This window comes from Diplotaxodon limnothrissa, linkage group LG12 (genome assembly GCF_057381915.1).
Source record: "Diplotaxodon limnothrissa isolate DT_005_m linkage group LG12, D_limnothrissa_male_GT1.1, whole genome shotgun sequence".
NCBI classification, from domain to species: Eukaryota; Metazoa; Chordata; class Actinopteri; order Cichliformes; family Cichlidae; genus Diplotaxodon; species Diplotaxodon limnothrissa.
In genome coordinates this window covers 6,093,125-6,381,482 of record NC_140607.1, presented here as the reverse complement: position 1 = coordinate 6,381,482, position 288,358 = coordinate 6,093,125, and the positions used below count along the sequence as shown (strand labels likewise).

The 288,358-nt window shown below is 42.5% G+C and overlaps 4 protein-coding genes and 1 non-coding gene across 5 annotated transcripts; 2 read left to right on the top strand and 3 right to left on the bottom strand.

Annotated features, from left to right (window-relative positions):
* Positions 1-3,520: 3,520 nt before the first annotated feature.
* On the bottom strand, positions 3,521-42,941 carry kat6a (K(lysine) acetyltransferase 6A). The gene is made up of 17 exons (XM_085367059.1): positions 42,829-42,941; positions 39,966-41,429; positions 25,778-25,886; positions 24,164-24,279; positions 23,639-23,720; positions 21,238-21,352; positions 20,210-20,523; positions 18,420-18,532; positions 15,804-15,919; positions 15,112-15,253; positions 12,470-12,631; positions 11,873-11,966; positions 11,473-11,704; positions 9,267-9,477; positions 8,505-9,176; positions 8,102-8,363; positions 3,521-7,415 (listed from the first exon to the last, which is right to left on the bottom strand). Exons 2-17 carry the CDS (start codon positions 40,662-40,664, stop codon positions 4,093-4,095), a joined length of 6,762 nt encoding a protein of 2,253 aa, XP_085223185.1. The 5' UTR covers positions 40,665-41,429; positions 42,829-42,941; the 3' UTR covers positions 3,521-4,092.
* An 18,120-nt stretch (positions 42,942-61,061) lies between these two features.
* cdca2 (cell division cycle associated 2) lies at positions 61,062-95,089 on the bottom strand. Its single transcript, XM_085367058.1, has 13 exons — positions 94,897-95,089; positions 94,619-94,755; positions 85,891-86,056; positions 85,307-85,461; positions 81,044-81,173; positions 77,233-77,555; positions 76,306-76,357; positions 76,125-76,199; positions 75,570-75,706; positions 75,363-75,425; positions 75,023-75,094; positions 62,133-62,292; positions 61,062-61,945 (listed from the first exon to the last, which is right to left on the bottom strand). The coding sequence occupies exons 1-13, from the start codon at positions 95,087-95,089 to the stop codon at positions 61,062-61,064; spliced, it is 2,547 nt and encodes an 848-aa protein (XP_085223184.1).
* Positions 95,090-102,950: 7,861 nt separating this feature from the next.
* On the bottom strand, positions 102,951-222,135 carry sema4c (sema domain, immunoglobulin domain (Ig), transmembrane domain (TM) and short cytoplasmic domain, (semaphorin) 4C). Its single transcript, XM_085367057.1, has 17 exons — positions 221,590-222,135; positions 174,451-174,584; positions 154,715-154,918; positions 138,229-138,383; positions 129,197-129,259; positions 126,334-126,432; positions 125,897-125,993; positions 125,281-125,400; positions 123,579-123,730; positions 119,732-119,907; positions 116,551-116,695; positions 115,917-116,130; positions 112,277-112,392; positions 109,627-109,784; positions 108,398-108,489; positions 105,575-108,147; positions 102,951-103,150 (listed from the first exon to the last, which is right to left on the bottom strand). Exons 3-16 carry the CDS (start codon positions 154,836-154,838, stop codon positions 107,252-107,254), a joined length of 2,607 nt encoding a protein of 868 aa, XP_085223183.1. The 5' UTR covers positions 154,839-154,918; positions 174,451-174,584; positions 221,590-222,135; the 3' UTR covers positions 102,951-103,150; positions 105,575-107,251.
* trnai-uau (transfer RNA isoleucine (anticodon UAU)) lies at positions 179,166-179,259 on the top strand. Its single transcript has 2 exons — positions 179,166-179,203; positions 179,224-179,259. It is a non-coding gene; the product is annotated as a tRNA-Ile (tRNA).
* On the top strand, positions 182,093-184,981 carry LOC146620756 (uncharacterized). The gene has a single exon (XM_085367850.1). The coding sequence runs from the start codon at positions 182,390-182,392 to the stop codon at positions 184,595-184,597; it is 2,208 nt and encodes a 735-aa protein (XP_085223976.1). The 5' UTR covers positions 182,093-182,389; the 3' UTR covers positions 184,598-184,981.
* Positions 222,136-288,358: the final 66,223 nt, after the last annotated feature.

Genomic DNA, 288,358 nt, shown 5'->3' with positions numbered 1-288,358 from the left:
TACAGTGGTGGAGGGAAAATTAAAAAGTACCTAAGAAGGTGGCTGGAAGGAGGCATTTGAGAGGAAGCACTACAAAGAGCTGGTGCAGGACTGTAGGGATAAAGATGGGCAGACAAGTACAGAGGTCACCCTGTCCAATGAGTGTGGAAGCTGTTGACTAACGGAGAGAAAATAAGGAGGAAATTGGGAAGACTGGGGGAGAGAGCAGAAAGAGCCTCCTATTGGATATGAAGTAGGAAGGAAAGGTTGAGCTGGCAGGCAGACCAAGTGAGTAGTGGCTGGCCACTGCTGCTGACTGCCAGCAGGAGGATGTTATGGTGCAGATAGTTGGTACCCATCTGACGGGAGGATTTGTGACGTTGAAAGATCCAAAATGAATGACCGCAGGAGCATCACTGATGACGTGTCCAGACTTTTCAGAATACAAAAACGATGAGTTGAGTCTATTAAATTCCAGCTGAATGCTTAAATTATTGATCAGACTAATTTTAAAGTTCTCCAGAAGAGAGTATTTCTTTGTCCCTTTAAAGAAAAAGCCACAAGATGGGGTCATAACATATTGCAAGTGTCATTTCAAGCATAAACTACTCATGTGCTTATAGTGCCATCAGAACAGGAAAACTAGCATGAAAAATTTGAAGCCATTTACAAGAGATATAGCATTGAGTATTGTGACACCTGAACAGAGAATCCGTAGACAGAACATCACTAGTAAAAGTTCTGTATTAAAAGTTGTATCTCAAACTTTAAGTATATGAAAAGTACAGTGCTTGGTAAATGTGATCAGCTACATCTGCTGACGAGAGGTTCACCAACTGTATTCATGTCAGACAGTAAGCTTTGCCCCCATTGGGCAGTTTGGGCAATGAGAAAACATTAATTCTACATTGACATCTAGTGGCCATACATGTTCAAAGCACTTCCATTTGTAATTTGTAGCTGAAGCATTAGATCAATGCTTCCCAATTATGGGGTAAAATTAATTATTCAGAGAGCATTTAATTATCATCAGAGTAGTATTTCAATCAGACGAGAACTGCCAGGTCGTCCAATTTCCACTTGAGCCAAAAACTGGTCACTAACAACACCCACTCACCTTCACGATCAGATTTTGACTTCCAAACTAACTAAAGATGCTTTCAGGCAATTACTTTTCTTCATTAAAATGAGTTTTAGGTTTAAGATTAGGTTTGACATAACATGGATAATTTAACCATTTTTAAATGAAATGTGACCTTTAGTTTATAATCTAATCTAGATTTTGACAAAGGGTCTTTCAAGAAAAAAAAAAAAAATAGAAGTTATTGAGAACATTTTTTTCCTTTGGACAAATTTAGTAAACCTAGAAGTTATAAAAATGTGGAAAGTAGCAGTGACTAACATCTAGTTGATAGTTCAGCTCATGTTGTGTGTGATTTTTTATATATTATTTTTTAAATTCAGACTTGTTTTGCTCAAAGTTGATTGTCAAAAGTTGCTCTGTACACAACCTGCAAAAGGCCGTCATACTTAATTTAAAAAAAAAGAAAAGCTGAATGTGTAACTTTTCCCTGCACTTTTTGGGAAAACGTGAGGGGGTTGAGGTGACGTAGCACTGAATCAGGCTAAACTCAAAGGATACATGAATGGCTCAACATAATTTATTTTCATTTTATGTTAAAATGTACAGAGTTCTTTGAAAGTACTTGCTAAGAAAGAAAAACAAAATGGAAAAAAATGGAAATACATACAGGGACAGAGTCGAGAGTTGAGGCAGCTGAGCTCAAATCAACCTTCACTGTGTGCCCAGCTGTCCCGTCCCCCCACCCTCTTTTTATTTTGCGCTCTCTCTTAGCATACAACGCAACATGTACAATTACAAAGGATACAAAAAGGGAAGCAATATAAACAGACAGAAATATACTGAGCTCATTTTTACATGCCTCTTAAATGTAAGGAAGTCATCCTATGCACACACAGAAGTAAAAAAAATTAAAACAAAAAGAAAACAAAAAGAATGCCGAGTAACCTTTAGATATTTGTAGTCCTTTTGTTTAAAATAGCATTAATATACTACACAAAGATAGAAAAACTCTAGAGATGAGATGGAATGGAGAGGTTAAAGGCATCTTAAAGTCACTAAAAGTGAGTGGTAATTTTTTTAAATTTTGAGTTTCTTAGTAATTATTACCCAAGAGGCGAGCTAAAAAATATGTTTTTTTTTGTCGTTTCCTGAAACAGAAGTGAAAAAAATGACAGTACCAATATCAATGTCAGAATTTCCTTTTATATTATAGAAAAAACATTTTCTCTACAATAGGTTTCTAAAGTCAAAAAGAGTCAGCTTGTGTCATAAAAGAAAGCTGCCCAGTCTGACAAAATTCAGAAAAGAAATGAAACAAAAAAAAGTAAATACAGAACAGAATACACACAAAGAAAGTTTGTATGCCAGGTCTGTGTGACAAATGAAAACTCCTCTTTTGACTAAGAATACCGATACGCGGCCCAACAAAGTCAACCACGACCCTACGGGACCTCCGATCCTTGCCTCCGACCCTGCTTCTATAATCGAGCTACAATCCCAGGGCCAAACCTCGCGCTAGATCGAGCATTCAGGCACACCTTCACAAAGGCTAACCGTCCGCTGCCACATTTTTAGCCAATGGGAGCACAGAAACAACAATAACAAAAACAAGATTAAAAAAAAAAACCAAAAGAAAAAACAAATTTTACAAAAAACACACCATTCAGAAGCAGACTCCTCGACCTCTTTGGGTCACTAACACTTAAGGATGCGAGGTCACCTATAGTTAACCGACTTTCCTTAAAGTAGTTACATGGAAATCCCACCGTTTGTTCTGCATTCCCTAAGCTGCTAAAAAAAAAGAAAAAAAAGAAAAAAGGCTGACATTGTATACCATCTGTCAGTGGAGTGTGGACAAAAACAGTTGAATGTTTCCTGAGCTAGCCATCAACTGGAGACAGCTAGTCAGTGTGTGTTTGTATTTATATATATATGTATATATATATATGTGTGTGTGTGTGTGTGTGTGTGTGTGTGCGTGTGTTTGTATGTGTGCGTGTGCTGAATATTGGGAAGTACCAGAATATTTACATCGAAATGTTTCAGAGTCGCGGCAAACTGGAAAATAATGCTACTTGTTTCATTTATGGATATATAATATGACAGTAACACGCTAGTCTCTTCTGTGTCTTTGCTGTGTTTTTGGTACAACACTGTCCATCCAGGAAGACAGAGACTCTGGAAAACAGTCAAACACCTCAAACACCCGAGGCCCTGCTCCACTGTGCTCTTCTGGAACTCACGAAAAGCCGTGGGGCCGAGCGGCACCGGAGATGTTTGGGCATTTCTGAGAGAGCAAGAGGGTGTAATCACCATTTCAGAATGCCACGCGTATAAAGATCAAAGCATGTAAGGAGGTCGGACTGCACACACGTATTTAAAAAAACAAACAAACAAACAAACAAACAAACAAACAAACAAACAAACAAACAAACAAACAAACAAAAACAACAACAAAAATAAGGTCAACGGTATGTTTAACATAAAACAACAGTCCGCCTGCAATGTTTCATCGTCTCTTTTTTCAAGGTAAGGCTTCCTATATTAAAAGATTGTGTGCATGGTTGAATATACTCAGTAACCACCGTTCACAGTCTGACCAGGCCAGGTACTCCTGTACCCTGTGGACTTTTCTGTGGACTTTTCCTCGTCATACTTCGTCGTTCCTTACTGTCCTCCTCAGTGTCGAGAGGAGGAGTGGACTCCTGGGCCTGTGTGCTGGCCTGGCCTGAAGCTCCACAGCACGGCCGAGGTCCACGTACACACCAAATCCTGCCCAAATACTCCCATACACAGCCAGCTGGGAGGGGAGGGGGAGACGAGCCCAAATAAAAAAAGGGACAAAATGACAACACAGAAAAAACAAAAACAAAAAACAGGAAACCCAAAGACCCTCTCTGTCCCCATCACCTTCACTCCACTGGTGCCTCTGAGGCACTGGAGAGGGTGAACAGGACTAATGGACATTTAGAGTACAGCGAGCATACGCTCTGGCCCCTTTCTGTCTCCTTTTTTCACTTCTTGGCTGCTCATCTGCTCATGTAATGTGGCTGTTTTGGATAGCTGTGATGGGAGGGGCCAGTGTACATCATGTTCCCATGGTGATTGGGCTGCATAGGCTGCTGTGGGTAGCCCTGCCCTCCCATCATGCCCACCTGCATCTGCATGGGGTACTGAGCTGGCTGATTCATGTATGCGGGGTTGCTGTGATAGCCACTGTTCATCATAGGCTGAGCCATTCGGTAGCTGGCTGACATGGGGTTCAGAGTCGTCATGTTCATAGAATTATACGGTGCCGTGGGCATGAGGTTTGGCATCATGCCGCGCTGCACGGCCAAGGTGCGCGGCGTACCCTGCATGGCCACAGTCCCCGAGCTGCGGCTATAGAGCTGCTGCTGGTGCGGGGCCGGGGCCAGCTGCTGAGTGGCTTTGGACCGAATGGAAATGTGGCCTTTGACGGTAGTCATCTGGCCCTGCAGCCGCTGTGTGTGCGGTGGAGGTCCTAGGCCAATGTTGGTCGTGGGCATGTTGCATTGCAGCTGCAGAGAGCCCAGGTTCATGGAGCCAGAGCTAAGGTTAGGAGGTGGGGTCATAGTGGGCTGCCCCTGTGGAAGGGCAGTGTGGGGTGAAGGGGCCAGCCCAGGATTGGAGAGAGAAACACTAGTGGCATAGGAGGTAACAGCGGCGGAGTGAGAGTAGGGCATGCCGTGGGGCTCCATGATGGTGTTGGTGAGCTGCTGGAGTTTGGCCAGGCTGAATGTTGCCGAGGGCTGGGGGTAGCCCCCTGTACCAAAGTCCTGACCCATGCGCTCATACAGGGTGCGGCCCCCTCCTCCACCTCCACTCTCTGGAATCTCCATGATCATGGGCGTGGAGGCAAAGCCATTGCCCATGCTGCACTGGGACAAGGCCTGCTGTGGTGGCGGTGGCGGGGCCGAGGGTGGAGGCTGAGGGTTGGGCGCTTGTTGCTGCTGTTGAGGAACCTTTTTTGTTGATTGCTGCTGCTGGTTGGTGCTGGGAGGCCTCTCAATCACACCACAGCTCTGAGGAGACTTAATGCCACAGCTGGGGGTGTTGGATGGCGGTGGGGGAGGCGGGGGCTGGGGCACAGCACTGCCCACGTTGCTGGCACCTGGTCCACTGTTGGGCCCTGGTCCTGTTTGCTGAATGAGGCTACAGCTGCCCATCGCTAGCTGGGATGCGGCATTTCCTGTGGAAGATGTGAGGCTGGGGGCTGGCACGAAGGAGCAGCTGTTGGACTGAGAGGAGGAAGAAGGGGTGGCAGAGCTGGAAGAAGAGGACGCCGAGGACGCTGAAGCCGTTGAAGCCCCGGCGACCACGGCAGCAGACATTCCTCCTCCATTGCCCCCGTTTCCTGTTCCATTGCCCCCTCCACCCATGGTGGAGTCGTAGCTGCTGGGGTTGTCATAATTCTCTGTAGTGCTTTCAATGCTGCCCAGGTCACTGAAGCCACTGTCCACCACCTGCTGCGAGTGGTCCGACACAGACGGCACATCCATCATCGGCGATGTCTCCATGTTCTGCTGAGAGGGGGCAGAAAGCGAACTGGGATGCTCTGGAGTGATCTGTGTGTAGCCACCTCCAGCGCCACCGCCACTGCTCCCTGCTCCGGTGGGGCCAGGAGTTCCACCCCTTTGCCCTGCTGGTGTCGTATCCACGATGCCCGATTGCAGCCCCGGGCTGTTCACAGAGCGCACAGACTGACTGGGCAGCGGGGGCACTGGTGGATTAGGGAGGGGGCTGCTGTGCTGGGAGGCTCCACATTCCTCTACTAAGGCTAGGGTCTCCTCTTCAGGCTCGCCCGTGTGACTGTAGCTCTGCAGGGTCCGGCAGGCGGCTAGGGTCTCTTCACAGTCCTGGTAAGCGCCGTGGTGTGGCTGGGGCTCAGTTTCCTCGTCCTGGGCTTCCCCCTGCGTCAGGGACTGAACAGCCTGCATAGTCTCCAGGTCCAGCTCATTGGAATGGTGATGTGAGTGGTGCGAGTGATGGTGGCCAAGCTCCTCCTTGAAGTCAGGGTGCTGGTGAGGGTGGGAGTGCGGATGCTGGGGTTCCATCAAGAGTGTGACGTCTTTATCATCCGGGTGCAGGGGCTGCAGCTCCATTGGCTCAGAAGGAACAGACATGGCCGTGACCGTTTCCACCGCCGCCGCCGCTGCAGCAGACTCCTCCTGCTCTCTGCGCCTCCTCTCCTCCTGCTGAGGGTCTGCAGAGGGGGGCCGGCACTTGGTCTCCTGCACCCTTTCCTCAGCCTCCTCCTCCTCCTCTTCCTCCTCCTGTTTGCTGACGTACTCCTGGGCCACGCTGTTCTCCATGCCTAAAAAAGGCTCTACACCTGGGGGTTCTTCTTTGACTGGAGGCGAGTTTGCGTGTGAGGCAGACTCCTCCTCCTCGTCTTCATCGTCGTCTTCGTCTTCAGGGTCCGGACTTTTTCTCTTTTTACTGCTGCTGCTCTTGTCTTCTAAGTGTCCGTCACCCTCATCGTCTGCATCGTGGTCGTCACTTCGCCGGCTTCCTGAACCCGGCGTGACCGCCGCTCGCCTGTTCACGCTACCACCACCACTGCCCATGCTGCCACACTCCTCTTCCTCCCTTTCCTCATCATCATCGTCTTCCTCTCTGTCACCCATATCTGTGTCCTGAGGCCGGGACTGCGGGGCCCGGGGCCCTGAGGTGGAAGAAGAGGAAGAAGGGGAAAGCAGTGGACGGGATGGTGGCCGGCTAGGTTTGTCTTCTTCCCAGGCTCGCTCGATGTCCTCCTCATCATCTTCATCCTCTTCTTCCGGGTCAGAGGTGGGAGGTGGTTTGGGGGTAGGCTGTGGTGGCTGGCGGTTCTTGGGCGGTCTCCCCCGCTTTCTGGGCATCTTTTGTTCAACGGGCTTAGGGAGATAGTCATCTTCTTCGTCAGAGTCTTTTTGTTTGACGTCTCTGTCCGTGTTAGTTCTGCAGACTTGCTTGCTGTTCCGGTCATCCGTCTGCAGCAGCTGAGGAACTTTGTCCATCTGCTGCTGCTCTAGCAACCTTTGTCTTTCCTGCTCCTGCCTGTCCGCCTCCTCCTGGGCCCGCTGCAAGTACCAGCTCCGTGGCTTGCGACCAGGCTTCATCTTGATTTTGGGTTGCTGAGGATTCCCACTTTGGGCCTGGCCGTCTGCAGCTGCTCTCTGGTTGGGTCCTGTGCCAGGTGGCTTGCCTCTTTTCTTCCAGTGCTGTGGTTTGCGGCTCTTTCCTTTGGGCCAGCCTTTCTTCTTTTTGACTGGGACTTCAGGGTTGGCTCCAAGGGTCTCTGATGGGGTTGCTGTCAAAGCAGCTACAGACTTCGGCATAGTTGTTAGCTCTGCAAAGCAAAGAAGATGAAGTGGTTAGATACAGCTACTGCACAAAGTTCTGGCCAGACTGTGAAAATAAATGTGATGGCTTTCCAACTATTCCTCTGAACAGACTAAATAACTAAACTCCATCTTAACCAGTGAATGTCAGTAGGTGCCTGTAACTCACCCAAAATCATCAGTTCAAACAACTGTACATCAGAGTAGAAGTTACTTGGAGATGTCACCACTATCATAAGGCCAGGAAGAAGACCCAAGCTTTCACCCTCCCCATGCAGACATTGTTAGGATTGTCATCTCTCATAAATGGGAAGTTACTGGAATATTTTTATCATTGTCCAACATTAGGTGAGTTTTACATTGACATGGACTGAGAGGCTGCAATCCAAGACAGAAGCCTCTGTTAAAACTCAACTAAAATTTGCAGTTTATTTCAGAGCACTGGCACGCTTAACAGAGCGGCTGGAATAACGGAGGAGGCAGACTACCTCAGTAATCTCCAGGACAACCTTAAACTTGGACACAACTATGCCAGCATCAAAGCAATAACCAGAAACACACATTAAAACTGGTTGTGGAATGGAAAAAAAAGCAGGCTAACACAAAGGTTTTGGAATTGCCATGCCAAAGTCCTACCCATGTATGTACGATTAGTCCATACATGGGTAGTCCTGCACATTTCATCACTGCTCACCATCTTCCTCCGAATCTGTGAGGTTGGAGAGTCGGCCCCTCTTTGGCGCAGGGTCAGACAACCTCAGAGCAGACTGCGGTTGGGGGTAGCGGCGCAGCGGGTGACCCAGTGGAGTCTCCTCCTCCAGCCTGGGCATAGGCCTCTCTGAGTCAGAGTCTACAAAAGGCTCATCCAACACCTCCGTGGTCTCCGAAATGGTCTCAGTCACCACGCTGCTGTGAGGGTGGCTGCGCGGGCGAAAGCGGCGCTTCCTCATGGGCTTCTGGGTAGAAACGGGACAAGGGATTAAGATGTGCTAAGGAGCTTTAGAGCAAACTGACAACTTCACAAGCAGGAAGCTACTTTTGCGATTATCATTATCATCATTATGATAGCTGAAAATAGAAAACTGTTCATGTCTAACCTTGCATTTGAGCCCTGATTTGGTGAGCATAGGAGGGGAGCATCCCCTCTCGTCGTCATCTTCATCATCATCATCCTCCTCTTCTTCGCTGCTGTCACTGAAGCGGCTCTTCCTGACTGGAGAAGACTCGCTCAGCCTGGGAATCACAGGAAGCTGTGGGTGACCCTCTCCGGGACCTTCTATCAGTCTGGGCTTCGGGCCTCTCTTTTTCCTCGGTGGCCGGCCTCGTCTCGTGGGGGTTATGGAAGGGTGCCTGCTCATGTCGAGTGTGTGAAAGGCTGTCGTGTCTGCTTGTCTGTCCAAGGAGAAAAGGGAGGGCGGGCTGTTGACAGTGCCTGTGGTTTTTACCCCCTCTGACCTGTCCTCGTCCTCATCATCTTCATCCTCTACTGGACGGATTTTGGGTGGCCGTCCCACCCGCGCGCTGTCCTTCACCTTACCCCAAGGCCAGTTTTTGGGCGGGCGCCCTCGTGGCCTGCGTTCGCCGTTTGTTGGCGGAGGGGGTCGTGGTGGTTCTGGTACAGGCGGTGGGCATCGGACTGGAGGGGGAATTGGAGAGCTTTGGCCAATCGGAAATCCTAGAAAGGTCTTCCTTTCCTCCTCCTCTTCTTCATCCTTCTTCCCTTGCCGTACATGCCAGGACATCTGTGGGACCTTGTGACTCGGCTTAATCTGTTTAGAAAATTTACAATTAAATTAATTACACCAGAAAGCAAGTCTGACTAAATTTATTATCTTCACAAATGCAATGGCAATCTTTACCTCCTTGCGAGTCCCTTCCTTTGGTTCCTCATCCTCCTCCTCCTCATCATCATCGTCGTCGTCATCTCCATCAGCATCAGAGACCACGGTGTTGGTTACTATGACAGGAGTCCAGCGGAGACACTCGGGGTCGACCTCCAGCTGTCGTGGCCGGGCCTTTAGACGAGCCATGTGGTTGGCCACCAGCTTCTCCCTTCGCATCAGGATGAGTCTAACAAAGTCGAAGCAAAACCAGACGGGAGCATGAGCCCTCCGGACGCACATTTTTCTACATTGAAGCATCGATACATTACAGACAAATATGGCTGTGCAGGTAAATGTGCAGATACGTGCAGCTATGCCAACTGTTCAGGGATTTTTTGTTTTTTCCTTGGATAGAAACATTTTGCTTTCCCCATAGAGGTATTAGCACGGGCCAAAGGAAAATAACGAGCACTGCAGTTAAACTATTTTTTAACCAATTACGTCAACTGGGCTTCTATTTACTCAGCCACAACAGACATGTTTGTCTATAAAACCGACAAAGCTGTAACAGAGCACCTCCAGTGCAGCAGATAAATCATTCACAGGTGGATACAAGGACCAAAATTGGTACATAAACTCTTATGTTTAAAATAACGAGTAAGGATAAAGTAGAAGGACAAAGTCTTGCATTTTCGAATGAGCTAAATGTCAAAACGTACACATTTGACTGATTGTTTCTTTTGTTTACACAAAACAAAGTGAAGACAAGTTGTGTCAGCCAAATTTTAGAATAAAAGAAAAGTCTTCACGCATGGAATACATTACTTAGCTGCATGCATCATGGTGCTTTCAAAGAGGTAAAAAACCTTGACCTGCACAGCATTGCCATTGGAGCAACATCTCATTGAGCTTACTTTGCTTTTCATGAGACCAAGAAGTTTTTAAGTTACAAATTTGACTTACTTTTATACTCACAAGCCCAAATCAAGAGTAAAACCTTCTAAAATAAACAATGGACAAATGGCAAAACTTTTAACTGGCTGCAGAGGGACAGACAGACTTAGTGCATATATGCACTTCTGAAAGATCATTTCACTTATCTACTGCACTATAATCTTTACACCGTGCAGAGCACTGATGCTTACATGCGCAGCCCCCAAAGATCTATTCTCAGTCAGGAAAAACCCTGCACGCATGTGTTTTTTGTGGTGCACCTAAAAATAACTGACAGTAAGCCCACATACAGTAAAGACACAGAGTCTTCGCTGCATTATTTGAGACACATCTGTGATACAGTCATCCAAATATTCAGGATAAATAAAATAGATCTTTTTTGACAACACAGTTAAAAGTTTAGAGTACCAAGAAGCTGCTTTTTTAACATCTGGCACAATACACATGTGCTTGGTAAGCTGCCAGGACACCTCAGTTTACAAACTGTGACATTTCTGCACATAGTGTACTTTGCAGTTAGATGCAAGTCAACTTTTATGTTGTTGTTTTGTAGGTCTATGAGGCCTAATAACATAAGAAAAAACAAATCTTTGTTTTGCTGAAAATTTATTTTGGGAACAGTGAAGGTGAACGATGCCACTGATCCACTAGCTAACATCCTAACAGCTGCACAGCCTGACTCTGGTGGTACCACTACAAACACCAGGAGAGTGCAGTGCAACCTGGCTCTGGACGATTAACTGATTAAAATCACAAGTGGCTGTCCGTGTGACTCCGGACAGCATGTGAGATCCCATTACCACTAGCATCATAGCTGCGTGTCTGGGGAGCAGCCAAAGTAATGCAGCTTAACCAGCTTATGCAATGCATGTGAAAATATAGGTTTATGTACTGTTTGTTCAAACATCGTTTGAATGTTAAGTTTCAGTGTCACGAAATTTGTATGGCTGTTTTTGAAATCTCAATTCTAATCTTTTAAAACTTCACACTGACATGTCTGTGTACCTCCATAAGAAGGCTTTTCTGTTTTGCTTTCTTGGTGCTGCCACTGAAATACTTGTTCCACATCAAAAATCTGAATCTACTGTAACCGCATTTACTGCATATTTTCGCTTGGTCTTTCTCAAATTACACTGGGTCACCTTAGTAAAACGTTTTGGCTGCTTAGACCGAAAACCAGCAAATTCAGCATTTCAATAAAAAAAAAAAAAAGGCAATAGTAGCACAAGCAGAACGACTTTGTTTATATTTGGGCCATATAAAAGAAAACATGGAGTATATTTCTGACCGGTCTCCCCGCTGCTCCAGCATGTTGAGGCTATGCAGGGTGGTGGTGATGTCCTGGGGGCAGATCCCCGTCAGTTTGCTGAGCTGTCGTATGGTGATCTGCCGGTCGCGGAGCTCGTGGAGACACTCCAGCACCACGCTACGCCAGTAGGCCATGTAAGACAGCCGACCTAAGTCCGACAGAGGCTTCTCCGGAGATCCTGGCTGTCCCTCTCGCTTTGACAGCAAGTAGCCTGCAGGGAAGGAGGAACCGGAGACAAGGGCATCATGAGCCAAATGTTTGAATTTAGTCATTATGTCTATGAAAAGAGGAACCATCAGTGTTTAGTTAAAGTGATCCCAATATTCTCATTTCAAACTGTGATCATTCTATTCGTTTTTAGAAAATAAGCAGCACTTACTGAAGTCGATGAGAAAACGCCCATAGCCCTTGCGCTGGTACTGTGGAAGAATCATGATGCATGATACGTTGTATTTCTGTTGACAGTGCTTCTCCTGAAAAGAAAAAAAGACAGACACATTTAACCATTAGAGGAAAAAAGAAAAATAATAATGGAACCACATTATAAAGCAAGTCTGTGTGTGTGTGAGCTGGGTGTTAATGGTGCTGTGTCTGCTCCCTAACTGCTGTGCTTTGGCAGTGAGGTTGCATGTTAATGGGAGCACCTGCAGAGGCAAACTCCACAGAGGGACAATGGTGCTCACAGCAGCCACTATTTATCTGGGACACCACATGAGCATTTGTATGTTTTAGGAAGTTATTTCAGCTTCATTTAATCTAAATAAATAAAAAAATAAATTTATATATATATATATATATCGATAGATATATATATCTATATATATCGATATATATAGGAGTAAGTGTTTATATAATCCCACAACAGAGCTGTATTTTGCTTAAAAATTGTGGGAGAGTCAAGAAAACACAAAATCCAGACAAAATAGATCTTTGCAGAGAAGTTGAGTGGGGGAAGATGAACTGAAAGCCATACTACCTTAGAGAAGTAGCCAACAAGGTGACAGCCTTTACTGTCATTCTGGGTGAGGACGTAGAAAAGGAAGGGCTCCACATCGTAGTAGAGGGTCTTGTGGTCCAGGAACAGTTTAGCGAGTAGACACAGGTTCTGACAGTAGATTGTGCTAACATTCCCATCAACCTGTTGAAAGACGTTGGTAAGAAAACACAAATCAGTGCAAAGCACAGGACTTCCTAAATAGCTACTTTCTCATCCCTGAAACACTAAAGTGCTGAGTTAAATCTCCAGGCTGCTGTTAGGGAGCTGTGGAGCAGAGTGAAGGTGAATGGATTAGAAGTTAGTGTTAGGCTATGATCTCCCCTGTGTCCCTGTAGACTCCGAAATACACAGAGGCTGGAGAGAAACGACGAGTGGTAAAGAGACGGAGGGAGGCTCAGGTTGGCAGACGGCCAGTTATCTGTGCTCTCCTCGGAGAGAGGAAAGGACTGCAGAGTGGAGGAAAACAGAAGCTTCGACGGCCGTGTCCTGCAGACAACAATCCACTCAATTCAGTGGCCGCTGTGCTTAACTGCAAATTCGTCTCATTATAACTTTGATACAAAGAACAGGATATTCCACTAAGGCGGGTGAGGATGTCACAATCACTTTAGGGTTTTTGACTAAGATATATTTATATAGTTGGTGGGAAAGCATTATGCTATGCAGAAACTTTCTCCAATAAAGGGTAAAATTGGACAGGCAGCGTGGGAAACATTTGAAAGGACTTGTGGGTTTGTACTGTGCAACTGTGTGCAGGTCTGAGGTGGCAAGAAGACTAGATAAAAGTTCATCTAGTGGCAAGTAAGCCATCATTAATTGCCTTTTTAATTTTCTTTTTTAATTTACAATGAGATACATCTAACAGCAGGCAATTTTTCAAGCCCAACACACAGAGCAAAGTGTTTATTTTATGAGGACGTGAACAGGCAAGATGATCATCAAGTTAAAAACACACTAAGCTGATGATTTTATTTGCTTTTCTTCTGCTGGCACAGCCAAGACACTAAAACAATGCAGCCAAACAGGAAAATATAAACTAAACTCAAAACACCGTTAGGAGATCACGGCAAGTGATCGTTATTTTATTTTGCACCGATATCTATCTATATCCAGTACTAACACTTAACACATTCACCTTATATGTAAGAAACCTCAAACTGGGAGTCTACACAAACCCGGCCTGAGGTCGTCACAGTGCTGGTCCTAAGCGAGGGTTGCATCAGTTAGGGCACCGAGCATAAAGACTGTGCCGAGTCCGGTGATGAAGGGAGCAACCAAAAGTACCTTTATTCATTTATTTATTTTTTTCAGTTAGCGAATCACTTCTCACTTCTCTCAGGGAAGTCAGAATGCACTGGAATGCACTTCTACAGCAGGGAGCAGCTGCATTCCTCTGTAGGGCCACGAGGTCTTGGAGTGCGGTCACACAGACACAATCCAATACCTCGAGGGAGGATTGGCCAGCGTAATGCTTTATGTCATGTGTAGAAAACAAAAGCCCTTTAGAGCAACTATTTATGTTGCAGTAAATCGCTCTCATTTCCCAAACTGTCAAAATGACGTCAGATTTTCCGTCATCAGCGACAGAAAATGAACAGAAGTCGTCTCTCTTTGTTACAGCGCTGGCCACTGTTACTTAGCTGTTACACCTTCTGCACTTTGAATTTATCAAAGATCACTGACACCCAGGCAGTCTTTCAGTCAATCCATCACCTCCCTGATGTCTGAGATAAACCAAAAACAGCAGAAAAACACTCAAATGAGCTTCTCCAGATCCTGATTTGTAACTACACCTATTCATAACTCAGAGTTTCTGTATTCAACCATCATTTGACCAATTCTGCACAACAGCCTTGGGAGTAACACACAGTACTCTCATTATACACAACTAAACCTAACAATAGCATCACAGTGCAGCAATATTTGATGAATGTGCCTCAAATGGTGAAATTGTTAAAACAGTCACTCAGTTCAATTCCAGACGGAAACACAAATCTCCTTTGGGGCTGCTCGGGAAATACATCCAGTGTAAACACTGCCAGGTTAAACTCGTTGAGCTGCCCGCTGTGGTGACCGCTTGTGACGAGGAAGCAGCCAAAAGTGTTTTCAGGTGACACTCACCCATCACTACATCTGCTTAACCGAAGAGGAAAAGGACCAAAAAGGAAAAAGGAATTCACTGAGCTGTGGTCTTAGTTTCCCCCCACTGTCCTCAGCTGACTGAGGTTGTAAAATATAAGATGAAGCTATACGACGTACTGCGTATTACGTAGAAGCCTTTTTACAATATCACAATAATGGCTACTGTACTGTTTCACTGGATACATGAATGCATTTGCAGGTCTGTTAACTGTGCCTGCTTTAGTGTGTTTCAAAGACATGTTAGAGAGGATCCTCCTGTAAGAAGCACAGCGTGAATTAAAATAATTCTTAAGCGCCTGGATGCAGAAAATACTTTGTGTGACTTTTCCTTTTTTATTGTGCCATCTGGAAGTTGCGGGTGTTTTTAGAAGCTCTTTAGTGGTTTTTGAAAGACTTCATTCCCAGCGAGTTATCTCCAGTTTAAAAAAACAACAACAAAATTTAAAAACAACACAAAGCCACATCTGCAACTTCCTCACCTCGAATACAGAGATGTCGTCCTTCCTGTAGATCTCATTGGCAGGAGGGTGGAACCAGTTGCACTTCTTCATGTGCTGGTAGAGGATGCTGCGACTTTTCATGTAGCGCAGGCAGAACTCACACAGGTAGAGTTTAGGTAGTCTGGAAACGGGAGCACAAAGACAAAAGGACAAAAGGAATGGTTTTAACGGTTTTGCTACACAAACAAACAAATCCCAACATTTTTCTTCTTCAGCTGGAATATTTACTGGTCTTTTATAACAATCGGCTAGTTTTCTGGTGATGCAACAAAGGCAAATGTCAAACTGGGTTTATTTTTCCTCCAAATGACATTTGCTGAACAATTAAATGTGAAGGCTTTAAGAACTTCTGATTAATTTTTTAGAATAAACACTGATATCTTTGCTCTCACGCCTTTTTTCTCTGCGCACTTTTCCAGTTTGCATCCATCAGGTATTTTAAATTGCTGAGACAGAAACATACACAGTGGGATGAATTTTAGTGAACAGCAACAAACTGCAGAAATGCACATTTAAAAACACCTCCGACTACGGATCCCTGTCACAGAGGGTGGCAGTGTAAACGGCTTATGACGAGCTCCATTATTCGGGTGGTAATTTCTACACCTACGAGCAGGATTGTGAGCTAAGTACCTCATGCTGTTGCGTTACATTATGGTGCGTTAGCTTACCTGCTGTACTCCTGCGGGTATGGAGACGAATACCACGTCTGGATTTCATACTTGCCAAATTCAATGACTGACGGGCAACGCATTTGAGGGTCTGGCGGACCCGTCACGCCAACTTTCTGTTGGGAGAAGGGAAAAGGCAGAGATGTTTATGGTTAGCTACAGGTTTACAACTGGCGGGGGATTAGCAGGCCATGAGCCAAGCAGAGACACCAGAAATCATCAGCAGAGTATCTCAGACTGTTACAGCAGGAGAGGGCACCAGGTTTACATTACTCTTACGTGGATCTTCCTGGTTTGCCCTTCCCAGCCATTTACATCATGTACTCACCGTACACGATATTCACTGTCACCCAGCCTGGAACAGTTCTGCTCATTAACTCACACACTTACACACCACTGTGGCTATTCCACATCCACAACAGCGTTTTAATACGACTCCCATGGTGTTAACCCCACACCCACTCTCTGGTCAGTTTACTGCTGCACTATTCCCTTAAAACAAGCCATTAATGTGGCTAATTTACACTTCCTCTCTGACTAACGTATCAGAACACTGTCGTTAAAGATGCCCCGCTCAGTCATCGCACCATCAAACACAAGACTCGTTTTACGTGCTTTATCGAGACCCAGTCTTAAACATTCATGGGTAGTTTTACTCTAGCCGGGCTGTTTATGGAGTAGGGCTGAACGATATATCGCATTTGCGATAATATCGCGACATGATCAAGTGCAATTTTCTAACCGCAAAGGCTGCGATTATACTGCGATTATATTATACAATTCATGGGCTGCATCCTCCTGAGGCCGCATTTGTAGACCGATTACGTCACAGCGATGCGCCGAAGGCTGTCCAAATTACTACCATATCCCAGAATTCATAGCGCGGCCCAGCCAAACTCCAGTTTCCAGCAATGGCGGCCGCTACTAAGTTTTAAAATTACTCATACTAATCTTTCTGGGTCACAAAATAAACTTTTAACATATTTTCAGGCGAGAAAGTAGTTGTGTAAACATCAAATATCTGCTCGGTTTATCAAGATATCCCATATTTGCAAAAGTGCTTCGACGTTTTCAGAGGCGTCTGCTACCCACCAGCTCGACAGCTAGCCGGGAGCTCGAGGGTTACTGATGCGGCCGAGAACGGCACAACTCCCGGCACATCATTTTCAGATCACCGCGGAGTTTCGCTGCTCGGGTTAAACGTAATATATAAGTCACTTAGACAACCTAAAAATGTTATTGTTGGGCTTTTTTCAGTGTTTTGTTTGTTCGTGAGTAAATCGGTTTGGCTGAGATTAAAGTTATTAGATTAGATAAAATAAAACTTTATTAATCCCCCGGGTGGGTTCCTCCTTGGTTTTCACACAGCTGACTAAACGTCAAACAGAAAACTTATTAAACAGAAGTATGAGACAGTCGAGAATTTACACCAGTGTCTGGTTATATTTTAGATAGCAAGAAGCAGACGGCCGAGTTTATTAAACTCCACCGAGACAGCGGTGACGCTAATCAGAACTAGACCGTCCAATTTCACGCCTTTAAACTTTAAAGGCGTGTTTGTGTGTGTGTTTATACAATTGCTATTATGTTTGCACTTTATGTGTAATGTTACTGACTGCAGAGATCAGTAAGATGTGTGTATTTTTTATTTATTAGTTTTATTTATTTAATATTATTTTTTAATTGAATGACTGTCTAGTAGTTCACAGATGTCGAAAAACTGAGTGTGGTAAAGCCACTGATTTTGTTTATGTATATTTCTGCAATCTGCACATTGTACTGACTTTCATTTTAATGTTTACACCAGGGTTCCTTGTCAGCACTTTATGCTCAGATGTTTGTAAGCTAAAAATAAACTATTGTGTATGTTCAAATATACTGTTGTGATTGAAGAAGTTAAATAAAAATGTCAGTCATCAATTCATGCATCACCTCATGTCATCATAACAGAGGTCTGTCTTCCAGGAAAGAACAGTTTAAAATTAATGTAATATAGTATTGGCCATACTATATGATGTATTGCTTGTCTTTGTTTAATAATACAGAAGACAAATACCTTAAAAAATAATCGCATATCGCATCGCAATCGCAATATTGGGGCAAAAAATCGCAATTAGATTATTTTCCATAATCGTTCAGCCCTATTATGGAGCACAGTTTGGCATCAATCACAAGCAGAATGTGAAATTCAAGCAAATGTCCAACAACAACAGTAAAGACTAATCAGCTTGTTGTAAAGCTGCTGTCCTAAATTCAATCCATTTTATTTGCATCTTGAGGTCACGGCCTGTGTGTGCTGCATCTATGGTAATGGATCATTTTAATATCCATATTGAATCTGGCAGCTGTTCCTAATTTCTTTCCTGCACTTCTTTGACACACACACAGGGCCTGCAGCCCTCTGCTTCATCTCTTACAACCAGCCAGCTGTTGACTTGGCTCTTTCTGACCACATTCTCACCACGATTGAGATTTACGTGTATACCCTCCAGTCTGGCAGCCGCAGTCCCAGACTCACAGCTCTCAGATTCCCATGCTGATGCAATCTCATTGTCCAATTTGGCCAGTGTTCAGCGTCTCCCTTCCCCACTGTTGTCTCGTAATAATCACACGTACCTGTAGCGCCAGCTCCTGGATGTGTCTGAACAGCTCGATGTCTTTTTCCGTCAGGTTCTCGTGGCCGGGCAGTTTGTCATCTTCGTCACGCCAGTCGCTGCCTTCCTGATTGTCTGGGGATTGAAAGACAATCAGAAGTTATTTCGAATCCCAAGATGTCTGCAGACTTTCAGGGCGCTTCACAACAAACAGCTGTGAGGCTCTTATAACAGGTCACTTTCTTATATTAAAGCCTGCAATCACAGGATGTTAGAAAGAGTAACATTTAGGTGAGCAGCATCCCTAAATGCAATCAAAATTACCCCAAGAGAAGTAGCTGAATTCATGTGAATCACATGATTAGTTGTGCGTATGTTGGCGTGGATACAAAGCCTGTTACTTCAACTCAAGGCTGAAGCCACAACTCACAAATCTCTTCATCCATAATCAGTCCCATTTTATTCTGAAAGTTCTGACAGGAAGCGGACGTTCGTATCTCCACCACTTTTAGGACGTTGCTCCCGTCGCTGCCATTCTTCATCTGGCCACGCTTTCCTCCGTCTCCAAAATAAGTCACATCGCCGACATGCACGCTGCGCCCAGTGATCGCTGCTCTAATTGCTTCACAACAAATCATGCTCCCTCAGCTTGTGTGGAGAACGAATGTACGGGCCGCGCCGTTTCTGATTTAATGACGCAGCGAAGCGCAAATTATACGTCCAATTTGGCATATGATCTGTTTTTAAGGCGTTTTTTCACAATACATCGGTTGAATGAACGGGAACAAAACCGCTGCTTGTTCTTTGCCGCAGTTTGGCGTCATTTGTGCTCGAGCTACGGTCTGTAATCTCAGCGTGACACACAGCAAAGCCTGGTTAAAGCGAAAGACACCGTTTTTCTACACTTGACAACAACCTCACTTCTGACTTTAAGAGCGATCAAAAACATCACACCAGCTGTTCAACAAGTTTGCAGTTTTCCACAAAAGCAGCACTTTACTCACGCTAAACCCCGTGACGTGAAATATTATCAGCTAAATTAAAGCTGCCAGGTTACTTTCCACATATTTATTAAGTTAGCTGATAGCTAAGACAGTCTTATTTGTTTTGCTTGCTGCAGGCAGTAAACACACATTAGCAACACAGGCAAGAGTGGAAGAGACTTGTGATAATGGATGATGAGGGTGTTCTTCATTCTTTCTAAAACACACATGGGTGCCGCAGAAACCTGAAGGAAGCGCTGCTGCTCTGTCACATTTATTCTTTACTTATAACTCTCTGCTTTTACTCTAAGAGATTTCAATGGAAACAGACCTGCAGGCGGACACTTCAAATTACAAAAGCAATTTCTTTAAATGCATAAGCAATCATTTTCTCCGGCTGAGGAAAAAAAATAAAGCAATTCCACACGATTTTTAGCCTTGACCTACAATTTCAAAATAAGTAACATCACGGCTGAATCGTCTATAAAAGAGGGACAAAGAACACAAAAGCAATGTGAATGCTTCACAGTAACAGCTGATACCTACAGAGTCTGTAAGCAAAGCACCTGCAAAGGACTCATGAAAATAGAGCACGTTTTTTTAAAAAGGTCAATTTTTAAATTGACCAATTGATTCAGATATTAACTTTTTTTTTTTTACCGTTTGTGTTTCATTTCTGTGCTGTTGCTCTCTCATTAAACATAACAGATCATTAACATGTCTTTATGTGCGTTACTTTATCTCAAAGTTTTGTTTTCATGGCAAATGTGAATCTAAACTGTCTGATGGTATGAGCAAAAAACAAAAAAAACAAGCTGATCTTTCCCACCTCTGTCATCTCCTTCGCCTTTGCGACTGGCTTTCTTTCGGATGCGGCACTGCTGTGAGTAGTCCACCACTTCCTGCCGTGCCTTGCGGCCCTCGGGAGATGGCGTGAAGAACTTTGTGAGGGCATCAATGAGGCCCTTGGTCTTGTTGTTGAAGCGCAGGCTGCTGTGTGACAGGTCGCCGTCCTCCCGCATGGAAAAAAGCAGCCTGTCGTCTCCGGGGTAACCTTCGCAGGAGGAGCTGGAGGAAGAGTTTGCTGAGGCCGAGCGCTTCCGCCGACCGCGCCCTCCCAGCTTCTTAAAGGGCCGCCCCGGCCTGCAGAAGACAAAAGTGTTAGGGTCAAAGTCACAATCGGTCACACATTGTAATCACTCTGCAGTGCAAAAACCACCTAAACATGCATTTATCTGTGTATGCCACAGTGTGCACACAGTGGTTGGTGTGCAGTACAATCTCCAACATACTTGGAACCACCTTACTGCATTATTATATATACCAAAAAAAAAAAAAAAAAAACCTTTGGCATTACTCTTTAAGGGTAAGATCTCATTACTGTCAGTGTCTCAAATTTCTGCATGGCATTCGTTAGTATGGAGGACCAAAACAGTCAATATTAAACATAAGAAAATAATGATAATAATAATAAAAGTGTCGTGAATGGCACCTTAAGGTGATTAATCACTATTAATCCCATTAAATGCATTTTATTTCATTTTAAATAAAATACAGCACTAGTAGGTTTACTACTGCTGTAAATCTGTCTTTGTGTTGATTCTAGTATTCATTTGCTTTTAGTCATTTCACCATTAATTTAACCATTTATCTGATTATTTGATCTCATTCTATACATGTTTTTTATGTTAATTATGACAGACACCATTATATACCCCTTAGAAAACATCTGATTACTAAGTGGTTTCTAAGTCCTCCATACTCTCAAACACCTTGGGTCTGTGATGAAGCAGACACAGGTGCTCTCCATCGCAGTGACACCGCCTCAGACAGAATTAGTTGAAGACGTTTGTGTACCTGTTCTTGGGCCGTCCCAGCGGTGCGTTGTAGCGCCGTTTGATTTGCGCAGCCTTTTCGTGTAAAAGCTTCTTTCCCTTTTTCCTTGGTTGGCAGATTTGACAAATCCACATGCCTAGGAGACGAAGAGGAAAAATGGAAGTGTTCACACACTGAGACAGTACCGGCTTCGGTGAAAATATTGAAAGGAATAGTAGCTCAATGTTTTTAAGAGCAGTGGAAGAGAAAGAGATTTATGACATGGTTAGAGGACTTAAGAACAAAACCAGTACAGACTGGAATGATATTGATATGGTAATGGTAAAGACAGTTATTGATGGTATCGTAAAACCATTAAAATATATATTCAACTTGTCGTTTCAAAAAGGAGTTTTTCCACAAAAAATGAAAGTTGCTAAAGTTATTCCCATTTACAAAACCGGTGAAAGACATCATTTTACAAACTATAGACCAGTGTCAATACTCTCCCAGTTCTCTAAGATACTGGAAAAACTCTTCATAAAAAGATTTGACAGTTTTGTGGAAAAATATGAATTAATGACAGATAGTCAGTATGGGTTCAGAAACAACAGATCAACAGCTTTGGCACTGATAGATTTAATGGAAAAGATAACGGAATGTATGGATAATAAGAGGTATGCGCTCGGAGTTTTCTTAGATCTAAAGAAGGCGTTTGATACTGTTAATCATGAAATTCTATTAAAAAAACTGGAAAAGTACGGGTTTAGGGGAGTGGTTTTGGAATGGTTAAAAAGCTATGTAGGGAATAGGCAACAATATGTACAAATAAATGAATATAAATCTAATTTGATGGATATAGCTTGTGGAGTACCTCAAGGTTCAGTACTGGGTCCAAAAATGTTTATTATGTACTTAAATGATATCTGCAGAGTATCGGAGATTTTAAAGTTTGTAATATTTGCAGATGACACAAATATACTGTGTGCAGGTGGGGAATTGCCACAGGTTTTGGAAATGATCACACAGGAATTAACGATATTAAAGAAGTGGTTTGATATAAATAAATTATCATTGAATCTCGATAAAACCAAATTTATGTTGTTTGGAAACCAAAAGAAAAACATCGAAGTAGAAATATGTGTTGACAATGTATATTTAGAAAGAGTAAATGAAATAAAATTTCTTGGGGTGATCATTGACCACAAGCTCTGTTGGAAGCCACACATTACTTATGTTCGGGGGAAATTGGCACGGGGCATTGCCGTCCTGGGAAAAGCAAAGCATATGTTGGATCAGAAAGCACTGCACATTTTATACTGTGCTTTACTACTGCCATATATGAGCTACTGTGTAGAGGTCTGGGGAAACACATACAAAAGTAACACACAAACAATAACTATAATACAAAAAAGGGCCATTAGATTAATAAATAATGTAGGGTACAGGGACCATACAAATGCACTCTTTGTCAAAATGCAAGCTATTAAATTCCAAGACTTGGTGAAGCTTAAAACAGCGCAAATAATGTATAAAGTCAGAAATAAATTGCTTCCCAAAGAAATCTGTAAATTGTTCATAGAAAGAGAAGGTGGGTATAACTTAAGAGGGAAATGGAATTTAAAAATACAAAGTGCTAGAACAACTTTAAGAACAATGTCTATCTCAATTGCAGGAGTTAAATTATGGAACAGTCTAACAGAAGAAATAAAAGACAGTCAAAACATAAAACAGTTTAAAGTAAAATATAAAAACCTAATTTTAAATAAGTATAAGAATGAAGAAAACGGGGTTAACCCAGGATGGTAATGTTGCTGGTAATGGTGTTGCGGTTCTTTTTTGGTTGTTTTTTTTGTTTTTTTGTTTTGTTTTGGTTTGTTGTTTTTCCATAACTTGTGTATCTGCAAATATACACATTCTGTATTTTTCATATGAAAGAAACTATACTGTGGTGGGGCTTGCTAATTTCTTGTTTTTGATTTATGTATGTTATGTTTTGTTTTACTTCATATGTTTATATGTTTCATATGTTGTTTGTTTAATTTAAGACAAAAAAAAATTCAATGAATGAGAGGTAAAACTTGAGGGGGTAGGGACAAATAAGTAAATACTTCAGCCTACTCCTTTTCAAACAAATAATGGAATGATATTTTGTAATGATTGTGAAGGCACATGTTTGAAATGTTTGAAATAAAAATGAACTGAACTGAACTGAACTGAACATACAAACAGGCTCTGGGAAGCTTGTAATGCATTAGTGCTTAACAGTGATGCATTAGAGTGAGAGCCATCAGCTCAGGAGATGGTTTAATCATTAACTGCCATCATAACGGCGATGCAGAAGAGCAATGTAGGAGCGCTGTGTGGTCAATCGGAGGAATAACAGGTACGAGTTTGGCTCGGAGCAGATAATGGAGACGGGATACGAGTCTTGTTTAATTACCTTTTGGCATCCGCGTGAGAGGAGGATCGCAGCACTCCATGTGGAAGCCCCGGTCACAGGAGTCGCAGAACAACATGTTGTCCTGCAGAGAGACACAAAATAATGACAATCGTCTTCAGGTCACACGAGTAGTAGAACAACATATAATCCACTAAGTAAATACAGGTGACACCGCTGATCAAAGCTGCTGAGCTCATTTTAATTCCATATTGTGATGAGAGTTTTGCATACTTTGCCTTCCCTCCGTCCTCATAGCCTGTTTCATCATTGTGCAACTGGCAGCATGTTGTGAATTTTCCTCTTAACCTCTCCGCAAACATTTGAATAACAATCATACCTCGCCTGACAAGTAAGAGAAAAGAGTGAAATCATGCCGATGCTGACTAAAATAGCTCATTCCCAGGATCAATCCCTGGATAGAGACGCTGATGTCTATCAGCATCTCTATCTGGCACTTAAGCTGAAGATCGAGCGTTCACAGCGACTGTCAGGCTGCCAGGACGCCATATTCCTTCATCCACTCACCGCATTCTTTCCTTGATCCTGACAGCTGCTGCAAGTCTTGCATTCGATGCACTGCCACCACAGAGCCTTGACTCGCACTGTGAGCTCCGGGGAGAATTTGAGACAGGACGGGTGGCCTGCAGGTAGACAGACACACATACACAAACAAGCACGTCAACATCACACACACTTTTCTCTCACACTCTCACTCTATTTTTTTTTATGTTTGCTGCTGACTGACAGTTGTGACCCACTTGCATCATTGAAGGAAAAAAGAAAAGAAAGAAAGTCCTTTTGGAACTGGAAGCCCTCACTGAATCAAACCTGGCTGCAAAGAGTGTGTTAAAACATAAATGACAATCTGTCAGAGCCGTGCTTTTGCAATGTTTGAAGAGCGGCAAACAAGACGGCCTTGTCTGGGACGAAACCCCTCTGAGGGAAGAAGAGGAACACGCTTGTCTGCTTCCGATAAGAGATGTCCTTAGCAGGAGTACTACAACTTGCATGCCAATAAAACCAAAAATTGAACCAGGAATATCAACTGGGTTCAAGTTTAAGAACCACACCCGTTCATAATTAAACAATGTTATGTTCAGATACTAAATGAAGTTGAAGTGTAAAGTATTACTGAGAAGAGTGAAGAACATGACTGGACAGTTTAATAGACTGATGAGCTGCTGAGTGTCAGTAGCCACTTAGACCGAATCAACTGGAGGTCTGGGCGGTTAATTAAGTATCAATTTCAGTTACGAAATTGGCTCCAAACAACTGTGAAAACAAAATAATCTGAATACATAAATAACTTTTGCATTAATTTTCACTATAAATAAATCACCTGCAGGCCTTTTGTTAATACCAATGTGTACTCGTAGGTATGTTTTTGTCCCCAACAGCTCCAACTCATTCTTAGTTTACTACATATCAGCCAAGATAATCAAAAGAGGGCCTCTGTCTCCACACTGCTTAGGGTCTATCACGTGTTTGTTTGTTGGATGTGGGAGTCAGCTGAAGTGTGCAGGGTCCTGCCACTGCAAGATGGTCAACACCTGCTAGTCTGGGTCCATATATCACGAGCCTGTTTGCCACCTTGTGTGATAATCTGTTTTTTTTTTTTTTCCATTTGAATTCATGTTCAAGGAAATCCCTTATTTGAAAAGAAGACTTGTGTTTAGGTCCAAACTGTACGATATCTGTCGACTTAATGAATAACAGTGTTAAATGATCAAGATTACTATGCTGACCAAAATCCTTATGATTATTATGGACTTATTGAACTGCCATCAAAGGGTGAAAGCAGTGAAGTGTAAGCTGCCTTTAAATGTCTGACAGCAGCTGCGTTTGTACATAAATGCAGTTGAAGTATCAATTAAGTAGCAACATAAAAGATGAAGCACCAGAGACAGCTGCGCATGTGTGCATGCACACACTGTGAAGTTTACATCTTCCTAAGATCCCATCATATTTTAAAGCCACAGTCTATGAGTCTGAATGCATGCTTTTTTAAAATAACTTCTTTAATGTGTCACCACCAGTTACATGGATGTTTTTTTGCAGACAGCTGATTGGCTCCTCTTGTGCTGTATCTGTTCTCTCTACAAAACCTGAATAGTGCAGAGTCTTGTAGGCGGCACTCACCGCTGTTGCCACAGTCGGCGCAGGAGATGAGCTCCTCTGGCTTCTTGTCGCGATTCTGCTCCTTGGTCCCCAAACAGAAGCTGCAGATGGGGATGGGCTCCGCCACCGGCTGGCAGAGGGACAGAGCAGACGGGAAGAGGGGGGGACGCGGGAGAGAAGAAAGGGGAAGGGGGAAAAAAAAAAAAAAAAAAGAGTCGAGACTGTCAGTCAACTTAACAGCTTCATTGTACAAATGAAAACAAACAAAGTGGCCTTGTGTGTCCCGCCACAGCGGATGACTGCTGCTGTGTGTATTAAGACGCTAACAGTGAACTGAATGAACGCTACAACAACACCTCTGGAGCACATGTGGATTTCTGAACAAAGAGTTTTAAGATGATGAAGAACACGAGAGCCACTATGATTAGCGGCTTTGTATAATTTATGTGGCGTGTCACGTTAGAGACTGCCATCATGTGTCACCGTCTCTGCTGACTCCTCTGCTGTTTGATCAAAAGCTGGGACTGGGCTCCTTAGCTCGTACTGGCTCAGGCGCGTAGTTCCACTGCAGCGTGTCCCATTTTGACACGTTTTTCTCCCTGAAACATACCATTAGATATTCAGTTCTGCGACTGCATGAATCTTTTAGCGGGTCCCCTGAAAGCACAATCCGTGGCAGCAGCAGGTGTGTGCTCAGGCACAAAACAAGCCCGATATCTCATATGCGCGCACGCACAAACCTAAGCCAGGTTTGTGTCCATGAAAACAAAAGGCTGGATAACGTTTTGTTAGACATCAAATAAGACTTGTGTGTCCAATAAAGCTGAAAAATCACATCCCTTAAGCACTGCAGGTGCACTTCACAGAAACAAGCACAACAGGGGGTGGGGAGGAGGAAGGACATGAGGTGACTCTCCTTCAAAGTTTCTGGATCCTGGAAGCCCCGAGGGGAAGTGACAGTTTACTCGTACGCAACCAGTAATTTTCTTTTATCTGTTAAGCAGCTTCAAACAGAATGACTAAGCCTAACGTTAAAATGCAGCCATAATAATTTATACTTTGGTTTTCTTACTTACAGCCTGCATAAATGTTACTGTATGCAAACAGATACAAATAAATGCCAGGAGAACTTGTGCTATGACTTTAAAATTGTTAGTCTTGCATGGTGACCTGTCGTCCTGCTAAAATCAACTTTGATGCTAGCCTGCTTTAAAAAAAAAGAAGAAGAAGAAGAAAATGCTGAATAATGAACAGCTTAGCCCACATGATTGCTAGCTGTAAAGGTGTGCCAAGCAATTCTGAGTTAAAAATAACTTCCACATGTTCTGAGGTTCAGCCAATGCCTGTTTAGAACTTCATTAGGACAAGAAACATAAACACAAAAAAAGGCCTGAAAACGCACCAAACAAGAAGAGAACTAGAGGCTTCTCCAAGGCACGAAAATCAAAGCTCAACTACAGCGTGTTTATTAGAAGAAAATAAGATGCAACTGTGGCACAGCCACTGACTGTGAGAAAAACACTTGTGATGAACACTCTGGAGGAGCTACAGAGCTCTGTGGCTGAGATGGGAAACACTGTCCTAACGACATCTGTTGCCTGACTGCTTCCATGTTCTCAGCTCTGTGGCAGAAGAGTAAAGGAAAACCCACTGGTGAAAATGATTCTGCATGATATCTGGTCCAGTGCGTGCCAGCAGTCACAGAGGAAAAAGACTCTTCTGCAAGCTGAGACAATGTGGAGCATTTGTAAACCACCCTGAGCTCTTACATTCAGTCTGAATCCTGCACTGAATATCAGCCCAAACATCCGATGCAGCAGAGACGCTTCTCTGCGTCTCCGCTACTGAAAACAGGACCCAAGTCTTGGACCTGTGATAACTTTTCAAGAGCACATGCTTTGATTGCTGGGCTCTCAAAGACCAAACCGTCTTGAACAATCCTCTCTCAGCTGTACCCTCTGTTCTACTCACAGTGGGTCGCAACAGCAGACAGCACCACATATTTGATTTGGAAGATTTTTACTCTAGATGCCCTTCCTGACACAGAGTGTCCTCTGCTGGTCTCAAACTGGGGACCTTTTAGACATTAAGCAAATGTGCAACCCACTACACTTTGGTGCTACCCAGACCAGTTATCGTTTATATCAGATATCACACAGATGCATTATAACGACTAATGTCACGGGTACGCAAATGTGATATCAACACAAACACATTAGCATTCATACTGCAGCTCACTGAAGTCTTCTTCAAACGAAAGGTGTCATTGCTCAGGAAGGGGAACAAAGAAAAAATGGAAAAGGCACAACAGTAGCAAGCATCAACTGCTTCTAGCATGGAGACAGTAATAAATAAATAAATTAAAAAAAAAAAAATATATATATATATATATATATATATATATATATATATATATATATATATATATATATATATATATATATATCAGGGGTGCAACGATATTCGTATCGATATTGAACCGTTCGATACAGTGCTTTCGGTTCGGTACGCATATGTATCGAACAATACAACATTTGTAATTTATTTTATCAATTTTCCTTCTGACTATGCTGTCTGTGTTGAGCGCTCAGTGAATCTGTGTTCGACTACTCCGCCTAGGCTGCACTGTCCAGCGCAGATCCACTGAGCGCTCAACACAGACAGCATAGTCAGAAGGAAGAGCGCAGGGCAAGCTAGCGAGACAGAAGTTAAGCTCTCCTTACAACATGGACCTCCCCCACCCTCATTCAGATCTGGCATTTGGAATTATTTTGGTTTTCATGTGACGTATGACCCTGAAGGTAAGCGAGTCATGGACTAAAGCAAAACAGTATGTTGGATGTGCCATGCAATGCTCAATTACATGGGTGGGAACTAGTGTGTTAGCGCAGTTAGCTCGTTAACGTGTTGGCCGTCTAGCCCCATGCACGGAGCGATCGGCGGTAGCTCGTTAACGGAGATTTGCCGTGTTGTGGCGTTAAGGTCATTTCAACGAGATTAACCTGAAAGCACTAGCGGGAACACAACGAATATGACTGCACATTTACGCTGACATCATCCTAGTGCAAAGACAAAAACAACAAGCATGCTACTAACTTTAGCCGAGTCATTTAGACAGCTGTTAGCACATGATTCTCCTTATGCTGCTGAGAATATAGCCCAGAAGAAGCGGATAGTATAGCTTTTATTTTGGAAAGAGCCATTTCTCTGTAATAAACTCTCTTTTCCAAAGATGAGTGATTCCTCAATCAGATACAGGGCTTGCAATATCGCTAGCCTGACGTCCTGGGGCTAGCGATTTTTTCAGTCGGGCTACCAAAATCTATCTCTTCCCTGCCCGTCGGGCTATTGTAGGAAGGAAAATATATGTCAATGCTTTTGCATTCTTTCAGAAATGTAGCTTGGTAATTATGTCATTGGCATCGGTGAGCCACTGTCAATATGTGACATATTGAAGTCGCGTTTGAATTTGCGCTTGTTTTTTTGCTTTCACTTTGCAATCGTGCGAACTGTGTATAGAGAGCGACAGCACTGATCTGTGAGTGATGATAATTTGCGCACCAATTCCTCTGACATCGTCTTATTAATCGTTAGCTTACTATGCAAACATGACAAGTGAAATCTCCCGCAGCAAGCTTAAACATGTGAGAGGTTGATCGCGCAGAGAATCGCTGAGCTTATGTGAGTGCGTGTGTAAAAGCAGGAGGATATATATTTCATTTCTTCTGAGCCAAATAAGACAGGTCAGGGTGAAGAAGTGACAGCCAAAGAAAAGCTTACCACAAAACGGAGAAGTTATGACAAATCAGACTATAAGGCAAAAAGAAAGTGCAGCTTTATGGTTTCATGGACAAAAGAATTTCTGTGGCTGCAATATGATGAGCTAAATAACCAGGGCTGCACATAAGTGGTCCGCAGGTGTGCATTCGCTGTCAAAATAAAAAACACGCACAAGGGTTAGGGTTAAATTTAAAACTGTACTTTTGAGTTAAAATATATATTTATAATTTTAATAAATGACAAATTAAAAAGGCATGAACATTTTTTTGTATCGAAAAAATATCGAACCGTGACACCAAAGTATTGAACCGAACCGAACCGTGAATTTTGTGTATCGTTGCACCCCTAATATATATGTATGTATATATATATATATATATATATATATATATATATATATATATATATATATGTCCGATGTCGGAGATCTCTGCAGTCCTGGGAACAGCTAAGATACTGCGCAGGACCCTCAAGCTCCCAGGCCTCTGGTAGAGGACCCGAGCTTGAAGGATAAACCGGCCACAGGGGCGTGCTGGGTGTTTTGTTTTTATATATATATATATATATATATATATATATAAATAAAAAATATACCGTAATTGTCGGGCTATAAGCCGCTACTTTTTGCACCAGCTTTGAACCCTGCGGCTTTTAGTCAGGTGCGGCTTTTCTATGGATTGTCCATGATTTTTGTCATATCGTAAGACGATTTGTTTTGTTTGTTCCGGTGTTGTACGGCACTACATTGCCTGGCGGAAGGGCATGTGATCAGACACACAGTATCGGGTTCAAGAGTGGTATGTTGGTCACATGTCCATCCGCCAGGCAACATAGTGCCGTAAAAGTAGCGCGAAAAACAAACTTCAAAGTAGTGCTATGCGTTCAGCGGGAGTCGTGGATGATGTGCGGCGATAAACGTGCGAAAAGCAAGTTATGCCCAACTCCACCGGTGGAATCTGACAGCGTGGAAAAGTGTAAAAACATCCATGATCACCAACGGATTTCGAAGGGCTGGACTGCTGCATGATGGAGAGGAGGACACCGCCACGGCCCTTCAGAGGGTGTTCGACTCTGACACTGACAACAAAGGAAAGAAGCTGAGAGTGGATGACGTAGCCATCCTGAGCCTGTTCGTATCCGACACTGGAGAAGAGGACTTTGGTGGTTTTAGTGCGCAGGAAGAAGAGAAAGATTGTGGTGAATGACTGACTTTTCTTCTTGTTAAAGCCGTGTCACTGCACCTGAGCCTAAAAGGTAGTCCAATCTATTTTTCTGGTGTGCCCTAGGTTATTGTTATGTACTACATTTGTTACTCATTTATGAAGCACAGTACATGTTTCCTACTTGTAATTACCACTACTTGTACATATACCTAAAAAGTTATGCAAATATGTACCCATAACTTGTTTTTCAAAATATTAATAAAAGGGGTGTGTCTCCAAACAGCCATCTCTTTCCTGACAATTCGCTTTGTGCATATTCTCTTACATATGATAAGTCAACATTGAAACACCTGCGGCTTTTAGTCAGGTGCGGCTAATGTATGTACAAAACAGGATTTTCCCCTGATTTTAGCTTGTGCGGCTAATATTCAGGTGTGCTTTGTAGTCCGGGAAATACGGTATATATAAAAAAATAAAAGGATTTTACTTCCTGGTCTGCAAAGTAAAGCAACACTGAAGTGCCTTAAACCCACATTTAATGGCAACCGGGGGCGATAAACAGTAGTTTCTGGGAAAACTGCACTTAAAGACCTGTGTAATAACTTCTCTGTTGGGTTTCAGGGCTCAGTCACTTATTTTGAGTCATAGTGAATGCCACATTCAGACCATTTTATAAATGTTAGGTCGTTTTAAGTGTCAGAAAGCAAAACTATCCAGTGGGTGCTTATTGGCATGTGCTTTCAGTCACATCAGCAGGTCTACTTTCATCGCGGTATCTTTTACACTGCCTACAGAAACCAAGAGTACGTGATGTGTGCATCTTTCTTCCTGTGCCGCCCTCGATCACCCTGAAACTGGCACTCTGTCATCATGACTTTGAAACCTTCATCTTTAATCAGATGGGGCCTCTTAACACACTAAACATACTGTGAATCCACAAAGTGACAACCTGAGCTGGCTCTCTGTCGATCTCTTAGATGGATAAATGCTTGTTGTCACCTGCCATGTGCTTGTGCAGTTTCACCGATACATGCACGGCTTAACAGAAAGCAGAGGGGTACAAAAAGAAGATAAAAAAACCCTTAATGTCTCCCAGAAGGCACAGTTATGTTAGTTTGTAATTTAAAACCAAACCGAGACAGACACAGAAAAACAGGACAAATTTGACCTTTATTGGAAACTCTAAACATCATCTGTCTCAAGGACACTTTTTAATCAACACAACCCTAACAATAAAGGTGCTCTCCTTTATTAACGACACAAGAAGTACAAAGGAAACACCAACATGGCAGTGAGTGAAGCTGGTGTTAAGGTTTTTACAGCACAGCAGGGTAAATGCACGTAGCTGCGCCGAGCTAGGTAGGCCGCTTGCTCTGGCAGGGAGGAGACGAGGACAAGAGCTTGATTTATTGGGTTCATTTCCTTCTAACTCAGGCTGCTTCAGCACCCCCCACCCTAAACAGTGCAGGGACTGAGAGAGAAAAGGGGATACAATAAGAAAGTTAAGGGAAGTGAGAGGTAAATGGAGAGAGGAATGGAGCAGGCAAAGAAGAGGCAGATAAGCAGAGACATGCAGAGAGCACAGGAGGAGGACAGAGGCTTAGCTGTGGAGAAACATATACGCGCCGGCTCTATCTGTGAAAAGGTTTTACAACTTTACAGGCAAAACTTCTATAAATGGTGATCGTGCACTAGTTTATACTGCGAAAATGAAAAACAAGTCATTACCAATCTCCATCAGCATTATGAAAATAACTGAGCTACAAAACAAGTCGACAATTTCACTAAAAAGAAATGGAAGTCAGCAACAAGAAGGAGAAAAAAAAAAAAAAAAAAGGAGGAGCGCTGTGTGGAAAAAAAAAAAAAGACAGCGAGGACAAAAATAACAATCCAGAGGGCAGGAGAGGGAAGGGAAAGCAATGAGCGAGGGAGAAAGAAAGAATGTGCACCAGTCCTCGGAGCAGCCTGCGTGCTACCAACACCTCAATCATTCCTGGCGCTTTAACCCCTTCCATGCCGGAGGAGGTCAACTGCTCCCACTCGGCCTCTGAGCGCTCGAGTAAACAAGAGCTGAGAAAGAGTGAGAGTGAGAGGGCGTGCTGCCTTTCACGCAGACACCTTGTTTAGAGACGCGCGCTACAGCGAGGCTTCAGTTACTGACTGCCACTACAAATGAAAAGGAAAAGCCAATCCTCTTGGAAGTGTGAATCTCAAATTCTTCCCAGGAACAGCCGTCTTCCCAGTTTCAACCTTTCCTTTTAAAGCGCTAGTTGCCAGAGCCCTTGTTGCGCCACGGCGATATTCCAGAAACCTCTCAGACTTCTTCGACATTTAACTTGAGGCGTGCGTGTTTGTGCGGATCTACGTTGAGCTGGCGTTTACACATTTTGGCTCCGAGGATTATTTGGAAGCCACAAAAAAAGACACACCTTACTGTAACTGTTATTAGCTACCTGCTTTTACAAGACGGCATTAAAAAGAAAACCCCATAAAAACCTGTCATACAAGTAAAAGGTTTCCCCTTAAAAAAAAAAAAGTCACCTAGAACAACAGTTGTACAACAGTTGAAGACAGCCTAGTCTGATCCAGCTGACACACCCACTGATGTTTTATGGATCCATTAACCACAGAACAGTCAACTCTCCTCCTGTGTGTTAACATGAATGCCGTGTTCAGAGGGATAATAGGTTATTAACAAAAATACATTTTTAAAAAAAATGGTGGTGACCTGGTTTCCCCTCCATATGCACAGCTCTCTCAAAGACAGAGGACAGGGGAGGGAGACAGGAAGGGGAGCACAATGGAGGGAAGGACGAAAGGAGAAATGAAGGAGGTGGTGGTGGGGGGTGTTGGAATAAAAGGCAATGGGAGAAAAAGAGAGAAAAGCGTTGCTGTTGTCCTTGTCTCAAGTCAAGGATCTCATTAACATGGGAGCCTGATCTCAGCTGGCCCCCCAACACTACCACCACACTTCCCTTATGTTCCCCCCCCCCAACCTCCAACACAAACTCATTGATCACTGTTACAGGGCACGCTGCGCAGCCAGACAACACACAAACACTCACTCCGAGAATCATTAGATGGTCTGAACACTGGTAGTCATGAGACACACCTTGACGTGCTGTCGGTTGGCTTACACGCACGGATGCTCTTGTGACAATAGCTGGCATGTAAAAGTAAATAAAGCATCTGAAATCTCAAATCCCTGTAGCTCCATTGGCCGGGTAGTGACGTGAAAATAACCGGGCTGCGTTATCCAGCGACAGCTTGCGGAAGACCCTGCGATGTGCAGTGCGTCCCCTCCCTTCAGCCGAGCCATCGCCCTCCATTTAAAAAAGGAAGAAAAAAAATCATCGAGGTTAGCCAGGGTGCACGGAGCTAAATCACGGCATCAAACGAAGCGGGACTGGCCGTGCTCCAGCCGTCACTTCCACAGCTGCTCAACACATTGGCTCCATTTGTGGGGATGGTGAGGTTAGCCGTACGCGAGGCCTCACACAGCTAAGGTTCCCGTGCCAAATGCCATTCACATCACTCACTGGTGAGCTCGAGGTTACTGCTCCCCTTTGGGCACTGCCACTACTGCTAATGTAGCTTCTATAGACTCTTGGCCAGTTGCATCTGTTCGTAGCAGTTAATATGTGGCTCGCAGAGTCTCACTGCAAGACGGCAAGTGAAACCTGGCTGGTGCCAAAGCTGAACACTGCTAAAAACATTTTAGGTGTATGAACACCAACTGCAAGTGATCAAAACTTGAAAAATGAAAACTAAATTTCAACATAATGACCAGCCAGATTCAGATATTTTAGCATGACTTTCAGACATTTAAATATCTGTCCATCTTAGTCAAGCTCTTACAGGACATACAATAATACAACAAGGTGTCAGTTTGAGTAAACTCATCTTCACCACTTGTCACTCCACTCTGCGTCTACAGACAGGTAAAACAGAGAGCAGAGAAGGGAAAGCTCATGTCTCTGCATGACACGGTTACACTAAGTGACAATTCCAATTCACACTGACAGAAGTAGCCATCATCTGACGTGTCTTTGGGATGGATCAATGCAGCTGCGCCCCATATGCACGCTTATTTCAAACGTGCAAAAGTTCAAGCATGTACAGTCTGTGTGCTTCAGGGAAGGCTATAGCATGAAACCACATAGGAAAACAACTTTTGTTACCTCTGTATAGGGCTGTGCGATATGACCAAAATCTCATATCCTGATATAAGAATTCTATCGTCCGATAACGATATAAATCACAAAAATGTAACATTTTCTGTAAATTCTGTGAATCTCAGGCAGCTCGACTTGCGGGAAGTGTTTCCGGCTGCGCGTCATGTAGCTGGAGTCGAGTGTTTTAACCGATGCATGAAACTATACATTTTTAGACATAAGTTGTAACAGCCGCTGTTTTCTTTGTGAGTATTTATTACACGGCGTGCTGCGGGGAAAAGCCTGTTCTAACGCTTGAGTATAAGGTTTATTTTTTAGCACCTGGCGGCTCTTTTTGACTTCTCATCTGTAAATAATCTGCTCTTTCACGTGATTCAGTTTATTTTGAAAAGTCTCAACAGGATCTTGAGCTTTATTGTGAAAGGTTTATGTGCAACATAAACAAGCGGACACTTGATGGTGTTACCGTCATTGTTGCTAACGACAATGCATAAAAACAGGCGCTTGTCTGTCTGTAGTGTGGTTATATAAAATATAAGAGAAAGAGAGAACTTTAAGAAATTAATATAGCCACTACAGTGGCCATCAAAACGATGAAAAAAAATATTGCCGTAAACAGTTTATTTTGCAACACCACGAAACAAACGACAGCGTGAAATGAAACGATAGACGTTTTTATATCGTCATCCGATATATATCGTTATATCGAACAGCCCTAGCTCTGTATACCACTATAGCTCAGCTGCTTGAGCAGGTGACCCATGACCCAAAGGCTAGAGTCCTTACTTCAGTGTCCCGGGTTCAAGTCCACCCAAGCCATATTAGTTAGGAACTGTTGCCAAACCAAGACAGTGTAGTGTTGTGCTTTAGGGCTGTAACTGATCATAGTCAATGCTGGCTCATTTTCCCCCAATTAACTAATTAATTGTTTGATCCAAATAAGTAGAAAATGGTGTCAAATACCAACCAGTTATCCTCCGGTGGCTGCTTTAATTTGACAAAACACAATAAATAGAACAGAGAAGAGCAGCAAATCCTCATATTATCCCATTACCAAAATAGCGTGCAATTAATTTTCAATCCATCAAGAGCCTCCATTGTGTTTTGAGTAAAGTGGCCCTTTAAATAAGTGAACGCTAAAAACAGTTTTCCCATCTCTCTGCTGGCGGGTACCACCAAGTGTCAAACAAGAATTGTGCTTGTGGTTACAGCGAAGCGTGAGCTTAAAGCTGTACAGAATGAGACTTTTTTTTTCTTTTTTTTAAAACTTTGGACACTAATGGGGGGGTCAGCTGAGGCCGGGTTTCTGTCAAAATGGAAACAATTGGTGCTTGTCAAAGGGAAAGCGGGGCAAATTATTTCACTTGTTGAAATTTTTTTTTGGATCAGTCAAAAATCTGTAATTCAAGACGAGCTAACACCAGACTGGGGGTTTGGGGTGGAAACCACTTCATTGCACCCAACTTAGTCATTTTCCCAGCATTTTTGTGGTGCAGCGCTAACTCTGGAAAATGCTTCCATGCATCCAGGGAAAAAGCACAAAAGTTCTCTCCTGTAACAGCAAGACATGAAGCAGCACAACGAAGCATGTGAAGGTTAACCATATCAGGCAAGTTTTATGAAACTGTGCACCAATTTTAAGGTTCTGGGCCAATATTATTGTTTAAATATCCATGTGGTTCATAGCTGATGCCTATGTATATATTTATGTATTGCTGGTGCTGCGCAGTGACAATGATACATAAATGTCATTTTATTTGCTAATTTGTTATCAGTAAAATATCAGCTGATAGCGACACATTAGGGCATCTTTAATAATAACATGCAGTGCCCAACGTTAGGAGTATATTGGACCATGCAAAACAGTTCACTTGCTTGACGCTAACATCAGCCAAATCTGTTAAAGGTCAGTGGGACATTTTGGAGGGAAATCACTGCAATAAGGGGTACAAGTGTAAAAACATAGCTCTGCAACTGTGTTGCTGTTCACAAGTCGCTTTTTTCACACGTCCTCGCCGTGACACTGCACGACGACATTGAGAACTCTGGTTAACCCCGCTCCAGCTGTTGAGCGGAGGGCAAATGCAGGGCAAGAAGATTGCTCTTTCCTATTATAACTGGAAGAACATCACACACTGACACACACAAGTATACCCACACAGACAGACAGATTGTATATATATATATATATATATATATATATATATATATATATATATATATATATATATATCTTACACACACACACACACACACACACACACACACACAAAGGCCCAGCATCAAGCCCATCCCACCTAATGGCCATAGCCTCATACTGCTAACGGGTGCTCAGGGAGGCAATGAGGTTTGCCATCTATATATCCATGACCCCTGGTTGACTTTTCTCCCCCATTTACCTCCCCCTGCATGACCTGGCAATGGCACCCTATTAGGGTGAGAGAGGGGGGAGACAGAGAGACAGAAATAGGGTCTGGGATCCGTTTGAATGGAGCACCCCGATGCAAACATCAGCGAGTTAAGTACACAAATCTCCCTGCAAATGGGGTCAATGCTAGTGCTTAGCCATTTGTTTTGATTTTCCTCCCCCCTCCGCTGCCTTTACTCACACTCTCCCTCCTCCTTTCCTTGGGAAATCATAACTGTTAGCAATGATGCGGGGCAATATGGCAATGATGCGCGGGTAGAAAAGTAGCGAGTGGAGCAGAGCGATCGTGCACCATCGCCGTCTCTCGGTCTTCCGTGCGCACAGTTTTATCTCTTTGACGCATGTGCCACTCACACAGACACAAACTAACAAATACATCAAGAACACGGCAACGTGGGGCGCACAAAACACACATGATTGAGCGGCAGAGTGGTTCCTTCTCCTGGAGAGATTCATCAAGGCACAGCACAAGAAGAAGCGCTGAGAAGAGGGAGGGGGGAAAAAAAAAAACCAGGCAAAAAAGGAAAAACAGAATATTGTGTGACTACCAGACACAAATGTCAATTTCCTCACTGCTGCCGCAGCTTCTCCATGCACCATTTAGCTCAAAGCTTCAAAAAGAAACTGCAGTAATCTCCCTATCCATGCCCACTGAATTCATATTCTTAGGCTGATTATGAAATTTCACTGATGCAACAGGGTGGCATTTTCAGTGAAATCATTTGTGTTACAATTGACTCTTCTGCCAATATTTACTGTGAACTAACAAATCTAATAAAAGAACCATGGCAGATCATACGGTAAGAAAGCAAAAACCAATGCATTCATCTATGTAGAACCAATGCATTCAAACTGAGGCATGCTTTATTCTGTTTGTACTTTGCCTCTGAGGCAGCAAAGCAGGCTGATCACTCACTGAGACAGAGAGGAGGTGGTTGATTTCTGTTTGTCTTAAGAGGTGGATCATCTGCAGCCAAGCAGGTCACTGTGTTAGGCAGAGCCCATGTGATTGCAGCCAGCTCTCTAGGCTAATCCTATTCTGTGTGTGTGCACATGCACGACTATGGGCATCCTTAAGCAGGAGCCCCTGTGGCTGCAGACATGTACACACAGAGGCCAGACAAAGCCAGAAGACAGCCAAAACAGTGCTTATGATCAGTCTAGTCTTCTCCAAATCTGATGGCTGTCGAGTTAAAAGAAAAACCTGAATGCCTGACCCCTACAGTGAGTCCCGTTATGCCATGGAGGGTGACTTTCGGATATTGTTTTGGTTTATTTGGAAGGACGTGTCACTGCAATTCAAACCAAAGTTGATCTGAGTGATCGCCTCCATCCTGTGATGAACCCTTTCCATCCTGCTGGGAGTGGTTTCTTTTCCAGGATGGCATCACTCTCAGTCTGCTTGCTTTTTTTTTGTCTTAACATGCAATAGAATGGGTTCAAGTCTGTGTGTATGTGTACAAATCTCTGGCCCTTAGAACTAGAGGTTAGCAGCCGGCTGCTCTCCCTGATCAGGTTACAAAAGTGGGTGTGTTCCCTCTCTCCTCTGTCGCCTGCATGTCTGCCTCTCCCTCGCCCTCTCTCCAACTCATTCTGTCTCCCTCAGTTTCTCCTCCCGCTACGTCTCTCCCTTTCTGGTTACAGGAGCCTGAAAGTTTGCGTCATCCAAGCCTCTCCGTCTGGCAACGCTACAGACCACCTCTCTCCTGCTCTCTTATTCTCTCACTTGTCTATGTTCCTTCCCTTGCTTCCTTTCTTTCTTTGTCCCATCTCCCGACAGCACCTGACAGGCAACAGCCCCACAGCTGGTCCACAGTCCCTGCAGGAGGCTGGATGCCATGTGACTCCCCCTTAACTTCTCATCCTGTGTTGCTAGCCCACCAGCCACTCACCTAGCATCACTCTGGCAGACTAGCTGACTTGCTCCAGCTTTCTAAGATGCATCTATTCTTTTTCTCCTCTGATGATAACACAAAGTCATACTTCAGTTTGAGGCAGAACGTTGGATCGTGCTTGCTCTCAAACCTGTTGCACTGCCACTCTGATACTTTTCAAATAACTCTGATACTATAACATTAAGCCACTCCTTTAGATGCCATTTGAAAACTTAAAAAGTGACACAAAGTGAAAGCTTACTACTCTGTCGCAAAGTACAGGGTTGCAGGGGATGACAAATTTGGAGCAGCAGGGAAAATGCAGCACCAGAGTCTTAGGTAAAAGATCAGCAACAAGAATGTGTTGCTTTCACTTTCACAAATCATGCTCACTTGCCCTCTGTTGGTCCAAAAAGTTCACTGATAAACACATCAGACTTTTAGATTTCTTCCCACAACAATCTCAAATACGGTCTTAAGCATATCTGCGATTTTAATCAGGACCTTCAGATGCCAACAGGCAACAGCGCTTCACAATCACTTTTTCACTAGAGATCAGTTCTATCTTGATCTCAAACAGGTCTGTAATCATTGACACTCATTTACAGGCCATATAACAAAAAAAATCGAAATCATCCAAACACTGCGCAACAAATCCATGTGACAAACCAACGCAGACATACAAAGCATAATAAACGTGGCTGTATTTTTACTTTAAGTGTATTTTATTTTGTATGTCCATGTCTGAGAATGCATGCATGCGGTTTTACATGTGTGCAGAGACTTTACCTTGTCTTTCTCGTGTGGCAGCAACCGGACCGGGGGCAGCGATTCCAGAGACACCGTGCCAGTCCCATCATCCTGGTTGCTGCTACGGCTGAGGAGCTGGAACAGTGGACCCTGTTTGGCCACGCGCCCGTGGGCCACGGCTCTCTTGAGGGCTACCCTCAGCTGCTGGTGGAAGAGGCCCGGGCCCATGGAGCCGCTACCCGACAGGTACGCCGCCACATCAGCCTGACACTTGAGGAAGCGTTCGATGTTCTTTAAGGTGGAGCCACCCGGCTCGTGGAGCCCCTCCAGTGCCCGCTTAATTAATTTGTTCCAGTCGAGACCCGGTTTCTTCCCCGAATGCGAGTGAGAGCTGCTCCCTCCACTGCTGCTGCCACCACCTGCTCCTCCACCTCCTCCACCGGAGCTGCCGCCTCCGCTGCCACTGGAGCTGCCAACACCTTTGGGCTTGGGCAGGGCCAAGCGCCCAGGGTTATCTGGGTCCTTGTAGGAGTTGAGACCTTTGTTGGTAACCTTGAGTATGGTACCATCCTTGACACTAAGCTCTAACTGCTCCAGAACTGTTTTGCGGTCCAGGCCATGGGACATAGAGACCGCATTGCAAATGCGCTCCTCTGATGGTCGCTGCTTCTGCTTCTTTACCTTCTTGATGGCCTCTAGAATCCATTGGGTGTACAATGGGTTTGCCAGTTTCACCATGGCTGCTGTCTGGGTGGGTGCAGCAGCACTGGGGCCTTACCGCGAGGACCACACACACAAAAAAGTAGAGACTGTAAGCCAAGTAAACACTTGGCTTGCGCCGTAGCGCCGCCGCCTCCTCCTCCCTTTTGCCCTCTACCAGCTTACTATCCCTTGTCCTGGGGTCGCACAGAGAGTCCCTCAGAAGCTGAGTATAAGCAGCACGAAAAGGAGCAGCTGATCATAGCACAACCCAACTGAGCCAACCCTGCACCTGGTGAAAATCTGGTCCACCCACCACCCACTTCCAGCCAGGTGAAGATCCCTGGCAAGAGGCAGGGGGAGCAGAAGAAGCTTCAGATCTATTACCAACTTATACTCCCACAGTACCCAAGGTTGGGCAGGGCAGATTTTGGTTTGGCTTTTCACAAAATGTAGGCGTTTCCTGTTTAGACGGCCCCCGGAAAAAAAAAAAGAAAAAACAAAAACAAGGACTGCCAATAACAGCAGTCTCCTCTGCTCAGACTCTCGGGGACATGAAAATTGTGTTTCAGTGATAAACGCGAGGACAATTGCACAAAGGTTTCTGATAATTATATCACTCCAGAAGATTGTGAGTTTTCCTCTCCATCCACATCTCCTTATTTTCGCTTGTTCTCATTTGCTCCCTTTTTCTCTTCCAGCAGTCTGAGCTTCTCAGCTCTGGGACGGAACAGATATCTCACCACAGGGAGCAGCCAGGACCGATCACCTTCATGCCTATTGCACTTCAGTAGCTGATGAAAACTGTAGGAGGGGGAAAAATAAAAAAAACAGACACAAAGAAAGAGGTTATAGCACATGGCTGCAAAGATGGGGCACCTAATTTTACAATTTTAGAGAACAAGAAGGTTCATCTTTTCAAAACAACCCAGGCACATCATCTGGTGGCATTCATATAAACAAAGCCATACCTTCCTTTTGAATCACTATATTACTCCGTATACTAGAAACGAAATTGGTAAAAAAGGGGGAAAAAGTAATAATATTTATTATCCCTAGCCAACTTCCCAGATTTCTGTTTTTAAATAAACCACCATGCGATTGTACCACTAAACAACTATCACTAAGAAACGCACAGCCAGTGACAAGACCAGAACTTCTAAAAATGAAAAAACATTAAGAACCGTACTCATACCTCACGCAACTGTTTAAAAACTGTGTGTTACAAACATTGTAAACAACCCCATCCTCAAAAGTGCACTACAGAGTTGACAGCTTGGCTAGCTGGGTTGCTAACGTAAACATGTTACAGTCAAAGCTGTTAGCAAACATTAGCCGCGAGGCTAGCTAATAATCAAAGCCAGATTAACAGTCGCATGGCCAAACCGTTTCCTGTCGTTCTGTTTACTCACATATTATGTCAGGCTGCAAAGTATCTGACAACAAGCCTTCCCGCTTACTGCTGTTGTGTAGCAAGCTAACGTGAGAAGCTAGCCAACAAGCTAGCGTTACGATCTCTGTTACTAATGTTACTCGCTAACCTGAAACGTAAACAGCGTGAAACTGGGGGGGTAGCCAGCGCTCCACCACAGAAGAGCGAGAGAAAAACCAAACATTTCCGCATGGACCTGGGATTTCTGACAATACAAAGCATCACACCACAGCAAACACTGCGAATATTCTCCCCATGAATGTCACTCAGATACTAACGTGAGATCGCGGCCTTGTATGAGGCACAATGCAACTTGCAGACGGCCATCTCGGCTAGCGGGCAAGTGCAATATTTAAGATGGTCTTAGCGGGTGGTTCTGCAGCAGTGCTGGTTCCGCGGCCTAGCTCTCAATCTTCGGCATGGGCGAGCAGGCTCTGCCCGCGTAGACGCATCCCTACCAGTGGTCCGCACCTCGCTGACTTCCTCCCTCCGCTAACCGCCCTCCCACGTAACGCTACAGCCTGCGGTGCCGTGAAGACAAGGCCGCTAAAACGGAGTAAAGCTAGGCCTCTGTTCGCCCCCCTCCCTCCCCTCTATACCCCCCACCCACATCCGCGATCACCATCCCCTCCGTACCCCTCTCCCCTTCTACCTCTCGCGGTTCCCCAGAAAGCCAGAGATGGTCCGGTTCTGGTTTCGGAGGGAAGCTCGGGCAAAGCGGACCGCGGAGAAAATCTCGTATCCTCCCATCCGGCTTCCGCTGCTACTCACCGGAATTTGGTATCGAGCCGCCGAGGAGAAGGTGCCAAAACCGTGCGAAACGAAGACAACAACAAGCCCAAAAAATGCAGCCAGAGACCAGGGGCTCTAGAGCCGACGCCATCTTTGAGTGAAACAGGAGCACGGCTGGTGGGGGAGGGGGGAAGACTGAACAGTCAGGCAGGGCCCAGGGACCGTCTGCATGGTGCGAGGCGAAGATCCAGGGGACGGAGCAAAAAGAAAAAAAGAAAAATTCACTGCAAGGCGCGGGGGCGGCGGCGGCGTGCTGTTGCTATGAGAGGGGTGTGGATATTGCTTGAGCACATGAAATGGAAGAAAGGGACAGATGGTGGTGGTTGTGTTGGAGGAGGGAAAAAAATAAAAAGAGGATAGGTGTTCACGCATTCTCTGCTGTACTACAGCTACACAGGAGGAGATTCAAGGGAGCGTCTGTATTTTGCCTGGCAGTTGTAAAAAAAAAAAAAAAAAAAAATCAAAGCCAATGAGCGTGTCTTAACGTTAGAGGGTATTTAAAGATCAAAGTGAGACACTCCTCCACATTGCAGTCTATTGTGGAAGCCGTGTGTGTTTTAAACTGAAGATGGAAATTGAGCCAGATTTTTTTTCTCCCCCCAGAGGTGATCAGATGTTGCCGTGTGGAGCTATCTGGAGTATTACAGTACATGATAAAGCATGTTATTATCTGCCTGTGCAGTGTAGTCTTAGTGATGCATCGCTCATCAGACTGTGAAACACAGAATTATCTCTCCAGCAAAGGAAGCGGTTAATGTAAAGTCTCTGCGGCCATCCCACTTTGTTACGTTTGATTAAATGACACACCGAGTCTAACACCTTTATTTTATATCCACGTTTGGCCAAAGCAGGGCTTGTGCAGCTCTCAGAGTCACATCAACTATGGCATCTGGTGACAGGTGGAAGCAACTTTGTCTAAAGGTATCGCTCTCTGTGTGCTCGAATCCACACTGTGCTTAATTTTAAAGCGAATGTGTGCGAGTCATGGGTGTTTAAACTTATAGTATGTTGCAGAAAATGACAGGAGAGAGAGACTACTAATCATGTAATAATAATTTCTAAATGCGCCACGGGGAAGTTTGAACAATCTAAGCAGAACCCTTTCCTTATTCATAAGAAAATCAGTCAGTAGATGAAATCGGATTTTTGCTGCTTCAATTTCACAACCATCATGACACGGGAGGTTACTTGTGTTTGAAATCTGGCAGCAGTCTAATGCCGAGAGCTCCCTGGGTGGAAATTAAATTATCTGCAGCTTTGTGTAAAATGATGTGTACAGCAGTCCTCAGAGACAGTGTCTTATAGGGGAGCAATTAGACCTGATGTTTTCCCATGTTAGAGGTGTCCTGCGAGAGAGCGAACCCCCAGCAGTGCAGCGGTGATCAAATAAAACCCAGTAAGGTCACATTTTACTGGCTGTTTTCCCCGCACTCCTTCAGGGACAAATAAATCACCAACTAATTGTAATTAACAGTAGTGTTATTGCAAAGATAAATAGTGTGATGCGTTAACACATGAGCTGCTATTAGCACGTGCCTCCTGAGGACTCACATTATATTACTGTGTACAGTAGGCCAGCTAACAGATGGACAATACTCAGGAGGAGCCTGCACTGCATCTATCGTTCCCAGCCATGAATAAATAATGTTGTGTACCATGATCCACAGCAGAGGCCATGTTCACCAACACACAGCAACAGGAGAAAACTAATCAGGGTGGGGCACGGAGTGGAGGAGTAGGGAGCCACCTTATTGTAATTTTGGTAAGATCATAATTGATTCAGTTACATAAACTGAGCTGAAGTTTTACCTATTTTATAACTGTCATCTGGGGGAAGTGGAGGAGTGCGAGACGGGATATTTAAAGGATCTAAAACTGTATTTACACACATTTTTGTTGGCATATACTCATCTTTATTAGATTAGTAGTGGATTGACCAGCTAACAGACAAGAAGTAGGGCAGAAAATTATTGCAAATTGACTTAGATAATTAATTAAACGCAGTGTTTAAAGTGGACCTATTATTCCCACAGTGTATTATTGTAAGGTCTTTACCTGACAATATAAAGCGCCTTGAGGCAACTGTTGTTGTGATTCGGTGCTATATAAACAAAATTGAATTAGGTTGATGGTGGCCCCGAGAGCTCGAATGCACGGCAACTTCAGAAAACTCCAGCAAAAACTGAAAAATGCTGCAAAAGCACACAAAACAGTACGGAAGCTGAATAAAAAAAAGAAAAAAGAAATAGAAACAATAAAACACAACTTAAGTAGGAGAAAAAAAAACTCAAGAGACATAGAGACAGAGCAGAAATGTTTTTGGGGAGACATTAAGGTGGATCGTCTGGCTGAGTGGTGTGACAGAAACAACCTGCTGCTTAACACCGAGAAGACCAAGGAGCTCATCATGGACTACAGGAGGAATGCTGACCCACATCCACCCATCCACATTAAGGGGACGGCTGTGGAGCGTGTGAGCAGCTTCAAGTTCCTGGGAGTCCACATCTCCGAGGATCTCACCTGGACGACCAACTGCTCCAAGCTGGTCAAGAAGGCTCACCAGCGCCTATTCTTCTTGTGGACTCTGAGGAAGAACCACCTGTCCTCAGACATCCTGGTGAACTTCTATCGTTGCACCATCGAGAGCATCCTGACCAACTGTATAACAGTCTGGTACAGGAACTGCTCTGCCTCGGACCGGAAGGCGTTGCAGAGGGTCGTGAAAACTGCCCAGCGCATCGCCGGAGCACCTACACCTTTATTTATTTTTTTTGCCTGTCCCGTTTGGCTCTTTTGCCATCAGAATTGTTGTCTAAAGGCAAAGAAAGATGCCCAACGGATTTACTTTACCAAATTGACCATCCCAGCCTTGCCGTAATGGTCCATTTGATTCACCTTTTATTGTTTATTTTATTTTCACTTACTGAATACGGGACAGACTTGACTGGGGGAAAGAAGGGGAGAAAGAAAGAGGGAAAGAGAAACAGCTGAGAAGAGGGACGGGGGAGAAGGGCAAAAAACAAAAACCAACAGAATGAGCAGAAAAAAAAAATAAGAAAAAAAATGCATATATCGATCACCTGGATCACCTGCTGAGAAAGAAAAAAGAAAACAAGCAGAAGAGAACAAGAGTAATAGAATAAACAACATCACAATGATATATGGGAATATGACAGTAAATACTAAATATTAAACATTATTGTGCAGCACATAAGATCAACAGAACACAGTGTGCTTTGAGGTAGGAGCCAAAAAGGGTGTAGTTTGTGGGTGTGATCACCCGTGTGTACACCTGTGAGCATGGACGCGCTTGTTTTTGTTTTTTTAAAAGGTTCCTTCATGTAATGATCTGCTAGAGGGTGTGGGGGGGCCACAGCCCCGTCCTCCAGGGCATGAAGCAGGTATGGAGGAGATCAAAACTCCAGACATCCAGAGGCCCCCAGAACACAAGAGACCAAGGAAGACCAACAGAGGGGCAGCCGCGCCACTGTCCCAGAAAGAGCTGAGGAGAGTCCCAGATGAGGGCTCACTCAGCAGCCGCGGAGCAGAAGCCAGGGGGAGTTGCAGTGACGCGCCCGTGAGCTCCGCCGGCAGCCAGCTGCGCCTGAGTGACCGAGCCCCAGGCCGAGAGGCCGGGGGCACCCCACCTCCGAAGTGGCCCGAGCGAGCCCCAGGCTCCAGGCCCCGATAAGCGGCCGCCAAGGAGTGAGCCGGTGTGTACCTGGACGCTCATCCCCGGACACAAAGAACCACCAACGCACCGACACCTGAGGGAGTCCGCCACTGGCAGGGAAGTGGTGGTAGGGGGAGATAGGCCTCCAAACCTTGGAGGGCCTGAGATGTCCCCAGAGAGGTGGCGCCTGACACCCAACCTGACATATAGACACAGACATACAGGCACACACAGACACAAACATCCATTCCCCCCCCCCCCCCCATGCTCTCATATGCACTTACTCCACACTCAACCAACGTGGAGACAGACATAAAGAGACGCTGTACACACGATCACACTCCCCAAGCGTACTCTACAAACCGGGTCTAGGTGCCCCCGCCCCTGGAGGGGGAAACTGCACCCAGACCCAGGTGGTGTTACCCTTTTCCCTGCGGTGGGGGGAGGCAGACTGCCCCGACTCCGCAGCAGCAGGGAGGCCCCACACTCCAGACCGCAGTCGGACGGCCAACTCCTCCTCCTAGCCCCCCCGCTCCAGCAGGTCGCAGAGAACGGGGGTGAGAGAAGACTCCAAACCTCCCTCCACCCGCTCATTGTAGTGTTGATGCATGTGTGTTCTAAGGTGCATTTAAAACCCAGGAGGGCATGGAGCTACCTGCCAGAGAGCAGCAGGTAAGCGCATGGTCCCTCCTGATAGCCCTCAATGTCTACGTGTATTTAACATTGAGAGGTGGGCAACGACGCCAGGGGTGGGGTGTACACCCTGATGGTACTTTGGATTCCGTGTATCGTGCCCACCCCCAAGATCCTATATGTATGTGTAATGAGAGTGTGAGTAATGTGAATGTCTAAGTTGTGGGATAAAATTGAGGCAGAGGCAGCCAGAAGGGGGGGGGGGGGGGGGGGGTGGCCTCCTCTGCACCCTGGTGACATACCCCTACTCCAAGGTCCTGCATGTGTGGGTGGTTGTGGTGGAGCGGGAAGAGGGAGACAGCTGGAGATGGGGAGGGAAGGAAGGGAGCACCTACACCTACATCTACAGGAAGCGGTGTCTGAAAAGGGCTGGGAAGATCATCAAAGACCCCAGTCACCCATCACATGGACTCTTCACCCTCCTGCCCTCTGGGAGGCGCTACAGGAGCCTCCGGACTAAGACCACCAGGTACCGGAACAGCTTCTTCCCCACAGCTGTCAGACTCCTGAACTCTGCCTCCTGACATCTGACCCACGTTAACACATGGACTGAACATACACACACCCACAATGGACAACTGTACCCTCAAACACACAATAATAACATGGACTGAACCACCACTCACAACCACTAGCACTTTATATAGCCTCTGTAGAAACTATCCACACCCTCACTTATCTTAACTGCACTACTGTATAGCTCTGTGTAAATAATCATTCTGTACATTCGTTAATTTTTAATCCTACAACTGTTTACAACTTGCATAGTTCCCATTTCTGTATAACTGTATATCTCAGATTCCTGTAAAGTTATTTATTTCATATTCTGTATAGTTTTTCATATTTATATCCTGCTCATAGCCTGTACATAGCTTGTACTCACTACAGCCTGTACATACTTATAGTTAAAGAACATTCACAACATACTTCATACCGTGTACATTATAACATACCATAATAGACCCATTTCTGTAATATACTTACATATCTATACTATTGCTAATATATATTGTAATATATCTATATCACTAAAGCACTTCTGGATGGATGCAAACTGCATTTTGTTGCCCTGTACCTGTGCATGTGCAATGACAATAAAGTTGAATTCTATTCTATTCTATTAAGGTGACGGAACAGCTGATGAAGTGACCTAAAACCAAAACATGTAAAAAATTGCACCGAGACGCGCTTAAAATCAGCTGAGGATTCTTTAGTGTTGTGAGGGAGAAAAAGATGCAAGTAAATATTCTTTTTAAAATACACATTTCACGTAATACTGCAGACACTTTATTAACGTGTTGCTAACTGCTATTAGCTGTTCACTGTTAGCTCATCACTTCTGCTCTCGTGCTTGCTGATGTCTTTTCCTCCTCTTTCTGTTTTGTTTTATTCAACATCTGTTGTGTTTTGTGTGCTTTTTATCTAGCATTTAGCATAGCATTTATTTTTTTGCTGGTGTTTTTTTTTTAAATTGGAGTACGTTTGACCTCTCACGGCCACCGTACTGTGTGCCAAAAGCTCAGAATTCAGACGTTTTTTTCTACTCTTAAATCTTTGTGACGTTGATAAGCGTGGATGTCCTTATATGGTCACGTTCTCCGTGATCACAGAAGCCTCTACATCCTATCGCTTGTTCACAAAGAGTAGCCATTCAGAAGAAAGCTGGAATGAGGAATATTTTAAACTGCAGATCATGCAAAGAGATAAAAATATAGAACGTAACATCTCCCATTTAATCTAGGAGCCAACAACTTCCACAAGTGAGCATCTGGGATTGTCTGGGACAAAATCACTGCTTCCCATCTAGAAAGGGTTTTTCACACAAACCCCATAAAACCAGCATTTCATGATCATGGTTATCTATTCATGTATTGTGCAGTTTTATCTGGTGTTTGTGGATGCAGCAACCGTCATTTCTATAGTGGACATTTGGCACTGTGTAGCAGCTTTTGCTCCGACCAGCAAATGGATGTTGTAGTATGACACCCTTGGCTCGTTTTCCATCTTTGGTGCAGAAAAGGAGGCCAGTAATCCTTAGCTTCCTTTCATCCCCCTAATCCCTCCCTTAAAAAAAAATTCTATTCTCCGAGCATCCACCTGCTAGCGAGGCCTGAGCCCCCAGCAAGCCGAACCAGTGTCCACCTGCCCCCTGCAACCCTCCCCTTCCCTGTCCTCTCTCTCTCTCACACACATACACACACACACAGAGAAACATCTCCTCCACCTGATGCACAGCAGCACCTTCTGCTCTGAATGCCTGCTGTCGGGCCTGCTGGCTCTTTGCTCTGCTTCACTTCTTCCTGCCTCTGGTTTAAAAGCTGGACATTTGCCAAGCCAAATAAACCGACGGCATCCCCGTGGTTATGAAAAAAAACTCGTGGTACAGCTACAGCGCTTGTTTTATTGCTGCTGCTGTTTTTGTTATCAGATTTTGAACTGTGTGTCGTCCACGCAGCCTGTGAGTATTTTTTTTTCTTTATTTGAAATACTCTTGCAGTTACATGTCAGAACCATTATGGAGAAATCCAATTAAAATAGTTTCTCTGATTAAAAGCCTGTTTAGTTTGGGTAAATAAGGATGTTTACATATCGAGTCCAGCTTGAATTACATTTTTTCCAACTAATCAAGGCCTCTTGATGTGTAAGTATTTAAAAGTCATGGAAAAGTCAGGTGTGTTTAAGGCAAATGAATGAACCCAACAAACCTGGACACGATGGCTTGAGTTAGTTGCTCACTCTTCTCTCGTCCCTGTGCTCGTGCCTTTTACTGTATATAATAAGAAATTTGAATGTGGATTGTGGCGTTAAACAGCAGTCAGCCTGTGCCACCATCCGAGCAGGCTGCATTTATGAGTTCCTGTTTTTCGGGTGATGACTGGAGCGCTGTGCTCAGATAGCCGGCCAGTGTCCAGGACCACTTTTTTTTTTTTTGTCTGTGTGAAACTAGCAAAAGCTTCCTGCTGTGGCTGGCTGGTTGCCAAGTCCCCAGACCCCAATGCAACCATTTCACCCCCCCCCCCCCCCCCCCCCCCCCCCCCCCACCCAAAGTCTAATTCCAAACCCCTCCCATCCTGAAAAGAAGTGAAACATACAACGGAAATTTCCAGGGCCTGTACGCCCAAGAGCGTGCCCCCACCCGTCCAACTAACCCCCACCAACATCGCCACCCAGCCCAAAACCCCTCCTCTTTCCTCCCGCCCTCCCCCTTTTCCCCTGCTTTCTCCCTTGAATCCAAAGGCTCGGAGAGCAGCTGGAAGGTGAAGTACAGCTTGTGAGCGCTGAGCTCAAAGTTAAGCCAGACACCCACCCCCCAACTCCCCTAACTCCAACTCTTGCTGTCTGAAATCTCCCACAAACCCCATCTCCTTCACTCAAACTCAGAAGTGCCCGAGAGTGCCGAAAAGTACACTTGTATGTCAGACATAAGCAGCAGAGAGACAGGGAGGAAAATGTAGAGGACTACGCTGTTTGAGAAATCAATTGTTCTGCTGTGGTTAACTGTCGTTTTAAGTGCATGTAGATGTGAGGAACGGGCTTCTGACAAGGCCATTAACATGCACAAATAGCTCTCACTTTACCACTGTTAAATAGAGCAGAGGAGGATCCAGTCACGGTAGCAGTTTCTTACTTTTAGAGGCAGGAGTCAAAAGCCAAAGTCAAAACTTTTCTTGAAGCTGTTTTTCAGACAGGGGAGACAGTGCTGACTTCATCAAGGTGTGTCATAAAGAATCTCAAGCGAGACAACTGACAAGCAAGTGACAAAATGTGATTATTAAAACCAGCACAGTCTCAAAAACAGAGTCAAACTTTCAAATATCTCACACTCAGTGGAATAAAAATGTAGTCTGGGTTAGTTTGTGGTTCATCAGAAGACAAGATAAACTTTTTTTATGTGCTAAAAATTGCTTTGCAGGATATTCCAAATGCAAAAAGGAAGTCTATTTAAATATTGTAGATAAATCTCGAGAGGCTGTTACGTGAAATTCCTTTTTCTGTCATCTAGCAAATATATCAGATAAAGTTATAACGGCAGGATTGTTTGTGTTTGGTCTTGTATGCTGGAAAGCATCTTATGCAGGCTAAAAATGTGCGTGGGTTGAAGTAGAACCAGGGTCAACAACAGAAGCATAGACTGTATATAAAAGATGAATGTATGGTTTGCTGTGACAGACCACCAACACATCTCACGCAGGAGCAACTTTTCAATCAACAAGGAGCCCGGCCACAAGAATGGCAAACCTTTAATGTTCGTTTTATTCCAAGTTGGGATTGCAGATACCAAAATAACCACAGCTTAATAGTAAGACCTGAAACCAAGCAACTGAGACCAACAGTTCAACTCAAGTGTTTATTGCATGTACAGTACATTCTGACTGCTTTTGCAACAAGAGGAGTCACCCTCCCTGCTGGCCATTAGTAAGACTGCAGTTTAAAACACTTAGACCCCAAAGCCCTGTCCATCTTTTACATACAGCTTTTGAAAAATAAAAATAAATGGACTAAGAGCAGACTTACTTATTATCGGAGATCATCTAGGCCTAAAGACTCTGGTTTGTTAATGGGCCATTTCAACATTTCGGGAAACACACTGTTCACTTGGGAACACTGATGTGTGTGTTGTTTATATGATGCTGACTGAAAACAGAGGCAAACAGCTACCAGTGCCTTAACCAATCAAAAAACAGCTCACTATTTAAAAGACTATGTGTTGCTTTTGCAAAAACAAAACAGAATCTAAAAGTAAAAGAAAGCCTCTGAGAATCCTGGAAATATTCAAGCATGTAACCATCTACGACATGCTGCGGCTTCATCCTGAACACATGAGATACATGTAATGTTTTGGAAACATAACAATATTTCTGCAAGTGTCAAAACTTCTCTTTTAAATGGCTTTGCTCATTTTCCATTTCAGGGTTTTCAAGCTTATTCCATTTTGTATTTTTTGACTTCTATTCAACCCCAGTGTTATTGTTTTTTTAAAAAAAAAGTTTTTATTTTCCATCCTGATTACATCTCTGGTAACATGAGCCATTGTGTTGCTTTATTATACCCTAATGCTCTGGATGGCAGTACAGCAGCCTAATTCTCAGACTTTGGCAAACAGAAAAACCCCAACACGGCACACAGGTCTCGACAGCAAAGCAAATAGAAATCTGTGTAAATGCAATCAAAAGGCAATAAAAGTGGAAACGGTGAAGATCGGAACAAAGATAATTAAAAGACGGGTGATAGCGCCGGTCCAGCCTTAGTGTCTGTTTGTTCGAGAGGTTTTTATGACAGCATCAAAGCCATTTCTTCCTAGGAGAGAAGTTCATTTGTAACTAAATAACTGCACCACAGAGGGTTTCTCCGCTTGCACACAACAAAAAGAAATGATATCACATGATGCCATGTTTGGCCGTTTGGTATCCAGACCTCCCACATTATAGGCTCCTTCCCAAGTCGGAGCCACAGTGTTTGCAGAGCAAGATGCACCACAGACAACAATACAGCCTCCAGGACTCTCACACGCACATGCATTCCTGTGGGCCTGGTGGGTGGGGGGGTCCTAACCTCAGGAGCTCAGCAGGCTTTGTCTACTTCCCCCCCACCTCCACGCCGCCCCCACTTTTTCCTTCTTTTTTGATCGTTTACTTGCACAACAAGCTTTTTCTCACACCGGAACATGAAGAGCCTTTTCAATCAATTTCATTAAGAGCCAGGGCTGAGATTTATGTCAAAAGGCATACGTTGGTTAATGGGCGAGTGAACGCTAACGATGTGTGATTTCTTGATTTAATCAATGCAGTATATATTGCCACTCTCAGATTACTGCACGGTAATGGAAGCCAGGAAAAAAAAGAAGAAGAAGAAGACTACATTCCCATGAATGATGAGCCCTCCACAGTAGTACTAAATTGCATTACAGAGGCAGTAGTGATCTGTGTTGTCATTATGTAAACTGCAGTGAATCAGTTAGTCATTCAATACAGTCCCTAATTGAATAATTAGATTCCTCTCTGTGTAAAGCTATGCATGTTTGTCTCCCCCCTGTGCTAGCAACAAGCAACAGATGGAGCGTGTTATGTAATCATATCGATGTAAATGAAAGTCACAGATTATCCTGAGAGACGTATAATAACGTGGCGTGCTTACACTCATCGTGCCGGAGCTGATAAATACTCTGAGTCCTTCTGGATGGCGGTATCTCACGCAGGTGACAGTGACAGAGGGCTTGCTGTGTTTTTCATATGGAGAGAGACAGCAGTGGAGAGTGATGATAATATCGTGTCTCATCCATCCAGGTTTTCCACATGCACGTTTCCTGCCCGCAGTATCGGCAGCGACAGAGCAGCGTGCAAACTCGTGTTGAACAGGTTTTCGGGATACTTAATGTGGGATGCGTTTCAAGTGGCTTTTCGGAGTTCGAAGGTTCTTGGCTTCGTTATAGATTGTTGCACGCAGACTGCAAAACTGGACTCTTCCAGTGTATATTCTTATTGATGGCCAGCAGGGGGCGACTCGTCTGATTTAAAAAAAAGAAAAAAGAAGTCAGATTGCATAGAAGCATATTGGTGTGAATGGTAAGTAGCTAGACCCAACATTTAGTCCATGATTGCATCGGCAAATACTGAAACATCACAATGGGACTTTTCATAGCAGTGGCTTATGTCATGATGGCTACATGGAGTCTATGATACTGTTATGCTAGCATCAAGGCCCTGTTGATGACAACGATTAAATCTTATTAGTCTGGACCAGTCAATCCACTGTCACATTTCTTTTAATTTAGTCTTATTACAATTTATTGCAAATTAGACTGCCTTCGATCCTCTCATGTTTCAACTTGTGCTGACAGTGGAATATTTCAATAACTTGAGGATAGATGGCCATGAAATTTGGGTTGGACAGCTTAGAATTAATCAAACATTTTTTTAATGTCACTACTTTTTCATCATGTGGCATCACTAAATGAAGGTGTCCGTGCTAATTAGTGGATATGGAACTTCTGAAGTTCTTGTAACTTTTGAAGGAAAACATTGTATTTCTGTGCGTCTTCACATACATCAATGACCTCCTGACCCAGTATGAACCATCCAGATCCCTCAGGTCATCTGGATCCGGTCTTTTATCAGTTCCCAGAGTCAGAACCAGACACGGAGAAGCTGCATTCAGCTTTTATGCTCCTTATATCTGGAACAAACTCCCAGAAAGCCTCAGATCAGCTGAAACACTCAGTTTATTTAAATCCAGGTTGAAGACTCACCTGTTCTCAGCTGCATTTGAATAAAGCACCAAATCCACACTTTAAGCTTAAATTTCAAAACTTACATTTAACTACTGATTTTATCTACTGTTCTGATTTTATCTGTTTTGATTTTATATACTGTTGTTTGTTTGTTAATTAGTTAGTTAGTTTATTTGCTTGTTTTATTCAATTTTAAATCATGCTTTTTATTTGTTCTTGTTTCTAATGTCTCTGTAAAGCACTTTGAATCACCTTGTTGTTGAATTGTGCTATACAAATAAACTTGCCTTGCCTTGCCTTGACTGCAGGAACTAGGGACCAAACCTCCTACAACGTCATTTTGTGCATCTTTTTTTAAGCTTCTACTTCAGTGTAGATATGTGCGGTTATTGGTCAAGATGGAAGTGAATGTGGATTGCTGCAGCACCAGCAACCCACTAAAAATAATCCATGAAAACATGAAAAAGCCTTTATCACGACTCAAAAAAGGACGGTTATGGTTGTTGCTATTTGGCAGCATAGAAGGTGCTGATATACAGTTGTGGTCAAAATTGTCCATCCACTCATCATGGGCTTAAGTTTCATGGTCATTTTTTAAAATGATTTCTCTGAACTTGTCTTTTTCCAGGGTGGAATGATTGTACATTATACATATTTACTGACTTAAAAAAGGTTGGTTTCCTGCACAGACCTGGATTTTAACCATAGTTAATAGATTTTTAATGGGTTTGAAGTTGAGTAAGGTGATGAAAATTGGGTTTTATTGACATACAGTCATCTCCAGATTGTCTCTTTGAGGGCAGCTGCCTGCTGATAATACCATGTATGTGTTTCATGCACTTCATGTAACACTATGACAGATCAGTGACTTGTGGCACTGGAGCTCCACTGAGTGGTGACACAAACCCAGTTGCCCGCTCCCACGGGACAACAGAAGAAGAAAGTAAGTTTTGAGACAACCATCGCAGGTTCAAGTCACAAACAGTCTGCACAGAGGCCGCCCGAGTGCTCCAGTTCTGGTGAGCTTCCTTCTTTGAGGTCATCGGTCCAGGCTACTGTGGTAGACAGTGCAGTGTGTTCCCCGAGGCAGCGAGTCCTCACCTGACCCCCAGAATCACAACACAGTGTCCCCTTGTACTGCAGCGTGGCGCCTGGAAGTCATCACTGATACTGGGAACACACAGGGGGGCTCTGAGGTCATCAATAATGACTCCATTTACTTAACACTGACCTAAACACCTGCTCATTTATCACGGCTGACATGTGTCAGCCATGCCCATTTCTCACAGAGGAGCCAGCCACAGCAGATCTTGATCTGGGTCGCCTCCTGCACTGAGAAGGGCTTTAGTGAGTAGATTAGTACACAGAGGGGGCTAAGTGCAAATAGCTATACACACCTATCCTTGTACTATGACTTACATTTTGTTGTAAAATGCTGGACACTGCCAAAGTGTGAGTGTGGATGTTAGCAAGCCAAAAAAACAAACAAAAAAAGAAATGGTCTTGAATGTGCTCTGTTAAGGAGTAACACACCTGAGCAGGCAATTTGTACACTAGTTATTTTAAGGTTTCCAAGCGTCTGCCACTGTGTGTTACAGCATGTGTGAAATTCTCCCTGGAAAACTGTTTTCCTGTTTTTTAAATGATTATATTTCAAAACACCTGTTGAAAAACACAGTCTGCTAAACACATGTCTTTGGATAGTGCTTTATAACATTTTATAATTTAAGGTATAATTTAATTTATTAGGTATAATTTTCCTTAACTAAAAACACTTCAAACATAACTACAGTATAAAAAAAAAAAAAGAACGAACTAATGATGTAAGTGTTGTCGTGAGTTGTGGAACCCATGGAACTTTCCAGAGATGTTCAGGTTCCTGTTCAAGTCAGGGGTCCATAGTGCTCTAGGGCAGGTTATCATTAAGGATGTCTCTGCTGCATTCATCTTTCCCTTGACCCTGACTAGTCTCTCAGTCCCTGCATCCCACCATGCTTCATTGTAGCAGGCCAGGAGATGAGCGATGCCTCGTTTCCCGCAGATCCGACGCTTGGCATTCAGGCCAAGCATCTCGATTAAGCCCACTCTACCCCGTTAGCTCAGAAGAGTCTAGAGACTTTAAGAAGAGTCCTGGTGGCTTCAAACCTCTTCTATTTGCAGATGATGGAGACCACTGTGCTCACTGGGACCCTCAATTATGCAGAAACTTTTCCTGTACCCTTCCTCAAATCCATGCCTTGATACAATCCTGTCTCATAGGTCTACAGACAGTTCCTTGGACTGCACAGCTTGGTTTGTGCTCTGACATGCACCGTTAACGATGGGCCCTTATGTAGACAGTTGTGTGCTTATTGGGCTCACATCCAGTCAACTGAATTTACCACAGGTGGACTTCACTTAAGTAGCAGAAGCATCTGATAGATGATCAATGGAAATATTGTAGTTTTGTTTAATAAACTTACAAGAACTTTTCACCTTGTCATCATGAGGTATTGTGTGTAGAATTTTGAGGTGAAAAATGAATTTAATCATCTTCCCTACAAGATGATGAAATCTTTCTGATTACAACACAAAGATCATCAAACATCAATCAAATGGAGCCTGTTAGATTTTTTTTAAAGCGCGTTTGAAGAATTAACATTCGAGTGAGCGCCTCTGTTCTTCATCTGAACACCCGGGGTTTTTCTCGTTTGTAGCACTCGAGAATAAATCGAGTTCAGACACAGTCAGGATTTGCGCAGGTATGCGACGGCAGAGCTCTGTTTCGTCAACACACATAATGCTGGACGCATCGTTTACTTCCTCTCCTTTAATTTCTCCTGGCACAACGGCAACCTCTCTAATGCTGCTTTGGTACTCTTCCCTTGCTCGCCGTTTCATTGCGTGTAGTTTTGAATCTTTAACTAGTTACACAGCTTTGCTTACACGTGCATTACCACTCACATCTGTTCCAATAGAGCTTTCTCATGGTCCGAGTTGTTCAGGTGCCTTTAGACAAACTTAGTGGGCTGTCATACATGTCAGGGACCTGACTGCTGGGGTGCTCTCCCCGTCTCTCATCTATGTGAAAGACCTCCACAGGGCCGTGCATATTTCTTTTAGAACTCAGATCTTTCCTACATTCATGCCTAACATCCAGACAACTCCAGTGTGTGAGAAGCACTACAGGAGAATTTACTGCATTTTAGTGTGAATGAATAGAAACACGTTTGGAAACAATGACACGGGCACCCACGTTTGCTGTCTAATTGGGTATTCCCCATCACACCTCTAACACACAGCAGGCTTCTGGAAGAAAATAAAGACATCAGACTCGACTACAAACAGTTAGAACGACACAGATAACATTGCTGATGTTGTTTGTAGATTTGAGCGTTTTTTTCCCCCAAGCATTCACATGTGCAAAGATTCTTTTTAATTAACTTAACCGGTACTAAAATGCACACCTGCACCCCATTTATATTGGCTATTACGCATTGGTTACCTCTCTGCCCGAGGCTGTGGCCAGCTTGGCTGGGCAGCCAGAGTAGACTGCAGGAAGTTGCGAGCTTCTCCAATTTGAGAAAGATTAAGGATTAGCAACTCTTGCAGCTTAGCTGTGTTTCTAACCAGATTAGAGTAGAAAAGCACTATATGCATGTGTATATATGTGCTTAACCGATTTATTAGACCACTTGTCATAAAAACAAGAAAACAAAACTATTTGAGAAATCTGTCAAAAACATTAAAACTAAAAATGACTTAAATCACATTTTTTATACCAGAAAAAAAACACTATGGACTTCTCTTAGAAGTCAGAAATGAATCAAGCATAACATTCAACAACTAATGTTTCTGTTCAGGAATGAAAATAAAGAAATGCATTTGGCATCTTAATGGAAAAATAGTTTTAATGTTTCTTTCCCTGCTTTCTGTAAATATGAACACTACAAATGTATATTTGCATTAAAAATAGCTGTCCATAACGTTGGATCAACCATTATGGAAACAGGAATTATGAAAAAAGTAAACACTCTCTTTATGATTATGGACACTTTTGGGGGGGATGAGACAGATTACCCAATTGTTAGTCACAGCTGTAATTGTGCAGACACTTTCCCACACATGGATTAACCCTAGTCTTAAGACTAAAAGGGAAATTAAATTGAAAGCTCCACTGTTAAAATTTCTGAGCCCAACTTTAATCCAAGGCTGCTTTAAAGTAGCAGCACTAAATGACCGATTACGATGTCCTAGTATGTTCCCAGTATTGGATTCCTAGATTAGGCATGAAGAATTTATACTACGCCCTCTCGTCTGTGTGTAGAGGCAGCTTTCTTAAACAGGTTTGAGCCAGTCGCAGCATGCAGACACACTGGGACAGCAAACCAAACAGAGTAGCTCGAGGGTCTCTTGCTGTTGTCCTGCCTTTTGTTTTGTCGCCCTCCTCCTGCTGTCTTCAGCTCCATAGGAGAGCTGTGTATGGCTTACAGATCGTGCCTCTGAACATCAATAATAGAAGGCTCGCAGCACAGAGCGCAGAAAGGCCACAGGCAGCGGGACAACTTAATACCATTCAGTTACTAATTAACTAATTGAAAGACCAAGGTCTCTAAATCTGGAAGTACAAATAACTGATTATGTCTCTTTGTGCTCGTACAGAAAGTGATCATCCGTTTTAAAATGAGGCGTAAAATCAAGAGCAGAGCGAGTGTGAAATCTTGTGGCTCAGCCGCGTATTTGTCTGCGACGCTCAATGCGCTCTTATTACGGACAGTAATGAGAGCCAATAAAGAGCTGATTTATTGTTGGCGCTGATTCTTAATTTATTTATTTTTCCCTCTGGAGGATTTGTAGGTGGCAAGTGAAGCCTGTAAGGTCAATCACACGGAGCTGTAAAATGAGATGTATCCTGCATTGACCAGGGCCAAAGTGTAGAGGAGGCCCGGGGGAAGAGGGGAAAAGATATAGAGCCGGGAGAGCTTCAGTGGAAAGAAATGGACTCCATTTTTGTAAGTCCTCCTCTCCAGCTGTCATCCTGCTCTGTCCCATGGGGGGTTGCCACGGTGACAGGAGGCCACATGTCTTGGGGGTGTCGTTTTGGTCAAAGGACCCCATTGTTCTTGTGTTAAGCCGCCTTCAGTATGCCCGTCTGCCAGGGACAGGGGCTTCACACCCTTCACGTACACACACTCTCCCGCGCTCTCTCTCACAGACAACACACCCAACACCCACTCATATTATAGAGGTGCAGCAGTTTGGCTTCAACTCTATAAACTGCACATTTACAAAGATGATACAAGTTTTAAAAGAGACAAGAGCAGACAAACACACAGTGTCACAGTCGAGCAGAAAAACGCACACACACACACACACACACACACACGAGCCTAGTCTGTGTGTTTTTTCTCTCTCCAAGCAGTAGCAGCCATCCATAAAGTTGAACTTCCACACATTTATATTATTCCCACTCTTGACAGTAGCATCATTTCCTGACGCACCCTCCCAGGAGCGGCACATCAATAAGCAGCAATTCTGCAAGAGTGCCACCAGATGGCAGTGTGGCCCCACTGCAGCCACACAACATCACATTAGTGGGTTTATGATTTTGTCCATCTGTCTTCCGGTGGGAATAGAGAGCAGAAAAAGGCCTTGGCAGATCACTAGTGGGGCCAAAAACCTCTGTCGTCCTTCAGCCAAGTGACTGACTTGATGTAAAAGGAGGCAGTCAATTACTCAGTGATGGATAGATTACAGTCATGCATCATTCTGCGAGCCAATTTTCCTATGTGAACTGAATCTGAAACTCAATTTGTTACTGCCCTCTGTGACAGATGGATGGAGCCAGTACTGAGCAACAGATTTTAAAAATCAATAACCGCTGGAACTTGGGTGGAGGTTAGAGGTCAATTTACTTTCAGGCATTTGGCCATGTTTAAAATACAGAACAGGACGGTTTATGCTAAAGGGAAAGCTGCTGCACTTGAACTCGAGTGACCACACACAGCTGGAACGTCACGTTTGTGGAGACAAGCGGCTGCTTTATTATCTGGATTAATTTGCTCTAAATGAATCTAAAGCATCCTTTTAAATGAACACAGTTTGTTCTAATGTGCCATCTTTACATGGAGGCAATATATTTAGTTAGAAGCAGATGCTTGTAAGGTTCAAACTGTACCTTACAAGCATTTGCTTTTCAATAACCACAACTGTTTAGATTATTAAAAAACAAACAACAACAACAACAACCACCAATCACAATTAAGCAGAATTACTTGAGCACATTCATTTAAGTTCTCTGTGTAAAGCCCGCCTGCCTTTGGCTGACACATTTGGTGAATGCGACACAGCCATCTTCATCCAGCCTCAGGAGCAGATATTGACTTCATTTCCTGATCCAGTGACTTTGTAGAGGCAGACTGAAGATGCACTGTGATTACCAGCCGAGTGCCACGATATTGATTAGGTGGTCAGCAGAGATGATTGAGCTCTCAGCATATTGACTAGCTTAGTTACTGGAGGGAAACCACTCACAAATTGCTGGTCATCTCTAATAATTCACAGAGAAAGAAACAAAAGAAAAAAAAAATCAAGTGTAATCTAAGTGTAATCTCAGTTCATTAAGTTAGGTAAATGATCTCAGGAGGCATCTCCTGCCTCCTCAGGGAGTGACGGTTGGCTGGGCAGAGCAGCACTGAGCCGACGGCCCCGGGTCCTCCTGCGGGTCTCTTTGCTGGACTCGGGAGAGGTACGAGGCAGCCAGGTGAGTCCTGCACTGCTGCTGTTCTCAGCGTTGCTCTGGTTTCTCAGGCTGCGCCGCACTGAGCGCTGCCCTCTAGTGCAAACTGGTTTAAACACATCCTCAAAATTAAAGTCAGCTTGCCAGGGAGCAAGGTCCACATGAGCCGTTTCCCCCTCTTCCTGGCTATCAGAGCTTGACTGGATGTTTTCCTGTGAGCTTGCTGCTCGGTCTCCCTGTCTTTCCTCCTCCTCTTCACAGCTGGTTTGGTGCTTCTTTACATAGTTCTCCTGCTCCGCTGTCACTGAGCTGCTTACAGAGCTCCTCCTGCCATGCTTGGCTTTCCCGTGTGCTGGCTCTGTGCTGTTCAGGCAGTCTAAAGTAGGTACATGTGCACTCACGGGATATTCTGACTCTGTGCAGGGTGTATCTGCAGAGGTCTGGGCACAAAGTTCAACAGTGTCTTCTTGTCTCTCTTCATGTACAGAAGGGGTTCTCGTTGATAGCTCAAGGCTTGTAGTGGTTTGCTCTTCATAGAGCTGCTGCTCTGTCTCTCCTCTGGTCAGGTCACTGTCAGCGACACTGACCTTCCTTTTCTTCAGTCGTCTTCCTCTGACCCTCACCCCCAACAGCCTGCTGTCCTGCCCGGCACTTTTTTCACTCAAGCTGGGCGATGTGACAGAAACTTCTACAGTGGTTTCTGAGGCATTTGTCACAGCGAGGTCGTGTATCACTTGAGTTTCATTAGTTACCTCAGGATTCAGCTGGGTTTCCTGATCTGGAGCTGTGAAGAAAAATGAGGACAAAAGAAAAATCTCAGGAAAAAAATGTTTCCACTGGTTTCCCCTGAATCCAAAGGTTCTCATTTTTTAGGAACTAAAATAAAGTTTGACATCCAGACATTGATACCGTCTCCAACCACAGGTTAAATCACACACTGGCAACTTTCTTTTCCTTTTTTTTACCCTTACAGCTGATTGAAGGAGTCTCCTGTGCTGTTGGAGACTGACTGATGAAGGACAGCCTCTCGGTGATGGGACTCAGGGCGGGGTTCTTGGAGGCATATTCACGTGAGCCGTACAGCGAGCGGTCTACGTCCTTGTTCCATCGACGCGTTGTGCTGGAGGTCATCTGGGGACCAACAAACTGCAGTGTTAGAAATTTCTGCATTGACAAGCCTGCAGAAGCGTTAAAGCTGGCAAGTATCCACCTCTGATATGGTATGCAGAGTGTTTCGATCTTGCACATTTCATTAATAATACAATGATTATCTAATGGACAAACATATTTTATAAACACAAACATAAAATTGAAAAAAGCTGAAAATATTTTATCAATTAGCTCAAAGTTAAAGAAACTGCTGGAGAATGTTCACTCATGCTCTTGGGCAAATGTGTGTTATGGATATAAAACCTTTAAGATGGAAAACTGAATCCCTGCAGGAGTAATAATCTGCTTCATCCTCCGATTCTTACGATTCTGCTTCGGTGACACTTTGTGCTCATCAGTGTGTCTTGTAGTCAGACAGCACTTTCATTTTCATCAGCTGTCTGCATTTCATGGAGTGTAATAGGGCTGCGCGATATGACCAAAATCTCACATCCCGATAACGATATATATCACAAAAAAGTGCGTTGTGTGTAAATTCTGTGAATCTCAGGCAACTAAACTTGTGTGAAGTGTTTTCAGCTGGGCGTCGTGTACCTGGAGTCGAGTGTTTTGACCAATGCATGAAGCTATATATTTTTAGATATAAGTTATAACAGCTGCCCTTTTCTTTGTATTCATTACACGGCGTGCTGCGGAGAAAAGCCCGTTCTAACATTTGAGTCTAAGTTTTATTTTGAGCACCTGACGGCTCTTTTTTGCTTCTCATCCGTAAACTCTCTCCATACTCTTTCACGTGATTCTTGCGTAGGTGGTAGACGAGGTTTGTGTGTGTTTGAGTCTGTGGTGGGAACCGGTTTGAGCATAATTTGCATGATACATTTTTCTGGTCCTTGTCAGACCTTTCATAATTAACCAGGTCCCTCTGTTTGGTGCTAACTGGTTCTGTATAATCTTCACTGGCCATGCTGGTATTCTTCGTGGCTGCATCCACATTGTGACCATCGAAACAATGAAAAAAATAAACTGTATTTTGCGACACCACGAGACAAATTATAGCGTATAATATGAAACGATAGATGTTCTAATTCTGTCATCCGATATATTTCATCATATCGCACAGCCTGAGAGTGTAACTGAAGAAGTTGTTTGACAGATCTGAACACAGAGCTTTAAATACAGTCCTGACTGGGAGCATTAATCTATGAAGAAAAAAAACAAACCTAAAGTACGGCTACAGTTTGTGTCTAAGGGGGAAATTTTTTATTTTGCCTGTGAGGGTTCTCCCTGCTTCCCAGGACTGGACACTTTGCAGCCATTCAGTGTTCGACAGCAGCTCTCTCTCTCATAACCGTGTAAACACTGGGCTGCATCTGACTGGGCGAACGCCTCACGTGGGCTTTCAAACTGAAAACAACATGATGGCTTGTTTGCCAACTTTCTTTGGGATATGTTTGTGAAAACATGCGAGGTGAGAAAGAAGACATTGAGTTGCTTAATCTGTCCTCATTTTAGTTCCACCGGCTGGTTTAAACCAAACACAGATATTTTACTTCAAGCATCCGATCTGACACGATGCTGCCAGAATACTAGACCCGTTACACAGACGATGAACAGGAAGTGTGGAAATGATGGATCCCGTGGACATGAGCTGGGCACTGCACACTCAGTAAGTGGACTGCAGTAATGTGAGCTTCAGTCTAGACAGCTATCAGGACCCTGTGTGCTTGACCTGCCCTGGGCTAAACCCATTTCACTTATCCTACCTTTTTTATGCTTTGCACTAGTGAAGTGTTGACACATGAAAATGTAATGCACATTCAACTAAAGTACTGAAAATGGGAAGAATAGGGAAAAGAAAATAGAAAAGTGACATGTGGATGTTAGGTGATCATAGTGTGTTGGGGAAAAAGTCTAGTAAGAGCATGTATGTTTAAAAATAAATCACTGTCACACAAATGCTTCCACATAGTCAACTGCAGTACGTGTCCAGTTGGCAAACACATGATTACAGTGGTTTTGTCAATGTTTTATCTTATTCTGTGCTTTGTTTCCTTTTCCTTCTGCCCTATTGTGACTTCCTACCCTACTCACTGTGAATACATGGATGTTGTAAATACCATCACATTTCCTTGAATTAAAAAAAGAAAAAAAAAAGAAAAAGGTAGTGATGTATATGTTTGTGAGCTGTTTAATGAGGTAGGTATTTAATAATCGTGGAAATTAGTTTGGGTCTGCTGTGTACAGACATGCCAGAAATTACCGGTGGCTGGCAGTGTTACCCCTCAGCCTCCTAGTACTATTGAATAAGTGTGAAACTAGTCAATAGTACCAATTTCAAAATTGTATGTTGCCTCATTTCAGTTATCGCATTCACATGATTTTCAGAAAGCTCTAACCTTGAGGTTACCAGGAATCAAACCTGTCCCAAATGTGAAACTTCTATGTTGCCTCATTCTTAAGTTATTGCATTAACAAATTTGCGTGTCTATGCTGCCTGCCTGCCCGCCCGGCAGGGTGACGACAGTACACTCACCATCGTTTTACAGTTGAGTGGATAAAAAAAAAAAACTGGATGGATCAACTATTGTGTTGTTTTTTTGTTTGTTTTAAAACAGGATCTCTTGACAACAAAAACACAGATCATCTCCAAATTTTTCTATGATTGAAAGACTAAAAAGGTTGTGATCTGTCTATTCATCTGGTCTATCCCCAACAGTACACAAAAGTCACGCTTAGGGCTGCTCGATTATGGCAAAAATAATAATCACGATTATTTTCACTGAAATTGAGATCTCGATTATTTGACGATATTTATTTAACAATAACAATGTATTGAATAATGACTTTAAAGATTGTCATAAAATAGTGTGCAAATACTGATAACAGTGCAAATGTTTGCAATATAAAAAATAAATGAAAAATGTAAACATCTGTTTAGTGAACGTTGCAGTGTTGCTCTGTGGTGCAGCTACGACACTGTAGCAAAGTTTACACACTATGTCTACTTGATCCACGTCTGACTCCGCGAACCCATAATGTTTCCACACCACTGAAGTTTTTTTTACCTCTCTTTTCAACCAACAGCAGTCACTCTCCTCTCCAAATAACTTCTGCTTAGCTTTCCGAGCTTCCCTCGGGTCCTCTTAATCAGCGGTCCCCAACCCCCGGGCCTCGGACCGGTACCGGTCAAATTCAAATCAAATTCAAATTCAAATTTTATTTGTCACGTACACAGTCATACACAGTACGATATGTAGTGAAATGCTTGGACAACTGCTCGTGACCTAAAGAAAACAAAAAAAGGAAAAGGCTATGAATAAGATAGGAAATAAATATGAAAAATTAAAAAGGGTAAATTTAACTAGGAAGGAATAAAATATAAATTAAGGTTAAAAATGAAATAACTGTACAACACAAATTAGAATGAAGGGTAAATTTAACTGGGAAGAATAAGATAAAAGATAAATATATAAATTAAAGTTGAAAATAAAATAACTGTACAACAAAATACACAATACACAATATAGAACTATATAAGAATGTATGAAGAAATCTAAATATAAATAAATATATACACAATAACAGCAGCTGTACAAGTATTAACCGGAAATGAAGAATATAGTGACCAGTGTTGTGCAAAACCAATGTCCAGAATGTCCAGTGTGTGTGTAAGAACTATATGTGTGGGTCAGTACTGTGTGGTGGTGTGATTGAGAGACCGTATCGCCTGCGGGAAGAAGCTCCTCCTCAGTCTCTCTGTGTTGGTCTTCAGGGAGCGGAATCGCTTTCCTGACCTCAACAGAGAGAACAGTCCGTTGTTGGGATGGCTGAGGTCCTTCACGATCTTCCTGGCCTTGGTCCAGCACCGCCTGCTGTAGATTGAGTGCAGGTCAGGGAGCTCTGAGCGGATGGTGCGCTCAGCTGACCGCACAACCCTCTGTAGAGCTCGTCTGTCCTGCATGGTGCTGTTCCCGAACCAGGTTAAGATGTTTCCCGCCAGGATGCTCTCTATGGTGCACGAGTAAAAGTTCCTGAGCACCTTGGAGGGCAGTTGGAAGTCTCTCAAGCGTCTGAGGTGGTAGAGACGCTGACGGGCCTTTTTCACCACGGAGTTGATGTGACAGGACCATGACAGGTCCTGCGTGATGTGAACTCCGAGGTATTTGAAGCTGTCCACTCTCTCCACTGGGCACTCGTTGATGACGGGGGTCTGGTAGTTCCTCTCCTGCTTAGTGCTGAAGTCCACTATCAGCTCCTTTGTCTTACTGACGTTTAGAAGGAGGTTGTTCCTCTGGCACCAGTTCTCCAGATTCCTAATCTCCTTCAGGTAGGCCGTCTCGTTGTTATCAGAGATCAGGCCCACCACGACGGTGTCGTCAGCAAACTTGATGATGGTGGTGGAGCTGGTAGTGGCCACACAGTCATATGTGTACAAAGAGTACAGCAGGGGGCTCAGAACACACCCCTGGGGGGCTCCAGTGCTGAGAGTGGTGGAGGCTGAGACATGTCCGCCCATCCTTACTGCCTGTGGTCTGCCAGTTAGGAAGTTGGAGATCCACTGACACATAGATGAGCTGAGTCCCAGATGCTCCAGCTTGGTGGTGAGTGTGGAGGGAATTATGGTGTTAAATGCAGAGCTGTAGTCTATGAAGAGCATTTTAACATAATTCCCCCTTCTAGTGTCCAAGTGAGTGAGTGATGTGTGGAGGAGATGAGAGATGGCATCGTCTGTGGAACGATTTGGACGGTAAGCGAACTGTAGTGGGTCCAGTGTGTCTGGTAGTGAAGAAATGATGAAGTCTCTGACCAGGCGTTCAAAACACTTCATCACTACTGAGGTGAGGGCTACAGGGCGATAGTCATTGAGAGAAGCAGGGTGGGGTTTCTTCGGGACAGGAACAATGATGGACTCTTTGAAGCATGTGGGGATCACCGACTGAGATAAAGAGATGTTGAATATCTCAGTGAACACAGGAGCTAGCTGGTGTGCGCAGTCTCTTAGGATACGACCTGGGATGCCGTCTGGTCCTGCTGCTTTCCTGGTGTTCACTCTCTTGAAGGCTCTCCTTACTTCATGCTCGGAGATGACGAGCACGTTTCCGGTGCTGGCAGTATCTTCCTGTCTGCAGCCCTTAGCGCCGCTAACGTGAGTCGTTTGGTACCGGGCCGCGAGAGTTGAGGCTCAGGTGTGAAATGTATAGTTTTCAGGGTTTTTATCGGTTTTCAGCGTTATTTTGTTATCGTTTACTCAGTTTTCCTTGGTCTTTTCACGTGTTATGAATAAATTTTCTTTTTTTTGGTACTGGTACTAGTTTTATTTTGTTGTATTTATCCGCGACACCTTAAAGGCCGGTCCATGAAAATATTGTCGGGCATAAACCGGTCCGTGGCGCAAAAAAGGTTGGGGACCGCTGCTCTCCGTGTTGCCAACTCCTCAGTAAGGAAAATCGCTATTGGCTGTCCTAAAAGTCGCTAGAAGTCGCCAAATGACGTCACCGCCTAATTTGTATAATTGGTCATGCTAATGTAATTGTAACCTACGTTGTTGGAGAGAGAAATAACATCGTGGAAGAGACATAAAGTGAGTAAAAAACGTCCTAAATGCAGTTAGAATTTATTTAGAACTACAAATTAAATTTCTTTTAGCAATTATTGTTTTTTAATGTCACAATTCCAACCCTGCTCCTTTATCCGGGCCTGGACTGGCAAAAGTGACCCGAAATTGGCGCTCTGGTGGAGTTACTTTGTGTGTGAGAGTGTTTGTTTATAAGTAGTTTTAAACCTTGTGATCCACAAAACAGCATAACAGTAAAAGAAGAACTGACTGCGTTACAGTCAGTGCGGGAGCAGCGGCTTCACTCATGCGCGATTCATTTGCCCTTTGGACGCATAGGTGTGAACATCTCCTGCCCTGATAACAGCGGGGGAGGACTATCCTCCGCCTGGGAGAGCTTTGGCACGGGTGAGGTGCCCACGGCAGCACCCGCTGCTTGTTGAGAGAGCGATACGCGTTTTCACGTCAAAAAGTCGTCATAAATAAGTCTCCAATAATACCAGAAAAAGTCGCCAGATTTGTCGCTAGTCGCTTTTTAGAAAAAAAGTCGCTAAGGGGGTCTGAAAACTCGCTAAATATAGCGACAAAGTCGCTAAGTTGGCAACACTGGCTGCTCTTAATTGTTGTGAAACGTGTTCGAAATGCAGAGAGGTGTGCTGGATTTGCCACACGGAGCAGCGCGAGAGTAAAGCACGAGGGAGGGGCTAATAATCTGCTCAGTCATTTTTAATGATCGTTGAAAGCCCAGATCGTAATCGTGATTAAAATTCGATTAATTGAGCAGCCCTAGTCACGCTTGATACATATCTCAGATTAGGGCTGGGCGATGACCCAAAATTCATATCTCTATAATTTTTAGCTGGATGGCGATATAAGATATATATCTGGATATTTTTTTAAGCCATAAAGTAAGAACAAAAAGAGTTCTTAGTTAAAGCTGTTTCCCAGATGTCACACAGGCACTTTTATTAACATACAGCATAGATGTACATGAAAAAAAATTACTCAAAAATAAATTATGCTCCATAAATAAACTAAAACAAGGTTGTTTTTGTGTATAACAAAAAGCTCACAATTGTGCAGTCAAAATGTAAACAAAGACGCTGAGCATAATAACAAAGAGACAGATTTCACAGCTGCTCTGTTCCCGAGTTTTACTGCGTGACTGACAGCCTGGAGTTTGAAATCCGCTTCGTAACCATGACTCTGAACAGGTGCCATTTATGGTCCTTATACAAACAATACGGTAATATTACGTTGAAGCACAGTACGTATCACTCCGCGAGGCTCCTCGGTAGCCGTAATGCTCCGACAATCCATCAAGCGGTGCAGCTCCGTAGCTTAGCAAAGTCGTACTAAAATCGGTTCGCGGTCATCAAGCACAACCAAAATTCATACATAAGGCGCGCTGTCAACTTTTGAGAAAATGAAAGAATTTTAGGCCGTGCAGCCCAGAGTGGTTAGGTCATTAGCTTGGTTAGCTCGTTGACACCGTCCAGCCTCACGCACGGGGCGATGCGCAGTAACTCGTTAGCAGAGATTTGCCGCGTCCATTTTGTCGCTGCCTGCAGGTGAAGCGATGGGGGAGGAGGAGTTGTGTTCAGTGAAGGAGAGAGGCGAGGCGGAGTAATGTTGCGTAGAGACAAAAGTGGACAAAAGAGAGGCAAACTTGTGGCTCCACAAGTATAATTATAACGTAACATATACTATATCGATATTAAGGATATTGTCACATCTTATCTCGTATAAAAATATATCGATATATCACCCAGCCCTATCTCAGATGCGAGGTCATGGTTCAGTAGGTTCTCAGTACAATAGTGAAATAAGAATATAAACCCAATAACATTAATCTTAATGTAACAGTTAAGGAACCCGGATGCTGAAAAAGTGATAAAAGCTTATCAGTTTACCGATGCTAACAATACAGGATTAGGATGACATATCACACAAAGGTCCTAGACAGAATTTTCATCTGGAACGCTGCCCCAATTTGAATGTCCTGATCTGGAAGTCGGAACAATCCCAAAAACCCAGAGTTAACGATCCAAAAGGGCGGCAGTATCTTGGATTCATGGATAAGAGTCTATCCATGAATGTCCTCAGCGTTGTTCTTACATTAAGTATTATGCTGTATTGCTTGACATAGATGAATTCCTCTACTTTGCCAAAGCAAAACAAATCCTTTTTTTCATGCTTTTCCAATTTTCCTATTGGTACACACCAACTTGGAATTCTAACATCCCACTCCCGAGGTAACTGGAGGATGGCATAACATAAAAAGTGTTGTTCATGCAAACCTTTACACCAATCCAGATTTGACCTATGGAGTGTCATTCCCACCAGTATACACTGTACATGTATGTCCGTGTGGGCTGCATAAGCAAAACCCTTCACTGTGTGTAGCCGAATACTACATAAATGGATCCATATGGTTTCATGGTATTCCACTTCTATTAATCAGCAGAAACATTTCACCCTGTGTAAGTTGCTTTGCTGCCAGCTTTAAAATCCAAACCTAACAATATGCTATAACAGGTCCTTGTAGAACCCATTATTAAAGTACCTTCATGGTGTGGAAATTTGCATAGTCAGATCAAACCGTAACGTCTCCTCTGGTTCTGTGCCACAATATACACCTCACCACTACGATATAAAGCACAAACAATCTCACTTTGTCTCATCAAACTTCTTTGTGTAATTATCTGTGACAGCAGTGTTGACTCTCCACTCATGCACAACTTTATGAATAAGGATCAGCATTACCACTATACATGATATCACAGATGTGCTATTTGCAGCTCTATATGGGCCATATTAACATGAATACATACTCACTATGACCTTAAGTCATAGTCAGATTGTGTAGCCATCTTCTACATGACAGCTTGTAAAAAGACAATTCTGCAAAGCCCTCAGTGAAGTGATGGAAGGAGAAATTGTTACAGGAAAAATGATTCTGTGTTTCTTTACCTTCTTTTAAATGTGCAAGCATGCCCTTTTGTCTATGGTTAGATTAGTTTAGAATGATCTTTTTAGACTTTCTCAGCAAAGACATACTGTTTTGGGACATATTGTTTTATCTCTCACAGCTTTCTCCCAGCTCTCTGCTGACGAGACTAGCGCCACATATGGAGTTGTTTATTTTATCTGTTTTGTATTTTCTTATCCTGTTCTCACTGTCTTTCCTATAAAAAGTGCCCAGCCTCTGTACACGTTGTGAGTTGTTCTGAACAGCTTACCCGTGTGCACGTTAAAGCATAAAAAGTGATCTTGTCTCATTGTGTCTTTATTTCTCCTGGGTCTTTTACAGAGTTTTCCCCCAACATTTCTTGGTCCTTCGACAGCCGGAGCGCCTCCATCGTGTCCCATCTCCGTGACCAGTCCACGTTGTTCGTCTGTCGACAGCTCACACACCAGGTGTGTGATAAAAGTCCAAGAGCGTTTAAATTCGGGTCTTGGCCAACGTCTTAGAAAGCGACCCACGGTGGTGGGACCCGATCGAGGTGGACCAGACCCGGCGACACTGACCAGGTAGATACAGACACACTGACACAATCTTGCATAAAAGCGCATTTTGAATTCAGGGAATTTAAAATAGCGGAAGTAGCTCGTCGACTGGTAGCTCTGGGAGCTCGTCGACTGGTAGCGTAGCTCGTCGACTGGTAGCTCTGGGAGCTCGTCGACTGGTAGCTTTGGAGCTCTGGGTAGCTCCCCCAGCTGGGTCTAGACTGGGTCTAGGGAGTAAGTAGCTCTGGGAGCTCCCCTTATCATAAGGGTTCTGGTCGCGCGCGCGTCGAAGCTGTGAATGTGTGTGTGTATTGTTTTAATTAACAGAGCAAGCTGAATTTTCACGGTCCAATAAGAGACTGAGCTGCTCCTACTGTGTTTTCTTTTACTGCTATTCACTGACGTGCTGGTGAGTTGAGAGAACGGTCGAGTTCCGTCTCGTAAAGTTCACACCGCTTTTGGAAATAGTCCGAAAGTAGAAGGGCGTGTGAGCAACCACTCTCGTCTCTAATACCAGCGAAGGTGATAGCAGCTGTATCGTGTATATATTACTTAAACAAAAATAAGTAAATACATAAATAAGATGGGTAATCAAGCAAGTGAAATTAAAACTCACTCCTGCTGACGAGCAGTGGTGAGAAAAGAAAAGTCCAGACGCCGGACAAAAACAGTGTCTGTAAACTGAGAGATTTAAGAAAACAAAATATAAACAGTCGGAAGAACAGAATCCAACTGCCAGTTTAGTAAAACCAGAAGACGAGACACTGTGCAGTCCCCACAATCCTTTTAGTAAACCATCACTCATTCCTGCAGCCGCATCTGCAGCACCACCCATATCAGGAAGAACATAATAATCCCTTATTAAGTGAAAACTAGAGATCACAGTAGTTTTGTAGTAGTTTAAAAGGGTTGAAAACAGACCCCACTGAGTAGATATAATATAAAAAGTACGAAATAAAGATGAACAAAGGGAAAGTTACAGTAGAAATTATCTTTAGAGTATTTGAAATTAATAATAGCAAGGATAACAACCTGTAAATGACGAAGAATGTAATGATGTCTATCAAGTGCCTGTGCAATCACTTCATACCCACATATGGCATCCCAGCTTTGATACGATCAGACAACGGCACTCATTTTGTAAATGATGTCATCACTAAGGTCTCTGAAGCACTCGGTTTCAGCATAAAACACCACTGTGCTTATCACCCTCAGAGCGCAGGCCTTGTAGAGAGAACTAACGGCACTATAAAACAAAGGCTCAGGAAATGCATGGCAGAAACAGGAAGGCCGTGGCCTGAATGTTTGGGTTTAGTGAAAATGTGGATGCGCTTAACGCAAGGCTCCCATAAACTAACTCCATTTGAAATCATTCATGGCAGGCCGTTCCCACTGCCGATCACCAGTCAACCAATAGACAAATCAATCAGAGAAAACACATTAGCAGAATGGATGTCTAAGCTATTGGAAAACAAAGAGATCATTGTACATAATCAACAACCTGATGATGTTTCTCCAGTGTCTTGCAGACTAAAGCCCGGTGACTGGGTTCTGATCAAGGTGCTCCAAAGGAAAAACTGGAGCACACCCAGGTGGGAGGGGCCATACCAAGTCCTCCTCACGACACCGACCGCTTGCAAAATTGCGGAACGACCATCCTGGATCCATCAGAGTCACTGCAGGCGAGTAAGTGAAGCCATCTAAACACAGCTGACAGCAGGCTTGCCCACTTGTTGTGATCTCGCCCGGTGGAGGGGTCAGCTTTCCTGGCCGGGGGGTCTACTCGCGACAGGAGGGTGTGTCCCGTCGTCATGAGGTGGTGGCTCTTAATAACTGCAGTGGCCCTGACCATGGCCGGGCTCCTCATCTTTGCTTCCGTGAGGGACAACAAGAAAAGGCAGACACTGTATGACAAAGGAAAGTACACCAAGTTTCCCCATGGCTACGCCACTAACTTCTGGTGGCAGTTTATGAACACTACAGCTCACTGGAATAATAAAACTGACTGCTATGCATGTACCCATATGCCCCTATCCTCGCAGACGTCTGGCCTGTGGCCGTACAGCATACCTGAAGATCGCAGTTGGTGTCTGTTGGGCCTGGCAACACATCCAGGCTACGGTACTCTTTGGTCCAAGGCCAACTACAGCATCCCAGCAAAAGCAACCTGGAGGTCATCATCACCCACAAATGTGAACTGTTCCGGACAGACCTACCTACTGACCTGGCCCCAAGTCTCAGACCCACTGCCTGATGTAATTCTACTGAACAAGCTGAACGCAGCGCAACTGCCAGTATGTGTGATGAACAATGGATCGCGGGCAGTGGGGGAGCTGCCTACTCACCTATCTACCGGATGCCACTACAAACAAAGACTCAGTACCAGACAGGATGTGCACGGACGGCACCAAGCAGTAAAGGAACCAGAGTTTCGCATCTGAGGAGGAGTGAAATTCTTACAGAGCTTGATCCCCGGCATTGGAGCTGCCGAGGTGCGGGATCATGTGGAGATCAACCGATATGCTCTGCTACGACGCATCAACTTTGACAAAGACCCTGGGACCGGCTTTAGCAGGAGAACAGAAGGCCATCAGAACGATGATGCTGCAGAACAGACTGACTCTAGACCTGCTAACAGCATCACAAGGAGGAGTTTGTAAGCGGAGACATTTATGAAGCTTTGCAGAATTTGACCATTCTGCAGAAATATGTCACTGACCACACATCTGGAGCAGCTACACCGCCATGTCTAAGAGTAATGATTTCAAAGATGATAACAACTACAATGACTGCTTATGTTGCCGTGCCTCAAGAAGAACAGCATCCCGTTGCAATTCTGTTAGAGGAGAACTTGTAATAACTGCTAATGAATGACGTGGTGATTAAAAATGACTTGTCAAGTGATCATGCACTGATTAACACATTAGTAGTTTATGCAGGTACAATATAAGGTTTTCATCCTTTTATTTTTTGTAGTTTTCGTTTTAAATATAAGGTTTTTATCCTTTATTTTTTGTAGTTTAGTTTTATTATTTTTTCTTGTTTATTCCACTTGTTATTTCATTTACTATGATTTTCATTTACTATGATTTTCTTTGTTCTTTTTATTATTTTATTTTGTTTTATTCTTTAGACCAAATGATTTCCATTTCTGCTATGCTGACATTTTGAAAATTAAAAAATTGCTTAAGATACTTAATAAATAACCTTCACAGACAATTGTTGTATACATTTAAAATAAGTTAAAACAGGAGGGAATGTTACAGGAAAAATGATTCTATGTTTCTTTACCTTCTTTTAAATGTGCAAGCATGCCCTTTTGTCTATGGTTAGATTAGTTTAGAATTATCTTTTTAGACTTTCTCAGCAAAGACATACTGTTTTGGGACATATTGTTTTAGATTGTTTTATCTCTCACAGCTTTCTCCCAGCTCTCTGCTGACGAGACTAGCGCCACATATGGAGTTGTTTATTTTATCTGTTTTGTATTTTCTTATCCTGTTCTCACTGTCTTTCCTATAAAAAGTGCCCAGCCTCTGTACACGTTGTGAGTTGTTCTGAACAGCTTACCCGTGTGCACGTTAAAGCATAAAAAGTGATCTTGTCTCATTGTGTCTTTATTTCTCCTGGGTCTTTTACAGAGTTTTCCCCCAACAGAAATCAAACAAGCACACTCATCCAACTCACCTTCATCTTCCCAGAGGCCAACTTGGCAGCAGACCGTGCCGACCTCTTCACAGGTTCACTCTCTTCTGGCAGCTGGGGGAACAGAAACATTTACCCCAGGATATATTATATAGACACTCTCTCTCTCTCTCTCTCACACACACACACACACACACACACACACACACACACACTACAAGTCCTTAAATGTGATTAAGCTCACATCCAGCAGAATTAAACAGTAGATTAGATTGGAACATGTTATGACCTCCAAATGATTAAGAAAAGAAAAAAAAGGCCATCTTTGCTTCTAAATGGACATTTGTACACGTGAATCATGCAGTTTATGGGAACAGCATACCTTCCTCTTTCGGCTGCTGGAGCAAGCTTGAGGTTCGCTTCCAAGTCCTTGTTTTGGTGCTGACTGCAAGAGAAAATTGCACAGAATAAAATTCTCTAGAGGATGGTAATAAATTATTTTGGTAGAGTATTTTGTTTAACATTCCCATGAGCTCACAGAGATGTATCCTAGAATTTGAAGAAAAAAAAAATCTTAAATGTGGCAGACCTTTCTCCTTCTGTTGCTGGATCGGGCTGCAGTTGGACCTCCAACTCCAGCGTCTGGTTGCTTCTCCTTCTCTGGCAGGGAGTCAGGCTCAGACTGGTCATCCATCTGGGAGGTTGTGCTGGGGTTGGTGTCAGACTCTGGGGGAAAACCTACAGTATTACAGCTGAAAAGACTTCTGTTTGAGATTATAGCAATAACTGATTATAACAACTCGGCTGATTAGCGTGGAAAAATGATTCACACAAATTAATACAGTCCAACTGACAAAAGGAACTGTGCAGCTTTTAAACCAACAGGAGGAGGTTTAAGGATGCCTCTCATTCTGACTTCTCTGATTGTTTTAATCTTTCTTTTATAATTAGAGAGGCAGAAGGCGGCTTAATTTCTTAATATGATGTAAAAATAAAAATCCTGACGTGATTCAGCTCCACACAACAAGGTCTTTTACGCTGGTGTACTCAGATTTGCTGGAGAAATAGAGGTTACAGAAGTAGATCGATGAGGACAGGAAGCTAAGTGACAATTAAAAGAAAAAAAGCTATGACAGCTGTTTACCTGTCAGAAGCTGAGAGAGAGACTCCTCGTAGAAGGCACTGTTTAAATTCAATGGCTGGGCATCCCACGCCCATTCTGAAAATGAAACAAATGAAAGAAAGCTGTTATCGTATCAGAGCTGAATTGCATTCCACTGGAGACAATAAGCCATCTCTCTCAGGGTCAATAAACTGTAATCAACCTGTATCACTCGCCACAGCAGAGCCAATCTCCTCCACCGAAGGGAAAACAATCTAGGACCAGAAAATAGAAAAGCAGTATTATTTACTGATGACTAATATTTATAATCAAGACCAGATCGTGGGTCATATCCTGAGCCTTGCAGAGAACAGACAAGAGCTAACAGCAGCAGGTAGCAGACAATAATTGTTACGCCCCCACATGAAAGCAAGGCGAAGAGGGTGGGGGACAGTAACAGTTGGATCCGGGTTGAAATGAAAAGGACACCAGGCAGAGGTGTTTAACACAAAATAAATCTATTATAATTAATTAACCCAATAATCATATAAGCAGTAACAAAAGAAGGAGACAGCAACGCTGCTTTAATGATAAATCAGACAGGCCAACCCAAAGAGATGGTGACCGCTTCAACTAAGAAAACAACTATAAGGCTTCAACAGAAAAAGACAGCAACGCTGCTATTAGCAATAACCAGGCAGGCCAAACCAAGAAATGGAGGCCGCCATCACTTAAGCAAAACCACTGCCCAGTTGAGTTACTCGCAACAAGCCACGCACGGTGGGTGGGTGGGTCGGTCGGTCGGTCACTCACTCACTCACTCACACTGCTCTCCTCCAGCTTATTTCACCTCTGGAAGGTAATTGGTGGTAAACGAAGGCAGATGAGCAGCAGGTGGGGTAGAGAGAGACAAGGGGAGGGACAAGAAAGAAGGAGGAGGAGAGGACAACACCACGCCCACACACTCCCACGTCCTCACAGGATGTAACAATAATAGATAACAGGGCGGTTACAAACAGACGAACAAATTATCTTGTGGAAAGCCTGTTTGTAGCTGATGTCATTGGAAAATGTTAATGTTTTGTAACTAAGATTTTATTACATGTAAAGTGTAATCATCATACTGGCAACACAGTTTAATCTCATCTACCTTTCCCTCCTCTTCGTCTCCCTCAGAGTGCATTCTGGACTTGCAAGGCATTGTGAGTGTAGGAGAAGCACCAAATGCAGTCGGGCTGCTGAAGTCGGGCCGACATTCGGGTGTCTTGGATTCACTCTGCGGTGTCTTCAGCACTGAACGAAGGTGTAAGCTCCCACCAGGAGTTTGTGGTCGGGCCGGTGTGCCTCCCTTTTGTAACGGGGTGCTCGGAGGCAGGTTCTTATCGAAAAACTCAGGAGAGAGGGGACCTCCAAAACGCACACGTTTCTTCTTCTTTGTCATCGTTGTGGGTGTCCCGTTGGACTCTTCCTCTCCTGCAAGATAGAAAATCCATACAATGCACAAAAATGTACTTTCTTTTCTCCAGGAGTCATTGTGTAATAAACACCAAGAGAGACTTTGAGATATTATAGATTAGCCTTGTTTTGTCTAAACATCATCTGAAACGTGAATAAACACTGAATTAAGGTTTTTGATAGAGGAAAAAAGTCAGACCGGCATAGTTTGTATATTTGTAAGGCTGAAAATTTGTTTATCAACATGACAATCCAATCCACCAAAATCCAGGTCTTCGTGTCAGAGTTACAATTAGGTTATTGTTAGGTTTAGGGTAAGGGTTAGGCATTCATTTTTGATGTTAGGGTTAGGCTAAGCAGGTAGGGAAAGCATTATGTCAATGGGATGTCCCCACAAGGATAGCAAACCAGACGTGCGTGCGTGCGTGCGTGCGTGCGTGTACGTAGCCAGTGTCGGTATAAGACTGTCGAAGTTACTGTTTAAAGAAGAAGAAGAAGAAGAAAAAAAAAAAAAAAAAAAAAAAAAAAAAAAAGATGTGCATGATGACAAAATGAGAAAACATTTTTTTAAAGTTGTGTATTTGGAATCAGTACATTCTGATCTGGTATTTACAAATAGAAGTGGGTGTTTGGTGCAGCAAGACACATCACACAACTGTTATCAGACTAGGGCTGCCACAAACGATTATTTTGATAGTCGACTAATCAGAACGTGCATCTATTGGACGTAAAACGTACAGCTTATTGCACCAGCAGCATCTGCTCTTATATAACTATCATTAGCTTACAGCTTGAAGTAGAGCTGGGCGATAGAACGATAACGATATGTATCGCGATATAACTTTTCCTCGATAGAAAAATTAAGCTATCGCGATAGACCTTGCCGCTAGTCCTCTTTAAAAAAAAAAAAAAAAAAAAAAGAACAGCCAATCCAAATTAAGTAGCGCAGAGCCGAACCAATCACAGCCGCAGCGTCACGTCGCGTGACTTGTTACGTACAGCACAAGTGCCAAGCCGCACGTGTGTTTGTTTGGGAAGCAGCCAGCGGGTAATGGAGGAAATGAGTGTGCCGACTAGAAAAATCAACCGAGCGTGACCGAAGGTTACCGAAGAGAAAACAGATGATGGTTCCAACGCCGGAGAGATTGTCGAACGGAAGAGCCATAGAAGTTCCGTAGTGTGAAGGTATTTCGGCTATTTCAAGTCTGACAAAAAACAGCGTAGCGTGCACTGTAAATTGTGCCGAAAGCAAGTCTGGAAATACAATAAACTGGTGCATGCGCTACGTCCACACGTACCCGGGTATTTTTGAAAACGCAGATTTTTCTATGCGTTTGCACCTTTCGTCCACACGTAAACGGCGTTTTTGGTCACTGAAAACAAAGATTTTTAAAAACTCCGGCCAGGGTGGATATTTTTGAAAACTTCGTTTTTGCATTTACGTGTGGACTAGAAAAACGGAGAAAACGCAGCGTCCAAGATGTGCGCATTTGTTTGACGTCACACTGTGCGCCACGTTATTGTTTCGGTGAAATGAATTTCTACAATACTGTTACTGTTAATTCTACTCTCTGCAGTGTTTAAATGCTTACATATACACACAGTTACTGTCCCTCCACACATACGACTCGGTTCTGCTTCTATGCCCCAGCTTTGTTTACTTTTTCCCACCGAGGCTTCTAGACTTCTGATTGGCCAACATTTCTGCACGGTTAGGAATCTAGCTCCACCTGCTGCTTTGGTATGTTCATAGCAGCGTTTTCCTTCATTTCTGCCTTTATGTGTGGACGGGATTATTTTTTAAAACGAAAACGGAAAATCTCAGTTTTCAAAAACACCCGTGTACGTGTGGACGTAGCCTCAGTCTCTGACTGGAAGCGCTAATTCGTCATTCGGCTTTTGTCAGACTAAAGTAACTGTTAAAACTGTTTGAAAAGCTCAGCTATACAACAAGGAGAGATTGAGAATTTCCTTTTAGTTCTCAGTTTATTTGATATTGACAAAAGTTAGTCAGTTTTGTCTGTTCTTCTGTAAAACAAACTAAGATTTATTTTTAGAATTAATACTTTATTTCTAAGTGGAATTGACAATTTAGTCTGTTTCGTTTGTTCTATTTTGAAACTTAAACGCTTTAGCGGCTGCCTTTTGTGTAGTTTGCAATATTTGCCTTTATTTATCTGAAAAAGTCTCATGTTCCTTAAGTACATCTACCCTGTTGAACTTATTATGGGAAATAAATATTTAAATAAAAACAAGCTGCTGATTATTTCACATTTTACTTGTGAGCAACGGCACATTTAAATCTTACAAATATAGTTATTTGGCTTATATCGTGATAGATATCGTTATCGCCTGAAATGAAAAAAACATATCGTGATATGAAAAAATCTTATATCGCCCAGCTCTAGCTTGAAGTGTTTTTACGGTATGTGCTAACTAAAAATAAAGACAAGATGATAGTTTATTACATTTTAATGAAATATGCAGGTTGTTTCAGTGAAGTTTAATAAACTCAGCCGTCTGCTATCTAAAATATAACAGGACACCGGAGTATATTCTCGAGCATCTCACACTTTTGATAATCAGCTGTCTGCTTGACGTTTATTCAGCTGTGTAAAAACTATAACTTTATTTCTCAGCCAAACCGATTTACTCAGGAACAAATAAAATACTAAAAAAGCCAAACAATAACATTTTGAAGTTATCTAAGTGACTTATATATCATGCTTAACCTGAGTAGCGAAAGACGGCGGTGGGTTTGAAAACGATTTGCCGGGAGTCCGGTGTTCTCACCGGCTCTAGTGAGCGTTAAACCCCGGCTAGATATCGAGCTAGTGGGTAACAGACGTCTCCGAAAACGTCGGAGCGCTTTTGAAAATATGTGGTGTCTTGATAAACTGAGCAGATATTTGAGGTTTACACAGCTACATTCTTGCCTGAAAATATGTTAAACATTTATTTTGTGACCCAGAAAGAATAATAAGAGTAATATTAAAACTAACTAGCTGCCGCCATTGTTGGAAACTGAGCTGGGCTGCGCTATGAATTCTGGGACACAGCTTCTTCTTCTTCGGGGTTTAACGGCAGTTGGCATCCTTGTACATGCAGTGCTGCCATCTTCTGTTTCAGTCCGTTATTACACTCTTAAATCCTGCTACTTATTCCTGCGTCATTTGGGATCTTACAAAGCTTCAAACGACGCGTCGACGATTTTAATCGACTAATCGTGGCAGCCTTATATCAGACCATATTGGCCTTTTTTTTCTCTTTTTTTTTTTAAATTAATTCACCAACGCTCTAAACTGCTTATTGCTAAATACATGCATGATGTTCTTCACTACGGCAACTCAAACGAACATCGACTTCTTCGCTGAATATGCACCAATTCAGCCGAGCGGAACCTTTGGCTACACTGGAGCAAGCCACTGTGCATCGAGCCTCAAAGGCTAAACCAAGATAAAAGGTCAGTTACTCTAACAAGGCCACAGAGAGCGACATGTGCTCACCTGTGGGCTTCATCTCCGGCAACAAAGGGAGTGAGGGGATGCGGAAGGGGGAGGAACGCTGCGGTGGCGAAACGGCTGCAGGATCATCAGGAGGTGGTCGGCTGAGGCTTTGGAGTTCAAAGACCTCATCCTATTAAGAGAGCACACATGAGAGCTTTCATTCTGTAGTTCAAGGACAAGGACAGAACACAGAGAACAGATATTTGCATTTTAGCCAAGACTAGCATAATTTTTTGTACATAAAATCCAGAAGGACACTGGAGCACAGAACAACCATAATCATTTCATCTAATCAGTTCACAGCAGGCATCCTTTAAATATCTTTTTTTGCAGACACTTCTGATGAGAGCAGGAATTGCTCAGTTATCATGAATAGCCCCAAAAATCACTTGGAAAAGATCAGAAGGCATAACCGAGAATGTTCTACCTTATATGAAAGCACAAACAAGAGGACACGAGTGTGAAAAGGACTCCGAACAACAGAATAGTAACATTTCTAAAAACTGGGCTTATTTTCTGTTTCCTAGCTTGACAACAACCATCAACACATCAGATCAAAATATTTAAGCTGAAATACTGACACATACTATATTGCCAAAAGCATTCACTAGTCTGCCTTGATATGCATATTAACTTCAGTAACATCCCATTCCTAATCCATACGACTTAATTTGATGTTGGTCAACCTTTTGCAGCTATAACAGCTTCGACTCTTCTGTGAAGGCGTTTCACAAGGTTTATGAGTGTGTTTATGGGAATTTTGACCATTCTTCCAGAAGCACGTCAAACACTGAAGGTCTGGCTCACAGTCTCAGCTCTAATTCACCCCAAGGTGTTCTGTTGGGTTAAGGTTGGGTTCTGTGCAGGCCAGCCAAGTTCTTCCACACCAAACTCACTTATCCATGTCGTGTCATTGTGCTGGTGCACAGTCAAGTTGGAACAGGAACAGGACATGCCCAAACTGTTCGCACAGCATGAAATCATCCAAAATGTCTTGGTATGCTGAAGCATTAAGAGTTTAACTAGAAGTAAGCTGCCGAGCTCAGCTCCTGAAAAACAGCCCCACACGATGATTCCCCCCCCCCCGTCCAAACTTTACACTTGGGTCAATGCAGACATGGAAACTTATTCCATGAAGCTCTCTATGAACTGTTCTTGAGCCAATCTGAAGGCCTCCCACATGAAGTTTGGAGTTCTGTAGCGACTGACTCATAAAGCCTGAGGATTTAACTTTCATTCTAAACAGTTACAGACCATCACTGGCCCACTGCCAAACTGTACATGCTGGATGATGTTGTAGTCAGTGTAATGTTCACCACAGTACCTCCAGACTCTTTCATACTTTGTCAACTGACCTCATTAAGAACCTGCTTTCATCTGTTAATAGAACAAGCCACTGATAGCAAGGCTGCTAGTTGTGCAGTTTTCTTCAGAAAGCCAAATGAGCTGCACAGTGCTGGGCTGTTAGATGGACCAGTGTATACCGAATTCATCTGCCCAGTTATCACCAGAGGGGTGTGCTATAAAGCAACTTTGATATATTCAGACTTTCCTTGTTTTAGCTGGCTCTACAAAACCTGAAATCCCAGTGGGAAATCAAGGGTACCACAACAAAGTCTGTGTCTTGGTGACACTGAAAACTAACTTTAAGCTTGACATATCTCGCTAACCCATTAATCTTGTTTTGTGGTACAGTCATCTGTGTGACTGCAGCTATGGCTGGGCCATATCATACCGTTCACGGTAATACCAGTATGTTGGGCAACGATAAGAAAATGAAATCTCGCGATAGAATATGGGTAAAACGTGCATGCGCAGTGCCTTTGTTTACATACGCACATGGCGGGAAAAGCATAGCAGAGAATGAGAAGAGCAAAAGCGGATAGTTGAATAAAACGGATGAACCAGAATTGGTTTGTAAAAATGCTGCAACTTCAGTGGTGTCGAATAGGGCTGGGCCATATTATACCGTTCACGGTAATACCGGTATAATGTTAGGCAACGATAGGAAAATGAAATATCGCGATAGAATGGGAGTAAAACGCGCATGCGCAGTGCCTTTGTTTTCATACGCACATGGCCGATTGTTGAGTGAAACAGATGAACCAGAATTGGTTTGTAAAAATGGTGCAACTTCAGTGATGTGGAACTGGTTTGGTGTTTGTCCGTCAGATACACGACAAAGCACATTTTTTTGCAGAACATGCAAGCGGCCGTTGTTATTGTCATATTTGTCGGACTAAGATGCTCTTAAATCTGGGAGTAATCTGGGTCCTAAACTCCGTATTCTTCAGGTCAAACAACACTGCAGCATCACTTAGAGTTAAAAACTGTCTAAATTCTTTCATCTTTAATAAAATGATCAGCATTGCTGCTTTACCAGGTGTAACTATAAAGTTTAACTTCCAGGCATCCATGAAAACAAAAGTTATTACATTTAACGGAGTTAGAAGTTAGCAGGAAGCTAGCGGAAGTTAGCTCGCTAGTTTCGCTAGTTACCTAAGCATGATATAGCATGTTCTGACGGAGAGATTTCTGAAAAAAATCAAACGTGCAGCTCTGCTATCACTTCCAACATAAATGAAGACAGGAAACTAAACAGCATTGACGTTTGTAGGGTTACTGAAGTTGGGCTAGCTGGTATATAATGATGTGCTACGTGATCGCTAGCGACACAGCTATGTTAGCATAACATAAACAGTGAAGCTGGAGGACGAACACTAACACTTTTCCACTTATAAAAGTTAACGTGAAGGTTCTTCATGGTTAGAGACAAATGCAATCGCATGGCAGGATACTGTAAACGGACCAAACTTCAGTCAGGAGAACAACTGAGATAATCCATCCACAATACGAGGTTAGTCATTAATATACTGCAACAACATGGGAATAGAGCAGCTGCCAGAGAATTCAACATTAATGAATCAATGGTACAGAAGTGGAGGAAGCAAGAAGAATGAGTTTAATAAAGTTTGATTTATCTGACTGCTTTGTTTCGCTTAATGTGCCTTATAATCCCGTGCACCTTATGGTCCGAAAAATGCGTACTGCACACTGCAGTTTAATGTTGCAAAGCACCTCTTTTTAACTTCAGTGGATATTATACATGGTTATGCTCAGGATATGTCAGCCCATTTCTACTGGAAATGCCTTTTGGTTAAACTTTCAGCAAGGAATTTGCATTTGCACTGTTACATTTTTATAAAGCTTTAATGTACATAAAAACCAGCTTCTTGTTTAAGTGAAAATAAATGGAAGGTTGTCTTTTTGCGCTAGTAATGTTGTGGAGTTGTATTTTGTCTCGCATCAATTATATCGTCGGTTATATCGTTATCGCAAATTTTCAAATATATATCGTGATAAATATTTTTGGCCATATCGCCCTGCTCTAGTGTGGAACTGGTTTAGCGTTCGTCCGTCAGATATACAACAAAGCACTATTTTTGGTAGAGCATGCTAGCGGGCCGTCGTTATTACCGTGTTTTTTGGAAAATACGGCACACTTAAAATCAATCCTTTGATTTTTCTTAAAATCGACAGTGCGCCTTATAATCCCGTGTGCCTTATGTATGAACTCTGGTTGTGTTTACTGACCTCGAAACAATTTTATGTACACGGCACTCGAAAATCTGTCAAATGTTTTAGTGCGACTTTGCTAAGCTACGAAGCCGCACCGCTTGATGAATTGTCGAAGCATAACGGCTATCGTAGGCAGGAGCCTCGCGGAGTGATACGTACTGTGCTTCAACATAATATTACCGTGTTGTGTGTGTATAACCTCTTTTTAAGTTTTGTGGATATTATACATGGTTATGCTGAGGATATGTCGGCCAGTTTCAGCTGGAAATGCCTTTCGGTTAAACTGTCAGCAAGAAATTTGCACTGTTACATTTTTATATAACTTTAATGCACATAAAAAACAGCTGCTTGTTTAAGTGAAAATACATTGATGTCTTTTTTTTTTTTTTGCACTAATAAAGTTGTGGAGTTGTGAAGTGTTTTGTCTAGTGTAGGGAGAAAATTTTTTTAACTGGCAGTGTTTTCTCAAACATCAAAGTGCTCTTTGGTTTATTTCTCCTTTTGGAAGCTTGTAGTCAAAAAAGGAAAAAAAAAATCCTGTTTGGCCCTGAGATCTACCGTTCATAAAGGCGTTAAAAATAATCGACGGCTTCAATGGGAGCCAGGCACACAGAGGTAAAAACCTTTTAGCTAAATTATCTACAGCAGTCAGTTAAGTGAGTGAGTCAGAGTGAGTCGGTGTACCTCCTGCTCCATCAAAGTGGAGGAGAGGGTAGGCATGCTGGCCTCTCTAATCTCCACACTGCAGCCTTCGGGGGGGCTGCTGGTGCGCCTCCTCTTGCTGGGTGTAGGCATCATTGGAGGGTCGTTCTCCTTCCCTCCATCATGGCTGTTCCCATCTGAGAGTGAAAAAAAAAAAAAAAACCATCAATCAAAAAAGGCATATTACATAAACATAGAAAAACAAATGGGACTTGGGAGCATCTAAGTTAAATGAAAAGAAAATATCAAATTTCAAATAATATATGATAAAAACACAGCTTGGGGTACAAAAAAGGAAAAAACAAACAAACACCTTTGATCAGAGGAATAGAGATAAAGTCTCACTTCAGTAACAAACAGCTTAGAAACTGGGCCCATTTAAGAAGATGACCAAGCTCAGAGGAGATCCCTGCTGTAAGATGTTGTCACAGTCAGGCTTATACGGTGCAGCGCATTAATCCACTGCTTTATGAACGATGCCTCTAGACATCATAAAGAAATCCTTCTGGCATGGATCCTCAATGAAAAATGAAACTATTAATCCTGTGGCAATGAGGCAGCCTCACCAGACAGATAATCTCTTGTCTTGATGCATCCTCCAGTGTTGCTGTCCTGCGCTGGCACCGGATCACAGGCATCATTCTCCTCCACATCCATCAGGCTCTGGAAGGAAGCCATCTTCTGCCTCAGCGTGGAGGCGACCCGGGGAAGGAAGGGGCTACTTCTGACAAGCTGAGAGTTGATACAGCAAAATAAACATATCTGCTCAGTGATGTGCATTGACAGGCCAGAGACTTCTGAAATTACAAAAGTGGTATTACAGAGTGGCAGCACATCTATCATGCAGATTTTTATCTACACAATCCGCAAGTGTTACGGTTTACTTCACCGAACATCATCTCACAGGGAAGTCACAATGAAGGGGCATCCACAACAGCAACGGTGCAACCAGAGACCACTGAACGTGAAACTGTAAGCAGTGGTCGGTGAAAGAATTGCTGGTGATGTAAACTGGATGGGCCGCAAGTTAAACCTTCAGCATTTTGAAGTAATCGATCCAAGTGCCTCCCAGTGAGAGTGAATGGTACCATTAACTAACATATGCAAGGGTGGTAAATAATTTGGAGCGTTACCTAGGCAACTGGAGCCTTTAATGCCGATTATTGACCAACTATCAGGTACAAAGCGATGCACAAACGAGCAAATAAGCTACATCCAAATGTAAAAGTTAAGTAAACTAAATAAATTAAAGGGGAGTCCTGAACAGTGAGATGTTATCCTGTAGGGGGTATTTTGTTGACATAGTTTGAGTCCATTGCTGCCCTCAGAGGAAAGATCAATGCCAATCAGTACAAAGTTGTTCAGCGTGATGATGAAACATTTCTTTCCTGAGAGTGGCGTTTTTTTACACCGATAGTGCCTCCGTCCACAGGGGATGAAGGCTCACTGAATGGTTTGATGAACACTTGTACAATCAATGCCAATGTGGACTGAAGCTCTTTTGGAGGAATACCAACATTACTAAGACACTCTGTGCCATTTTTTCCATTTAATTTGTCATTTACTGCATTTATGAACATTTCTTAAAAGCTGACTTTAAAGACAGGTGAGCTGAGACAGAAGTGTTGCATTTAAAAGCCCTTTCCATATAAATGTGCATTATTCAAAACCCTTTGTGTATTTCTCAGCTTTTAATAATTAGAGTAACAGGCTGATCTACAGTTGTGTTGTTGACAAGCAACATTTTTGCAACCAAACTGCAACAAACGTAACTAAACATGAGTAAGTCACACTCGGAGGGTGTCTGCTGTCTACTAAACTGAAAAACGCTCCAAAAAGCTGAGACATGGCAGACTGTGGTTCAGATCATGCTGAGAAGAATGATCCACGCCGGAGAAAAATCCTTATTTTGTAGACGTGTCAGTCGATGTTAACAGGAGTTTTGAAAACACAGAAGCGCATACAACAAAGTGAGCTTGCCAAAGTTGGGATTTCAATGCATTAGGCGGCTCGACAAAACCTAGAATCCCAATATGTTATGATACAGAGATAATCCGTATCATAACGGCATCTATTAACTTTCCTTTTTAACCCAGGCTTTCTGCTTTGCAGGCATCTAATGGTTTTTTTGGGGGGGGGATAAAATGGACCAATCAAACGCTGCCTACTTCAGTCAGGAGCAACAGGTCGTGGAGAAGGATAAACAATATAAAATACACAAAGAGAGAGACTGATGCCCGAGGAAAGCTGCAGAAAATAATTTAAATTCATAGTGAACGTATTTATTTTCAGTGATGCCATTCATCTGTAATTCATCAGCCTCACTAACATATTGCTCTGAAACTAAACTTTATCCCCAAGAAATGCACACAGATCACACACTGTCCCATAACCAAGGACAAGTGGAAATCACCTTGTGTTTATTTGATTGACTGTATAACCACCAACAGAATCAATATTTTTGTAATCCATCTTCAATTAGTTACAATCCCAACAGTGTAAAAAGGACCAAAACAACATGTTTTCAGATGTTCTGCCAAGCTAGCTGAATACACATGAACTTCTATGTTAGTGACACTAATACTCCTCCTCGAACATTCTGTCTCAGTTTTGTTCTGTGGCATTACTGACATGACTTGATGCTCAACAGGTCTGCAGCTATAACCCATTTCTGATAGTTATGAACAGTAATATCCAGTGGGAGGCTTTTGTTTGTTGTTTCTGCATACTCTGTCTGGCAGTAGCTAAGCATTAAAAAAACAAAAAAAACCCCAAGGAATATGAATCTCAGGCGGCTGAGTTACATCCAGTGAGACCTGAAGAGTCACTTTCTTTAACATGCTTCAGGTCAAATAGCGGTATTTTGATGCACTTTATGTAACAGATCAGGCATGAGAGACAGTTAAAATCCAAACAAACACATAAAGAAAAGCAGCTTTTGTGCTCTCTGCAGTTTTCATTATGGACCACATCCTTGTAGTATAGTCATATTAAAGGAGCCCCGAAACACTCAAAATTGTGTTTTCTGTCTGTTATGTATCCACGGCTTGCATGCGCCATATAGCGGGCAATGATTCTTCCCCTCTCTTCAAAGCTTCATATTTAAATGTAATGAGGGCCAGAAATATGCAGAACTACAGAACAGAAGAGCCCAAGCTCTGGCACTGCACAGACAGCTGATGCAGTAAGAAAATCTGGCCCTTTCTGCAAATTGTACTCTCTACAGCATGATATGATGCTAAAACAGTCATAGACTGCTTAAATAAAAGCATGAGTAATGTTTGGTTTTCTACATATGTCTCAATGACACAAACGTCTCTTAACAGCTCAAACCAGCAATGCTATTTAAATATCTTCTGAAAAGGGCTTATTATTCACTGTTTTTCATCACACTGCTATTTTTATTACACAAGCAAAGAAATGTGATAAATGTGATGTATGACTGACTGAATAATACTGCTCACCGTATTACCTTAAACATTTTTAAAGGTCAAACATAAGTAAAGATGCTGCCACAAAGACACATGCTGTTAATCAGAGTTCAGAGATTTCCTCAACTTGTGTTTAGATTGAAGTTTTCACGCTCTATAGTGTACAACACAGAGAGGTAGAACTACAAATGCGGTACAGTTTCTGTGTCAATCATTCACATCTGGCGGGCTGCGGAGCTTTTCACTGTGACAGTAATATCTTGTACGAAACTCTGCTTTATTTAACACCTTTTGCCAGAAGTCATTCTGTCATTCAAACGGCACTCTCACAGCAGGAGCTCTGTCATGTTTATGTTCTGCTCTGTTCATTTACTGCATTAAGCTAACGTTGATGCACAAAGCTACTGTCAATATTAACTTTCAGGGTACTTCAAAAGCTGATCATCGCTGCATACAGCAGCTTAGTGCAGCACAAAAAAAAAAGTATACAAACACCTACATAAGCAACTGTACTTCTTGTGTTGTCTGCCTGTATTCCCGCAGGTCACTGATTTATTTTAACTGAAGCTTATGCGAAGTTTAACAATGTGTGTTTAAAGGGGCTCAGATAGGATTTGTTAACAATTTCAATAATTAAAATAAAAAATGAATTACAGATAAAAGAGGAACAAGTGTAAGCTGTAAAGTAAATGTTTAGCAACTGTAAAGCTTAAAAGGCTTTATGTATCTCATTATCACACTGTCAAGTTTGCGAAACTATCCGTTTGATGTTATCTTATGAAACTAAGAGTTTTACAGCTTTCCTAGGGTTTAAAGTCACTACTGCCATCTTGGACTGTTAATTCAGGGTTGCTGGGACTGCTCCAAATGGGAAACCTAAGTTGAGGAGGTAATGAAGAGGTGCACGACAAGCTGAAATGACACCAAAGGCTGGCATGCACTGGCAGCACTTTTAAAAAACGCACTGCTATTCATGCAGGAGACAACAGTAGGCATAATCCAGATGTAAGCGTTCACATGCAGTCAGGCCTACATATTTTTGGACAAGGACACAGGTTTCATAATTTTGCTTCTGGACATCCCCACGGTGGATTTAAAATGGAGCAGTCTAGAGCTGACTGAAGCGCAGACCTTAATGCTTTAGTTAAACTAAATGTTTACATTAGAGGTTTAATAACAATTTAACATAATCCATCCTTTTACTCAGGCTATGAGATTTACAAGGCAAACAACTGACAGGATCATTTTATGTTAACAAAGTCTAGAGTTCATTGAATCTGAATTTGGCAACTGTTCATTGGAAATTCCAATATGTAATCAAACAGTTGTCAACGCAAGTGAACGAGGTAGAAAGCAAAAACCAGAACACACTTAACAGGGAGAGAGAAGAAACTTTATGAGCAGCAAATCAGCAGTTTGCTACATTCTCAGAAAGACCAAATGCACTTGTGAGCACTCTCAGAGCAAGAATCTTCCAACTGGGAGGCTCTCTGTGTAGAGTCTGCAGGTTCTACCTTTGTTGGTTCTGTCCATGTCAGTGTGATAGATGGACCGATCCAATATTACATATCGGTCCGATACTGATGTAAATTACTGGATTGGATATCGGAGAGAAATAAAAAATGTAATCCGATCCATTAAATATCACGAAAGCACCTCACAAAACTTGTGACACGGCGTAACTCGGCTCATAACCGTAGCACGTCGGAGCAGTGTGCTCACGTGATAGAGCGGCTGTGTGTATTTGTAGCCTCGCTTCCAAACCAGCATTTCATCTCCAATGAAGTTATCTCAGAGAGAAGTAAAGCAAGTGTGTAAGTTCATCTCTGAATGTTTGTAAAGCATTCCCACGTTAAGCTTAACAACCGATATATGGAGCGACTGCCTCTTCTTGCTGCTACTTCAATCGTGAAACTGATTAATGATCAGCTGATCGGCTTTTCTGTCGCGAGTCCGTCTCTCTTGTTTGTTTTTGGCCCACTTCGCGCCAGAAAGAGGAAACCAGCGGATGAACAACAGCAGCACGTTTAAGCTTGATAAGCTGTTGTTAGGATTTATTTAATATTACTTTCTACACCAGGATCCTTTTCTATGTAGCTGACGGCTGGTAACTTTGCAGGGGCGGATCTAGCAAAGTTTAGCCAGGGGGGCTGATAGGGCATGAACAGGGAAAAGGGGGCACAAAGACATACTTTTCTTTCTTATTCTCATTTAAAATGTCGAGCTTTTAATAAATAATTATCTGAATCTTACACCCAAAGTTTTAATCTGATGTAAAATATATAGAAGTCCATTACTGTATATAGTAACTGTTAAGTCTAATATACCCTAGTAAGCTATAATACTTTCTCCTTTGGGAAGGTACCACCTGTGCAGTCTGCAGTTCTGTTGAAGAAAGATGTTGAATCTAGGGCTGCACGATTAATCGTTAGAAAATCGCGATCTCGATTCATACTTATGTGCGATCTCATTTCCAAATGACAACGATTTAAAAAAAAAAAAAAAAAAAAAGACGACGATTGTACCGCATTTTGATCCGGGATGTAATCTGCATGAAAACAAGCGCTCACTCTTCCTGCTCAACAAATGACAAGGGCGGAGCCTTATACCACGTGATACAGAAGCTGTGCCGTGTGATGCTAAAATTAGCAGGGAAAAAACAACGGAGAGCACGTCAGGGATGACGAGAAAGTGACAGGAGAAAATCCATCTTGGTCAACCACCCAAACATCAATAACGGGAACCTTATACAGCGCTTCCCTATACACGCTGAACTTCCGCAGGCACAAAGAAATTACAGAGGCTATTACTTATCACCTGACCAAAGATATGGCTCCCATCAACACTGTGCAAAACGAGGGATTTAGGAAAATGATCAACACCCTAGACAAATGCTACACAGTGCTGTCCCGCAACTATTTTTCTATTGTTGCACTACCTGCTCTATACACGCAGCGTCGAGCAACGGTGGAGACGGAATTTCAAGCAGTACAACATTTTGCGGCAACCACAAAACGTGAGACATTTGTTGTTTTTATGTTTATTTATTGTTTTTATGTTCAGTCTCAACTGTTACGAAGTTGATGTGCAGTTAATAAGTGCAATAAATATTTATATTGGAAAAGAGAATCGTGATCTCAATTCTAAGCCAAAAAATCGTGATTCTCATTTTATGCAAAATCGTGCAGCCCTAGTTGAATCTATTTAATTATTCTTGAAAAATAATTTATTTCTGTGCATTTTGTTTTCACACTGCATCAAATTAAAGTTGATTATGTTGATTAAGCATCATGAGGTGGAGGATGGGGGGTGGTTCCCCATTTTTTTTTTTTGCTGGGAGTTTGCAACCCTATTAGTTAGGTTGCTTGATATTTCTGCTAAGTACTCTTTAAAACACCAGAATAGGAAGGATTGAGTAAGTTTAAGTTCATTAGATTGATCAGTTTTGCTGAACTATGAAACATTTTGGGTGCAGTGTATTTTTTTTTTTTTTATTTTTTTTTAACATACAGGTATAACAGAATAGCTTTAGTGTTTTTGTTTATTTAAACTTGAGTATGAACGTATACAAAATGCAGCAATATATTAAACAAAAATGTTTTGTTGATAAAAAAACAAAACAAAAAACAACAACACACTATATCGGATTCATATCGGTATCGGCAGATATCCAAATTTATGATTTCGGTATCGGACATAAAAAAGTGGTATCGTGCCATCTCTAGTCAGTATGAATGGCAGGGCTTGCAAAATCGCTAACCCGACGTCCTGGGGCTAGCAATTTTTCCAGTCGGGCTACCAAAATCCATCTCTGCCCTGCCCGTCGGGCTGTCATAGGAAGGAAAAATATATGTCAATGCTTTTGCATTCTTTCAGAAATGTAGCTGGGTAATTATGTCATTGGCATCGGTGAGCCACTGTCAATATGTGACATATTGAAGTCGCGTTTGAATTTGCGCTTGTTTTTTGCTTTCACTTTGCAATCGCGCGAACTGTGTATAGAGAGCGACAGCACTGATCTGTGAGTGATGATAATTTGCGCACCAATTCCTCTGACATCGTCTTATCGATCATTAGCTTACTGTGCAAACATGACAAGTGAAATCTCCCGCAGCTTAAACATGTGAGAGGTTGATCGCGCAGAGAATCGCTGAGTGTTATGCGAGTGTGTGTGTAAAAGCAGCAGGATATACATTTCAGTTCTGCTGAGCCAAATAAGACAGGTCAGGGTGAAGAAGTGACCGCAAAACGGAAAAGTTATGACAAATCAGACTATAAGGCAAAAAGAAAGTGCAGCTTTATGGTTTCATGGACAAAAGAATTTCTGTGGCTGCAATATGACGAGCTAAATAACCAGGGCTGAACATAAGTGGTCCGCAGGTGCGCATTCGCTGTCAAAATAAAAAGCACGCACAAGATAAGAAGTTGCAAAGCGTGTTTGCATACATAAGATTTTCAGGAGGAGGACAGACATTTGTTTAGAACTCTTAAAGATGTCAAAGAAGCTCCTTTAAGCAATTACTGTGATGTTCCTCCACCTCCAAACAAATGTCAGAAGGAGTCCGAACCACAAAAGAAGCACGTATTCTCGGGAAAGTGGTTGCAGGAGGTGAGCTGGCTTCAAACAAATGATGAACGCACAGAGATGTGGTGCGGAATGTGCCGTGAAAATCCCACTCTAGTGGACAAAAACACTGCTTTTTATATGGACGCAAACGCGCGTTGCAACTTCTTATCTGGTGCGCGTCTTTTATTTTGACAGCGAATGCGCACATGCGGACCACTTATGTGCACCCGTGTAAATAACATAATGTTCTTCCGGGTGTGTTGTTGGTTTTCCCTCGATTTCTGAGTCGACAAGCGCCTTTGTTACTGGGACCAGTCATTTTAAGAAAGGCCCCCATTAGAACCCATGAGAAATGCAAGAAATGCATTATTGCTCAGTCTGCAATATCTTTCCCAGAACAAACACCAATTGCAAAAAACATACTAAAAATAAACCTGAAAAATCTGTTTAGAACAGCGTACTATGTTGCAAAGAGTGAACTACCACTGGCACAATTTGGCAGTCTTTGCAAACTTCAAAAAGCAAATGGCCTCGATCTTGGTTCCACTTGCCTCTTACCCGTGACTTCATTGGAAATTTCAAATTCAGGATCTGACCCAGACTGATTCATGTCCTACACAGTTCTTACAAGTTCATAGAAATTTCTGTTCAATTAGAACCAAGTATTTGAGTTGATGACTGTAATTTTTATACAATGTTGTAATTTGTGTTTCAACAATTTTTTGATTAATGTTTTGTTTTCTGTTACAATATTATACTTTAATGTATAATATTGTAAAGGAAACAAAACAGGAAACAAAACATCAATCAAAAAAATTGCTCTCTTTTTTATTCGGGCTACTTAAATTTATTTTGGGCTACAAAAAACTGAAGAGTCCCTGCCCGAAGGGCTACCAGGGATTTTGAAATTTTGCGAGCCCTGAATGGTTATCCGTGAGTTAGTCCACAGTGTGCAGGGTGTACCCTGGCTCTTACCCTGTGACAGCTGGGACAGGCTCACCAACACTGAAATCTGAAAATGTGATTATGTACAGAGGCAAAATAACACAACTGTGCTGCTATTCCAGCTTTTATAGGTACGTCAGTATGTATGCAGCAGCGGCTGTGACAATTTTCATGTGCGTCTCATAAAGGACGACAGACAAAGCATGTTGTACAGTTGTGCACTGTACCAGTAATCTATGTCAGTTTCCATACTGATCCCAGCCAACTGAAAGCCAGAGCAGTCTGAACAACTGTCTGGCACTCTAATAGGATATGACAGATGCCAGATTTGCAACCCGAGAAGCATCTCACCTCTGGAGTTTGGGATGCCGGTGGAGTCTTCCTCTTCTGTTGTGCCATGAAGCAGATGAGAGAATTTGTCTCTGGGGAGCCCCGGACGCCAACACTGGACCTCCGCCTGGCTTTCAGCTGTGCTAGACGAGACTTATCTGTCAGGAGAGAGAGAGAGGCTTGGTGCTAGACTAACACTCAATCAAGTCCATATAACCTGCTCTGGACACCTTTACTTGCTCTCCACCAGTTTAAAAGCAACAGCAGCTGCAGCCAAATAACGAACCGTCCTCTCTCACCTTTGCGATTTGATGATGCTGCTGGGGTAAAACTCTGCACAGAGATGCCAAACTGACTTGGGGTGAGCTCAGAAAAATTCAGGGGGGCTGAGGTTTGATTTAAAACTGAGGGGGTGTCCTCTACTGAGGGAGGCGACACAGCTCCCTCCTGATCACCCTCACAGGAGACAGTGCTGATCTCTGCTGTAGCCATCTGCAATGAGAACATAAGCACGACTTATAAATGAAGTGCAAGAGAACCACAAGGACAGGTAGAAGGTCCTAGAGGAAACATGGATAACAAAAGCACGCGACTAAGTCGCATGCATTTCCATAACAAATGATTTCTGATGGAACGCGTGCTTTTAGACGAGTGCTGAGAACAGGATTTCACCCGTTACAAAAAGAAATCCCTCCAGGGGCATGCTAACACAGACAAACACATGAAGATTTACTCAGGAGCATTTGCACACGCTCCACAGTAACAGCGTGTAATGAGTAAAGAACTAGAAACGGTCAGGAGCGGCGGGTAGCTGCGCTTACATTCCTATCTCCCTGGGTTAGCACTAGCAACGGGCAACAAAATATTAAACCCACACGAAAAACGTTAGTTTGTGAAGACTTTACTCGTCGCTGGCTAACAGTAGTAGCAGCGGCGGTGTCACTACAGTGACAACAAGTTTAAAATCTTACCTTGTGGATTTAGATACTTTGGTTGTCTCTCGTTAAAAAATATATAAAAGAACACTCGGGTCTTTTATGTTATAAAAAGAACACAACAGTCTTAACGGACGTTTATAACAATATAAAAAGACTTTCAAAAAAAAGAGCAGAAGGCGATTCAAATCCCCCTCCACACCAGAGCCAGAGACCGCGTATAGATCCCTCCGCGAAATTGTCAGCAACGTTCGTGACTGCAGTTATATATTTTATTTTTAAGTATATTGCTGGGAAATTTAAAATATGAATAAAAATGACTCAGTTAAAAAAAATATAGAAAAAATATTGGTAACAACTGACAAAGTGTAGAGGCCTAACTAACTTCCGTATTTTCAAGCACTTTGAAAGCGGCCGGAACTCGTTTAATATGAATTGGCCAATTGAAATGAAAGAGAGATACCACGTGACTGTCTAACGTCAACAGAGAAAATAGGGTTGCTATTAAAAAAGTTTATTTTACGAAGCAAACACTTGTTTGTTGCCTAGGAAAAAAGAACTTGTTTTTTTATTATTCATTTTCATTTTATTTATTTTTTTTAACAGCGTTCTTGCTGTACTCCCTCAACTCTGCAAGGCCACATCTGCTGTTGGGTGCTCTGAAGCCCAGCTGCTGGAACTTAACTGGATCTCTCTCAAATTTAAATATCCACTCTGTAAGTAGACAGGCTCCTGTGCTTTTAGCATTTTCTTCTTGAAAATTGCTTATTTATTGTCACACATGTGATAAAGATGTGGGCTTTGAGTCAGAAAATGAAGCACGGTACACAGGCTGCTCATCTTTTCACAGTTAAATTGTAAAATTGTAGTAAATTGACCACAAAGCTTTCATTTACATTTACACTCCACCAAAAAATTAAAACAAAACCCCAAAATGAATGCCACAGTGGGAAAAGCAATATTTAATGCATATTTTTTTTTATATTAACACATTTTTTGTGTTTTATAATGGTTTAAAAGAAGGCTCGGTAAGCCTAAACAAATATATAACCCCAAACAGGTGGGTGAACAGTGGTCTACTGCTGAAAAGCTCTGTAAACCCTACCCACACACAAACAATCTCAAACACACACAGGGCTCCTCCTTTTGTGAGGTTTGAGAGTCTGTGGTGCAGCTGAGTACACTGAGATCAGATGCAACTTTGAGCCTCTTTCTACAGCTGGGACTGCCGACCACATGAAGCATGTGCCTTCTTCTGCTGACACCAGGAAAGGCTGTACAAGTCAGAGGGAAGCTTCACTGTTGTTTTTGTGCAGCACAGGATAGGGCAAGAACCACACTATATTTCCAAAAGCATTCAGTCATCCATCCAAACTGAATTCAGGTGTTCCAAACACTTTAGCGGATGCTAAAGCACATATTGCGCACAGGTCACCGCCTTTCTGCAGAGTCAGTCACTACTGGCCTCCAAAGTAAATGTGGCCCTCAGATAAGCTCAAGAACAGTGTGTGGAAAGCTTCATGGAATGGGTTTCCATGACCAAGCAGCTGCACCCAAACCTTACATCACCAAGTGCACTGCAAAGCGTTGGATGCCATGGTGTAAAGCACGACATCAATGGACTCTAAGGCAGTGGAAACGTGTTCTCTGGAGCGACAAATTATGTCTTTCTTTTGCACTACGATGAAAGAGTCTGGGTTTGGTGTAAAATTTGGTGGATGGGGTTTTATGATGTGCGGTTGTTTATCGGGAGATGGGCTTAGTGGCAGTGAAAGGAGCCCTTAATGCTTCAGCATACTGTACCAAGACATTTTTTGACAATTTCATTTTCCTGATTGTGGGAACAGTTTGGGGAACGGCTCCTTCCGGTTCCAACATCACACCTGTGTACAAAGCAAGGTCTTTAAAAACTTGACTGAGGTCAAAACTGCGAGAACTATGCAATGAATTAGAGTGGAGCCAGGCCTACTTGTCCAGTTTCTCACCTCACAAATTTGCTTCTGCAAGAATGGTCAGAAATTCCCATAAACACACTCCTAAACATTGTGGAAAGCCTTCCTAGAAGAGTTAAAGCTGTTTTAGTTGCAAATTCAGTGTCAACTGAAAAATCAGGATACGCACAAAAAACCCAAATAAGAGCAGTAAAGACACAACACAGAATTTTGGCTGTCAAAGAATCTAAATTGATCTTTTATGCAAATTCAGCAACAATCTATGCATTTTGTGTTTTTTAGTATAATAAATGTCATGTCAAGAAGAATGTTTTCACAGCTCTGTGGAAAACTAAGTACATTCTTATTGCTTAAGAGGTTAAATAGCATCTAGGTACAAATGCATTTGATTAACTGATCTTCAGCAAGTGTGAGCATCTCTACAAAAGCAGATATTTGAGCAGTTTGCAGATCTGGAGGTTTCAGTTGTTTATTAACACAATGCCACAATCTTCCCAGGAGTGGACGCCAGTGCAATTACAAAAAGACTAAACTATGGCTTGTTTGGAATGCTTAGCAAGAGAAATGACATAGCAGCACAGCATAGGTTTGAAAGTTGAACAAACCACTAGATTTCTGAAGCAATGTCCTTTGAGGGGACAAGACCAAAATCAAGATGATTAGCCACAGTGCATACCCCCACATCTGAAGAAAACCAAACAGTGCATATCAAAATAAAACACCTCATACCAACTGTCAAGCATGATGGTGGAGGGGCAAAGAGTTGGGCTTGTTTTGCAACCACACGATATGTGCAACTTGCAGTCATTGAGTTGACCGTGAACTCCTAATGTGAGTCTAATGTGAGGTCATCTGTTCAACAGCTAAAGCCCAAATTAGGTCATGCAACAGGACGATGATGTCAAGTCTATGGTACTTCTGCATCTAGCTGGCCCTACAGAATAGGAGCAAGCATGAAAGGAGTAACGTGGAAGGTAATTTCAAATGCAATTTTCTTTTTAACTCAACAAATATCAGCAAACACACAAACTGTTTGTGTGCAGTTTGTTGCACACTGTGTCTGCACAGGTCAGCTGATCATGACCTGTACATTAAGAAAATCTTCTAGGACCCTCAATAAAAATCATTGTGAGATGTGACTCTTTTCTCCACTCTGTAAGCGACTTTAGGGTTTCCCTAACTATTGAATCCCACTTTAACCCCTGACTGTACCCAGTTCTTGGTTTAGGTGTGGAGCCAAATGACTCTCTACAGTGTATCCACAGAAAATATAGCTCCTTTTAAAAATTCTTCTTTTTCTCTGCTCAAGTTCTTATTAAGTGATTCAAGTTGAGTACATGTATTAGAAATAAAATGTAGACTAAAATTAAGTTTGTATTCCCATGTACTAATATAATTTTATTGTACTTCTACTTAATTACTGATGTGTACTTTTGCCAACTCTGCTGCTAAAGTTCTACAAGCATTTGAATTTTGGGGTGTACTTTGCTACTCACAGGATCGCATCCAAATTTGTAAGTAAAGTAAGTGACTGTGCCAGTGCTCATAAACTAACTGCTTGCTGCCTTAAACCTTCTCGTCCCCATTCCTTTTTATTTTATGTCTCTGACAGTCTACTGTTATTCCTTGTCCAAAATAACAAACCTAAGACAGGAACTTTTCTATGCAAACATGTTCTTGGCCCTCCATCTTTTTCTTCTTCATTCATATAATTTCACAGCATGGTGCTGGGATGACAGACTCAGTGTACGGATGGTGTATTAAAGAAGTAGTCCGATTCCTTATCTGGTGCATAAACAATTACCCCATCTTGTTGAAATGTTCAGATTTTCCACTCAGTTTTGTAGTCATACTTTAGATTGTAGTAATACAATAGTTACTCAGTAGTTAAATAATAACTAAACCATACATTTCTGGTAGGATGTGTTGCTATATACGCTTACTGTGATACTCAGTACTTCTGCTGTATGTTGCAGCTTGTCATTTCCTTTCAGTCACCTTTCTCACTCAACATGTGTCAGTCGACCTCTCTGCTGAATCACACTTGTTATTAATCTCTGTCTCTCTTCCACAGCATGTCTTTTATCCTGTTTTCCTTCTCTCACCCCAACCAGTCGCAGCAGATGGCCCCGCCCCTCCCTGAGCCTGGTTCCGCTGGAGGTTTCTTCCTGATAAAAGGGAGTTTTCCCTTCCCACTGTCGCCATAGTGCTTCCTCATAGGGGGTCATATGATTGTTGGTTATATTTCTCTGTATGTATTATTGTAGGGTCTTCCTTACGAGGCTAATGTTGTTGTGATTTGGTGCTATATAAATAAAATTGAATTGAATTGTAAACATGGTCTAATATTCCTCTTGATGGGGTTTGTTGCACCTTCTTCCAACTACAGTTACTTTTTAAATCCAACTATAGACTGTATGAGCATAGCTCCTGGGTCTGACAAGTAAAGTTAACATGGAAGACCCTTAAACCTGCATTTTTCTAATCAGAATCAGAATCAGAATCAGAATACTTTATTGATCCCTGGGGGAAATTATTTTTTGTTACAGTGCTCCATTTTAAACCAACATTAAGACAAGACAGACAATACGCTAACTAAGAATAGTACAATATATACATATATATACATACATACATACATAAGTCACTTATAAATAAATATTTGGAAAAGAAACATGTGTAGTTGTAGCAGCAAACAGTGTGTTAAGTGGATGCATTGTACAGGGAGATGGCCACAGGCAGGAATGATTTCCTGTGTCGTTCAGTGGTGCTTTTCGGTAATCTCAGTCTCTCACTGAACGAGCTCCTGTGACTGACCAACATGTCATGGAGTGGGTGGGAGGTGTTATCCAACATTGTCTTTATCTTGGACAGCATCCGCCTCTCCGACACCACCTTGAGGGAGTCCAGCTCCATCCCCACAACATTGCTGGCCTTACGGATCAGTTTATTAAGTCTGTTGGCATCTGCGACCCTCAGCCTGCTCCCCCAGCATGCAACAGCATAGAGGATCGCACTGGCCACCACAGACTCATAGAAAATCCTCAGCATTTTCTGGCAGATGTTGAAGGACCTCAGTCGCCTCAAAAAATAGAGACGACTCTGGCCCTTCCTGTAAAGTGCTGTGGTGTTTTTAGCCCAGTCCAGTTTATTGTCAATGTGTACTCCAAGGTATTTATAGTCCTCCACAATGTCAACACTGACCCCCTGGATTGAAACAGGGGTCAAGTGTTTCCTGGTCTTCCTGAAGTCCACGATCAGTTCCTTGGTCTTTGCCACGTTGAGCTGCAGATGATTCTGCTCACACCACGTGACAAAGGAGTCGACCACAGCCCGGTACTCTGTCTCATCATCCCTGCTGATGCATCCAACCACCGCAGAGTCATCAGAAAACTTCTGAAGATGGCAGGTCTCTGTGCAGTGGCTGAAGTCTGTGGTGTAGAGGGTGAAGAGGAAGGGGGAGAGGACAGTCCCCTGTGGTGCCCCTGTGTTGCTAATCACCTTGTCAGACACACACTGTGGGAGACGTACATATTGTGGTCTTCCTGTCAGGTAATCAACAATCCAGGACACCAGAGAAGCATCCACCTGCATCGCTGCTAACTTATCACCCAGGAGGGTCGGCCTGATGGTGTTGAAAGCACTGGAAAAGTCAAAAAACATGACCCTCACAGTGCTCGCCGGCTGGTCCAGATGGGTGTAGACACGATTGAGCAGGTAGATGATGGCGTCCTCTGTTCCGAGACGAGGCTGATAAGCGATGGTCACTGGCAGGGGATATCTGTACTCACAAAAGACTTCCTGTCATGCATCTGCAGGCAAAACAACCTCTTTAAACACTTCACTTCCTTGAGAGCTTTATTGATCCAGTTATTTATTCTGGATCATGCTGTTCAGGTTGGAAAAACTGGTCAGTCTCTCTTAGAAACGAGGATTATCCAGTGCAGTGATCCCCAAAATGTGGGTTGAAAGTATTATAGGTAGGCTGCAGTAATAACAGAAATTCAGATTGAAATTACTCACAAGTATGTACAGTTATGCATTTATTTATGCAACTGTTTATGTATGTAAGTGTCCCAGTGGCAGGTGGGCCACACATTGGCCTTCACACTTTGCATATGACTGGGTATCATTAGCAATTTATAGTCAACAGCTTGTGATATGTTTTTTTTAATCAAAATGTTCGTGGAATCACTCTCTCACTCTGTTTTATGTTGATAAGAGTGAAGATTAAAGATTGGGTGGGCCACATGGGATTTCCTGGTTTTTAAATGGGCCAAAGCACTCTCAAGTCTGGGAATGGCTGATGTAGGATATGTTCATAAAAAAAGCGTAAGAAAACAGAAAATGTACATTAGATGCTACTTAATAAAGGTTTTTGTAATTGACCCTCCCCACCCAACAAACCAGCTCGCACACCTCCAGTAGATCTCTATCTTTATTTGTGTATGTCTATACACATATAAAAAATAAGGACATATGTACAATGGTAATAAATATCAACATGTTTTTACAAATGAAATAAGTTACTTAACATACTTTAAAAACAAACATAATAAACCAATAACAGAAAAGCAAAAATGGGACAAACTAAACCTTGGGTGGTAACAGAATAATCCAAATGATAAAGCATGAAAACAGCAGAACTTAAAGCCTCGTGTGAGAGAAAATATTACAAGCAGACAAATGCACTGGAAGTGAAGAAATGTACATAAAATACACTACACATGCATTTTTTTCCAAGCCTGAGACCTGTTATCTTTTTAGTTTTTGCAACATGTTATATTAAATAAAATTCTAATTGTTAAAAAAAAGGAGAAATATTAAGACATAACCAAGTACCAGTGTAAAGAGATAATGTGTTCTTAGCTTTTGGCTTTTGGGAATTTAATACTATAATGTTGACATATTGTTTTTAATCACAGATCTGCTCCTGATCCACCACTATTTATTTGGCTTTCAGGAGCTAAAAAATTAAATAATAGTTTTGGTACATCATTCAGTCTTTCATTAAGTTAGGAGATAAGAAATTCAGCAGATAAATGACTGACATGTAAACAGGAAGTTCATCAGTCTCATGTCTTCTTTTTCATTTTGCTCCGGGGGAAATTAAGCTGTAGATAAAATATGAAAGGTCGCAGATATCAGCTCAATTCAGCAAACTGGACGGACTGCTGATACTTAAATATCAATCTGCAATTGAATTAAATCAATATTTCAACAAGAACAAAAGCAATTGCAGTCTACTTTGGCTTTTCCAAAAGGTGAAGAGGCTTAGAAAAGGTAAACATGTTGAAATGCAGCAATGAAATCCTGTACAACTCTTGAGCCATAAAACCAGAAATATTTTTTCTTTTCTTTTTTCAAAGAGAGCATTAGTGTTGCACAATATTAGTGTCTGTAAAAGTCCAAAAATGATCAAACAAAATGATGTACAAGGATGATCATATCAAAGATGTACAGTCCACTTGCAGAGAATCATGCAACACTAGGATGGAGTGCTGATGGTCGACTACCTCTTCAACCTTGGGATCATATTAATATTCTACATCTCTCTCAAGGCTCTGTACACAGAGGGGCAAAAACACATTTTTTTGTCCGTCCCCTTCTTTCTTGCTGTGCTCCGCTGGTCCCGACAGACATGTCCCAAAAATAAAAGCCACCCCCTGATGGACAGAGCACAAAGGGAGGACAAAAACATGTAGAGTGAGTAACAGCAAACAGCTAAAAAAGTTATGCACAATATGACTTTGCCACGATCTGATCTATTGTTGGCTATGCTTCAAAGTTTGCTTGGAAGTGGAACAGAAAGTATGTCAGAATATTTTTTTTGGACATCATTACATCAGCGTGGAACACATCGTATTTTGGGCAACGCGATCTTTTGGAAAATTCAATAATATGATAATATGAGCTTTGGCTTCGTGCTAAAACTTATGGGATATGAAAACTTCCAACAATTAATGATATGTAGTTATGTAGTTAGTTGTCTATTCTGAGCAGGAGGCTGAAATGAAAAGACCCTCAAACTTGCAAGTACAGCAGAGGTTTTGAAACAGAGATTTTAGGCAGGAAGACCTTCCTTGGGTGAGCTTATTTTGATGGCTGTCACACTGGAGGATTTTCTCTTTAATAAAATGCTCTTGCCACAAGCTTCAGGCTGTGTGTGGCCCCCTTTCTTATCTTTTGCCAGGGAGAAAGCTTTTCAGGTGCACCTGCACTTCAAGACTTGCATAAAAGAGCACACAAGGACAGCTTTGATGGGAAAAAAACACACAAGCTGGTAAAATGGGATGGATAGACCTTTTTGACATTGGACATATGCAAATTTTTACATGATGATGGCGCTAGTGGCGTCCAGTAAAGTTAAAGAAAAGTCACTACATGAGAACCAAATCTCATGATAAATGATAAATAGCTGCTTATTGGGCTAAACCAGGCCGGGCCTCAGGTCGGTAACTATTCTTATACTGTAGTCATACTATGACATTGGTCTTGAAATATTTGGCATGAAATAGAAACTAAGTACAGTTGTTACTAATTAAACTAATTAAAGGATCTGTTCTATTCGGGTACGGGTTGTTAATTAATGTGGCCAGTAACACCTGTGACGTCTGTTAAAATGGTCTTTGCTAATGGACTATTACTGTTTACAACTTTAGCAGTGGAAGTTCAGTTGTTTGCTTTGAGGCAATTATGAAACCCATAACAGAAGTTGTGCTTTATTTATCACAAAGCAGACTGACTGCGCTCATGCTTACAAGAATTTCCCAACTTTTTGGTCAGTTTTGTTTATCTCAAAGGCTAAGTGGCAAACTTTGCACTGGAAAAACAAAGCCAGTGCTAAAGTGCATTTCCTCTAAGGATATAAAAAAAGTTTTTGACCTCTGAGTATAGACTCTCCCATGACAACAACTGTAGAGGGTCTAAAGCTATTCATAACTCATCTATTGGGATTTTGTTAAGGCCTGTAGCTAGCTGCTGTTTTCTAGGCCTCACTTCTGCTAATTCGAGTCACCAAACCTCTTAAATGAGTTTGTGGTGTTGGTGCCACGTATTGGTCTACTGTGTAGTACAGGAGTCTGTGTGCCTGTGCTTGGATATAAAATCTACAAATGTAGCTTGATTAGCATTAGTCAGCATTAGCATTGTTAGCACTTTCCAAAAATTTAACAGCTAATCACATTTCTTAAAAAAGTTAGCAAAATGTGTTTGCAAACTGGTGAGAACCATCATGGTAGCTAGATCCATCAGTTCAGTAAAGAAATAACTAGTTTGGCCTTTAATGCATTATTAACTTTCTGTCAAAGAAAGTGTAAAACAGATTCAAGCTCAAGATGTTCCAGTTTCATATTTTTGGGCTGCACTTGGCATTTGTGTATTTACAGTTGGCCTGCTTTCAGCATCATAATTAACAGACAGATGTGAAAGCGGTATCTCAGTTATTTAATAAAACCCTTTTCAGACAGTGACCATATTGGGTTCATCAATCTCTTAGATTGGTACACGGTTGTGAGGTGATCTTGTGTGTTTAGACTTTCACCATAAGTAAACAGTGAAGATTACTGTACTTTTCAGTGTTTTTGGTCACAGGAATACTGTTACTATGGTGGGTGCTCATGTTAAACACGTCCACACTTGGTCAGTGTATATAAAAGACACGGGTGTCAAACGTAAAGCCCGGGGGCCAGAACTGGCCCATCTCCAAACCAGCCTACATGACTGTTTTGGAAAATGTGAAGGAGTATAAAGCAGTTTGAGATAAATAAGGACTTTGAACTGTGAATCATCAAAAGTTACTTCAGTAGAATTCATGAATATAAGCACTGCTTTGGGAAAACAGTATAACAGGGCTTCTTTAATAGTAAGGAGAGCATGTTTGAAAGCACCTTAAGTGAATTTCCCAAAATGTTGAATTACTCCTTTAAGAGACACTCTGGGCAACCGAAGTGTCAGAGAAGCCAAAAAACTAAATAATTTGCAACACTACACTGAGCAGCAGCAAGTGCTAAAACTCTGAACTGGAAATCGTTTATGGCTATGACATTTCTTAAATCTGCTTTCATGGATTTAATTAAGTGCAACAATACCTTTCACTGGTTTCTGGCCACTTTCTGTCTGGAGCCACGTGTTTGTCGGTACAGGTTCATTCAGTCTGTCCATCAACACTGTATGTATGAGTGTGTGTGTGTGTTCTCTTCATGTCGTCATGTTTTACATTATTCTCCGTCTGTATAAGTCCACAGTAGCTCCGGGTCCGTCTCTGGGCGTCGGTAACAGGGAGAGGGGTTTCAAGGGGGTTTAAGGATCCATCACAAACACACTGTAGTCCAGGATGGTTGGGATTCAGAGGACTGTGAGTGTGTCTGTGTGTGTGTAAAAGTGTGTGTGGGAGGGGTAGTTTCTTTCTTGGCAGTGCAAGTTACCACCCTCACCAAATACATCGAATATAAAGCACTTATTGAGACATCCACAGCGGTCGCAACAGCGAGGGCTCAGCTACATTCTCCGTGCCAAATGTCTTCACGTCAACTTCGATTTGAAATCAAGTGTGCAATTACTGCTCAGCTGCTATGAGCTGAATGCAAATAGCCTTTGCACAAGCTTCCACAGAAAAAAAAAGTGCAACCAAAACACCTATCTGTCACACTCTGTGACTCTTAATAAATGTCATATGGAGTGCACTTGAAGTATAGTGGACTTGAAGGTGTGTTTGAAGGTCGCCATGCAGGGCCGTGCGAGGAGTAATGTAACGCCAGGAGCTTTTCCTCGCATTGTCATTCAAAAGTGGGGAGCCGTTAGTCGCCGATGACTATTTGAACACTGCCGTATTTCCAGAGCAAACGAATAACGAGAAATGTCTTAATTCAAAGCAACGGTCATCACATCAAATCAAAAAGGAAGAGATCGAAGTCTTTCTCGGGTGGTAAATACAAGGTGTGGAAGGGGCGAAAATACAAACTGTCTCGAGAGACTGTCCTTCATTCAACAAAAAATATTTAAAAAACGTCTTTTTCCATTGAATTTCTTCTCTTTGTCTTTCTCTCTCTCTCCTCTCTCCTTTCCATCCCGTACAAAGCTCGGGGACATGATTGTCGTCTTGCTTAGAGATTAGGCTTTTTTTCAACTGCTCGCACACTCTCGGCTCACTAATACAAAAAAAGGGAAGACACGCTTCCAGTCTTTAAGTGCAGTAAGCTGTAAAAGTCTCAAAGGAGCAGAAAGACAGAGAATCAGTTCAATATTTCCAGTTAGTTGTCCTTGTCGTTTGTCAAGTGGTTTGAGAACTGGGGCAAAACGCTTCGCTTGGTCCGCTCTTTGTAGAAGAAATGTGCCCTTCTGAGAACAGGTAACGCCATTTGTTTGATTTCCGTGCTCGAGGTGTTCTCCCCTGCGTTCGTCTTTTTTTTTTCTTCTTAAATACACAATGTACACAAGTGGCGGTTTCACAGTGGAAGCAGAAAAAGCCACAACCATGACTGCATGTTGTCCAAAACACAATAATTAGAAGAGTTCATGTCGCTCGAACACAGTGTATGAGTGTGTATATTTAACATGCTGTGTGCTATAAATGTCTACAGTGAGCCAAACAGCCATTGGTGGAGCGAGAAAGAGGGAGTGAGAGAGAGCGCGGGGGAATTGACAGCATGTTGTTGCAAGAGAGAGAGAGAGAGAGAGAGAGAGCAGGCATCCTCGAAAGGACAGAGGTAGGTTGGTTGTTTTTTTTTTTTTCCAAACTCGGGGAACGGAGACGGAGGAGGACGAGCCTACACCGACGACTCCTCCGGGTTGGCGTCGGGTAGCACGCTTCTCTGCTGCAGGGTGCGTCTCAGCTCTTCCTTGAAGGGGCTGGAGTAGTCGTTCCCACCCATGCCGAGGCCTCCCAGCCCACCTCCCCCAGCACCAGTCCCGCTAGCCCTTTCCTCCCCTGCTGTGCTCAGGTTGAGGCGGATGTAGCCGTTGCTACCGGAGCCTCTGATGTTTGTGAGGCTGAGACGGCTGGGGGAGTGGATGGGCTGGCCGGGTATGGCGCTGGGCGACGCCGTGCTGCTGACACTGTTGGGCCCCAGGGCATGACCGGGAACGATCTTCAGGGAGCCGTCTGAATAATAGTAGTTGGCACCTGTCTCCCAGAAGCGGTCTTCATCCGTGGGCATCTTGCTAGGCACAAAGGTGGGCGGCTCCTTAGGCAGGGTGATGGGGTATACGAGGGTGCTCTCGAGAGGCTTCATGTCTACTCCCTTTCCCAGGGCCAGCTTCAGCCTCCTGCGCAGGTACAGAGCTACGACGAGAAGCAGCAGGCACGCTGCTCCGAGCGTGATGACCAGCACCCAGAAGAGGCCCATGCTGCTGTCCGGAGCCCGTGCTTCCATGAAGACTGGAGCGCTGGCTACCACTGCCACCTGGTAGCGTTCTGTCTGAAACTTGACTCCCTGCTCCTCAGAGTAGCAGATGTAGCGGCCCGCTTGCAACTGGCCCGCTTCAGGGATGATGAGAGCTTTGAGGGTCCGGTCGAAGCGCGGCCCTCCTGCCTCCGGATCACCCAGCTGAAGCTCACGGTCGTTGAGAACCCAACAAGGCTGAGCCAAGTTGGAGACCAGCTGGCAGGGCAGCACCATGTCAGAGCCCACCACAACGGTGACGTTCCTGAGACGGGAGTGCTCTGCGTAGGAGAGGTGGAGGAGGGGCAGAGGGTGCAGGGAAGAGGAGACAAGAGTGGGGGTTAAGTGTCATCCATAATAAATCCATTTCATATTCTGCACTAGCCAGCTCTCCTGTGCTTAATTCAATTTATTCAGCTCAGTTCAAATGTACTCGCTGAGTCCATTCCCTTTACTTGCTGCTGATTTGCTCCTACACTGACAATCAATTCCCACAAGGGGCCACTAGAGAGGTGTCAGCGCCACACTCACCAGGGCTGGGGATGGAAACCGGCTTATCAAACTTGGCTTTTCCTCGGTTGAACCTCTCCAGCATGAGGTCCTGTGAGAGGGAGGAGGTGGACCTGGAGAGAAGAGGGCAGAAAGCAGAGAGGAAGATTAATAATGTTGCAATAAGGAACCGAGAACATTTTAGTAGCGGAAGAAACATGCACAGAATAAGGGGAATCAATAAAAAATGCACAGAAAAATAGTTTTTCCAACACTTTAACAACAAAATGCATTTAATCAGACAGATATTTCAGTAGAAATAAAATAAAACTGTAACAGTACAGAAAGCCAAGGTTACCTCACAGCTTCAGGCTGAAAGTCTAAAAATTTTATTTTATAGGATTTATGCATTTCACTGGCAAATGAAGGAATCTCTGTAGTAATAGGATTCGTAGTAGTTTTTATTTTTATTATTTCTAGATCGATCAGTGTCAAAAACACTAAAGGATGTAAAAAGGCAGCAGTCATTAGAGCCCTGTATCGTTATTTCCAAGTTTCTTTAACTAAAGACGTGATGATTAAATAAAAGAAATCAGTGCAAGCAAACTCAACCACATCATAAAAACAAAGTTCTTTATAGTTCTGTTGAGTTCATATACACTGAGTTCTTTTGCCGACTCACAGTTACTGTGATGCATGATTACTAAGCAGTTTTTGAGTCTCTGGAGACTTTTTAGCTGCCGGTTCCTTGACAGATTCCTGATGAGAGGAGATGATTTGCAAGGTGCGCAGAGACACACTTGCAAATCTGGGACAAACACAGACTTAACACGACACGAGTACCCGAGGCGAGCTGAGATGAGAGGAAGTGTAACTGGCTGGTGTCAGATGCCGTACCGACTCGTCACAAAGGGATATAACCAGCTTGAACTTTTCTTAAGAGCGTAAATTAGAGCCATGTCACTAGTTGACTGGACTGGCGGTGCTGTTGAGATGAATCAGTGGAAAAAAGATATGATAGTTTTCCTTATTAATTATAATTTAGAGCAGTGAAGTGGAAGATAGATCCAATCATCATTAGATAATGATGATTGGATAAATGAAATCAGGCACTGGAATATTCCAATTAGTGAAACAGTTAAAGGGGTACATTTTGTTTCAGGGGTGATTCAGATGCTTGTCTAACATTTGTACATCAGCAGATTCCTTTAAAGCAAATAATTTTTTCAGTATAGTGTGGATGGATGGGTGTACATAGGTACTAGTCTCACCCTCGGTGGAGGTCGATGCGGACGCAGGCCCTACCCTCGCTGTCCCAGGCGCAGTAGGGATCCCGGGCGAGCAGACAGTCTGGCTGAGACTGATAGCGGCTGCAGTTGGCCAAGGGCAGCTGGAGAACCTCAGAACGAGATCCGATGTACAAGTACTTCTACAGAGAGGCAGAAAGAGAAGAAGAAGACAAAGTCCAGATCCAGAAGAAAGATAAACAGAGAGAGAGGGAGAGAGTGACTCAGTTAGGGGTTAGAGGAGATAATGGGATAATCACTCTCAATTACAATAACACTGACCCCCCCCCCTCCAAATCCAATCTGGTTTGCACTCTTTTCGCAAAATGCTGTTATAAAATGTCTGATCGCAGCTAAGCCAGCATTAATGAGATAAGCACGAAGCTTTAGGGAACGCCCTGTCGGAAGGCCATCGATCGACGGACGCGCTGCTGTAGAGCTGCGGGGACACAGCAGCCGTCAGCACACAGGCTCCGATGACAGCTCAGAGAAGCCGAGAAAACAGAAGGGCCAAGGGTTCAATTCCCCGCTGTGGTGAAGGATTGGAATGACTGTTATTTGGGAAGAGACTTTCAGATTCATCAGGCAACAAATCATCACAAGACAAAGCAGCACTGCCTCCACTGGATACCAATGAGCAAATGATGAGACAACAAAGAGGGAAAGCAGAGTCAAAAAGCACACTGAAGGAATGTGATCACACGAAGAGAGAGCAACCAGACAGGAGATTCCCAAAACAAAAAGGAACTTTGTAGCCCCCATCCCCAAGAGACCATTAAGATTTCTCATCTCTCGCAAAGACAGAAAACAATACACCTAGGAGTGTGTGGTGCCATGGAAACAGATGAAAGTTCAAATTCAAATAGTAGAGTAAAAGATGAGGTGAATTAAATGTGGTCTGTTCTGACTTTCTTTATGTATCGAGACACCTGCTTTCCAAGTGTGCAACAGAACCAAATGTAGACGTCACTTCGCTAAAGGCGCTGCTAGAGTCTTTCTGCTTGGTCCATTCGGGGATACTGTGAAGACATAGCAGCCTGCTCTGAAGCAGAGGACACACTCCCTGGTTGTGGTGAAACACAGAAATATGTGCATGGGAGCCACAGTTAGAGCAGGTTGAAATCTATCAATGCTATGGAAAGATGCTTCTGTGCATCCTTTTTTCCCCTCCTTTGGGAACGCTGTCCCACAAATCAAAGTGACAACATATATTGTGTAAATTGCTGGAGTGTTTTCTACTTTATACAACAGCTTACCAATAAGCTATTTAAAAAATAGGGCCATTATACGACTTTATTCAAATGCTTGTTATGAAGTTGTTGCCTTGTTGAAGGACATCATAAGGCAGGCTTAGAGAACAACTCCATAAACAAGGATAATGATCAAAGAGTAGTTTGCATAGGTCGTGTCCTCATTTTGGTTGCTGCTGTATCGGCAAAATTTAGAATTTATTTTTTTGCTTTTTCCATTTTAATTCAGAGATGCTAATTGATACGATATGAAGAGATTCTAAAGAGACAGAAAAGGAAGCTACAGGTGGACTGAATACTAACTGTGAATACTGTCTTTCATTTGTGCTACTGCATCCAACACACTGGTCCTTGAAGGCATGTTTTTAATCTAAATCTGAGTCTGAACTAAATGAAAGCCGAGTGTTTTAAAGGGGCACCGGAGCGATTCGAGGTGTCAGCGTGTTCCAGCGAGCGCGCGGCATGTGGCAACACCTAAAAACATTTTTCCTCCACACCTTTCCAATTAAGGGGCTGTATCCTACATTAATATTAACGCCCACTTCACATACCGATGAGTTAACGGCTTGGGGCTGAGGAAGGTGTCAGATGCTTCGAGCAACACTCAAACTACCAGCATGTTTCATGCGTGCAACACGAGTGTAGTACTGTGAATGCCTTGCAGGAAACACAGTTTCACAGTGTGAGCGGCTATCGCTAACATAAATATGACTGCACAGCATTTAGTAACTCTTTTATTTTTAAGGGTTTAAGTAGGACTGGACACAGCTAAGCCAGAGATGGTCAAGATGTGCTGTTTTATTCCTAGTTTGGGTTTCATGGGCACCGTGACTGCTCTTTGGCCATGCAGCCCCATACACAACAAAGTGTGGTGCATTGTGCATACTGATGTCTTTCCATCAGTTTTCTGCAACTTGAGTTGCAGTAGCTCGTCTGTTGGATTGGACCACAGGCGCCGGCCTTTGCTCCCCGTGTCTATCAGTGAGCCATTTGGATAGATACCTCACAAAAGCTGCAGTTCTGGAGATGTTTCATCCCAGTCGGGCAGCCATCACAGTCTGACCCTTGTCAAACTCAAATCTTTAAACTTGCACCTTTTTTCCTGCTTCTAACACGTTAACTTAGAAGACAAAGTGTTCCCTTGTTAATATATCTCACCCACAAACAGTTGCCATGGTTGTTGGGATTTTCCCTGTTTTCTCTGTGTGATTGTAGGGTCTTTATCTTACAATATAAAGCACATTGAGGAAACTGTTGTTGTGATTTGGCGTGAGTTCATCCCTTTTCTTCACTTCACATGTCAGCGGTCTCTCTGGGCTGTGTGAATGGACGTTCACGTGTAAAACCAGCAACAACTGAAACACATCCTGTTGTTGTTTTCTTACCTTGGCGTGGGAGATGGTCAGGCTGTCGACTGGCTGGGCCGTTTCAAACAGCTGGATCTCCTCTATCACGTGGGCCTCTGAACCCAGGATCACCACCCTCTGCAGCCAGCCCTCCGCTGCAGCACAGAGAGGAAGAAGACGAAGAAGATTTGAGCTCACTTTACTTCTGTCCTATTCACATGGCAGTTTTCAATCGAGTTTACTTTGGTGCACTTTTGTTGCAACACAGAACACCCAGCACACCTTTGACAGCAAAGCAGGGAATTTAAATATAAATCATACAATTTTGGCAAATATTTACAAAAATAAACCTGCGCCAGCGCTCCAGTTCATTTGTACCATAGCGATATGTTACAGTAAATTACCCCATGCACCTGTCACTGCATAGCCATCAGTTTAAATATTAATGATCAGCACACAATCACCTGTGACTGCACAACATTTGACATCCTAATATATTCACACACACACACATACACGCACACGCACAGGAGCTCATTTAAATATTAATGATGAAATATGATAATGTACAGGCACTCCTTTGGTGCCAACAATTTAAATATTAAAGCACAAGCTGCAAAAATATAACCTATGCAGCAAACACTTTTTTCATGAACTATTGATTGCCAAAGACACAGTGAGTGTGTTGCTCAACTGCTCCTGGTTCATGCTGAGTGTCTGAAAAGCTAGCAAGGCAACAGTTAAGGTTTTATGGCATTTTTTTTTCTTGCTGTGGCAAGAACCCCCCCCAAAACAGGTAAAACTAAACTAACACCACTGATCATATGTCCTTGCCCCTCTGATGTGCTGAGGAGCCGGTATACAAATAGAGAGAGGCCGTAAATGGAGCAGCTGACCTCAGTGCAGCTCTAAGTGGTGTTATTAATTACACCTGGGCTTTTCCTGGTGTGACTCAAAACAAGGCCAGCTTCGCTACGGGCCACACATCAGCATCACGCCAAGGGTCAGACATGTATACAATACCGACATGCTTTAACTGAATACAAAATGCAAGGCCTGCATTATCTTCAAGTGTAACTTTGCGCATGTGAAGGTTTTGTTGACCAGTCAACAAAATTGTGCACTTTAACTACACTTTTAACTACAAAGTACGCGATCATAAGGCTGTTATATTGCAACATCCCCTTTTTATTTTTTTCATGGAGATGTTGGAAGTATCATAATTGTTTCGGCTGCTTTTACAGCCTCCTGTAGTTCTGGTTTAAACACTTCGATTCTGAGGTATGCTTCTTTCCAGTTGAGTAACTTTCTGCCTGTTTCCTGTCTGCTATTGTGTAGACTGTGTAAGAAAAAACCTGACACAAATATATTCTTTGAGAACTGATACTGTCTCGCAGCAAATGGATACACGGGCCTCTCTTTTCACTCAGTAATGAAGTTCTCAGTCCCACACCTCTCCCTCACGAGATTGCCTGCCTTCAGCATCAGCTTTCAGTTTGGTCCAATTTGGTGTTAGCTAGCATGTGAACCTGCAGGTGCAAAGCTGTCGTGCAAATCTGTTTGGTTTGGTGTTTGGTGCAAAGGCTGTGCAGAACATTTTTTTTGAAAACCTTAAGATATATGCAGGCTTTAAATTTTAAATTTAAAAATATTGGCTGGAAAAAAAAGCAACAGAAGACGAGTAGAAAGTTCCCTCCAACAGAAAAACGTGCATCACTAATGCGCAAAGCCAGAGTGTCATCAATCGTTTTCATCGACATCAATTTGTGATTGAAAAGGTCACGAAAAGGAAATCTTCTTGCTGGAACATCCATCTGCCGTACTGAGCTCCAGCTCAGCAACAAACTACAGATGAATTTAAAAGACTGGAGGTGCTCCTGGCCCTTCAACACCTCGGGTAACAGCATTTGAAGAGGTTTTATTTTATTTTTTTTAAGTGGTGTGTGGGGAGCTGATGCTGGAGGAAGAGGAAGAGGAGATCCTGTGCTCCTTTCATGTAGGGCATTGTGAACAAGTTTAGATCCCTGGTGATGAAAGGTATTTCAGGCACAGCTGGTGGGGTGACCTTGATGTGTGTGTGTGTGTGTGTGTGTGTGTGTGCGTGCGTGTGTGTGTTACGTGCTGACATGCGCTTTCTTCTGTGGTCCTCTTGATTACGAGACTGTCACAGATAATGCGAAAAGCTAACCCAGCAGCCAGAGGGGGGCTTGAGAGATGGAAATACACATACAGGCATAGCAAGCAGAAGGCATATCACCGCACTCGCCTCTCACGCCGTCACAGACCAGTGTCGGCTAATCCCTCAATCCCACAGCCTGTTTTCCCCCCCGTTTAAAAACAGTGTTGTCAAGCACTTCTCCTCCTCTCTCTCTCTCTGTCTCTTTTTTTTCACATCAGCTGTCGCTATGCCGTCGCTAATAGCTAATCAAGCCCGCAGCCCAATTGGCACTGCGAGCGCACGTCTGCCAAGGGCCCCGTTGAGTTTGTGCCGTGAAGCACGACAAGCGGGGATGACTGCACTTGCCTCAGAGAGTGTGCATATCTGTGTGTGTCCATTAGCAAGGTGCTAGCGCCCGCGCGTGTGTGTGTTTGTGTCGCAGCAGCAGCGGCCATGTGTGTGTCCGGGCTGGCCTCACCGCCTGCCAGCAGAGAAGCCCCGAGTCCGCTGTTGTCACACTGTCAGTGTTGTCCCAGTCACTCTGTCTCTGCAGTGATCTGAATGATAAGTAGGGGAGTCTTTCCATTCATGAGATGGGCTGCATTCAAATTCACATTCCCTGGAATCCGCTATTAGATGTGTATTATCCAGGATTAAGGCTCCGGGAGGGCGGGCTGATTTCTGATCCAAAACAGGACACCTGCGTATGGGCCCAATGGCTACTGACTGGAGATATTAATTAAGTCGCGGGTGTGTAGACGTTTCCTTTGATGCATGAAGACAGATCTCAGCATGCAAATCTAGCCCCTAATTGAAACTCAGCTAAAGTCTGGCCAGATGGCATGTTGTTTTCGTGCTACCGTACCTTATGCCAGTACCTGTTCCTCTGTGCTGCCACGGCCCGTAAGCTCTTATCTCTATGACAAACACTCTATGCATGTCATATATTTTCACCGGCCCGCTGAGAACACCCCATCTCTACAGATGGGGGTCAAAAAAATAACAGAAACATCATAAATCATGAACACTGTGCAGTCTGCTTAAAGACGATGATTCAACTTTATCGCCTTTTTTCTTTTTGAAGCTCCAGAGCAAGATGCTCTCTTGGTCTCTAGCGCCGCAGTGAGCGGAGACGGGCGGCGAGCTGTGAATAGTCGTGTCAGTGGGAATGGAAGCAGCGACTGCAGTTGAAATGTCACAGCATTCGGGCCGTTAGTTAAAGAGCAAAAATTAGCTGAAGTGACAGTTGAAGTGGAAGCGCTGAAAGCAGCCGAGAAGTCGCTGGAGGGGTAGGGGGCATTAAAAGACTTGAATAATTGCTTCAGTTTAAGTGTAGCAATGGAAGCAATCAGAGTTTTCATGTTGAAGTGCCAGGGATGGGAGAAGTGTGTGCAGTGTAAACAGTTGAGCAGTGGGAATAGGCTCTGAGGAGGGAGTGTACACGATTGGTGATGCGTTTTCCCCCCAATAAAAACATCAGTGTTTTAGCCAAACACCCATGCCAGCATCACGATTCATTACCTGTGCCGATGAAGAGCATGTTGTACGGCCTCTGGTCCAGGGCGCTGACACGATCCACCGCCAGCCTCGTGAAGTTGACGCCCTTGGTGAGCAGCAGGAGGCGGCCCAGAGCTTTGTCCTCCATCAGAGGGTGCTTCTTGGCAAAGTTGAGCGTGGCGTCAGGCAGCTGCAGGGAGCTGTTGTAGCCGTTCTCCCTGTCTGAGTTGGTTATACACTGCAGTAAAGAGAGAAAAGAAGGAGGGACAGGGGAGGGAAATGAAGCGGGGAAAGGAAGGGAGAAGGATATGAGGAGAAAGTAAGAGGGCCAGGAAGGAGAAAGAGGAAGAGGAGGAAACTTCTTAGCTGCAGCTGATACAGGTTGGCACGGTTAACTGGCTTACAAACCAGTGCCCTCCCTCCACCCCTTCCTCTTCTTCAGTTTTGCTTCGTACTGGCTCTCACCTCCGCCTGCTAACACCCCTTCCTCTCCTTCCTTTCCTGTGGCGCTGGATCATTATGTCCTTGGCCTCCAAGCTACGCCACATCACCCATTTTCCCTCCCTCCTTAACTATCCCATAGGGACTATTTTCCTGCTCTGTGAAGCTGTCTACAACTTGATCAAAAATTTAAACATTGACATGGGCAGTTTCTTACCGATCCCGGCCGCGGTGTGGGGACAGAACCCGTGTAGCGTCCCCACCTCTGGGACGCCTCTCTGTACTCCTTGTAGGACCCTTTGAACACCTCCTTCACGTTACTTATCTGGTACTGACACACAGCTGACACGTCCACGTCACCCCTGGAACATGGCAGCAACATGGGGGAATCGGTGATGTGTGGCAGTAATAATCGAGACAAATTACCTGTCGTACAAGTCAGCGAGACACACTCAACAGGATGTGAACATGTACGTTTAAAAATAGCAGAATCCAAAAATACCAGGCAGTGAAGCGTGCTGCTTTTAAACGACCCTCCCGGTAATCACAATGTAGTAAATAGATATTAAATGTATGGTCTAAAACTGATTTGTTGACACATCTCCACTGTTTCCATGGTGAGGCACAAATTGATGCACATGTACGAGGGTTCCTTCATACGCCAGTGAAATCCATCAATTAGTGCCGTGACTCAGGAAATGCATTTCATTTAATGGTGAGGTCGGGGATTCGGGAGCTCTTCAAAATTTTTTTTTTCCCCAACACATTTTCAGACATCCAAGTGGGACTCAAATTGGGTATTGACGTCTGACACAGACACATTAAATTATACTTTTACTTGATATCTCACGAATATCTTTAATTTCCATGCTCATTCACCGGAATGAAACTACCCCCTCCACTCGTTTTTTAATTCCACTCTCAAACTGAGGCACTGACAGACAGGCATATAACTGTGAGCAATCTAAGGAGCTTGGAAAGAAAAGCGTCTGGACTTCTTTAAGTTTCCTTGAAGACGTTTCACCTCTCATCCGAGAAGCTTCTTCAGTTCTAAACAAATTTAAGCCCTGTGGGAGTGTCCCCAAAAGGGTCCTGCACCCCCTATTGATCCTCTACCTAATCACATGATCCAAGGTGTGAAAACGGCTACACTAATCCGGATCAATTTGAAAACAGCATTTTCGTTTAAAAACGCTCCACACTATTGTTTTCAAGCGTTTCCGACCAGTTGTTCATCCACACTGCAACCATCGAAAACGCTACGTTCCTGTATTACGCATGAGTGAAATGTAAGACAATTCAACCTGCGTCATTTCTGTCTGCTGTTTATTTACTTTCCGGCTCTTTGGAAAATGACTGAGTTTTTTTAATCGGCCAGACAATGAGGAGTTGTTGCTGCGAGTAAGACAAAAGTACAAAGTTGCAAAAGTGCTATCTGGAGCATGTACAAACTGATATTAATCTTTAATAGGGCTGTCAAAATTGAGAGCAAACAAAACAACTGCTGTATAATGCCCTCCGCTGTCTTTGTTTAATTGGTCACATGACTGCATCATTTGACTAGAATACGTCATCGTTTTCAAAAAGGCTCCGGGTGTCGCGGTCCACACTGCGACGTGAAAACGGCGTTTTCAAATGTATCCGCTGTGGAGAGGTTTTTCAAAACGCTGCGTTTTCTTTGACCAAAAACGCCGTCTCAGTGTGGACGGAAGGCAAAAACGGAGAGAAAAACATGCGTTTCCAAACAAAAACGTATTAGTGTGGACATGGCCACAATCAAAGGTTTTGGGTGAACCCGCTGTGAAACCTGGCCCCACCCTATGATGCGATTTACTGAGGTCAAATGACCCAGGGTGCGAGTGGGCGTTAAGGCGCCAGAGAAGGGATCTCAAAACTGGATTATAGATGGCAGACAGTTGGTGTTGTAAGCCCCGCCCTCTGTTCAAAGATGGTCGTTCACAGTGGACATAGACGGCTTCTTTCACTCCTCTTTCAAACCATCTGTCGTCTCTGTCCAAAATGTGAACATCGGCATCCTCGAAAGAGTGACCTTTGACCTTTAGATGCAGAGCAAGTTTGAGCAAGTCAGAAAAGTAGCAAAGTCCGAATTTACAGCTATTGCTATTTAGCTTTAAACGCTCTCTCCATTTTTTCTTTGCAATGTGTGTTTTGTTTTCTGAAAGGCCGAGTTCATGAAGTCATATGATGCGATGTCCTCTTCCATTTCAGAACAATGCTCCTCCTGTTAATGTGTGACAGAGCTGCGGGTTTATAAGGTCAACGTCACAACCAAAGGACAGCGCCGATGTCTTAGCGAGTTAAAACGCAGCCCTATTCAGTCACATTATGGCTTGAGCTCCCGAGTCATCATTTACATAATGTCCAATTATCTTAATGTTATCTCTATCAAAGCCAGGGGGCTTTAAGGAAACCCCAGCAAGTCACACACAGAAAGAACGAGGGGATTAGGCTCTTTTTTTTCTTTTCAAGCAGCAGAAGGAACTCCGAGCAAGAAACAAAGCTGGAAGTTCAAAGCCGGTTCAGTTTGCGATATGATATCTTACTGAAGAGCACAAAAGACTCACATCAAAGGGCGCTGCCTGGAGACAGAGAACGTTTCCAACTTTCTGAGGACAACCTTCCGCCCTCGCTCCAGTTTCTTTGTTGATTAGTAGCTCATTAACACGCTGCCGTGATGCCCAACAAACAGCCGTCTTTACTCCGCTAATAATGCTGGAGTAACTTCTCACAGCTGAATCATGACTGTCAACACCCTTTTAATTAACAGTTTGTAGTTTAATTATTGCGCTCAAAATGACTTAATTTTCATCCCACTGTGTTTGAAATGGAACAGCAGCGAGTGGACAACAGCACGGTGTGTTCACGAGACATCTGATTTACTCAGGGTGGATTTCTGCTCCTATAAAATAAAGCAGTTGCTAAAACAAGATATATAAATACTTTGATTGGACCGATCACTTTGGAGTCATGCATGATTTTAAAGACCTTTGTCTTGCCGTGAAAATGAATGCTCGACAAGCTGATGTAATATGTTTGGAAAATGCACCCACCATTGTTCAAAGCTAAATTAAAACCACGAGACGTTTAATCTCTAATAAAAGCAGTAAAACATTTTCAGGGACACTCAACTCGTATTCTCTCAAAGTAACTCACATTAATGTCAGCTAAAGGCCTCATTACGCAGGAAATACCTAATCACGCAAAGTACATAATTAGAGCCATCCTCTCAGAGTGACCATTGGTTTGAGTAAGAGGCTGACAGGTTGGCAGATGACAGCTGATAGCATATGTGGCAATTAACTTACATCTATTTGGGTTTTAGTTTGAAACAAAGTGATGTCTGCGGTCTCTTTTGCACCGCTGTCGTTCCGACTTACCACTGAGCGTGGAAGATGCCGTAGAAGGTGGTCCCCCGCCAGTCCTGCCCCGGCAGGGTGAAGACGGCTCTCAGGTTGTTGAAATAGACGTGACGCTCTGGGAGGGAGCACTCCAGCCGGGCTTTCTGGAAGGTGGTCCACTTCTTCTGCAGGGTCCTGGTTCCACCCAGATCGCCCTGAGAGAGAGCACAAATCAAATCTTATTTATGACTAACGATTATTATTTTAGGATTTTTTTAATGCTTATTTTTTTAACCCACCGTTTGCATTCAGTAACACTTTAATATAAACATAAATACGACTTAATACGAATAACAGCAAGGTTTGGGACCAGTGGACGGATTTCATATTCGTTTTCTGAAGCAAGAAACATTTAATCTCGTTTTAAGAAGACTAAGCACTGCAGTCACTTTGTGACAGCATACTTGCTTTGCCTAGTTCAGATCCAGCTGATGTGATGTGAAAACTTCAGTGCACGTACACCGACAATGGCATTTCTTTTCTTAATAGAAATTCAAAGATTCAAAGATTAAAAGACTCGATCTGACCTGATCCGATGAAAGAGAGTACTTTATTTTTAATCGTTTTAAAACATGTTCAGAGAGGATTTTTCAGTTTCCACTTGATATTTAATCAAGTAGCTGATTAAAACCAAAGAGTTGTTTTTTTTAACTGTTTGAAATAAAAAAATATATATATTCTTGAATTTTAGTTTTAAATACTAAACTTTACTTCTTTACTTTAGTATAGCACTCCCTGTATGTACGCAGGTTCTCTGATGGCTCCAGCAGCTTATCAAGAAACGACTCCTATTGATTGTTATTAAGCGATTGTACATGATAATTAATAACAAGTCTGCAGAAGCAGTGGAAATACTGTGGGATGATTACTGTGTCTATTTAACGATCTTAACAGAGGATACCAACACAGCAGCCCTCTGCTTTCTTATCCGGGTAAAAGCCCCACAGTCACATGCTGAATGTAGAAGTATCGCCATGGTTACCAAATGGTGCCCACTGTTACACACACAACACTGAATACGTTTTAGTTCTTAGACACACCAAAACTCTACCGTGACAAAGTATTGTGTGGCTCGCTTTGAGCTGGCTGGCCTCTCTCTCTCCTTCCTGTTAGGCTGCCACGAATTCTGCATTTCATTGGCCTCGCCTTCACCCCACAAAAGCCAAATATCATCCGAGTAAATACACTGTAATTACTCTGAATATACATACGAAATTTTTTTCGCATCAGTTGGCTGACTGAGCTTCTGTCATGTTGAAAAAAGGATCTGAAAGAGCTTTTATAGCCTGAGACGTTCAGGTCTACCCGAGAAAATTGAAGATAAAGGCACTAACAATATTAACTTTTACAATAAAAATGGAATCTATATTGACGAGCGGTCTATTTCTGTATTGCTCTGTGGGCACAAAAGAGACGCATTTGCCTCATTCCTCTCATTTTTATTGTCCTCAGTGATTGCAGATGTGAAAAAAAGAAAAAGGAAAACACAAAAATGCTCATTTTATAGCAATGAGACATAGATATTGTGCTCCTGCTGTAATAGGGGTATAAGCAGAATGTGCTGAATTATTCATTGCTGTAGTACACATCATGTAACAGCATCTGTTTCTAATTTCATTCAGAGAGCTTTATTGTTCATCCTCGCAGACATTAAAGGGCGCTTCCCATAAACCAGAGCATATATTCAACACTAAATTACATACATCTCCATCGACTATTAGCAATCTGTCTCCAGCTTTTATAGTTTGCCTGGTTTAAAAGATGCTAAGATTACATGGCAGCATAAGTAAGTGTAACGTGACACTCTACTTCTGTAACGGTAACTGAACGTCTCAACTCTCGTCGACTCGCCTCATAGCAGACATCACCTCTGTCTGTGTCTGGCCATAATCACTGTGGTGTATCAAACCTAATCAGTTGTCCTAATGAGGCCATTCATTAAGCAAATTAATGCATTAATTACCAAATACATCTATGTCAGTGCAACTGTCTCGGTGTAGCACATTGTTAGTAAACTGGCAGTGAGCTGAAGTTCTGTTGCTCTTGTTACAAAAACACGCGACAGCTGGCTTTGTGCAGACGTTGTGGGTTTTTTCAGTATTTTTATAGCAGAACATGTTCATATGATCATGAAAACTTCAAATGCACATGAACAGAGCAATGCTGTTTAATTCAAACTTGTATGCCGGTTGCTTGGGAGGTTTGGCATTGACTAAATGTGCTCTTGATGCTTGAGCTGGAGGTTTTATGATTGCTACTGAGCTTTTAAGCCTCTAAAGAAAAAGTTCATTTAAGTAAACAGATGTGGTTCCCACGTTATCTCGCTACTCATTTGTGTGCGCTCAGTTTTGTGTTGTGAAAGCAGTTCTAGAAGATAAACAGATATGTGAACAAACTGCAAAATCTGGGCACTTGTGATCTTCATACAGCATCCACTCTGGTTTTTAGTCATTACAAAGGCAGTTCTGACTCACTTCTTCTTTTATAATGTTTAGGTCTTGTGATACAAACACAGCGCCATCGGGATGAAAGCATATAAAAAAAAAAACAGGCAGCCAAATACTTATTCTCCAGATACTCTATTAGTTATACCTTAGTAGTACTTGGTTGGAGCCCCTTCTGCACTCAGAACTGCCCTAACTCTTCAACGACAAGATACTGGAAACATTCTTTGTTGACACGACAGCATCACACAGTTGCTGCAAAGTTTTCGGCTGCACATCCATGATGAGAATCTCCACCACATCCCAAAGGTGGCCATTTGGATTTTGAGACACTGTGGTCGTAAAGGGATGGACATGCTCAGACCACCCGGTCTCGCTGCAGCAACCACGCCATGCTTAGAGTTACCTAAATCATCCTTCTTCTCCATTCTGATGCTCAAATTGAACTTCAGCAGGTCGTCTCGGCCATGCCAACATGCCTGAATGCGCTGAATTGCTCCAATGTGACTAGCTGACTAGATAATTGTCATTAATGAGCAGTTGCAGATATATACCCGAGAAAGTGGTCTATCTGAGTCACTAATTCTGTGACACTGTGACAAGAAATTCTTCATTATCAAAGCAAAGACAAGCGCTAATTAGCTAATGTTAGCAATATATCTAACACTGATCCATGCGCTGTTACCTTCAGGCTCATTGTAGTTTGTGAGTATAGTCCTTGGTAAAGGCAACTAATGACAAAATCAATGTGAACAGGTTTTATTACATAAATTTAATCATAATTAATTATCAGTTTAAATGCTGCACCAATGACAACATGAGCTGCTGTGGAGTCATTGATGAGATTTGACCACTACTCTTTATTTGACAAGGTTGGGTTAAGGGTATTGTGGAGGTATAAATCTTTCATCACTGCTTTGCTAGGAGGAGTGGCGAGTTGCTAATGCATCTGAGTGAACAACCAGGAGAGACTTACTTTCCAATTTGTACCTATAAGGAAAACTCTGCATAGTCGATGTATTTACTCTATATGCTGTTTATCATTTCAATCAATTCTGTTGGTTGCTTCCTTATATGGGCGCCTCCAGCTGAAGCCTGTAACTGTTAGCAAGTGCTGCCTCACATTATTAAGTGCTCAGAAACAGCTGCCAAAACAGCTGGAGAAAATGGAAAACAGCTGATTTCCAGTCAAGTGTGCATGAAACTACAATTCTGCAGTCAAATCCGTCCCTGTGCACTTACAGATTGATTACTGTTTGAATGAGTTTGTGTTTTTCCCAATTAATAAACGCCCACAGGTGCCAGGTTAAGGCGCTACTAGGAGATTCTTAATTGAATCTGTTCTGGGATCCGTTTTGATTATCCGCTGCGTCAGGCGTTACCTTGCAGACGCGAGCCACCCTGGCCACGTTGGGCTCGGTGTCGCAATCCAGCTCCATGGCTCGCTCGGTAAAGAAGAAGTAGATCTTGTCGTCGTCGCCCTCTTTACTGCCGCTGCTCTCCCTCACCAGGGCTGAGCCCACAAAGTCAGGCTCTGCACATGCAACACACACAATCAGAATCAGATATTTACATGGAAACACGGAGACAGCCTCGCCCTGCAGGACTGAATCACAACAAAAACAGGTGTAAGCACAAAAGCTTGACACCTCTATTTCATTCCCTGACACCCTTTCTCACCTCTTTGTCTTCTGTCATTTTCTGTCATCGCTCTTCTTCTTCTTGGCCATTTTTACTCTCTGTGTCTCTACCTTTTTGTTAATGGTCCATTTTCTGTGTGTGTGTGTGTGTTTGCGTGCATGCGCGTTTTTACTTTCTCTAGACACCGTTCTGTTTCTCAGATTGTACTCCTCATTAGGTTCTGAATGTGCAACAGCAGATACAGACAGTTTTGGACTCGAGCTGCTGGAGGCTTTCAATTCTACAATTTTTATGCAAACGTGTATTTTTTTAAATTGCAAGGACACCGTGGTTCCCCAGATGGACTGGTGTTTTCAGTATTAAAGCCTCTGAAGCCGCCTTTTAAATCATCACAGTGCACTACAACTCTCAGCTGAAACCCAGGCCAATTAAATGCTTTTAGGCTGGTCAGAATTGCTTAAATTAAGATGAGGCTTGCTTCCTTGCAGGTCGGCTTTTTAATAAAAGCTCTGTATTAGCATGAATAATGAATGGACATATCAGTCCAAAGCCCTGCCTCAGCTGTATGTTCCTCTTCCCTCTCTCCTTCCTCCGTTCCCCTCATCAGTCCCTCAATCTTTTCATCAGCAATCCTCATATCTGTCTTTCCATCACATATTTTTTCCTGCTGTGATTTCATCCTCTCCTCTCTTCTTCAATTCTGTCCAAGTGCCTGGCTCCTCTCCCCCCACTCAGCCCCCCCTCAAGAGATAACGTCCTTCGCTGCAGCCCAGGCGCGGTCTTCATTTCCTGCAACTCAGTTCTCTTTCTCTTGTTCTTTTGCATGTTTCCTGCTCTTTTTTTTATGAAACTCTGTTAAAAGGAAGTGAATGTTATCTCCCTCTATTGTGATTTTTAAAAAATGGAATACAAGTTAAATTTGTCAGTAATGTTGTAACTTGGGGGAAAAAGACTGAATATTATAGTTTAATTCAAACAAAAGTATGCATGACTTGACATTTTTCTTCATCTTTCTTCTGAACACAGCAGCTGGGATTGATTCACACAGGATGAAAAGCGGGTTTCTTACACATATATAAATAACTACCTACAAGACTAACAGACTAACAGTGTGCAGAAACCTGTTGTGTAGTTCATCTTTATTGTGTTTTATATTTGGCCTCAGTTGTTCCACATTTTTATTTACAGCCTTAATTTACAGATTATGGCTTGACTTTTAACAGAAAATGTAATATTTTCTGTTATATTAGAATTTATTTAGAATTTGCTAAATATCTGAAGCATCGTTCAGCAGCCGGATCCATGTGAGAATCTCCCAGGACAAAAGACTTTTGCTCCTGCTATTCTCTTTTTCGTCCCACCCTGTCTTTCCTCTTCAGCTTTGGGCTCATAATTTCTTTCTTCTTTGCCTTATGTGTTCATTAAAAAAAAAGAAAATCTTACCATTGAGCCAAGCAGGCAAGTATTCGCTCTTCATGCTGTAATGCTGTTGGCCCAGGTTTCTCAGAATGACTGGCTCTGTACCCAGGAAGTTGTTGAGTGTTGCCGAGTACAGCTCCTTATCTGTACCAACAAAATGCAAGCTTTAGTTTCATTCTTTTTTAGTGACTATTGTACCGGCTTACAATGGGAGAGGGTCAGTGGTTCAGCTGGGAAACACAAATGCAGGACGGTGAATGGGCGCCTGTAGGTTCACTGAAGCTGTCCGCAGTGAAGGGAATGCAGCGTGCAAGTTAAACTGGACTTTTGGACTCTCAGAGCAACAGTATGGCGAGAAAACAGATGGGAAATTCTGCATGAGCAGTTTGTCGAGATTTGATGGACATTTAATGCTTCTTTTAGAGCTGTAAAAACTGCGGGGCTGTTCCCTTCAGTATACAAACTGCTGAGATGGAACAACAGAAGCTGACTGTGTGTTTTTGTTGATAATAGAAGTCAATGGGATTTGTCTTGCTTTTTGGGATAAAGTGATTCTTTAACAATCCTAAATCCGTTCAGAAAGATCCAAAAACTTTTACTACTATTCCTCACACATGAATATATACATGGCTATACTTACCCACTATAAGGCCAGTGTGCCCCTTGGCGGGATCATACGGGCATTTTCCCTTCCCATCTTCCAGGGCTGCAGCGTTGAGGGTAAAAGAATCTGCATTCTGCAAACGTGCAAAGATTCACACGCACATAATGAGGATCATCAGTACGTATTGACCTACATTGCACAGCTGCAAGGTCTGTCTGTCCGTTGCAAGGACCAGATCTTCACAGCTCGCCATGTTGTCTTGTTGCATCAATGTCACACGATATGCGTGCACGTGTACGCGCACGGGCCTTCACACGTTGGGCTAACCTTTGCCTGAGATGCTTATTTTCCATTGCATTTATTTTGTCACACAGTGGTCTTTGCCTCAGGTCAGGTGGCAGAAATCTCAAGTAGACACCTGTCAGCACAGGCTCGCTGTGACTTGCTATCTACGGAGCTACACGTGTACTTACCACGTAAGTGCATTTGGGCTGGAAGGCGTAGGTGCCGCAGGTGTAGAGGAGCGTGTGGTTGTAGCTCTGGAGGAAACGGATGTAGTTGAAACACTCGGTCTGTGAGAGAGTGACGAGGAGTTATTTTCAAGGCAATCGGAGCAGTTTTATCCTCGGCTAAGGGGAGAAACCTATTCCACCACAAAGACTTTCAGAATACTTAACACATCCTCTGAGATTTAGCTTTACTCCAAAGCTTTGCTGTGAATTCTTCTGGATCCTCACCAAACTTGAAAATGCTTCCAGATAAATTCATGTATTAAGAAGGTGCAAAATCAGCCTACATTTACTTTGATGATTTACTTTGATATCAGTCAATATAAACGTGACAGTCCAGTGCCCAATTTAGGATACACTCAAGGTGGTGAAACAACAGAATCATTAAAGTAAATGAGAAAGATGCCGATACATTTAAAAAATATGTGTCTAAATATCAGAATCATTCATGGGAAGTGCCCGTTATTGTCTGCACTGTGACGAAGAATAAAGCTCTTTGAATGGAAATGGAAACAGACGCTCACACATGAGTCATTCTACTGTAGTAAATAAATCAGTACACCAAGTTTATCTTGCCCTCCAACGAGCTTCAAAACAATATCTCTGTCTCGAGGCAGTAATATGAGCAATGTGATGTTTTTAAATTTAGGTTTTCAGCTCAATGCGGTCGCTGATGTAGCATGAGATGTGTCTGGCAGATAGTCCTCCATCAAACTACAATGCTACATAAAAAGAAAACCAATTAAATGTAACAACAGGCATTTTTAAATGCCATATGGTGATTCCTACGTAGTAAGTAAATTAACACATGAAAGCACTGTGAGATATTTTTATAGTAGATAGTAGATCAGCAGAATAAAAGATGAAGAACAAAAGGAATGTTTACAGCTCTCCCCATCACAGCCCAGCATACTATGGAAAGAGGAGTTTTCGATCTTCAGAAGGTAAAGTTTGAGTATGCATTAGGTCTTTTTAAATCTCCAGTTGCACTAATTTCTAAGCATATAAAAATATCTTTTTTTTTTCTTTTTTTTTTTTTACTTCAGTTGGAGGCCGTTTTAGTTAAAGAAGTGCTACTGCTGCTGCTATTGCACTCCAGTGAACTATTACGCCCTTACTCCTTTAAACCCCATCAAAAGTTACGAATGATCAAGAGAAGCTTTAGCTTTATTTCAAAAAGCGCTGTGTGCTTCTATAAAATATTTAACATGACTTCTTGCAGATCATGCTTCCTAAGCAGTGAGAGGTTTTTGCTGAGACTAAAGTGCAGAGCTAGCAGGGACCAATTTACACAGTTTACAAATGTACCATAACTGGTGGTGAGAACTGGAGGATGCTGAATTTTAGTATTATTACAGTGCTGAATATAATTGTAACAAAATTTTCAAAACCAAAAGACCTATTGAGGTTTGTTTGGGATTACTGTGTTACATCTTTTATATGTCATATCAAGAAAAAATACATGTATTAAAAATAGCTTTTTGCTAAGAAATAGGTAAGAAGACAACGCTATAATGGAAAACCTTGGGGACTGAAGAAGCAAATTTAAAAAAAAAGTAAAAAACCCCCCCAAACTGCAGTTCCTTTAGTGGCCACTTGGAAGTTTCTCCATAGCTCCAAGGTTGCCCAGTTTTATAACAGATGGAAAAATACTTACAATCTGTCAGTTTGGTACAAAAATTGATGCTCTTTTTAAAGTAATTCCTTCTGCATAACAACTGTACATAGTATTGTTTTTTAATACACCTTTTTAAGTTGTCTAAAAGCCTTAAATGTTTACATTTTAAGGTGTCTGGACAGTTTTACAAACAGGTGGATGCTGACAAAGGTGGCTGCACCCTTCAGCATGACCGTCCTACATTTTTAATTGAAATGATCTGCCTGTGCTCCAGTTGTGGTGAATGGAAAATCTAGTATTTTTTGTGTGCTAGGCTATTAGGCACTTGCTGGGATCTGTGCAGTACAATTATAGAGTTGATGAATTTACCTTGCTAGCACTCCACCCTCTTGAAAACAACAACAAGAACAACAAAAATTGCTTTACAGTGGTTTGCAGTCTGTCTGTCTTCATCAATATAAAGGTATGGCCAGCCAGAGGTGAGCATAGCTTGTCATATTTATAGCCTGGAAACAACCTGTTAGCTCCTCTACAGCTAGCTAGCCAACACGCTAGCTGTTTGTTGCCTACTTAATTCATATGAAATAAACCACAGACATGTTATATACTGGGTTGCTTAGTAACGTAAGAAATAACCCATGTAAAATCACAGTTACACAATAGTAGATAGCATCATGTCAGCTGTTTCCCTCCACTTCCTCTGTTAGTGTTAGGCTAAGCTAAACAGCTGCTGTTTACATGTACTGTAACTTTCCCACACAGATACAGGATTACTGTTAATCTTTTTATTCAACCCTTGACAAAAAACAAAATGTGTTTTATTTACTTGTGTTTGTTATAACATAATTGTAAAATGGGTTATATAAAAGCAGGTTGCCTTGCAGTGCAACCAATTTTTCATAACATTCCATCATTGTTGGAGAAAGACTTCAGTATCTCTTTTGTTGCTTAACGTAAAACACACACACTGAACCACCTTAAAAGTTGCTGACCCTGTCTGGAAGATGCACGTTCTCTGTGTGCTAATGTAATGACTGGAAGCTTTCCAGTCTGAAATCCCAGACCGGTTTGATAAACTGTAATTGAGTGAGTAGAGGAGTGAGTAATGTTTTCATGCTCTTAGAAATGATTGTCTTAGAAACTACTGCTGCGCTGCCCTTGAGCAAGGCAGGTAACCCCAACAGCCACGTCAACTGAGTTCTACATTACCTGGTTGTTTTTGCCCTTGGCAACACATTCCCTCTTCTTGTCCTGCGGAGCTGGCCAGTCAATCTGGAGAAAGGAAAGAAACAGATGGAATGATGTTATTTGCCTTTTGCCCACAAGTAATATAGCTGTAAGTGTGCTGTCTATCTGTATGTAATATACTGTGTACATACTGCATGCTGTAAATAGGGAAAGAAATTGCCTCACTTGTCTCTAATAAGGTGCACACCGAGACACAGTACCGCAAAAAACAGTCCTTTCCTTTTTTGCCATTTTGTCTAACTCAGCCACTGGGCTCTGTATTCTTAACCACTAGCTGCAGTAACTATAGCAACAACCACCATCTCACAAAAGCAGTATATTTGACAAATACAGTATAGTTCAAAATGTACAAATCTCAAAGATGATCTCTACCAAGAACTAATGAGAGTAGATGCACTTGGATGCTAAGAAAGGCCTAGTTCAGAAAGATGTATTACACTAGTTCTGAGCTAAAGATACAGTAAAGTTAATTAAAACAATCCACCAACTGAGCTGCCCAGGCGGTGCAGAGAAAAGCCACGGGGTTCTTTCCCTGGCAGTCGTGTTCCTGCCCGATCAAACACGCGATTTGTGTTAGGTAGGAAGCCGTGAGGTCCTTACTGCGGAACAATTCTCTGATGATTGTAGCATTGTTTAAAGGATCAAAGACAGACTGAAAAAGGTTCAAATTTAATGCACTTGTACAAACTACCTGTCTAGCTGTGGGCTTTTATCCTCCAAAAGGTACATTTTTTTGGTAAAAATGTAGGGGGGAAGCAAATAAAAAAAGGAAACATGCACATTCTTTCACACTTTATACGTCCATACTTACTGTTTAACAAATAAATGTCGGTAATTATTTACAGTAGCTACTTTTTTGAAACTGTAACACGTGGCTGAACTTTGCTTTGTGAACACAAATCCAGAGTATGAACTCTGTTTACTAAGAGGTTTCCACACCATTAAAAATAATTATACCAGTCATTACAGGCAGAGAGCAGCAGCATATTCAAAATTAAACTGATTTACTCGACTGGATTTGAACCAACAGCAGTCAAACTGGGTTTTTGCCATATAAACACACGCATAGATAGACTGCTGTTTAAAAATGAGATACAAGTTAAAGCAATAGTGGCTTTTAATGGTAAAAAAGTATGTTTCTTTATTGGTTTCACAAATGTACTTTGGTGTTAGTAGCCCTTATTGAATATTCTGTGTTCACTAGGCAGATGATAGAGCTCCAGTGGTCAAGGTTTAATAAGTGAATAATCATCAAGATCAGTGACTATGAAATATCACCTGTAGGATCTGCAGCTTTAACTAAAGAAAGACCAACTAAAATGAACCAGTCCAGCAGCTTAGTGTTGCTTCCTATCCAGTCCTCATTAGTCACCAGTCATCCCAAGAATTTTTTGCAATTCCCCCAACACATTAAATATTAGAATAACTATACATTCAGATGGTAGTACTAGCTACCCTCAGCACCAATACCTAATGGCTTATAAAGACAAACCCTATCTAAATCACATTAATGCACTGCCTTAATGATGTGCAGCAGCTTTTAAAACCCTGTTCAGAATTGGCATTAACATGCATCTTGGGAGATCTGATCAAAGCGGACAGCTCCAAGCACACCAGTTCACACCTGGCATTAGAATGCATCTCCACATGTGTCTTGAGTGGCCACTTTTGATTGGATTTCATTTCCCCACTCTATATGCAAATAAATGTAGAACTTACATCATTTCAGTCTGCAAAGACCAAATACTCGTGTCCTGCATGGGTCAAATTTTCCAAACCTGTCCTCCCCCGCAACTGCATAGCACATTACTGGAACTGACCTGTTACCTCCATTTAAGATGCGGGCCCACACCGACGTGCTATTATAAGTCCTACAACCTGTGTCGGTGAATATGCACGCGGGCTACACAATCATTCCCTTCAAAGCGTTTTATTTTGCCTTGCACAGCTGGCCGGCAGCCTTATGCAAAATGAATGTCTAATAATATCCTAAAATATGAATTGGTTTATTTAAAACTATGATACAGCTTCAAGAGAGTCATTTAAAAAAATTGGACAACTAAAGATTTGGTTGAATAGCTGCATACAAACGGCGATATTTGGATATAAGGTCAGTTAATAACTGTCATTAACTATAACAGCCTTACTGACTATAACAAAAACATGTAAATCGGTGATGTCCAGCAAAAACATGACCAGCTGTGAACTGAGCGGTGGAAGGATGTGATGTTTCATAATTGAAAATAATAAAAAAAAATCTGGCAGTTGATTTGGGTGCTTTTAATGATCTGTTATCTGTAAAGTCATCTATATGTTAATGCTGTGGTACAGCCATTATTTCTGCAGAAAACAAAACAGCTTTTGTTCCTATCCTGTCGCCCCTGCTTTTGATTCAATGTCAACAGTTTGAGTTGTGTAGGACCAACCTTCAGTTTGGCCAGGACCAATGTTCTCTCTAAGCTGTGCACGTCTCTGCGCACAGAAAATCTGCGTTGCGCACAAAAAAAAAAAATCTAACCTGAATTGAAATTAAAATTAATACTTTAACAATTCTGTTTTGCGGTGTTAGTCAGTAAGTGACTGGCTGCTCCCGTATGGGATTAGAACGATGCCACCTTATCCCATAGTCCAGCCAATAATGCGATTCACATTCGTATCAACGCAGCTAATCAACGTGGTTGACAGGCTATGACAGCGTCCGTTTGTGCCGACACTGGTGTTTTAGCTAGCAAAGCGGCGTGGCTGATGTGGAGTGAAGCAAAGTTAATGACAACGTGTACAACCATTGGAGATGTGAGCAGGAGAGACGGAACAATTGATGGAAAAAGTGTGGACTTTATACCAGTTTTGATTTTGTGTTGATAGGCCACGTAAAACCAGAGTTATGATAAAAATATATGCAATGTTTGGTTTTCTTCCTGAATTTTATCGTTGTTTATATTTACTGCGGGAAGAAACGGTAAAAACAGCGTTTTATAAGGAAAATGCTCGAAAGCACTCTCCGCCTGTGAGCAAAAACAAAACCAAAAACCCACCCTTTCATATTCGTCCATGTCGACCAATGAAAAAATGATATGGCAACGTGGCATCTAGTTGTTAAGAAACGGGGGGAAGTTTTAGGAGTGACGGTGGTGTTTTGAGATGTGAGAGATTTGAGACATTTATCGCAAATCTTGTGAAGTGAGTGTGTATTGTAGTCAATAGTTTTGTTGTGTGTGTCAGAACAATGAGGCGACTGCTGAATGTTACAGGTGTTACAGGAGTGATACATCTCCTGTTGTCAGGACTGCAGGTATCAGGCTGTTGTTCTCCTTTATCTCATAGTGGACAGAAATTATCTTTTGGAGTGGCACAAATAATTTGTGTGGCATCAAATTTAATGCAGAACAGCTGATTGTTCTGTAAATAGTTTGAAATGTTTGTTTAAAAGCGCATTGGCTGCATTAAAAAAATCAACAACTTTGCAGCTACCAGACCTCATACTCATAATACAAGTCAGAGCTTATATATATATATATATATATATATATATATATATATATATATATATGTATGTATACAGTGGGGCAAAAAAGTATTTAGTCAGCCACCGATTGTGCAAGTTCCCCCACTTAAAATGATGACAGAGGTCAGTAATTTGCACCAGAGGTACACTTCAACTGTGAGAGACAGAATGTGAAAAAAAAATCCATGAATTCACATGGTAGGATTTGTAAAGAATTTATTCGTAAATTAGGGTGGAAAATAAGTATTTGGTCACCTCAAACAAGGAAAATCTCTGGCTCTCACAGACCTGTAACGTCTTCTGTAAGAAGCTTTTCTGTCCCCCACTCGTTACCTGTATGAATGGCACCTGTTTGAACTCATCATCTGTAAAAAAGACACCTGTCCACAGCCTCAAACAGTCAGACTCCAAACTCCGCCATGGCCAAGACCAAAGAGCTTTCGAAGGACACCAGGAAAAGTATTGTAGACCTGCACCAGACTGGGAAGAGTGAATCTACAATAGGCAAGCAGCTTGGTGTGAAAAAATCAACTGTGGGAGCAATCATCAGAAAATGGAAGACATACAAGACCACTGATAATCTCCCTCGATCTGGGGCTCCACGCAAGATCTCATCCCGTGGGGTCAAAATGATCATGAGAACGGTGAGCAAAGATCCCAGAACCACACGGGGGGACCTGGTGAATGACCTGCAGAGAGCTGGGACCAAAGTAACAAAGGTCACCATCAGTAACACACTACAACGGCAGGGAATCAAATCCCGCAGTGCCAGACGTGTTCCGCTGCTGAAGCCAGTGCATGTCCAGGCCCGTCTGAAGTTTGCCAGAGAGCACATGGATGATACAGCAGAGGATTGGGAGAATGTCATGTGGTCAGATGAAACCAAAGTAGAACTTTTTGGTATAAACTCAACTCGTCGTGTTTGGAGGAAGAAGAATACTGAGTTGCATCCCAAGAACACCATACCTACTGTGAAGCATGGGGGTGGAAACATCATGCTATGGGGCTGTTTTTCTGCCAAGGGGACAGGACGACTGATCCGTGTTAAGGACAGAATGAATGGGGCCATGTATCGTGAGATTTTGAGCCAAAACCTCCTTCCATCAGTGAGAACTTTGAAGATGAAACGAGGCTGGGTCTTCTAACATGACAATGATCCAAAACACACCGCCCGGGCAACAAAGGAGTGGCTCCGTAAGAAGCATTTGAAAGTCCTGCAGTGGCCTAGCCAGTCTCCAGACCTCAACCCCATAGAAAATCTGTGGCGGGAGTTGAAAGTCCGTGTTGCTCGGCGACAGCCCCAAAACATCACTGCTCTCGAGAAGATCTGCATGGAGGAATGGGCCAAAATACCAGCTACTGTGTGTGCAAACCTGGTAAAGACCTATAGTAAACGTTTGACCTCTGTTATTGCCAACAAAGGTTATGTTACAAAGTATTGAGTTGTATTTTTGTTATTGACCAAATACTTATTTTCCACCCTGATTTACGAATAAATTCTTTACAAATCCTACCATGTGGATTCATGGATTTTTCTTTCACATTCTGTCTCTCACAGTTGAAGTGTACCTCTGGTGCAAATTACTGACCTCTGTCATCATTTTAGGCTCAAAAGTTCAAGTTATTTTTACTTCCAATAGTGTTAACGTACTGCACAGGTCAATGACTAGGTTTTTTTACATTTTCATTGTAAGTGGGCTAAAGCAGTTAATTAAAAGTAGACTAACAGAAATGTAAATGCTGTAATTTGATTATTTTAATAAACCATGTAACTTGGATGGATTAGATGGTGACGTGACCACAGTGCACACGTCTGATGTCGCTCACAGTGGTCCAAGGGATCGCTCAGGGAGTTTGTGTGTTCGCTCAGACACATGAAAAATTAGAGGGAACATTGGCCAGGACACATCCATGTAGACCAGCGTTCCCCAACCGTACCGGTTCGTGAGTCCTTTGGTACCGGGGCGTGACAGTTGAGGCTCGGGTGTCAAATTTATGGTTTACAGGATTTTTATCGGTTTTTAGCATCCTCATTTTTATCGTTAACTCAGTTTCCCTGGGTCTTTTCCTGTGTGTTATGAATAAATATTCTATTTTTTTGTACCAGTACTGGTTTTATTTTGTTGTATTTATCCACGACACCTTTAAGGCCGGACATAAACCAGTCCGTGGTGCAAAAAAGGTTGGGGATCGCTGATGTACACAGTGCAGAAAGAATTTGGCCACATGCTCTGAATGTGGTCTGAGAGGTGTGGTCTCATTGAATATTGGATGCACTGCTTAGGTTTGTCCATTCTGACTGTATCACATGGGTGCAAAAGACTGGCTAAATGACACGTGGAAGCACCTCATAATGATCTCAAGACATAATTCAAAAATATACCAGACTGCTTTCTATTCAATTGAACAACGAGGTTTCCTTTCACATAGCCTTTGAAATTGTGCCAATTCAGTCAAAATCCTGTATGCCGCAATTTCTGGCAGTTTATCATAGACTATTTAATGACAGAGTACCTGCTCTGTTTTACAGTCCAAGACACACACCATATGAGCAGAGCCTTAGACAAGTTTATCAACTTAAAAAAAAGTTTCTTTCGAAAGATCCTACAGTTTTTTTTACAGTGTGGTTATAATACAACAAAAAAACCCATTTATTTTGGGAAATAGCACTATTACAGGGCCACTTAGTTTCAGCATTTTGAAATGCTCTGGTAGTTATCGGCCATTACGTCAGCACAAATAACGCTACCGGTGCTTTGGCCATTAGCAAACCCGCGAAAACAGAAGTGGTTCGCAAGTAACAGAAAAATATTGGTTAAACTATTTTGAGCAAAGGCGTGTGGATCTGCAAATGTCACATCATGTAACGTACCAATGGGGTCAGTTATTCACAAATTAAGAGCAGTGTAATAAGTTTACTGTGTGGAAGTGGGCTCTAAATTGCCAGAACAAGGTGAACTGGTCCATAAATGGAACTGACTGAAATTCATGAAAGAAAATTATTCAATGAAATAATCCACAGTCATCACGGGAAAAGAAAATAACTAAATAATGCAGAAGAAAGCACTTCAAACACAGATGGGAGCTGCTTGTCTTGAGAAAGTCTAAATGCTGAGAAAAACATCCCTAGAAAATATCCAGGGAAGAAAGACAGACAGCAGCAAAGAAATAAAAGAGAAGCAGTTAAAGCAAAGAAAGGAGGGGGTGAGAGAGTGATGGGCAGGTGGTGACAGAGGGGCTGGACTATTCCCTCGTCCCTGTTCAGTTATTTTTCTGACTTGGCTTCTTCCGTCTACATTGCACACTGGGGGATGACAACAGGTGATCTTATCATTACTGTAAGACTCATAACCCTCACTCAAACAGCCTGCGGCTGAGCCAGGGCCTGTCAGTCTGTGTGGGTATGTGTGCGCATCCAATAATTGCTCATTACAGCAGTAAATCAGATAGCAATCCCCAAACCGCTGCAGGCTGCTCACTACACCTTCATTGCATTGCTGTAATTGTATTGATCGCAATATGGACCAATTATTGAGGGAACAAAGCAAACCCAGATTGAGCCTTTGAGGGTTTAGCATCTCTCTGTGTGCAAGTGTTTGCGTGTCAGGTCAAGTCAAGGGTATTTATAGAGCGCTTTAAAGAAACAGGTTTACCCCAGAGTGCTTTGCAGAAAAACAAGATCCACAAATTAAAACGAGGATGGTAAAAAAAAACAAGACTGAATGAGTGCACCACGAACTCTGAGGAACAGGACCAAAGCCTGGGCAAGGATGTGTGCGAGTGCCTGTCTACTTCCACAAATTCACAGTGGATATGTTTGTGCTGATAGAAGTGAAATATTGGAGGCAATAGCTGCACACATTATCATCTTAATATCTGGCAGCTTACTTACAGCATTGCTGTGTGCAAATTTCAAAATAAGACTAGTTGAATAACCTTGCAAAACAACTGTAAATCATGATTACAAAATAATTAGAGCTTTAATTTTATAAAGACCATTTTTAAAATTTGCCAAGATGGCTCTTATTTATGACTGTACCAGTCTGAAGATATTTTATTGTATTTTTTAAGGCTTAACTCAGCTGAGGGATCTATAGAGCTAAAATTCTTCTTTTTTTCTAGCTAGCTAGCTTAACTAAAATAACTGCTAGCTAAACACACATATCACCAGACCTTCAGCCAATATTAAAGCTAACTTTGTCATAAAACCATTTTTATGACAAAGTTACCATTAATACACTTTTTGTTAACCACCTATTCTGTACAATGTGAAGTGCAATGCTGTAGCATCAATATACTTTGGTAAGGATAGCTATGCTACCTGATAAGCTAGCATTAGCAAAGAGCAGCAAGAGTCTTACAACTTTATAATCTATCATACTTTTATCTGTACAGCATTATGTTCAAGTTCCTGTTTGAATTAGGATCATGCTTTTTAAAATCTCCTTGTACTTATCTTGCATGCTTATGTTTTAGTATAAATTCGGTCTTTGGCTCTACATAGCCAATGGGATCAGTTATTCACAAATTAAGAGCAGTGTAATAAGTTTACTGTGTGGAAGTGGGCTCTAAATTGCCAGAACAAGGTGAACTGGTCCATAAATGGAACTGACTGATGCTAATACAATGGTGTGCTGTTTCCTGCTCTTTCAAAAAAAAAAAAAAAAAAGCTTAAAAAATACATGTGGGCCAATACTAAGGCAACACAGTTTCTTTATTGAAATGTTGACACACTGGAAGCACACAGCTCTTAATATATTTTATTATATTCTTGGCCCTTCGAGGATTATTACATTTTGAGAATGTATTCATTTGCGTGGCAATTTTTACAATCTAAGCTTCAATGTGGCCTGCAGTGTTAAGAAAAAATACAGGCCAGACTGACAAAAGACCCAACAGCTAGTATTACTCAGTCGACTTTGTTATTGTACTATAAAGTCCTTTGATTGCCTGCCAGAGTATGTCCAGAGTATGTGCTCTCAAATGTCATTGAGTCCAAAAGGAAAAAAGAATAGAATAAGGTCATTCTGTTAGTTAACAGACTTCAAAAAAGTGTGGCACAGGCAGAGATTATGTTTAATGTTTTCTTCCCTGTTCATCCAAGCTGAACCTTCATAATTTTTAAAGACTTTCTATAATAATTCTATCACACATGATATCATAATTGAATTTGGTCTGTTTAAATTAAGTATTTGAAATGTGTGTTTATCTCTGCGGCACTCTGTACCAAGTCGTGCGGAGGATGTTTTTTGTTCCTGAACTGTCCATCATGAAGCAGTGTGATATTAAATCTTATGTGTTATCATTTAATTTGTTGCATTTCTACAAAAGAGTTTGAGAATGCGTGGGTGTTTGCAGTGGCAGTCGGGTGGTAATTATTTTTCTTGAAATCCTTCCTTGTCCTTATTGAACTGTAATGTATTTGTATCTCTTTCACTGTCAGAAAAAAAGCTTTTAAAGTGCGTTCATGTGCTTATGTGCGCTTTACCTGTGGCCTTAGCTGTCTGCTAATGTCATTGGGGTCCAAGGCGAACAAAGCCTCCCGTGCTCCGACGTACAAGACCCTCTCGTGGTCAGACAGAGTCAGCATGCTGTAGTTGAACACTCCCGGCACGCTAAACCTGGCCATGCTGTCCAACACATCTGGATCAGGGGACACAGAGACATCGGTGCATTACATCACATGATAACGCATAGCTGCATTTCTTTTGGCTGATCTGTTGACAGATGAATAACACCTGAGAGGAACATTTCACACTCTCCTTCGTGAAATTTGTTGATGTCTCAGCTCATTCGCACCTCCAAGCCTCACCCACTCCACCGCCTATAGATTAGTGTCATCCACCACGATTCATCTCTCCCACATCCTTTTGCTAAGATTTCGTGTTGTGCCAGCACACAGCCATTAAATGCTACCCAACAGAGTGCTGCCTGTGCCATGAGAGGTTTTTTTGGTGTCACTAAACAAAAAGTTGATACATACTTTTCGGTTTATATTCATTAAAATGGTCTGAGAATGAACTGCACGTCGACTGGTCTGGGCTCTGTTTTTGTGGCATCATAAAAATATCCCCCCCCCCCCCCCCCCAAGATTTAGTTTAACTGACAAAGATTTTAATTAAAACAACACAGCTGAAGTTAGGAAGGAGGTCAGACACGTCAGGTCTTGAAGAGTTTGCTGAGACTACCCACAATATCTAGCTCGAAGATCTCCTGTAAATTATTCCTGCACGATGGAGCACTGCACAGAAAGCTTCCCAAGCTCTGCATTTACTTTGAGAACCTGGAGCAGAAGCCGTGTCTTCGGGGAAAGGCTGATAAGTTCCAGATCTACATGTCAGCAGCGAGATAAGGCCGGCGTCTATTTAGAAAAGCTGTGCAAATAAACAAGAGGCAATGATGCTCTCTCAGACCAGCCCTTGTTTTGATGAAGAGTGCATGGGTGTGTACCATTACACCCAAACATTATGAATCTAATAGCACAGTTTTCCAAAATCTAGAGCTTTTAAAGGGAGCATATCAATGAATGCAGATGATTGATCTAGGGCTGATATAAAGACTGAAAGAGTGCACAATCTGCAGAATCGCAACTAACTTTCAACGGCTTCAATCAGCCGGCGCTTTAATGCAAGTTTTAAAAGTGCGTTTGCTATGAGCCAGAAGCCGAGATGTTTGTATTCATACACTTGTTCAATAAAAATTCCATTAGGAGAGGTAGTTTTCAAATTGAGAAAATCGACTAATCTTGTTTTGGAAAACAACTTAAATTGTGTTTAGCCTCAATTTAACACAGCTTTTAGGCCAGAGATTGTTAAAGCACTTATAAACTCAGCATTGCAGTATTACAAAAAGAAGAAGAAAAAAAAATCCTCATTCTTTGAAAAGGAGCAGAGTAATCCAGGCTATACAGAGCAGCAGTACACAACAATACAGGGATTTAAAGTTGGACCTGTTGGCATTATTATTTCAAATGGAAAATGCAAATGAAAGCGCGATTGGAATCTTGCACTCCCACACGTAGATCACATTTTAATGCAAGGCTTTACGAGCCCATATAATGCTTTGTTTATACAGCTTTTTGCACGTGTAAAAGGTCTGCAAACCCCTCAAAGCAGTCTGCTTTTTATATACTTGCCAAAGCCATACGTCTAACTTTGCACAGCACAACAAAAGTTTTGCTGTCAGCTGCTAGAGAGAACATTCACTCCTAGAACTTGAGGAAGTGAAGACGCAGTGGCTTATTTATTTTTGATGGCAGAACCTTACATTATTATAACATTGCTTGAACAGAGCTACATCTCGACATTATGATGCTGAGGGACAATTAGAAACTTTTCACATCGACTTTTGTGCTACAGTGCACTCCATGCCGAGCTGGCAGTGTTGGTAGTGTACCCCAACCATCCACATGTGTGAAAAGGCGACTTGGAGAGCGCAATCTAACAGACTAATGAAATATTGCTGTAAAGAAAGAGATTCGGATATGCATCTAATATTTGCACAGCTCATCTCTCCAGAAAGCCTAATGACATTTTTGAATAATCTTTCTGACAAACGGCGCTCTGCTTTTACCATTACCTTGGAAATAGGAGAAATAAATGGTCTGACACAAGAAGTTTGGTAAACAGTACTGTTACTAAGTTGCTTTTGCAGGACTCTGCCCTTGTTCTGAACTCAGTTCTGGTCTAAACACAAAGGGCTTTTGTAAATTGAGTGCTGCACCTATAATCAAAGAAATAGAGTACAACCTGTCAGTCAGAGGAAACTGTACGAACGCATAATATGGGAATTCTAGTTATGGTCCTTGTAGCACACTCTGTGAAGTGGCTCCATAGTGTAGTGGTTTACGCATTTGCCTGGTTTGATCTGGGGAGGAGACGTAAAAGCTTTTGGGATTGTGTCAAACATGTGGAGGCACCTGCTGTGGTGCCCCTTGTGAATAAAAGAGCAGCTGAAAGTAGCGCTACATGGTTATATAATCAATCTAATGCAGCAGTCCCCAACCCCCGGGCCACAGACCGATACCGGTCCGTGAGTCGTTTGGTACCGGGCCGCGAGAGTTGAGGCTCGGGTGTGAAATTTAAGGTTTTCAGGGATTTTATCGTTGGCTCGGTTTCCCTGGGTCTTTTACCGTGTTGTAGTTGTGTGTCTTATTTTGAAAGAAATATTTACGCGTTACCATAGCGACCAGAGAGCATTAAGGGGCAGAAAGGAGGACGTTACGCTCAATGTTGTTGGCGCATTTCACGAGGACGCTGCTAATAAAGTTACACACAGTGAATTTGTGTTTACTATTATATTTACAAAATACCACAGTTTTTGTCTTGGTCGTATCATTTTATTTTGTTGTATTTATCTGCAACACCATAAAGGCCTGTCCGTGAAAATATTGTCTGACATTAAACTGGTCCGTCCTGCAAAAAAGGTTGGAGACCGCTGGTCTAATGTGCTTATATGTTCTTCATACTTAGTTCATGGACTGTATGTGAAAAAAGCGTCATTGTGGACTACTGTCTTGAAGCCTCGCATTGAACATTTTGCTCGTGGTTCTTTGAAAATAAAAGACGTAGGTGAGTGCTTGGACTTGTCATTAACCCTCTCAGGTCTACGTCATCGCCGTGATCCTAACCGTTAAGTGCGTCCAAGTCATCAGAGGTTAACCACCTTTTATTCTGCATTAAATCTGTATTGAAGACACAAAACTAGCGACTGAAAACATAACTAATCAGGAAATAACGTCTCAAGTCAGACTCTTTTTCTTCTATTCTTCTATACAAGTCACCCCCTGCTGGCCATTAGAATCCCTTCTACAACACAAGGCTGGTTTTCTTTCTCAGCTGTTCCTGCAACTACTGCTGTAATTTGATTAAAATGACAAAGTATTACTTAGCTCTTGTCAACTCAAGCTATCATCCTTTGACATGAAATAGCTGAACTGATTTGATTCATTCCAGGATTGTTTAATTTGTTGTGGATTACTTGCAATTTGGGGTTGTTTGTCTTTTTTTGCTGCTCACAGGCTGACACAAACAATCACAGAAAGATTATGACAAAAATCACAAAATGTTCTCTCCGAGCTCCCATCTGCGGAGAAGTAGCTACAGTCGACTTTTTTTCCATAAAATTTTTAAAAAGGCACAGCTACTGTTTTGCTGTTCGCTCTCAGACGCACACACACACATGCCTACATACACGCACCCACATATACACACACACATGCGCGCGCACACCATTCAAATCCCCCGACAAGCATACAGACAAACTAGTGGTGCAGAGCAGAAGGGAAAGCTGAGACAGAGACGAGAGGAAAGAGAAAAAGGATGGTGTTTAGTTTTCATTATCCACACTCGTGTTGCTTGTAGTGTCACCTTGTTCTCCTGCTCCTCCCCTCTCTCGCTTTATCCAGGCTGATAGAATGTGTGCAAAATGCGAGGCGACGACAGCCAGCGCCCGCACGTAATGTGATCTCATATACTGAATAAGGATATTTCTTTTTTTTTTGTTTTCTATGCCACCAGTATTTTCACATTTTCGCCTTTTCCCCCCCGCTTCAACTGAAAATAGCAGCTGAAATCCAGGGAGGGAGCATCAGGAACCGGTGTGTGATTTATGGTGTGACTAACTGCTCATGTGATGCTGTGGCCTACTTGGGACTAAATAGACTTATATACAAGGAGAAGCCTGTTCTGGTTGAAGGAGCACGCCATGTGTGAGCGGGTTTGTGTGTGCGAGACGAGAAAGCGAAGTTAAAAAAGAAAAAAAAAGGAGACATTTTGTAAGCTTGAGAGTGTAAACTATTTAATCCTTACAATGCCCTTGCTTTTAAGGTTCAAAGCCTTTTTTCTATTCTCTATGACCACTTGATACCAAAAACACAATAATGCTGGCACTACAGTTAAGCAGAACAAGGACAAGGGAACATCCCTAACAACCATTTAACCTCGCCCCTGGCCCAAGATTGCTTTGTTACCTAAGACAATTTCCAAAAAATGCATTGTTACAGCCAACTGGTGACACATTGTCCTGCTTTGCACAGACTTTGATCTCTTCTCCTTCATCTCAAACATATTGAGGCAGTGTTCCACATCTTGGTTGGCTCTGATTCTGTGAGTTTCACAAGAAATGTGTTGCTCTAAAAGGAGATGTGCTGACCTGTGAATGCATCCCTGCTGAAACCCAGTGATGATTGAAGACAGGAGAGCAGCTGAATTAATGGTTTAACAGCTGCCGTGACAGTAATAAGGAATACATACTGACAACTGCACACTTTGCTCAACATGTCACTGTTGTTGTTGGGATATAGTCATCCTGCAGCTACATCCTAGACAGGAACGTTGTGAAATCTGGCACAGTGATTGAAAATAGTCTCATTACACCTCAACTATTCTAGATTTCTTAACTATCTAACTAGCATTTATGTAAGGAACCATGTGTCTGGGGTTTTTCTTTTGGTTAAAGCTAATTCAATGAACCCCAGCACATCAGTTTCTACCATTACCATCACCAGATTATATGAACTAGAAAGTGACGGCCTGGTAACTACTGGGCGCTACTCCCTGACTGCTTGCAATTAGCTGCAGGTAGTTGCTGTAAAATCAATTGCTAAGGCCCCATTCACACGTGACCTAGAGGGCAGTCAGTGATCTCCGGGTAACCGCCTATCACTAGGTGAACCTGGCTGCCAAAGGAGCTGCACCAAGAACTTCCTTGTGATTGCTTTGGTTGCATTGATTGATGCGGTTTGCATGGAAGAGTTAGATTTGTCTGCATGTCCCTGCTTACTGAACAGCAAATCCATTGCTTGAAAACCCATTTTGGTAATGCACAAAAAAGTATGATTTGATCATTGAGGGGCTCTGGGGCAAAAATGCACTCTAATAACTGGTGCACACACCTGCAACAGATTTCTAAAAGACAAAATAGATTATTGTCCATTGATCATAGTTAAAGTACTTTGAGTGTGAGCTTCAGACCCTTGAATTAAGTTATGTATGTCTTTATTTGCTGTAGGGGCAAAACAGATGCAAAAACATAGCAAATATACCAGGTTTTTAAACCTCCAAGGTCTAACAAACCAATTTTAAAGCAGCATTTGGACCATCTTAGACCACTGAAAGCCTTTAATTTGGACAAGTTCAGCTTAAAGAAATCCCAAGTCGTAACATGTTTTGAAGGGTACAGAGAGATGGAAGGGAGGAGTGAAGATATAACCAAAGGAAGGAAGGGGATAAGTAGTGAAGTCAGCTTATTATCTGAAGAGCAGTGGCGTATAAACATTGGGGGGTATGTGCGGATGAACGGGCTAGATGAGAGTGAGAGGAGAGAGAGGGAGAGAGCGGAGGAGGCTTCCTCGGGGGAGAGCTGAACACATCTGCTGTGTTCCACACGGCTGGGCAAAAAAACTCCAGAGCTGACATGTGTACTGAGGTACACATACACACACACATTTGTGTGAAGGTTCTTGGCAACACAAATCAGTGCGCGCGTAAACATGCACCCACAGTGAATAAACACAGTAAAAGACATTGCACTTGCACACACACACATGCGTTCAAAGTCCCAAACAGCTCTCCAGGGTACCTGCTCAGTGACTTCAACATCCCTCCACCAACAGATGGAAAGTTTTGCTCCGAGTGGCCTGTTTGAAGTGATCAGCGGCTATGTCATTAAGAGGCGATGTGGGCACATGCGCTTTCCACCTTACACTGCACTGTGGCACCCTGAGGCTACCTGTGGGGTGCGTGTGTGGCTGGAGGTCGCAACCTCATAAGAGAGAGGGTTTGTTGACAACAAACACAAGACTTGTCCACAGGTGGTATGGTTCATCTCTGTGTGTGTCAATGGGACGGGAAAAAAAACTCCATCTACACGATCAGAAAAATCCTGAAGGAAGTATTTTGTACACACGGCATACAGAAAGGCGTCTTTCTTCTCTGAAAAGAACTCACTGTTCTTTAGACTGAATGTTATTTAAAGCCTGACACTTAGACTATTTTCAGATTTTTCCATCATTTTAAGGACCTGGTGATTGTGTGTATGTCTGAGGGCGGTTTGGGTTAAATTACAAGGCCTTTGATGCCTGGATAAAACAATCACAGGGAGCAGAAGAGAAGTGAAAATAAAAGAGTGCAAATAAGAAATGAGGAGCAAACATGAGGGGAGGTGTAATGAGTTTAACAGGCAGGGGAGCAATACAAACAAAAGAACAAACAGAAAGCCAGAGAGCCTGAACAGTGCTGCTAGAAACTGAACTTCGAAAGATCTTGAACCTTGAAATCAATTCAGTTGATGAAAAATCATCTGAAAACAAAATCTGCAAAACAGTGATTTGATGACTTTAGATGTCAAACAAAGGTTTTGCAGTTTTTAGACTAGTGCCTGATCGAACGAGGAAATTTAAGACCGATATTTGGTGATTTAAAACCTGATATATCAGCGGATATTTTTCGTCTTTCAGACACAGAAAACATAAACAGAGTTCTCAAACATTTATGTGCAGTTATTTTTGAGACCTTACTAATATCATGTAACAATGCAGTTAAAAGTTATGTCATGGATCACTTGACCTTACTGGGATCAGCTGATTGTTGTGTTTGTGGTTTTCCAAACAAACCACAAATACAACAACCAGCAAGTTGCAGAGTGCCCTCTAGTGGACACATTCTAGTGTATTTCTCTCTTCAAATCATCTTTAATTTTTAAATGATTCATTGGTTTCGTGGTGGACCACTGGAGGGCTCCACTCATACCCAGTGTACAGGAAGTGTGTTGCTGAGTTTTGTGGCGCGATGTAGTCAGTTGTTGTTAGGTCAAGAACAAAGTTGGCGTGAGAAGTGAGAGCTCTCGTGTCGTCTGTGTTTACCTCCACAGTTTATTGATTTATCGTTACATATCCTGACACTAATATATTAACAAATATTAGTCAATCTATATTGATTTGCTTACTTTTGGACCTGAGCCAAGTTTACAAAGAAAAGACATTAAACTGATCTCGTTGCAGCTCTCTTTTACATGTGACCAATCGGCGCATTACACGTACGTACAACTCAAGAAACGAATGTTTGTGCGTTTAAATAAGCCTACCCAGATCAGTACAACGCCACAACGTTGAGCTGTGTTGCACAGATGTGTCAGCGTGTCCTTGAATGCACCGAAAAAGAGGCATTTCACACAACCCACATAAAACGACTGGAATGTTCTGCAAAACTATCAAGTGGATGGCACAGTGCAGCGTACGAGAGGAAAACCTTGTCAAGGATGAAACGCTTTCATTTGTTTACTTTCACGTCATAAAAGTTTAGCAGATCAAAAGCCATCTCTTAAACATAGTATGTTATTGTTTCTTTGGATACAAAAACAAGGACAAAAATGTCTTCTTTGATCAAGTAACACAGATGAACTTAAACCAAATGCTGAAAGAAATCAAGATGTGACTGCATTTCATTCTGGGGGAAATGATCACTAGTACACTGTATGCAAATGTGAGCTGTGTGTGTACTTGCTTGCATTTAGACCCATCATATGTGTGTATGAATGTGCACGACTCACTAGGACATGTCACGGTCAGGTCAAAGCTTCACCACCCTCCCTAATCTAAATCAAGCCAAGCTAGTCCAAACAGAGCTCCATTGAAGAGGCGGGACACGGGGAGCGCCTGTTGCTTCATGGCCGGGTGAAAAGCTCTCAGTCCGGGACTCGCCACTGCGGTCAGCTTCCACCAGCCTTCCAGCCTTCCTCTCACTGTCTGCTATAAATACACCCAGCCTCTTCTTATAGCTTCCAACCGCCTAGCCACTTGCACACTAAACTGTGATTAAAGGCCTATTTTAGGGGGCGCTTTGAAGCAGCGACAAAACGGCGAATGAGAGGCAGAGACAAGACAGACAGAGGAGGGAGAGACGCCGCTCAGCGCCCCCACACAATCATCCAGATAGACCCTAGCGTGTGCACAGACCTCCATAAGAGCAGGCACCCTTTTTGAAAGAATAAAAACAACACTGCTCTGACAAAGACACACACACATGCACGCACGCACACAGCAAAGCTTCGTCTGCTCAACAGAAGTTCACAAGGAAGGCAGGTGTACGACAGAATGAGAGCATGAAGAAAGACAGAGACATTAAAGGGAAAGATATGCATACCCTTACTAGCTGAATCTACCTATTGTTATTTAGGGCTCATTAACACTGAGCGAGTTTCATTGGAATTCATGTCAGGACCGACTCGATGCTGAACAAAGCAAAATAATACCAAATAAAGGGACAGGTTTTAAGGTGATACATTTCTTGTTTCCACGTGTAAATCCTTGTTTGTAGCATCTGTTTTCTGTAAAAGCTTTATTGTTGCCGCTTTTGATAAACAGTCACGCCTACAGAGCGCTCAATTCAGGAGAATTGGAAGAGAGCGTGATGGAGTGGGAGGGGAGGAAGTGGTAAAAGTGGATTAACACAAGAAGAAGTGAGCCCATTGGGGGTGGGGGTTGGTTTTCAGGGGGGATGACGAGGCAAGATGAAAGGAAGAGGTGGGGGCGACGGCGGTGGTGGTGAACAGCCTAGCTCGGTGGGGTGTCGCCACTGCAATCCACAACAAGCAGAACAAATCAAGAACTGGTTGAAGTCAAGAGTACAGTTTTTCCATGCGTCATGGTTCAGCATGTATGAGCCTTACAGCGACGGGCACCAGCTGTGGTGAGCCGGGCCGCTTTGTGCACAATGCTGTGTTGATGACACACACAGAGAGATACAAGGGAGCCTGTGGAGTGGAATGGAGTTCGGGATTTTAAAGGCCACAACCTGCAGTGATTTCACAACAAAAGACACAAAGACTATGGAGAACTACAGTGAAAATGTGTCCTCATGCTGTACGCCAGCGGTCCCCAACCTTTTTTGCGCCACAGACCGGTTTATGCCCGACAATATTTTCACGTACGGGCCTTTAAGGTGTCGCGGAACCGAAAAAAAGAAGATTTATTCCTAACACACGTGAAAAGACCCAGGAAAAACGCTGAAAACCGATAAAAACCCTGAAAACCATACATTTCAAACCTGAGCCTCAACTCTCGCGGCCCGGTACCGGTCCGAGGCCCGGGGGTTGGGGCCCGCTGCTGTATGCAGTTAAATCTGGTTTAGACAGACACCAGTGGTCTGAGTGTATGCGTTTGTCCTCTTGTGTCTATTCATTTTCAATTCAGCGGCAAATTCTATTCAGGAATTTGCTGCTCAGAGTCTTGCTGACTGTAGTATTAACATTCAGCCACCTCAGTGACAGCACATTCCAGTTCTGACATTTCTGACGAGTATCATTATGTAGTACTTAGTTCAAGCATTTTTCTACTCATTTAATCACAGTGCAGCTGTGTAGAAGTGGACCTTCTATGCTCCATATTTTTATTAATGGACTGTGCTTGAACAGCCTCGCTTGATTTTACAGTTCAAAATATTCCTTATGTGTCTTACGTTGGGTTTCAGTGAACCCTCCCATCAGTTCATCCACAGTCTGAGAGAAGCATTTTATCTGCTCTCCCCTTCCCTACAACTTTCTTACTAAGTGATAATCGCAAAATAAAGATCTGAGGATAAGGACGGGGGAGCTAGAGGTGCCAGAGATGACCATATTAGCGATATCTGTTCTCAGTGACATCATATAGATGCAAAAATAGAAAAAAATACTAGTCGTTGTCCTCCCTCAGCCTCCTACTTGATGTTTCTTCTTGAGTCATTACATCCACAAGATTTTCAGAAAACTTGACCTCAAACGCATTATCTGTACATACACTGACCTCATTGTGTGAAACACAATAGGAATATTTAATATGAGCATGTGCCACTTTAACCCCATCAGTTGGCAGGCCATGAAAGAAGAAAGCAATCAAATCGACTGCTTAAACAACCCGTGAGGTGTTGTGCGTCATTCTTCATAATCTAAAACCGTTGCATACAGTTTGCGTCCCTCACTGCTGCAAAAAAAAGGTCCTTTGGATAAGAGTACCCTCAGGCTGGCATTTTCATTTTAATGCACATGCCCACTTGCCCCCACATCAGCCCTCACGAAGTCAGAACGACAACAGAGAGCAGCGCAGGTCTCGACATTTGGTCCCGGCTGTTAATCTTCCCCGACCAATCAGCACAGGGTCAGTGGATGACTGGCACTCAAGCAGATAAAAAGCTATGATGAATCTCCTCCTTCCATTCCCTCCCACTTTTGTCCCCCCACCATCTATCCTCCCAGTCACGCACAGCCTCTCTCTGCCTCCTCCTCTCCCTCGCTCTCAACCACTCATTACTGTAATTGGAGGGTTTGAGGAGATAAGGCAGAGAAACAGAAAGAAGGAGGGTAAAGAAGAAAGAAGGTTGAGAGAGAGAAGAGAGAGGTTTCTGGAGGTCAGAGGCCCAGCCCTTTTCCAATCTGCTTCTACAGAGTGTATGTGTGTTTTTTTCTCAATCTTTCTTTTCTTAAATCAAGAGGCGTACATTTGCTTTGGCCTTTCTTTAAAGATGCAGGGCTCATTTTCAGCATCAAAGCTCGCTAGGTTTTCAAGCATAATATCAAATTTGTAAGGGCTTAGATTCTACAACTTCTTTCTTTCTTTCCTTCTTTCTTTCCGTACAGCTGTGTTTTGTCAGATTTCTGGCTTACCGGCCTCTGTCATTGGGCTGGGGCTGAGAAGTTTATGTGTGGTTGTGTATGAGCGTATGTGAAAGCTAAAGCCATGGAATAAAATATGGTGTTCAGCAGAGAAAGTCAGTAAGGACTGGGACAGACGGTGGTGTTTTCAGCTAAAGCATTTTCTGTGGTCAATGGAAATTGGTCAGGTTAAGTGTGTGAAAGTAGTAGCGTAAAGCAACATAATGGATACTACAATCCAATCGAATCCAAAAAAGCAGGTGCAAAAAGAAGGACAAGGTCAGATTTGAGGCGCACAGACAACAGATATCTGAAATCTGTTCCACTTGTAAGATTAAGTAGCGAGGCGGGCAGAATGTTGCCAAGAAATCCCACAAAAAACGCTCGCCTGGTGACATGACCCTAACAGATGTGTAGACCTGGGTTAATGTCAACTTGACAAAATCAAAAAACAGTTGCTTGTTTTGAATTAAGAGAACAGCACATTCATTTCAATATACTTCCACTACCTTATAGACGCTACGGGAAGGTTAATTTAAAATAAACCCTATATTTGGTTTCTGGCTTTTCTGCCATTTGCACTACCACCGCACATCATTTCGCTCTTTACCGTTATTTGTACAAATGCCACCTACAGTGAGACACCTGTGCAAAAGTTGTTGCACTTGGAAAGACTTGCTGTGTTCCCCAAACCTTTTTTTCATCACCACATTTAAGCCCAGCGTGAGCACAGAGTGACAGGGAACTGTAGCAGAGAGGAAAAAGCTGCTACTTTTCATTATTCATATAGGCTAGTGCAGTGCACCAGTGCAGCTAAATTAAGCTGCCCTGTTCACAGACTCCAGTGCTATTGTTGAACTGTATTCCATTAAGCTCTTTATTAAAACTGACAATATATCATGAGCTAAAACTGTGTTTGTTCCTTCCAGCTGTTTGTAGGAGTCTTTCATTTAAATTTGTTAAACACCTCTGGCAACAGCAGGGTCAATTTCAATTTTAATTGCACCAAATCACAAGAGCATACACCCTGAGACACACTTATATTTTAAAGGAAAAGACCCTATTATATTAGACCCCCCACCCCCAAACAATTAGATGTCCCCCTCCATCCCAAAAATGCACAATCTAACCCTATTTTATTTTACCCCTAGTTTGCTACAAACTACTACTAGAGAATTAGTTTGACCCATTGTTAACGAATTAGGTCCTCCGGGAACCAGCGGGCTTCTAGTGCCTAATGGGTAAGTCAAAAAGTAGAAAAAGCAGACAGCATCTCAGTATTCATGGGTAAGAAAACCTTTTGCGAAAAAGGATGAATGAGCAACTTGTACAATATGAACATAAATGTGAAATATTATCCGTATAAAAGGGAAAAAGAAATCAAGACACATGCACTACATCAGGGTGCAGAATGAGAAAATATGAGCGAAAAATGTAAAGTATGTAAATTTTCAGCACTCATTAGCAGCTCCACGAGGGCCATACATAATGTGTGTACATAAAATGTCTCATTAGAAGCCAACAGTGATTTCTTTTCCCCCCCTCCACTAATGTGGCGAGTGGCTGGTGAGGAATAACAACAGGCCTAAAATTTCAAATGTCAACATGTGACTTTAAAAAAAAATATAAGAGGGGAAGAAGAAATAGAAGAAGAAGAGGGGAGATAGCGAGACACAGAGAGAGGATGTTTGCTTTTCTTCTCCTGCAACCCCGTGTAAGCCTCGTTTAATTGCAGGGTGTGTGAGGGGGGTGGGGGTAAATATTATCTCTTCAACCATCTCTCCCCTACCATAACCCAACTCACTCAGCAGCACACACACACACACACACACACACACACACACACACACACACACACACACACACACACGGACATCTCCCTCCAAACAAATACGTATAAACAGAACGGCCCTCCGTCGCTCTATATTTTCCTTCCGTCTTCTTTTATCATCGCCCGTCTTCTTGTGTCTGTCTAACACGCACACGCGCTCACATGGATGCTTCGCAGAGATGGTTAGGTGCAATGTGAATTGCTGGGTGAACGGCCGGCAGTTTGCGTCTGTGTTTTCCTCTCTCTCTGTCTATCCTCTGAAGCTACTTTCTGCCCTTTTAAGGCAGTTACTGACTGGCCTCTCTCCCCAGTCTCTCGCTCACTTTCCTGCTTTCTTTCCATTATACCTCCCCTCTCTCTCCCTCTCTTTTCATTTTGTCTCTCCACTCCAATCCATCGTTCCCTCTTTCTGCAGCTGTATCCCCCCCCCATTTCTCTCCTATCTCCTTCTCAGCACTGTAGCAAGAATCCATCCATATAAGTCATTTAACCCAGTAGCAGGGCCTGAAAATCTCATTTTTTTCCTTCCCCTCTCTTGCCAAGCGAAGAAATCTGTCAACAGGTATGATAATCCTGCTTGTTTCCAATGCAACTCATTTTGCATCAAGAATCTCACTGCACGTGAGAGCCACACTCAAATCAGAGATGACGTGACGCGATCTGCCTTTCTCCTATGTTTCATGATGAGATTTTTATGATGACTTTTATGACAGAGGCACTCCCGATATGAAAGCGAAGCTGCACGAGAAACCACGGGAGTTGTCTTACAACACACTTTTTTTCTAAAAAGGAAAAATGCAAAAAAAGGGTTATTTATTCCTTGGTAGCAGATGTCCCCGTTTCCCCTGTCTGGTGTGTCTTCGCCACAAGTGTATGCCAGCCAAAGTGTGTGCCGGCTAGAGTGCAGCAGCAGAGATCTGTGCTGCTCTGTGCCAGCGCTGGCTTCACTTTGTCACAACGGAGCATTTCACCACAAACTATCAACACCCTGCTGATTGTTTTTTCCCCCCATCTTCTCTGTCCTTACATTACACCAAAAACTCCAGTGATGAGGTGTTGTAAGGATATAGAAAAAAAAAGAAAAGGAGAATGGGAGTGATAGCGGCTGTGAAAGAAGCTTTTGAAATATCCCCACGCTCCTTCGCCGCTGCCGCTACCGCCGTGCGCACCATTCTCCTCGAGAGCGGCTGAAATCGAAGCTGTTTGTGAAAACGCCATAAGAGCATTTCAGGTTCATACGATGAGCCGCGGCACACAAAGCAAAAGAGGGGAGGGGAGGGATAAAAGGCAAAAAAGAAAGAGCAGGAAGAGAGAGAAAGGGAGCGAGAGATATGGGATGAAAGGTGGGATAGGTGGAACAGAGAGGTGAGAAAATATACTTTTTCACAGCTTTTTTCCCCCCCACTTCTCTTTATAGTATTTCCCTAATCCCCAAGAGAGTGAGGCAGCTCTTCTCCCTGGAGGGATTTAAAAAAAAGACTATTTCTTAGCTCGCAACAATTGGCATTGTTCAGTGAAGAAAGCTGGGTTTGGCTGCAGAGGAGAGCTGAGATAAATGGTGCAAATTCAGCTGAGCGCTAGGATTATACTGATGCATTGTTTCACTGAGGGTCGATGTGGGCCTTATCTCAGAAAACCTCCACCTCTGATATAACGGAGAAATCCTCCTGATTGTTGTTATGGAATACATCTGTCCAATTATTGGTTTTGTATCCGATGCCTGACCAAATAAGTCATTTCAGTGACTGATCTATCAGTCTAATAAATCGACCTTATTGGCTCGGTCAGAAGACCGCATAAAAATGAAACATTTCTTTTAGAGGATTCAGTCAGTGGATATAATATCAGGGATGTGTAAATGTATCACCTTCTGTAACACTGGCCAGAAGTGGCTAGGGATGGGTATCATTTAGGATTTATCCGATACCAGTACCAAATCGGTACTTTTGAAACGATGCCGGTGCTTAAAGAATGGAGAACACAAAATTGGCCCACAAACCTCTTAGCTGTTTTTTTGTAAAAAGATAACAATGTTAGCCTTTTCTGCAGCTATAGGGGATTTATGGTATCACTCTTGGCTGGAAGCAGTGCTTAATCAATGGAAAAAACACCAATTTTGTCCAAAAACCTCTCATGTTTAGCTGTTTTCCACTTTTTCTTTGGTCATTTTAGCCTTTTTGGCCAGGGTGAAGGGAGTATCTGCCATCAAACAAGAAGACAGCCGCATGTAACTACGACGGTGTTTGCTAGTTCACCTTACATGCATTAATGTAATAACGTGGTTAGCCTACTCAACGTAAATTACACACGAACAACATTAAGCGACTCACGCAGAGAAGAACGGCTGCTGCTGCCATCATCCGTCATCATTTCTGCAACACTGGCAGGGCTAGGGGCCAGGACTCTCCTCTTCGGGTTTTTGGGGGATGTTGCTCCGTGTCCGATAACAGGCACCACACCCGCAGTAGATGCGCTCGGTGTGAGGTCTCGCAGCAAGCTATCAAATACGGTGCATTTCTCGGCTTTTAAAAAAAACGCTATGCGTCGCCAGGTGTTTCATCGGATTCGAGGAGTTACCTCCTTTGCACAGTATCACCTTAAAGCACTTGTTGCAGGCTGCTGAGTTTGCATCTTTTGCTGTGAAATATAGCCAGAATTTGACCGCTTCGCCTTGGGCATTTTTAATCTGTATCTCTGCTTTGAAAGAACGTACGTACCTGGGCCCACCTACTATCCTCGGAAAGGTAAAATGATTGGCTAGAATCCAAAGTGTATGACATCTCAGGAAAAAAAAGCACCGAAATAAAGCACTGAAATGTGTGCTGCTTTTCGGTCTGGTTACTACCGATTATGTCAGAACCGGTGCCATAATAGCACCAGATACTGGTACCCATCCCTAGTAATGGCTTGTCTTAACAGGGCTGATCTTTGAAGGAATGCAGAGAATTCAATTTGGAGGAACTTATAGTGCCTGTAGGGCAGGGATATTTATGGTATCTGTGAGTGCATACTGTCAGCAACTTTGTATAAAAGTGTAGATGAATCCGAAAAGTCAGGTTGATTTGTCTTAAACCTGAATTCTTTCTAAAAGCAAGCAGGAGGTGATCTGTGACTAGATGTCTGTGACGTCTGTTGTGTCCTTAGGGTCAGATCCACGCCTTGTTCATCACATACAGTTTCAAAATACAAAGATGAAAATGGTGAAAACACCCAGGTCGAGGCTTTAGTATTCACAGTATATAGTTTATCAACACTATCACTTGTGTGTGTGAAGATATCAGGTGAAAAAAACAACCTATGCTAAAGCTTGATTGTAAAACTGAAAAAAAAAAGTAAATAAAAAATCCCAGTACATGTGATTGTTTCCACTTGGAGGCACATAAGCTTTAGTACTCTCTCACTGGGCCCACCCATGGGTCCCTCCTTGGCCTGAAGACAATATGTCAGTATGTCATCCCAAAATTATAACTTACTCCATCCCTATTACAAACTATCAGCTCTTAATTCACTGATCGCTCACCTTGATTTCGAACAGTCTTGCGCGGGATCGGGTTCCAGTTGAGGCCCAGCGATTTCTCCCATCCGACCAGAAACACCAGGAGGAGGACCTTCGTCCCCCACATACCTCCTATGGGAGCTCCCATTTGGCGCTGAGCGATGGATCGAGGGATCAATCAGTCGATCAGAGCAACTTGAGAGAACGGCCCAGCTCCTGGCAGCGTGCCTGGAGCAAAAGAAAAAAATCACATCAGCTGGAGGCAGCAATTCACTTCATTTTATTGGCTTAGCTGCTTATCAGAAACAATTTTGTCAGAGCAGTATTTACAACATGTGCATTTTTCAAAAAGCCACACAAAAGAGTTCACACACTCAAGCCGCTCTGAAAGATAAATGTCTCATTTTGAAAAGATGCAGAATATATTTGAACACTGTCATCAAAATCCACAATAATGCAAAAGAGGAGTGAGTTATGCAAATCGTTAAAGCCTACAAGGACATAGTTTTAATCGCTGTACGTGCCCCTGTTTGTGCCTGTCTGCCAACATAAACAAACTAAACATTTTAATGACTTTTGGCCAGGAAGGTTAGCAGCAAAGTTTTTTCCTGCCTCTCCCTCGCTCCGAGTGATAATCCAGCTATCGCCACTCAGAAAGCTCAGAAATAGCTTATCGCTAAACTCTTGTCAAGCCAATTCAGCGGCAGTATATTAAGCCGGGGCTGAGTTATCAAAGTTAACTGGTGCTGGCAACGCATCAAACGCCAATGTGGTGGGAAATGAATGTCGAGACAAGGACAATCCAATAGCACTGTGTTGTAAATGAATTGGCTTATACATAATGAACATCGAGTGTGCGGCTAGGACGTAGCATTACAGTCCAATAATGGTGCCTGGTGATTGACTTGTTATGATGCTGCAGGTAGGATTGATACATGAGCTATTTCACATTAACACCACACACTTCAAACTCTGGTTTTGTATGCCTGGAGGGTGTTAAACCCACGGTAATACCAAATGAATGCGTAAATCGGTCTAGCACCAAATTATTAAATAATACACAAACTCAGGAAGCTAAAGATTAAGAGACAAGCTCTTTTTGACTGATTTGTTGGCTTAGAGTTCAAACAATTAATCAACTTTTGGAAGAAAGAAAATCTCACTACTCGATCTGGTCACACTTATACTTTATTAAAGTTGTGTGATCTTTGTGTGGGTATTTTGCAGAATAAAACAGAGTGAATGGAAATTATTAAGAAAAGAAAAAAGCATGTATATATAAGAAATAGAAACATTTCTTCTCAGAAAAGGCTGCACATTGTGTCTTCCTGCCACGTCTTAGGCCAAAACCTGCAATAGCTTCAGGTTGGCTGCACCCTGATCTCTGTGGCTCTGCTGAGGTTGAAAACTAGTACATTGATTTTGTTCATAAGGTTGTACACACAATAAGCAGCAGAAGAAGCTGGCAGGAAAAAGACAACTGACAAAAGGGGAACGTGTTTTAAAAGGTTACAAAATTTTCTAAAGCATCAGATACCAATTATGAAGCTGGAAACTGGGTTGCACAACCTCTTTGAAACACACAAAGGTCTCAAGAAAAGCGTACAAAATACTCTCTTCACAGTATTCGTTAACATTTTTTTCTCTTGTTTACTATTTCTTTACCTGTTTGTGATTATTTGGGAGACTCTTGGGAACAACTCTAAATGTCATTTTTATGTGCTGGACAGCAGCTGAAATATACAGAACTTCCACACACAGACAAATGCGCGCAAACCATCTGTAAGCTTCCCCCTCTGCACCTGCTGCTGCTGTGCATCAGCGAGCAAAATGGTGCTTTTGATGATGCGTGCTTATTGGAGAAGGGATCCAATTGACTTTTAAACAGGTGCAAAATGTCAAACTTTAACCCAGCACAAAGGCAGAAACCACCTTAGTGTGCTTAGCACGCAGTTTTACTCCTTTGCCCACATCTATTCCCACGTGTGAATAATACATTCCAGTGCTGGCAAACAAATATTTGGTCTATTTAGGGGATTGGCAGGGGAGGTAATTGAGATTTAGAGATCTGTGTGTGTGTTTGTATGTGTGTGTGCGGTTTGAGTGTGTAAGCTCACGTCTGCCCAGTGTGACAGTTATTGATTACACTTTTTAAAAGTATAAAAAAGAGATACCCCCACACCAGCCTTCTCAATTAACACGCCTTTAATTGAGCGTGCTCAAATGCTAGGTTGGGGTGCGGGCTCTCCGAGCTTTGCCATGGCAGGGCTCCCAGCTTTATTGGATCGATGCTGGAGGCTTTGGTGTAGCCAACGCTTGAGTGAGCAGAGAAGAGATTGAGATGGCGGTAGAGAAATGGAGAAAGAAGAAGAAAAAAAAATCTCCCTCATCTCCAGGCTGAGAGGTAACGAAGTGAAGTAGACATCCCGAAGGCTGGATTAAGCGAAGAAGCAGCATGTAAATACTACAGAGGGGGAACGAGGAGGAACAGAGCGAGATGATGAAGAGGGATTCAAAGCTGTCTCGTCTGTCTGCAGAAAAGCTTAAAATTTCTGTATACCTTACTCTCTTTTCCCTCCCCCTTTGTCTGTCACGTCTTTTTTTGATCATCTCCTCTTTAATCTTCTCTGCTATTTCAACAACGGAACTGTTTAGCATAGAAAATATTGCCAGTAAGGTAAAACCGTCTTTTAGCTTGTGTAGTGTTTGCAGTAGAAAGCAGAAGTGCACACAGCAATTCATCCTCGAAGGAAGAACTTGTCACATGGTTAAGCTTCCAAGGCAATCAGTGCAAATATGATCACATGATTGTCTGACAAACTAACAACATGGAGTCGTAACAGTTCAGTGTCCCTAAAAAAGATGAACAAAAAACAACTCAATATTTTGGAATCTTCAAAAAGAAAATCTAACAGGATGCTGGTTTAGCTCAGTGAGTTGAGCGGGCGACCACGTGGCCTATGACCAAGAGCGGCCGGCCCGGGTTTGAACTCGAGCCACAGCCCTTTGCGCATGTCTGCCCTCGATTTCCTGTCTATTCTTCACTAAGTCTATCAAATAAAGCTAAAAAGGTCAAATGTAACTAATTATTTACGTCACATGTGTTCTTTTCTAGTTTTGGAACACGTGACAGCATTAAGTCAAGTCAACACCAGAGAAGTAAAGAGATTTCAATTTTCATATATCAAAATAAACCGTCTCATCTTTTATTGTTGTTTTTCAGAGCTGGCCCAGCAAAGAATCTCTGAACTGTATCCCAGCAGTGTTTGCACTCTCCCGGCCCCTGTGTCGGGTAAGCAGCTCGGCTTCGGTGAGTGCAGACATGCAGAGTGCCTGTACAGTTACAAAAATTTGAGCATAAATTTACCAATAATTTTTTAAATGGTAATGCCTAATTTTTGCATTTATACTATCACAGATTAATTTTCTCAAATTCTCATGGTCAAAACATCTTCCTGGAGAACTTTTTTGTCCAAATTTGTTGTTATTATATTATATTATAGTGAAAAATAATCATTATCAACTTAATAAATACATACCATCCATTCTAATATTTTTATTCAAATTTTAAAACGGCATCACACAGACTTTGTCATTATTGACTTGTAAAAGTATATATATATATATCATATAATAATATAAAAAAGTAAAATATAATATATTTATATCACCCTTTGTGTGAACTTATAACAGTCACTTTGAAGAACAAGTTTCAAGAGCAGTCAAGTGCAAACATCTTTAAAGTGGAATGTACAATATAGCATTAACTGATACTACAATACCCATAATACATCTCCAAAAATTGCTCGCAAAAGGTCAGACATGCTTTTGAGAAGTGTGTCTCTGTGTGTGTGGTCATGTTTATTGTGTTAGATGGGTGCTTTAACCTCAATGTACACCAACACACGGGATTGTTTGATTGTGGGGACTTGGTTCTATGGCAAAGCTTAGCATTATGTTTAGTTTGGGGTTTCGTGCGTGTTTGTTCGAGGCTGTGGGAAGCTTTAGAGACGCCTTATCAAACAAGATATCTGGGACGTTTCATTGGATGTAACAGGTTTTATGTAATGAATAGACACCTTGGTCTTTTCTTCCAGTTTACTTAGTTAAGTGAGATATCATCAAGTCATACTAATCTATCCCACACATCAATGTATTTGAATGATTTAAGTGCTCTAATAAAAACCATATAATACAAAGAAAACCAAAGCATTCTCATAAGTGAGAACAAATGGTAAAATATGCACCTGCAGCAGTGTTGTCTATACAGTATTGATGACGACTGAAGAAACACTGAATATTCCAGGCTAATTTGTGGGAAGCTTTACAAAAGGGGTGGTTGAACTCTGCCTGTTCTGCGCTGTTCTTATTTTTTGTGTCATAGGAAGCAAGATTTAGTCCGACTCATTCCCAGTGACCGAATTAACTCACTTGCTCTGCCTCTCCCCACGACCTCTTTAAGGTCCATTGTGAAGTTCGCTGACGACACAGTGGTGGTAGCACTCATCTCCGGGAATGACGAGAGGGCCTACCGAAGCGAGGTGGACGGATTAGCAAAGTGGTGTGTGGCAAACCACCTCTCCATGAATATCAGCAAAACAAAGGAGATGGTGATTGATTTTAGGAGACAGAGAGGCGAGAAAACTCACACCCCAATTCAGATCAATGGAAACCCTGTGGAGAAAGTCTCTAATTTTAAATACCTCGGTGTTTATATCAACGAGGACCTTAATTGGAACACACATACGGACTTCCTCATCAGCAAAGGCAGACAGCGCCTCTATCATCTGAGGCGTTTAAAGAGGTTTAAGATCTCCAAGAACATCCAGAGGAGATTCTACACCGGGGTCATTGAGAGCATCCTGTGTAATAACATCACGGTGTGGTACGGGAACTGCACAGTACAGCAACAGAAAGCCCTGCAGAGGGTCGTGCGCACAGCTGAACGCACTATGGGAACATCTTTACCAACACTGCAGGACATCTACGCTGAAAGGTGCAGATCCCGGGCCATCAGGATCACTAACGACTCCAGCCATCCCGCTTACAAACTGTTCAGGCCACTGAGGTCAGGGAAACGCCTCTGTAGCCTGAAAACAAGAACTGAAAGGTTCAGGAGGAGTTTTTACCCACAAACAGTGAGACTCCTCAATCAAAACACAAATCGGACAACATGATGGACAATTCCATACACAGTATATAATTTTCTTTTGAGTTTTATCCTTATTTTTATTTGTATTTTATCATTTACATCTGTATTTACGTAAATACGTACACTATAGCTCTTAACTATTACAGCGTAATATTTTGCACGATATTATACATTTTTATACTTTTATATAGATATTTTTTTATTATAAGTTTAGTAAGATGCACAGTCCGGGGGGGGAGTACTTTTTAGCCAGAAAAAACATTTCACTGTGTGTTGTACTAGTTATAACTACATGTGACAAATAAATAAAGAATTGAATTGAATTGAATTGGTGTCGCATAACTCTGCAGGCGGTATCAAATCATCTTTTAGCTGCTGGTGTTGTTGTTGAGCCTGGTTTAGCTAATGAGCTGAGACACGGCAGCTTAATAATATCAGTCAGCGCTCCACAATGGAGGGCTCATTAAAACATACAGAGAAATAGGCCACATGTTCTGATTAGGTTACAGAGCTCCTGCATGGGTCTGTTTTATCTTCGTGTCTGTATTTTTGTTTCTGTGTGTTTTTCGAGTGTGCTTAGAGGTAAGATGAGCCCCTGTAGGGAGAAGCTACATAGCTCTGATACTTCGAAGTGTGTGAACGTCAGCCCTCCTCCGTCCTCTTAGAACACTTTATCTCTTTTCCCCATTTTCCTCTTCCTGCCCTTCATTTTACCCACCTACCCTTTCCTGGCAGCTTTTTCCTGCCCCAACTGATTGCTAGTCTTTCCAGGCATTGTTTGACTTTTAACCCCAACCTCTGACCTTTTTGCACGCTACTTAAAGCCAACATCGCCCACCGCCCTCCATCCAGACACAAGCACACACTTAATGTTATTTAACCCCCACTACCCCACCCATGCGCAAACACAGACAAGTACACACAGACTCACACAGACAGGATATACTATAGGACAGCCCCCATCCTTCATTCTGCCTTCATTCAAAACTATCGCAGAAGCTACCGTCAGCTCCCTTCCTTCCTTCCTTCCTGCTTCTCAACTCCAACCTTGTACCCTCCCCTTTGTCTGCACTTTTTATTGCTCCAACAGCATTTAAAAACACACACACAAATGAAAATTCTCACAGCTACATAAAGGCTTTTTCACCAAAATGGTAACAAGCTGGATCAAACGATTTCACACCTCATGGACGAAGGGAGTTAAGACCGACTCAAGGACTTTTATGCTGCGTTCTCTTCACTTTGAAATCATCATAGCAGGAAGCTGGAGCAGTGCTGATGCATTAATGGTCAGATGTGTGGGCTTCTTTTTCGTTTTTTTGTGCCTGCAAAGGCTTATCAACATTCAAAAAGGATGTTTCCTGGTACCAAAACAGTCTTAGTAGGTTGGTCTTTAAAACATCAAGAGCACGAGAACACTGAAACAATGAAATCCAGTAACGAAACCAACATAAAACAATACCTTAGAATTAATTTGGCTATAGCAATGATTACTAGAAATAACAAAATAATACCTGAAATTATTCTGCAAACAAATAATTTGCTTTATATCAGGTTTTAAGATTTTTTTTTTACAGTTTTATTTCAGTTTTTTATGTAGCGCCAGGTCACACAAACAGTCATCTCAAGATACTTCATAGTAAAGGACCTACAACATAAGGGACAGATCAGATGATCCCCTGTGAGGAAGTGCTCTGTCACAGTAGGGAGGAAGTGCTTCCTTGATGTGCAGCTTGTATGAATGAATACCAGCAAAAACAATTACATTTCTATAAGTCTCAGCTATTGCTTGTGATTAGAGCTAACCAGCAAACACAAAATAAACACCTTCAGAGCTCCACATGTTTATAGTGCCGCTGTTGACGTGATAGCAAGCTGACAATGACATTAAGTGCTACTTGCATAAACACAATTTTATTGAAAATGGCATCTATGTTATGTTGCATAATGACTGGGAATTATCACTTCCAGTCATTATGGAACATAACATAGACTGCCAGTGTCTTTAAACAGGGGAGTATCAGGCAGTGCACCACACCTGAATATAGAAAAACACAATTTATTGATGCACTTTGCACATTTCCTGCACTCCCTTCTTTATTCTCTTATAGACTCTGTTTGTCCTGTGTGTTGTTCGCTATCTCTCTCTTCTCTTTCCCTTCAAAGCCCCAACTGATCTGATGGCTACGCCTACCTGGTTCTGCTGGAGGTTAAAAGAGAGTTCTTCCTGTTCACTGCGTTTTCTGACTGGGAAACAGCCAATCATTGGAGAGCTCTCTTAACATTTTAGGGCCACTTTGAACTGGTGCTATATCATTTAGCTGAATGTGAGAAAATGCTTGGCAATAAAATTATTTTATGGCAAACAGATTCAAGTAATAGACTTTAAACGTTCATTGATGTTGTGGCTCGGACTATTCAAAGAAGGAATTTCTATTTCTAACAGCTGGCAGATGTTTCCTAAAAGAGGAATAATTTCATTTATGGGTCAGTTCAGCTTCAGTTATGTTCAGATCGAGCTCCCAAAGACATCAAATTAAAATCTTTTTTTCCCCAAAATAACTTTTTTTTTGGACATGATTTAGTTTTTTACATGAGATCACCTTATTTCATTTTTATGATTTAAAAAGCATTCTAAAGGGTTCATAATGGTGTTTTAAACTCTGTGAATACAACAGGGAGCCTTAGACGAAGCTGTCATAAATTATTTTTTTCTGCTAAAACCTTTTGATTAAACACCAGCCTTTAAAAACACAGGTCGATTAAAAACATTTTTTTAATGGTCTAAAATCATTTCTTAAAGTAAAGCTTTAGTTAAATGCCTGGAGTTTAAATGTTGTGGTGATACATCAAAGGAAAGATTTTAAAGTATGGAGCTTAAGTCCTGAGCAAAACGGTTATAAAAACAAAGCAAAAAAGAAATATATCATGTTTCAGTGAACCTGCAAAATTGATGACTTGTGGGGAAGGAAGTCATGGACTTGTTTGCTATTTTATCTCAGTCCTCTAGAGCCATGTGTGCAACCGGACTTTGGAGGAAGGGGGTGGGAGACCCCACTGCTCTATGGAAGTACGGTGAGAAGCTAGATCCAGTCCAGAGAGCTGGACCTAACACATCTGATGCAGTGATTTCACTCAGAGTGTGGCACTAATGGAGTAGACACTGACAGTAAAACACACACACACATTCCCACTCCATGTGCACTCTCCATCTGAGAGTACACAGACGCAGGTGGTCACTTAAAGCAGGTAGAGTGTGTGTGCGTGTGTATGTGTGTATGAGAGCCCTTCTGGTTTGCATATACGCTTTAAAGCAATATCAAGCATGAGCAAGCCTTCATTTAAGTGACAGAATAACTAGCATATCAGTGAATAGGTGTAAACAAATAAGTGTGCTGAGTCTCTTTATGCTGACCAGCGCACAATAAACAGCTGTGTGTTTTCAGTTGTGTGTGTGTGTGTGTGTGTGTGTGTGTGTGTGTGTGTGTGTGTGCTGACAGCCTAGGCAGACTGCTGTTGTCGAGCTGGCACAGATGAAAGATAATCAAATGGGGATTTGATCAGCTCCACATAGTGACTTAATGTGTGTGTGTGTGTGTGTATCTGAATGGTGATGGTCTTTCTGATACATCCAATACCTTGTGAACGGCTCCTAAACGCTATTTGAGCTCCTTTAAAGCAGCTGTCATCAGTATGTGAGCCACCCATCAGTTTTCATGCACCTGAGAACATGATTTGCCACAATTTTCTCACAATTAATGATTTGCTAAACAGCGTTGGGGCATCAAGCAGTTCAAAAACATCAAGTTAATGTCATTAACTTTCTTTTCACATGGTGATTGGAATTTACTTCCCATTGTAATTACCCCAATTTGAAGCAGAACTGAGCAACGCATTTGACTTTAAATGACCTCTTTCCACTTGATGGAATAAAAAAAACACACAAACACACACGAATCCTGTGAGATCACAGAGTAACATCTTAGCCTCCATCACTGCTTACTTCCCCCAGAGCCCTGCTCTTTCATGTCCCTCCCCTGGGAGATTTTGCCAGCCTTCAAAACTCTATCTTTCCTTTCATCCCTCCTGTAGCTCCCCCTCATTGGCACAAACTTGCCCCCTCCGTTCTGTTTTGCCGCCTTGTCCGTGTCATGGTCGGCTGGTCAGGCGTGGTCGGCTTATAATTTTTTAATCGGCCCTCTGATCTCTTCCATCAGTGCCAGGGGCTCCAGCTGATTACAGATGAAATGGATCTGATTTGGACTCTGACTGCGGGCCAAACACCTGCTCAGACCCGAGGAACTGATAGAAGAGGAGGACAAGGCGAGATGAAACCAGATGCGCTGACGTGCAGACGCTGACGACAGCAGGACCATCTGTGCCTTTGGTCTGCGACAGTGTATACACGGTTGATGGAAGCAGACTGTGGACGAAAGACTTGGGGATTGAGCGTGGCCATTTAACACCTACAGATTTCTCAGTGCAAGCCGTGACAACACCTGAACCCTGATTCGAGTCGGTCACGTGATGTAACTGTTGCAAATATAAAAAAAAAAAAATCAAAGGTAAATTGAGCTCAATCATTTTAACATGCTGGAAAAGCTCCCGATCACAAATTAAAGCTGCAAGACTAAATATTTTAGATCAACAATGGCTCAAACAGATACATGCATTTGGAAGGGATTACCATCCTAATGAACTCATGGAGACCTGTCACAGGAGCTGCAGTTCCCCCCTCAGCTTTGGAGGCATTTTAGCATCTTTTAGCTAATTGTTTTGCTTTCAGGGCTTGCAGCTTTAATGTTTTAATTGAGGCTCACCCGTCTTATCAGCTTTGTTGCCATCCACAGCAGGTAGCAGTGAATGATTTAGCAGCTACGGCTTCAGATATTTCACTGAAGAAGATAGAAAATAAACAACAGCTAGAAGGAAAGTGAATATTGGATATTCATGAAGTGACAGCTACAACTTCAAATGAATGCTAATGCTCCTCCGTGTCTGCAGGATGTTTAAATAGGCAATTGTATGCTAACACAGTAGCTGTATCAAATATATTTTGAGGAGTATCTGACTGAATCTATGAAATCCCTTTGCAGCAATCATTATCTCCCTCAAGGAGATGGCAACCAACCTAAGACAACATCTCAAGTTTAAATTATAGTGGGGAGTTTTCACTGCATATAAATGTCTTTAATCACCGGTACTCCACCCTGTGCCCTTGAGGTCCAGAGTTTAATCCCGACCAATCACTAAAACAGTTAATTGCATCACTGCGTCAGCTTCTGTGGTAAAATCCATAAAATGAGCAAACCTTGTCAAGATCATAAAATTCAAGAAAAAAAATGTATGTACTTGTATAGCACAGCTGGACTACACTTTAAAAGTGATATATTAATCCGGGTGAATGCAAAGATAAGGAAAAACAATCCAGCTGGGGTTGACAAAGATGTGCTACAGGAAAACTGATGGCATAGAACAGGGATGGGCAACTCCAGGCCTCAGGTGCCGGTATCCTGCAGGTTTTATATATCACCCTGGGTCAACACACCTGAATCAAATGATTAGTTCATTACCAGGCCTCTGGAGAACTACAAGACATGTTGAGGAGGTCATTTAGCCATTTGAATCAGCTGTGTTGGATGAAGGACACATCTGAAACCTGCCGGACACCGCCACTCGAGGCCTGGAGTTGCCTACCCCTCGCATAGACTGTACATAAAAGACGTGTTGAATGTTACACTAATGGAAGAAGCCCTGGTGTGAAACCTGGTTAGATCAGTTTTGCTGTAGCCATCCGGGCGTGTCACAAAGCGTATACTGTTTTTTCTTCTTTTTCTCGACTCCCACCTGGGCCATTATTTACCAAACGAACATCATGTTCTATTCAATAAACCACTAAGTGTTTATTGAGGTCATAGAGTATGGCAAATGGGACCTTTTCCCATCCAGCTCCAGTGTCACCTGACTTATTCAAGGACTAGAGGAGGCGGGCCCTGCTGGCTAAATGAAGCTAAATCTGCTGGTCCACCAAAATGCTCATGCCAGGCATAAATAAGACTGACAACACTTATTCCATTTACAGAACACCTAGCTGCCCCTCACTGAGTCTGGTTCTACCAGAGGTTTCTTCCTGTTAAAAGGGAGTTTTTCCTTCCCGCTGTCGCTAAGCGTTGTCTCATAAGGGAGTCATATGACTGTTGAGGTTTTGTCTCTCGATTGTAGGGTCTTTAGGACATTGAAGTGATTGTTGTTCTGATTTGGCACTATATAAATAAAACTGAATTCAATTGAATATATTAGCACATTTATATAGTCTATTGTTAAGCTGAAGGCTCTTTGCTCCTCCAGCTTTCTGGTCAACCCATCGATTAAGAAAATTATATCAAAAATGGTCAACTAAACATGAACTTGAAATCTAAAACGACAGTTTAAAGTTTATCTACCGTTTGCCTCGGTTGTGGGTGTATTGATCTGTTGGCTGTCTGTTTAAGTAGCACTGCGTGCTCTAGCTATTTTCAGTGTGCAACTAGGTCGGTAAGAGATTTATTGTAATCCTTTAACCTGAAACTAGGTTTTTAATTTACATGACATTTAAGAAATGTGATTAGTCAACAATAACCAGGTTATTTATGCACGGGCAGACACACTGTCTGTTTTTCTCTCTCCCAGCCTCTCCATCTAACTCTCTCTCTCTCCTTTTTTTCTCTGGATGACCTTGTGCTGACAGCCCGGCTGTGTTGTTTCTGACGAGCACACATGACTGCAGCGAGGAAACGGTAAAATCCACGTGCACTCTGCCCTGCCGTGACCTGCCTGCCCTGTGTGCAGGCCCAGGGGATGCTGGGATAGTGCAGTCTGACCTGTCATACAAAAGTGTGAGCACACTCGTCCACGATTACTGTTTGGTCACAGGTCAATCCGCCTTGCTCAAGGTGGTGGACTGGTTTGTGAATAGAAGGCTGAAACAAACGTGGACACAAAGAAACAATTTAGGACTTGTTTTTTTTTGTATATATCTACGTACTTCTTGAAATGGAAAGCACACGTGTATTCCAACGCATGAATTCATGTGCCCAATAAACACAGGTGCTGTACGCACATACAAAACAATAACAGGGATGATTTATCACGTGTCGTTAAGTACTCCCGCAGTTGCGCACATTCATTTATTTCAGAGTTACCACTCACATATGTTGCAACCTGCTCCTCACACACCAGCGCACTAATCAAATCACTCAGGCAAATAGGCTCGTTGTTCCCTGCCAGCCAGATTCAGACAAACAAAAAATCTGATAAACTTTCTCTGTTGTATTTCAGAGCTCATTAAAAAGTATTCACCGCTGTATGATTCCGCCCTGTAATCAGCTCTGAATAATAGAAATGGTCGTATTTACGCCTGTGGGCACCCGATGTTCTGTCTCATTTCAGAACAACAACTGCGGGGCATATGAATGCAAACTACACTACGTGCATGACACACACACAGAAACACACACACACACACTGTCTCCCCTTCTCTCTGGCTGCCACTTGCTGAAATACTCTCAGTGTATTCTAGCTTGGGGGAACCACCTACTATGCTCCTAGGGGGGCTAATTGTCCAGTAGCACTCCTTTGCTTTCCCTCCCACTCTCTCTGTCCTCTCCCTTCTCCTCAGGTCTGTACTTTCGGGAAGAGTTCAGCAGTTCATGCTGAGCCCAGAGCCCTGGATCCCAGTGAGGTGCCATAGGGCATAAAGGTTGCACCTAGCTGGACTCCTATACGAGCGGCTCACACATCTCTGCGGTGGTGGGAGGTGGGGAGGGTGGACACTGACGGAGAGATAAGTGGAATGACAGACGATATTTGTCTAGGACTGAACGGGTGAGACACGACTGTTGTGTAAACGTTTAGGTTTATGATAAGTTCTCTTCTCTGGGATTTAAATTTGTTTTTCTTTTTTTGTTGTTGACATCTAAAATTGCCAGCTGCATGTCAAACGCTAACTGTGGTCATTTTTCTGTATAGCTACTTTTTCTAGAATTTACGTCAGAAGTCTGAATGCATGGCATAGATAGGCATACACAAGACCACTACTGGGTGCATGTCTACTCTTTATTGAGTTGCCCTAATAAACAAATACATGATTGGAGAATGTCCTAAACAGCAGAGAGAGGGGAAAAAAAACATTTGTCATGAGATGTCATCTTTTAGCCTCTTTCTCACCAAAGCCACAAAGCTGCTTCTCTAGAAAAATGGTTATAAATGTCAAACAGGCTTTTTATAGCACACAGGACAAACATCAGACCTTTTACAGATTTCAGCACCAAAACTGGTCCATAAACATCACAGAGAGAGGAAAATACACAGTTTACATTGCTTTTAGTTGATGGAGGCATGAAAACACATGACCTTTGTCGAGTTCAATTCAATTCAAATCAATTCAATTCAATTGTATTTTTAGGGCCAAATTACAACAACAGTTGCCTCAAGGGGCTTTATATTATATGGTAAAGAAGAAGAAACCTCCAGCAGAACCAGGCTCAGGGAGGGGCAGTCATCTGTCACAGCCAGCTCCAAATGTTGTAAAAACTGTGTAACATTAACACTGGTTGAAGGGTGTATCTCCCATCTTTTCTATATTGTACTTGGTTTTTATAAATGTTAATTCTGATATATCAGTAAATAGCTAATATCAGCCAATATATGGTCTGACTGACTGTCAGGACTAGGGATGGGTATCGTTTAGGTTTTATCCGATACCGGTGCCAAATCGGTACTTTTGAAACGGTGCCGGTGCTCAAACGGTGCTCAAACCGGTGCTTAAAGAATGGAGAACACAAAATTGGTCCAAAAACCTCTCATGTTCAGCTGTTTTTTTGTAAAAAGGTAACAATGTTAGCCTTTTCTGCAGCTATGGGGCATATATGGTATCACTCTTGGCTGGAAGCAGTGCTTAATCAATGGAAAAAACACAAACTTTGTCCAAAAACCTCTCATGTTTAGCTGTTTTTTTGTAAAAAGATAGCAATGTTAGCCTTTTCTGCAGCTATAGGGCATATATGGTATCACTCTTGGCTGGAAGCAGTGCTTAATCAATGGAAAAAACACAAACTTTGTCCAAAAACCTCTCATGTTTAGCTGTTTTCCACTTTTTCTTTGGTCATTTGAGCCTTTTTGGCCAGGGTGAAGGGAGCATCTGCCATCAAACAAGAAGACAGCCGCATGTAGCTATGATGATGTTTGCTAGTTCACCTTACCTGCATTAATGTAATAACGTGGTTAGCCTACTCAACGTAAATTACACACGAACAACATTAAGCTACTCACGCAGAGAAGAACGGCTGCTGCTGCATCATCATCCTCATCATTTCTGCTACACTGGCAGGGCTAGGGGCCAGGACTCTCCTCTTCGTGTTTTTGGGGGATGTTGCTAACTCCGGGGTCCGATAACAGGCAACCCACCCGCAGTAGATGCGCTCGGTGTGAGGTCTCGCAGCAAGCTATCAAATACGGCGCATTTCTCGGCTTTTAAAAAAACGCTATGCGTCGCCAGGTGTTTCATCGGATTTGAGGAGTTACCTCCTTTGACAGTATCACAGTATCAGCTTAAAGCACTTGTTGCAGGCTGCTGAGTTTGCATCTTTTGCTGTGAAGTACAGCCAGACTTTGACCGCTTCGCCTTGGGCATTTTTAATCTGTAGCTCTGCTCTAAAAGAACGTACGTACCTGGGCCCGCCTACTATCCTCGGAAACGTAAAATGATTGGCTAGAAGTGTATCACAGCTCAGGAAAAAAAAGCACCGAAATGTGCGCTGCTTTTCGGTCTGGTTACTACCGTTTATGTCAGAACACCGGTACCCATCCCTAGTCAGGACTGATTTAAATGACAATTTAATGACATAATCCAAGTTTTTACAAAACAAAATTAACAGGAGCTTAAAGCTGTTCCTAGAAGTCTTTGTTTTTCTTACATACCTGCCACAACAAATGTCAAAAACTATCAAACTCTCTGCTAGTTAAAGGTAATGCTAGCATCTAGTGTGTCATACTTTAGTTCTACTTGTCATTCCATTTAAATTGCTGACTGAAAAACAACAAATGTTAAGAGACTCTTTTCCCCGAATCCACAACAATGAAGGTACCCTTGAGAAATGCACTTAACCCAGCTAGAGACACAGTATGTTCAGCGACTGAAAGAAGGGATAATGAAAGGCAGCTTTTGGTACTGGGCAGTTCCCAATGGCTAAACTTAGCAAACTGTGGTTCTACCGGGCAGCTCCCAGGAATGAATGAGCATTACTGTAAAAAATGCAAAGCAGGACATTTTGGAAGAAGCGTGTGCACACTCAGCAGAAGCAAAAGCTATCGGATCGGTTAGCGAAATCAACAGTCATCAGCTAAAAATGCACCTGGCAGACATGTAGCGGAGACAGAGATTTATTTATGAGAAGGAAGGATGAGTGAAAGGTGAGAAGAGTGAGAAGAGAGTAGTGGGCCTTGATGGGCTAACCCAGGGTCTATTAGAGCCTGATTGGAACCATTAGGAGAGAAAGGCGATACACGAGTCTCGTGCAGAGCCCCTCCGGCCCAGCACTGCATTAACCACAGCCTGCTCTCTACTTTGTTGAACACACGGGCTGATCGATAGCAATGAGGAGGAAGGAGGGGTAGGAGGTGGTGAAGCGAGGAGATGGGAGGAGGGGAGAAACGAGGTCCAGGTTTACGGGAAGATAAGCTGGAATCAATAGAGAGACACGGACTGCTGCGGCGTGGAGAGAGAGGACAGAGGAATGCCAGATGCAGCGGGTTCACACTCATCAAACTTGATGGAGGGGAACCTGCGTGCGAGTGTGTGTAAAAGTGTGTGTGACAGGGCATTTGGGCAAGATTCATCTCTCGCCTGTCTGAATATAACCAATGACCGCGTCATATAAACGTCCAAATAACAAGCACGGCGGGGTCGGCGTGATTGTGCGGAGGCTACCAGCATGGCCTCACAGAAAGAAGGTTTGAATTTTAATCCTGCTTATCAGCTGCGGCTGTCTGCATTTGCATGTCCTTCCTGCGTCCGTTAATTGATTCCAAAATCGCTGCAGGTGTATATGTGTGTTTGAAAGGTTGGACAAGCAGTTACGAAAATAGATGGGTAGATCATAGTTGTGGCTGGCATAAATGAAGGACAAAAGTAAAGTTTGGATAAATAATGAGAAATTTCCTACTAAATTCTGCAGTTGCAGTAAAAATGCAGTTGCATATACACTGCAGTTAAACTCAACACTTCTTAAAGAGGCTCTGTATTTTTATTCTTGTACATTTGCAAATTTGTGTTTGCTTTAGACCCTCAGTTATCCTACATCCTGCACCCCTCTGACTGGCTGTCCCTTGCAAACAGAAGGTTTGAATAGCACGTCTAGGCTATCCTCTCTCTGTGACATAAAACAGAGCCAAAAACAGAAAAAAACTGTCGGAAATCGAATGTTTAGAGCAGTCTGAACTTACCTCACTGTTTAAAATTTTGTCCACATGAGCATCTGCCAGTGTAATAGGACGCATGTGACAGAAAAAGAGACAAAGCAAAACGGGTCCACTTCAAAGATTGTTCTCATATTAAAAACCAACAGAGCCGTTCAAAAGCCAACACTCTTTAGGCTAGTGCAAAAGCTTTTAACGTGAAGCTTTGTTGTGAAAAGTGTCGAGATAAAAAAGAAAGTAACATAAAAGCAGAAGCAGTTGGAATTAATTAGTAGTTAGCGTTTTACTTTAAGCTGTGTGTGAAAAAAGACACATTCGCCTTTATATAATGAGGCCGAACCTCCTCATTATGTAAAGTGTATTGTATAATATGATGCATCGCTTTGCAGCTGACGGGCGCCATTCTAAGTCATGCTAAGCACGAGTATGTGATTTTTATTAACAGTGGACAAAGCCAGAATAACCCTTTCCCCATTTCTATGTATTTCTCCTGTGCTAAGTTAATTGGACAGTGGCTTTATTTAGCTTATTGCTCAAAATGTCAAGCTATTCCTTTAACTATCCACTAATGAATTCCAATGCTTTCTATTTTGTTTTCTTTAGTCCCATTAAGGACCTAAGATTTCCTGCAGATCCTTCTCATTAAAAGCATACCAAGAAAGGATTACACGTCTTTACAGTAAATGCTGGAGGGCTATCAACGTGAAACATTTCTGCAGGAAGTGTTGAGTTGGAAATTGGAAAGGATTGGACAAAACAAGCGAATCAAAAGGGGATTTCTGTAAGCAAAGAGAAATGAGTACGACATGACTCTTGCCGTACTGATGGAATTCGTAGGGAGGAAATGTCATTACAGCAAATTTATCGGTGTAACAGTTTAACACAGAAAAGTGCTGAGTCTGCGTTAATTGCAAATAGCATGAGCAGCAAATTAAAGAGGAGGTAGCCGAACGTAGGCCTGTTTTTCGGTAAAGGCCGGCTTTGTTGTATTAAAAAAAATCAGTTCAGTGTTCATTGAATTTATTGTGGTGTCCTACACGTGGCTCAGGGAGCAGGTTTGTGTTGTGGGTGTTTGCATTTAAGCACAACACATTTATCTGTGCATACCCGACACCTGTCAGGCTGGCATGATGTGCATAACCTCTGCCTGCACGTTGCATGCATTTTTCTCCTCTTCCTCCTTCTATCGCTCTTTCAATCTCTCTTCTCCCCACCTCTGCTACCCCCCTACTCCCCCCAGCTCACTCGGCCTGTGATGGCATGCTGTCAGAGAAAAAGCTATTTATGATTGGCAACCAATATCCTCACAGAGATAAACACACACTGTGAGAGTGATAGGTAGAAAGAGAGGGAGCACCAGAATTATTAGAGAGAACAAGGGATAAGCGAGACGCGACAGTGCAGGAAAGAAACCTGCAGAAGACAAAAAAAAAGAAAAGAGGAACGTTGCCCTGGGCTGATTACTCACAGCTCTGTGTTTATGAGTACACATTACCTGGTTGATATCAAGGTATACAAGTGCATATGTGCATGTTTAAACAAGTTCCCTCTTTGGCTAGTGCGTGTCTAAATTCTGGGAAGAGCAAGTTGGGATACAAATTACTTTTTTTATCGGAGGCAATTTACTCGAGTCTGCTGTGCCTCTCACTCGCTCGATCAAGCTGACAACTGATTGTAAATGAGAGAGCCCTTCATCTTACACACATCAGACAAGAGGTGGCCACCCACTGAAACACAAACACACGCACATAGTGACATCCAGTGTTCTATGACAAGGGCACGGGTTTTGCTTTCAGAAGTAAACAGAGCACAGTGAGGTGGTTACAGAAATAACCCTGGGTTCTATGAATGGAAGAGCAGCCATCTAATGTTCATACCCTGATTACACTGATGATACTCAACTGCAGCACCATAATATGCAAACGAGCCAAAGAGAACTGCTTAGTTATTTAACATGCTTTACAGCTACAATTAGGAAATATTTTTGCTAGGCTACCAACTGCTACTGTTTTTGTCTTGTATGCTAAGATAAGCTAATATATTTCTTTATTAATCCATCACTTTATTCTGAACTAAGAGCCAAAAGAGTGGCCTTATTGTGGTCATCTGAGTCCAATTACTTCAATTGTCCTGTTCCCAGTATATTTACGTTATTGTTTGCTTACTTTTCCCTAAAGATGTTCCCAGTGGAGCACACAGCTAAATCTTTTGGCCCATGCCGTCTAACACCCCCAACAAAACTTCCACTAATCAGATGATCATGGCAGCCCGTTTGTAGCCTGAGAAGTGATACCGAAGCGATCGTATTAGTATGCGATTGTACCTCTACGATTGTTGTGAGCGCTTTAAAACAACTTTACATTTTAAAAATTGAAACCCAACAAAGATCTGTGAAGTTTCATCAACTTCTCTCATCTGATTTTAAAATGCTGGAACACTCAGATTTCAGAGCAAATCAAACTAAAATTACTAAGGCAGAAATTCCAACCTTGTGCTTTGTTGCATTCAGCCTCAGAAGACGGAAATAACGATAAAAGCTATCTTCAGTAAACTTAACCTTTAAAATCTGTGCACAGCTTGTCAGATTCAATCATCCATTTCTCTTTTCTCCTTCTCTTTCTTTTCTCCCTTTGTTTTCCACTTTTCGACTTTCAGATAAATATGGCCGTCTTTCCTTCCACTTGCACATACACAGTCAGGACAAGCTGCAAACGCTACGCGCACACGTACACAGATACACTTTGTTACAGACGTGACCTTCAGTGTCTTTCTTAACAAAATGCTTTGAAATCTGAAATCCAATATCCTGCCTAAATTCACCTTTTTCTTTCTTTTTTGGTCACCTTTCTTTTTCTCCTCTGTCATACATTTTCTCCATTTTCTTTGTCTCGCTGCAGAATAATTTCTTTCTGGGAGTTCCTGAAAATGGTTGTAATTTCCACGTCCTGTTTTGACAACTGCTACCCTCCCCCCCGCATGGTTTTGCTTTTTCTGCTTATATTCACTTTCTTATTTCTTTTGATTCCTCGCTCATTTTACATGCCCCCCATTCCTCCTCCTGTTCTATTCTCTGATTCATGCTGTCAGTGAGAGATAGAAAAAGATGCCACTGTGTTTTTCTTCTCCACCCTTTGTTCTGTTTTTACTTTCTTACTTGTTTTTCTTCTCCTCCCTCGCGCGTCCGTGTGCTCTCGTCGTAATCTCTCCTTCAGATGTTTTTTTGCTCTGTCTTGTCTTCGTTGTGAATGTTGACTAGAGACAGACGTCGCACATGAAGGTCACATTGGGCTAAAGGAGAAGAAGAGGAGAGATGTAATGAGTGGCAGTGCTGGATGTTGGGGGTGGATATGTGAGACTGACAGGTCAGCTTTAATCATTTTAATGTCTCTGTCAGACAAGACCTGCTACTGCACATAATTAGAGGTCTCCACACACACACACACACACACACATTCAAAACTGTAAATATACTTCCTACCTGCACATCCACGTACATGAAACATGAAAATCCTGATCAAACAAATATGTGCCACTTGGTGGTTTTTGTGTGTGAAATTTGTGGTTTTGGAAACTGAAGTTTAGGCCTAGTTAGCTACCTACTCTTGAAGACAAGCTAACACAAGCGGAAACATGCTAGTAAACCACAACAGAGAGCCAGCATGACAATGTAGTACATTTTACACACTATCCTTCGTAACCGTAACTTACTCTGTAACTTCCTGTAAGGGTTTTGTTTTAATCACCAGATTTAGGCTTCAAATATAGGATTTTTAAGACTGATAGTGACAATAATGTGATAACATTAATATTCAAAATATTCAATCTTAGTATATAATATCCAATATTTCTTTTTCTTTCAGACATACACAACACTAACAGATTTTTCTGACATGTGTATAGTTACTTATTTATTCATTGTTGTGTGACATATGTTGCCACCAGGGAAGTTGCAGACTGCCCCCTGGTGGACAAATTAGGCAACGTTGAAACTCACAACATAGTTGAAGGGTGTTTCTTTGATCTCTTCTGTACTTTTTAAATGTTTAATTATTTGGCACTTACAAGTGATGATACTGACAGGTCAGCAAGTAACTAAAATGAGCCAATAATATCAGTCCACTGGTAAAATGGTTGGGCTCCACTGGCCACATCCTAAACAGGTAAATTTTCCAAAACAAATAAAGTCTCTTGCAGTTTTCTATTAAAAGATTTTACAAATGAATGTTCCAAACAAGCAAATATGCTACAAAAAGAGGCAAATGCTAAGCATCTCTAACTTTACCTTTACTTTAAGCAGTCATTATCACAAACATACAGGTTTCACATACACAAATAGAAAATGCTGAAAGAGATATAGAGTAATAAATGACTTAACAGAAGCTGAGCCCAGACGTGAGCTCACAACAGCGAGCTTTGCAAGAAACAGAATAAATTTGAGCAGTCTGCTTTACACTGTACCACTGAATGCTCCTTCATATGAACAGTATGAAGTGAGTATGAAGATTAGGCTTGGAGCTAAGTTCCATGCACAGAGATAATTGCTTGACTCAATTTTATTGCAAGGCTTTTCTGGTTTTGATCACAAGATCTTAGACATGAAAAATAAAGCCACACACACACACACACACACGCCCCTGATCCCTCGAGGCTCACATTCACAGGTTCCCGTAGTTCATAGTGCAGATCACATAACTGACTACAGCGCCTTCGCCAGTGCGTGCCGCGATTTGTGTGTGTGTGTGTGAGCAGAAGCTGAGATTCATGTCAACATCAATGGCTCACTAATCACAATGAGGGCGCCAAGGGCCAAGCAGATGCTGTCAGTAGCGTATGGGCCGGCTAGTGTTACAAAGAGGGAGCACACAAAGCCAAGGCCCAAACCTCTGACACCATCATACTTCATTCCCTACTGTCAATAAACTAGAAACTGAAAACTCTGCTACACTCGATGAACACTGTGCTCCACTGTATCGACTGGAAAAGTTGTGATGTTCATCAAACTTTATTGAACCAAACACACACACACACATACAAAAATTAAACTGCACAGAACCTTGGCATAACTCCCCCAAAAGGGAAAAAGTCAATCTTCGAGAAACTTCTCAAATTTAAACTTTTTGGCAAATTTATGGTAATATTGTGACAACCTTGAGACTGTGAATGCTCTTATGTAAAAGCAGAACTCTAAAACCTTTCATGACCAAAAAATCAACCGTGTTGTAATCTTCGTTCAAAGACACTTTTAAAGCTACCCAGTTGATTATTATACGTATAATAAGTAGGAGAATCTTCTTAAACCATAAAGATGAATGGAATCCTTCATGTTTTTTTGTTGGCCGGTGAAGATATGAAACCTGCTACTGACATGACTTTGTTAAGGAGGAGAACACCCAAAGACAGGATGAAACTCTTCTGATGGTTTCAAGGAAGTAAAGAAGCAAGTTAGGGATAAGTCCAAAACTCTGTTTGATGGCAGGTCCTTTAAAATCAAGTTAGGTTGATTGAATGTGCTGGAAAGCAAATTTAGACTTAATCGGAAACCTCACGCCACTGAGTAATCCGCCATATGAGCATTTCTGTGCGTATATGTGTGTCGACTGCTTCTGGTAGAGCATTTAACCCTCTGGTGAGCGCCTCCACCTGGGACTGAACCAGTCTGTTGAAACCGTAACAGCAGCAGAATCACTTTAGCTGTTATTGGGGGGAGAAAAAAATCTCCAAAATGAAATATAGCATTGCTACTAAGGTCACTGGCTCTGTTACCTACAGAGCAGGATGAATTCAAACCCATGCACATGTGATTATGTGACAGCACAGCAGCACGCTGTCCATCTCTGGTGTATTTTTCCTAAATAAGTAAGTCATCCAGACCTCAGCTTTCCACTGGCTTCATCCAGGAGAAAGCAGCAGCCAAATCCCTGCAAGTCCACACAGACATAAATGTGCAAAAACATCTACACATTAACTAAAGCACACTCACACACACATATGCACACGTGAGGCCAAAAACTAGGAGGAAGAGGAGTGGAGGAGGAGGTCTGGCTAAATAGCAGGATTTCAAGAACATCTGCACACGCATACACATGGACACACACCTCAAGCCGCTGGCTGCCTGTGTATTTGACAGGCAGCAGAGTGAGTGGCTGTGTGGAAGCCAGCCAGCTGCTTGTGAATCAGCAATGACTAACAGTTTACACCTGCACTTTCTGAGCTAATCGCCTGCATGCTTATTGTAAATATACATACACTATGTACTTGTGCGCATGTGGGTGGATGTATCGCGTCTGTGTGTGCCAGCACCTGTATCTGTGTTCACGTGTTTGCCTGCATGCCACCACAATGAGTTTTCCCCATCAAGCTCAATTGTGACAGCCTGGGCCTCTAATTGCTTAGCTGCAAAAGCTGGCAGCACCCTGATGAGTTGAATAAAAGTGGAGCGACATCGTACCCGTCACTTCCCCCGATCGGCCTCGACAAGAGCACAACTCTGTGCTCCGTTTGATCGCCGCACAAGACAACGCAATGGGATGCTAATCACATGCAAAGGCCAGAGCTTTGAGCGTGTGCCAACGTCTGCCTTGTAAGAGCGCGCGTTCACGTTGGTGTGCCAGTAATGGCAGCTCTAATCAGTGGCAGGATTGGAAGAGGCATGTGGCAATAAAGCCCAACAAAATGCCTGCCATTCCCTATTACCGTAGATGCAAGCACTCTCCGAAAACCTGGCAGACGAAGGGCGTACACACAAACGCGTGCACGCACATACGTATCGGTGTTGGTGGACATCTGGCCAAGGTCAGAGCTAGATCTGAGCTGTGAACGCCTACTGCCAACCCCCACTATCAGAAAAAAATATCCTTCGGGGGAAAAAAAGAGCTGCAAAGCTTCACACCACAAGCTTTGTCCTCCAGAATGATTTACACATAAACTCTGACCTCTCTAAGTGCAGCCCATTACTTGCGGGTTGTGATTTACAAGCTAAAATTAAAGATGGACGCAATTCGCCGAAGCCATTATCAGCGTCACTACACGGCGGTCAATTCATACAGAGATCTCTCGTGAGAGTCATTCCTCCATACTCAACTGAAGCATTGATTATTCAGAGTACCATAGAAATGACTGATACAGCAGACACTGCATTTATCTTCCCCGTGCTTCGTCCTTTATGTGAAATATTGCGTCTGCTCTGTCTTACTATTCCCGTTACAAGGTTTAACAGACACGTGGCTTTAAAGAGTAATAATGGCATCTTTGCATAGGTGGCTAATGTAGCATTTTGAAATTGATATCAGTCTTGTAAGATGTATCTTATGGCTATAGAGATCGGTTATAAGCAATTATTAGAAACATTTTGTGGGTTCATAAAGTGTGAAAAATCCCTTTAGCTGGATCACGATGCCACTTACATTTAGGTAAAGGTCATCAGAGACGAATACTTAATGGATTCCTAATGCTTTCAAAATACCAGGTAATCATAGTGTCTCAATGAAGCGACGACCTGGAGGGCTAAAAAATTAAGCCTATGTGGAGCTGCAGTTCCACTTAAGGCTGGTGCTCGATTTTACAGCAACAAAAGGCACATTTAAAGCCTTGTCTCCATGGTCACAACAACTCTTCGGTGAGTAATTTTAGTATATAATAACTCGCCCATTTGGATTTTGCTGAGGTTTAAAAATTAGGGTCATGGTCGCTTTGACTGATAGGACTACCAAGGCCTCACTTCCTGTACTTTGACTTACTGATCTGGACTTTTTGACTGTATTTGACTGTGTTGCTGGTGCCTTTTGGGGGAATTGCTTTGTGGTACAGCGGATATCCAAGATGTTGAAATATATTTCTGCTCTTAGCACTGATTAGTGGGTATTTACGTAAGCTCCAGTGGCGCAATCGGTCAGCGCGTGGTACTTATAAGACAGTAACCTGCAGAGAGATGCTGAGGTTGTGAGTTCGAGCCTCACCTGGAGCACAGGCTTATTTTAGGGGCAGGAATAGCTCAGTAGGTCAAATGGTGGCCCCATGATCGGAGGGTTGGGGGTTTGAATCCACTGAACAGCTAACCTGAGGTACCCCTCAGCAAGATACCGTCCCTACACACTGCTGCCCACTGCTTCACACCGTTTCTGTAAGTTGGCTACCATGTAATTCAATTATAGTTCATTTATATAGCTGCAAATGACAATGACAGTGCCAAATATTTTAAGGTACAGACCAAGAAAACAATGAAATGACCTCCTGTGAGCAAGCATGTGGTGACAGTGGGAAGGAAAAACTCCCTTTTAACATGAAGGAACTTCTGGCAGAATCAAGCTCAGGATGCAGGGTGAGAAGCGTTCAGCATTCCACACATACTGGTTAAAAACATGCAACAGATCGCTAAGCACTAGAAAGCAACAATAATTGAAATTTAAAGCATCTCATTTCTCTACAGTCTCAGAGATAAGAAATGGAAAACGACCGTGCCCATTGTTGTGGAAACCAAACCATATTTCTGCTATTTATATTTCATGACTGCTCTAACTTTTCAGAAAAAATAAAGCTCTGCCAGCTCTGAACTTTGTAACTGCAGCCCACAGCGCAGATGCTATCAAAGGCTTTCGCTCTGCAGTCGACCAGAACGCATCAGCCCGGTGCCCAAACGAGCGGCTCCACCTCCTGTTGTCTCTGCATTGTGACACCCCCTCCCCACATTTGTTGGTGTTGACAGATAAAGTGATGGTAATTGTGATTTTCTTTTTCCAGTGAAGTGGGACCCTTCCACTATCATCCTCTCATTTCCTGTGTGAAGAGCGGCATCTGTGTCGGTGCTTTTGGCAACTGATATCGGTTTGAACCGAGGAGCTGTGATTGTTATTCTCACTGTGCCAGAACCCACAAGAGCCACAGTGGACACAAAATACTGAGCAGCACCTGGTGTGCGAGCAAAACCGAAGAAGAGACACACTGAGAAAGAAAAATGCCCCCATTTGTCGATGTATTCCACAACGCAGCGCTTCGTATTCCCACACAAATAAAAGGGATGAACTCATCCTTTTAGGCAAAGGATTTCATTCACTGGAATTAGTATAACTGTATTTCTGGGAAAGCCCTTTAAAATGACTGGGGTGAGTGTGTTGGGTGAGAGGTTTCTGAGTGCGAGCATGCATGTGTGTGTGTGTATGAGACATCTGTTTACATAAGTGGGAGGATGTGATGGTAAAGCCCTGGCTTGGGCCCTGGCCTTTTCACAACAGGGCCCAGAGCAGAGAGGAGATTCATCCCAATATTTGTCTCACTAAGGAGTAAAGCCAAACAAATCCGTCCTGCTAAGGCGCCCTCTGATAAAACTTGCAACGTTCCATGCACAGCTTTTCCCTGGACCACTCTGACTCCAAGATCTCTTCTTTCCTCACTGAGCACAGTTTACGGGTGTCAAGTCGCAAGTCAACTTTTCCATCTCATTAAATGCTCTATCTGAATGGAAATGCTAAAAAAAAAGAGCCATAATAGAAAAAACAGCAAGTAAAAAGGTTATTGAAGAAAATATAATCTGATCAAACATTATTCAGCTTTAAATATTGTTCAGCTTTAAAGTTACTGTGCAACTGTGTAATAAAAATGTGCTCACGACTTTGGCCTTGAGAGCGATAAGAAGCGATCGCCTCATCCTGCAGGTGCAAGATATCTGCAAGCGAAGAGACTAGAACACCCAAGGCCGATTTCCTTTTATGGAGTTGTTTTTCTGCTAATGCAGCACTTTCCTCACAACCCCCTCCTGTAAGTTTTAGAGAATATATACCCATCCTTACAGCAAATATTAGGAATCTCCTGATGTGAGCTGTGTTGAGAGGTTGTCTCTGTCTCAATAAAAGTTCACTGATTCCCCATCTGCCGCAGGTGTCCGGTTGTCTTCATTCTCCGCCAGCCTGGTTAAGTCAATTCCTCCTTAACATCTAAAAGAACCTATTTAATGAAGGATGACGGGTTCACTTTGTGTTTAATATTATTCTATTGCTGTTGTTGTTTTTTTTATATCCTTCAATTGGCGTCACGAACAGGATCCGCTCCAGGTCAACTGGAACGGATGGGAGGACATCGGCCGTGGTCTGAGTGAACGGAGTTTGGACAAAAGCTGTGTGCACACAAAAACAAGGTAAGCAGACCTTTTATTTCTGCTATATTGAACATTATAAAAATACTTAGTGTCCAAACTCCTAGTAATTCATAACCAAAATTGTCTGGCTTACTTAAGGCTTGTTGAGAATCAGACAAGTGAATAAGAGATAAGTGAATAAGAAATAAGTGAATAAGTGAATAAAGATAAGAGTGAACTGAGGTCTGACCACGGTTGCAGCCGACGGGTTGCTCTCCGGTGTCGGATACATACCTCAGTGCAGGTCTGGGACCTTGAAAGGGTTTATTAGTAACGCCTTTCTAAACAAATTAAAAGGTTAAAGGCCTTGAGAATATTTTTTAGTAATATTCTCTAAACTACAGAAGGGTTAGGAAGGCCCAGAGGACTTTATTAGAAAAGATCCTCTAAAACTTAAAAAGGAGAAGTACTGGTTGGAGTCCAAAGGAGGGGTCCCTTTGATCAATAGGAGAAAACGGATCTCTTCTTAAAACCCCGATGATTTTAGTGTTTTAAATGTTTTGATGTTCTGTTTGATATTGGACACACATAAATACACGCTGAATGCTTGCTGTGGAACACTGGGCAGGACAGTTTGGTTCTCCGTTGTTCACAGATTACACAATTAAAGGAACTAGGTTCCTCTTTTGGTTAAAATAATACACCACACATAGAATTTTTTTTTTTTTTTTACACATTTATTACATACATAAGGAGGGTAATGAGTGACTGCAGGTAATGTATGAAGTGTGAATGAGACGTGTGAACAAGGTGACAACCAACTAGCACCCCTATCAGGAAGCTCTAGGCAAGGTTACCCGCCAGACTCCGGTTTGGTAGAAGCTTGGTAACACCTGAAGGGATATTTCAGTGCTGACTCACCTTTAAAGCAGCGCCCCAGCTGTTAGTGCCTAACAGAGGCAGAAACCCAGCTGGCCCAAATTCTCCTTTAAAATCAATAAAAGAACACTCCTCCATTGACAGTAAAATGGATGGAGAATTAGATCGAGAAACTAATGATGATGGTTGGGGTCCCGGTGTTATTCTTAGCACATTGGGAGAACAATTAACATGTGTTGAGACAGTCATCAACTCCACACACCAGCCTAAAGAAGCAAAAAAGCAGAAAGAGTCATTGAGGAAAACAGCTGAAAGGTTAATGAAAGAAAAGGGAAAGGACGAGGGGAGTAGTGGTAACTGGGGAATAATTTGGCAGAATAAGGCTATGCAGGCAAAAGAGAAAGAGGAAGAAGCCAACTCAGCAGCAGCAGGTGCAGGTGTGATGAGCGGGGTGAGACACAGAAAGGAAGCAGATAAGCACGCAGGCCGCAAAGCTAAATTTAATCACTGGGTGTGTTTATGGGAAACTGCAAAACCACACATGAAGAAAAATAGGTCTCAGCCACCTCCCTATTCTGCCTCAACTCCTCCCTCAGCAGGCATATATCCGGTACTTAATATCTCTGGTGGAATAATGACTATTGGAGAAGAACCGCCCGTAGCTCCAACTCCCATAGATACCAAGCATTTTTGCCCAGGAAGCTCCTCTCTGTCGGCGACATCCTCAGCTAGTAGTAGAGCCCCCTCTTCTATGTCCCATTGTTTTGGAACCGGATCTGAGGGCCTAACTGACCCCTTTGCGAGCGCACCATTTGCGGTTCGAATGAACAGACAGGAACCCACTGAACAACAATTAACTGATCAAGAAGCAGCATTACGCAGCTGCTTAAATGAACATAGGTCAGTGGTCCAGGTGAATAATCGTGTTGCGTCAGCCCCTCTTTCCCGGTCCAACCCCTTTGCCAGCACTCCTGTCGCTGTTAAAGGAGATCTGACCGCTACTGCAAAAACTGAGCCTGGCACTTCACCAAATGTCACAGTTACCATGTCTTTGGTGGGCCGTCAGGATCCGGAAACACAGATGAGTTTAGCCCACGTTTTTGCTGACACTGCTACCCCACCAGGCGGGGAAGAAACTGAGGATACTGATGATGAACTCAGTGACCTTAACAATACACCCCCCTCTACCCCTCCCAGTTTAGGATATCAGACTAGATCTAAGGGCCCTGTGCCTCGGCCTCCAGGCATATTTCCCCTGGTCCAGACTAAAGCGCAACGTACACCAGTGTATCAACCTTATTCATTCGGAGATGTCCAGGCCCTAGTGGACAAACTCCCTGACATAATGGAGGGAGGGAATGCCTGGTTGGCTGGTTTGGATAAATACACAGCTGGACAGGACCTCGCACTGGGAGATTTTAGAGCTATTATAACTAGGTGCACATCCCGATCTCAGGCAGCGGACCTGGAACAAAATGCGGGTACTACCATGCATGAGAACGAGGTGCCACTAATGCAGGCCTTGAGGTTTATTGGACCGGCCCTGCGCAAACAATTCCCACCCAAAAATCAAGGCACCTTACAGAAATTTAAATGGGAGGGAAAGCAAAATCCCACCCATTATCTAAATCAGGCTGTTGAAGACTGGGTGAACCATACAGGTCATCACCCCAGTAGGACTTGTTCACAGAGCATGTGGTTTAGAAGGGCGGTGCTGAGGGGCATTCCGGAGTCAGTAAGCCAGAAAATGGAGGATAATCCTGATTTGCAGGACTGTGACTTTGCAATCTGGAAGAAACATTTGATTTTTAATCTTAACAAAGTGCAGATTAAGTCTGATGATAAAGCGGAGAGCGTCGAAGATTTACAGTTGCAACTGTTGAAGGTTCAGCTGCAGAAAGCTAAAAACGACCTGGGTGGAAAAGGTGACAAGCCTAAAAAGCAGCTTGTGGCCGCTGCGGCTCCCCCTCCTGGTCCAGTTGCCCCTGATTTGTATCCGAACCCATGGCCAACTGATCCACAGCCCCCCCAGTATGGTGCTTATCACTCCCCGGCCCCTTATGGGCAGAGAGGTTCCCCATTTGGAGGAAACAGAGGTGGTTTCAGGGGAAGGGGTCAGATGGGAGGTGGTAGGGGAGGCCAGATGTATGTTTGTTTCCGGTGTGGACAACCTGGACACTGGGCTAAAGCGTGCCCTTTGAACCCGGCTGCTGGAAGAGGCAGGGGAGCCCGTGGTGGGCCCTATCAGCATCCTGGCCACAGAGGTGGACCTCGTGGTGCTTTAGTTGAAGTGCCCCCGGCCCCACAGATGCCTGTGATGGGGTGGGAGTACTACGAGGGTGGTCCCCAGCTATAGGACACCCCACAGACTGCCCAGGACGGTGAAGGGACAACGGCGGACCCTATGCTGTCCATAACTGTAGATAGAAGAAGAAGCAGCTTTTTAGTGGACACTGGAGCTACGTACTCCACCATTAAGGATGTTGCTCGTGAAAGACTTACTGACAGAGTGATTACAGTGGTGGGCATATCTGGGGAACCTAAAACTCTGCCTTACACCGTGCCCCTCCCCACAACGGTTGGAGATCAGACCTTGTTACACAGCTATGTTTGTTCAAAACAGGCGCCTGTGAATTTACTGGGAAGAGACTTGTTGATTAAATTAGGAGCCACAATACTCTGCTCTTCACAAGGCCTAACTGTGACTCTCCCTACTGGGGTTGTACTTCCCTGCTCTGATGGGCCAGAGGGAGGTGGTCAGTTTCTGCTGCAACCCTCCTCCTGTTTGGCGGACTCTGCTGACATCTACTGGGCATTATTGGAAGTTGAAACACCTGCTGAACCAGGAGTTTGGACTGCTTTTCAGCAATGGCGGCCGTGGCTCTCACTCCTACATCCTTATGTCCCTCCCCCTGACCCACCTCATGTTACACTGTTTTATGACAGGCATGACACCACCTGGTACCAGCACATGTTCCAAAAGCAGTGTGAGGGGCGGGCTTGGTCTCTGAACATGTCGTGCATTTTTGCGGCACCGGAGGGAGTGGCAGCAGCGGTTACTTTTACAACAGATCAATTACAGTGGTACATGATGTCTGATGAGGCAGCTCCCCATGTGTCACTGGCCTTACATCCTGGACACCAGGCTAGGGAGCTGGGTGGAATGGTTAAACGTTCCCTTGCGGCCACTGACTGGACACCTACAAAACTCCCACAGGTTTTGTTTTCTCCATCTACCAAGACATACCAAATTTTAAATGATTGCTTTAATTCCTCAACACTGCAACATAGAGTGGTCAGCGGGTCACATGGCAGAGAACACACAGACCACTGTGATGCTGCGCCTTTACTCGACTCTCTTCCAGATTGTTTGTGGTCCCATGGACCCACAGATGTAGGTTTAGTTGATGTGGAGCCAGTCTCTTTTCAACTGTCATCTGCTACCCCTTTGTGGCAGCCTCAGTACCCACACAGACCGGAGGCTGAGGCTGGGATTGCAGAAACAATTTCTGGTTTGGTCACTGCCGGTGTCTTGGAGCCCTCCTGCTCTAAGTGGAACACGCCCATCCTACCCGTTGAGAAAAAAGGCACGGGGAAGTTCAGAATGGCACATGATTTGAGAAGGATTAATGCCTTACTTGGCACTCCTACTTTGCCTGTGCCTAATCCTTATGTTGCCTTGACCAACCTCCCACCATCTCATGCCTGGTTCACCTGCATTGACTTGGCTAATGCCTTTTTCTGCCTCCCACTTCGTGAGTCACTGCGTGACATTTTCTCATTTACATTTAGAGGCCGACAATGGCGTTACACTCGCTTACCACAGGGATTTGCCCTCTCCCCAGGACTGTTTAATCAGTGTTTGAAAGAACTTTTACAAACCAGCCCACTACCATCTGACTGTATGTTAATACAATATGTGGATGACCTTTTGCTGTCTGCCCCCACGGCTGACATCTGTTTGGAGGCCACCAGAGTGGTACTTCACCACCTGGCCAACACAGGTTTTAAAGTGAGTAAAAACAAACTACAGATTGCAAGAAAACAGGTTTCTTTTCTAGGCCGCATGGTCTCACAGTCCGGTATTTCCTTGTCCCCAGAACACAGGAACTCCATTTTGCACCATCCAAAACCTTTAACTGTAAAAGACATGTTGTCATTTTTGGGCCTGACTGGTTACAGCAGGACCTATGTCCCAGACTATGTTGGCCTTACTTCCCCTTTGCGCGCTTTGGTAAATGAACAAGGCATGAGAAACCTCTCTGCTCCCCTCTCATGGACTACAGAAACAGAACAGGCGTTTATAAAGTTAAAACAACAGCTTTCTGTCGCCTCTGACCTTGCTGTGCCAGATTATGCTTTGCCTTTTCATCTTGATGTTTCTGGAACTGGAACCCATATCAATGGTATCCTGTTCCAGAAAAAAGGGGGAGAGAGAAAAGTGTTGACATATGTAAGCGTAATGCTTGACAACACTGAAAAACGCCACCCACCGTGCACACAACACGTTTCTGGACTTGCAAAAATCATTCAGAAAACAGCACACATAGTGATGAACCACCCACTAAAAATTTTGACATCACACAGTGTGGTGGCCTACGTCTCCTCACAGGCCTTCACACTCACTTCACTCAGGCAGAGACGCCTCAGTACCATTTTGGAAGCACCACACATCACCTACTCACATGAAGGCATAAACATGGCTGATCACATGGGATCAGGGGAACCACATATGTGTGAAGAGGTTGTGCAGGTACAGGAGAAAATCAGGCCAGATTTGCAGGCAGAACCTCTAATGGATGCAGAAAAAGATTGGTTCACAGATGGATGTTGTTTCAGAACTGAAAGTGGAATGTTGAAGGCTGCATGGGCAATAGTGGAACAGACAGACATGAGATGGAAAACAGTGAAGGCAGAGCAGTTGACAGGACAACAGTCTGCACAGAGAGCTGAACTGAGAGCGGTGATTGAAGCCTTAAGGATGGGAAAGGGACAGAAAGTGAATATATACAGTGATTCAGCTTATGCTGTGGGAGCAGTGCATGTGGAGCTCAAGCAGTGGCTAAGAGCTGGTTTTTTGACAGCCAGCGGAAAGCCTATTAAACATGAGATAGAAATGAGGGAATTAGCGGAAGCACTGTTGTTACCTGTTAAGGTGGCAGTGGTAAAATGCAAAGGACACAGTGCCGGATTGGACTTAGTGGCATTAGGTAACAAACAGGCCGACTTAGTAGCTAAGCAGACAGCTGGTTACTTACCCTCCCTGATTATGGTAATGGACCCAGAAGCCACACCCCCTCCAGAAAGACCACCCATACAACTAGGCCTAGCCACAATCAGAGAGTTACAGGACAAAGCCAGCCCCCAGGAAAAATCATTATGGGTAACAAGAGGGGCCACAAACACAGATGTTTGGCGTGGCCCAGATGGAAGGCCCATTCTACCGCCAGGGGTCAGACAGACAGCAATGGAAGAGGCACATGGAGTGGGGCATGTGGGACCTGCACAAATGATGAGGAACTTAGCCGCCTGGTGGCACCCTTATCTAAAAGACATGACAAAATACATGGTTAAAACCTGTAAGGAGTGCAACCAATTTGGAATCAAGCCCGCCTTCAAGCCAATAGCAGGGTACTTCCCCATCCCACTTTGCCCAGGGAAAGAAATAATCATTGATTACACAGACATGGTGGACAGAGTAGGTAGTTACAGGTACCTGCTGGTGGCTGTGGATGCATTTTCAGGTTGGCCAGAAGCCTGGCCGACAGCAAGTGAAAACAGTAGAACTGTGGTGAAGTGTCTGATTAATCATTATATACCACAGCATGGGTTTCCCGAGGTCATAAGGTCGGACAATGGTTCACATTTCAGGAACCACGATCTGCAGAGGGTTGAAGCCGCATTAGGTTTGAAACATAAGTTTGGCTCAGTTTACCACCCCCAATCCCAGGGGAAAGTGGAAAGGATGAATCAAACTCTAAAAACTAAATTGGCTAAAATCTGTGCACAGACCAAATTAGATTGGGTTAAGGCATTGCCTCTTGCATTAATGTCCATAAGATGCTCAGTAAATCAAACCTCTGGTTACACTCCATTTGAGTTGGAGCATGGCAGGCCTTTTCCTGGCCCCTCCTCTCGCCTGTTAATGTCGGATGAAGCTGATTCAGACCTCGATCCGAGGACATATTATAACATGCTCCGCAGTTTTGTTGCCCAGTATTCCTCACAGGTCGCTGAAAGAAACCAGCAAGAGCTGAAAGAGGCGGCTACACCTGGAATGGACTACGTCCTCCTGAAAGTCACAAAGAGAAAGTGGGCTGAGCCTCGCTGGACAGGCCCTTACCGCATAACAGAGCGGACCTCCCACGCTGTCAGGCTCGAAGGGAAAGGTGACACCTGGTTTCATTACACACAGTGCGCTGCTGCCACCGAACCAGGAAGAACCTTGAGAGAGGTGCAGAAGGACCTGTCAGAAGGAGCTGCAACAGCATCACCAACCACTTGAGGGAGCCAAAACTCAACCTACAAGCCGGCTGGTTACAAAAGGGGGTGTTCTTCATACTGAACTAAACATTTTTATTTTTCTATTTTTAACATCTTTTATGACTTTGCTTTTATATTGGCTTGAGTTTTTAAGATTTACATTTTACATTGCAATAGTTTTAACCGCTGAAAGCTCATTTAAAGTTGTGTCACTGATACTTTTTGTTGCTCTTTAACTCCTAGAACACGCCCTTGGCGAGGTGGGGGGAACTGGACCACCTTTCTCTGCCCCATCATCCTCTATTAGAAGACATCCAAGCTAAGTAAACATGTCTTGGCCCTTTCCCCCTGAAATGACAGGCAGGCAAAGATGTTGCGTCTTTGTTTGCTTCCTGGCCCTGGGTCTCATTCCCATTGGCATAATCCTGATCTGTGAAGGGCCCCCGACACTTCTGACACCTTCAAGTTCAAAAGCTTCGCCCCCTTCTGACAGTCCCAATCTGACAAATGTAGCCCCTAGGGTCTTGCCCACCACTTCCTCTCCAGTTTTGCCCACGCCCGATCCACTTAGAAAGAAACGACACACGGTTACCTCCTGCACCCCAAGTACGACTAGAATGATTACTCTCTGTGTCCCCAACAATAAAAGTTGGGTAGTCGAAATAGATTTCGCTAGCTTCCCAGTCACTCCCGTCACCAAAGACCAAGGGGGGGATCTTTTTAACCTTGCAGTACATCTCTCCTCCTCAGTGTGGTATATAACCCTGGGAGGTTGGCATCAGTGGAAGTGGTCCAGTTTAGTGTCAGAAACGGACCTCGATTGGTCCAAGCACTCTAGGGGTCAGGCTTTGCACTGGAGAAACCAAAATATGCTCAGAATAGCAAAAAAACCGGATCTTTCAGGCTTAATTTTTACCCTAAAGGATCTGGCCTTGACCTCCTGTCAACAATTTATACTTGCCCCTTGGACTGATCGCACCGCCCTGTATTGGCAAATGGAAATATGCCCTAGCGTTGGTGCAGCTCCAAGCTCTGTAGTTAAAGATGATAACCCCACCTTTAATGGCCCTCCGGTGACATATACAAACGGGGGGAGAAACGGCCGAATACGCATTGTAGACACAAATAAAATGTCTAAAGATGACCTCTTCCAAATTCTAACCGGTATTTCTGGAGCAACAAACAACTGGTTACTACTAGCTGAACAAGCTGCGGACAAGACGGCTTCCGACTGCATAGTTTGTATGGGAGCCCGCCCCACTTTAAGAGTCGTACCGGCGCCAGTCAATAGTGCATGCCTCCTGCATCTTATGAACAATACAAAACGAGGTCATTGCTCATATCTGGAAAACCACTTTCCTAAAACTCAACGCTCGGTCTCTAATAAACCACCTTTCTTTTCATCAGATGTAGCTGTGAACAATTTCACTTGTATTAACCTGACTGGCAATGCAGTAAAACTAGGTAGCTTGAACTCTTCTTGGTGCACTGAGATGACGGTTATGAAACCAAACTTCCGACCTACGGCTAGGGCTGATTTGTGGTGGTGGTGTGGCAAAAACAAGTTATATGATGGTTTCCCTCGGGATGCGTCAGGTCTTTGCGCTCTCATAACTCTTATTTTACCTGTTTTAGTCACTCCAGTAGATCTCTCTATAGAAGTACACGAAGTTGGCCTCCCATCCTCCTCTGAACGCCGCTCTAAACGTTCTCTAATCCCAGGTTCAGCTCATAATCCAACCTATATTGATGCTGTAGGTATACCCCGTGGGGTCCCCGATGAATATAAACTGCGAGACCAGGTTAAAGCAGGATGGGCCTCGATACTTTGGATGGTTGAAATAAATGCGAATGTAGACAGAATTAACTACATTCACTTTAATGTGCAACTGTTGGCTAATTACACTCGAGATGGTTTTGAAGCTGTGCATGCACAGTTATCTGCCACTTCCCTAATGGCTTTCCAAAACAGGGTCGCAACGGATTTTCTCCTCGCAGAAAGAGGCGGAGTCTGCAGCCTTTTTGGTCAGGAGTGCTGTACCTATATCCCCAATAACACAGCTCCTGATGGTTCCCTCACTAAAGCTATTACTGGCCTCACAGCTCTTACTGTTAAAATGAAGGAACACTCGGGCGTTGATACTGCCATGTGGGACTCTTGGCTTAACATGTTTGGCAAATATAAGGCCCTTGTAGCTTCCATCCTAGTTTCCATCTCAGTTTTTGTTGCTGTCCTAGTCACCTGCGGTTGCTGTTGTATTCCATGCATTCGATCCCTCTTCCAGAGACTGATTGTTACAGCTTTCACTCCTGAGGATAAGGATCTCGCCCGGCAGATGCCTTTATTGGCTAGTCAACTTCCCACCTCCTCGCCAACGGATGATGAAAACTCTGATCGTGAGGGTGACGAACATTATCGTCTTTCTCTTGTTTAAATGCTTCTAGAATGGTTGTTTCTCTGTGGTGTTTTGTATTAGACTTGTTATTAATTGTTTCCCTCACCCACTTCCTCTTGAAGGATATATCTGGTTGAACTGTGTCTGGTCGGGTTGTGAGGGTTAAGCGATGTTCTCAGGGTCTCCGGACTTAAGCCTGAGCGAATGTGTACTCCCACCACTGGATATAGATTGTTTTTTCCACACCCCTTCCTCACGTTTTACCATATTCACTTTTGAATGTCCTTAGCAGTTACCGTTCTGGGTTTATTTTACGGTTGATTTATTCTTTCACATTTTCACGTTTATATCTCTCATTATTATAGTATACTCTGTACTCTCCACATTTTTATCATTACTTATCCTTTTTGGTTGCTGAGTTACAGGAACTGTTAATTTTGTGTCACTACCCTGGTTGCACTGACTCGTTGTATCCTTGTGTGCAGGACAGCTGTTACTGCTTTCGTCGGGAACCGAGACTGCTTGCAGCCGACCCCTGGGCAGGGTGGTGCCTGGACTCTTTTCTCCTCATCTGCAATGACAGATAAAGACAAATGATAAGACCCGAGGAGTTTTTCGAGCCAGGCTTCGACACGTCTCTGTGTTCCTTTGAATGTTACTTATTTTTGTGTGTTGACCCATTTAAGATGGGTCAAAAGGGGGATTTGAAGAAAATATAATCTGATCAAACATTATTCAGCTTTAAATATTGTTCAGCTTTAAAGTTACTGTGCAACTGTGTAATAAAAATGTGCTCACGACTTTGGCCTTGAGAGCGATAAGAAGCGATCGCCTCATCCTGCAGGTGCAAGATATCTGCAAGCGAAGAGACTAGAACACCCAAGGCCGATTTCCTTTTATGGAGTTGTTTTTCTGCTAATGCAGCACTTTCCTCACAACCCCCTCCTGTAAGTTTTAGAGAATATATACCCATCCTTACAGCAAATATTAGGAATCTCCTGATGTGAGCTGTGTTGAGAGGTTGTCTCTGTCTCAATAAAAGTTCACTGATTCCCCATCTGCCGCAGGTGTCCGGTTGTCTTCATTCTCCGCCAGCCTGGTTAAGTCAATTCCTCCTTAACATCTAAAAGAACCTATTTAATGAAGGATGACGGGTTCACTTTGTGTTTAATATTATTCTATTGCTGTTGTTGTTTTTTTTATATCCTTCATTATCTTGATGCCAAGACCAATCTTTCCTAAATACTGCCTCTTAAAAGTCACGTTTTTTTTTTAAATATCCCTAACTTGTCTTAAATGCTATGCTGCATTAATTCATATTTTAGAGAGTTATAACGTTTTAGCATCAATCAGCCATTTGCTTTGGTTTGACAGCCTGTAATGTCACTGTTTTGATTCATTCATACATTAGTAAGATTTTAGGAAAAAATGAAAGAGCTTTAATAAATCCAAATGTGCCCTTTCAGCACAGCAGGTATCTAGACACTTAGCAACTAATGGGGGGACATTGTGGAGCATTTAGCAGCTAAAAACCACGGTGGAAGCTTCTTTTCATCAGTCCAATGTTGTTCCTACATGTTTTCTGAAGGTTTGGAAACGACTACATTATATAATAGAGCTGGGCGATATATCGAGTTTTTAAAACATATATATTTTTATACGAGATATAAGATGTGACAATATCCTTTATATCGATATAGTCTATGTTACGTTATAATTATAGTTGTGGAGCCGCAAGTTTGCCTCTCTTTCGTCCACTTTTGTCTCTACGCAACGTTACTCCGCCTCGCCTTCACTGAAGACAACTCCCCCTCCTACCCCATCGCTTCACGTGCAGGCAGCGACAAGACGGACACGGCAAATCTCCGTTAACGAGTTACTGCGCATCGCCCCATGCGTGGGGCTGGACGGCGTCAACGTGCTAACGAGCTAAACATGCTAACGAGCTAACAGCGCTAACCCTAAAATCCTTTCATTCTCTCAAAAGTTGATAGCGCGCATTATGTATGAATTCTGGTTGTGCTTGGTGGCCGCGAACCGATTTTATGTGGTACACGGCGTTCAGCAATCTGTCAAAAATGTTTGAGTACGACTTTGGTAAGCTACGGAGCTGCACCGCTTGATAGATTGTCGGCGCATTACGGCTACCGAGGAGCTTCGCGGAGTGATACGTACTGTGCATCAACGTAATATTACCGTATTGTGTGTGTATAAGGACCATAAATGGCACCTGTAAGAGACGTGGTTATGAAGCGGATTTCAAACTCCAGGCTATCAGTCACACAGTAAAACTTGGGAACAGAGCAGCTGTAAAATCTGTCTGTCTTTGTTATTACGCTCAGCGTCTTTTAGTTTACATTTTGACTGCACAATTGTGAGCTCTTTGTTTAGCACAAAAACAACCTTGTTTTCTTTTATTTATGGAGCATTATTATTTAATGAATGCTCATAATTTAATTTTGAGTAATTTTTCATGTACATCTGTGCTGTATGTTAATAAAAGTGCCTGTGTGACATCTGGGACACAGCTTTGACTAAGAACTCTTTTTGTTCTTACTTTATGGCTTAAAAAAAATATCGAGATATATATCTTATATCGCCATCCAGCTAAAAAATATCGAGATATGAATTTTGGGTCATATCGCCCAGCCCTATTATATAATGATAAGAAGTCATGGCAGTCACTCAGTGACAGTAACTAGTCAGGTGTTTTGAATAGTTACAGTACCATGAGTACCTTAATACTTTCATTTAAGTACTACTCAGTATGTGTCACGGTTAGCGGGAGCTGACTGTGCGAGAGTTTGAAACGGAGAAACCAAGTGTGGACACAGAAGGAGATGAAATTGGGGTTAAACAAAAAGCGAGCCGTTTATTCTGGCTGATAGGGGCGAGAGCTAACTGTGGGAACTACGAAAAACTATGAATCAGCTATGACAACCGTGATAACTATGATGATTATGATGACTAAGATGACTATGACTACTATGACATGACATGACGTGGAGGGAGGTAACACAGACGACCTGACGAAGACTGCAAGAAAGCACACAAACTAAATACACACAGAGGAGATTAGGGAAAGTGGGAACACATGGGGAAACAGCTGACACAATTGAACATCATGCCACGACAGGGAAAAGTAATACTAAGCACAAGGAACACGGAAACAAGCATTTCAAAATAAAACGGGAAATATGGAGAGGCGCAGACCTGACAACACCGGCTTGACAACATGAAACATATGACAGACTAACATGTGGACACGGTGAACTCACGAGGAGCGCGAACACTGTAGAACATATAGAGGGAAAAGGGAATTTGGAGATGAAACATGGAGCACAAAGAGATACTTCTAAATTAGAAGTTATAGTAGAAACGAAACTAGAATGAAACTCAACTGAATCCTAACTAATAATACCAACCCAAAAACGTAACATATAAACATGACAAGACGCAGACATGACACGAACTTGATAACCGACCCACACAGACATGAAACATGACAGGTAGGAGCTAACAATGACTTCGTCGTTTTATATGTACTACAATTTAAGGTAGTTGAAAATCTTATTATGATAGTTGTAGCTTATGTAACATAGTGCGGACATTGTCACACATAGAGCGATTTTTACCATCTGTAAGTTAATAAACACGACAATTCCACATGTTACATGCCTGTATGTAACTTAACAAGTGAAGCCTGTGAGTCCATTGTTTACCTCAGCATGCCCGGTGTAAAGCATCCAAACTGAGGTGACTTTTAGAGGCTATCCTGAACTTTCTGGCACCAAACTCTGCTGTTTTTCCTGCTGCCTCTGTTAGCCTTTGTTAGTGGTTGTTAGCCCCAATTAGTTACTGTTAACCTCTGTAAACTGCTGTTAGCCTCAGTTAGGTGCTATTTATGCTGCTTTCACTGAAACTTTCTTTAAAATGTCATTGTTTGACATTGTCAAACTTGGGCAATTAGTAAATAAAATCTCATATAATGTAAGAATGTCATCAAACTGTTTAGCGCAAGGAAGCTGGGATTTTAAGAGCACTCGAGTCTAACGTTAGCTGTCATGAAGCGAGCTTCTAACCAGCTGTTGTTGTTATAGCTGTGCAGAAACGTGATCATTTGCTGACAGTATATATGGTGATATATAGTTTAAAAGATATTCACGACCTTTAAATCAAAACTAACTTTCAGTTTTAGACATATTTTAGTGTTTAGAGTAATCAGATTCCCCCTTTTGTGTTGCAGCTCTCAGGAATGTGGAGGAGAGTTATCAGTTCAGTGATGGCCTCCACTGTATGGAGCTTTTTGCTGGCTTGGTTTTGTTCCACTTGCCTCCTTAGTGAGAGAGGGGGGTCACTGAGTAGCCTGATTCACTGGATCACTGTGTAATAAAACGTTTTTTTTTTTTGAATGAGCCCAATTTACCAAGATTAATGCAAAGTAGTTTGGATAATTAATGAATAAATAAAAATAGGGGTTAGAAGGAGAAAACAGAAAAAATAAAGAGACTCTTTTTTTCTTGTTCTCGCTTTGATCCCATCATTTCCCTTTGTAGTCCTCTGCAATCATTAGATACCTACACACACACACTGCCTCCTCAGCTGTGGCTCATTTATGCAAAGTTTCACAACCTTTTACGTCAACATTTCGAGAAAAGCGTCTTTATAATCAGACATGCATGGGTGTCGATAAGAAGAGAGGCATCCATTAAAAGCAAAGTTTTATCCCCCCTATGTAATTTCACTGAGTTTATGTGCGCTTGAAACCTCGCTGGATGACTTAGTGTTATGTCTCAATGCCTGAATTACTGACGGGGACCTATTACGGGGGAGTACAGGGCAGAAAAACGGCGCCTGGCACTGAATAAGTAAACTGGGTAAACACGCAGTGGTCTTCAGCACACTCTGTGATTTTATAGACTCATTCAAGGTCAAAGCATGTGTGATTTTCCTTGTTCTTCTCCTGTGGAATAACCAGAGGTAGGGATATCCTGTTTCATTAGCTTTCCTCTCACTGCTTCTGCCGCCGTCTGTCCAACAAAATGTAACTGGCTGCTGCAGCTGAAATAGCAAATAGCCGGGGCTGCCTACATGGGTGGAGGATTATTGACAGAGAGGGAGGTCAAAGAGTAATATATGTGAGCGAGGATCAATTCATGCATCTACTCATATGTGTGTGTGTGTGTCTATATGGTCCTACGTGCAGTGCATCCCACTGGATCTTATTTGTTTGTGCTTGCCTAATTTGTGCACATGTGCATACCTGCATGTGTAGTGTGTAGGTGGTAGTAAAAGCGTGAGCTCAGAGCATTATCTCATTTGGTGGCTCTCCCGGGCTGCAGGACAACGCCGTCCCTAATGGCCCCAGTGTTCATTGTGGCAGGGCAGACAGAGGGCAAAATGAGCTCCGCCATCTCCCTCCTTGGTAACCACATTGCCCCAAAGGACCCACTGCTTGCCAGGCTGTCCCACTCAAGCGCCGGCTTCAGCCCTCTGGGAGAGACACATGGGCTGGCTCGACAGCTAAACAAATTAGATCACCCTCAACCACTGAAAACACCAACTCAACCTAACCTGACTTCATACATTTCTTAGAGTTCTGTATTAATCTTTAATGGTATCTTAAACTGATCATAAAGGAACCAATTTTGTCATTTACCTTGAGTAAAAGTTTCTTTTGAGCAGTTTACAACTGCTCCTGCAGTGCAGCCGTACGTTAGTCCACGCCAGACTTGGTTTGAATCCTGTCCAAACGAAGCAGCCACACCACATCAACACAGGAAGACACAATCAACTAGAACGGTGCATCCCCCTGCAAGGCCAGTGCCCAATTTTGCAATTTTAAAGATAGAGATCCAGACTAACATTTACAAAGTTCTTCCTTCTTCCATGCTGCAATTCCAAGTTTTGCTCAGCTTGGCAGGCCTTGCAGACAAACTAAAATAAACGCGTTGAACGCATGCCTGGGAATGCTCAGTGGGAGTCATTCTGTTACCTTAAAAAGATATCATAAAACTAAAATACGTGCAGAGGATGTTTCGCACTTTCTGCAGTGGTCTCTGTTTAAAAGTTTTTGAGTGCTTGTTGGAGCCAATTAGGTCAGACGGCAGCAGTTGTACACACTTCTGTATCACTGTGTGGATGCTGGAGCTAAACCTAGAGGGGACTGTCAGAAAACATCAAGAAAGCTAAAGATAGGAATGGAGACAGGTTTAGCTGACAGATAAAACTCTGCACCCCCCCCCCCCACCGAAATACAGTGTTCAACAGAACGCAACAGAAACACTGTCAAAAGCCAACAGGCTTTACATAGAGACTATTTCATTGCTAGAAAGTAGTTAGGACTAAGAAATATCCAAAATAACAGGCACAATGACTCCAGTCAGAATGGTCTGTTGCAACCAGGAGAGACGTGCTTTTGCAATTTGAGTGAACTGAACCTTAACTGACTTACAGAGCTCGATTTACAGAGTGATTTCAGCCAGGAATGCCCTGCACTTTGAAGGAAGTTACTCATCCTTCTATTCTTTCGAGGACATCTGTTCTTCCTTGCACACACAGCAGGTGACTGACGTCTGCACACGCGCGCGCGCACACGCAGAGGACTCAACCTGTTAGCCCGACATAATGAAGCACGTAATCACATCCACGGACGCTGAGACACAAAGGAGTCATATCAAGAAGGATTATCCCTGTTACGACCACCGCGGGATCACAAAGAGGAGGGATAAAGCTGGCACGAGAAGGTGCAGAAACACATACATAAACACATGAATCCTTTTTTTCCCCCCTCAAAATAATAATTATTTTAAGAGTCACAAAGAAGGAGGAACGAAAGACGGAAAGAAAAGAAAAAACACACACACACACCCTCTGTGCAGCACAGGCTGAGGTCATCTTTATTAATAAACCCTCTGACAACAAACACACTCACATCAAGGCCTTCGCCCTCCCTCCATCCTTACTCCATGCTCCCTCCCTTCCTTAGCTCCTTGAGAAATGGCAATTGCCAGACTGGCTCAGTGGGAGGGTGTCTGTAACCACACACGCATGCACACAGACGCATGCACACACACACACACACACACACACACACACGCATACACACTGCAGGATGGCCTAGAGGCAGCATGTCAGTGATCTGTCAGGGGGTAACAGTGCGGAGCAGGTGTGTGTGTGTTTGTGTGTATATGTTTTGGGGAGGAAGCAACTACAGAGAGGAAGACCAAACAGACAGGAAGTTTAGCCTTACACACACGCACACAAACACACACATAAGAAACATGCCCCGGCTCATTTGTTCCCCCTGACAGGAGAGGAGAGGGATGGTTCTCTGCAAGACGTGCCTGAGGGAGGAGGAGCATCCCAGTGTCACTCCAGTCTTGCATTTGGGTGCTTGTTGAGAATTTCCTTGACACCACAATGGTACCCTTTTAGCAATCGACTTCCACATGTAGGGTTAAAATTGTGGAAAAGGTGTATTCTAGACCATACCCTTAACTTTTCCTAACCCTGACCAAGTGCTTTTGTTCCCTAAAACTCCTATCCTGATGCCAACGAGCCATGGGCTCTGATAAAACTGCGATATTTCACGTAGCTTGGAGGGAATGAGGAAAGCAGGTGAACAAAGCCAAGAATATGTTTTCTACGCGTATGTATCTGCGTATCCCCGTCTTTGTGTGTAGTGAGTCCTGTGCTCTGCGGGGCTCTTGATGGGAGAATAAAGGCTGCAACTCTGAGCATAAGAATTCTGGGTAATAGCATCAAAGCAGGTGTATATCTTTTGTTTGTTAGCAGGAATTCAAAGCAGGAGCAAGCGTGCTGCTGCAGGAACACGTGAAAGCACGAAATACAGTCAAGACAGGTTTCCCATTCTTAGTTGTTACAAGGCCATGAGGGATGTCAGTTCCTTGTATCGGCTCTGTGGTCTCAGCAGGCAGGACCACACCTTGCACAGGATACTTCTTGAAGGGTGGCAACCATTGCAGCTCATAATCACATCCCTGAGCCGGCTCATCTAGAAGCTTTAAATCCAAAGAAGCAGTAGTTCAATTAGTTGGGCCCAAATTCTTTGAACTATCCAACTGCAGATCAAAATTTGTAACTTTTATATAAACAGAATCAAGCTCACTTCCCTTAGAAATTCGTATTCAATAACTTTCAGTTGTCTATATTTGCAGAATGCCGGTGAGCATAGGTGATGTCTGAAACATTTATTCACTCACCTTGAGATTTTACTCAATTTACTGGAGTGCTCTGTGACCCTGGGTTATACAGGGAGTGCAGAATTATTAGGCAAATGAGTATTTTGTCCACATCATCCTCTTCATGCATGTTGTCTTACTCCAAGCTGTATAGGCTCGAAAGCCTACTACCAATTAAGCATATTAGGTGATGTGCATCTCTGTAATGAGAAAGGGTGTGGTCTAATGACATCAACACCCTATATCAGGTGTGCATAATTATTAGGCAACGTCCTTTCCTTTGGCAAAATGGGTCAAAAGAAGGACTTGACAGGCTCAGAAAAGTCAAAAATAGTGAGATATCTTGCAGAGGGATGCAGCAGTCTCAAAATTGCAAAGCTTCTGAAGCGTGATCATTGAAAAATCAAGCGTTTCATTCAAAATAGTCAACAGGGTCACAAGAAGCGTGTGGAAAAACCAAGGCGCAAAATAACTGCCCATGAACTGAGAAAAGTCAAGCGTGCAGCTGCCAAGATGCCACTTGCCACCAGTTTGGCCATATTTCAGAGCTGCAACATCACTGGAGTGCCCAAAAGCACAAGGTGTGCAATACTCAGAGACATGGCCAAGGTAAGAAAGGCTGAAAGACGACCACCACTGAACAAGACACACAAGCTGAAACGTCAAGATTGGGCCAAGAAATATCTCAAGACTGGTTTTTCTAAGGTTTTATGGACTGATGAAATGAGAGTGAGTCTTGATGGGACAGATGGATGGGCCCGTGGCTGGATTGGTAAAGGGCAGAGAGCTCCAGTCCGACTCAGACGCCAGCAAGGTGGAGGTGGAGTACTGGTTTGGGCTGGTATCATCAAAGATGAGCTTGTGGGGCCTTTTCGGGTTGAGGATGGAGTCAAGCTCAACTCCCAGTCCTACTGCCAGTTTCTGGAAGACACCTTCTTCAAGCAGTGGTACAGGAAGAAGTCTGCATCCTTCAAGAATGCAGGACAATGCTCCATCACACGCGTCCAAGTACTCCACAGCGTGGCTGGCAAGAAAGGGTATAAAAGAAGAAAAACTAATGACATGGCCACCTTGTTCACCTGATCTGAACCCCATTGAGAACCTGTGGTCCATCATCAAATGTGAGATTTACAAGGAGGGAAAACAGTACACCTCTCTGAACAGTGTCTGGGAGGCTGTGGTTGCTGCTGCACGCAATGTTGATGGTGAACAGATCAAAACACTGACAGAATCCATGGATGGCAGGCTTTTGAGTGTCCTTGCAAAGAAAGGTGGCTATATTGGTCGCTGATTTGTTTTTGTTTTGTTTTTGAATGTCAGAAATGTATATTTGTGAATGTGGAGATGTTATATTGGTGTCACTGGTAAAAATAAATAATTGTAATGGGTATATATTTGTTTTTTGTTAAGTTGCCTAATAATTATGCACAGTAATAGTCACCTGCACACACAGATATCCCCCTAAAATAGCTAAAACTAAAAACAAACTAAAAACTACTTCCAAAAACATTCAGCTTTGATATTAATGAGTTTTTTGGGTTCATTGAGAACATGGTTGTTGTTCAATAATAAAATTATTCCTCAAAAATACAACTTGCCTAATAATTCTGCACTCCCTGTAGACTGTATACAAAAGATGGTTTAAAAAATGTCTAATTACACAGAAATCTTGGGTAAATGTCTGTGCACTTCCTGATACGTTTATGGTTTCATTCTCTACTTTTTTGATGTAATTCATGTTATTTTGTGAATCATCATTATAAAGATTATGATGATTTGCTGAGACAAAGTCTGTCTGAGCTTCACAATGGCCTTCATTAACCAAAACACTATGTGATGGTAGATGCATCCATCATTTATACGTCATGTAGAGGCCGACTCTGCAACAGCAGGGATCTTGTTTGGCATGGAGTGCTGAGGCCACTCTAAACATAGCGCACATGGATGCTTGTTTGATGGCTTTCTATCCACAGTTGTGGTCACAATTTGGGGTGTGACGGTTCTGAGATCAAGTCGTGGTTCTGTCTTCTCCGTGTACAACACACTAGGAAATGTTATTGAGCTCTCGGCATTAGCAAAGCCCCTTTAAGACATGCACTGCGTTCCATTAAACTGACAGCATATGAAGATGTCAGCTGCATCTAAATGCAGCCTTACTAGTTTGACCCGAGTACAATTTATGTGCAATCTGTTCCAGCACTGTAGCTAAGTGCAGGAATGCTAATGATATGTTTGCTTTGTGGGGAAACTGTCTGTTTTGCCCATTTTTGTCAAAATAAAAGCAGATTTTATGTTGGTGTAAACAGCTTGTGTGTATATATATATATGTGTGTGTGTTTGTGCACCTGTAATAACATGTTAATTAGCCATGTAATCAGTTTCAACTAATAGGGACGTGGAGGTGTTCTGTGAGGTAAATGACTGGTTGTAATGCTTGGTAGTCTAGTGACAGCTTTACTCTGTAAATGTGAACTGTATATACAAACAAATAATATTTTTTTGTTGTCCACGATGCAATTATGAACAAGTGATCATGCCTGTGGTAAAAAGCCCCCCCACCCCTCCACTAAAATAATGACTGTGCTCGTTCCAGAACATCTTTCACAAGGAGTGACTTATATAACAGCGTGTTTACTACAGCGAAGCTCAGGAAAAACAAACGCATGAAAGCTTTATGAACTGGGTATATGTTTATTCACTGGTGAGCTGTATCATTTTGCTAGAGTGAAAAAACCGTTACAAGATGTACACTCTGTGACAAGATAAATTATAAGTCACACTAGATCGTCAAGGGAGCTTGGGAACGGAGCATGTGACACATTTCAACCTCAGCAGATCGTCTTGCTCTGTAAATTCAGAACAGCTGGCAAATTTCACCATTCGCTCTGGTTAGGCTGCATTTAACGTTCGGTTCAAAAGCAATTTCTTTTTCCACCTCAGCAAAGCTGTTTTATGGTATTTGTGCTTCTTTTGGACGCAACGGAGTGGAGACATGGCAAAGACAGGGAGGGTACAAACACGAATGCTGCCAGCTGGTCCAAAGCAAGCTGAGCTGTTGGTATGAGTTACATCGCTCAACCCTTTTAAAAGCACAGAGACGTCCGCGTTTCTACAACGAGGGCTCACTTTCTGGTGCGCTCTGACAGGATAAAGTAGTTGATGCTGTTGAGGGAGGCTTGTAGGTGTATCATGCTAAACAACATTCACATTCACAGTCGCTAAACAGTAAACAACTGCAGGCCCAGACACCGTGACCAACGAGGATTATATGACCTCGTCATGAGATCACAGAGCCCGGAGCCGATTGCTCGATGTGCTTTAAACTGTCAGGAGCAGGGGGAGTCGAGATGAAACTCTCCACCCAAACCCTTGACTCACTCACATTTGATCCATTTCGAATGCGAACCTAACCGGAATCAATGGTGCGGTAATGGAAAGCGAGAAACTGCGTTAAAATGTAATGCAACCTGTTAAATGCTTGCCGTTCGATGCTGAATGCTGAATGCATTGCCTGTAACACTGTAAGATTAAATCTCTTCAGTTGATTAGGGTAAGGGAAAGGAAGACAACGTTTGATTTGAATTCGTAAATTTGGATGTTTATTGTGTTAGTCGGTACTTTTGCCAGATAATTGTGGTTCATGGATTTTTGAGTTAGACTACAAAAGAACAACCAGGATTCAATTTGTTCTCATCAACTTTGAGACGTGGCCTTTAGATGTGTGATAAGGAAAGATCATACAAACCACATTTTTTAAGGTGGGTTTGCAATGCCTTATGGGAAGTTTGACTATAGGGTTTTACTGCATACAGCACAACAACACGTTATGGAGGCTCAACATATTCTGGCTGTTGCCGCATTCATTTTCTGGAGTCAGGAATGGCCGTTTTGGGAAGCGAGGGTGGAGCTAGCTAATTTGGTTAGCAAACCTTACAGTTTGAGTGCAAGGTGCAGACAAACATATTTGTTAATTAGTGCTAATTCATCAACTACCAACATGTAAAGGCATTCAGGCTAGTTCAGTGATATGAATTAGCACCAAGTAAGGCCTACTAATAGCAACTGGCTAGTGCTTCTTACCTAGCCTAGCAATCAAAGCGGCTTTGCACTTAACTTTAACTCAGGCCTTGGTCACAAAAGCCTCAAAGCCTGGTCAGTTTTTATCTTGCAACCACTGGTAGCCATGAAAAATTGATCTGCAAAATTGCCCCAATGGTGGTTTTGGCTTTCGTAACTGAGTCCCTCTCATGACTTGAGTCAGGGGCGCCACTGACTAACCAATTGGTAGCATGAAGTCTGCTGACGACACATTTATGGATCGCCTATATGTAAATGGCCTGTATTTGTATAGCGCTTTACTTAGTCCCTATGGACCCAAAAGCGCTTTACACTACATTCAGTCATCCACATTTTCAAACACACATTCACACACTGAAGTAGGTACCAAAAAGTACCTGGTACCAGATACTACAACCGAATACCCTGGAAACTGAGTCAAACACTCTGCAAACACTTACCAAACACTCTCTATTTATAAGAGTGAAACTGTTGAAAAGTGTAACACAATCCCAGAGACTGTTTGCTTTTGCTGTATAGTTGGGAATTTATAGAAACTGACTCGCTTTGGATCCAGCTTCGTGTGGCCACATGAGGAACTGCAGCTTGGGTTTAACAGGCTGACAGCCTAGAAGCTGTAGAAAATAGATCATTACTTCACCTACATCACAATAACAGATGAGGCTCAATAAAATCGTCTTCATCTAATTCTAACCCAGACATAAAGTTCAGGATCTAGAACCTGTAATTTATTCATGCAAACTGTCATCGCATGCGGCTTTGTCACTGGGAAGCTTTTTCAACTTTCCATCAACTGTCACAAATTGCAGACCATTTTGAATAATATCAACATAAACAAACCTTTATGCGGAGAAATGTGAAGCTCATTGGTAGCCTGAAACATGCTGTCAGCCCTCGAATCAAAGGCTCAGCAGTCAATTTAAAATGGGGGGAAAAAATGTTCTCAGTCTGCAATGGAAGCCACATCTCCACACAACCAACGCCAGTGTCGGGCAGCATGTTGAGACAGACTGGCAGCATGTAAATACAAACTGGCCTGCTTAAAAGGATGCGTCAAATTTAAGAGAAATCTGTCATTCTGTTTTTATGATAATTTAGGCCCATGCTGAGAAATTCAAAAGCACTGTCTGCATTCTCCTCATTTAAAACATGAAGGCCACTGAGGTAAATAGTTGCAACAGTAAAATCTAAACAACAAACCACAGCACTTCAATCAACTGCTCTTACAAAATAAACACAGATTACAAAATTACTAGAAAGTACAGTTCAGCAAGCCCTCGAAAAAAAGCATTCACTGGTGCTACAAGTCAAGGCAAGAGACGAGAACTAGGCCATTTTATTGCTGCAATGGAAAAACAAAAGCGGCAGGGTGTCTGGGTGGCAAACAGGGAGTGGGGAAAATGACAGCAGTATAAAAAAAATCAAATAAAGACTAACAATAAATGAAGTGCAGACGAGGACTGTGGTCACCAAGCAGAAGTCAGAGACTTTCTGGCCACAACAATCACACATTCTGCCACTCCATTTTTTATCTGCCGTATTCGTTGCTTTCCTATTTTTGTCTCCATCACTCTATCACACTTTTTCTGACTGTCTTTCATCATCTCAGACACTTCTCAGGCTCCTGTTCTCCCTCTATAACCTTTCTTCATTTCAACCTCCATTGTCTTTTTTCCTCCCTCTCCCATATTCTGACTTTCTCTCAGCCTCCTCTTTTCCAATCTATTTAGCTGCCTGCCACTGCATCTCTGTCTCTGTTGGGCCACTTTTCTTTGAAGTCATAATTCCACACTCTGGGAAACACAGTTATTTGCATTCTTGCCAGAATCTTGAGATTGATACCGCTCTCATGTCTGCATGCTAAATACGAAGCTAAAGCCAGACGACAAGCTAGGTAAACTTAACATAAAGATAGAAAATAAGGAAACACGTGGCTCTGCTTTAAAGATGAAAAAACAAAAGACAAAACACATATACTGGTTGATTAGTCCACCTATCTCTAAATATCTGTAATTATCAGTGTTCATGTTCATGCAATTAAACCACAGGTTTCCTTTTAGATGGATGTTTTTATTTTGTGAAGAGTAAGAGTCGCAATTAAAAAATGATGAGCCATGTCAAAGTAAAAATGGTTCAACATTTTTGTTTATTGTTTTCCCAAACTAAAAAGTACAAATTTGTTTAGCATGTAGCCTTTCACCTAGCTTAGCATACTGAATAAAAAACAACAACATCTACAATGGCTGAAAAATTAGCTAGTTTTAGCTAGCAGTTATTTTACAAACTGAGAAGTACTTCTTGATCATTTTTTATCCACCAAGAGAAAAAGATTTTAGAGTAAAGATATGATGGTAATATATATTAGTTTGTATCTTACTAAAAAAACAATACGCTTCAGTTTTACAAGCTTCAGAAAAGATCACACCTCAACACATTCTTAGTTATCATAAGAATGGCAACCTTTGCATATGCTTGTACTTGAGTTGGATTATTTATTTAGTTAGGGTGTGTTTCTAAAGCCACAGTAATGTCTCTATATTGACCTTACAGGAAAGGATTTAATTCCTATAATTTTTTTAAAGAACTGATGAATAGCATTATTTAATGATTGAATGAAAAGCTTTATTAAAATGATTTATGTTCAGTTCACTCTTTATTTGAAAATTCATCTTTCAATAAACAAACTCAGCATTAACTAGCATTAAGCAACACGAGTACATACTTAGAATATCAATACACACTGCACATAAAGGTTCTTAACCGCTATTATTCACCTCATGTTTGCACACATGTTGTTCACACCAACACAAATGTGCTCTGAGAAAAAAGAATTTAAAGAAATGCCCAGTTAAATGACACTAACAAAACTAGGCTAACATATGGCTATGACATAATGATCAGTCATGAGGGGAAAATGGTATTCCCCAACTGAGTGTGAGTGATTTCTGGAGGTTACAGTTGCTAGCATGTAACTGGTTGCATAGATCTGCACAGTCCTGTACTGAAAACCATCTTGCTATTGCTTTGGACCCTAGCAGGTTGCCACAGTTTACAGTAGATTGTATGGCAGATGCTGGATTCTTTGTAAAAATTTGAAAACTACTTGCCAATAAATACTAAAACTGTAACAAGTGCATCACAAACTGGAAACAAAGAATGTCTACCTTCAAAGTAAAAGTAGTATCTTAATACAGAAGCCAACACATTTCAAAAGCCACGACTTTTACTTTGAAGGTGAAATTTCTCTGTTTCCAGTTTGACTCCAGTTTTTTTCCCAGTTGCACTAAAGCTTGGAGAGTAAATATTGATTATTGCAGGCAAGTCAATCTGCTGGTGTCCACTGTTAACTAGGTTTTTGGTGCAGCACCAACGTTTCACCCAGCAGCAGCCAGCATCCTCCATCATCATCTCACCAACCGCTTGGATTGGCGTTTGGTTGGCGGGTTGGTTTTTGAATGGGTTTCCTTTGGTTGCCTGAGTTTGCCAGGTGATTGCTGATTGGGGCCTGTGTGCCTGAGGCCATTCCAGAAGCTAGTAATTTAACCTGAGTTTGTCTTTTTAATTAAGCTTCTGAGCTGTTGCACTGAACTTTAATATTGCCTATTTGGTCTATTGACGCCTGGTGCTGGCAGCTGTTGTGGTGATTCCTTTTGCATCATGATTTTTCTGTTAGTTTAAGTATATATAAAAAAAGCTAATTTTATCATTTACTAGTGAAGTGCTTGTTTCATGACTGAATGCAGACTATTCACATAAATTAAATGATAAAGAATCAAACAATTCCTTCTGCAAGACGAATCGATTGGTTCCAGCTGCTGGTACTGCAAAATGCAGCAAACACACTCACCCACTCACAGTGACAGCGATACACCCTGATGTCTTTGTAGTCTGGTATCAACACTAAGGCGCACTTTCCCAGGTGTTTGAGTTTCTGAGTCAAAGGTATTTCATAGTGAATGAAACAGCCCACAAAAGAGAAGCACACAGCATGCTTCAAAAAGCCTTCATACTAATTACAAACTGCCTGTTTGTGATGGGTTTTTTAAAGTGTGGGAAGTGTGGCACATTATGACAGAACAAGAATATGTGAGATCAGTGTGATGAGTGCGTGTGAATGTGTTGGAATGCTGCAACCCATGTTTTCAAAGATTTTACAATGGATGCCCCCAGCCCCCCGTGTGCATGTGTGAGCATGTGCCCACATCTTAATCTCACTCAGACAAACCCAGCAGAGATTGTAGTAAATGCTGTTAATAAAGTCTAGCAGGAGATCTGTCTATCATGCATGTAACTGTGCTAACACATACACAAATACAGACACATGATATGGAGATAGCGCTAGTATAATTAATAGTAATAATAATAATAATAATAATAAATAGTAACACTAAAATTACAGCCTTTACGCACATACACAGGATCAGAGACAAACATCCACACATCCGCTCACAAAGAGACAAAGATGCACACTCACATATATTCAGACACAAAGACCCACACGCAGACAAGCTGACAAAAACATTACCAGAAATACACACAGACACGCACACACTGCGACAGACGGTGTGGGTTTGACAGCAAGCAGCAGATCCACCACTGCCACTGTGATGCACAAAGCAACCCCACTGATCAGCGGCACAATCCCCATGTGCTGCCAGCGCAGTGGCAACATGCTGCGACGGTGAACGCACCTTTGTGTGCGCCGCATAATACGGCAGGCGTACAACGCTGCAGCAGCTCATGGACAAAGCATTCGAGCGCGTCCGCCCAGCTGCGTGTGACAAAAGTCAGAAACACACAGAGCACCGTGACGGCTCTCACACAGGTTGTCGTTCATGAAAAAGTGTGAACAAATGCAAAGGCGCTCACGTTAAAAGGGGCTCATAAGCAGTTCCTGCTCATGAGTAACCAGAGGGCCGCAGCCATGAGTAAAATGGGTGTAGCATTAATTCTGAATCTGGTTTTGGTGAAGAATCTGCAGAACAGATTGATCAGAAGTAGACTTTTCTGAGTCACTGCGATGAGGCTGTTTACCAGCCTTGTGAGTCTGTCATGTGTCATGCCATAGTGCGGACCCGATGACACCTACTGCAGCAGGAAAGACGCTTTTCAGTACTTGAGCTTGTGCTCATATGGATGCAGTCAGACCAATAAGCAAAGGGAACCACTGAGCTTTAATGGTAAGGTCCTCAGTGTATGATTGAGAACCAAGAGTACAACTGAAGCTCTTATATATAATTCATAGGCTATAGCCAGCACCTGAGGATAGCATAAACACATGTGAAAGACAAGGAGAATCTGCCTTACCTAACGGCCAAACCACAGCAATCCACACATGCTGTCAATTAATTTGAAAAACAAATTGTAAAGAAACTAAACTAAACACACACATGAGGCCTACAGAAACACAAATTATAGTTTTTGCACTTTCGGATGGAGATTTAGATATCTATTACGGCAGCTTCTCCAACAAAGGCAACGAGAAAAATACAGACACACGCTCAGCAAAACCCACAACCCCACCCCTCCTTTACCAAGCTAAGCATCGGGGACACACTCTGACACACTCAGCCGAAACCACACAGAGACCCGCCGCGCAGACAGACACGTCAGTGCACGCACACACAGACAGACACAGCAGCTAACTTCATTTCAAAGTCAATTAATTAAAAAGCACAGTCCTCTCCCACAGGGAGTGAAAGACAAATTTGAGGATTTTAATCCTGGTACACAAATCAGAGCTGTTCGGCCACAAATATGAGAGGACAGGATGGATAGAGGGATGGACTGTCAATGAATTTTAAGAAGGGAAGCCCATTTAAAATGGTCACATCTATCTATCTATCTATCTATCTATCTATCTATCTATCTATCTATCTATCTATCTATCTATCTATCTATCTATCTATCGATAATCAGCAGAGAAAGCAAGCAAGACAGAGGCAGAGTAAGCCTGCTGTAAGTGCCTGTTGTTGGGGTTCATCAGCACCCCCCTTCACTCCCTCGCCGTCTCTTTGCATTAGCTTTACGGCTTTTTCAAAACAGACATTATTGATTTTTTGAAGTGTTGAATCAGAGGGCTGCCGCGTTTATCTGTGTGTGCGCCTCTGCGTGATTTGTGTGTGCGTGAGAGGGTGCGTGTGCACCCTGGCTGGTCTAACCTCAGGCAAAAAAATCATAATAAAGAGTTAGCTGTTCTCTCCTCCCTGGCGTTCCTAAAAAAGACTTTGCCTAATAGGTACGGGAAAGAAAAGAAAATAACACTGGAAGATAAACTGAGCATGCAAAAGTGTGCGAGCAAATGCGCACATTTGGCAGTTAATGTGTGAATGTGCTGGCGAAGGTGAGATTGTGAGCAATTGACAGAAAACACCTGGCCTTCGGTACTCGACGGACTGTTTGAAGGAGCGCTGAAAGCATAAGTAGTATAGTATTCACCTTCTTCCCTCAAATAAAAGTAGCAAGTAATAACTATCAGAATAGATTTCCTTTAAGGTTTATCTTGGTAAACATCGTATGCAAGACTACCAGGATGTGTCTCTGCAATGCGCCTCAAGGAGGAAACACAAAACTAGGAAGAGGCTTGCTTGATTTTGATAATGTTACTGTTGAAGCCTCGTGCAATGTTCAGATAACAAACTGCTTCTAATTTTCCACAACATCAAACACTTATTTAACAACAACAATTAAAAAACAACATTTTTTATCAGGCAGCAACCTCTGAAAAGCCGATCAAACATAAGTGGCAAAAAAATCAGTTCTGCAAACAGCCACAGGAGGCCGTCACTCCCTCTGGGCTCCCATGTTAAAATGGCCATAGTCAGAACATGTGTTACAGTCTAGTCCAAAAAAACTACTTTGATATTTGTAGCTTAATTCTGCCTTGATAAAGGCTGAACAGGGTATAACCTATTTATAAGTTACCCTTTTGGATTTTGTTAAAGCTTAAGTTAGACATGACTCTGATTGATGGCTGTGCTGACAGGGGTAGCTGTAGTTGATTACTGTCACTAGGGCTTATTTCTGCTAATTTAATTAATTTAACTGGACTTTTGGACCCTATTTGGGATGTTGGTGCATTTTTGAGCCTCTGAAAAATAAAATGGTCTGTTTTGAGGTGAAGCTGATCCGAGAAGTCAAGAGGTCAAGAGGTTCTGGTGGGTGAAAATTTAGTGTTGTATTAGCTCTGAATAGTGTTTTATACAGTCAGGGATTATTAAGAAATTACAGGGTCACAAAGCTTTGATCGTTCCAACTTAACATTTGAAGAGACGCAATTTATGTTAATTACCAAAAGTAAAAGTCCTGTTTTATGTAAAGTAGCACCTCTCAAATTTTAGAGTCAGTCACACTAGAATAACAATAAGACAGCAAACTCCTCTTGTCTGGGAAAACTACAGCGCGATATCTGTGGATGAGTTTCTGTTTGTCTGTCAGTAGTTAATATGAAAGTCTCTTTAATGTGAATTTCTGTGTATGTAGACAATGACAAATCTGCAGACACAACAGATTTGAGACTTTTGCTAATTTACCACAGTTAACTAGCGTATTATCATAAACAGATAGCATGTAATTGCCCGCCCGACCCCATTTAATCACAGACTGATTGGAGACCGACTCCATCTTATCGCCATTTTACCGTTATCTCTGACACACTAACGTCAGTTTGAAGACGGTAATTGACTACGAGTCATCACAGACCTGGCGTCCGCTTTCAAAGCAGCTATTTCAGAGGCAGTAAGATTTCACACAGTCGCAATAATTTTGGCCGGGCCACGGTCTCCAACCACTGTTTTTCTAAACTGTAGCTAATTGTTCAGCTAAACTTATATAGCTTCACATGCTGAACTACTTGATATGTGCTATAAATGCCTCAAAACTATCCATAACTTCAGTAGTTGATTAAATATTTCAAGAAAGAGTTTTTATTTATTTCTCCAAACACAAGATAAAAGAGTTTATCTCTATGATAATGAATGGATCCTCATAGAGAGATCGTTGAAAAACACACAAAGAGTGGAGACAACAGGGGCGGGAAGAGAATAGGAGACAGTACCGAGAAATAAAAAAAAGAGTGGTAATCTTGAAAAAGAGAGTGAGAAGGCAAAAGCCAGACTGGAAATTGATGGTGTAATTGTTGACTGCTGGTCAGCTCTTATCTTGGTTTCTCAGGGCCGTTGTCTGGGCAAGCCGGCTTCCTTTTTGCTTTTCCAATTGCCGTCTCTCTCTAAGAGTTGACCAAACCTGGCAACCTGAACACATTTCTCTATTTTTTTTTACCTCTTGCCAACCTTTCCTCTTGTATTCATCCCAGTCGAAATCCCTCTCCTCTTATCTTCTTTCTGTCGTATTATTGAGGCCTCGTCCCACTGAGCATCTTCCTTTCTTTCCATCTCTTTCTTCAAACGAGTCAGGCTTCATGCAGAGAGCAGTGGACTGGAAAAGAGCAGCGGGAGATGGGTGAGAGCGCAACCAGCCTGCGGGTCAGAGGTGAGTCTGCAGCAGGACAGGGGGTAGGCGAGAGGGGCCAGTCCAGAATTGCCCCTCAACAATAGGGGCTATTGTGTCTGCAGCTGCTCATACAGACAGACTCAAAGGAGGATTTAGTGCTAGATTTCAGGTGAGACCATTAAGGTGCTAACAAGAACCATAGCATGGCCTGAGATAAGCTAAGTGTGGAAAAAGTGAATGAAAGAAGCTCAACAGGAGTCTTAAGAGGAGAAGACTGAAGCCGTCTTCATGATCAGCAAACGTTATGAGGATGTGTCCCGGTTTTTAAGCTAACTGCATGTGGAACAGTGTTAGATATCATTGCATTTACTGGTTAAACAGTGAGTTTAGCATATGCATGAATGATTCACTCCCTGCATTGCCTCTTTCTTCACGGCTCTTGTTTAATAAATCTTTTAGATGGTACTTGTGACATGATACCTCTCTGTTGCAGTATTAGCAGCTGGTATGAAGACTGTGCCGTTGTCTAATTTCAGTCACAACAGATGAAGAAAGAGATCGGTGATTCATGGACGTGGATCAAGGTAGATACGTCACGCTGAGATCCATGAGGCAAAATGTGATTAGTCAGACAGGGGGCAAGTCATCTCACTCCTCTTCATCGCACATTACATTGTTTTCTACAAATCACGCTGACTCCTTACTGAGACGTCTCCAATTAAGGCAAAGATATAAACCACAGATGTGTAGGCATTTGAACAGTATGGCGCACACACTGCCTTCCATCCTCTTTGCACTGACCAAAAGTTTCCTGTAGTATGTGAAAGAAATGCTTGGTTAGTAGAAGTCTACCTTGACTTTTCAATAAGGTTGGATAGTTATCTTTGAATTTAGAAGTGCTACACTGGGTAAACACCTGTATTTTCACCTGAGAATGGTAATAAGTAACTAATTTTCCTACAGGCCGAGCTAACCCAAGACAATCACAGGAGGAAATAAAGCAGAATAGCGCTCACCCTCCTTCTAGCTACGAAAGCTAAGCTACTCCCACACACAAGCTCCGTGGAGATCTCAGAGAGCAGTCATGTAGGGGCCCTCCTACTGCCGATAAGCCTCCACTGGCCCTTCTGTAGAGCCTACCCTGGAGAGAGGCCATTAGCCTGGCTGCAGCTCCTTCCTGGATAAGCTGCAGCTTACCAGCCGACGAGCCGCAGGGCAACTTTTTTTATTGTCCTTTCAAAACTTTATGCGTGAGTGTGGGGCGATAGCTTGGGAGGGGTTGCGAGTGCTGTAGCCTGCAATCCAGCATGTGTGTGTGTGCATTCAAGTTGTGCCCTCCCAGCACTTCCTGCACTAACGGCCGGTCCCACGGTAGGAAAGGCGAGCTCTATCCGACCAGAACAATGCCAAAAAAAGGCTGTCATAAAAACAAACTACCATGCTCTGGTTAGCACGGGGGAAGAGGAGGGTAGGGGCCTACTTTCCTTTACACACCCCCTACTGCACTGCATCTGGATCATTATTCCCATACACACAGTCTTAGTTATGCAGGGTTTGAGCCAGTACTTTAACTGTTATCTTCTGCTGCTGGCCTGGACACATTTACATAGACTATCCAGGACAAAATAATGAATGAAAACGGCAAGAAGCAGCTGAATATGCATACTCCATGCACACACACATAGCAATGCTGCAACTGACAGTAAACAATGGGAACCTCCGTATACACAATGGCTCAGAGCAGGACTGACGTATCACCAAGACCTGAATAACAAAAGAAGGGAACAACTCCAGTGGTCCTCTCTGCACAACACATCGCCCAGTCAACTGAGCCAGAATGCATTTGCTGACTTGGAACAAGCAAAATAACAAACGGCTGACTAACGTGCAAGTTGGGGGCCTCAGGAAACATGCTAAACAATCTACACGGTGCCCCCGAAACACAGTTGGCTTACGGACAAGGTTTTTGTTTTGGCTGAGCGTATTACTATCTCTTCCCCAATCCAGCTTTACAATTTCAGCCTCAGCCAAGCATGGGCAGACCCAATAAGCAGCATCAGATAGGATAGATGGGTCCATCTGCTATCTGAAAAGGAAATTACTAAATAAGTATCAAATATAATGGAGATTTCTTACCCTGAGCCCCTCTTCGACTCGGGAGATGAAAAAAACAAATAGGAAACCCAGAAGCAGTGCAAATGGATTGGTATTGATTTATGTAGCCTACTATAATTATAGATGCGAACAGCAATTAAAGAAATACATCAACATGAGGCAAAAGAAGTGTTTGCTTTCATGCCAAGAGTTAGCTGAGAAGATCAGAAACAACCACTCCACTCTCATGTCAGAATCACAGTTCTTGACCCAGTGGTTATCGTCTTTGCCAACTGCTATAACAACAAAGTGTCATAACATTTCTTACTTCAGCTGGACTTGCTGTAGTTTTGTCCTAAACAACAAGCGTTGCTGTTTCGAAAATATAGTCTACATTGCTAGATAAGCTACAGAACAGGAAAAGGAAGTTCAGCACTCAAACACAAACAAAATGGCTGCCAAGATGGTATCTGTTGTGCGGTTTGAAACTTGCTATAGGGCACTTTAATAGTTGTGAAAATGATGATAAATTATTAGCTAAATTATTTTATCAAGCTGATTTGTGGTTTCTCACTTTAATCTTCAATGCATATTTTATAGAAAGTAGTAAAAGAGTCAAGAAGTCCGTAAACTTAGCTTAGCAGGAAACAGTTAGCCTAGTTTAGTCAGAAGCCTCCAAATCCCATCAGCTTTCTGTGTTTTGCTCTGAACAAAAAGCTAATATATAAATTATAACAAAGCTATAAAGGTAAAACAAAGCATTGTTTAGCTTTCGGACTAGACCAGGCTAATTGCGTTAGTTTCTAGATTTTCATCTAATCTAAGCTAAGAGTTCAGTTCAGGATTAGAGAGGTGGACTCTGTGGTTTTTGTTATTTACTCAGGTCAAACATCAACAGCTGTAGTTTTACTGTTCCACAGCACTTTAGCAAGTGATTCTGCTCACAATCTATGGCTTTATAAAACTGTGTGAAATTGACTGACTGAAAATTGTATTTTTGTAATTTCAGATTTTTCTTTATGCAATTTAGGCTACACACTTTACTAATGTACCGATAAATATACATTCACAGGCCACTTCATTAGAACTTAGAACTTTTAGAACTTTTAGAACTTTTATTGTCATTGTACAGTTGCTTGTAAAGTGAAATTCGGTACACACGTTCAACTGCTTGCTGATGCAAATATCTTACCATCCAATCACAACCAGCACGTCATGTGGCTATGGTCCAGGCCACCTGATGAGTTCAAGCTTAGCATCAGAATAGGGAAGAAAGGTTGATTTAAGTGCTTTAAGTAGCATGGGTGTTGGTGCCAAAGTATATCAGAAAGTGCTGATTGATCTGTTTTTTTCCATACAAACATCTGTAGGGATTACAGAGAATGGTCCAAAAAAAGAGGTCAGAATTTGGTGTAAACACCATTAAAGTGTGGCTCCATCCCGCCTTGTATCAATGATTCAGGCTACTGGTGATGGTGTAATGGTGTGGGGGATATTTTCTTGGCCAACTTTGGGCCCCTTAGTATCAAATACTTTGGAATGTGGTGGAATGGATGATTCGCATCAAGGATGTGCAGCCAACAAATCTGCAGCAACTGTGTGATGCTATCACGTCAATGCGGATCACAATCTCTGAGGAATGTTTCCAGAGCCTTGTTGAATCAATGCTACGAACAGTTACAGCAGTTAAATGGGTCTAACTCAATACTAGCAAGGCGTACCTAATAAAGTGTCTGTGATTGTATATCAGCCATGATGAGTTTAAGTCTAAATAGCAAGTGTTCATTCTTCTCTGATCATAGTTAAACTGTGCCGCAGCTATGTTTGTAAATCAGATGCTTTCACATTTATACTGAGTGGCCTGCACTGCAAACCAAAGATGAAAAGGAATTTCAACAGTTGTGATATTTCCAGCTTTTTCAGCAAGCGAATCCTGAGTCTTGACAGGCCGAAGATATGGAGAGGACTGAAGAGATACAGAAAGGAGAGTAGGCAGGAGAGACCAAGCAGGACAAAACCACAGAGGCTAGAAATGAGGCCTGAGAGAATGAGAAGAAGAAGTAAAAGAAAGTGTGAGGGAGGAAGACGAGCATAAATCAAAAAGAGAAAGGACAAAATCGGAGAGGGAAGAAGGGATGAAGAGATGGATGAAGACAGGGAACAGATAACCCCGCTACAGGAGCTCATGGTACCCTTTTATTCACTGTCCTTAAATATTCTAGTGCAACACACATAATAACACATTTGTCTTTATTTCTGTGAAGTCATTAGGCTGAGATTATTCTCAACATTTAATCTCCAAATGTTCTTGTTTTATCAGTAAAGCTGAGGGTAAAATGAATGTGTGCACGCTATATGATTAGATAAGTAACAAGAGAGAAATTTACCATTAGTTGAATAATCTTCCTCTTCAAATGTGACGTAGCAAAACAACCTGATTTGAAGACGTTCCCAACGAAAGGCAGGAGAAAGACGTTTCCACACTCAGTGGTGCCACTCTTGGCCATGGCTCGACTATTTCCTGTGACCATCTGAGAAATACAGCTGTTCTCGGGATTGCGGCTGTTGATTAAATGTGTTTGTGTAGCACGTTGCGGCACTGCATCAACAACTGTAGCTTCAAGCTGTCATAAAAAATATCAGCTGTTCAGTTTTTATCTGTGAACTCCGGGCTGTTGTTCCTGTAGCCCCTCATTAAGGAAGCGGGGGGAAAGTGCGCTGATATATTACGACAAGTTTCACCGTAAAAATGGATTTGTGAAACGTTTGGCGACTCTATTGAGCTACAGAAGTAGATTTTGTTTTATTCTTTTCAAATGTGTACCACCTTGTCATCACTATATGATCTTTTAGGTCTGCATCCTATCAAATCTCAGCAAGAAAGTGATCGAACTTGCAGAAATATCTGCTGAATTCAGCCTCACAACTTTCACACTATTCTTTTAAATAATCTTTAAAAGAGAGATGCACACTCCTCTGTTGCTGTCCGCCAAACGTACTATGTTATATATATGCATATGTATTTGTTCTGTATCTCAAGTAAGCAAAACTCAATTTAACCTTCTAACTCCAAGTGTCCTGTTTTACATAAAAACTTGGACCCAGTTATTGTTAGATACAAACACAAATAGCGTAGCTAGCAGGCACCAGATGGCCAGTAGTGGTCAGCTGGTAACAAACAAGCAGGTCAGGGCTCTCCTCCACCTCCATTCTGCCCAGCATAAATAATGCAGAGGATTCGAGCTACCAAGAGAAACTCCACCGAACTCCTCTAAAAGCCTCGAGTAACTCTCCGAGCAAGTCCTGAAAAGGGGTGTTTACTTGTGGTGAAAGAAAAAAAGAAGGGGCAAACCTTTGTGTCATAGCAGGGAGCTACGACACAAAGGTTCTGTTCATTCATTTGTGTCAGACAACAGTAATTAGATCTGCGTGATGACTGCACTGCATTCTGACATCTTTAAAACTGCATTGATCAAAGCCGGGGGGTGATTTCAGGTCAGGATGAAAAGCTTTGATAAACAAAACTTCTATATTGTAAAAATAATGAAAATCTGGTGCAGACAGCTATACTAGCTGCACATATTTGCCTCCAGGACCAACATTCTGCTCCATATTGGATTTTCCACCAGTCTGACTTTCCTGGAAACACTTTTCGTCCCTTAGGGCTTATTTATTTATTGATTGCCCCAAAGGATGATGGGGGGAGGGGGGCTGGCTGCATCATTCACAGAGGGTGACATGTATTTATTACTCCTTTGTACTCTGTATTCTGAGCGTAGTGAATTTTTGGCAATATTGTTAATTTTTTGACAATAATGTCAGTAAGACTTCATTTAATTTACCTGAATTGATTTGGAGAGATGAAAGGAACATCTATAACAGCTGCTCCCGGGGCATTCAAGGTACTGGCACAACTATTAGAGCCACAAAAAAGGATTACCCTAGTATCCTAGCATAGTTTTCATTCACAGTAGACTGAATGTGCACTTGTCTGTTCAATTAAAGTCGAGCTATATAAGTGGTAAGGGTTTACACTTTGGCAATGCAAAAATGACCTCATCATGCAACTCGAGTTGAGCCGAAACGAGTGGAGGGGGTGTATGTGAGCGTAAGTGGGCAAGAGAGATAGAGGATGAGAGCGAGAGAGAAAAAGAAAAAGCTCAAAGGGAAGGGTAAGTTGCAGAACAGAAAAAGCTTCTCCTCTCGGAACAACTGCAATCACAGCCGCAGCCAAAACCCCCCCGGATCCGTCCTTGCTGCCTAACGGAAACTTCTCAGCAGGCCTTAAAGCAACTGAGACGGAGGCTGGAGGTTGTGCAGTGGTGTGTGTACCATTCAGCATGAGCACAATTTGTGCTCTGCGTTACAGGAAGAGTGCCATCTGTAGTACTTGGACAATAAATGACGACCACGTCAGTTTTAAGAAACGTCAGAATTTGCTGAGACAACTAACATGCTTGTGTGTTTTCTTAGTGTCTTTCAACGGTAATGCATTCACATTAGGAAGAAATGCAAATGTGCAAAGTAAAGAAATCCAAAGTTCTGTCGCATTTTCACACGGCATGCTTAACTGCAAAAACCAATGAGGTGCACACACACACACACACACACACACTGTCTTATCCATACAGCATAAGGTTTATATCACTTTGAACCTGAACCCTGACACATTTGCCACAGTGTTCCTTTAAACACCTTCTCTAAACATCAGCCTTTCCAGCCCATACTTGCAACACGTTGTTCCCCTCACACACACACACGACCCATCTGCTTCAGCTCTCCGGACCTTGCATCTGGCCTCCCATGAACCATATCTCTGTTTAACACACACACATACACCGAGGAGCTCTAAAAACCCCCCACAGAATCAGTGCGATTATGTTTGAGCTGCATTAGAACACAGAGGGCATAGCTCGAAATGTGAACTCTTTGCACCTCAGCAGGAAATACAGACCAGTGTGAAACAGAAGAAACAAAACAAAATCTGTTTCTGTGAGATCCTTTTTTTTTTTAAGCAAAGAAAAGCAGATAGACTAAATCGGTCCTGGGATGAAAGGACGTTTTGAAAAAAAAGAAAGAAAAAAGCCTACTGTGGGAAGCTGGCACATCAACTGTTGCTCTGCAAAAGACACAGAGCCTCCAAGGAAATTATGATGAGCGGATTCAGATCCATACCTTCGTGATACACCACAGCCGGCGTGAACACAGGCTCTGTGTGTTCCCGTATGCAAAATGAGTTACATAATCAGCAATGATCCCATCATTGTTGCATTTTACTGTGTTCAGCTGCTTGGTTGTGGGCTGCAGTACATGTCGCGCTGACGTGATGCATGTGACACTGGGGTGACGATTAAACGCACGCAAACGGGCGGGCACAGAGCAGACAGGAGGCATCTGCCTCTGTCACGACGTATGGTCTATGACGCAGTGTTGACCCCCACGTGTGGAAACTGCCTGTGATTTGTTCTTTGTTGCAGTTTTCCGATGGGACATTTAAGAACTTTGGGGCTAATGCTGCAATGCGCCTCTTAAGAAACTTTAACAAGCATTTTTTTCATTCTGTAAACAAAACACTCACATCAGTCAAAGCGAATCAGTTGCAAAACCTTGGAATAGAGGGGACCAGCATGGATGGCATGAAACCCAGACAAGACGGGAACACACACACAAACACATCAGTCAAGCTTTTATGAAAACATCAAATGAAGCTGGGCACGTGCCTGTAGAGGCATTGCCATTTACATGTGTGCGCTATCAGCCTGGATGACTGTGTGCCATTTCACTGCATGTGTATGAGGAGCAGCTTTAGGAGTGCATGAGGGGGATATAGGAAGGAGGCTGGCTGTCAGGATGTGGAGTCCATTGTCTGTCCAACAATGAAGAGATTGAGTCGGCAGGAGTCCTGTGGCTCTCTCAATAGAGGCATTAACATCTGGGGCGAGAGGGCTACAGTGTGTGTGTGTGTGTGTGTGTGTGTGTGTGAGAGAGAGAGCGAGAGCGACAGAGTGTGTGTCATTGTTGCGAACACCCTGGATAAAAGTGGATTTTTAAGTTTGTTTTTTTTAGCCTGGGAATAATGCAGATGTCAGGAGGAATCCTTCAACAACTAAATTGGTTTTGAAAGATCTCTCCTTGTAACCCGCTTCACTGCCGAATAATCTGTGCAATACTGCGCGTGCCTTTAGTGAGGATTATGTGTCTACTTTTCTTTTTTCCCCCTCAAAGTCTGTGAACTTGATTTATACCAAATTAAAAGGTGGGTGAATTGAATTTTGGCAGGCTTATCCACTGCTACATCCCTCTGCACGGCAAATGTCAACTTGCTAACTCTGATTTCTACTCGCTTATTGCTTCCATTAATCTTTGCAAATGACACAGTGACACAAGCGGACGCACAGAGACCTGCAGAAGCCACCCGCCCACCTGTGGTACAGGGAAAGGGAGTCTCCTGTGACAGTTACACAAATATCACAGTCAGAAAACAGATCCTCAAGTATGATATCACTACTAAAAACCTATCTCCTCTGTCCCACATGGCAACAGCCCTTTGCAGGGACCCCCAATCCAACACCCTTCCTTCTTCTAAACTACCACCTCCTTACACCAACCCTCACTTCCTCACTGTCCAGTGTGGACACACGCCCCTCCTTCCACCTTCCAACCCTCCTCCTCCTCAGTAATTACAATAATCACTCAAGTGAAGCTAATACTTACTTCATTAAGGCAAAGGAAAAAAGAAAGAGAGGGAAAGAAGAACAAGGAGGAAACCACTCCAAAGTAATATCTCAAACCAGTGAGAGCTTCATTTTTGAGTATTAACTGAGGGATACAGGCAGCAGTTGAAGGGACTCCGTTCTTTCTTTCTTTCTTTCTTTCTTTCTTTCTTTCTTTCTTGGCATCTGAAACTTAAAACCTCTTCACAAATCTAAAATCCACACATGTGCACAAGTGCAGAAAACTTTGAAATCTACAAAGCAGTTTCCCTTCGCAGGAAGACGACAGCGGCCACAGTGAGTGAGGATTACGAGGGGGATCTGTATTGATGTTATTAGAGGCGGAAAAAAGCACTACCAAGCAAAAGAAGGTGCCTAAAAGTTTGTCTTGTCAGGCACCAGACTCGCTCAGAACTTAAGAGCCTGAAATACAGGCAGACACAAAAGAGATCATTCTCAGACTGCTGCACCAGTATACACCGAGAGGTCAGCTTCACGTTGTGCGTTTTTGCTGCACGGTAGCATTGCCGGGCTGTGATTGTGGAGGTGCAGCGGCAGCACATTACAGTAGATGCACAGAAATACAGTAGAAAAAAGCCCGGAGTTGATTCCCTTCCAACTGCCCCTGACCGCAGTGCGCTGTGTTTACACAGCGCGAAAAGGGGATAAAGTTGCATCGCATTGAGCCCCAAAACTGGCAACCCAAAACACCCCAAATCATCTGTCTATACAAACGCACTGCACCTTAGATGGTGCTGTTTTAGGAAGAAATTAAAAAAAAAACGTGGGCTTCTTGGCAACAGTTGGAGATTCGGAAGCTCCGGGGTTTGGGATGTTTTCTGCCTCTGCTTGCTTCGTTAGTGTGTTAAAATCCAGCCGCCTCACAGCGCTGGAAGCAATATTGCCGAGAAATAACGAGCGCACACTTACCTTATTATTACGGTGATGGTGCTGATGATCACGGGCAATGCGTCCTGCGCTTTTCCTCCCCGCTCTCCGTCCTTCTCTGACGACTGGAGCCAGTATCCGTTTCTGCCTCTCTGTTTCTCTCTCTCTCTGCTTTCTCCGTTATCTCACGTTTGTTTTTGAATTTGAGTTATAAATTATTCCACATCCTCATCAATTTCTGATGCTCTCTCTCGCAGTTCCTCTCGTGTCCCCTATGCCTTTTTTTCCTCCTAAAAATGTTTGGACTATAAGGCAAATCAAGCCATATGATCCTGTCATTCAGTTTTTCACACAGAACTGGCTCTCCGCGCAACTCCCTCCCTGGGCTTTGTAACACGAAACCAGGCGAAGACGAGGAGGAGGAGGAGGAGGAGAAAATGAGGAGGAAAGGGGAAAAAGCAAAGAAAGAAACGAGAGCGTGGATTGAATCCACTATCTGGGACCAGCTAAAAGGATCTACCCGCCTCCCTGTCTCAGAAGTTTCGGCAGTCCGTACCAAGCAGATATGTCAGAGTGGTCGTCGCGCTGCGTCTCTGTGCCAATGTCCAATGGAAATGATGTATATGGGAGTGTGTGTGAGGGGTGCGTGGCGCTGCAGCGTGTGTGCGCCCCCAGCCTACTTCTGCAGTACGCATCACAGCAGGGACCTGAGAGGATTTAAAAAAAAAAAAAAAAAAGAAAAAAACCCAAAGAAGCACACAAACAGGTCTCCGCCCATTAGCCCCTCAGAACAAGGGTCAACAGCAGAGGACCCCCCGGCAGTCATTAGATTTACTGTAGAACATGCACGTTTCTTTCTTTCTTTCTTTCTTTCTTTCTTTCTTTTTAAAATAAGTCTGCCCCAACCTGAGGTCAAAGTCCCTTTATACCTCCGACTCCATACATCTGACACCCAGGACTTGGGTGGTGGTACGCCACTGACCACCAAGCTTAGCATAAGAGGTGGGATCCAAATATGATAGCAGTGATATCAACACTGGTCTTGGAATCGGACTGGTACTAGGATACGTTGTGCACAGTTGTGTTAATTATTACTTTCCGGGAATTAAAAAATACATCTCAATAATAAACAATGAAAAAGGTCTGAACCTTTTTGTATTGACTGTCACATCTACTTTATTAAAAGTGAACAGCGCAAATGAAAACAACCCAAAGTGTTTTAGAAACATTCCAGGTCTCAAAAAAAAAAAATCCCAGTTTCAAAACATGAAAAGCTGAAAGGTTTGTTTTGTTGTGTTAACTAAGTATTGTGGAAAGTAAAAATCATAGTTATTAAACTATGGTCATTAAAATTTTTTTTCAGAATTTGCAAATTGTTGATGAATCCTAAATCAAACAAAATTTGCAGTATCGCACGGCACTGTTTAACATCTCTTAAGCAGATGTTAATGCGGCATTATAATTATTATTTCCTTTAATAAAGTTACTAAACTTGTTGTCAGATGAAGTCTGTAACAAATGTTTATTTTTTTGTATTCATTCTCTAACCGTCTCATGAAAATAAAGAAACATTAATCTTAGTTTTCTAAGATTTTGTAATCTGCATCTCCTCTGCACATTTTAATGATGCGCTTATTGATTGCTCTCAAAACTCAAAATGCTGCTCATCTGCTGCCGTTATAATAAATGCTCAGTCTCAGCAGAAGAAGACAGATATATTAAGTATGATATTAAGTGGGGTAAGTCTTGGATTCTTTTACTAGTAAACGCAACATTATTCCCTCCGATATGAGTTAAAGTCCTTCGTCATTCATGTTTAGCTAATTTGAAAGCCTTACCCTCACTTACCCAGTTTAGGGTCACTGAGGGCTGGAACCTATCCCAGGTGCCATTGGGTGAGATGTGGGGTACACCTTGGACAGATCTCCAGTCTGTCGCAGGGCTAACACAGAGAGACAGACAACCATTCACACTCACATTTACAATATGGGCAATTTAGGTTTAGGTTGGTAGTCCATTTGGTGGACTGCTAAGGTCACAAGTCCATTTCTGTCCTGTGACGTACTGGTAAATCTGGTGTCACTGTGCTGATTATCACAGCGAGGCTAGCGACCACACACTCTCACATCCATACCTATGAGCAATTTGCAATCAACAGGTGTTCTAAAGCGGCGTCCACACAGTAGCTGTAATAAATTAGCAATTTCAAACAACAAAGCGAAATAACCACTTGGCGATGTGAAACAAACAGGTCCCAAGATAAACTTTTCTCAACTTTGAAGCGAGCGATTGAAGTAACTACAAACAAGAGTGAACAATGCTGTTGATTGACATGTGGCAATGTAGAAAATACAGAAGAGGGTTACCTAGGCAACCATAGCCTTGAATGTTCTGACAGCCAGCTATCAGCTAGAAAGCAATATATGATGAGCAAATCTCTTCACGTGTGGATGCCCTTTAACAAGCATGTCCTTTCAATGTGGGTGAAAGCCAGAGTTATAGAAGAAACCCACGGGAGAACAATCAAAACTCTACACAGAAAGCCGACCACGAGGTGCATGTGCTATATGTGGGGCAAAAGTGCCAGCACGCTCCACCGTACAGCTCTTGAAAAACAAAACTACTCTGAATCACTTTAATCAAAGCAGCAGTCTCTGCTGTGTGAGTGGCGCTCCCAAAACAGAATCCTACATTTTTCGTAATGAAAATCTGAAGCCATGTCTTTCAAATACAAAGGAGTTTCTATCAAATAGTATCAGTTGATGTAATTGGTGATTTTAGGGCAGAAATAATTTTTAACTTCTAAACGGAAACATACACTTAGGCTTAAAAATAGTCCCGATTTTTTGCAACGATACTAAAGTAATCATCATGTTTTTGTTCTCACAGGTCTTACAATCAAGATCGCCTATGGGAAACAGGATTTATGAGAATGGGCAGAGGTAGAAGTTAGCAGTAAGCACGCTAGCTAGCTGACATCTGAAAATGATGTGATATTCTGGCTGAAGCATTTCTATCCATCCATCCATCCTCTATTGCTTATCCCTGTCAGGTTTGCGGGTGGGCTTGAACCTATCCTATCCCAGCTATCTTAGGGCGACAGGTCAGTCTGTCGCAGGGCTAACACATAGACACAGACAAACATTCACACTCACATTCACACCTTTGGGCAATTTAGAGTTCCCAATTAACCTAAAACCACTAAATGCATGTTTTTGGACTGTAGGAGGAAGCCGGAGTACCTGGAGAGAAACCACGCAAACACGGGGAGAATATGCAAACTCCACATAGTTACCACTGTGAGGCAACAGTGCTAACCACTGTGCTAGAAGTATCTCTAAAAAACAAAAAAAATACACTTCGACTGTAATTTCAGACATAAAGATAAAAAGCTATATAATCGTAGGTTTTTGGAGGCATCGTGAAGTTAGGCTAGTTGAAGTACTTTATGTGACGTTGCAGCTAGCTACATAGGTATTTTAGCTTTAGGCTAATACAAAGACAGCAGTACAGGTGACATATTCAACAAATTGAATTCTTTTATTTGACAGTACAATGAGTTTTTGGGACAGGGTCTCATCATACGGTAGAAAAATGACACTCTTTGATTTATTTTAGTTTTTCAGGCTTTTTAAAGAAATGACAGCTATCACTGAGCGGTTAAGATTCTGCTGAGAGTCTGCAAAAGTTGCAGGGCTGCTAGTGTCAGGATGTGTAGCTTGAGCCATGGGGGCTGTCATTAGTGACATCTGCCCATATCTACTGCCGGTGCTGAGCACTCTTCCCTTGTTTGATGCTTGAATGCATATCTCAGGAGTACGATGACTGACAAAGGACTGAGAGGACTTGCACGCATGTACATCTATCATCATACTGGAGCCGAAGCTGGGGCCATTTTGTTTGACAACAGGGGAAATGCAGAGTTACCTTCAGATTGGGAGGAAAACTATTTCTTGATATTTTCCCATCAGTTTTTTTTTTTGGTTATGTCTTTTTGGAGGCTGGTTTGGGTTTTGTTGTCGCATCTACTTGACCCTGTTTTGTGCAAGTTTTCATGACATTTCTGTTCATAAATGTGAGACTACAGACGAATTGCACATTTTTCTGAGCCATATCCAATATGTGATGTTGTGCACTTGGTTGGCTTTGGTCTGTTGTGTTGGCTGCTACTCTAATTAGATTTTTAGGGTTTGTTGTATTGGTAAGATTAGCGAAATTTAAAAGCATGAATCACTGTACTATGAATTTAAGTTTATGCGAATAGCATTAATAAAAAGCTGTACAAAAGTAGAATGACAATTGAATCGTTTTTAAGCTTCTTTTAGGTCTGAAGCCTAATCCAAAAACAAGAAATACAGCACTGCAGCACATTGAAAAATAAGAGCCTCTGCCAACGCAGGACCCAGAAACAGTGTTGATCATCACTTAACAACTGATAAGAAGAAATTACTCTGAATGAGTCAAAGCCATTGGGAAATACTGCTACAAATATTTCATCTAGTTGAGCATGCTGACATTTCCTTTCTTCCTGTCTGTTCTTTTTTTTTTTTTTTTTAATAATCACTGTTTTCGGATAAGGCTTTACCCTTCTGTTGCATTCATTGTATTTTTTAAGCAATCTGATGAATTTTAGCATGTTGGTTAATATAATTACTATGAAATAACTTACCTACTCCAATTGTTTGTTATTGCAGTGACGAACAATGAACTTGCGATCTCGTTGCCTCTGAAAAGACTGCTTTGAAGTTGCAAGTTCCAAGCACCTACGATGCATCAAGGTGAAGATAAGAAAGTGAGTCTGCAATTGGTCTGCAACTGAGTGAGGTCAAACTGTCACTTTTGTGGAAATTGTTAGTAATAATACAGCCATTAACTGCGGTAAATCAGTGGAAAATGCCAATCTCTTGCCGCCTATTGCAAATTTGTTGATAGAAAATCACATTATTGCAGACTGAACTGAATGAATAAAACAAGCAGCACTTAGATCAGAGAAACAGTTGTGATGCAGAGCATGCAAACACCAGTAACCATGCAGAATCACAGCCAATGAGACCTGTGTCCTGCAGGTTCCCCTTTATGCCTAAATCCAGATGTTCTGGTACAAATACACGTAGGCTGCTAATTTCAGCCACGCTTTTTAAGATATAAAATATCTGATATTAGGAAAATGATCCTGAGCAGCATGAACAAACACACAAGACTGGACAATAATCTAAAAAAAGACTTAAAAGGAGATTAAAAGGCAAATATTAGAATGATAATCTCTGAGGATTAGCACAGAAAGTATTGCATATTATTTTTTATCTCTGTGTTTTTCCTACCTGTTCAAGACACCGTGGGTCCTTTTGACCCCAGCATAAATAAGTAAACAAAGACTAGGCTGCTAGAAAACCATCGTTCCATTACTGCAGGAATATATTTGCCTTACTGTAAAACCTGTAAACCTCTCGGCCATGCTAACCCCTCTGCAACTTCTACAGATGGTTCCACGTCCTGCACCGTTTTGCCCAAATCCTCGCGCAGACAGATTACCAAATAAACAGGGCTGAATTATAGTGCTCGTAATCTCAAACACACATCGGGTTGCAGACGATCTGGCACACATTTGTTTGGCTTGAGAGTTAATGAGTTTGGATTTAGGACACTAATTTGGAGTCAGACTCTCGTACGGCAAGTGTGTTAAAAACAGCACGCTGATGAAAAGGAGAAGTAGCACGGCCTCAGGCCACATCAAGAGACTCTTGGAAAAGAAAAAAAATGTGGGTTTTGTGCAGGGAAGTTGTTCTTGGGATGGCGAGCGTGGCCTTCAAGGAATTTAAATGAAAAGAGAAGCCACTCGCAAACAAGCAATCCCAAGCAGACCTTGACCTTCCACTGTATTTTTAACGCCTCCGCCAGTCAATAACACTTCAAAATGAAAAAAAGGGACTGTGATGAAAATGAATTTGCACGGATTATTTGGACCCAAAGTTGGATTAAATAGACTTCAGATGTATTATGTGAAGAGGCAGTCAAGTGTGAAGTTCCCTGCGCTGACCTCGAGTTCAATTTGTTGCCGGTGTTCTCTCCACTCTCTGGGAGTTTCAGTATAGTGAACAACTTCATGTGAGTTTTTACTTGTTCTCTTATTCAATTTCCTATATGCTGAGCCAGTTTTATGACCCTCCGGGCCTGCAAAAGCCATTCATATCTTACTTTAGAAGCCCATGCTTCTGCTCTGACAATGCTGAGGAATTTCTGCTACGCTTAAAATCTTTAAATGTGTCAAAGCAGCAGCTCCGGCTTTAGTGTTTGATCATATATGACTGTTATATTCATTCTCTAGCTTTAGTTTTTGCACTTACATGGTCAGATATAGGTGTCTGAGCTGTCTGTCACGGGAGCACGTTCAGAGCCTGTCTGGCTCTCTCTTTCTTGCTTTCATTCTTTCTTTTTCTCCAACCTTTAAAAATGTATCACGTTTCAAGCTAAACTGTGCCGGAGTTTAATTCACACCTCCACCCCAATGGGAGCCTTTTATTCCCTCTTTTTTTGTTCGAACACCTGTGGTGGGCGTGGAGGAGCACTCAATTTGGCTGCGTTTCTGTTTATCAATGTACAGCCGTCAACATAATGAAAGCAAAAACTTTCTCGCGTATGCCAATGCCATCGCTTTAAGCATACGGCCCCGAGAGTGTGAAAGCATAAATTACAAGCTAATGGCTGACAGAGCGGCAAAGAAAGATAGCGGCTGATAGCGAGTCAGGAGCTCTCGCTTACTCTGATTTTCACAGCATCTGATAAACAATAACAAGGATGTGCAAGTAACTGCCGCACTGCAGTGGCATGTGTTTTTTTTTCTTCTTCAGAGAAATTAATATGAGATGATAAAAAGATGCAGATTTGTACTATCATTCAGAATAGCTTCAATAGCTCATCTCAGCCATAAAAGTCTGGAAATAAATCAAAGGTTTGTTAAATGTGTGCGCCTCACACTCCAGAGAGTTAACCCTCTATATGGATGACTGAGTACTGCAGACTACAGACCACAGTAGAGCATCTAAGACTACAGGGCTGTGGGCCAGACATGATTATTTACAGCACAAGGGGATATCTAGGCTTTATGTTTTTTCCCCCCATCTTCCACAACACAGTGGCTTCCATTTAGAGAATAAATCCTGAGGTCATTGCTTAGTGGAGAAGAGTGCTAATGTAGGACTTTCTCCTTCCAAAGTAAAAAAAAGTGTCCCCAACCTTTTTTGTGCCATGGACCAGTTTATGTCCGACAATATTTTCACAGAGTGGCCTTTAAGGTGTCGTGGATGAATACAACAAAATAAAACCAGTACCGGTACCAAAAAAAGAAGATTTATTCATAACACACTTGAAAAGATCAAGGGAAAATGATTCACGGACTGGTACCGATCCGTGGCCCGGGAGTTGGGGATCGCTGCTTCTTTCTGGGCTACGTTGAATTTTTCACTGGATAATATTACTACAGGCATGTTAACTAGAATTTGATTTGCTGGACGTCTACTCAGGCAACGTTTTGGCGTATTGCTTCCAGGCTTACATTGTATAAGGGACAGAAAAATTGGAAGTAATGCTCCTTAATCGGAGTACAGCATCAAGTCAGTTAAACCTGCGGGATATTGATCTGGTTGGTTAAGTAGCAGAGGGGGTTGTTAATCAGTTTCAGCTGCTTTGGTGTTAATGCAATTAACAACAGGTGCACTAGAGAGGCAACAATAAAACAACCCCTGAAACAGGAATGGTTTTACAGTTTTGCATTTGACCAGTGTCAGTGTCACTACTGGTAGCATGACGTGATACCTGGACCCTACAGAGGTTGCACAGGTACTCCAACTCCTGAAGGATGGAACATCAAAATGTGCTATTGCCATGTTTGCTGTGTCTCCCAGCACAGTTTCAGGAGACAGGCAGTTACTGTAGGAGAGCTGTTGAGGACAACAGAACAAAATGACTGGGTTTGCATCAGAAGTTAGTGAGGGCGGTTTCCATCCACGCAGCGACCCTCGGAAAACCCCCAGAAACTATTCTAATGGTTGTGAAACAACAATCAGACTGAGGTGTCACAAAAATCAACATTAATGGTCCAGGGGAGAACGTCAAATGTTGTCTTTATGGGGGAAAGATAATAAAACAGCACCGATATCACAACAACAGTGTGGATCAGTCAGGAAATGAGAAAAAATCTGCCCAAAAAGATATAAAGCTGTCTGGCCAGTGGATTCCTGTTGTTTGCTTTGCACAGGAGTACAAATTATAGCTTTCACACTAACCCAGCCGAACCAAATAGATTAAGTGTTAAAGCACCCAAAGGTCTTCTGGAAATTACAGGGGGACTCTTGATACTTTTCTAGGATGTTGTGGTCTCGCTGGGGCAGCACCATTTCAGCAACAGTCAGAACTGTTCAGCTCCATAAAAGAGAGGTAATGGGTAAATTCAGTGATGGCCCTCATGAGCAACTCCTCCTACCACCTACATCCATAACCAGCTCCTTCTGTGGCTTCTCATACTTCAAGATTTGCTACTGCACATCGGTGTCTTATCCCAACACTCGCTCCTGTTACCTTTCTAATTTACTCTGTACATTTTTAATGCATCGTCATTGTGTTTTGCCTTTCTTCATCTGGTTACGCTTTACAATTTCTTTGTTACTTATCATTAAATTGATCCTTTTGTGCGAATTTTCTTGCTAGCCTGAAGAACTGATTCAAAAGAAAGACATGGAATATCTACACTTGACACTCAGACGTGAATCAAAAGGAGAGTGTAGCTTAATCCGCACAGGACGGTGTGTATGGGCCTGGCTCATGAAATCCAGCTCTTCATATAGTAAACGTAGGAGGGATTAACTCTAGTGATTCACAATTCAGGTCAATCTTTCCCCGGCAACAACAGAGAAGAGATTTTGCCGGTATTGATGGAAACTAAACCCTAAAGAGCTTCAGCTTCGAGGCAGGGCCAAAAGAACAAGAAAAAAACAGCTTCCTTTGTATTGTTAACCGATGGATTCAAAATGCTAAATCACTGTTGCTCCACTTCTAGACCTTACACGTCCTAGCGCTGTTGGTACAGAGGTAATATGAGTGACACGCAAGCAACAGGAATACTGTCTGGCAAAAGTAGAAAGCGGGTCCCGGCAGTGAGAAAGTGGGGTAAAGTCTCATTACGAGGCAGAGCACAGGTCAGGTCCCATGAGCCTCTGCTCTCTTTTTTTCCTCTCTTTGCTCTGCTTGGACTTTTTCATCACAGTAAGACATTAGGTTTACTTTGGCTTAAATTTAGAGCTGGGAAACAGTAATTTTGAGCAGCTACCTCAATTACCGCGAGTAACCTTTTGGTCTCACTAGTACAAGCTTTTCTGTAGGACAGAGGTAGTCGCAACTTTTCAGTGTCCTTTCTCTCTCTCGCTTGCAAATAGACGCCGAAAGACGCAAGGTGTAAATGTAGAACCCCACTGTGGGCTTGTTCAAGTCTCGGTACTTTATACTTCAAATGAAATGATGGATATTGACCTCAGATTAGGATTAGGGTGTTAGACTATCAGGTAGATCATAAAGAGATTGAAATGAAAAGTAATGAATGGGTTTAACACCGGGCGGTGGCGGCTTGATTCTAAACGACAGAGAGCCAGAGTTGTCATAATCAATCTAAAGATCTTTTCGCAACGTTAGCTTTTTGACAGAAAACCGCTTTCAGCCGCTGCTGATCTGTCACATTTCATCTCATTGCAATTTCATGGGTAAACATTTGTGGAACCAAGTGGAGAAATCTCCCGTCTTCATCTGAAATGGATGGCCCCAAATGTTTCATTGCCTTTGGTAGTCGCCCGGTGGTTAATATCTATTGAGATGAGTGTATTAAAGCATGCCCTATATGATGAGAAGCTCCCTCCTTTCCCCCTGACAGAATAAGGAAATTACAGCTCAACATAACATCATTTCATTCAACTTGTATATTCATTAAGTGGAGATACGAAGCGACAAGCGAGGTTTTAATCTCGGCATTTTTAGAATGGAAAGAAAAAAAAATCGGCCCACAAATTGCTTTTCATTAGCTTATAAACGCGCATCATCTTTTTTGATCGAACCTTGAGTAACAACCGTGGCATTTGATTAGAAAAGAACTGGGCTCTGTTTTCCTTAAAGAAAAGTTTTTCAGTTCAGGAGTGGGTTTTTCTCCACACAAGAAAGGAGCTTAATTTTCTTTAATGTCAGGGGGGTGATAGATCAGCTCGATGGCAGAGATAAACCACTGGTTCAGCCCTGAGTTTCTTTCACTTAATTTCGCAAAGTCTCCGAGCCTATAAATCAGCACTGGATCTCAGCTTAATTCAGATATCTGCATAGATCACCTCGCCGCTTTTCTTTCTCTCTTTATGGGATTTATCATCTTAAGTAGAAAGGAATCGTTTTCAGGTGGTTATTAAATTTCTTCAGTCCCTAAATGAACACGTGCTGCATGTCAGTGCAGATGGGTGGTGAAAAAAACTGCTGAGCGAGGCAGAGCCGAGTCACTCGGGACCTTCTATCTTCTGCTACGCCCCTGGCCCCCAAGCTGGCCTTCTGTAGCAATCGAGTGCCTTCAGTTTTCACAAACTCCGCCACGCTCTTTTCCTCAAAGTCTGCCTCACGAGTCTTTTTTTCGGCAGCTCTCCGTATGCAAAACCACCGGCAAACATGAGAGAAGTATTGCACAGGCAGCCTACCTCCTACACTGTTCTGTTCCTTTACAGAAAGATGCAGAAAAATACAGTTACAGTTACACCTGAGTTCTGATACCCTCATTTTGGATGCCAGAAGGTAAGCCAGTGTCTGGCTGAAAACAATTCTTGGTTTAATAAAATGCAGCACTTCTTTAAAAGGCCATTTTCCGCCTCAGGCTTGTTTGTGGTTGGCTATGAATGCACATTATTTGCGTGCACTTTTTTTTTTGCCGCCTGGAGAAAGCTGCCATGAATGTTGACAACAGCCAGCTCTACCAGATCCTGCACTGACCATGTGTTTCTGTAGCTTTTCATCCACAGCTGGATTCAGTTCGCATTACTCAGATTTTAACGAGGCTAACTCCGTGTTCCAAAACAACTCGATAAATCTTAGCAGGGTTTGAGCGAAAAGTATTCAGTATGCTGTCAAAAAACCCTCTGATGTCTGAATGTGGTACTGGTGTGGAAATACACCGTCTGGATATCCCAAATTTTTGTTACTACCGTATGTTTGCTACCAGGCAAAAAGTCTAAAGTCTAGACATCAACCAAGTCTGTAGACATTTGTGGCTCACAGGCATCTATGGAAAGCTTCACAGCAATCCAACCAATAATTCTTAACTGTCACCTGCACAGGATAAACACGGTAGGTTAACCGACAGACACAACAATCGATAGCAACACAACAACCGACTGCTAACATGGCCGAGGATAAGTAAATGCTACACGTGTGTTGAATGAAACACAAAACGTCTCACAGATGGAGCCATGTTGTATTAGTGGATTGGTGAAGGCATCTGTGCACAAGAACACGGGCAAAGAGGATTACGATCCTACCACTCTGCGTAAATCAGGCTTGTTTTTGTGTGTCGCTTTCCTTTTCAGTGTCATCTAATGCAATCATCCTTCAATCAGTGTTCAACGGTGAAAATCTAATCACGCTGGTTTAAGGTTTTAGAAAGCCATCTGCTTTAATCCAATTCTTGACAAATATCTCTGTCACGGCGCTCCCTCTGCCAAAATAACTACTAACCATTTCAGTGGGCTAATTTTACGGGTTCATCTCATTAGGGAGGAGACAGATGTGAAGGGTTGACAGTGTTTGAATTTTGGAGACAGCCGGTTATACCTCTCACACCCTCGCCCATCCCAGCGGGGGAATATTCCACCGCTGTGGCCACGGCTGGCTCTTCGGGCATCTGGACAACGACGGGCAGACGCTGAACAAGGGCCCCTGCCTTACTCCATATTTCGCGTTCCCCGGAGCCTGGGCGTCGGAATGCCTTTCCGAGCATCTTAAAGGGCAGCTCACTCAGCCGTGAAAAACAGTCGAAATACTTACACTTGCCATAAATACCCATAAGCCAGGCAATCTTTCATGCTTTATAATGTTGTCCTCGTGAAACACGGCAACACTGAAGGCCTCTGATAGGGAAAACAAAAGGCAAATGACGGACCGTGCCCTTTTGTAATCTATCAATTTCTTCTAGAGCCTTTTGTCCTTCGAGCTGTGTGCAGCATGCAGGCCGGGCTGCTCACAGCTGTGATTGCACTGCCCTGAAAATGCCTGGGACAGTGTCCGAACTTGCTCAGCTGCATTTATTCGATGACCTTTCAGCCGATGCCACCTCGACTGAGACGTTCCCACGGATCATCCTGACATATCTGCTTCCCTGTTACAAAAAAGGATTTGTCAAGTTAGTGGAAATCTCTATTAGACAGTCCTGTAAAACAAAAAAGTGGTGTTTACAGGCAGCTGTGGCATTTACACGGGGGCCATAGGATCGCTTAGAGATATTTAGCATTTCCTGGCACTCTGTAAAGCTACTGGAGTGTCTCCATCCTGCTGGGTAAGTGAGTGGACTGGTACCATTAGCAGATAGACTGTGGGCACTGGCTACAAACTTAAGACCCATTGTTAGAGGAGCAGTTTAAATACCAGCATGTTGTTAATACCCCCACACGCTGATTCACACATACTGCCTCCTCACATACACAAGAGAACACGCACACGTCAACACTCCTACCTTTGTGCCTTTTTTTCCCAAGGAATCACCACTGTAATTTCCAATAGCCCCTCTGTCTCACTGTGTGTGCGAGAGAGAGAAAGAGAGTGTATGTGTAGCAGTCAATACAGTATAAAACAGTTCTTCTCTTGTAAGAGAGGTGAATTGTGCTGTACAACCACTTAACCCTCACTCCCCCCTATGCCAACCTCCCATGGCAGTCCCAATAAAACCTGGATTATTTTTGTAGCTCAACGTATGGCTGCTGACTTTACAAGCTCCCCTCCAGCTCCTGTGTGAGAGACTTGAGGCAGCATATCCAAAACCATCAATGAAGGTCTATTCAGCTGGGAGGAAAAATAAACACCCTTACCGATCCATTTTCTTTTGCTTTGCTTCAGTCTGGTAATATAAAGAGCACCATTAAAGCTACAGTTCCCCAACCAAGCCTGGTGGCTTTCCTGTCCTTTCTGCAATCGCCAGCTTTATCTGTAAATGTTTTTACAGTATGAAAGCCCCTTCCTGTCTGCTATAATGGAGGGTGGCAGAAAATTTTGAATCTTGAGAAACTATCCGATTGTTCAGTCTGACGTCACTAGCCGTGTCTGGGTCTAAACTCCGCTGCAGGTCCATATATCAAACGATCACTATGGCATTACTGAGAGTTGAAAAACTGTCTAAAGTCTTTCATCTTTAATAAAATGATCAGCGTTCTGCTCTACCAGGTGTAACAATTGAGTTTAACATCCAGGCATCCATGAAAACGGAATTTATGACATTTAACGGAGTTAGAAGTTAGCAGGGAGTTAGCTCGCTAGCTTCTATCTAAATACAATATAGCATGTCCTGACTGCGGGGTTTTGGAAACAAATTAAAACGTACAGCTCTGTTATCACTTCCAACATAAATGAAGACAGAAAACTAAACAGCAGTGATGTTTGTAGGGTGACTGAAGTTGGGCTAGCTGGTATATAATGATGTGCTACGTGACCGCTAGCGACACAGCTATGTTAGCATAATATAAACAAGCTAACTTTTTTTCCACTCGATAAAAGTTAACGTGAGTGTTCTCGGTGGTCAGGAACAAATGTAATCGCATGGCAGGATGCTGTAAAAGGACCAAACTTCAGCCAGGAGAACAACTGAGATAATCCATCCACAATACGAGGTTAGTCATTCATATACTGCTGCATGGGCTGGGCTGTAGTTACATCCTAAGGTTTTAAAAACTGAGCTTAAATAAATGATTAGTGGTAATAAAAGCCGAGGGAGGTCAACAGTGATCACTGACTGTTTTAGGAGCTTTTTGAGATCAAATAGAAGAAAATACATAACATTAAACATGTTAACAACACAAAAGCCATATTAAACGCAGACTACTTTAGACCCGGAAGTAGGATTTGTCGCGTCATCACTGAACAACCGGATAAGGAGTTACGTGAGAAAGATCATCTTTTGACATTAGAAAATACAACAATTAACTGTGATAAACTGCCAAAAGTCACAGTTCTCTTGCCAGACAGCAGTCTGTGATGCCTCGTTCAGATCTTCAAAGCAACTTTAGTGCGTTAAAAATAAAATGGCAGTCTATCAGTCTGTGACTGAATGGGGCCTAGACGGCAATTAAATGCAAGCTGTTTGTGATAATAACTGTGATAAATCTGCAAAACGCTCAAATCTGTTGCCATCTGCAAACGCATTTACATACACAGAAATTCAGAGTAAAATTCACATTAACCAGCTGTATTCAAAGTCCAGCCAAAACTTCACTGGTTTGAATCACAAAGTTCTCCACTTGGTTTGTCACAATGACAGACACTTTTATATATAAATATCACCAGAACACAGTAATTTGGTACCCAGCTCAATAAGGAGAGATTATTAGAAGGAACTGAACATGATTTATTTATATACAGTATTCAGTTTGAGGTATTTGGTGGTTAGACTCCAATGGCCCATCACAGCAGAACGGAATCCCAGCGGAGATCGGGATAAGTGCAGGACCCCCCAGAGTCTAAATGCTGCTGTTGAAGATGAAGATGGAGACTTTAATAGAGCCTGAGTGGCAAGGAAGAGGCTGTGATGGGGAGGAGGTGGGGGAATGACAGATCAGCGGTGAGTACTCGGTTGTACGTGAAGGCTGATTGGCCTGAAGAAGGCAGGCAAAAAGATGACTGGATTAGACTAGCGATGTCACATTCAGCTTGACAGCGTGGGAAAGTGGAAGTGACGTAAAGCACAGATTAGCTGCCAAAACCTGGGAAGCAGATGGATGTGTACCACAGATCTCTCTGGTTGAACTTAACCAAAAGCTTCATGTAAGTTCTCTATGGTAACAAGATGCATCAGATTGATTGTCTGTGTCTATAAAGTAGATGGAAATTATTTGCAAGCTTTCACAAGAGGCAACCAATTAGACTGGTTGTCTCTCGCCAGGCAACCAGTGGAATTGCCTTGTGATCAGAAGTAGTTTCTTAGTTGGTCAATCAGTGTACCTTCACTGCACCTACTTGCAATTGGTCACTGAGTGCAAAAAGAAATTCAGTGCAATAATCACAGCGAGATTGCCAAACAGCACAAGGCGTTATTTTTACACTAGCTGGCCGCTTTCTTCTACTCAATGAAAAATTACGGCAGGTGTGATAGACCCCAGCCTCTATGGATCTTGTGCTCAGAGCTTGCTCCTGTGCTGTGTAGGGATGGGTATCGTTTAGGTTTTATCCGATACCAGTACCAAACCGGTACATTTGAAACGGTGCCGGTGCTCGAACCGGTGCTTAAAGAATGGAGAACACAAAATTGGTCCAAAAACCTTTCATGTTCAGCTGTTTTTTTGTAAAAAGATAACAACGTTAGCCTTTTCTGCAGCTATAGGGGATTTATGTTATCACTCTTGGCTGGAAGCAGTGCTTAATCAATGGGGAAAACACAAACTTTGTCCAAAAACCTCTCATGTTCAACTGTTTTCCACTTTTTCTTTGGTCATTTTAGCCTTTTTGGCCAGGGTGAAGGGAGTATCTGTTAGGTGTGGCTGTGTGCAGGCAGGAATAGGACCCAAGGTGCAGACTCCGGAGACAGATGTGAACTCAAAACAACTTTAATGTTAAACTCAAATATAACATAACTGGAAAAATCAAAATAAACTTACACCAGGAGGAATGACAGAACACACAGCTAGGAAAACGGTAGATCGCGACACGGACACAGAGAAACACAGGGCTTAAATACACAGAGGGAGCAATCAGGGAATGGGTAACAGGAGGGAAACACAGCTGGGGCAAATCAGAACTGACGAGACCAAAGAAGCATAACCTGAACACACTGAGAAAAGACAGAGACCTTCAAAGTAAAACAGGAAACACATAACACAGACTGAACAAAGACACAGACTCACATGCAGGCACTACAAAGGGAACAGAGACGTGGGAACAGGGCAGACACAAACACTGACTGAACACGGGGATATAGGAACTTAAGATACACATAGACGCGAACTAGACAAGGGGATGCAGGTGATAGGGGAGACAGAGCAACTAAAGACGACAGAGACATAAGCCATAAGACGGAACTCAAAGAAACCAAAAACTAGGAAGTATAAATAATATCAAAAACTCAAAAACCCTGGGTCGACGACCCAGGCATCCTAACAGTACCCCCCCCCCTTAAGGGCTGGCTTCCAGACAGCCCAAACCAAAACATCAAAACCAAAAACAACCCAACCAGGGTGGGCAGCGGGGGAAACAGGATGGAGGGCTCGAAACAAATGAAACACATTGAGCCAGAAACAAACAAAAAAAAAAAGTGCAAACACTGGAGCCCGGAAAGCAACAGAACAAAAAACAGGCTCATGACAGGCGCAGGCAGCCAGGAAAAACAGTTCACAAAAAGTTCAGGGGGCCGGCCCGGAGGCTGACAGCACAATAGTCGAAACCCGGGCAGTTCAGGGGGGCGGCCTGGAGGCTGACGGCCCAAGAGCCCAGAAAACAGTTCAGGAGGCCGGCCAGGCAGAAGGCACCGGTGGCGACAGAGCAGATCAGGAGGCCGGCCGGGCGGGAGGCAGCGACGGCGACCGAGCAGGTCAGGAGGCCGGCCGGGCGGGAGGCAGCGACGGCGACCGAGCAGGTCAGGAGGCCGGCCGGGCGGGAGGCAGCGACGGCGACCGAGCAGGTCAGGAGGCCGGCCGGGCGGGAGGCACTGGTGGCGGAGTAGTTCAGGGGGCCGTCCATGACGGCGGCGTAGTTCAGAGGGCTGTCCAAGACGGCAACGACGTCCAGTCATCGGCCGGACAGAACGTGCAGGATGAGCAGGCCGGACGGGACGTGCAGGCCGGGCGGGACGAGCAGGCCGGGCGGGACGTGCAGGAACAAACAGCATGAAGACCTCAGGAGCAGACGAAGCTGAACACTCGGAGACTGGACCAGGCGGAGCTGCAGAGGCCGAAGCCGGACCAGGCTGAGGCGAAGCAGGAACAGAGGCTGCTGCAGAGGCTGAGGCCGAACCAGGCGGAGCTGCAGACTCGGAGGCCGGACCAGGCGTAGCAGAGGCAGAGGCCGGACCAGGCGTAGCAGAGGCAGAGGCTGGACCAGGCGTAGCAGAGGCAGAAGGCTGAACGGGCTCCTCGGGCCCTCCAGCTGACGTGGCAGAAGGCTGAACGGGCTCCTCGGGCCCTCCAGCGGAGACAGGTGGCTGAACGGGCTCCTCGGGCCCTCCAGCGGAGACAGGTGGCTGAACGGGCTCCTCGGGCCCTCCAGCGGAGACAGGTGGCTGAACGGGCTCCTCGGGCCCTCCAGCGGAGACAGGTGGCTGAACGGGCTCCTCGGGCCCTCCAGCGGAGACAGGTGGCTGAACGGGCCCCTCGGAGCCACCAGCGGAGACAGGAGGCTGAACGGGCCCCTCGGACCCTCCAGCGGAGACAGGAGGCTGAACGGGCCCCTCGGACCCTCCAGCGGAGACAGGAGGCTGAACGGGCCCCTCGGACCCTCCAGCAGAACCAGTTTGCAGAACAGATGAAGTGGGTGTGATGTCAGAATGTCCAGAGTCAAAATGCTCAACAGTTCTGTTGTGGCGGCGGCCAGAACGCCGTTTCCTTCGGGATGAGGAAACAGGAACCGGTGGAGAAAAAGAGACCTCCTCCTCATCCTCTGACCACATGGCTGCCAGGAAAAAGGCAGGTGAACGAGAACCCAGCTGGTGTGGGGAGGGAGAGGAAGTCCGTGGCAGTGGTGAAACAGAAGGAAAGTGTGTGTAGTCCTGGAGTAACGGTGGGGAAGATGTAGAGAGAGAGAGAGCAAGCTCACCAGCCTTGACTTGCTCTCTCCAGGCAGTAATGGTGTCGTCCAACTTAGTGTCCTTAGCAAACTGGCTAAGCCGGGGGTTAAACCGAATGATGGCCTCCACCGCACTCAGCCCCACTGCCATGGTCCTTAAATCAGGGGACTGGGCGATGCGGTCAAGCAGGCTCACCATCCGCTCCATCTCAGTGTTGTACTCCGAGGAAAAAGAGTCTGCGGGGTCCATGTTCTGGTCGCGATCTTCTGTTAGGTGTGGCTGTGTGCAGGCAGGAATAGGACCCAAGGTGCAGACTCCGGAGACAGATGTGAACTCAAAACAACTTTAATGTTAAACTCAAATATAACATAACTGGAAAAATCAAAATAAACTTACACCAGGAGGAATGACAGAACACACAGCTAGGAAAACGGTAGATCGCGACACGGACACAGAGAAACACAGGGCTTAAATACACAGAGGGAGCAATCAGGGAATGGGTAACAGGAGGGAAACACAGCTGGGGCAAATCAGAACTGACGAGACCAAAGAAGCATAAACTGAACACACTGAGAAAAGACAGAGACCTTCAAAGTAAAACAGGAAACACATAACACAGACTGAACAAAGACACAGACTCACATGCAGGCACTACAAAGGGAACAGAGACGTGGGAACAGGGCAGACACAAACACTGACTGAACACGGGGATATAGGAACTTAAGATACACATAGACGCGAACTAGACAAGGGGATGCAGGTGATAGGGGAGACAGAGCAACTAAAGACGACAGAGACATAAGCCATAAGACGGAACTCAAAGAAACCAAAAACTAGGAAGTATAAATAATATCAAAAACTCAAAAACCCTGGGTCGACGACCCAGGCATCCTAACAGTATCTGCCATCAAACGAGAAGACAGGCGCATGTATCCACGACAGTGTTTGCTAGTTCACCTTATATGCATTAATGTAATAACACTTTTAGCGTACTCAACATAAATTACACACGAACAACATTAAGCTACTCACGCAGAGAAGAATGGCTGCTGCTGCCATCATCATCCTCATCATTTCTGCTACACTGGCAGGGCTAGGGGCCAGGACTCTCCTCTTCGGGTTTTTGGGGGACGTTGCTAACTCTGTGTCCGATAACAGGCACCACACCCGCAGTAGATGTGCTCGGTGTGAGGTCTCGCAGCAAGCTATTAAATACGGCGCATTTCTCGGCTTTTAACAAAATGCTATACGTCACCAGGTGTTTCATCAGATTCGAGGAGTTACCTGCTTTGACAGTATCACAGTATCAGCTTAAAGCACTTGTTGCAGGCTGCTGAGTTTGCATCTTTTGCTGTGAAGTACAGCCAGAGTTTTGACCGCTTTGCCTTGGGCATTTTTAATCTGTAGCTCTGCTCTAAAAGAACGTACGTACCTGGGCCCGCCTACTATTCTTGGAAACGTAAAATGATTGGCTAGAATCTAAAGTGTGTGACATCTCAGAAAAAAAAAAGCACCGAAATAAAGCATTGAAATGTGCGCTGCTTTTCGGTCTGGTTACTTCTGTCTTTCAGTCCAGCTTTGTCCAGCTGCTGGTAGGATTTCATGGTGTGCAGTGCCTGTTAGAACTGTACAAACTGTCTTCATTTGTACTTTGAGTCCATCTATCCGCTCACATATAATGTATGCACTGCTGCACCAATTTTCTATTTTCCTATCAACATACCGTATAAAGAAGTGAGGGGTGGTTTAAGACTTTTGCACAGCACTGTGTTGTTAAGGTGTTGTACAAAGTGCAAGTGCATATTTTACAGCTTTTCTAAATTAAGACCTGGCTCCAAAGAAAATGTTATTGAAGTCTGGCATAAGACCCCTCCCCCTTCCCCAGACCAATTACTTCTATACCGTCCCTAATTTTCAACATATTACAAAAACACGGGTTGTCCACTCTGGTTAGTCTCGTTGACCGCTGACAATAGATTCTCTTAAATTATGGGGTCGTTTCGCAGTGATAAAGAACCAAGCCACTGTCAAAGAGGGATATGATTAATAAGCTAGGTAATGTAATTCACAAATACTTGGACTCCTTTCTCAAAGAATACATTAATTTGCTTATTACCTGCTCGGGATAGAATTTTATACAGCACTATATTACCTTGATGTCATAACTAAAAAATTGTCACTTGCATCCTCTTATCCTTTAAAATTGGGACTGAAATTAATTTCCCTTCCTCTCTGAGCTGCTTGATAAAATCAAAGTCGAGAGAATATCTGCTCCAGGCAAAGCCAACTTTTCAGCAATTTCTCATCAGAGCTCGACGAGATGTGCGAGGAGGACGATGACTAATTCTATGAAAATTAATCAGGGCAACTGCATGGGGGTGGAGTGCGTGGGCTGGGGGTGTATTTCCTGGATAATTCAACTTTTAATCTTGTATTTAGAAGTGGCGATAACAAAAGTAACGACTTATTTCTGTGATTGGAAACTGTAATGTAGCATTACTTAAATTGAAATCATAATTTGTTGCGCTCCATTGTTGGGCTACACTGTGGGGGGAAAAAAATGTGGAGACCGAGTCGGGGTAGGATGGGTGGGTGCTTCAGGGGGCTGCTGCATCAGCATGTGTGCAGTAATGTGATAGCAAGGTCTGGCAACACAAAGAAAACACAGCCAGTTCTCGAACAAGCAAGTAAGCCTGTTACGGGGGCACATGGGGGGTGGTACATGGTGCAATGGAGTGGCGGTGGGCGGGTGGTCTGGACAGCATGGCTTCAGTAAATTTTTCTACTTTCAAGTAGTCCTGAAATAGTCTTAAAATACTGGATTTCTAAAGTACATTAAATATAAAGGTGTGACAATGAGGGAGAAATAAAGTCAGGAAGCTTTGCCAACATCTGCTGCCAAAAGAAGCCTTTTTTCCCCACTTTTTAATCTCTTTTAGTGCCATATGTGTCTACTTTTTATTTTACAGTAGTTGTCATGCTACCATTTTATTACTCATGAACTGTATTTTTCATGGATCCTCTGTGCCCTGAAAGCTCAGCATATCTCTTTGCTGTTCGATTTCTATCATGAAAAAGCTTACTTTGGCTCCAATCTTTTTTCTTTTTTCTTTTTGCCAACCAGAGAAATATCATTTCTTTTGTACTATAAGTCATATTTATGACTGGAAGGAAGGTTTTATGTGGAGCACTTGAAGGTAGAGCTACGCTTCTTAAAGTCAAACCTGGCTCACTTTCAGCAGCATTGCATGCATAATTTTGGAAGTAACAGTTGGTTAGTGGGTGACAACGCACCACCAGGGTTTAATGTTGCTTTCGTTAGCTCAGCAGGATAGCACATGAAGCACTGGAGGCTTTTGCTTGTTGAGGTCAACTTACAGGTAAGTTATTTACGTTTGCTGCTATGTGGTAAATACTCCACGATGCAAAGGAGAAAAACTGTCACCAAACCAAATGTAGCTTCTGAATGTAGCCTGTGCTACTTCAAAAGAGCACTTACTGCATATAATGTCCTTTTTAAAGTTCTGTCTCTCTTTTTTGCACAGCCAAATAGCGTCAGGTCACATTTCACTACGTGTTATATCTGTATAACCATGCCTGTGACAAGTAAAGAATCTTGAATCTAGTTATCCTAGGATGGGTAAGCAGGGCCCAACACTTCCTTGTATCTGCCCAAGTACAGAAGAGTTAACTTAAAACCTGAGAGAAGTGGGAAATCTATCACATTTCATCAAGCAAGAACAGAAACAGGGTTGGCAGGCAGCTGCTAGTGGATACATGAACGACGGTGTAAGAGAGGCAGCAGCAAAATAAAGGAAATCACACAGGATTTTGTATGTCAAACATATGGTAATTAATTGATGTAGGCACAGTGGGCTTATTGTAGTTTCTGGAGTGGCTGGTAATCAGTGACCACAGCCACACCTATGCATCATAGTCTTACATGGAGTTTGAAGTTCCTGCTCCTTAAACATTTAAACAAAATGAACAGAGACAAGTTCTGTTAGCAAAATGTGTTCACAACATGCTGTTGAAATGTGGAAGAATTGCTAACGATAAACATCTTTATATGGTGATGCATTTTACCTGAAGGTAAATTTTGATACTTTGCGCTACACTTTATAATCCCATTTTGAATCTGCTTTATGTTTTCTAATTACATTTAGCACTCTTTTATGGCAATACGTTAGTCTGAATGTTCAGCTGCTATAACGTTTACAATATTTTGAATTGTTCCAGTGTTTAAATCAAATGCCTGTATTTATGTTTTAGTACTTGAGAATGGCACTGACTAGATGCTCCAGCTGTAGGCCTGTGGGGGTGGAGTGGGTGGTCAGGCAGATGTGTTTAAGCTGGAAAAGAAAGCAAAGTAGAGGGGGAGGGGAGGCGCTCTCATCAAAACACTTCCTGGTTCTGAACTTAAATCCCCCCTCCGTCACTCCCTAGGGTGGTATCCGCTAACTGGGCTCGGTTTTTACCACGTGACGGGCACGCATTGTGCTGGTGCTTCAAAAAGCAGGCTGCTACTGTGACTGTGGAGAGTGGAGAATTTAATAACCAACACATATGGGATGAATTGGGTCACTGTGTGACATAACGGCTTCATGTGACTTTTTTCACTCCCTTATACACATTTTCTACTGTTTACACACAAGCACACATGTTCAAACACACACACACACACACACACACACACACGCACGCACACACACACACACACACACACACACACACACACACACACACACACACACACTGTTGTGGTGTCAGACCGACTGGTGGGATCAGGTGGTGATGAGAACAGGACATGGGACTCTCCACTGGTGACCTGGATATGAATACACACATGTACCTCAGATACCTCACACATAGATACACACACATGTACCACACACACACTGGGCAATGTGTTGCACTGTTCAAACTCTGTTTTGACTGCGACAATAAACACACACTGCACACATGCACGCACACACCCGTGTGTTGTGTTTGCATTTGGCCTGATCCAGTTGGGTAGAAGAGGGAGGGGAAAAGAAAAAACCTTTTGAAATCTGAAACTCTTCTCCATCAGCACCTCCTGTGCTCCCCTCCACCAGGCTGGGAGCAGAGCAACAGGAGAAGGAGAACACGGGGCTCTGTTGTCTCAGCCGGAGCCCTTCGGATATATTTTGAACCCCTTCTCCCAACGGATGCAGCAGCATAGAAGCCTTGTTGAGCAGCATGTGAACGGACTGCTGACTTGATTGTGGCGAGCAATGTGACTCCTTACTGTAACAAGCTCGACCTGTGCGTGCGTTTGAGATTCATGTGATGTGTGTCTCAACGTGGGCAGGAAAAGATTTATTCGAAACTTCAAATAATACCAATAATACCAATACTTAATATTAATAGAGTGTTGACAGGTACAAATCGAAACAAATGAAGCTTCTCAAACAGGGTATGTTTGAGAAGCCTGCTTTGACAGAGGTTTAGCCACTAGCAAGACATCTCAAGGTGATGTTAGCAATAACACACTTGGAGATTAGTACTAGCAGTCAGTCATTCCCATCTAAGTATCAACAGCAAGAAAACTAGACCTACATATTGATCTTGTCCACCTTGTAAAGCTCTCTCCACTAATTAAAAGCTGATCTGATATTCCACTTCTATCAGGCCTGGTTCGCTCACTCACCCCCTCTGATTTTCCAGCTTCTACTACGACTGCCCTCCTGGGTTTTTCAAGTCCTCCTATCCATCTGTGTCAATAATTTAAAAGCATAGGCAATAAACAGGCTGGTACTTGTTTAGCGCTTTTCTACTCAACTATGCACTCAAGGCCCTTTTTACTATAAGCTTCATTCTGCCAGTCACACAAGCACGAAAATTCTCACACATGCTCACATGGAGATATCGGACCAGCTCAGGCCTCACTATTGGTAGACGACCAGCTCTACCTCCTGAGCCACAGCCACCCGTAAAACATAGATGTAGTTTCTGAGACTGAAAGGGAAGCCAGTGGATAATTGGATTCTTTTAAAGGCCAGCAGGGGGTTACTTCTAGGAAGGTGGCCCTCAGCTCCCTAGATCTGTGACCTCAGTAAAACTTTCCTGATAACATTAGGAGCTACTTTGCTAGTTCCCCATAATGCTGAATCCATCCATCCATCAGAAGTCTTGAGTCATCCCTCATTTCTTTGTATTTTGCTTCAGGGAGCCAGACCTTCTTGCAATTTTTAAAGTGGCCTTGAGCAATAGTTCTTCAGGCTTTCTGAAGGTCAGAGGAACATTTTATGTTTGTTAAGACACTAAATATTGGCCTATCATTCAAGCATAAAAGTCAAGGAATGAACCAATGAACCATCTTTGGGTAAATAGTTACTAGCATCATTTGTTTCTATTTCTTTATTGAATCTACAAAAATAAAATGCAAAAGACAACTCAGTTTGACAGGCACAAAATAGCATTTTTGTGCTAACAAGGTGATTCCCAAAGACCTATTATATCAGCATAGTGTGCAGTCTGACCTCCAAAAATGAAGAAAACTGGACATGTGGAGGACAAAAGAAGACGCAGGAGGCCTAAAAAAAATTATCCCCAGCAGATGAAAAATGTCTGTGAGAAATAGGGTTAGGTTCTGTTCCTTCAGTTGATCAATCCACAGCTTGCCGAAGCCCCTCAGACCATCAGGGTGGCTTTCAAGAACAGGTTGGGTTAGCACAGAATGGATACAGGGAGAAAAGTCTGAGGTTTGCCACATTTCACAAGAACTGACTGAAAATCTGTGGTAACAGGTCTCATAGAGCGATGAATCAGAATTTGAAATTTCTAGTTCAAAGCACCATCGGCGTATACAGAGGGGATTAAGACAGAGGTACAGTGAGTGTCTGCAGCCATCTGTAATACACTGTAGAGGTTTGGGCCTGCATTTTAGGCAGTGGTGTTGGGGATGTTGTCAAAGTTGGTGAAATTAGGAACGCAGAAAAGTACTGTCAGATTTCGATCCAACATGCAGCACCATCTGGGAAGCATATGATTGGCAGCGGCTACATTTTTCAGCATGACAATGATCCAAAAACACACTGCCAATGCAGGAAACGGATACCTGGATAGAAAAACACACAGACTGGCCTCCCCAGAGCCTGAACCTCAACATTATCGAAGCAGTGTGGGATCATCTGGACGGAGAAGTGAACAAAAGGCAGAAACATCCAAAGAGGAGCTTTGGGGACCTATTCCCAAAGACTAGTAAAAGAAATTACAAGAAAGATTGCCTAGGAGAGATGAGGCTGTGGTGAAGAATAAAAGTACTGACTCTGAGGCTAGTTAGACTAACTCTGATTTGTGTGCATGTTTCAATAAATCGCTACACGTACCTGCCATTTTCTTAGGAAATAGAAAAGGAACACAATCCAACATCCAATTCTTATATTAGCACACGTTAAACTACCTCCGGAAAATTACTCTGCAATCAGAAGTTTCGGGTATGGCTAAGCATTGGGATGCCATAATTGCTCAAGCAAAACGCTGTGGAGGAAAAATAAACAAAAGGAAAAACAGAGGAAAAAGGGCAATAGGAATAGATGTAGCTGTACATGATGTAAATTGACTAATCCAATGTAATCTCCATGCAGCCACTGAAATCTGAAATTATGTTGGCAGGATGGGTACTGTACATTTGGCAGTGACTGATTAGACAATACAACATCAATCTGCCCATAAATACATAAATTATATCAATACAGAACAGGATGAGTGAATGAAGCGAAGCACAGCGAGCATTCAATCGGAGTTTAGGAATCTGCTGAAGTACCGATGAAGTAGACAGCGTAGACTGATGAAAGTTGAGTCAAAGCTGAGAACAAGCTGAATCTGATGAGCACAGGTTGAAATTTAGTAGTGAATGGGTATGATGTAGACACCGACGCGGCTTTTTACTGGAGCAATACCATCATCACATCAACAAACTCCCACCTCTTGATTTGAATTGAATTCCTTTATTAGTCGGACTTGGTGTTATCATGGCTGCGTGTGTCCAAGTCACCGTTGCACATTAGCTTAAATATTCATAGTTAACAATCTCTGCACACGCATTAAACACTCACATCCTGCATGTATGTGTGTGTGCATCTCTACCACGACCTAAATTTGCGAATATCTTCAATATGTTTCGCACATCGTGAACATTTGTCACATCTGGAGGCCCTCAAGGTCCTTCTGGAGCTGTGGAGATCTACTTAATGCACAGCAGCTAGTGGAATCCCACTCTGCTCTGGAAGTGAGCGGGCATAAACAGGAACCCCTGGGAGCTGGTAATATGTTAAATGATCTGACTCCGGTCCTGCTCAACCTTATCCAGCCAAGGCAATAAGAGATATGAGATGTGTGTGCTCGCACATCTCTGCCACAAGAGCTGTGCATGTGTGGGTATTATGAGCACCGCCTTGAGATGAAAGACACTAAACCAAGAGAGAGAAGAAAACGGTACTGAGGAAAAAGGATGCAAATTACTAGGACTGGATGAAATCGAGCAGAATTTGTTCCTTTGGAGGGGCGCGTGTGGCACGAGCATCTCTGTGCGAACGGTTCAAAGGCGACTGATGTGTGCCCGCTGGCTGTAATGCAACCACATACACAAAAAGCACAGTGTTATCCACCTATATGCATGATAACATGAAAGGTGTGGTTCAAATAACACAGGTTCAGAGAGCAAGTGACAGCTGCCAGTGAGAACACGTCAGGCTGAGACTTATCGTCGGCTTGTCCTCCACCTGCTCTGGCACACTGGAGGGAACAGAGGAGATAGAAAGAGCATGGGAGATATTGAGAGGATGTGAGAACAGAGGATTTAAAAAAGAGTGAGCAGGAAATAGAATAAAACAGACACGTGTGAAGGGGAGTGGGGCGAAAGGGAACAGGAGACCCAGAGAGGGAGAAAAACAGATAAGTAGTGCATAGAGGGGTGGCAAGTGAATGAGAAAGGTGCTGTATCTCAGGAAAGGGAGAGCGCTAGACGAGGAATGAAGCTCAAGAGGCAGAGAAAGAGAAAAAGGTCAAATGAACAAGAACGATAGCAACAGTGTGAGAGATAGACAGCAAGAGGAGGGTGGGTGGCAGGGAGACAGAGAAGTGGATGTCTCAGGCCATTTCCTGTGATGATAGCCAGAGGCTTATTTTTTGCCTCTCTCAAATCCAACCCCCCCTTCACCCAACTCCACCGCCCTCCCAACTAACTGCTCCTCTGCCACCCGAACCAATCAAAACCGCACTCGCTCACAAGCTGGCATACAATTTGATTGCGAAGCGTTAACCTCTGTCTGGCTACTGTAAAACGCACAGCAATAATGAAGTCCGGGAGCAACACATGTTTCCCAGCCTATTCAGATTTGCTCAACAAGTGACTGCTCAAAAATAATTACATCTCATTTTATTCATTGTCAGTGAATTACCTGCTTGAGTGCTCGCATACAATGGCACCCTGAGATGTGGATACATGGGCGGTGCTGGAGCTGTGGGTTGCAGAGTGTGTGTGTGAGCCACTGTATGTTCATGCGAATGACTGCATATACATGTTTTACTTGTTTCATTTGTCTCTTTCAGAACATGCCGGTGTCTGATTATGACTCTCGGCATGTTTCTATAAATAACGACACATGGGCTGTTCTGTGCTATAATTAAGGTACATTATTGTTTTCTCTGTATTTTCTGTTGATTCCCAATATCTTGGGAATCAAGATTTATTGCCCCATTACAAATCAGTAGCTTAGCATTTGTGACAATATATAATATATGTGACAATCTCAAAAATCGACAGTGCGCCTTATAATACGGTGCGCCTTATGTATGAATTCTGGTTGTGAACCGATTTTATGTGGTACACAGCGCTCAAAAATCTGTCAAAAAATGTTTTAGTTCGACTTTGCTAAGCTACAAAGCCGCAGCGCTTGATGGATTGTGGGAGCATTACGGCTACTGTAGTGAGGAGCTTCACAGGCTTGGAGTAATCTGGGTCCAAAACTCCGTCTTCCTCGGGTCCCAAAGTCAAATGAACACTGCGGCATCACTGAGAGTTAAAAACTGTCCAAATTCTTTCATCTTTAATAACATAATCAGTGTTGCTGATTTACCAGGTGTAACAATTACGTTTAACATCCAGACATCCGTGAAAATTAAATTATATTTAATTGAGTTAGACGTTAGCAGGAAGTTAGCTCGCTAGTTTCCACCTAAACCTGATATAGCATGTTCTGACTGAGAGATGACTGAAAAAATTAAAATGTACAGCTCTGCTATCACTTCCAACATAAATGAAGACAGAAAACTAAACAGCAGTGACGTTTGTAGGGTTACTGAAGTTGGACTAGATAATAATGTGTTACGTGATCGCTAGTGACACAGCTATGTTAGCATAACATAAACACAGTGAAGCTGGAGGATGAACGCTAACTTTTTTCCACTTGATAAAAGTTAACGTGAGGGTTCCCGATGGTTAGGGACAAATGCATTCGCATGGCAGGATGCTGTAAACAGACCAAACTTCAGTCAGGAGAACAACTGAGATAATCCATCCACAATACCAAGTTAGTCATCAATATACTGCAACAACATGTGAATAGAGCAGCTGCGAGAGAATTCAACATTAATGAATCAATGGTACGGAAGTGGAGGAAGCAGGTAAGCAAGGAGTAAAGTTTGACTATCTTACTGTTTTGTTTCGCTTAATGTGCGTTATAGTTAGGTGCACCTTATGGTCCGAAAAATACGGTAGTGAGGACAATTAGCATGACCTCCTGAGATCTGCCCACTGAACTTTTTTGGGGATTTCCCTTCTGCTTTAGAGGTAATACAGCCCACCCAAATAGATGAGATATCAATGGAAAGCCCGGGATCTCCTCTATTTAGTACATCAAGACTGTAATTGACAACAAATGGGCATGACAGAGGACATACATGAATAGGCTGGTTCTCTTGAAAATATAGCCTGGAAACAGCTTTTGTTTTTTTTAAATAATACATGAAACTTTCAGCCATGAGTTGGAGTTGGAGGAGGAGTGACTGTAGATGCATGGATATAAAGCTAGCTCTCACTTTTATTTACTGGAGTATTTATTTAATTTACTAATTTTGGCACTTTTGGTCTTCCATAAAATGCTGCCCAAAGAACTACACAGGCTAAAAAGGCACAGAACCAGCTGTGTTTCAGAAAGATCACACAGTGCAAGCCTTTAGTTGTCTGATTTCCTATTTATATCTTTATATGTATGCATGTGCTCACACGTGTACTAACCTTTTCTTTTCATGTGCCTGCACGAACCTTGTGTTTTCCAGTTGGCTGTTTGTCCAGACTGCTGGAAGGTAGATGACCAGGGAGGTGGAAGATGTAGCTCTAAATATTTAATATCATCCATGCGCTTTTGTTACCCCGCATTAGACCCAGGCAGATATGAACACCCTGACTGTTATGACCAGGCAGTGTCGCACAGCATTTAGCCGGCAAACCGACAGAGAGACAGGAAAGTACAGGGGAGAATAAATCTGGAAAATTGGTCTTCCTCTCTCTTTGGATTTATTTTGTATGTGAGGCAGAAGTATTGGTTCGATAAAGTGTGCAATAAAGTGAAAGAAGTGTGGGCAGTAAGTAAACTCAAGCTGTTCCAAAGTGCCTGATAACTGACTGGAGAGACTTCTTTAGATACTAGCGAGCAAAAAAAATATGATAGTATTCAGACATATGAAAGGTTGGTATGTAAGTTTAATTATGATGTAGTCCGAATTCAAAGAGGCCAGTTTTAGAAAATATTTAGTACAAAATAGATCTCTTTAAACCGCCAACTGATTTTTTTTCTTCTGGTCTCTGACCCATATAGAATAGAATAGAATAGCCTTTATTGTCATTGTACAGAGTACAACGAAATTGGAGTGCCACTCCCTTGGTGCAAGTTTCAATAATAAATATAAATGTAAAATATAAAAAGTACAAAAAAAACAATCGTAAGTACTCAAACAATAGTATGTACAATATATACAGGATAGCAGCATTAATATAATGACAGTATGAATAGCAGCATAATATAATGACAGTGACGGTATGGAATAGGTTCAATTGTTTTTGTGCTTATTTACTACGGTGATAGCTCTGGGAAAGAAGCTATCCCTGAATCTGTTTGTCCTGGTTTTATGTGACCTGTACCGTCGGCCTGACGGTAATAGTTCAAACAGTTGGTTGCTGGGGTGAGAGTGGTCCTTGATGATATTGCCAGCTCTGCTGAGGTACCGAGAGTTTGCAGTGACCTCCAGGCTGGGCAGAGAGCAGCCAGTGATCTTCTGGGCTGTGTTGATGACCCTCTGCAGTACTTTCCTGTCTGCAGCTGAGCACCCTGCATACCATGTTGTTATGCCGTACGTTAGGATGCTCTCTATGGTGGCTCTGTAAAATGTCACCAGCAGCCTCTCCTCCAGGTTGTTCCTCCTGAGCACTCTCAGAAAGTGGTAAAGAAATAGAAAAAACATATAAAAGACTTGCATAAGACGTGGCCTACTTCATATAATGAATCATATAAGGCTTATATGATTTACTCATGAAAGTGGCCACTTTCTCAGTAAGCATCCAAAACATACAAGTTTCATTTATATAATTTTTCAAGGGATCTTATATCTGTTTTCACTCTTGTATGCTTTTCATACAAGTTTCACACAAGGCAGATACAACTTTTATAAGATTTATATATATCTTTTCCATATGGGGAGGGTGAGACTTGCTTTCCGTTTACAAAGTAGATAAGGTGAATTTGTTAGTAAACTGCTGCTTATTTAGCAACATTAGCATTAGCACGTTGGGTTCTGCTTACTTGAGAACAATGCCGATATTCACTGTTCTTTTTTTCTCATTTTTGTTCTTTTGGTTTCTACCTACTATCTCTTTATTTGCTAAACAGGCTGTTATGTGTTGTTTGGTGCAAAGTTATCAAAGTTAGCTAGCTAGCTTGGGCCAGTGAAATGGTCACGGTGCTAGCTGTAAAACCAAAACGAGCTGAAAGACAGCAAAAGAGAGAAAAAAACAAACTTAAGTCAAGTCAAATTTATTTTTATGGCACTGTTCAGACAAAATGGCAAAAATGGTCAATGACAAAAGCAACAAAGATAGACATTTCAAACATATAAAACATATTTATAACATATATATGACACAACGTAAAGCAGGCAGAAATAATCATGACAGAAATATAACAATAATAATTAACAATGAGAAACACAAAGTTGTATCTAGAGTTGTATCACATGGTCACTGATGCCTGTGTATATCTAATGAGTTAATGTCTATTGTAGATGCATTCTTCACTATTATTCCCGCTACAAAATTGGTAAAAGCAACATAAAAACATCATGGTTTCTTGATAGCATGCTTCCAACAAGAAAGTTTGAGTCCTTGATTTAAATAAAGGGACAGTTTTTACTGGTGTTCAGGAAGATTTTCAATAGGTGAGAACAAGCAAAACTTAAGAGTTCACATTGTTTTGTTCTAATTGAAATGGGACTAAATGGAAAGCGTGTTCCTGTTGACCCGAGAGTTTTGAATGTTTTGTAAGACACAAGGAAATTTGAAATGTGACTACATCCAAGGCTGTTTAGTGCTTTGTAAACTAGTAAAAGTAGTTTTACTTTTTGAATTTATTCTTTTACGATAGAGGAGTAAATGTGCTCGACCTTTTTGGTGTTTGTTAAAATTCTTTCTGAAGCTTTCTGAATGAGTTTTTTTTTTTTTACTAAAACCTGTAAATTCACTGCTGTTCTAAACATGTGAAAACATGTTTTTCTTCATCTGCTTTTATCAAACATCCTGTCCATTTTGCAACATTTTCTTTGGCACTGCTGTTGTTTGAATTATCAATATGTATACACACTATCAGCAAACTGCTAAAGTCAATACACAGCAGAGAGCAGTTTGGTAAATTCTTCAGTGAAGTTTGCAAAAGTACAACATTTTTAAAGCATTCAAAAGTTCCATATGACAGCTCTTTGGAGTGGCGTTTATTTTTGTATACAACGTCTGTTTCTTCTAATTTCTGCCTCATTTATGAAATGGAAGCTTGGAAGAGCTGTTTCGAGAATACCCACAGCGCTGTTGTTTTCATTTAGCCATTGGTTAAGAATTGGTTAACTGTTTACGAACACAAAATGAGGAATATTTTTGGACATAAAATAATTTGCCAGCCAGAAACCGACATTTACCAAAGCTATATTTAGATTAATAGAAGTATTACCTATTACAGTGTTTTGCTAGAATAAAACAGAAATTATTAGACTAAACGTTTTAGCCCTTTAGGTGCACTTGGTTTATTCTCTGTGGGTAGTACTGACTTACAGTCAGCAGGAGACAGGTTATTCTTTTTCAGGGTGCAGGGTACTTTGTTAGATTAATAAGAGTCACTCATCATCTGTAATAGCCACTATTAAACTGTGCTCTACAGCTTGTGTTGTTAAAGGGTCCATTTGAACCAAACCACGATCTGGTCCTACCCCTATCCAAACAACATAAAATAAATGAAGTCAAAAATAAAAGTCAAATACTAAATCCACTCCAGAAATTTATCCTTTCTTTTTTCATGTTTTTCATGCATTTTTGAAGTAGTTTTTTTGTGCCAGTCAAAAGCAACAAAGATGTGAGTGGGCGTTAAGGCGTCTGGGTAGGGATCTCAAAACTTGATTATAGATGGCAGACAGTTGGTGTCGTAAGCCCCGCCCTCTGTTCAAAGATGGTCATTCACAGTGGACGTAGGCGGCTTCTTCCACTCCTCTTTCAAACCATCTGTCTTCTCTGTCCAAAATGTGAACATCGGCATCCTTGAAAGAGTGATGCCCGTGGAGGTGGCTCTTCTATGCTGTGCCATGCGTTTATGAAGTGGCTGTTTGATTTCTCCAATGTAGAGGTCTGAGCATTTCTCGCTGCACTGCACAGCATACACTAGCATACACGAGTTTTGTCTTTGGGATGAACCAGTTTTTGTGTGTTGGTTGGCCTGAAGTACACTGGGATGTCGTGCTTGGAGAAGACTCTCCTGAGTTATTCTGATACACTGGCTACATAGGGGATGACAATGTTGTTGAGTTTCTCTTTCTGATCCTTACTAGTTGGTGTCTGCTAACTTGACGAAAGCCCAATTAGGATAACCACATTTAAGAGCTTCCTTTACGTGTGTGTTCCCTCTTCTTTCCTTCAGGCTTAGAGGGAACGTTTTCTGCCCGGTGTTATAGGGTCCTGATTACACCAAGTTTGTGTTCCAGAGGGTGTTGGGAGTCAAAGAGGAGGGTCAAATGGTGGAAAGTCCCTAGAACTGAAGAAGCTTCTTGGATGAGAGGTGAAATGTCTTCAAGCACCTTAAAGAAGTTCAGACGCTTTTCTTTTCAAGCTCCTTAGATTGAGCCAGTTGGTTGCAACTCTACCAGGATTTAATAATAGTTACTCAAATGAGCTGCCGTGGGCTTAAAAGGGTTAACAGAAGACAAAAATGTTCAGACAGTCTTCATAGTGAATGTTTGAGGTATATTTTTCCATTTCGAGCTACATACTGATCTTATGGATGGAAACAAAGTAGTGATACATATCGGTATCGATACCATATTGGTGTCAATAGTATCAATATTTGCATTGATCTGTCATCTTTAAACAGGACACACATATTAAATTCAGTTGTTAGATAAATCAGTAGATCCCAGATTAGGTTAGGAAAGGTTGTGAAGGGCCTTGAAGGTGAGACAAAGAAGAAGCAAAGTTCCTGAAGGATAGGGGTGATGTGCTGGTAGGAGGGGGTTCTGGTAGTAATGCGGGCACTGGAGTTTTCAACCAATTGAAGCTTATGGAGGGATTTTGGGGAAGACCATGCAAGAGAGAATTACAACAGTCAATGTGGGAGGTAACATGGTGTGATAATAGTTATGAAAAAAGTCAGAGAGCTTATTTGAGAAGTCTTGTGGACTGTTGACAATCTTTATTTCTATTGGAGCCCAGCTGATGGTCGAGACAGGGAAGGTGGAGGACTCAAGTTTTAAGAGTTTTAAGACACAAGGTAAGAAAAATATGACAACCGCTCAAAAAAAAAAAAAAAAAAAAAAATATATATATACTCAATATTTAAAATGTTATATATCTGTATTATCTATGTCAATACACCACTCCTGGATTATAGTATTAGTATTTAATATTTATAAATTCATAGTAACTGATGACATTTCAAACACTTTTAACATCAACAACTAATTAATTTACATGATTTGTTTTGGGTAATAAAATCCACATCTCATCTCCTGATGCATTTACCTGTGCCAGCCTGCACAGGTGCATCTAACATTAACACTTTTTAACTGTCTGCAGACTGAAGACTCTAAGGCACCCTGACCATGAGAATTATCTTCCTGAGATTTTCAAGCTTTACCTCCTTCTCATTTTAAATAAACCAAACATCACAGTTCCCAATGCCCTATATTTAAGAGAAAACTTCATATGTGGTACTTGAATACGATTCATTTATGTATTTGTTGTTTTTTAATCCAAATCTAAGGTTGTCCTTTCTAAATTAAGCAGTTTTTCTCCTCTTGCTGTAAGTGAATGACTAGTGCATCCCCATGCACCTCACTACAGCAGAGACTGTACGCAAAGACAACAGCAGGGAAGGGACACACAACAACTGTTTCACATGCTATTCATTTTCCCAGTTTACTAGTGATTTACATAATGAATTCAATGCAACAAGTAATTGAAGGTCAATGTGGAAAAACAGAAATGTGTTGAAATGCATTAACACCATTTAAGTTACTTATATTAACATATGTCTCATAATGCCTGTAAAAAGCACGCCCTGTGACACATGATGGAGTGTAATATGTGTTTTAATGCTTCAGTTTTAAATATGATTAATCTATGTTTATTAACAGGCTGTGTACCACAGGCTTTTAAGAAGGCAGTAATTAAACCATTACTTAATAAGCCTTTACTTGATAAAACTGTCTTAGCAAATTATAGGCTTCCTTTTATTTCTAAAATCCTTGAAAGAGTAGTTGTCAAACATCAGAGGAGGTTTATTGGAGGATAGAGTGCATCATATCACAGAAACAGCACTACCGAAGGTTATGAATGATCTTCTGTTGGCCTCTGACAGTGGGCTCATCTCTCTGCTTGTCCTGCTACTGCTAACCACAATATTTGACTTCAGAGATTAGAACACATCATTAGTATTAAAAGAACTGATCTGCTGTGGTTGTTATCACATCTATCTGATAGATGTTAATTTGTATATGTAAATGGAAATTTGTCAATGAGTTCCACATGGTTGTGTGCTGGGACCAATACGTTTTGCATCATATTTGCACAGTACTATTTCATACATAATTTTATACGTAAATTTACATACAATACATAAATTTTCATTGCTATGCAGATGATGCTCAGCTTTATTTATCCATGATATTAGATGAAACAAATTAACTGTTTAAAATACAGGATGGATGACCTCTAAATGTATTCAGACATTATTATGAAAATAATGTCTGAATTAATATCATTATTATCAGGTTACTCTAAAAGCTCTAAATTTCTCTGCATGCAGGAGAGACTTAACAAATATATTGTCCACAAAACGTGGACAATATATTTGTTTTGAATTAAGCATTTAATGTTTAAATGAACAGTTAATTTTCTAAGCAATTACCCATTAGCATCTCCACACGTCTCCTCATGCTAGTTCACCAAATCATCATGCTGTCAGCTGACCAGTGTTGGGTGTAATGTGTTGCTAAGTAACGCATTACTGTAATTAAATTACTTTTCCACTGAAAAAGTAGAGTAACTAATTAGTGTTAATTTTTAGGTATTTTAATTACAGTTACTTAGAATGTACTTGCGTTACATTGTAAAATAATTAAACTCGCTGAATATCATTATTTAATTTTAACAATTTATCTTCTAAACGTAGAAGTAAACTCTCCCACTTTAGCATCGCTGTAGTGCAGCTGTACATCATTTCGCGCCAGTTTGCTGCACAATCGTATTCTAAAGCAGAAGACGTCGGACTCGGCTGAAGCGTGTGGCTGTTTTTGAAATGGACATATTCCCGTCCTGGGAGAAAAAACTATCGGCTGCTGTTAATAGCACGAGTAATCTACTGAAGCGCCTGACACGAGAGCATGGACGAACACTTCTGAGTGATTCTTGTTCATCATCCATGGCTAACACCGCGGCAACTCCTGCTAAGCAGGCAAAACCTGATTTTACTTCAGCAGCACAGAAAGTGTCTGAAGGTGAGCTTAACAAATGATTGCAGGCTACATTGTGGAAGAGATGCTACCGCTGCGTACTGTAGAGTTTCCGTCTTTTAAAAAAATTATTTATTATTTAAACAGTTTAGTTTCTATTGTTTGCCCACTCAAGGTTTATAGGGATTTTAAGAAGTATTTAGTTAAATTACTTATTTAGTGATTAACTTACTTTTCTGACACAGTAATTAGATAAGTATTTTAAATACAATATTGACTAAGTAATTAGTAATTAATTACTTTTTTTAAATTAACTTACCTAACACTGCAGCTGACCTAACTGATAATCAACTAACAGTCTCATTCATTCAACTGAAAGTCTTAAAATTAATTTGCTGTTAAGTCTGAGTTATCCTGGGATTACTGAAAACACACTGCAGAAACACTGGTAAGTAGAAAATAATTCATTACTTTATTTTATTTAATCAAAATATGTGAGTTTTAACTACTCTTTATTACCATGCAATACTAAAAGAAACAAAACAATACATTAGCATGCTCTGATCTTACAGAGAAGGCTTGCTTATAGGAGCTTTCTGAAGATGATTCCACATTTTGAACCCCGGGTAATGAGATTCTTACCATTTAAGGGCTCTGCTAGTTCCTGCTGGTGCACATTTCCCATCCCTCCTCAGCTGATCATGACAGATAACTGCCCATCCCAGAGCCTGGTTCTGCTGGAGATTTCTTCCTTTGAAAAGGGAAGTTTTCCTTCCCACTTTTACCAAGTACTTGCTCATAAGGGGTTGTCTGATGGTTGGGGTTTTCTCTGTATTATTCTGGGGTCTTTACCCTTAAAATATAAAGCACATTAAGGCAACCATTGTTGTGATTTGGTGCAATATAAATAAAACTGAACTGAACCAGCAGTATTTAACCGTAGATCACACCTTGACCCGTTGCCAGATTGAAGTACTCAGTATGATAGCATTGTTCAGGCCTCTTAGCTCTTGGATGTTTAGCTACATGTCTGCAAATGTTACCTTCCCTTCCCTGTCTGCCTTCATCCCAGTATGTCATCTGCTCTTGCATTTGTAAATTTGTTGCTTGTCCCATTTTTGCCTTTTATTTGCAAAAAAACCCAAAAAAACCTGTCATTGCCCAACCTGTGAAAACTGAGCTCAGACCCAGAGGCAAGAAATGCTGAAATGACACTGAGTGAACTGAATCTTTTTTTAAATTTAGAATTATCTGAATTTAATTCATTAACTAACTGCAAATACTTACCTGTCGTTGCAACGTAACTTATTTATTAAAATATTTTCGAGCTGCATCCTGCCATCTGAGTCCCTCATAAAAAAACAAAGCAGCCATGCAACCACTTGCTAATTTAAAAAAAATTGGCACACCATTAAGAAAGACTAGAATGCACAGTTAAAGCTGTTGATGTCCATCTACTGGAGTTTGTGTATGTGTGAGTGGATCCAAGTGTGCCTTTGCCTTTCTTTTTCAAATTCTGCAAAACAAATCTAATTACTAAGCTTCTAGTCTTTTAAAACTGCTGTCATTTTTCTTTTTTAATTGTGTTCCATTGGACTGTGCTGGCGAGGATCGGTGTCTGCACAGCTGACTTTGGAACAACTCTCGTCACTTTTTCCCCTCGGGAGCAGCCTGGCCTTGTCATTCCAATCCCCTCTGCTGCATCGATACCAGCCCTTCTGGCTTATTGCCCCCTCCCTCGGCTGCACCAGGAAGGCATTTGGAAAAGATGTTTCTATACTTGGATTTCTACCAGTATCAAAAGCATCATTATCACTCCCTCAACTTTCTTGCCCTGTCTTTAAATTTCCCTTGTGTTTTATTTTTTTGGTAAATTGATATTGCTGATGTGAGGTGAATGTCATGAATTTTCTCTTCTGCCTTTGGGATTTCTTGCCTGACCTAGCAGTTTTTTTCTCCCTCTCTGTGTCCTATATCAAGTTGTAAGCCTTGGCTGTCCACCATGCAGGACTTTTGCCTGTGCTCACCCATCTGTCTCTGTCTCTCCTGCTCTGTTAATCCTTCTTTCTTTCTTTCTTCTCATTAGTTTTTAACATTCTCGCATTAATCTACTTCTGCAGCATCCAAGCAACAGAAGAAATGATGATTTTACAATTAAAAAATTTCTGGTTTGTTTTTGAACATCTTCATAGTTGAATGAAAGCAGAAAAATATGACACATCACATAATCAAAACATTAAAAATGTTTATTTGAATAGTGCTTCATTTTATGAATACTAATTCCTTTTCGCTCTCAGTCCTTTCAATAGAAAACCTTTCATCTTCAAAGGTCATGAACCGTGTTTTCTTTCCATTCTGAATTTTCAAAAAAATAAAAAAAACAAACCCTGAGCGTATAACATTTTTCAGCAGATGAACTTGGATCTAAAACTGAATGAATGAAAACATTTAGAGATGAGATTCCAGAGCTCAGATTACATTTTGCTGAGGACTTCTGTGTCCAAAGCATAGCTGCCTTTAAAATGGATCAAGTAGAGTGAATACAATACCATTGTGTGGTTGATCACACAGGAAGGTCGAGATGGGACGTTCTTAAAGGAACAAACTGAGAGTTGATGCTTTAAAGTGTCCTTGGTGTAAACATGCTGGTTGGGTGAAGCCTGGCTGTGTGTTCTCTCTATGCCTACACAGATTTTCTCCTGGTACTCTCGTAGTCATGGGTGGTAAGTTACTTGGTGATCCTATACTGGCCCTACGTGTGGATGTGAGTGTTAAAATTGTTTATTAAACTACAGAATACATGCCCCAAAATGTAACATATTCCGTTAAGTTACTCAATTTGAGTAACGTATTCTGAATACTTTGGATTACTTGATATATTGACATGCTTTTTAGAACTACATGAATGTACAGTATGTGCTGTGTGATTTATGACTGTTACTGAAAGTTACACTCTACCGAGCTAACATTGTTAGCTGGCGTTAGCTGAGGTTAGTTCAGAGACTGCTTTCAGAAGTGCAAATGATTATTTGCAGCTAGCAGGTTGTTAATGCTATCCATCAAGTCTAACAATCTGTAGTCTCTGAACTAACCTCAGCTAACGCCAGCTAACAATGTTAGTTTGGTGGTGAGTAGCCTTAATAAATCACACATCGAATATACTGAAGTGGCACACAACCCAGGTAGCTACCACAATTAAAACAAGGTAGTTGTAGCAGGCTAACGTTACTTTTTGAAAAAGAACTTACTTCCAGATGTTTGTTTAGGTTGAAGTCTTTTGACGCTGAGAGCAGCTTGATGTTCCCCATTCCTTCTTTAAATAAAAAATGATAAATGGCCTGTATTTGTATAGCGCTTTACATAGCCCCTAAGGACTCCAAAGCGCTTTACACGTTCAGTCATCCACACACTAGTGATGGCAAATTACATTGTCGCCACAGCCGCCCTGTGGCGCACAGAGGCGAAGCTGCCGAACACTGGCGCTACCGGGCCCTCTGACCACCACCAGTAGGCAACGGGTGAAGTGTCTTGCCCAAGGACACAACGACCGAGACTGTCCAAGCCAGGGCTCGAACCGGCAACCTTCCGATTACAAGGCAAACTCCCAACTCTTGAGCCACGATTGCGCCAGAGTTGCTAGGTAAATATGAAGTGGTGTCAAAATTTCCAAGTAAGAAATGCATTCCTCCCCGTGCACTGCTGGCTCTGTTGTGCTGGCTTCGGGTCCATTGTGTAACTGAGCCTCTTATTGTATGTTTTGTTTGGGTTTCTGGCAATGCGTGGAGTTACCAAAAAAAGAGAGAGGCGATAGCCTAACATATGAAACAGGAACAGACCACCGTGTAATCCATTTATTTCAACAAAGTAACTGTATTCTAATTATCACCTTTTAAAACGGTAACTGTAACAGAATACATTTACTCATATTTTGTATTTTAAATATGTAACACCAGTACATGTATTCCGTTACTCCCAACACTGACTGGCTCATTGTCTAAGCAACGCGCTGCCTCTTGCCTTTCAACAGTTTGGATAAGCTCTCGCTGCAATATAAGTAACAAAGTCTGTAAGAATGGATGTATGGTTAAGTCTTTTAAAAGCCTAGATTATACACTGTTGCAGATACACAAACAGACATTTGGAGACTTCTTTAATTTCTAGTTGAAGTCCGATGCTTGGGTCGCATGCATAGTTGGTGTGCTCGTTGGTGAGCACGTGTGGGCACAAAAAACAGGCAGGCACATAGACGTCCACAGCGACCCTTGCACTACCCATCTGATGACAAAATTTGTGTCACAGGAATCTGAGCCCCAGTAGGCATAGAAACTATAATTTTTGCTTTAGTTTTGAGAATAGCAGCCTTCAAACTTAACAGTGTTTAAACTGGAAACATTTGTTTGAACTTGACTATGATTTTGTAGCCTGCGGACTACTGCAGATATAGGCTATGTAATGTTTAAAACCATAATATTTGCTATGAAACAGCGTTTTTCTAATTAACATCATCACTGAGCATATACACCTATATGTAATGATATGCTGTCTTGTTTGTCAGACACCTTTAAATGAAATAATCCTTAACTAGTGCAGGTTTCTTAACTTTCTCAAAGAATATTCAAGTTTGAAACCATAATCATGAACTTATGGTCCAAAGAATAGCTGGTCACTACCCAATGCATAACCAGCTCCTTTATTTTATTCCCTTACCCTTTCTCCTATTTTCTTCTCTGCTCTCCTCTCACTCTGTCTTTAGGTCAATCATATTATTGGCGTTTCTCAAAGTGCTGCACAAAATGCTGCTTCAAACACCAGCAATCAATGATTCCTTCTTTCTTTCCTCCTTCCTTCTCATTCCAAACAATAGCTGGTGTGGACAGACAATGTACAGCTGTCATCTCACCCCCCTCTTTATCCCTTGACTCCACCTCCACAAACATCTGTTGTGTCCAGTCAAGGTTTCAGCAGCGTGATGAGGGGGTGGGGTGTGATGAGGTCAAACCAATCTCTATGCAGATTTTAGTGACTTCCTGTGTCCTTCCTCCACCCTCTTCTTCCCTCTATTGATGGAGCTCCCCTGAGGGGCTTCTGGGAAAGATGTTTCATCGCTGAATGGGCCACTGTTACCAACAAGCTGTTGTGAGTCAGATTCCCACCAACTCAACCACGGTGAATGAGCCTGGGAACGTTATGTGTTCAGACACAGAGATCTAAATAACCAAGAGCATAAAAGTACACGTCAGGTTCATATACACAGAGTATGAGGGTGTGCATGAATGGCATTGGGTGCACTTTCCCTTTTATAGATTCTTTACTGCTACAAATAGTGAACCATCCCTCTAAACATAAAGTCAAACCTAGACATTTACCAGATGAGCATCAGCTACTGCCTGATGGTTAGTACAAGCAATTAAAAAAATGAGCAATAGTCAGTCATTGCTACTAAACAGGCTTTTCCCCCATCATCTTAGAAATCTCCCGGGTGTGCCACAGGATGTTTGCCGCTCTATTGTACTACCAAATGTCTGAATGATCCATGTGGAGCATTTGCGGGTAGATGTTTCAAAGATTTTAAGCTTCAGTTTGACAAAAGGGAGTCAGCAACTGGTCAAAGTTAAAAAAGAAACCAAATAACATCTGTTGGATGTCAGACATAGAATTAGTGCACTGCAAACAGCTGAAAGCTGAATGCACCCACATTCAGCTGCGTCCCAGAACAGTGACCTAACCGCTGTTGGATGAACTCTAAGGACTTAGATATCAAAGTTGGGTGTTTTATGATCTCAGTTATTTCAGTTAATCCACAACTGTAGTTTAATATGATACTGCGCATTTGCTATCACAAATATAATGCTGGGCTTTCAGTTCCCAACTTCCTACCAGCTATGCCTGTTTCAGTTGGTCAGTGAGTCATTTTAAAACTACTGGACTCGACTGACTTTGGACGAGACATTCAAGACGAATTCTACTAAGCTTGGTTTTATGCTGCCTTTTCCTTTAACACCACACTGTGGTTGACATTTGGTAAATGGCCCGGCACTTATATAGCAGTTTTGTACTCTAACTGAACACTCAAAGCACTTTTTATTACAAGCCACATTCACCCGTTCACACAGCACTTTATTCTATGGCTTTAAGTATTTTTTCACTCTCATGTGCACACTCACACTCTGATGGTTGCATGGGGAGTCATTTGGGGTTCGGTATCTTGCCCGAGGACACTTCAGCTTGGGGACTGGAGGAGCCAGGAATTGAAACACCAGCCTTACAATTAGAGGGCGACCCACTTTACCTCCAGTGCCACATCCACCCCATTTGTGGCCAAGAGCGAACTGACTTATTTCAATTAACTTTACAGTTTTAGCATAAATTGTGTGCGAGACACAGGAGCAAATAACAAGTCAGGCGCGGAATTTCACATCAATACGGCAACTTTGTTCACACAAACCTCTAGACTGCGAGTACTGTAAGGTAAGCCTAGGTGGTATTAGCAGCTGTCGTTATCAGATGGTCAACCCACAATTATCATGACCAAAGAAAATTTGCCATTTCTAAGGAAATTCAACAGAAAAAACTATAGTACTACTGAACCACAGCTATACAAAGCTATACAAACATGAAATCAATATTTAATTATCAAATGTGATGGCTGTTATTAATGCTGGTTTATAGTAACAATCACAATGAAGAAATTTTTACACTGTGGTTATCCTCGAGGAAAGCCTGCCTGCCTGAACACCATGGAGGTGACTGCAGCAGTGAAAATTTCTAGGAATACTCCGATCAGAGCACATACAAATACACAAAGACAAAAATGCAAAACTATTAGCCTATGCTTTTTAAAACAGTATGAGTATGTGATACAGAGTAAGCTCAAACTTTATAAAACAATACTTTTATATTTAACAATCAATCAAGACAATCAAATCAGATTAGACAATCTTTTAGATGCTAGTTAATCCTAAAAATGAGCATGACATGACAATGTAAAATAGATTATTAGAATTTTTAGTTATTGTTTTTGACTGACCGGCACCAATTTTTCCAGCACTTTGAGGCACTTGTGGGTCTTACTCCTTTATATTCCCTCCTTGTCTTCGGCACATTTTCTTTCTTTTTTTTGATCGACCATTTCACTGTGTGACTTATCTAAATGTTATCTGTAGAGAAGCAGGTATAGAGAGAGAGAGGCTGAAAGTGTGCTTCTTTGTGTGTCTTTATCATGCTATGTAGACTGTGGGGACAGCATGCAGTCTGTGAGTGAAAGAGTCGCACCTGATTCACGGATTCTGAAAGATCCATCAACTTATTCCTGATTGCTACAATATCGCTGGTCGAGTTAAAGGCCCAGAATGACCCTCGGTCCGCTGGGTGCCCTCGGTGGTCCCGATGGGCAAGTCTGCCACTGATGAAAGATGAAGGTTTTAAGTGAACTGACTTAACTGTCTGGCTCTAAGAGTAGAGTATAGAAAATAATGCAGCGCTTTCTCTATAAATACGAGAAAGCGGGGTGTTCGCATCAGCGCTTTAACACACATGAGAAAAAAAGACAGTATATTACTCTTAAAGCTAGTTGTTAAAAAGAATGTTTGAAAAATATTTCCTGAAACATATTCCCATTTCTCCCAAACTGCATATATGCAGAGAGAAAAACATGAACTGAGTTGAAATCCAGATGTTTTATGAATGAGGCCTAACAAACACACATATTGTACAGTCTGCACATCCTTCCCCATCAGCTCCCGTGGCATTCACTCATTCATAGAGGGGGCGTTTTAGTTAAACCTGCCACCTAATTAAGAGATAAATGATTGCACCACAGGCTTCTGGCTCGACTAAGCGTGATACCCTTGGTTCCCTGTCCTCCATTCGGAGCGTTGTCTTTGGTTGTAGGGACACCTAATCCCCCCTCCCTCCCTGCATTTATCTGCCTGGCTAATCAGCCGGGCCATTCACATGGAGATGGCAGCCATCCACCAAGGCTACCCAGGAAGGTTGATCCGCTCATTAGCATGACTCTTTCTTAATCAATCCCTTCTTCTCTTCTTATTTTACAGTCCCTAACTCTGCTATAGTGAGCCTTTTTTCTGATTCTTTCTTCATTTTCATTCGTCCTCTGGCTCCATTTCACTGTCTGGCTGAAAAACCGCGAAGGACCTGCCAGTTCTTGAAGCCATTCGGCTGCATCTTATGTGTCTGCCTCCAAGTCCCAGCTTGGTGGGGGTGAAGTGGAGGACAACGTGTTACATTTGAGTTAACAGGCAGCGCTGGCGGGACGTATCGCCACGGGCCCTTTATGTCGAGCAGTTGTGACTACTTAAGCAGAGCTTAAGCAATGAATGACTGGTGACAACATGGAAATGATAGCGCTGTAGATACTGGTTAGCCAGCTGTGAGGGCTGCCTGTAAATGCTGTTACTGTGTCATTTCTGCCAATGCAGCAAGCTGCTATTAGCATGTCATGAATACTGCTGCTGCTGCTAATGTCAGATGTGAATCCTGCTGGTCAGAATCCAGACACACCCCAGGTATGTATAGATGTTCGCATGCAGCTCGGTGATCAACCGCTTTGTGTGCGTCTCCCTGGCTATGTGTCCCCTGCAGAAGGTTAAAGAGGGCTTTGCTCTCTTGGTGTTGCCTGAGGACTGTGGGCTGCCAGACATGACTGACAGGGAAAGCCAGATTGTCTGACATGTCCTCTTGTGTGACTAACCATACAGCACATTCATTTGTATCTGCACACATGATCATTTATGAGCAATGGCACCTGCTGGCAAAGAGGGAATGAATAATGTGACTCTTATCTTCTTCTGTTGATAGTTCAATTAATCCGGGAGGAGAATAATGGACACGTTTTTACAGTAAAGAGAAAACAAATACGATAATTAAAGCAGAGATGCTATAAAATAATCCACTTTAAAAGGAAAGATTGTACTCTGAAAATTACGGTTCTTCACAAATGTTTGCAAATACACCCAGTAATGATCAGTGTTGGGTAAGTTACTTTAAAATAGTGACTTAGTTACATTACTAGTTACTTCTCTCAAAAGTAACTCAGTTACTTCAAGTTACTCGTTACTTTCAAAGTAACTAGTTACTAGGGAAAGTAACTTTGGTTTTACTCAGAATTCTCTTGTTAATGTGTTTCTTCCATAACTTTTCCAGTCTTCTAGCTTGCTTACTTGCCACAAGTGCACTGTGCCACCTACCAATAGAAAGGAAAAGATAATGTGCATATTTCCACAAGAGAAATCCCACGCCTGGACCGTCATTGACTGCTGCCATGATTCTAGCCTACGTCACAGCGTCATGTGCGCCTTTTACATCCAACACAAAAACTGCAGTCGTGGTGCTTTCGATTGTACTCAGAACTCGGAAATTCTGTCTTCTGAATAGGAAGATGTAGGCAACACCAGACTGCAGATGAGCTGCATACAGGGCTGGACTGGGACAGGAAATCATCCCGGGCATTTTGACTAGAGACCGGCCCACCATTATAGGAAAAATCATAAAGCCTTTGAATGAAAATAAACACTGTTGTGACAGTGATGTTCACTGTTTTGATGGTATATATGCATCAATCTATCAATCGTTTGTTGTAAGATTCAAATAATTATTTTTTAAAAGCTAGACATTTTAAATGAGAATAAGAAAGAAAAGTATTTCTTTGTGCCCCCCTTTCCCTGTTAATGCCCTACATGCCCCCCTGGCCACACTTTGCTAGACCCGCCCCTGCACAGTTACCAGCTGTCAGCTACCTAAAAAAGGATCCTGGGGTTATTTGTCTCTCAGAAACAGTTCATAACTTCAACTCATTCATGTGACCTAAAAGGTAAACCTGTTTCTCCATCACCTGTTCAGCTCTGATGATTCAGTAAGGACATCTCCTGGTTTCATCTTCATGTTTCCCTCTCACCAGATAACCAAACCATATCATGACCAGCAGCTTTACAGCTGTGGCTCCAGCAAACATCAGCTGATACTAGAAATTAATATTAAATAAATTCTAACAACAGCTGATCAAGCTTAAACGTGCTGCTGTTGTTTAGCGCAACATCCGCTGGTTTCCTCTTTCGGCGTAAAGTGGGCGATAAACAAACAAGAGAGCCGATCAGCTGATCATTGATCAGTTTCATGATTGAAGTAGAAATGGGAGAGGGAGGGGGGAGAATGAGAGAAGAAGAGGCAGCTGTGCAGCAAAGACACAGAGTAACTCCAGCTTTGTGCCTTTTTTCATTGTAGCTGAATTACGGGACAAACTGTTCCTTTTCACCTCAATAAGAAACGAGTAATATTTTCTCTGAATACCAGACGGGACGGTTGGCAACTCTAATAACTTATGAACAAAATAAAGTTCAACATCATTAACTTCATAGCACCACCCAGCTGTGTAGAAACTCCGTCATGCTAGCTAGCACGCAGTACGGAAAAAGTCAGAATAACGAAAATAAACTCCACCTAAACTTGGTTCATATCTGACCCAGAGAGACTGCAGGTCATAACTTCTTACCTGAAGTTCAGTTCACACTTGGACCGGCGGTCGCCTCGGGTCTCTTTTCCTCCTGCGTTCCCTTTCCCTCCTCCACCTGCTGGCCTCCACCACTTGCTAATGTTACTGAATCTGTGGAAGCTCCGCGATAGCCACCACACGAAGTAACGAGTAACAACCCTATCTAAATCCCAGTAACAAGTAACGCGTTCCTGATTTTGGCATAATAACTGGTTACCGTGCTCGTTACCACAATAATAACGTAGTTACTGTAACGCGTTACTTAATAACGCGTTAGTCCCAACACTGGGAATGATGAAGCAAAAAAGAAAAATGCTACAAAGGACATACCTTCAATGCTAAAAGGCACTCAAATCACACAATTTTAGATGTAAATTGAATGGTTCCATAGCCAGTAATTAAAAAGACACGTAAAAACAGTATTTCAAGTAGAGCCCTCGTGTCAAAACAGTGCTCCAGACTTTATTGGCTCTGATTTGGAAGACGTGTGTTAGGAGACATTGGGATATCGATAAAGCCCAGATAATAAAGACCCTTTTCTTTATAATCTGCTGGTGCTGATACCTCAGGGTACTTCTGTTCCTCATTAAGTAGAAAGTGTCATGGGTCTCGGTTTATGTGCTCAGAGAAAAAGCTCTTTGTGTTTTTCAGCAGCTTTTAGTAAATGTGATTTTCCGTGCGAACGTGATCTTTATTGGAAATACGTCACATCTCAACCGAAAAAGGCCAGTGTACAAGAGGTTGCAGGAACTAGAATCGAGAAAAACTGACTTTAAAAGTTGCATTTTCATTGGTAAATGCTAAGGACATGGTTAAAACTACTGTAGATTACAGTGTAGAAAAAGTACTTTTATTGTTCACCATATACAGAGCTAGTTTAAAAGTTAGCTGGATACTTATATCTAGATGCGAGAGTGGAATTTTATTTTATCAGCCAAGGATACTCCTTGTGTTTTCCATGAATCTTTAAAAGTATTGGGCCCCACTTCTTTAATTCAGTGCTATTTATATAGCTCTAAATCACAACAGTCACCTCACGGTGCTTTATATTGTAAGGTAAACACCCCATAATAATAATAATAATAATAATAATAATAATAATAATAATAATAACAGCTCTTGATCTTTGATTTGCAGTGTTTTCAGTCCAATGACCACAGATGTACAAAATCAAGTAAGCTAGCCATGAAGGCTGTCTTTAAGAACTGTTGTGAAACAGTCGGTCAGAGTTCGCTAAATAAAAAGATACTTGATGATCAACTGTAAGTGGTTCTATTACAAAATGGAAACATTTATCAGAAACCAAAGCAACTCAACCCCACAGTGCATAAAAGTCACCAACACTCTGCTCTCTCAGTCCTGAGTTACAAACCTCAGCATTGACACATCAGCATCAAAACTGTGTGCAAAGAGCTTTAATGGTTTTCCATGGCTCCTGCAGCTGTAATGCACAGGTACTCCAGTACATTTGTCTATATACTGTAATTCACTCTGCGTCTAGTAGCTGCTATGCCACCGAACAAGAACTAACAAAAACTGACACTGCTTCCATCACAATTCAAAAATATGTACTCTTATAATTTGTAACATATTGATTCATGAGCATGTTTTTTGTATTCGTAAATAAATGTGAGAATAATGAATAGTTATGCTTTATGGTGAGCAACAGAAGAGGCTGGGCAGAGCAGGCTGGGCAGAGCAGGGGAGAAGTAAGCTAGCTGCCGTCTTTATGCTAAAGTATCAGCCTTCTATAAATTCTGCTGTGTGTATTTATATAAATGTTCATTGATCTGCTGCAGACTTCAACACTCTGAAAATGTCCTTGCCACTTTTTGTGTTTACAAAAAGCTGAAAGTTTATAACTCAGCAGGAAAAAGGATGCATCTCAACACAGTTACACAAGTACTGCAGAAGGAGGCTAATTTATGCTTGGTCTCTTTAACATATCCCGTTTATTACGACATTCTCAGAAACAATATGAAAAACAAAAGAAAGCCTAAGTGATAATCAGGTATTACCAGATGTTATTCGCTGGCAGGCGGATGCTGTCTCGATTTGATAATCTAAACGACTAATTCTGACTCGCCATCTGAATTATAATTAGATTGCTCATTAAACAACAACAAAATGACTGACTGCTCTCACTAAATGTTATGCTAATCTTTACCTGTCATTGTTATTTTACTCAGTATTTGTACGTTAGCTGTGCAGGCTGCTACGAATTCACACCAATTCCTCGCTTTTAGATTAATGTCAGCCTGGCAGTGGTCACGGCCTACAAACTGTTATTAAAAAATGAACGTGGCTCTAGTAAAAAGTCTTTGCTTTTGTAGCCGTCATATAATGGTGTGTGCACACATCTCCATGGGATTACATAAAAAAACCCCAAGCAAACACATAAGGAGTTGGTACATTTGTTTTACTGGCCTGAGACTCATATATGCCCGTCATTCATATGGGCATTCATGTAGAAAATGGTTGTGATGTAAACAAACAGGTATCTAGCATGACGGGCGAGAACAAGTTTCGGAGTTTGTGGGCAGGTGTATTATATGTGTTTGTGTTAAGTGGCTTGTCACAGTGGGCAGGCACAGCGGCAGCAGAGTAGAAGAGACTTCCAGTTGTTTACTGGGCCTGAGAAGTGTTGGGGGCGGATAAGCAGTTGTCTTCTTAATTCCTTGCTCGGAAATTGTGTTTGCTTCTCTGAAACTTCTTGTCAAAAGCCTCTCCTAACCGCCCCCTTTGGCCAGTCATGACTCTGTGATGTCGAGAGCAGGAGAGGAAAAGGAAAATTAGAGGAAAATGAGCGTGGGTAAGAGGCGAGGAAGATGAAAATGGGAAGAAGAGACGAGAAAGTTAAGAATGAGATGAAAGTTGGGGTGGGGAGATAGATAGTGAAGGCGTACGCCGCTGTATCGCTGCTATACATCCATGCAGGCATTTACAGTTTTTGCTCGTTGCTTGAACACTATAAACTCATGCTTAGACTAAAGTAACACAACTTGAAGCTTTTGTTACCATACCCCAAACACATGTACCCATACCTTAAACAAAAGTGCTGCTTTGCACTCTGGTTGCAATTATGCAACACACTTACTCCTTTATGCAACACACATGGTCCTGCATACTACACTCTATTTCATACATAAGACACTTCGTTCAAAAATGAAATTTCAGGGTGCCATTTGGAAAACACATGTATCCAAAATACAAAACACATCGGGTAATTGCAACCACTCAAATATACACCTGAAGGCACTTACTTGCAAAACTGAACACCAATTAGCCAGCCACAAAAAGCCCTCAGTTTAGCCAATTCAAGAACTTTGCAAGCATGGATGGAGGGAGAGGAGGAGGAGGTCAAAGAGGCCATGCACGGACCCATATTTCTGATGATATAAGAGCAACTTTGGTGGACCATGTCATCAACCACGGCCTGACTATGAGGGAAGCTGGGCAGAGAGTCCACCCACATCTAAGCCGCTTCACAGTGGCATCTGTAATAAGAAAATTCCGACTAGAAAACAGGTCTGTCTTCATCTCACTGCCTTCTACTCTACTCAGATGGTTTTCATAGTACTGTTCTACAGTTACCATATCAAGTGTACAGGGTATTGCAGGGTGCTAATGCTCCTTTTGCAGCCAAAGTGGTAGTTTCTGTGAAACATACCATGATTACTTATATTGAAGTACAGTGTTGTACAGTGGATGATACAGTATATACAGTAAAGTACTGTAAGAAAAATAAGCAAACCGATGACAATATGTGGTTGTATTTCTCTAGAATGACTCGAAGACCTTCTGGGGGAGGACGCCAACGCCTGTTCACACAACGGCAGGAACTTGCTGTTGTGGACCTAGTGAGGGCAGACAATGCCATCCGTCTCCACCAGCTACGACGGAAAATACTTGCAGACAGGCGAGTGTTCAGCAACATAGACCATGTGAGCATCACCACCATCAGACGCATCTTGGGTAAACACAGCATCACCATGAAGCAGCTCTACAGAGTCCCATTCGAGAGGAACAGTGACAGGGTCAAAGGACTTCGAGCTGAATATGTACGGGTACGTGTAACTGTCCCTTACATTTACAATAGAGTATTGGTGAAGTCCAGTAGCAGCTGAATATGTACCATATCAGTACCACATGGATCCATTCTGAGAGCTACACAGGTACCTGTGTGATGGGGTGAGGGTGCTGTATGTGTAGCACTGTAGTACAGTGACATGTTCCCCTTTTTTTCAGAGAATCTTGGCCATGGATGGAGCTGCACAGCCTCATGAATACATTTTCATTGATGAAGCTGGATTCGACCTGAGCAAAACAAGACGACGGGGTCGTAATGTAATTGGCCAAAGGGCAATTGTGCATGGCCCAGGGCAGCGCGGGGGAAACATCACATTATGTGCCGCCATATGCCTTCGAGGGCTTCTGCACCATCATGCAATACTAGGTCCATACAATAGCCAACACATACTCACATTTCTAGATGCTCTCCATGATATAGTTGTACAGAACAGACCAGATCAGCCCAGGTTTGTGGTGATATGGGATAATGTCAGTTTCCATCGGGCTGCTCTGGTCCAGGCCTGGTTCTCCAACCAAAGTCAACTTGAAGTGGTATACTTGCCCCCTTACTCACCATTTTTAAACCCTATAGAGGAATTTTTTTCGGCTTGGAGATGGCGTGTATATGACCGCCAACTACATGCCTGCATGCCTCTTCTGCAGGCAATGGAACAGGCCTGCGGCGACATTCAGGTGACAGCAATCCATGGATGGTTTTGACATGGAAGAGGATATTTTCCCCGGTGCCCAGCGGGAGAAGACATTGCTTGCGATGTTGATGAGGTCCTGTGGCCAGACCCCAACAGACGGCGGGATCCATGAGCCCACGTATGCACAATTGTCATGATTTTTTGTTTACAGTATGGTGTTTTTTCTATTACTGTATTATGGGTTTTTTTTTGTTTTGGTTTTTTTTGCTTTATCTGAATTCATGGTACTGCAATGTACAATATTGAGTAGGTCTATTTGCTTTTTTGGTTGTTTGCAAATGTGTCTCCTGAAAATATGCCTTCTGAATGAACAATGGAAATCAAAGACTGCAGTGCTTTATATAAAGTAGACTAGTGTGTTCCTCCTGCTCTGTAAGTGTTTGCATATGATGCAAGTATGTGTCATTTTGTCAACAGAGTTACATTTTGACAAAGGAATGTTAGGTTTTGATAGCAGAGTTTAGGTTTTGAGAGTAGAATTTCAATTTGGTGCAGATGTGAATGGTATATTTCCCAGTGTTGTGTCATGTTTACTTGTGTTTAGGGTTTTGGCACAATGAGCAAAGTTTTGCAAAATGTGTTCAGGCAACGGGCAAAAACTGTAACGTGTGAATGGTGGATTAGAGAAGGCAGTAAAGTAGGTTGGAGGATGAGTACTGAATTAGAACAGGACCCCTGAGAAAGAGGAGAGAGACGTGAGGGAAGGAGCTGGTGGTATGTGTGTGCGTGTGGAGTGGGGCGGGGGGGCTGAAGGAGAAAATGGGGAGACATAGAGCAGGACAGAAATAGAAGACAGGAAAAGACACTACTCAGCCTGGCGGAAGAGGAAAGACAAAAATAGAGGGAGGAGGGACAGACTGATGGCAGAAGAGGGGCTATGAAGGGGGGCAGCCATGTGAATGGAAGGAGAGAAGAGAGAGAGAATATAACCGGAATAAGAACAACTGTGAGACAAGAACAAACAATCAAGAAAATGTAAAAATGTGCTTTCTAGTTAAAGAGCATCAGTATGTATTTCTACAGATTCAGTGCCAGAAAAGTTGCCTAAAACTTAGCAGGGGGATGAGCACTGAAACCCAGTACATAAAATGCATCCTTGGGCTAAATTATTCAAGACTGGAGTTCCAGTGTTATCAGTTCTGCTCTTGGTAGTGGAGAAATGTCTTGGATTGCATTTAAACCTCACTGAGATTCAATCCCAATGCAACCTGATCGCCTCTAAATGTGGCCATAGCTAATTGCTTTCTGATTTCACTGCGGTTTGCAGGCATTTTACATCTTGCACAGGAATACAAAAAAAACTTAATGAGTGAAGTTTAATAAGTCTTGCAGCCAAATCAGGTGAGCTAAATATATGAGATTCCTCTGCCTATCAGGCTCCCACCTGGAGACACCTGTCCAGACAGGGTCATCACACGGGGGTATGGTAAAGATTTCATTTAAAAATGTGAAATGAAGGTGAGAATATTCTCACCTCCGCTGCTTTGATTTTTCGCAGTTCACCTTTTCTCCTTACATCATAATGAAGCAGATAGTATCGCACAATGTAATGACTGTACAATAATCAAAACAGACATTTAGATTTCATTCTGCAATTAAGTCTTAATTTAAAGGAAGGATATCATCAGGCTTGATTTTCAAAACAAAGGAATTACATCAGCCAATGTACAACCAAAACAGAAAGAAGATTGTGCTTTTTTTCCACTGTGGGTAGTTTTCCACAGGTAGCTGATATGGAGGTCATTGGAACAAGAAGAATAGGGCTGTCAAAGAAAACCTTGAAAGAAATGCAGTCATTAAATATTTAAAAAAATTCACATTGTTAAAATTTCTGACTGTGGAAAGAAATGCAGCTGCTTGTCTCCCCGAGCTGCAAAGAATGCTAAGCTGAATTTCAGTTGGAGAAGTCGTTTGATCCAGCAGATAATGTAGCCATCCACTATCCACTCTCAATACCACAAAGTCGGGAGAGGTGTGTGGAAGAGCTGCAGGCTTTAGATACAATGTTGCTAGTGCAATGAGAGTGAGCAGTGTGGATGGATATGAACTGAACAACTGAAGATAAACAAGTGTTAAAAAAAACCTGCTCTATGATGTTTTTGTAACTTTTGTAAACTGGTAATGGGCAGTGTTGGTCAAGTTACTTGAAAAAAGTAATCAGTAACTAATTACTGATTACTTCCCCAAAAAAGTAATCCTGTTACTTTACTGATTACTTATTTTCAAAAGTAATTAATTACTTAGTTACTTAGTTACTTTTTAAAAACAGGATATACAACCTGAAGAGGTGATAAAGTGATAGATCTTTCAGCCCAATTCTACTTTTTGCTGCATAAACCATCATACAAAATGTAATCAAATGGAAAAGTATCGTTTTTTTAACATGTTTTATCAGTTTTAATCTTTTAACTTTATGCATCAAGCAAAAATAAAATTATATGCACCATTCTCTGACTTGAATAAATTTGTTTAACATTTAAACCTATTTTCTGCACATTCCAGCGCATAAAATAAAATATTTTTTGTGTTTAGACTCAGTCTTTCAAATAGATGCAAGGAAAACACAGCAGAAAATAAATAAAGTCAAAGACTCAGCGGTCCTGTTGCTCTATTTTCACCCATAAAGCAGGACTGGAGCAGGCGGAGGTTTACCCTGGTGCAGGTGTGCCGCGGTCAGTTGAAGAATCCGCGAGTTTCTCTCTGAATTTCCCATTACGTGGTAGCGCACTTGGTGCTTGCTTGGAGGTTTAGGGGTTTTTTTCGCTTTAAAAAGAAGTTTTCTTCCCATGCACGATGGACGCTAATGTTTTTGTCACTTTTTACAGAATCAAACTCAAAGTAAGGTCAGTACTTACACGCTTTAAACGCTGCACGCTCATATGTAAAAAAACATGCACATCTACAAAGTGTTGTCAATTATGTTTTACTGTTTGCCCTTTTGTCTTAATCTGACATGCGGATGGTTCAAAATCAGAATCAGAATCAGAATCAGAATACTTTATTGATCCCTGGGGGAAATTATTTTTTTGTTACAGTGCTCCATTATAAACCAACATTAACAAGACAGACAATACGCTAACTAAGAATAGTACAATATATACATACATATATATATATATACATAAGTCACTTATTAATAAATAGCTGGAAAAGAAACATGTGTAGTTGTAGCAGTAAACAGTGTGTTAAGTGGATGCGTTGTACAGGGAGATGGCCACAGGCAGGAAAGATTTCCTGTGTCGTTCAGTGGTGTTTTTCGGTACTCTCAGTCTCTCACTGAACGTGCTCCTGTGGGTGGGAGGTGTTATCCAACATTGTCTTTATTTTGGACAACATCCGCCTCTCCGACACCACCTTGAGGGAGTCCAGCTCCATCCCCACAACATTACTGGCCTTACGGAATAGAGATGTCTATTTCCACTTTTTTTAAAGGTAGTTTGAGGCAGGGCTTGAAATTGGCCAGCAGTACAACTTCCTCTATGTAAAGTATGTGACAAGTACATGCAGGCTGAGTCTAAATGGTAAATGCACTGGTTCTTATATAGCACCTTTCTACTCGGCTTGAGAACTCAAAGTGCTCTATACTACAAGCCTCGTTCACACAAGCATGTTTTTCTCGACCTAAGTGATTTTATCAAACGTTCACACTCTGATGAACCTTGGACTGGAATTGGCATCAGATCAATAGCAGCATGCCTGGATCGATACTTGGTTCCCTCTAACTTCAGTATGTAACCCACTGAATAGTGTTAAATTAATTGTTTTGCTGGAAATTGAACAAATATGGACTATAAACTGTGTCTCAACCTTTTTGTGTTGACTGCCACATTTATTCTATTTATAGCTTATAACAAAAAAACAACCGAAACTGACTGAAAGTCCTTTAGAGAAAAGCACATTTACATTTCAGGTATCCAGAAATCCAATTTCAAAACACATGAAAAGCTGAAAGGTGTGTTTTGTTGTGTTATTTGAGTATTATGGAAAATAAAAACCACAGTGGTCATTGAAATCTGTTCAGAATTTGCAAATTGCTAATGATTTATCTCATACATCACGACACACAGCTCTCTCCTACATAAGCTGCCATTGTAGATTAAAGGTATCGATATGGATATCTGCAGTACTGGCACAGTGTTTACTTGGTATCGGATCGATGACAAAATGTACAGTATCGCACAGCACGACCCGCCACCCACACTCCAGGGCTAAAAACCAAAAAGAGCCTAAATGTAAATATGCCCTGGCTGAAGTGAAGCTTAGTTATGATTAACATCATGCTTTTTCTTATTGTTGTTCTTTGCTGCTTCCAATTATGTAAGCTGCCTGAGGGTATTCATTCGTTCTCTTCAACCACGCAGAAGTTGCCATGGCCTCTGTGGGCCAAGCTTTAAAGACAATTATTTTCTCTGCTGCTGTCAGTTTTCATTGGGATAGTATTTAAATAAAAGTCTCACAAGTATTCACAACTCATAAAATAGAGAATCACAGCTCAGGGTGATTTGTTTGTGTAAATCTTTATCCATATCTGTGCCTTTAATTTGTATCTATTAGGACACAATCCACAAACACATGCACTGATCTCGATTCGGTCATTTATACTTTTTTGATCTGGATTATCTCTAGTCTTTACATAAACGTAACATTTTTTCATGGATGTATACTTTGTTAATCTCTTATTTTTGCACATTTTTTAACTCCTCTACTTTGCAGTTTCTCCCAGAATTCACAACACAAGGAAATGCGATGTGTCTCATGAGTCATGTAAACCTTAGTGTGTTTTGCATTTATTTTTACCTGTGATGAAGAATGCTAAGCTGATTGGTTGAACTTGGCTGCTGAATTTTGTATGTGAAAATATTTGTGAACCTCTATGTATCTGTGTTGATTATTATTTTAACACATCTGCAAACACAGGCAAAACTGAGAACGTTCCTACAGATGGATTTAAAACAAAAAATCACATATAGATCAGAGCTGTAGGGGAAGGATCTGCTGCTGCTGCTACATCCTCACTATAACGCACTGACTCTGACTTCAAATGACATTGAAAGCACATTATATTATAATATTAGCCATCATTTCTTCTTAAAGTTAAGACCAGTCAATCATCTAGTTTGTAGCAAAATGAGAAAGATAACAGCCACCTTATGTAGATTTGATCTGATTCTAGCTGTTCAGCTATTGTTCATATTCCCTACTGGATGACCATTCATATGGATGCTTACTGTGACATTCACAATCACAGTCACGCTACTTTCCTTGAATTGTGTGCTTTGTATAGTTCAGACTAACAGAAGCGCACAAGAACAGAAATAGTTTAGTGGAGCAAAACAGGCAGAACAAAGGCAAACAATAGATCGCGCAATATGTACATCCAATTATTGAGAATAAATGATAAATTATAAGACACAAAGAAAAAACAACCAAACAAGAAACCCCCCCAAAAATGATATGGATTATCCTGGATGACCAATATCCAAAGGACGAGGTGGATGATGGAGCTGGTCCTGTTTTGTGAGAAAGCAAATACATGAGTTCGCGAAGAAGCCTCGATGTGTTTCATCACAACACCAGTCAGCTACCTGTGGCAGCTTACCGTCACATGCTTTTAATGAGTTGTGTAAATGCTTAAATTGTTTTTGCTGACAAGGCATCTCATGCATGCAACGTCTGAACAATTAGCATGTTCCTGGATTTGAGCAGACACACAAACCCAAACTGTCATGGAGCTGGATACGCTGACACCTGGTATGACCATGCAAATGAATATTTAATCCTTTGTTCACAATTTGGTCACACCAGCCCGATATTGGTGACAAACCCAATGTAAGCTTTGTTTATCCATGTATTTTCAGAAAGGATTTGACAAAACCAAACAAATATTCATCCAAGTAGAACGTTTTATTTGATCTTACCTATCATGCATTTAGCTGAACAAAAGTCATTTGGAATCTGCTTGACGGTTTAAAAACCAAACAAAACCAAATGAAAATTGTAAAATTGCAGTGAAGCTGACAGTATACCAGACAAATCATCTAATGAGATGCAAATCATCGTTATTGCATAACAGACACGGTTTATTTTGCTGCAACAGAAAATACCTGCAATGGTTATCTGTTGCTAATCCCGATGCGTTCTTCTGTCTGAATCCTAATGGTCGGACTTGTGGGCTAACTTGAGCACATTCTCATTAACACCTCGTGCGCACGGGTCCTTATTTGGATGACTTTAAAGCAGTTTTTAGGTGATACTGAATGATTAAACAGAAGTTAATGTGGTATTCTGAAAAGAAAGTCAAAACGTGTGAAACAGAGTGAAAGTTACAAGTAAAGACTGGAAGAAGGGTTTACAGATGTATACAAAAGTGTTCGGGTTTCAGTATATGAAGCTACAGACACACTTCTTTTGTTCACACTGACAGTGAGTGGCCCTTCGCAGCAGAAAGCGCAGTGCTCTTTGCTTTTAAAGCCATTAACTGTTGTTGGGGAGACAAGGTCAGACTAGGAGAGTTTGTTGCACAGCACAGCGCACAATGAACACTTAGGTGAGATTTCTGAGTGCAGGTAGAGGAACTTTACTTACACCCTTCCACTGAGAGAGGGACATTTATCTGCAGTTTCCTGCCATCGTTTTAACTCCAGGGCTTAACATACTCATACACATGCACAAAACTCCCAAAATAAAAGTGGTGGTTCCCAAAGTGGTGGTTCCCAAAAGTGGTCATCATACATCAGCGGGGGATCTCCACCAGCATTCATAACTCTTTGTGTGCAAGAAAGGCTTTAAGGTCTAGTCCACATGGGTGTTTTTTCCTCCTTTGTTCTTCTGAAGAAAAAAACCCCCAAACATGATGTCTAAACAAGTATAGTTTAAAAAAATCTGTCCACATGGAAGAGCACAAATATAATTAATGTACTGCTAAGAGCATGCCAAACCAGCCTGTTCTCATTCCCAGGACATCAAGTACTGCAGTTTTGTGAAAGCCCCTGGCATCTCACAGATACACACAAGGTGTCCAGTTCCACAACACAGCTTGTTATAGCAATAGTGAGCCTCTTACCCCCAACTGCTTGTCACATATTGATGCTTCGGAAGGGGCATAGTTTATTTTCTACACCAAACAGAAATCTCTCCTCAAACCTTACCAGGTAGGTTTCATATCTAACGCTAACCAGTAAGTGAAAGGAAGAAGTGAGTGCAACTTAAATTTATCAGTGTATTATAAAATGCAAAACTAGGCTCACAAACTAACTGACTGACAAGCGTGTTATGTATTCACTGCCACCCATCCATTTTGGACTGGACTATATCTTAGTTGAAAAGAGGGTCAATATATTTCTATAAGTAATATTGCTGTGATCTGTTAGATAAGGCACTGACACCAGAGGGTCTTTGTGTCAGTGACACATTGGTAATATTTACAGTAAAACCCTAGGATGAGAATACATTGGCCAAATCAAAACACAGCAGTATAATCTTAATCTTAATAGTGTTGGTCAGTTAATGTTTTCAGTAGGCTACCAGCATTTCTCGCTCACCAGATCCTTAAAATAGTGTAAGACTAACTATATCTGTGTGTAAATGTTTGAAAAGTCATGACTGATTAACATTCAACGCTATCCATAATTGGCTGAACTCATTTCACCTAAAGGTGCTTTATATTGTAAGATAAAGATGTTACAACAATACAGAGAAAACCCCCAAAATCAGATGATCCTCTATGGGGAAACATTTGGCGACAGTAGGAAGGAAAAACTCCCTTTAAACAGGAAATAACCTCTGAACCAGGCTCAACGATGAGCAAGACCGGTTGGGGGAAAGGGGAGGAAGACAGAACAAAAGACACACTGGAGGAGAGAGTCAAGTTGAATATCCTAACATTTGAAGGAGTTTTCCTAATTATCATTTTAAGTGGCAAACTGCACTAGCTAGCAGTGCTGCCTCACAGCAAGAAGGTTCTAGATTTGAATTTCTCAGCTTGGATTTCCTTGAAGTATATCAAGTGATGAAGCGTTCATTTATTCATTTGTGTTCATTTATCAGAAGTTTGTTCAAGCATGGCCAGGTAAAACATGACTGTTTAAAAAATTTAACTGGTTTCCAGCAGGGCCCTGCTTGCTAAGAAGGATTATGATACTGGATAATATCAAAACTAAGTGTAAGTGTAAAAGTCAGAATGTTATTCTCAGCGTAGAGGGCCTGTATTGGCATCAGTTCAGGGCTTGGCTAAACCTTTCTTAGGGCCACTGTGAAAAGCCTTGTGGAAATGGGATAAGTTATATCCCGCTGTCCACTGAGAGAAAGAAAACTTCATCAAAGGTACGGAATACAAGACTCCAATCAGCAAATGTCCTGTTGAAAGAAGGCTATCTAATCACAGTATCAGAGGACAAGTAGAGGTCTCTAAAAAACAGAAAGAAGAGAAAACAAGGGCAAACACTTGGGACCGGCTAAGAAATAACAGCAACTTCACAGTGAATTACTCAAGGAAAAAAAAGCATTTTACTGATGTACTAAAGTCTGAGATTGATGGCAGTAACAGAAAGGTTCATGTAAGGAGACAAACTGGAGAGAGAATGATACCGCAGAGTATCAAATCCAGAGTAAAACACGGTGTTGGGAAGATTTATGCCTGAGGGTATTTTGCGTACACTCTTGTTGGACGCCTTCACTGAGACGTGCTCCACCCTCCGTCTGCCTGTCTGTACATCTTTGTGGAGAAGGATTCATACTGAATAATGATCTCAAACACACCTTGCAGCTTGCAAGAACAATTTGAAAAACCACAAAAAACCATGGAGTTCAAACTGTCTGCCACAGTTACCCGATCTCAGTCTCACTAGACAGTTATTGGAGAACTTTAAGAATCAGAAAAAAAGCACATTGCAATAACATATCAGTTTTCAAATAAAGCCCATGCCAATGAGGGACCAAGTACCATATATAAAAAAAATATTATTTTTCTCTTTGTGAATCACTATTTTGACTCTGAAGTTTAATTTTAATCTTCCAGGTACAGTCCTGTTTGTCAAACTGTTTATTTTTAGATTATAAGTTTGTTTAGCTTATTATATATCCCCTTAAAAAAACTTCCCATTAAATGCAGATTGATGCAGATAAGTTCTTCACTATTAATAATTTTTTCCTTCACTGAAGCCATTTGAACTTGTGCTCTAATGGGGGTCTTTAATCAGCTGGGCTTTCTAGTAAACTTGACTTTAGCATCGAGTTTGCAGGTGCAGAAAGTAGTCAATCCTGGATCATGTACTGAATTTGCTAGAATAACATGAATAAGTCTTACCATCTGAACCCCTCAACATGTCTTAAAACCCAATTCTTTTTAGTATCTGTTATGTGGTTATGATTGGATTCAGTGTGCAATTAAAATCTCCAGCTATTACTTGTTGTCCTAATAATGTGCGGAGAGTAAAAAATACAGGAAGAAAAAGAGAAAAAAGTGATAAAAAAAAAAAAAAAAGCTGGGTCATCCCTCAGACCTTGTAAATTTACTACCGGTAAGTTCAAATTTTTGTGGTTGATAATAGACAGCCTTCAATGATTAAATATTTATTCTTTGCATTCTGCTAATGGAGACTATTTCTAAATTACCTCAATCTCTGATGAATCCGAGGCTTGACTAGAGCAGGAAAAAAGCTTCAAAGAGAAAAAAGTCCACAGTCCTGATTTCATTAAACCCTATAAAGGCATTCATGACGATGTGCAGCGCTATGACCCTCTCTTGCAACTCTGAAAACGCCGGGTTCAGCTTGAAGTTAGCACACTAAATCTAAAGCCTGCTCCATGCTGTGAACTGACAAGAGCGATTGTGAAGGTGGTACAAGCAAGAAAGTAAATGAACCTGTCACGCTTTTCCTTTTACTTCTGTGCATGATTTGATCTTTTTGGCATACTGTGGTCATAACTGTGGTCTATTGGTATTCTGTCGCTGTGCACCATGTGGAATGCCATTTATGTTTGACAGACATCACTTTTCATTGCCGCTTACAGTTTAAAAGAGTTGAAAGTTCTATAAATGACCACTGATTTTGACAGGTCACTGTAAACACTGGTGCTACTGCTACAGCTACATGAGGGAAAACTGGTGACAGACTGCAGCACAACCAGTTATTGCACTCATGTGCATTGATGCTCTGATCTTCTTGCCTTTGAAATGGTTGCTTCAAAGACGGGGACCAGGTCTGCGACCACTCACAGTCAGCTGTGGTCTTCAAAGCATTAACGTGTGATAAAACTGGAATAAGACTGAGTCAATCTGCCATTTTTAGGTTGTGAACAAATGGGATCAAGTTGGAAATCATTTGCAGTCTGTTTGTGAGCTTGCATTAAACAGAAATTCTTATTAACCACTTACACTCAGAGTCCAGCCAGAACCTGGTAGATCTAAAAGAGAAATTCAGAAATTCCGGATATGGTTTCTGCAGGAGAGCAATTTAACTGAAACCTGAGGCACTCGCAAACATTGTTTCTTTATTTTTTTATAGGAATTTAACACTGTGCAAAAGTGTTAACCCATCATTTCTTTATAGTTTGCTTCCATGGAGCCAGGCATTTAATATATGTTTACTGGTCTTAAGCATCAGTTGTCCAGGATTTCTGAAGGTATTTCTTTGGTAATTGGCTGCTCCTTCATCCATTTTAGTCCAGTTCTTGTGTCTGATCATTTGTCAGAGGAATGATTTTTCTTTGTTAAGCCACTTAACATTGACTCATGAATCATTCGAACAAGACACCTAACTCAAGGGACAACTTAGCAAAGACCTAAGTTAAAATGGAATCTTTGAGCACTTTTTAACAAGTAGCCTATCATAGAAGCATATCATTTGTTCTCATTTCTTAAGTTGAATGTATGAAAAATGTGAAAGATAAAACAGTTGGACAGGCGTAAAATAGTCCTTGGTACCAACAAGGTCATTCCCAAAGTGCTATTAACCTGGCATATCTCGACAACTGATCCATCTCCTGTTCACCGAAGCCTCACTAAGACCAAAAAAGTGGACCACATCAGTCCAGCTCTGAGGTCCTTACACTGGCTGCCTGTCCGTCAGAGGATAGACTTTAAAGTTCTGATGCTGGCCTATAAAGCTCTGAATGGTTTAGGACCAAAATACATCAGTGACCTCCTGACCCAGTATGAACCTTCCAAATCCCTCAGGTCATCTGGATCCGGTCTTTTATCAGTTCCCAGAGTCAGAACCAGACACGGAGAAGCTGCATTCAGCTTTTATGCTCCTTATATCTGGAACAAACTCCCAGAAAGCCTCAGATCAGCTGAAACACTCAGTTTATTTAAATCCAGGTTGAAGACTCACCTGTTCTCAGCTGCATTTGAATAAAGCACCAAATCCACACTTTAAGCTTAAATTTCAAAACTTACATTTAACTACTGATTTTATCTACTGTTCTGATTTTATCTGTTTTGATTTTATATACTGTTGTTTGTTTGTTTGTTTGTTAATTAGTTAGTTAGTTAGTTTATTTGCTTGTTTTATTCAATTTTAAATCCATCCATCCATCCATTCGCTTCCGCTTATCCTTTTCAGGGTCGCGGGGGGCGCTGGAGCCTATCCCAGCTGTCATAGGGCGAGAGGCAGGGTACACCCTGGACAGGTCGCCAGTCTGTCGCAGGGCCAACACACAGGGACAGACAACCATTTGCACTCACATTCATTCGCACATTCACACCTAGTGACAATTTGGATTATCCAATTAACCTATCCCCACAAGCTGCATGTCTTTGGACAGTGGGAGGAAGCCGGAGTACCCGGAGGGAACCCACGCAAACACGGGGAGAACATGCAAACTCCACACAGAAAGACCCCGGCCTGGTGTTGGAATTGAACTCAGGACCTTCTTGCTGTGCAGCAACAGTGCTAACCACCGTGCCACCGTGCTGTCAATTTTAAATCATGCTTTTTATTTGTTCTTGTTTCTAATGTCTCTGTAAAGCACTTTGAATCACCTTGTTGTTGAATTGTGCTATACAAATAAACTTGCCTTGCCTTGCCTTGCCTTGCCTTATCTGAAGTGGTCTCAGTGGAAGGGTGGCTGTCAAAAAGCCATTCTTAAGGAAGGGAAATGGGGAGGAAAGGCTTAGTTTTGCCAAAATATACAAAAACTGCTCCTATGCAGTGACGCATTCAAATTTGAATTTTTTAGTCCAAACAGTTAGCATGTATAGAGGAAGTCAGACGAGAGGTACAACAGTAAAACATGGTGGAGGCTCTGTCATGCTTTGGGGCTGCATTTCAGCCAGTGTTGTTGGGGATCTTCTCAAAGTTAAAGTAACTGTGAATGCAGAAATGTAGAGATCATCCAGATTTTGGTGCACCATGCAAAAAAACAGAAACTGAAGCGCATCTGAGTAGCAAGAGCTTCATTTTTTAGCATGAAAGTGATCCTAAACACACTGCTACTGCGGTGAAAGCATATCTGCACAAAAACACACAGCAGAACACTATCAGTCATGGATTGGTCTCCCCACAGCCTGGACCTTAACACGACTGAAGCAGTGTGGGATCATCTTAATGTAGCAAAAGACAGCCAACATCCAAAGAAGAAACTTTTTGCTAAGACTAATCTCTGCACCAATTCCCCATTTTCCTTGCAAAATGTCAAGGGTGGCTTAAGACTTTTGCACAATAACACATAACAGAATACAGCCAGTTGGCAGTCAGCTGAGTGAAGTCCTCCACTGCAAAATAGATAAGATGCGCTCATTGGCACAGACTGACTCAGGCTGTTGGCAGTCTGTCTGTGTTTATAAATTGTACAGCACTTTTTGCAGCACGGTGGTGTGGTGGTTAGCACCATTGCCTCACAGCAAGAAGCTCCTGAGTTTGACGCCTTTCTGTGTGGAGTTTGCATGTTCTTCCCACTTTGCGAGGGCTCTCTCCAGGTACTCTGGCTTCCTCCCACGTTCCAGAAACATGCAGTTAGTGGGGTTAGGTTATATGGTGAATCTACATTGTGCACAGGTGTGAGTATGAGTGTGAATGGTTGTCTCTGCATCAGGCTGGTGACCTGTCCAGAGCGTACCTCGCCTCTGGCCCTACAGTAGCTGGGACAGGTTCTAGCCTGGATGGATATTTTCAAACCTGCATGCAGTCTGTCTGAGAGTGGTTGCTGTCTGTCAGAGTAGGCTTTTGATTGTCTGGAGACAGATTCCCTCCCACTTGGTGACCTGTGCAATCACCTCGCAGAGGACAAGAGTGTCACACGCTCAGCCTGCGGGCAAACACTAAATAATGCCTTCGCCGGACAACTGCTGTTCTTAATTGCAAAGATGTTGTCATATTATTTTTATTCTAGTGTGACTGAGACATTCCAGCTGAACTACCAATAACTAGTATAGCAACTTTTTTCAGTCCTACCCATCAAAATTGTGCTCACAATTCTTGCTTTACAGCCATATAACTAATACAACTACACATGCTGGTGAGACCTCTTAGTGACAAACTGTATATAAGGTCCACACAGCAGCAACACGTCCTAATCAGCAGATATGTGTGTGCACAAGTGCCACCAGCAGACAGCAGAAGTAGAAAGCAGACAGTAACACAGCACTGCCAGTAGCATAAGGCCGCACACCATCAGCCACTTTTCAGTCGAGACACTGATGGTAATTAATACTTAGCAATGAGTTAGAGCGTGGTGATGGGGATGTATTCTCACAGGTTTTCAAGTCGCCTGTTTTATCAACATCTGCTCAACAAATCAATACGTTTGCAGAGTGGCTGCTCACTGAAATCTTTTATGATGCTGGAAATTACATTTCTGTTCTATTGATCCCTGCTATGTAGATATTTATTCACATGATTGCACACTCATGGATTGCCTTGGAAAAAAACTTTTAGCAAATTAAATTGCTTAATGTGGGTCAGTCCGGGGGTGTCTGAGGAAACAGCCCGAGAAGCCCTTTCTCCGAGACGATGGCTGGATTTACAGATGTTTAGTTTCCCTCTGCAATAGCTATCCAGATGAAAACCCTCGGGCTGTGTTTCTGCTGCATATGTGGTGCTGAAATAAAACATATCCTGATGAAAAATCAATAAAGGTTCCTTGTAAACCCTTGAATCTGTAATGTCTGTGCACTTTAAAATAACTGTGCCCCATGGCATATTTTAAAACCCTATTATTACCACAGCAGCCTTTATGGAATGTGATTATTGTTGAGTGTTTTTATAAGGAAACCAGAAATAAATTGTTTTTGAGGAAAAGATGTCAAGGTGGTACACAAAAACCACTGTTACGTTGGATAACAGTGCAGTCGGAACAACTCCAGGAAACCACAGCAAGATGAAGAAACACGCAGGCACAAAGGACTCACAAGGCTTTTTCTCATCCCAAAGCAAACTGGCAACATAACTACAGAGCGGCAAAGGGAAACAAATAACGAGAATTCTGGCTGCATTTACTTGGTGAAATGTCACAATGTGCAAACACAGCAATGAAACAACTTCCTGGCAGCCACAGTAGAACAGAAGCACATAGTGTGCTGCTATTTTTTGTTTTGTTTTTTTAAAATTTGATTATGCATACTTTATTTATGCACTTTTTAAAGATACAGAATCCTGTATCTATTATTGTTTCATCTCTGGTTATTATGTCTAGCTACTTTGCTTCTGGAAATCTTAACTTTTTTGGGTTGAGGCTCCACCCACGAGGTGAATCGAGTTAAACGGTTATTTAAATCTAATAAACTGGATCGAATGTAGAGGATGAGATTAGAAATAGGCAAAGTAGGAGAGAGTAGATGCTACATAAGAACTGTTGGTATGGGTGTTAGGGGGTGCCTGAACTGTATTTTGGGCTCTTGGTACAAAGTCGAGTCATGCTGTTACCCCGAACAGACAAATTAGCGTGGGATGCTGACCCTACCCTGCCTTTAGCACATGAAGACACAACCACTTCTAAGACTTCACCAATCATCATGAGAAAACAGTCATAACGATGATTGACGGTTACACTCAAAAGGGATTTTCCCAAAGCTGAAAGGGTGTGTTTTGTATGTGTGTGAAACCATTTCTTGCATTGTTTAGCATATCTTAGAAAAGTTTCCACTTCTGTTTTTTTTTCTTCCTGATGATCTCATGTGGAAAAACTACCCGCCCCCCTGCTGATTTCTTCTATTTTTGAGTGCATCTCATTCTAAACTGCGTCAGACCCCCAAATAAAATCTTAAACAGCACAAACTAAACCTATGCTAACACTCACACCTTTGGATTAACCAGTTACTCTACTCCGTGCATGCCTTTGGACTGTGGAGGAAGCCAGAAAGAACTCATGTCAAAA

What these genes read in the sequence shown, in the direction of transcription:
- LOC146620756 (XM_085367850.1), top strand. Translation starts at nt 182,390, where the DNA reads ATGGATGGAGAATTAGATCGAGAAACTAATGATGATGGTTGGGGTCCC.
- cdca2 (XM_085367058.1), bottom strand. Translation starts at nt 95,089, where the DNA reads ATGGCTACAGCAGAGATCAGCACTGTCTCCTGTGAGGGTGATCAGGAG. An exon ending in CGGCATCCCAAACTCCAGAG is followed by an intron (nt 86,057 to 94,618) that starts GTGAGATGCTTC and finishes ATCAACTCTCAG; the next exon opens with CTTGTCAGAAGTAGCCCCTT. An exon ending in GAGACGAAGAGGAGGGAAAG is followed by an intron (nt 76,358 to 77,232) that starts GTAGATGAGATT and finishes TTCTGGTCCTAG; the next exon opens with ATTGTTTTCCCTTCGGTGGA.
- kat6a (XM_085367059.1), bottom strand. Translation starts at nt 40,664, where the DNA reads ATGGTGAAACTGGCAAACCCATTGTACACCCAATGGATTCTAGAGGCC. An exon ending in AGGATCAAGGAAAGAATGCG is followed by an intron (nt 23,721 to 24,163) that starts GTGAGTGGATGA and finishes GTCTCTCTGCAG; the next exon opens with GACAACATGTTGTTCTGCGA. An exon ending in AATCAGGGCTCAAATGCAAG is followed by an intron (nt 8,364 to 8,504) that starts GTTAGACATGAA and finishes GTTTCTACCCAG; the next exon opens with AAGCCCATGAGGAAGCGCCG.
- sema4c (XM_085367057.1), bottom strand. Translation starts at nt 154,838, where the DNA reads ATGGGAGCTCCCATAGGAGGTATGTGGGGGACGAAGGTCCTCCTCCTG. An exon ending in AGCCCAAATGCACTTACGTG is followed by an intron (nt 125,994 to 126,333) that starts GTAAGTACACGT and finishes GCACGTTTGCAG; the next exon opens with AATGCAGATTCTTTTACCCT. An exon ending in TGACCATCTCCCACGCCAAG is followed by an intron (nt 109,785 to 112,276) that starts GTAAGAAAACAA and finishes GCCTCTCTGTAG; the next exon opens with AAGTACTTGTACATCGGATC.